Here is a 237,942-nt window from a genome sequence, read left to right as displayed (position 1 = left end):
CGGTGAGATTGTCTATTAAGCAATAATCTCCAGTAAGTGTACCTTATATGATTGGAAAAGTTGACTTTTGTTAAAGTATTTGTGAAAAAGGTAACAGGTCGTCAGAGGAAGATTTTAAAGTTTCTTTACAAGAAAACAACATTGTAGTCATTAGACAGTAGAAAATGTAATTTATAATGTATGTTTGCCAAAAAATTGTTGTTAAGCATTTGGAATTTAACAGGAGAACTGTTAAGTTTGTTCACCATAAACTGCAGTAGAAACATTAATTATATTGCAGAGGATATGTTTATCATGAAACCACAGTGTAACCATTCAGTAAAGTTCAGTTTGTTCATTCACAAAACTACAGTAGAAACATTAATTATATTGCAGAGGATATGTTTATCATGAAACCACAGTGTAACCATTCAGTAAAGTTCAGTTTGTTCATTCACAAAACTACAGTGCAGCCAGTGGGTTAGTTATAAAGTTTGTTTTTAGCAAAAAGAACTACAATCATTGGGTAGTGAAGAAGAAAATTATATAGCTTTTAATCACTGATAAACTACAGTGCAGAATTTCTTGAGTGGTTGTGACAAGTGGTGTTGCATACCAGACATGTATTTTGTTTCAAGCTGGGCGAGATCTGTGTTTAATATAAGTACTGGCATGATGTTGGTGTAACCATTCTTGTATGATGTAAATCAGTGATTTAACCAGGTGAGCCACTGCGTTTAAAGTCCCTCCTGGGCATGCAATTCATCCTGCAGTAGAAGACATTTCAGAAATTTGAAAACCTCACACACAAGCATAAAAAATAACTAACATGATTTATTATTTCAACCAATAAAAATTTAAATAAGTTGTATATATAAATTGTAACTTTTTGTTACGATCTGAAACTAGTGAAAAGCTAAGATATTATAAACTGCAAGTTTGTGGTAGAAGTCTAGACATCATAAGTGTTTAATGTGTACTCTTGTGTATGTTTTTGATTTATTTGTCAAATAGCTAGTTATGTTTTTTTTAAGTCCAGTTAAGTATTGATTTAGTTATTTATACTTTTACTGGTTACAATGTAACATTTAATACCATTTCTGGCAAAATGTTTACTATTAATATAAGAGTAAAGTAAACCTAGTCATGGGTGGTACGTGCTTTGCATCTTAGAATAAACTCTTTGGAAAAAGTGGAGTAATAACAACAAGTTATTCAAATAGTAATAGTTGATGCATTGTTAATAGTTTCATATTTTTTGTATAAACATTACAAGTTTACTGCCGAACCATTAACGTTATACAATAACACTATGTAACAAAATTTTTACTTTTTCCTGTTCCTGAGCAGAAAGTGTTATTTCCCAATTGCTTATGCCTAAAGTAAATGGAAAAGACCTATTTTTTTCTTCAAACTTTGCTTTTGTGATCTGGGAGCATATAACAAAAACATGATGGGAGACTATATTTGGGGGCTCATATATGAAAGTGATTTATATTGTAGTAACAAATCCTGAAAAACTACTATCTTCTAATATTTGTTCATTTTTATATAACTTTTGTATAAATATATGTAAATCTTTATTCATGTTTTATTCAGACTTTGTGTAAATGAAAATGTTCAAATTTGCCCGTTTTTACATAGAAAATAGGCTTAATTTCTAAATTTCATTATCCAGGTCACAAAAGCCAAGTTTGAAGAGAATAATGGCCATTTTCTGTACTTTTACAACATAAGAAATCAAGAAATAGTACATACTGTCCAGGAACAAAATTTGTTACAAATTGTTACAAAGGAAATAAAAATGGGGTGCCGACTGTTCTGAAAACATGCAAATTTTGCATTCTATTATAGACTTGAATTCAGTGAACCAGTTGTTTGTTAGCAAATCATTTGATAATACTAAAAGGAGATATGCAACAGTATAAGTGTTGATTATAAATTGGTAATGTAGTCATCTTGGTGTGAGAAATTCAGAGAAACAGTTATTTATCTAAGAATAATTTAAAAAGCATGTGAAATATTTTTGTTGTAATAAGTAAGCACAGAGGTTTATTGATTTAATAAAACTTGTTATTAAGATGTTATTAGCAAAAGTTTTAATGGGACTTAAGCCTAGTTATAAATTTGGAGAGATGCAAGATACAACTGTCTTCAAAGGGGACATTAGTGAATTCAAAGAAATGTAAGAAACAGCTATTTTTGAAGGGAACATCTAATGAATTCAGAGATGTAAGATATAGTTATCTTTAAAGGGAACATCTAATGAATTCAGAGATGTAAGATATAATTATCTTCAAAGAGAATAGCTCCAGATGAAACTGTATTTATATGTATCTTCTCTCAGAGAGGATTTCCACTTTAATGTTTCTTTACAAAATCTTCTTGAAGAGAAACCAAAAACATTGAATATCTTATTACTTGTTTTTTAATATATATTTATCGTCACGGTTTCAGGCTGTTGCTGATCGTTGTTATTAAAGTAACTTAACATAGCTTCAGGCCATTTCTAACCCTCATTATACACGCTATGTATTATCATGGTTTCAGGCTTTTGTTAACTGTCATTATAAGGATATGTATTATCACAGTTTCAGGTTGCTGTTAACCGTTGTTATAAAGATATCTATTATCCCTTCACAGGTTGTTGGTTTATATAATATTTAAGTATGCAATTTTTCCGGACCTTACTGTGAAAATCCCTCTTATTAGAAATAAAGTTCATGTCTTTTTATATGCAAAAACGGCTCGTTTGGGTTGAGAAAATATTTTACATAGAAGAGCGAACCTGACGATGACCGAAGAAGGTCGAAACGTTGTTCGCTCTTCTATGTAAAATATTTTCTCAACCCAAACGAGCCGTTTTTGCATATAAATTTCTCAATAAGTGGGTTTCTCGACATCACTGATAAAGTTCATGTCTTGTTCGATTCCTGATCAAGATTAGAGCTAAACTTTATTCGAGTTAGACCCTGTTTCGTTACTGAAGTAGCTTACGTACATAATATGCAAAACACATCACGGTGCAGAAAAATGAAGTCTCGCACTGTAATTAAATAATAATAATTTGACAGATTAGTCCTGGACAGGTTAACGAATACTGGTGACCGTAGTATGGTCTGAGCAGCAGGTTTTGTAACCCCTTCGACTCCCATGTTTATATAACGTACTTTTACCCTGTGTTTCCATCTTGTATATTATTTTGTAAATTCATAAAAATTATTTGGTTGCAATACAAAAAAACGCAACTGAAATTTAATTGCTGATATATATTATCAATAAATTATACCTGGATTATGACTTAATAACTACGCGGCCTGGCATGGCCAAGCGCGTAAGGCGTGCGACTCGTAATCCGAGGGTCGCGGGTTCGCGCCCGCGTCGCGCTAAACATGCTCGCCCTCCCAGCCGTGGGGGTGTATAATGTGACGGTCAATCCCACTATTCGTTGGTAAAAGAGTAGCCCAAGAGTTGGCGGTGGGTGGTGATGACTAGCTGCCTTCCCTCTAGTCTTACACTACTAAATTAGGGACGGCTAGCGCAGATAGCCCTCGAGTAGCTTTGTGCGAAATTCCAAAAACCAAAACCAACCAATAACTACGCGCGTGCGTATGAGGGGGAGATTACTCGTAAATAAAACGTGTATGTGTGGGCTGCTGATGAAAACATTTCCAGAAAATTTAAAATTTATTAGTAAATATTTATTATATGTTAGGTTATTAAATAATATTTATTTTAGAGACACGAGTATATAATTGGTTAACACTCACGGTAACATTTTAATCGATATCGGTGACTTTGCTAGGTCTATAGAGGAGGTGGGAAGGTATAATGTCCCTTTTTATCCACGTAAAGTATTATTACTTCCATGTTTATTTTAAAATGGTGAAGATAGTGGACTTTAGAGGGGTTTCACTACATTCTCTCTGTCTTGTTATCGTATTGTACAATAAACTAAAAAGAAAGGTGGATAATCAAGTTAGTTTTGAAATAATTATTGATAAAACAACTTCTTGGTTTCTGTGTTAGGTACAATGGAGTGAGATTATTTATCAATTGTCAGTGAGTTTGTTTCTGAATTTCGCGCAAAGCTACACGAGGGCTATCTGCACTAGCCTTCCGTAATTTAGCAGTGTAAGACTAGAGATTTATTGATTTAGTAAAACTTGTTATTAAGATGTTATTAGCAAAAGTTTTTATGGGGCTTGAGTCTGGTTATAAATTTGGAGAGATGCAAGATACAACTGTCCTCAAAGAGATGTAAGAAACCGCCAACTCTTTTACCAACGAATAGTGGGATTGACCGTCACTTATAACGCCCCCACGGCTGAAAGGGGTCAATTATTAGTTGTATCACTGAAGTATACAAAATCTTCCTGAAGAGGGACCTGCAAAAAACAAACATTATTAGCCAAGTTGACCTGCGGTAAGTTTACGGACGATTCCTCGTCATGGATAGAGTGAAGATGACTTTTGTTACAGCTTTTCATTAAAACATACACAGAAGTCGTGAATAAAACACAACTCCAACAGGGTTTGTGTAAACTTTTGATTTCAACGATTTATTATAGTATGTAACACAAATTTTGTTCTTGGATAGCGTATGTTATTTCTTAATTGCTTATGTTGTAAAAGTACAGAAAATGGCCATTATTCCCTTCAAACTTTGCTTTTGTCACCTGGATAATGAAATTTAGAAATTAACCTATTTTTCTAATATAAAACGGGCAAATCTGCACATTTTCACTTACATAAGGTCTGAATATAACAACATATGAATCAAAATTTACATATATTTATACTAAAATTATACAAAAATGTTTGGACGTGAGTAGTTTTTCGAGATTTGCGACTGTAATGTAAATCACTTGTCGTTATACGCTCCCAGGTCACAAAAGCAAAGTTTGAAGAGAAAAATAGGTCTTTTCTAGTTACTTTAGGCATAAGCATTTAGGAAATAACAGTTTCTGTCCAGGAACAAGAAAAAGTAAACATTTTGTTGCACAGTGTTATATACGTTTTGATACCGCGTGTATTCTTATACAATTTTATGACAAAATCGTTTAATCAAAATTTGACTGAGCTCATTTTTAAAAGCTTGTGACATGCGCAGAAGGTACTGTGTGGAAAGAGTTAAATAATCGTGCTCTCGTCTGCGTGACTTGATTAGGTTTTACTACCTCTGTGGAGGACTTGTACGTTGTTTCCTTCTTTTAACCTTGACTTGTCTTGTACATAAAAAAAAAAAACACTGAGTTTGCGAAATCTCAGTTTGCTATATACGGATATGGTAAATGACTCACACATTCAAATTACGGAAATTTAAGTTTTGTCGGACGATGTGTCGTGTAACTTGAGAACGTCTGACACGTTTTGGACTTTTCATTCGGGCGACAGGAGAATCGGGGCAGTCAGAGTAACAGTTGCTTCAATAAAGATGCTACTTTGTAGCCTTATAAGGAAAAGTGTAACATGCATTTACAAAAGTAACCGGAAACACTTTTATCTTCTGTCTGTTTTTCTCTTCTCGCCCTTCCTCGCCTCGTTCTTTCTATTATTATGTTTTATCTTCCTTTCTGTTTTTTTTAATGTAAAAATCTTATAACTGTAGAAAAATTAACCAACCATGCTTCAGCGCGAGGTTTGAGTTCGAGGCTAGGTTGCTGATTGGGTGTTCTACGAGATTTTTGGGGAGGGGGAGTGGATAGGGAACATTACTGCTGTCCTAGCGGCAGTTGCTAAAGATAGCACCCTTGCCGACTTGGCAACACGAGGAAACAGTTGACAAATCCAGTTACTAAGGTAAGTGATTTTTGTGTTTTGCCACATCTTCAAAGTCCACACATAATCAGTACACACTTTACGTGTGTATTGGTGTGTGTCTTCTGGTTGTTAGAAGCATGGCGTGCGCTTCCGGTGTCAGACTTTAAAAGTATGGCATTGATTTAGTGAAAACTTAAGTGGTAGCAAGTAAAAGTGGTCAACCTCTTATCTTAGTACTAACGCACAGATACTGAAGCCTTATTGTTTCAATAAGAACAACGGAAGTACTGCGTTTACAGAAACGAATTTTGCAAAACGAATTAAGCAGTAACCAAACTTCTAGTTTTTCGTTAAGAAAATGAATATATAAGGCGTTCGGATTATAAAAAACGAGGTTCTGTACGAAGAGATTACTTTTCGTAAATACAAATTTCAAACATTACTAAAATTTATTAAATAGTTCGCTTAACACGTGAGGGAAACTGTCTTTCAATGACAACTGCCTGATTTATTTATTTGCTATATTTGATTATTATTTGTATATATATTTGAAACTGCTCTGTTGGTGTTTGTTATTTTATGATTAATTCAATGTGAATTTCATTTCCGTTAAGAATTATAACTCAGTTTTGGAGAAACGTCAGACGGTATGAGTAACAAAACATTATAACTGTATCGGATTAGGAAAAGATATTAACAATCTTGTGTGATATTCTTAAAATACAGCATAAAGATAATAATCAGAAATCGATATTCAGGAGTAAACCAAAGACTTGTTGGTGGCGCACAACAGTAGAGAACCGTGTTTGTAAGGCTCATATTTATTACTCGCCATGTTTCTAGTATATCACAAAGAATGAAGTACCACAGATACCATGACAACGTCTCTTATTTCTGCATCGTAAATCTAACTACGTGAACACCAACGTCCGTTGAAGATGTCCGGTAGAACGTATGTGGGGTATAACTTCAAAGAGGACTAATCACACCAACAACAAAAAATAAACGAATGTGGTGAAATGTTGAAGTAAATGTTTCCTCTGTTTGTACGAACCATTTCGTTTCTCTGCATTTCAAATGTCAAGTCTGTACACGTGAACTGACATACGTCACACACACGATATCGTGGTTTCAGATAGTGACTGACGTAGTTTTTCCATATATGTATATGTAAATAGTTTCCGTTCGAAACAGCGCCTGCGTAAGTTATTGCAATTTGTCGACTAGTATAATACCCCTTGACTTCACACGTTACGATAAATATAGTTTATTTTATTTTAGTTTATCTGTTGACTAGTGTAATGCCCACTGATTTAACACTTTATGGCGTTCAGTCTTCACTGTTGACTCCCTTTGTGTTTTCTATAAGTGTCGGCTGTGGCCTTGTAGTCAACGTGTCGGGCAGCGAATCGGAGATTCAGAATTTGAAGCATGATTCCACTCAACACAATCCTTACTCTCGTAAGCTGAGGGTCGCGGGTTCGAATTCCCATCACACCAAACATGCTCGTCCTTTCAGCCTTGGGGTGTTATACTGTGACGTTCAACCCCACTTTTCGTTGGCAAAATAGTACCCCAAGAGTGGGCAGTTGGTGGTGATGACTAGCTGTCTTTCCTTTAGTCTTACACTGCTAAATTAGGGACGGCCAGCGCACGAGATTCCAAACAAACCAAACTAATCTTTACTTTCATCTGTGGACGTGTTACAGTTGATCCTATTATTTAGTTCAAAGAGCCGAAAAAACTCTAGTGGTGGCGAGTGACGCTGACTGGCTGCCTTCCATCTTGGTCAATAGTTCAAAATTAAATATAGCTACACCTGAATCCCAGCAGTGTCTTACATTGACGCTTAACCCACGTACATTAAATATTATTCAGGTTGAAGTATCCAGTTCCAGTTTATATAATACCTGTTGGTTCATAGAGAAAATATTTCACGTACTGTTTTTTAACAGTATTCAACAGTTTCATAAAATTCCTTCTAAAAGGTTGTGTGGGTCCCCATGGCCAAGTGGTTAGGGGCTATCGACTTGTAATCTTAGAGTCGCGGGTTCGAATACCCCTCATACCAAACATGCTTGCTCTTTCAGCCATGGTGGCGTTATAATGTTACGCTCAATTCCACTGTTTTTTTTGTAAAATAATAGCTCAAGAGTTGCCTTCACTCTAGTCCGCTCCCCGCTAGTACAGCGGTAAGTTTACGGATTTTCAACGCTAAAATTAGGGGTTCGATTGCCATCGATAGGCTCAGCAGATAGCCTGATGCGGTTTTGCTATAAGAAAAACACACTCCCTCTAGTCTTAAACTGCTAAACACATGATGAGAAATCTGTGTTATGCCCACAATGTGTATCAAAACTCGGTTTTTAATCTTCTAAACCTTTAGATTTCTCGCTAGTCCACGTGAGGAAGTAGTAAAAGTAAGTATTTAACCCTAAATTTAGTCAGGTTCAAAGTGTCCAATCACTTAATAATAATAGGTATTTTCGTTTCGCTTGCTATACTTAGAGCAAAACTACACAATGTGCTATCTGTTCCGTGTCCGATGCGAAGATGGAACACTTGAACTTAATACTGAGTTAGCTGGAATAATGTGTTTCATAACACGTAATACAAATTTTTGCCGTATACATTTTTCTCAGTCCCATAAAGCTATATGAACCGTAAAAAATGATAATTGGTTACACTTCTTTAGCATTAGCTTTCTCATAACGTAACGGAGCTGAAATTCTACCCATATTTTGTAAGAAAGATACGAGATGACAAAGGTGGCAAACACCATCGAAAAGTTCCCGGATGAGAATTAAAAAAAACAAAACAAATAAAACTGAAAAAGAAGGAAAGAGAAACGGTTAAAGAAGGAATTTCATTACGAATTGTTGGGAGATCAACATAAGCGTTCTTAACGAAATAGTAAAATAATTTTCATTTAAATTCATGAAAGAAAGAAGGAAGGAAAAAGTAAATGAACGCGAAACGTAAGAAAAAAAAGGTTCACTTTTCAGGTAAATGTCGAAGAAATTACAAGTTTCAAACGACAATAAAAGTTCGCGCAGTTATTACTAAAAATATAAAAACACCTTTAAAAATATGTTTCGTTGTTCTATTTTAGTGCTAAAGTTTCGCAGAATTCGGCAATATATATAAGGAAATTTTTGCCACCTCAAGTTATGTATTACTTGTTACGGTTTTATGATGAAGTCTCTACCAGACCCCTCGGTGTGGATTCCTGTACGTGGTGAGGGGACCTCCCAGGGAAGGTTCTATTCTTTCAGTTTATTTCCTCTGGGATCTAAACATCCACCCACGTGTTTGCTGTGTGTGGCGACCCGTGAAGGGTAGGAGAGGATCCTGGTGGTTGAGGGGTCCAACCTTAACATACCACTTTGGCCTTGAATTCCTGAAGAGGGGTGGCCTTTGGGTGGCCCTCCTTGGGTCAATCGGCTGGTCCACTTGGGCTAGAGTCAATCAAGTACAAGTGTTGGAAGTTCTCAACGGGTGTTGTAGACATTGCGTCTGATGCTGGTGTTTGGGTATAGTGCCCACGAAACTCTGGCGTTGCTGCAATGTCCTTGTTTCACATTGTAGCGAGTCCCCTCGTAGGGCTCCATGGTGGGTGGGGTCAGTGGGCACCAAAATTTTCTTTTTTCCTATGGATCCTCCTACAAAAAAATTAAATAAAATAGTGAAGAACAGTCAATAGGTTAACGACCATGTCTTGAAGACTCTGATCAGCAATCTTCAACATCTGTACCACCAGTTGTACCACATTTTCTCATCCTACATTCTCTTTCAGAAAAACCTTTAGAGACTTGCTGGCTCTCCAAAGTCAGTAAAGATGCTTCGATCTGGAGACATATTGGTTGAAACATCCACATCCCAACATAGTGAACTCTTAAATTCAAAGGCTATTGGGGATGTACCTATTGAGGTTACCCCTCATATTACCTTGAATTCATCACGAGGAGTTATTGTTGAAAGAGGTTTGAAGAACATCCCCGAGTCAGAGATTCTTGCTGGTTTCTCCACTCAAGGAGTTTCTGCAGTGAGGCGCATCTACACTCGCAAAGATGAAGTAACACTGCCAACAAATATCTTCGTTTTGTCATTTACATCACCACGTGCACCTGCCACCATCAAGGCAGATTATCTAAATTGCAAGGTACGGCCGCACATTCCAAATCCTCTCCGATGTTTCCAATGTCAGAGGTTCGGCTACTCAAAGATGTCATGTCGTGGTTCCCTGACATGTGCTCGTTGTGGTGGAAAGGACCACGATGCCTATGAGTGTGAAACGGTCCCACATTGTGTCAACTGCAATGGTTTTACCCTTCCTACTTTCGTTCTTGCCCAAAATGTTTGGAGGAAAAAGAGGTGCAGCATTTGAAAATGACTCATAACATTACATATCCTGAGGCTGTCCACCATTTCATCTCGGACATATGCTGCTGCACTTCGTTCCACCACTACAGTGGGAATGCAGACAGATCTCTCTGTGCCTCCAAGAGAATCGTTCTCAAAACAAATGAAAAGCCTTTTGACCTCCATGGTTAAAAAGGTAGATGAATCGACTTCCACACCCATCTCTGTTCCTCCCATACCTTCCAACAAACCTCAAGATCCACGTCCTTCAGTTTCAAATACAGGCATTTCTTCTGATACATCTTTTTCTCCCACCACAAGAGACAAAACAATTATTTGTTCGCGTCCTCAGTCACTGGATTCCCCTTCCAATAACAAAGACCTGCCCACTCGACCCAGGGCAGGATCCATGGAGGTTGATAGACCTCCTCCGACTAAAGACAGTAAAGAAACAAGACGTGGTCGTAAACCGAAGGGTTCCCCAGCCACTTCACCTACCCATTCTTAAAAATGGCCACCTTGATACAATGGAACTGTCGAGGTTTACGTTCTAATCTGGATGATGTCAAAACGCTGATAGCTTCCTACCATCCTGTTTGTCTTTCTTTACAAGAAACATTTCTCAAAACTGCTGATACTGTCTCCATTCGGCAGTTTTCTCTGTACAGAAATGACAGGTTGTGTGATGATCGAGTACTTGGAGGGGTAGCACTGTTGGTTAATCAGCATGTGCCCACCCTGACTTTGTCACTCAACACACCCTTGCAGGCCGTAGCCATCCGTGGGGGGACCTTAATGGACATCATCCCCTCTGGTGAAGTGCTGTTATTGATAGGAGGGGGTCGCTCTGTAGAGCGTATGCTCTCTGATCACAACCTTTCCCTTTTCAGTACTGGTTCTTCCATTTATTTTCACGCACCTAGTCAGTCCTTTACCGCTATTGATCTCTCAGTTTGCTCCCCTTCATTATTCTCCTATTTTTCATGGAGGGTTGACAGTAATCCACTAGGCAGTGATCATTTTCCTATACTTTTGAGAGAGACTGGCCGTGGTCGATGCCACCCTACCCGCGTGCCCCGGTGGAAGCTGGATCAGGCAGACTGGTCCACTTTCACTGCTCTCGCAGAACATGATCCCGCCATCGTGAATCAGCCATCAATAGACGACTGTGTGGCAGCGGTAATTGACTGTATTATACAAGCAGCTGCTCAATGTATTCCTAAAACCTCGACACGTTTTCCCCTATATCCTCGTCCGTGGTGGAATCCTGCCTGCCACATGGCACGAAAGGCTCAAAAAACGGGCCTGGGATATTTTCCGTAGATATCCCACACTTTCAAACTGCATCGCTAGGTGGGTGAGATGGCAAAGCCAGAAGGAATCTTGGATTCAGTTCACAACTGGCATATCTTCTACCATTAGTTCGAAGAACATGTAGAACAGGGTTCGAAAGGTCAGTGAACACTACAATTTTGTCCCCCTCTCGATCTTACTCTCTGATGGCCAAGAAGTAGCTGATGTCCGGAGCATCGCTGATACTCTAGGTGAAAGCTTTTGCCGGGTATCTGGCACTTCTGCTTGTTCCTCCACATTCATGGCTATCAAGATTCGGGCAGAGCGATCACTTCTTTCCTATCGAACTGACTATTTCTTTGACTATAATCGTTTCTTTACGCTGGTGGAACTGAAACTGGCTCTTCATCGATCTGGCGGTACATTGGTTGGACCAGATGATGTACACTATGACATGCTGCGCCACCTATCTCCTGTTTTTCTTGATATTCTTCTAATTGTTTTTAACTGTATCTGGCAGGAGAATGTTTTACCTAATGCCTGGCGCCAGGCTATTATCTTACCTTTCTCTAAGCCTGGGAAAGATCCCAAGATTCCTTCAAACTACTTTCCAATTGCTTTGACGAGCTGTTTCTGTAAGACTTTAGAGAGGATGGTTAATGCTCGTCTTCGAATCAAACAACCTTCTCTCGCCCACCCAGAATGGGTTCCGACGACAGCAGTCCACCATGGACCAACTAATTAGACTTGAAACGTCAATCAGAGAAGCCTTTCTCAAACGACAACATCTCGTATCAATATTCCTTGACATTGGGAAGGCTTATGACACAACAGGGACACATGGCATTTTACGAGACCTCCATATATATGGGTTACGTGGCCATTTACCCATTTTGATTTTAAAAAATTTAACTGACAGAAGATTCCACGTTGGTGTGAGTTCGACACTTTCCCATTCTTTTTTACAGAGGAACGTGGGGTCCCTCAGGGCTATGTTTTGAGTGTCACACTTTTCAGTTTAAAGATTAATGCCATCACTGAACAACTCCCTCTCACTGTTGCAAACGGGCTCTATGTCGACGACTTTCACATCTCGTGTCAGTCGTCGAACATGAGATATACTCTTCAAAACAAGAAACGCAAAAGGGATATTTTTGTTATTTTAAAGAGAAATATATGTAATAACGTTACAAGCTCAGAGTATGTGATGTTACACGTGTTAAGGCACTGATTGTCAGACCAAAATGACAATAAAAGTTGTGCACTTTGAAAACGAAGGAAAACATCGGATTTTTCGCCAAAACGCATGCGTGTCCAATAAATTTGTTTGAGAGATCTGCATGTTCTGCAAGTGCAACATGTGCAAAATCCCTATAAAAGTGACGGGTTCTCGGTTTTCATAGCTCAGTGTTAAGCCACCGACACGCAATACAGTTACGCCAAGACTGACTGAAGCACAACGCAACAACGCCATTGGTCGCTTGGAAGCAGGCGGATCTCGATCAGATGTTGCCAGAGCTGTGAATGTCCACCCAAGCACCATCACAAGGCTATGGAATCGTCACCAACAACATGGATAAACTCGTGACCGTCCACGATCTGGCACACCTCGTGTGACCACGCCCGCACAAGATCGCAACATCCGGTTACGTCACCTTCGGGACAGGACCACCTCTGGAACGTCTACTGCCTCAACCATACCAGGGCTGCGTAGGATTTCCGATCAGACCGTACGCAACCGTCTACAAGATGCAGGAATCGGACATCGACATCCAGTCAGACGCGTCATCCTCACCCAGCAACATCGTCAAGCACGGCTGCAGTGGACTCGGGAACATCGGGTATGGCCTCATCGACGATGGAGGCATGTTTGGTTCAGCGATGAATCACGTTTTATGCTTCGTAGGTAGGATGGAAGGACTCGTGTTTACCGTCGCCGAGGTGAACGTTTTGCAGCAAACTGTGTGCAGGATGTTGACAGATATGGTGGTGGCAGCATGATGATGTGGGCTGCCATCGCCTACAATGCCAGAACAGACCTTTTGCACATTCCAGGGAATCTTACGGCTCAACGATACGTCGACGAGATTCTTATGCCCCATGTGCAATTCATCATGGTGAACGTCAACGACGTTTTTCAACATGACAACGCCCGTCCTCACACAGTCCGACTCACCACAACATCAACATTCTTCCCTGGCCCTCCAGATCACCAGATTTAAACCCCATCGAACATCTTTGGGACGAGTTGGACCGACGTCTGCGACGGCGACAACCTCAACCGCATATTTTACCTCAGCTTGCAGCAGCTTTTCAGGCTGAGTGGACAGTTATTCCACAGGATGTGATTCGTCATCTCATCGCTTCCATGGGCAGGAGATGCCAAACAGTTATTGATGCTCACGGGGGGCATACTCGTTATTGACGTTGAGTGACGTTAAACTTCGCCTTTGCAGACTTTGGATGTTCAGCAGTGAATGTGCAAAGTTTCACACATGTCGTACAGAACTACCCGGAATAAACTTGTTAACAATTTCTCTCATATTTTGCCTTTTGCGTTTCTTTTTTTGAAGAGTATATATTGAACGGCAACTACAAACTGCTCTCGATCGTGTACTGAAGTGGACCACGGCAAACGGCTTTAATTTCTCTCTCTCTAAAACCGTTTTCATGCACTTTTGCCATCAATGGGGTATTTACCCTGATTCTGAACTCCGTATCTGTGAAGTTTCGCTGCCTGTGGTCCCTGAGACCAAGTTCTTGGGGCTTATCTTTGACCATAAGCTGACCTTTATACCACACTTCAAGCAGCTACGGGCCAAATGTAAAAGAGCACTGAACATCCTCCGTGTCCTGTCTACCACCAGTTGGGGAGCAGATCGATGTTCTATGCTAAAGATATATCGTACTCTTATTCGATCGAAACTCGACTATGGATCACTGGTCTATGGCTTTGCCAGGACCTCGGCCTTAAAGATGCTGAACCCCATTCATCATCAAGGACTTCGACTCTGCACTGGGGCTTTCTGTACCTCTCCGGTTCAGAGCTTATATGTGGAATCTCATGAACCTTCTCTGCACCTTCGCCGTTTGCAACTCTCTTTACTATATTCTTTGAAACTTCGTTCCTTACCAAAGCATCCCACCTGGGATTATGTTTTCCTTCCTCGGTGGGTCATACTTTTTCAGAACAGATGATGTGCCATTGCTCCTTTTGGCCTTCGCGTCCAGGCGCAATTGGATAAATTGAGTCTGTCCTTGGATAACATTGCAGTATCCACTGATCAGCCCATCCCACCATGGCTTATTACAGTTCCCAAATGTGACCTTTCTTTAAGTCATCTAGTTCGAAATCAGGTGACTCTGTGGGCTCTGCCATGGTTTGTTGCGGTTTGGTGATTGCGCGCAGAATCCCCTCTACAGCTTCTGTCTTCACTGCTGAACTGTACGCCATTTCTCTTGCCCTGGATCATATTGAAGCTAAGCAGTACTCCAACTGCACTATTTATACTGACTCACTTAGTTCTCTACTGTTCCTGGAATTGCTTCACGTTGGTTAACATCCTGTTCTCGCTGATATTCAAAATTGACTGGTCCATTTCTCATTAACATCTACTTCTATCCAGTTTTTCTGGATACCAGCCCACATTGGTATTCGCGGGAACAAGCTTGCAGACACAGCAGCTAAATCTATCTGCTCTGGCACTATCACCACTGTGCCTCTTCCATACATGGACTATAGTCTTGTATTCAAGGATCGGCTCCGTGCCAGATGGCAGTCGACTTGGAGTGAGCAACGCGACAACAAGCTTTTCCAAATAAAGCCCTATATTGGACTTGAGCCGTCTTGCTTTCGTAAGGATCGGAAGGAGGGAGTTGTTTTAACTAGACTAGACATTGGTCACAGTTTTTTAACTTATCGTTTTCTTTTATCTGGAACTATTGCACCGGTGTGTAGTTTGTGTAACACTCAAATCACTGTAAGCCACATTTTACTTTCTTGTCATCGTTACGACTCTCAACGATGGAACTGTTTTAAACATGTTCTGTCCCAGGGTTTGTCTGTAACATTGGACAGTGTTATTGGTGATGGTGACACTGTCCACCTTGATAAAGTTTTTAGTTTTTTAATGGCCATTCATCTTTTCAATCTCACTTAAGTGTTGGTTATTTATTTATTACACCTTTTTAATTGTGGTTCCCTTTTCAACATTTCAATCTCTCTATTTCAATTTGACATGGTAAAATGGCCAGAACATTAAATAACTCGACACCAGGACTGAAAAGGCCAACTTCAGGTGACTAACGCTGCTGTTTGAACTATCCGTTTGAACTACTTGTTAGTCGTCCTGGCGAGTTGTTATTACACTTTTGCTGCATGTCATTTAACACTTTTGTTGCTTTACCTTTTAGTACTGGCCATAATGACACATAACCTGGAACCAGGACTGGAAAGACCAATTTCAGGTGACTGACGGTGGTTCTTGTACTTACCTGTTAGTCTTCCTGGCGGGTTATTATAATTACCATTATGCTACAGAAAGTTTTTCAAGTTCTCTTACTCTGGTTTCTCTCTTAACATTGTAGGCTAGATGTCAACATTTGTTTTATGCTGTTTACGTTTTTCAATGTTGTTTTGTTTTACTTTCATTTCCTTTTATGAATTTTACCACACCTATTTTATTTTTACCTTTTTACCGGACGTTTGGCGCAGATAGCCTAGCTGCTTTGTGCCATAAAACACTAAATCAACCAACCAATCAACTTTACCAGATTTTGTGAGGTAAACTGGAACTGTTGTAAACTTCTGTTTGTAACACCGTTGATACATTCATAAGTACACATGGTATAAAACTGCAGTTTTATTTCCATATTTTCAATGATATTAAATTATGTTGTTCCATATTATCACTCGAAGGTGACTGCCTTTATGTCTGAATATCGTAAACTGCCTTTAAAGTGCATATACGTGTCAGATTGCAATACTAACAAAAAATCGATAAAACAAAGTTTTCATTGCTGATTACATCTGTTAACAACATGGCGACCACCAGAAAGTCTAGACATCCGTATCACGATGTAACGCGATCATCTTATCAGGTCAGACTATAGAAAGACACGCATACATGTTTCTAGTAGTAACTAACTTTGCTCACGCAATCCCAATCGTACACCCACTTGCTAGGTATCCTTTACATAATGACACTATTGTGATCTTGAAGACAACTTGAGTGTTGTCCACTGTGACGTCATCAAGTTGCGTCACAGAGCTGCACAAGTTACAGGTGTTTGTCAAAAACAAGTGACTCACTTAATTTTGTGTTTCCTTCCCTTGGTCTTAAAATGTTCAAACATAATACGAGATTCGGGAAAGACTGAAGATATATTTCAATACTTTAAATATAGAAACTCTTAAGAAATTTTGTGAGAAAAGAAAAAGTAAATGCCCTTTATTTATTTCAAAGTTTCTAGCACAAACCGTCTAATCTCTGGAGAAATATTGGGCAAGATCCAGGTTTTAGCCGTGTGAACCTTCAGACTTATCGTTCAGCCACTCGGTCGGTTTGTTTGTTTTTGAATTTTGTACAAGGCTACTCGAGGACTAACTGCGCTAGCCGTCCCTAATTTAGCAGTATAAGGCTACAGGAAAGGCAGCTAGTCACCACCACCCACCGCCAACTCTTGGGCTACTATTTTACCAACAAACAGTGGGATTGACCTTCACTTTGTAACGCCTCCACGGCGTAAATGGCGGGCATGTTTGGTACGATGGGGATTCGAACCGGCTACCCTCAGATTACGAGTCGAGTGCCTTAACCACCTGGCCGTGCCGGGCCTTACTCGGGTGGTGTAGAAGAGTCTCTTTATTAGATGACATTAAAACAATCACTCGCACAATGAAAGGTTCTATTTCCAAACGTTGTTGGATTTAATATAATCACTTTCTCGATTGACATCTTTCAAGATTTACCTATTATTTATTTACATGTTCAAATCTCCTAATCCTGCGTGATATCTTGGACAAAATTATTCCGAGAGAAATATATCGTATGACATTTGATATGCCAATTACAACGTCAGATTTTTATTGAACAACGGTCAAACCTAGGCGCACCCCAAGAGTTCTACTGCTGACTAATCAGAGTAGTGTGAAGTTTTATTTCTCAGCTCGTATATAATAAAAGTAAACCTATCTTTCTGTTGAAGCTGTGATTAAAAAAAAAGAAATGTATATTTTAACATTTATTTTGCGTCACACTCACCAGGTTTTAAAATTAAATTATGTCTTTGTTCTTTGTTTTAGTGATGTCAGAAGGTCAACATTCTGTGAACGTGTGTTGTTTCGGGTTGAAACTTAGCCAGCTATGTTGTGCCTAACTTTTAGGTCCTGTTGATTTACATATGTGTCACTTTCTCTGTCCCCGGGCTCACTGTCTCATGGCTGCTTTATTTTTAGATGCATGTGTCTCAGGGTATTTATGCATGAGATATAGATGTTTTTGTCGTTTTTAACAGTTTAAAATGTAATATTTAAGTTATTATTTCAAAATAGATAAATTTAAATAACAACTAGTCCATAATGTTTTAAGATTAATTAAAGTAATTCGTTATTAGGATAGAAATGTTATTTTTGTTTGTCCTTTGTCTTGACAAACAGAAATACTCAATGTCTGTGCAAAGCATGAATAGAGTTTAGAAACCATTATTCGCTTAACGTCCGCAGACAAAAATAGGGGAGGCTAATATGTCAATATGTGCGGGAAAATCCCAGATTCAAGCCGTAATATGTCGCTGGTACACTGTACACTTTCAGTGGTAAGGACGTTATAATCGTGAGGGTCATTATCATGGGTGCCCGCAGGAAGTGTCGGAAGGGTCATTTGTCCCTCTCACATTTCACACACACACACAAAATGCACGTATTAGCATGCAGTTAAACTATTTTTAGTAATTTCTATCAAAAAATGTAAATTTTTATGTAAATTTAAGTTTAAGTACACATAGCATATCTTAATCTGTTGACTTACACTGTCAAAGTATATCTTAATCTGTTGACTTACACTGTCAAAGCTGATCCTCTGCACACGTGCCCCTCTCCAAAAATATTTATCTGAGCGCTCATGTTCAATACTTATATTCAATTAATAGTTGCCTTGTTGGCGGCGAGTACTAATGATAGGTTGCTCTCCGTCGAAGCAACAGTCTAAATTAAGAAAACCTATATTTGAACCTTAGGGATCTTTAAGACTTGGACGTTCAGCCAGTGAAAAGCAAGAGGACATTTGGGTTGAAAACGCCAAATACGAGAACAGAAAGAAAAGTTCACAAGGAAAAATTAAAGATACCGAAAATATATCATTACAGAAATAAGACTCGAAAATTGTATAGTTACAAACGTCAACTGCGTTAAGCAATGACAACATTCATGCAATATATCCATTAGAGAGGAAACAAATCTACAGTTAGGTAAGATGTGTATATATGTAGTGGTCAGTACCGCGTTGATAAATGGATTCGTTTTAAGCATTACAAACATTGACTGTTGAGGATAAAGCAGCCTGTCATGTGTGGGAACGTATTTTATTTTTGTAATAACATCTCAAGGGAAACTTAAGTTATCCGAAAATGTGTGGGCATTGTTTGTTTGTTGTTGTTTGTAGAGATGTTGTAACTAATTCATCTCGGTGTAACTAGTCCATGCTGAACAAAAATATTTTCCTGTTTAACTTTTTTTTTCTATTATTCGACTTATTTCGTGTTTCTTGATCCTAAAAGGCACGTCACAATTAATTATTTTAAATTAATAAATTAATCATTTATCAGTTCATTTTATTTCACGATTTATCCTTGGACGCCCGAAGACATTTTTCTAGAAAAGGGAGAATTGTCCAGGAGTTGTGTGTGGAAAGTAATGTGAAATTGTGAACTCAATAAATAATTCGTATACATATGCTGAATGAACAGAGAAAGAAAAATATGTCTCATTTTCCAGGTGAACAAGTGTTCCCCCCATATATGGATTTATCTGTTTATTATTTTATCGTTTAATTTAGTTTGTCTGGTGTTTCGAAGTAGAGCTTAAACGTTCAGACTGTTGGTCATAGATTACAAAGTTCAAACATAGCCATCCCTAACTTAGAGCAATACCAAGATGACGAATATTCAGCAGAATTCTACGCCTACACACCTACTCCTAACGAAATATTAGAACCGATCGTCACTCTTCAAATACTCCATGAAGTTCGAAGTATGGAGTGTATTCAGCGATACATCGCGGCTCGCGCCTTGAATCTCCCAACATACAGCTCAACACGTTAGCTACTAGGGGACTCCCCGTCTGTTTATTTTATAGTTAAACGCAAAGCGTTATAAACTCAAAGACTTATTCCATTAATTTACCAATGTGCTTATGTTGTGGCATTTTGTACAAAAAAGGTTAAGATAATATGGTCAGTATTTAACCCACAAGCGTTAATCCCAAACGCACTGCTTGATTATTATGTGACAAAACATTGTTAAGAAGGTAGTATTTGAAATTAAAACGCGCTGAAATAGCTGAAGTAAAAATATAATATAATATAATATAATATAATATAATATAATATTATTATAATTATAATTATTATATATATATATACAAAAATGCAGACTATAATATAATATAATAGTATTGTATTGTATTGTATTGTATTGTATTGTATTGTATTCTATTCTATTCTATTCTATTCTATTCTATTCTATTCTATTCTATTATATTATATTATATTATATTATATTATATTATATTATATTATATTATATTATATTATATTATATTATAGTCTGCATTTTTGTAGTTTTCTACGTTTTATTTCTACAATTTTTTTTAAAGTTTTTTCTTCATATCGTGTACTTGAGGTGATTCATTTGCTTGGCGCCACACGTTCCGGTGTTACTCACGAAATATTCTTCCAAATAAACAGAAATTGTAACTAAGGCTGATATAGTAGGACTCTATTTGGCTAAGAACTCTTCAAACACCCACCCCACTCAACCACAGGAAATATGAGCACATTCTTGTCGACGTAAAGATACTGACACCGGTTGATAAGACAGGTCAATGTGTATTAATCAGTTTTATTAACAAACATAAAAACTTATTTACTGCCTTAGTTTAAAACCTTGACCCTCTGCATTCGAATAAAATTTCCATATCGCTTCAGCTGTTGATCAGTGTTTCCAGATGTTACTACCAGATGGAAGCACCAGATTAGAAAATAAGACTTGGCTTTGTTTTTGCTCTGTCAAAATAATATGAGCGTTTAAAGTTGTCCGAACGCCCCTGTGCATACATAAACACTAAATAATCATGTGTGAGCTTTCTGTAGTGTGTTTTGCCTTTTAAGGTCTTATAGTTCACGCTCCATATAAAGACATTACATAATTATTTTGTCTGAGCGCTCACTAAAGCATATGGACTCTAACTTATTTTTTCTAATTTAATATTGTTTGTTAGTTCCTCAAACAATTAAAATTGTTGACGCACTTGAAGTGTTTTCATTCTAAACAGTAATAGGTATAAATTAATGAATATAAACCACTGCTATTTATAATGCAATTCTTTGTAAATTTATGAGATTTAATATTTTGTTGTCCCCTGTGAGACAGCGGCAAGTCTTCGGATTCAAGACGCTACAATCAGGGGTTCGATTCTTCATGGTAGACACAGCAGATAGTCTAATGCAATTTTTTTTGATCGATTATTCTATTCATGATATTTTATAATAAAAGTATGTGATAAAAGTCATTACCTACATTTTAATGTAACTTAAAGAAGTATAAATATGATATTTATAAGTTGGTTGGTTGGTTTTCTTTTTGCGAAGCTACATCGGACCATCTGCTGAACTCACCGAGGGGATATTTACGAGTGAACCAACGTTGTAATATAGCAATAGTACCAGGTGACTGTACATATAAGAGATACATAAACTCGTATTTGTTGTAGCAAGATAACACTGTGGAGAAATAATAAAATATTATAGAATAGAATAAAAAATATGATAGTGTTAAACAACTGGTAAGTTTCACATGAGCACGCATGCGCACACACACTGACCAGAAACAAGAAGAAAATAAAGGGAAGTTTTGTTTGTTTTGAATTTCGCGCAAAGCTACACGAGGGCTATCTGCGCTAGTCGTCCCTAATTTAGTAGTGTGGGACTAGAGGGAAGGCAGCTAGTCATCGCCACCCCCCGCCAACTCTTGGGCTACTCTTTTACCAACGAATAGTGGGATTGATCGTCACATATAAAGCCCCTATGGCTGAAAGGGCAGACATGTCTGCTGTGACGGGGATTCGAACCCGTTATCCTTGGATTACGAGTTGAGTACCTTAACCACCGGGCCATGCCGGGCCTCACAAAAATTAGTTTTTGAGGTTGTTGGTTTAACGAAAAGTTACAAAATAAGTTATCTGTACTTTGTCCACTACAGTGAAATCGAATCCAGGATTGTTATGTTGTGAACCCGTAAAGTTAATATATAATGGGTAATGTCCTTTGCATGAACTGAACTCGAGTATGGGTTTGAAGTTATAGATGGAATAAGACATCACTTTCGTCTGACGTGAAAAGTTTTTAGAAAGACTGTGTATGAGATGAACTACGTCCGAAATGTTGTTTGTTATCATATTTTAACAAAATCAACAAACTGGTTTGTCTGAAAGCTCGCGCGAAGGCAATCTGTCCCTAACTTTACAGTGAAAGGCAGCTAGTCATCACCACCCATCGTCAACTCTTGGACTACAATTTTTTACCAACGAATAGTGAGATTGATCGTGACATCATAACGTCTCCATTACTGAAATGGCGAGCATGTTTGATGGGACGAGGATTTGAACCAATGATATTACGGCTCGAGCACCCTACAAACTCTTTCAGTCGTAGGGGCGTTATAAAGTTACGGTCAATACCAGTATTCGTTGGTAAAAGAGTAGCCCAACAGTTGGCGGTGGGTGGTGATGACTAAACTGCCTTTCCTCTAGTCTTACACTACTAAATTAGGGACGGCTAGCACAGGTAGCCCTCGTGAAGCTTTGCGCGAAATTCGTAACAAACCAAATCAATCGAGTCTCTTGACTACTTGGCCATGCCATGTCTAATGAAGAAATATATACATGTTGCATGTTATCTTTTTTTTTATCTAATGTTGATTATACAACATGCTGTATGGTATCTGATTCTTTTAGTATCAAGTGTTGATTCGAATAACTTAATCAAAACCAACTCTCTTCGAAAGACATTTAGTAAACTATAAAAAACATTATTATCAACTCTTCAACAAAACTAATGACACACAAAATTGGTTGCTACAGTAACATACAAAATTGGTTGCTACAGTAATATACAGAATTGGTTGCTACAGTATAGTTCCAAGACTAAGGTGAATAGTAAAAATAGCTATAGTGATTAAAACGTTATGAACAGGTTGTTACCTACGTCATTATCAATACCCACGTGACCTAGTAACTAGCATGCCTTGACCGTGGCTTCGAGAACTCACGATTGGCTTCTCGTTGCTCCAAACACGCAGCCCTATTTTAAAGAGGTGGATCGTCGTAAGCGTGACAGTTTATTTGGTAACACAAAAGTTGAGAGTAGATGCTGTTGGCTAACTGTCTTCCCTCTAGTCAATCAGTTCAAAATTAGGAACAACTATTTCCCAGGTAGCTCTTGTGTAGCTATACGCAAAAATAAAAAAAAAACAACAACGATAAATTAGCACATTAAGGTTAGTAAACAAGGAAAACAAACCAAAATCTACACCTTTAAGTGCTGCACATTTTAGACTGGACTTTGTAAAAATAACGTGAAATGGTAATACAAACAACAGATCAAAAGACAATTAGGTCGTTCCATAAGAAATGGTCGACTTTCGCTTAATTGAAAAATGACAGTGTTTAAGATAAGTTATATACAGTAATTTGACTGTAGGTTATTCAATATTGACAAGTTGTATTATAATTGTTTTTGTGTTTTTATTATGATGTCTTCAAAAGAATTGAGACTACTTTTTGTATGAGTTCAAATTAGAAAAAAACAATGCAGCCGAGGCCGCTTGAAACATCAATTTGACGTTCGGATGAGGGACTACTTCTCAACGGTGTGTTTGTTTGTTTTATGAATTTCGCACAAAGCTACTCGAGGGCTATCTGCGCTAGCCGTCCCTAATTTAGTAGTGTAAGACTAGAGGAAAAGCAGCTAGTCATCACCACCCACCGTCAATTCTTGGGCTATTCTTTTACCAACGAATAGCAGGATTGACCATTACATTATAATGCCCCCACGGCTGAAAAGGCGAGCATGTTTGGTGCGACAGGGATGCGAACCCGCGACCCTCAGATTACGAGGACCTTAACCCACCTGGCCACTTTTCAACGGACTATTCGGTGTTGGTTCCAGAAATTAAGTTCTGATGATGTGAACCTCGAGAATAATCCCCGAGGAAGGCCTCAACTTGTTGTAAATGAAGAAAGATAAAGAGCTATTGTGGACACTAACCCACAAGTAACAGTTTCAGGCACTTAAAGCAGACTTAGAAGTTTCCAATGTTACAGTTTCTCGTCACCTGGCTGCGATCGGAAAGATTAAAAACTTGGATAAATGGGTACTGCACGAATTGCCGGAAGGGTAGAAGCTGGTTAGGAACAAGAGAATGTCATCCTTGAAGCGAATCGTTACCTGCGTAGAGAAGTGGACCCTATACAACAACCGGAAGAAATCGGGACAATGGTTAGATGCAGATGAATCTTCAAGACATGCGCCGAAACAGCCTTTGCACCCAAAAAAGGTTATGGTGACAGTATAGTGGTCTGCAAACGGAATTATCCGTTACTCCTTTCTGCAACCAGGTGAAAAACTTACAGCACGATCGTACTGTTAGCACATTGATAAAATGCATCAAAAATTAACCACCATATAGACATCATTGGTGAACCGACATGGACCGATTCTGCTGCAAGATAACGTCAGACTCCATATCTCATAAATCATCATTTCAAAATTGAGAGAATTGAAATATGAAATTTTGGAGCGTCCGCCATACTCACCTGACTTATCTCCAACTGATCATCATCTTTTCCAGCACTTGAAGCTGTTCCCCCTGAACAAAACATTTAGGAATTAGGAGACAATTGTCAAAGCCTTTGAAGAGTTTATTGTCTCCAAAACAACGGAATGTTATAAAGACGGGATATTTTCATTACTATCCAGTTGGGAGAAAAATCACTCTAGCAGTCTGAGCATATTTTGAGTAATAAAAATGGTGTTTGTTAAAAATTTGGCAAGTTTAAATCGTATGCTATAGACCCCTCTTCTATAGCGGAATGTCTGTGGACTTACCACGCTAGAAACCGGGTTTTGATACCCGTGGTGGGGAGAGAATAGACAGACCCCTGTTTAGCTTTGTAATTTACTACAAAAAACAAACCTATACTATAGCTAAGCCCCCCGCTAGTACAGCGGTAAGTTTACAGTTTACAACATTAAAACCAGGCGTTCAGTTTCCCTCGGTGGGCACAGCAGATATTCCGATGTTTCTTTGCTAAAAGAAGCACATACACAATATAGCTAAAATATAGGCCAAACATGGCCAGGTGGGTTAAGGCGTGCGACTCATAATCTGAGGGTCGCGGGTTCGCATCCCCATCGCACCAAAAATGCTCGCCTTTTCAGCCGTGGGGACGTTATAATGTGATGTTAAATCCCATTATTCGTTGGTAAAGGAGTAGCCCAAGAGTTGGCGGTGGGTGGTGATAACTAGCTGCCTTCCCTCTAGTCTTACATTTATAAATTTAGGGCTATCTGCGCTAGCCATCACTAATTCAGCAGTGTAAGACTAGAGGGAAGGCAGCTAGTCATCACCAACCACCGCGAATATTGGGATTGACCGTCACATTATAACGCCCCCACGGTTGAAAGGGCTAGTATGTTTGGTGTAGCGGGGAATCGAACCCACGACCCTCGGATTATAAGTCAAGTGCCTTAACCAACTGGCCATGCCGGGCCAAACTGGCAAGGATGTTCATTGGGTCCACGGAGAGATATATACAAATTTTCATTAACAACAAATTCACATAACTTCCGTATATATTTTAAAAAGATTTTAACACTCGCAATACGAATACATAGAATAATTAAATGAAGCTAACTGCCGCGATTGCTTAATGTAGGAAATTCTAGTCAACCATTCGTCATTCTACGTCTTGTGGCTGAAGACAAAGTTGTCTATATTATTTCATTTGCAGTAAAGCTAAAGCAGTAAATCTCTGTGACTTCATGGATTGTATTGTTTCTTTTTTTGAATTTCGCGCAAAGCTACTCAAGGGCTATCTTCGCTAGCCGTCCCTAGCGTAAGACTAGAAGAAAGGCAGCTAGTCATCACAATCCACCACTAACTCTTAGGCTACTTTTTTACCAACGAATAGTGGGATTGACCGTCACGGCTGAAAGGGCGAGCATGTTTGGTGCGACAGGGATTCGAACCTGCGACCCTCATATTATGCGTCGAACGCCTTAACCCAACTGGCCATGCCAGGCTTTTATGAGTTATAACAAACAAGATTAAGACACAACTGGCAAGTAAGAAGTAATGGTAACTAAAGCTGTTTAATGTTTAGTTTTATACCTCAAACTGCATCATAGCAATCCGTAGGATCTCGTTAAAAATAAGCCTAACGGAAATATAAGTTACCAAATAATAATTTTTAGATATTTTCATCGGTGTGAAATGTGGGAATGCAACATCTTTTGATGTTGATCTGGTATGACAAATTTAACCAAGTTGTGAGATTACAACAATAAATCACACCAACTTGAAACGATAGTGTCGGAATTGAAATGTAATCGATAACGGCTTTGTTCACCCTAATTTCTCAATGGAGTTACGCCGACTCGTAAATATGCTAAAGTTTCGGCTCTAAATGTTTTATATTTTTTTTAGTAAGATATTATGTGATGGTAATTTCTCCAGGAGCTTATGAATTCCTTTGTTGTTATTTTGTATTAAAACAACAGTAAATCAACATGTTTTGCAGTTATGTGTGTTTAGTGTTTGGTCTCTAATTAGCGGCGGAAGCGTTTATAATAAGTAATATTGGTAAGGCCTATATATGATGTTTGCTAAATCCAACATCAAAATTTTCGTGTCAAATGAAAATATAAGCCAGCAACGTAAATATCAGTTAGGTTTGAAGAGAGCTTGGAAAGTTTTCAAAAAATGTTAACTATTTGATTACGAAACTTTATCATGTATTATACGTGAATAAAGTGAAGTTCTGAATAAAACTTGAACAAATTTTAGAACATTTCAAAATCACTAGTTTCTTATATATGTACAAATTTTCCTAATTGTGTATCTTGTTATATAATAAATGAATACTATTGAACATACCAATATCGATAATAACTTAAAATTACTTCCACCAGGTGACACCACCATTTACACTACAATATGAATTCAGGCTGGAGAGAAGTTGCAGGCACTCAGTTCGGACTCGCTGGACAAGACGAGATCGAAGACGACGAAATGGAGCGCGAGCTAGCTGAGGATGCGGCATGGAAGAGAATTCAGCAAAACACATTTACTAGATGGGCTAACGAACATCTGAAGACAGCCAACAAGGCTATCGGTAATCTTGAAACCGACCTATCTGACGGCCTGCGACTTCTTGCACTGGTGGAAGTTCTGTCTGGTAAAAGACTGCCAAGGTATAATAAAAGGCCTAACTTCCGCTCGCAAAAACTAGAAAACGTGTCCGTGGCTCTTTTATTTCTTCAGAATGATGAAGGGATCAAAATCGTTAACATTGGTAAATATTGTTTGTTGTTTTTCAATGTTAAATTAAGTATGCGGTTGTTCTATATGTTAATTCTACAAGTATAACCACCTGTTGGGCTTATCAGACTAGTCACGAGCGCTAACTCGTCGGTTGGGGTGGGGCGTGGAAAGCCGGCAATTTCTATAGCATAAATTTCTGTTTTCGTTTTAAAGTTAAGCAATACAGTAGAACGAGTGACAACTAATAAAAGTTTGAAGGTGTATTTTATATTCCACTTTGACAGTTACGATACCAATTAATAATACTGATAGACAAACTGATACCGGAAAACGCAGCATAATTAAACTCCCCATGTATACTTCCATTTCTAACGCGCCATTGCAAGGAATGTGCCCTGTGGCGCTCTATTAAAATATTTGAACATTTATACGACAGTGGCTACTTTTATTATTAAAGCAAAATTTAGTACAAAAGACGTGATTGGACGGTAGTAGTTTTGTAGCATTTTCAACGGCACAATGAGAACGAGTTGTACGTAATACTTGTTCTCAAAACTAGGAGTCTGGAATGTTTTAACTTTTGAACTTTGTTTGTTTTTGTATCAAACGTTAAAAGGAATTCTTACCATTACCTGTTCAGCGATTTGAAAATCGAAAGTCGCATGGTGAATAAGAGTAATATTTTACGGGAAAATGTTTTATTTTGGTTTTTTCAATTTTTTGTTGATGCACTTCCAAGTATCGGAAAATAACATTTTCTCCTAACTACTTGATATACGATTTCTATGTTCGACGGTTACTTGGACTCCTGCAAGCGCCATATCGGGTTCTTTAGTGTTTAGTGAAAACTTGTAAACTGTTTACGGAAGTTTTCGCTTCCTTCGTAGTGTTTATTTTATAAGAAACGGTGTACATGTGACGAACTTTCGTATTGCAGGTGTGGTCTACACGGTACACAGTGTATGAGCCTTTCTGTAGAGCAATTAAACGTGAGAGTGGCTGTAGAAGAAATATCAGTCAGCCATGTTTTCACAAGTGAAATCTTCTGATTTGTATTTAAATATTAGCCTCTAATCTGGTTAAAATATATAAACATCTTCAAAAATAATCTTTATTTTCTTCTAATGTTTTTTTTTTTCTGTTTCCTTCCAAAAGTAAATAATCTTCGCTAACTGTAGACTTCTGAAGAGAAGGAAAAAACCAACATAGGTCTCTGTTGTTTTAAGCCGTTAAACTTAATTTTGTGAAATGAAAATGAAAAGCATCTGTGAACCTTCAACTACTCTAATGTTCTAATTTGGCTAGTGTGCTCCACACTTTTACACTAACTTTTAACTTATTCCTTGGCTTTTGTTTCAAGTTTTTATCATTTTTAGATATCTTCTAATCTTTGTTTTTTACAGCAAACTTGATTTTTTTCTTCTTCTCTTAATGCACTTCGATTTATTGCTCTTCTTAATGTACTTTCTCGAAACAAGTTATTTATCAAAATGTGTAATGCTCGGGTAGTTTTTAAACTAAAAAATTTAAACTTATCACGTAAAACTGTATAAACAACTTTGTATATACCTAAAACTAATCTCTCGCGTATTGGGCCCGGCATGACCAGGCGGGTTAAAGCGTTCGACCCGTAATCTGAAGGTCGCGGGTTCAAATCCCCGTCGCAACAAACGTGCTCTCCCTTTCGGCCATTGGGGCGTTACAATGCGATGGTCAATCCCCCTATTCGTTGGTAAAAGAGTAACCCAAGAGTTTGTGGTGGGTGGTGATGACTGGATGCCTTCCTTCTAGTCTTACACTACTAAATTGGGACCGGCTAGCGCAGATAGCCCTTGAGTAGCTTTGCGCGAAAATTAAGAAACAACAACAAATGAGACAAATTCTAGCGTATTAGGATGTTTAATTCAGAAGTGTATGTCCATTAAATATTAAAAATCACGATAGTGTGAGAAACGTGCAGAATTTTCTACTAGTATAGTTAGTTATTATACTAAACTGAAACCAGAACCTTATGGTACAGTTCCAAAAGCATTAAGTTATAGCTACACATCTTCTTACTTGCGCAAAAAATATATTAGGAAATGGTTTTAATTTGAACTTGTACAAAGTGCTGACTTCAATTCATCATTGTTTCTGTAACAGTTGTTCTATTTGATAAATCATTAACATATTGGACGTGTATATATATTACTGAAACTTCATAACATCTGTGTTGTAAATAGTTTTCGAAATTTGTATAATGCATGTTTTTGACGCGTATTAAATGTAAGTGTATCTACGCTCTCGAACTGGATGTTTTTGTTAGTAATTGTTTACAGTTGTACTGTACCTTCGAGATAACAGTATTTGCTGTATACGGGTAATGGTATACTTACAGTAATCAAGATGTAGCAAGATTTTACTGAAAACATTTACTGCAGATTCTTCTAAAATGTGAGGGTGGGAGCCTCGTAAGATTGTGAGAACCACATTTGAAACCCTGTCTTGTATGCAAACTGGTAGATAATATGTGCAAGACTGTATGTATGTGTAGTTCACTGTCAGGAAAAAACAGTTGAACCCTTTTGAGATTAAGCCTAATCTTAACTTTAATAACCTAGTCTTTCAAAAAGTCTCGAAGGTTGAAACCTTTGTTTTTAGGTAGTTTTTATTAATATGTATAGCTATCTGATTATAAGTGAACAAAACTGAGTTTAGCTTTCTACTTCATAGGGTAAGCCTAAACTGAACTGTTTACCTTTCACTCGACCACTCCCAGACATGTACTTAATTTATTTGAAGTTCATAAAGGAGGGGCTATCACCCACGTCAGTGGGTGAGGAATCGCTGTTGTCGACTCGCTTCTCGTTAGTTTCGTCTCTGACGTCTTGAGAGACTAACTCTATAAAATGAAGTGTCTTTTTGAGGTCAAGCGACCATGCAGTGTGTTTATAACATAAACTAATTTATACCATATTTGGAAACAACTATTTGCACTCTGGCGTCTCTTCGCATGCTTTTAGTTGCTTGTAAGAGACTCATCTTCCGCTGGAATCGATCACAGGAAGACAGTGGCTTGCTTTTAACTTCCGGTACAGGAATTCAATCGTTTCAACAGGCTAAATCAAACAATAGCAGCCATGCGGATGTTTGGCTACGATGCATATGTAATCACAACATAGAAATGTGTAACGAGATACGTCATAATCGAGCGTGCCGGTCTTTTTTATCTGCGCGTAAGGACTCTGTTTTGGCATGTGTGCAAACAACTGAGAAGGTCCCGGACATTAATATAATTAAATATCTTATCCCCACCATTTAACATATGTAAGCTATAAACGTGGTTATGTTTGTGGGAGGTATTACTTTGATGTAGTTATAATAAATCACATGTATGCAACTGTAACACACACACACACACACACACACACACACGCACGCACGCACGCCCCGCTTTTCATCCTGTAGTCCGTTAAACCTTAAAACATTTGTTCATTTTTATATATTTTCAGCAAGAACTTACAATGCGGTTTAGTGGATAGTTACGGTTGGTTAGATACCCGGCCGTAATTTCATGGCCAGGTGGTTAAGGCGATCGACTTGTAATCCGAGAGTCGTAGGTTCAAATTTCCATTACACCAAACATACTCGCCCTTAAGACTTAAAGGGCGACCAATCCCACTATTCGTTGGTAAAATAGTAGCCCAAGAGCTGGAGGTGGGTGGTGATGACTAGCTGCCTTCTCTCTAGTCTTGTACTACTAAATTAATGATGGGTAGCGCAGATAGCCTTCGTGTAACTTTGCGCGAAATTTAAAAACAAACGTATTTTTAGTAAGATCTTACGATGAGGTACCTTTTTTATGCTGTAACAAGTTCCACAATAAAATAGTATATTTCGCAATGAACTGCGTTTGTAACACTGTATGAGCGCTTTTTTTTTTAGCTATTGACTTCCGATTCGCGTTTAAAACGACATTTTGTGTGTCTAAACTAAGAGGAAGTTTCATTTTGATTCGGTTTAGCTTTGCGGCGTTTCTATGCGTAGTAAGTGAAATAAATGTAACAACTTAGATTTTTTTTCTTCATAATGCTACCTTGTTATTTACCGTGAAAGCATAATACAGTAACTAATCTTAACAGGTTAACTTTAAAGACGTTATAATAACCCGTGTGAAAGTTATCTGGTGTTTTTCTTTTCATGTTAAGATAAGTAACACCGACCTAAAGTAGGAGATATTTTTAGCTTTGCTAGTTTTATGTTCGAAAGTATATTTGAGTCGCAATGAAATATCCGGCTTTGGCTTTGCCACTCCATGTTTGCTAACGTCAACTGTTCAATGATGAGTCGATGAATTAAATCATTATAAATTAACTCTTTACAAAGAAAGTTGTGGGTTACTTCATTAAAAACAACTGACAATAATAAGAATAAAAACCCTTACCCGTCGTTTTCTGATTTTTTTTTCTTCGTAGTAATGGGACGCGAACCCTGGAAATATCAGTTTGAACACGGATCTTCATGGTTTAACACTCCTACGAAAAGTGGGGCCTAATAGGCTCCAGAGCAACTTGAAAGGTTATTAATATTAGGCTAATAATTTTGTATTTAAATGAAATTGCCATTTCATTTAATGAAATGAAATCAAATGAAATAATTACATTATTTAATTGTAAATTCAATTAAATTTGAATTGATTTAATGAAATGAAATCATATGAAATGGCAATTTCATTTAAATACAAATTTATTAGCCTAATATTAATAACCTTTCAAGTTTCTCTGGGGCCTATTAGGCCCCACTTTTCGTAGAACTGTTAAAAGGCCACGCCCGGTTCTACTACGTCCGAGTCATTGAGTTTCATGTTCTTAACAGTTCGTGTTAATTTGAAGCGTGCAGGGTTGATACGCCTTGAACTATGAATTCAACTTTATACTAATTATCTGTATGTCTGTCTAACTTCTGTCTTTATCTTCCCCTGCCGTTCTTGTCTGTTGTATGTCAATACAGTAGTTTTGCTTTGGAAGATTAAAAGACCACGTGTAAGCAGTTATTACTCGTGTTATCACTTCACTATTGTACTTTGTACAATAAGCTTTCGTTTTACGTCGATAAGGCGGCTGTGGCTATAGGGTTACAAATAGAAGACACGTGATCCTTGAAATTCGAAACTTCGTCTTCCCTAATTATCTGTTTCACACGACGAACCCTTTTGATGAAACACCGGTGTTAATTATACCGCAACTATGACGACGTATACCAGCAGTAAAATGTATAGGGTGTGAAGTCTCGGTGGCTTTTTGAGTTGCAAATATATCGCTGATTTGTGATAGTCGCATTTTTTGAATAAATTACACTTGGCTACTCTTTGTTTAGAATATTTTTCCTTGCATTAGGGTTTAAATGACTTTTAAACGTTTTATTTTATTAGTAATTGTGATTAGTTATTTAAAAGCCATTTTGAGCATGACGTATCACACTTGTTTTGGTGATATATGGTAACAATAACTTTTTATTTAAAATATTTCTATAGGTTACAAACTTTCGTAGCTGATTTATATATGAAACAAAACTGTGCTTTGGAAACTTCCATCTTTTTTAATTGTAAGTCGCGAGAGAGAGAGAGAGAGAGAGAAACTGAGAGGTGTAGGTTAGTACATATTTACAAAATCGATCTCTTGGGTACCACTTTGTTCCTATAGTTTTACGGAATACATTTGCTGAAAAATAACACGACACTTGAACTCAGTATTATATATATATATAAAAGCACATGAATTTGGGGAATAGAAAAAAAACTCATGTTGTTGCAATTAGTGTCTTACGTTTGAATCTCGTACCTTCAGACAATAAACTTTTGGTATCTAAGCGTGCACGCTCCATGTTACGACGTCTGTCCGTCACTAGGCCTAATTAGAAGCCTCTTGAAGGCTGAGAGTTGTACAGAATGGGCTACACATTAGGGTCAAAATTTACCACGCTTATGTTTTCTGCGAAATCCAACTCTCAAGTTCCAAATTGTTACCAGTCGAGGAATGTGCCATTAATTATCTACTTAATGTTTGCGTCAAACCGTTGATTCTGAACAGCTTCTATTAAAACCACGGCGCTTTTAATTATCGTATGAAATTGCCATTTTTAAACCGTTCTATTACATATCCCTGGGGAAGTGGAAGGAATATGGTCTAGAGAGTGGCCGTATTAACCCTCGATAGCCCTGTGCTATTCAAAAATATACCCAGTACATTTCATTTTCTTTATATAAAAATAACGAGAGGTACAGAAGATATGCGAGAACCTCCAAACCTACTTAAAACCTACGAAGAGATACATTGTGGATAATAAAATGTTCCTAATTGAGTAATCTGTGAAAAGGGGGGGGCGGATTGAAAGAGACATAATCCAAAGTAGACGAAGTACATACAAACGTATAATGTGAGCTTCGAAACTGCATGAAAACGTTTTTTTACAATTACCCAATATTTAAATAATCATCAGTTTCCGTGTATTCAATTGTATAAGAACATCACGTAAAGTGAATAACTAACTAGGTACAAGTACTGGTAACATGTTGCAGTTCGGGGAGAGATCGAGGGGAGGTGTCACCCGCTGAACCGGTTTACATTGTACTTTTAGTGCCAACGTCACGTGTGTATGTATATGTAGGATTTAGTATGCTGTCCTCTTCACTGTTTAACCTGTTCGAGTTTCCGAACACCGTACACAAGTCGGAGCATCGCATTCAAACTACGAGGCAATGGCCTGCTATCTGGGATGGCTACCATTTCGACCATTAAAATATAAACTAACTTCCTTCTTCACGTCCATCACCATCGTTTGCATGTGCTAATATAGATCGTAATACCACAGAATATGGTTTATGGACAATTGGTTTTTCTGGAGGAGCACCTCCCACAGTAGCCAACCACGCTTCTCTTAATCACAGGTCGTTGACCCCCCCCCCCTCCACTCGGAATACATTCTGCTGATCTGAAAATATACGGGTGAATTTTTTTTTTTTTCCCCTCTTCCACTTTCATGTTGAAGTTAGATATTTAACTTTGGTTTACTGAAATTATTTTTTACATTATTGCGGGGTCAAAACCATAAATCACCTGTGATTCTTCGCCCACCTCCCGTCAAGTCGAAGATGCGTACATTCTTGTGCTTAACGCGTGCTGAACATTGTTTCTTATCCATACGACAGTTACGCAAAAGATTCGAAAGGAAAAGAGGTACAAATTAAGTTAACGAAATAAAAAGCATATGGTTTTTTACCAGTTGGTGAAGCAACTTCTCAAATATATATATATATCAATAGCTCTTTTAGGAGCTATTGAAGTCATTTTTATGACTCATCATCTTGCCTGTTTTGGTTCATACAAGTTAAAACCACGTTTAGTGTCTCAACTTAAATGAAGTATTGTAAATTTATTATATAGACCTCAGTAAACATCATGTAGCTGATATTTTGGAGAAGATGTAATAGAATGTATTGAACATGTTTCAAATGTTTATACAATTGTGTAGGATTGTTGAAACGTATATGGAAAGCATCGGGCGGGAGTTCCCACTTGTAACTAATGGGCAAGCGTCACTATCGAACATCGTACCGGGTTCAAACCGTCATATTATACATCCAAATTAAGTTAATTTTTTATTTATTACTGTTTCAATAACTTGGCTTATTCATGATCACTGGTAATTAGGTGTAGAATAAAACATTCACTTCTCCAACACGTGCAAGTGTTCGGCTTCCTTTGGTTAGCAACTATCATACTGTCATAATATCGGACTGTTGGTGTCAAATTCCAATAACCTGTCACTAGTAATCTGTTTTACAGCAAGGTTCACGCCGACAAGCACTTTGATTCGTATGTTTACAATTCAGAATCTATAGAATGTTTATTTTACCCTCTACTAGTCTACTCTTCTCCCCCCGCCAGACAATGACACGCACACAACTTTTGAAATTACAGTTGGAATGTGCCCATAAGCACGTACGTTTGCTCTTTCTTCGCTTTTCATTTGGGTTAGGTCCAAACTATAAATGTATTGCTTTGAGTTTCTCCTTGTAGGTGAAAGTTGGTATTTTTCGTAGCCTTACTCGTGAGATGCTCTTTTCTGTACGATCGTTTGTGATTAGTTTGTTTGGCTACAGAATACGTACAAAAGTTAATGTTCCTATCATCTACGCTTTTACCTTTTTTTAGTGTGAAGAAATAAGTTTTTTAATTTTTATTTTAATCATTAAATCTTTTTCTTTTAGACAGTCTTGTGTACTAACGTTGAAAACGGGCCATTTTTCATTGTGGATACTTGACCAGTAGAACTAACTACTGACGTAATGTGGTTGATAGATCCTTTGAGCTAAGCCTAACTAATATTTAAGTGATCTAATGTTTATATTCACACTGTGAAAGTAAAAGTTAAAACGAACTGCAATCAACTTGAGTTAAACTGGTATATTTTGTGTACAACTTTTAAAACTCTATAGAGTTCAGCACAAAATTAAAATAGTTGAATTGCGAAAAGTGCGTAAAAGACTAATTTTAAAACTCGTATTTACTGTTTTGAGGGATTTGTTTTTTCATGCGTAGTACAATACACTTCTGTTCTGGTGCCTTCTTACAAACGGTTGGTGTGTTGTAGACCGGCGCCAGAAACCGTTTAGAGAAAGGTGATGGTTTATAATAAATCGTAATATAGTTTAGACAACGTGTACTCCATTAGATACTTTTATAAGCAGTTACGTTAATGAAAGAGGGATAACAGAATGCAGTAACGTACTCGTTATTTTATATTGCGTATATCTCTACTTTAAACTTTCTTTGATTTTAATATCTGAACGTCTAATAAAATGAAGTTATTAAAGGAACGTGTTACTGCAGCTATGATACCGATTCATTAAAGGTTTTATCTTTTATCCTTGTCTTATTTATATTTTATGTACTTTTAGTGAGTTTGCCATGTAGAACTAAAGTCTTAAAGTTGACTTTTTAGTCTATCTATACGAATCCTGGCAACGTACAAAAGGCCTCGTCGGAGGGGGGGGTGGTGAATATAACGGATCTAGTTATATTGACATAGTACAACTCTTTTGCTTTCACTACTAAAGAGTTTTTTGTTTAGAAGTATATAGTTCGATAATTGTAATGGAAGTAGTGTTAATTACTTGGAATAAAAAAGCAAGTAAGTTGCTGAACGAAAAACCCGCTTTTCCCATATTTTTAACCATTAACGTGTTTTAAACTGTTTTTAAACCTGTGGTAAGAATCTGAATCACTCCATAACAATACTCCACGCTGTACAATAGATAATTGTATTATTTCAAACATTTAAGTGTCGGTAGTACTGTTCTAGGCGCCAAATGCGATTAACAAGAAGGCTCGGAGTGTCTGTTTTTAGAGCACTCAATTCGCGATATGAGAATCGCGGGCTCGAATCTCGTCCCTCAACACGTTCAGCTGTTGGAGCGTTACAAGTATTGGCTAGTAAAGAGTTGTGAGTGGCGACACTTCGAAGTTAAATTATGCTAGTTCATGTAGCCCTCGAGTGGCTTTGTGCGAAATTTCAACAAAATAATGACCACAAACTTAATTAACACGTGCACACATACTGCTGTATTATTAAGAATTTATTGCACATCCATACTTCCGGTGAATTTCGTGCCCGTAGTTGGGTAGTTATTATAAAGAGGCAAGCCCGATAAAGTTAGAGAATGTTTGTTTACTTCATGCCTGTGGAAAATTAATATGCGTATGCGTATTCATATTCTGTTTATTTCTGCGCACAACATACATCCTACTAAAGTTATTTATCCACTTGGTTCTGATAGCTGAAACCGCGTTGTATTTCATAGCCAACAAACCAGGGCTACTAATCTTGTACAGTCGTATGCTAGTTTAGTTTCAATCCAAAAGCACAAACACGCTGTTAAATGTACTTGCTTTTATGTGTGCGTGTAAATAAATATTATTATTATTATTATTATTATTAAATAAAAATACGATTTATTTTTTTCTTCTTTATCGTAATAATCAAGAAAACTTTGGTAATAAAAGCTTTGCCGTATTTAACATCTGGCAAATAAACAAATCTGCTTCACATTTTGCATTGAATACCCATACCTTTTTATTTGGTGATTACTCCTAATACCAACATAGGCGAAATATATTTCCCCATTTGTTAAAGTAATTAACGTATCTTTATAGATTTCGGTATTTATATACACAGTACTTGCTTCTCTTTTATTAATTTAATTTATTCTATCGGTATCAAAGGTCGCTGTTAATGTTATTTTGCAGAGAACTCAACCGTAATGAAACTGAAAACATAAACATTTGGTAAATGTCAATATACAAGTAAAATGCATAGTTTCAAAACTCTAAAATCAAGAGCTCCATCGCCTTGATGGATACAGCAGATAGCCCGATGTGACTTTGCTATAACGAATGCGCATGCACGCTTTGTAGTTAAATAACCTTTGTATAGTCTTCGTGTAGCTTTGCGCGAAATCAAAAAATAATAAACATGATACTTGAAGGTAGTGAGTGGTTACGGTGATTTATTTGATAATTACTGAATTGCGAGTCAGCAAGTTCGTTAATGTGTTTTTTTTTTTTGTTTCTTCAGTATTATGAATGTTGAGTTTAACAGTTTCATCCACCGAGAAGTACCTGGTACGTATGAGAGAAACTGGCAAATGTGTGACTGTTTACCTTTCTTAACAATAGACTGTTCTCATTTGTATCCGCAAATCCGAATCTCTTTCAGACTAAACATTTACAAATATCTGGAAATTCGAAGGTAGTGGATATAACCACAGCATTTCTTATGGATCACATAATGAAGAGAAAATGTTCGTTTTATCTTCTAAAAACAAATAGTAACTTTTTGACATTCGATGAAAAACAAAAACAACCGAAGAAAATGCTTTTAAGCCTAGAGGGTGGGACAGATTTTCACCAATAAATTACATTTGTCTATTATGAAAATTTAGTAAGTATGACGAACTCCTTGTCAGTCTACAGAGATTCTTTGTCAGTCCTCATGATTGGTCTGCTTTAGTTATGATTTTATAAATTTTAGTATCCTGTTTGTTTTCTCCATGCTTGTATCAGGGGCGCCACCAATCAGACATCTTCTGGAATGTACTTCGATGAAATGATAATCTCGTCTTCGTACCTTGGAGCGGGTCAGCTAACCTTGAACAGTTTAAGGTGGAGAAAGACAGCAGTGTCCTGCTGTAGACAAGGTCAAATGTTGGGGGGGGGGGGCTGTGTCTTCCGTTTATTTTTGTACGTTTGTTTCTTATCGTAGCTTACGTGCCGTTAGTTGTTAATCAGCTTATCCTTACTATTAATTTTTAATAAACCTTTCTCGCCACTACCAGGAAAGAACTGAAGTTATTGGGTTGAGGAATAATTCGTGAGCGTTTTTTCAAGTTAAAAAAAATATTCATAAATGAAACGCTTTCGCAAAATATTTCATGTCATTTGGTAGATAATTTTTAGCTCTAATAGATGGTGTGTTTGATTTTCAGATGTCTTTAATTTTTGCTTTCATTTTCAGCTCATTAAATGGAATGTCAAGTGGACAAAATCGAGCATTTTCGACACCATCTGCTTTTCGCATTTAATTTCTTGCAATTTCGTTTAAAACAATGCATACTATATACCTAGGTATTACATGAAATAAAGTATCATAATAAATGTTTTGGGTGTAATGTGTTCATGCATTGAAGTATTGTATAGTCTTGCATGTAATGCTTGAATGAAATTATTTAAAAACGCTCACGAATTATTCCTCAACCTAATAAAATAAAAACGTTAACACTCGTTAAATTAAATATTCAGGTTCCAAAGCACGTTATTTTTTGCTAATGAAGTAATTTTTATTTTGTGTATTGATTATTAATATTACTTTTCTGAATTACAAAAAAAAAAATTAAACAGAGCTTTAGTTATTTAAAAATAGAAGTGGGAGGAGGAAATACCTAAATAATGTTTTTATGTATTATTCTATTATAACGCAAAACTACGTAATAAGATTCCTGCGCTCTGCCAAACGTGGGGAGTCAAAACCCGATTTCAACCTTGTTAGTTCGTAATTCTAAAAGCAATAATTTAACATAATTTTTGTGGTATCAGTGTACTTCTGTTCTTTTCTCTCTTTGTTACATTTCAACTGTTTAGAATCGTCCCTACTCGATTCTAAAGATAACGTAGCACCGGAAAAAATGAAAGAAACCGAACATTCTTATGTATAATCTAATTGCTGAGTTATTGTTTGGTCGTTTTAATTATCATTATTTTTTCACAGTTTCTGTTCTTTTATTGTAAACTTGTTTAGTTACGATTATATACAAGATAACTCTGTGAATGCAACAATAACAGATTAACCGAAATAGCGTTACACGAGTAAGTACAAAGGTTGAAAAGAAAAGGCGTGTATGTAAGTTAGGCTTAAAGCACGTATTATGTAGTCTTTAAATGATAAAATCAGTTAGGCTTAAAGCACGTATTATGTAGTCTTTAAATGATAAAATCAGTTAGGCTTAAAGCACGTATTATGTAGTCTTTAAATGATAAAAGCCTAGTCTTAATTGGATGTAGATATTTATTTTGTATTAATAAATGAATACATTTTTTTTTAAACAGATTTTTGTAACTCAGTATTTGCAATTTTGTTAAATTAACACAATGTACGTTTCTAAATGTTAGGCCCAGGCTTGTTGGTATTTCGTCAGTAAAAGCTTTTTTAAATAAATAAATAGCTTGTATCTTCGTACAAAACTTCAGTGTTCTCTGAATAACCAGCTTGATTCGATCTGCAATTTTTGTATAAAGTACAGATATTCAGAAATCTTTTTTTTTCTTTCAGAGTAAAGAAAGTGTAAGTAAAATAACATAGCCTACTTGAGAGTAAAAAATTAGTCATGTTAGGGTGTTTTTCATAAAGTGCTTTTAACATTATTTTGAAGTGATGTAAGAATCTTCCAAACTTACTGCTGACGCCATACTTCTGTCATTCTATCTCGGAGACTGTGAATTCTAAGTTTCCTCCTCTTTATTTCCTTAATGTACTCATTATACTGTTTTTAACACCATTTCTACTAATACAATAAATCATCATTACACTAATAAGGCTTACGTCATTGTAGATGCTAATTAAACAAACTATAAAAACGCTATATTTCATTATGACGTCGTAAACCTATGGTATAGTTGTAGCATTCCTCACGAAAGGTCTGTAGTACAAACCGGTTCGTTCATTAACCAAGAATTTCGTAACACGCGAGTTGTTTTTCATGTGTTCGTCAAGATGTTACTAAAATGTTGGGTGAAATATTTTGAGCAATATTAAATGGTGATAAATCTCTAATTCGAAACCATTTTTAGAGTAATATGAAATCGTTTCGAATAAGATTTATCACTATTCGGTATGTTAGTTATTTTATTTCGAAATCGATTTTTATATGGTAAACAGCATAATTCATTTTAAATATTTGGACATGCTTATTGAAATTGACAAAAGCTAACAAAAAGGCATTGTTTATTTTGAACAAACTGAAACAAACAATTAAAAAATTAAACAGGTTAATTACCTTGACCTCAATGACGTTTAATTTAATGTGACTGACTCGCCATTATCACTCGTTAAGCCAAACTTGCACAAGTAATAACACTATTAACAACTTTTTTTGTAGCAATTATTTTACTTGCAAATGTTGCTCTAAGATTGTATATTTTGAACTTTATAAAAAGCTGTCGGTCAGATTGTGCAATGTTCTTGAAAGATGTGTGTGTGGACAGTTTTCCCTCTATCTTTCTTGTTAATCTAAGAATTTGATGTAATAACGATAGTGTTGCAACTTGGATTTTTATAAATTCAATGTTGAGTCTTGATTATAAATAATTTGTTTTTTTATAAATGACGTTTGATGAAAGACAAAATTTCAGACTTTAAAAGAAGTTTAAATTATTAGAATGCCGAGTTAAAATGTTCGTGTTAATCTATCTAATACTCAGTCCTTACTGGTTGAGTGAGAGTTCAAGCTTTATACCTGCGAAGCTGTCCTGTCGGAAACGTCGCTAAGCGCTTGTACACGGGGCCCGTTCCCCGTTTCTCTTTGATAGTGTCCTAAATCCCCAGTTGGCGTTTTAAGACGAACTTTTTATAATTTTTGCATAAAGCTACATGAGGGCTATCTGCGCTAGCCGTAACTAGTTTAACAGTGTAAAATTAGAGTGAAGGCAGCTAGTCATCACCACCCAGCGCCAACTCTTGGGCTACTCTCTTACAAACAAACGGTGAGATCGGCCGTCACTTTATAACGCTCCCACGTCTGAGAGGGCAAGCATGTTTGGTGTTACGGACATTTGAACCCGCGACCCTCGGTTTACAAGTTGAGTGCCTTAACCACCTGGCAGATTGGAACTTAATATCAATATCGTAAAGAAACGCCGAAACTTCTCGACCCCGAGTCCCGGATCTGACGACTCCTCTTGCAGCCTTTACTTCTTGCTGAGGTTGAATTTATCCTCTACATGTGAAGCTGTGCAGTATACGACCTTTAATTGTTGTTAAACTTTACATGTCATACTACCCTATAGCTTAGAATTTCGATACAAATTTAAACTAATGATCCGTATGTTAAAAAAATTTAATTTTTTAACATAAACACGAATTATAATATTTGAAACTTCGAGTATTTTTAATTTTATCTGGTAAAATAAACTATTTTCTTTCATTAACATTATTCATTAGAATGATAAATATGTTTGCCGTATTTTGTAAGTGGAGGACTGGATTATTCACAGTAGGTGTCTGTGACTTCTTGGCGATAAATTTCAACAGTGAACCGCCAATAAACTCGTATGTTTTTTTTTTGTTTTTTTCAAACAAAATTTCTATACAAGGTAAACGTATGTAAAAAAACATAAATAAATCTGTACATTATAGGTTATTACAATTGTATATCAACCTTTTGACGAAAAAGAATTAAAGTTCATACAGGTGGGTTCATTGAATTTAAGATTGCCCTTTGACAAGACAATATTACCCTTTACTCTTATCGCAGTATAATTAGTGATTAAATAAACTTGCGTTACCCTGTAGTTTATCACGTTTGTTTCCAGATTTCTAGATGATTCATTTGTCAAAAGCCTATACAGGCTGATTGTTACTTTGGAACTCAACTGACAAGACAAATTATTCTTTCATACTCTGTTACTACAATACAATCTGGGACCATAACCCTTTAAAAGTCACCGCTAAATTCTCGTTATGGCTAAATTAAAAATAGTCTAGGTTTATCCCTCGCTAACTATTTTAATTTCGTTAACTTAACTATCTGATTACTTAATTTATATTCGAAGCTTTAAATAATTCCTTTTACATCAAAAGCTCCATGCAGGCTTGTTCGGGTACGGTAGACCCCAAACTGATAAGACAAATTAAACTTTCTCTTTTTATAATACAGCTGTGAAACCTGCTTCAGAAATCGTCTGTTATGGCTAAACTGACAATCACTCGGTGTAATCTCGCGTAACTTCTTTCTTACCTTGTTGTTTCTTTCTGTACGTATCTTTAACATATGAAGACAAATCTAGCTCTAGTTATAACATTATCAGTGTAGAAGTTTCGAGTAAGATGACGTCTAAAATATTATGTAAACCAAACGCAACCAATTTATTACATTACGTAACGAAATACCTTAACCATTAAATGTTGTATGATCTAACTAAATGTTTAAACTAAATCTTGTATACTCAACAGTTTGCAACTTTTTCTTTCCACAGAAATAGTTTTGAATGGTTATCTAAGTTTAGGTACTGGGACTACCTTAAAAATATTTAAAATGCATTGATTGTTTGGTTGATCTCGACCGTAATTCCCGTACTATATAGAAAGAAATTCGGTTAGCTTAATGAATTTAAACCGTAGAAAGTGTATTTTATTAACTGTACCCTAATTAGGCGTCTTTTTGTGAATAGAAGTTAACCTGAGCCGTTATGTTCTATTTATTTTCTGACGGTAAAATCATTTGTCTGCTTGTTAGTACAGAACTTTTTTAAACGTTAGTTTCAAACATCTTTTCAAGTCGCAAATACTACTTGTCACAAATTTTCTAATTTTCACAAATACTGACGATAATGCATCTACACGTAAAAATGTCTGGAAAATTTCACTAAAATCCAGTTTTTGTCTTTTGACGTCATGCATGAGCTTCAACCCATTTATTAACTCGAAGCCCAAATATTTGGCACGGTCAGTGTAAACATGGGAGTGAATGTTTTTCCTATACGTCTTTTGGTGCTATACCTCTTAGTTTTAGAATGTGTCTGTGTGGCTCTGTCTTACTGACATTTTTGAGGATAGCATTAGGCCTCGTACTCTGTAGTCGCCATGTTTGTTTGTCTCAATATTCTCAACATTTCTGTATCAAACATGTGCAGGAAATTATCCTCGAGGTCTCTTGAACTCAAAAAGGTGAACCGCGTATTTAAACAAGTAGTGATAAATAGAAAACAAATTCTGTTAGGGCTAGAAAACCTATTTTCTCTTGTACTAATAAGCCCAGAAAAATTTTGAGCAAGATGAAGGGAAAACTAATTTTGCACTTCTTCGTTGAAGTCAACAGTGCTTTGATTTTCTGTTAAAATATGAAAAATGTCGTTAAAATCCTTCTTTTACCTCGCTGTGGTTTCAAACATTCACAAACTACTTCTCCAACAACAGTAGAAATCATTCATTATATGAAATTTAAAATAATTTTCTTAGTATTTATTTACTATATTTTAAAATCGTAATTTATTTTGATCAGATAGTTACATTATAAACGATTCGTTTAAGCCCTTTCAGACTTAATATTTAACCAGAGTAGGGTAAACAACCGATCAGTTGAAAAGGGAAGTCGACAGTAAATAGGTGCTTACAGAGATCAGAGTTGCGCATGCGTCTAGCAGGCTGAATCTTGCGCATAAAGATATGAAAGTAATGTATGATGATGATAAACCGCCCCCCAGTGGCTCAGCGGCATGTCTGCGGACTTGCAATGCTAAAAACCGGGTTTCGATACCCGTGGTGGGCAGAGCACAGATAGCCCATTGAGTAGCTTTGTACTTAATTCAAAAAACAACACACAATAATAAACCATAATTCTCATTACCATGTAATGGGGAAACGCTGTTTGTATGTTATTTTAATGGCCAGGCGTGGCCGTAATCAGTTTACAAACACTGTGAGAAATAGGGTTCATGTTTTACAGTATGTTTCCATAAAAAGTTCTTAACACTTCGAAGCGAATTGTGCGCTAAAAAAAACCTCTAATATTATCGCTTCAGCTCTTCAGAACAAGTTCGATACTTCATTGAACAGATGTCGTGGTCAGTATTGCTTATGAGTTGGAATAATATAAAGGGAGGTAGTGTAACTTGTCAGATTCGTCTGTATTTATAGATAAACGAATTACAGAATACTCTTTTATAATGAGATCACATAGCCGCACATAAGTTAACTGAAATTTGTTTTTGTAGAGAATCAAGGTTTGATGCAGACTTCTATCGCTAGTAAATACTTTCGACGACCGAGGTGTGAATACATATTGAAACGCGGCGAAGTCGCGTGAAAAGAACTACTGACACGTTTTACAAATTTTCATTTCTATGTGAGTGTGAGAGAAAGATGGATAGATTTAACCAGCAGGAAGCGTGAAGATCTTCATGCAGTGTTCGTGTTTCCTCACTTCGGACAGAGGGAGAATAGGATACCTTGGGGTATCTTCAAATATGGCAGCTATAAATATCGGAAAATATGTTTGACAGTTTGAAATCTTTATTTCAAAATCAGTTATGATATTTTTTGGCTGTTTTTGACCTAAAGAATTTTTAAAACTGAAGTTTCAGGAGATTTTTGAAGTGCTTATTTTTCGTAGTTGTTGTTGTTTTTTTTTTTCGTATTTCAAGTAATATAACGTGTTGTCCTTGCTACGAGAATATTTAGTAAACCAATATGGCTCATTCATTCATGCCCTCCAGTGGCTCAGCGGTATGTCTGCGGACTTGCAACGCTAAAAACCGGGTTTCGATACCCGTGGTGGGCAGAGCACGGATAGCCCATTGTGTAGCTTTGTGCTTAATTCAAAACAACTCGTATATTTGAAGAAAATGAATTTTTTGCGAATTCCAGTTTGACAGATTAAACTTCATTTTTATGTTTTTTTATTTGCTTTCCTCTGAATATTTTTTTCTGTACATGCATCATTCAGCATTTGTTGGGGATTGTTTTATTTTGAGTACATATCAGACAAATACCAGAATCGTATGTATAAGTTGAACATTTTAGGCAGAAAAACGCTTATGTAAGTTATGTTTACACTTTATTAAATTCTTTAACATTTTTAAGCTGAATAACAGCACGAGGAACTGTTGCACAATGGGTTAGTGTTAGCAAAAAAAATCTGAAAATCAGTACATTGAAAAAAGGGTCTAGTTCGCAGTCAAGATTATTTCAGTAGTCTGGGTGACCATCTCCAACATTAATTGCTTTACAATGTCTTCACATCCTAATGATTAGATTATGTAATCGTTGTTGCGACATCTGTTCCTATTCTTCAATAAGGACAGCTTCCTCGTCCTGAATCTTTCTTGATGAACTGGTAACCTCGTCTGTAGCTTCGCCAAGATGTGTTCTGTTGGGTCGAGGGCAGGGAACCTAGTTGACCACTCCATCCTGGGAATTTCCTCAGCTTCCAGGAAGGCACTCGCTGCTCTTCCACGGTGTGGACGCATATTGTCATCCATAAGTAGGAAGTTTGGCAATGTTGCACCTTTCGTATGGACGATAAATTGGCGCAAGGATCTCGTCTCTATTTCTTAGGCCGGTGAGACTTCCATTTTGGATGATTGCAAGGTCGATACGGCCTGCAGTTGAGATCACGCGCACTATGATTGAACCGCTTCCAAACTGATCTTCCATGATATTCAAGAGGTTCTAGTAATGTATATAAATAAACAATAAAAGAACAGCCGACTTACTAAATGGTGTAGTTTTATATTCACGTAATGGACGATCTAATTGTGATACATAGGTTGAGGAACTCCTTACTAGGCTGTTTTAGAAAGGAAATGTTCGTTTATTGCTAGAATGGTCAGTAAACAGTGGATTTTCACTGTTATAATTCATAATCCAACGATTGAAAGTACATATCGGTTAACACACTGTCTGTCATGAAATATGGAGGCGGAACTTTTTACAAATGAGTTTCTACTAGAGCAAATACTGGCTTATTTACAAACAGACTTTAAACCCATCTAAGGATACTTGCTTATCGCTTACCCACTGGGAAACAGGCCATTTTGTGACAATAGAAACAATGGCCAGTTCTCAACTGTAACTTTATTTTTTAGAACAATGGGACATTTTTCTCCATTAATTTTTCATTTTATGCATTTAAAAACAAATGTCTATTTACGTTGTAAATTCGCAGCACGATGTTTTTTGTTTTTGTTTATTAGACAGATCTCTAGTTAAAATGCAAGCAAAATACACCTGCTCGTAATGTTGGCTGGGAGCACATTGTTTCATTCGCAGATTCGTACAGTTAACTTATGACAAACTGAAAATTTACTTACTTTGTTAAAGCTGCTCGAACGTTAAGCCAGCTTTACTGTACCATGAAATGCGTCTCTTCTACAACTTTAATCACTCTTTTACAATCACATGGGCTTATTTTCCGTCGGTTGTATTACTAATGGTTACTCGCATTTTTCACGTAACGCCGTTAGGTTACGTCATGAATAAGGTCAGCGGTTTAGGTTTGTTAGCATAGCGACGATAGTTCTCTTGAAAAATACCAGCTGTAGCTTATTGCCTTTTAAAGGAAATTTAACTTAATCTATAGATTAGTACAAAGCAAGTTACCCATGTACCAATCGCACGCTCAGTCGTTTTGTTTGTTTGTTGTTTTTAACCAGAAGAAATTCCAAGACCTGTCTGGGCCTCCTTGTGGTGGTGGAGTCGACAAGTTCCCGACGTTAGTGCTATTAACTGGAAATATTGTCTAGTCTAAAATGCCCTTTAACTAAAACATTTTTGTTCTCGTTTTCTCAGTAACTATCAGTATTCGAATAAGTTGCTTTTAAATCCATGGGAAAATAAACGTATGAATGAATGTGATATCACTCACGCAGTGCTACAGATAGCTGCAGGGTCCACGTAAAATATACAATGCGTAGGGACGGTCCTGGAGTACCGGCTGCAAAAATTAATTGTCCCCTTACCCTACTACAATGTACCTAAAATACATAATGAATGAGAGAGGGGAGGGACTGGACACAATTATATAACCATGCATGATGCATCGGCAATTCAAGTTTTTAGTAATGCCTTGCCTTGTTTTCAAACATAATATATATAAAAAAGCAGACTAAGTACATTTGAAAAATAAAGTGTACTTTAAGTTCAAGTAAAATTGTAAGTTATCACTGGCCTATTCTTACATGAAGTTGTGTATGAAATTACGTCTTTCTCTCAGTTGGTGGTCTTGACTAGTTGTTGATCGTAAATATAATTTTATCAGTTTTACTTTACTGACAGAGCATTCAGTACTAGCCATTGTGTTTGGAACCCATGTCAAGAGCTGGTAAAGAAACTACAATCTGCGTGTAACTATCCATCAAACTATTCATAGATTACAATTATAAAAGTCCAGCTAGCAGTGACTCTGTGTTAAACTTTAAAAATTCATCGGTAGTTGAGGGTAGTATCAACTACCGATATTTTTAAAGTTGGTTATTTTACCCCCACTCTGCTTGTTTTATTTAAGCCGTGACTCGAACATTTCCCTATGTTTTGGACGGGTTTTACGATATTGGCTCCTCTGTACTAAAACGCACGTGTTCACTTTCATCGATAACTTGGGATGAACGTGCTTTGTAGTCACTATCATACAAACAATACAACTAATACATTGGACAGATGATGTGAAGAAATGGTGGCCAATGACAGTTTCTTCACCTTTATTTAGGTTTTTCTCATAGTGACTACAAGGCACGTTCACACCAATAGTATGTTTTTATACTTTTCGCTATAGGTCCATCTTATCTCTCTCTGGTTAACTTGTACTCGGCGTCACTGAGGAATGGAATTCTAAACTGGTATAATCCAATAACACGTTGGTCAAAATGTACATTGAACTGGACTTCCCTCGGACTTCGAGATTAAACAACCTTCGGAATATTGTTTGTTACCTTTCTCATCAACGCTGTTCTTCGTGCAATGGATCGACTCTGTATTGGAAAGTTAACCATTATTATATTTCCCAATTTACTATGTACAAGCCTATTACCCGTGGCGCCAGTGCATGACGTGTTCATGACTTCATATCTGCACCGTGAGAATGGAGAAAATCACTCTTAGTGATGGAAAACGGAGGCGAAAGGGAAACTCGTGACCCCTATTACAAATCTACATGCACACAAGATAAACATTTTGCGAAGGGGGAGGGTTGCACATTGCGTAAAAAAGTTTTTTTGTTCCTGTATTATACAAGGAAGAGTTGCATTATAGGATTCCCGAAGACAGGTAGTCTGTATAGTAAACCTTTAAAGTATGTGGCATGCAAAAAAACAACCCAACAAACTAATTTAAAATGCAGCACATGGGTAAAACGTGAATTTCATATTGGAAACAACTTGTTACAGTTTTCATATTTCATTTGCATAATCGTAAATCTCAAATGAACATCAAGTTTTTGTTTTTCGATAACGTTCTTTATTTTATTTATAGATTTATGCTTAGACTGCCGTTAGAAACATAATCTGATGATAATCGAAAAATTGACTTAACGTTGTTCTTTCACTTTGTGTTGATTGTGAAGCTTAGAAATTATTTTCACACAGTTTAAACCTGTCTTATTAAACGTGCGTGTGTTTGTTTTTGCCTTATGGTGTAGTAATCTTCAGTGGACGAACTTGTATTTAACAAGATACCTGTACGTTTAGATATACATTTGTATTACGTGTGCAAGTTTTACTACAATACAATGACATCTTTGATTTATCGCGCAATTAAACTATATTGCCTGAAAAAAAAATTGTCTTCAAATATGTTCGCCCTTTCATTTGTGGGGTCATTTATAAGGCGACGGTCAATCCCACTATTTCTTGATAAAAGAGCAATCCAAGAGTTGGCGGTGTTGGTTAGCTGCTTTCCCTCTAGTCTGTGGCCGTTAAATTAGGCATGACTAGCGCAAAATTGTAGCTTTTATAGCTTTGTGAAAAATTCAAACAAAACCAAAACCCTAAAAGATAGAACCATAGGCATTTCAATGACTTTTACAGAACGGTTCCATGTATATTTTTGTAATTTTAAATAAGTTTGCAGATCATATTTCTATTCTCTTTGAACATTTACGGAGCATAGCCATGTCACTGTCAGTGATTCGACACTTGTCTTCATTTACCTAACGATTTCCCAACTGCTATGTTAATGATTTTCTCTCTAGATAGCACGCTTCTAGAGGCATAGCGGTATGTCTGCGGACTCGTAACGCTGAAAACCGGATTTCGATACCCGTGGTGGACAGAGCACAGATAGCTCCTTGCGTAGCTTTGTGATTTAATTTTAAATAAAGAAACACTTCAGAGGGCGTACGTAAAGTTCGGCAGTCACTTTCCGCCGAAACCAACCTTCTCTACCACACAGCAAGACCAACTCCATCTTTTCACATTTTGACAATGCCATAAACAGTCACGTATCTTCAACTCGCCTATGTTTCCAAATGTTGACACATACTATAGCTCACCCCATTGAGTCAGCGGTATGTCTGCGGACTTGCAACGCTAAAATCTGGGTTTCGATACCTGTGGTGGGCAGAGCACAGATAGCCCATTGTGTAGCTTTGTGCTTAATTCGCAAACAACACATAATTAAATCGCATTATTTAAAATGGCTCTAGTAACATCTTTATCAGATCCAAAAACAAACGTATGATTATATACACCAAAATTATTAAAACTTTATTGACCAATACTTAGCTACCCAGTAATGTTGCAATAGTTGGATAATGTGCCTCAACAAATGTTTGGCTAATAATAGCTCATCCTATGTCAGATTTGTACAATCATCAGTGGTCTTTCATTGTACGTGTACTTGTTTTTATGGATTGCATTACTGAACCATTTTTTACATTTCTGTAGATAAGCACAAAGCTACACAATGAGCTATTAGTTTAGTGCTCACTACTGGTATCGAAACCATGTTTCTAGCGTTCTACATCCACATACTGAAGTGGACAAGGCCAAAGACGACTACTGTTCAGGCGGTCACTCCTTGTTAGAACTGTTGACCAGAAGGTGGGGGAATCGGCAACACTCATTACTTTACTCTCAATAGTTATGTCTAATTTAAAGCTTTTTGATCAGAGGAAAGGTGAACCAATCAGCTAGAACCTGCCGCCTGTCAATTACTCTTAACAGAACAGCAAGATTGGTTATCATTGTTCGTAGTAGCATAAGTGTTACAACTATGTTCAGAGACGCACTCGAACCTTCCGATTTTGTAGTCTGTCACTACAATCACTTCTTCACTGTGTACAAGTTACCATGAAGGATAAAATATTTTAATCCTTGTGTAATAAATATTAAATTAAGTATACGATTACACAGCCATAGTTAACGAAGTTTATTCCTTTTAACGTAAAAAAAATATAGAATTTTAAACCTGAAAGACCGCTTATGCTTACGTGGGCTAAATGGTCGGATCATGACCTCCTAGAAGTGTCCAGATATAGCCGCCGCTGTTTTTATTACTAAAATTTAGTTTTTGCGAAATATGTAAATAAATTTTGTATAAGAGAAGTAAAGCATTGTGACAGCTCCTTTTCCAAAAGGAGGGAAATCTTCAATAGCCACGACACTTCTCTGTTTCGTATTAGCTATACTGAGCGGGGAGCGCGCGCATACCCGATTCAGTTTTATTACTAATCATGGTCTTCAGCAGCCTACCTTCAAATTTAAATTATTTTAGACAGGATTAGAGTAAACTAGTCTTTGGGCTCTTCAGCGTGATCAAATTCATTAGTCGAAAGGGTTTAGTTTCTAAGAGCCCAAACCTGTGTTTAAACCTCAAGTCAGTCAAGAGAAACTCCGAGCCAAAATTTGTTCTGAAAACAAAAAAAAAAAACGAACAGATTCGTTCCATGAGCCTCCATGTTGCGGCAAAAAATTAAGGAAGTTCAAATTATGACAGTTACAGAATCTTGATATTAAAGTTTTTATCTCCGATATACTTCAACGTTGAATGCGTCTCTGCCAAGGCAGGCACTGATCAAAACGGTTTTTAGATCCGTGTTGGAAACTCCTAAACCTGCTTCAGTTGTTAATTCCCACCTGGGGGAACCAAACCCTGGATTTTAGTGTTGTAACTATACCGTTGTCTCGCTAGGGTACATCGGGAATCGGCACAGCGTGTAATTTATCTACGCCTAAAAAGATCCATTTATTTTTATAATAACTTTTTGTTCTATTGACTGAAACATTGTATATATTTTGTGTGACTGATTGCACGATACTTGATGTATACGTGATACTTACGAAATATCGATATTTATGAACATCAAAGTAAAATGTAGCTGTCTGTTACTGATGTTATACACAACTAGCACCTCCAGTTCAACAAACATGCTATCGTCAAATGCTGACAGTATCTAAAGTCAGTTCTCGAGATTGCGAGCTTCGCGGAACCTTAAGTTGAGCAAAGTTCCTCTATACTCCGACCTTAACTGATAGTAGTTCTGCGCGTGACGGAATGAACTCTGTATAGATCTGTCTAGTAAACATTATTATAGGTTATCCAAAGAAATATTTGAAATACTTGTACTTAAATGCCTTAACCCCCCACCCCCAGCCATGCCGGGCCTAAATTTGACTCGTAATCTGAGGGTCGCGGTTTCGAATACTCGTCACACCAAACATGCTCGCCCTTTCAGATGTGGGGGAGTTATAATGTGAAGGTCAATCTCAGTATTCGCTGGTAAAAGAGTAGCCCAAGAGTTGGCGGTGGGTGATGATGACTAGCTGCCTTCCCTCTCGTCTTACACTGCTAAATTAGGGACTGTTAGCGCAGATTGCCCTCGAGTAACTTTGCGCAAAATTCAAAACAAATGTTTTTTGTTTTGTTTTTGTTCTATACATTCCGCAAAACTGTCTTGTTGCACAACACAAATCGATTTGGAATCAAACAGTAATAGTTTTTAAAAGCTGAAATCTTACCTCCTTTTTATCAAAGAAACTAACTAAATTTAGTTAGCTAACAATACGGACATGTGCGGTTACCTATATAGGTGATATTTGTCACATGACAACACTTGATAACTTGGGACATTTTTCTAACAGGTTTGGTGACATTAGCAACGTGTTTTTGTGAGTTTATGTATTTTTGACATACCGAATTCCAAACTTAAAGCAACCGTAACAGATGTTAAACGCATCTTGTAATGTGTTGAAACATGAATAATGTATTAAAAGGATGTTAAAGTTTTAAATAATACTTAATATGATTGTTTTATAAAAGAAATGGAGTAGTGAGAAATATCGCTGTTTAACAAATGCATACATGAAACTAAAATCGTAATTGAATACAAAGACGAGTTTTGAAATGTTTAAATGCGTGTATTCGATATCGTTTATATTCTTTCTGACCTTCTAAACGTTGGAACCTAGTGGAGGCTTTATTTTAAACTAATGTTAATATACTTTAAGTATGCCTAAAGTGTAAGTGTAATATACCATGAAGACTTGCTGTGCTTTGTTTATGTATTTCTTGTTCTATAATTGACTAAGGATTTGCTGTGTTTCGCGTTATTCTGGTGCGTTTTATTTTGTATACGAATCGGGCTATATTCATTTGTGACCAGAAGTTTGTAAGATCGTAAGGATTTCAGTATTTCTTAAGAAAATCTTGTGATAAAACATGTACTGAATAAAAATTACGTATATACTCAGAACATTAGAGCTCTGAACATTTTGTCTGTGTGTGTGGTTGTCCGTCTGTTTTCTCTGATTAGCAGTATCTGGTGTTTCCTTTAGTCTGTTATTTGCATTTGTATCAAAGCAGGAACTGAGAATATTGCTGAAGTAATGTGTTTAAATGGAGGACATCGTTGGCAGACAAGCCTGTGCTATTCTTCGCTTCACTAATTTTAAATGTTGCTTATAAATACGTGTGAATTAACTTAACGTATAACTCGCCTTTTGTAACTTCGCACATACTAATGACTTGTGTATTATTAGTTAGTCCTGGGAACAACTTTTAGTTTTAAATAGAATACGTATCAGTCGCTAGCTCCATATAGTTAGCTCAAAGAAACAAAACCAACTCAATATTTTGAATAATTTATATGTACAGTGTCTTGATTAGTATTTAGATGGCTTTAATACAACTGTTTCATTCATTAGAAAATATGTAAATCATAGTACTTGCTTTCTGTTTTCACCAGAAACATTTTAGTTCTCTAAGATGCACTGGTTTTTAAAGTGTTTTTTTAAGAATTCGACTTTGTCCATATAAATACCTACACATCTTTTTTGAATGTCTTATATTTGATACAGTTCGTAAATACTATTGCAATTGCGAGATATTTAAAAATAAACTTGTATACTGTAAAAGGGAGGCTAAATCGGCTGGTAATACATTTTTTTGTGATTCATTTTGCTATTTCATAAAAGCTCTTCATTGTCATGTGCGTTTGTACTTGGACTTTTCTCTTTTTGCACGTAATAAAACCTACATACTGTAGGCAATAGATGGCGCTTCAGACTAAGATTTCATATATTGCCTTGACATTCGATGCTCACGAATGTAAATTTTACAGCTTGTAAGGAAACTAATGCGGTGCAACACTTTTTTTTTTTTAAAGTAAGGAAGGCTAGGTATCCTTGTGCTGATGTTCAAGGAAAATTACCTGTACCTATTACATGAACGGGGAGGCTGGTGTTGTGGGGAACAATAGTGATGCTCGTAGCTAACTGTTGTTGTCGCAGAGGAAATGGCACCGAACATTAATACTGTTAAGGTTGTCGGGTCATGAATTATACGCACGTAAGACTGTCTGTAGTAGCTTTCGCAGTCATGCAAACCAGTCTCTGAATGAGTGAAATATATATGCTTAATTTTGATGTGGGTGTATGAACAAACGAGTAATAAATAAAACATTTGAAGGTGTTTACTTTACTTCACCCTTTGCAGAAAGTGATTAAAAGATGTTTCAGATATTTGCGCAAAACTACTACAAGGCGGTTTCTGATATCCTTATCTAATTTTGAACTGATAAATTACGGAGGGGGTGGGGAGAGGTGCAGTCGTACAACAACTCGCCGGCACTTGTGGAGCCTAAAGTGAGAACCATGACTTTACAGCATTGGAATGTAAACCATGGATTCACAGTCCACATGGCTACATACGATTTGTAGAAAGAGCGAGAGGATATTACTGAATTCTTTACATGTGATCTATTGCGTTACTTTAAAGTGCGGTGTGGCTTATTTCTTACTCGCTGAATTTTGTGAAGCTTTATTCGAGAGTTATGTTATCGAGCCGGCTCTAATTTTGAAGTATAAATCTAGATAAAAGCTACTCGACATTACCCATTGTCAACTTGTGAGTTACCGTGATAGAATATTGGGTTCTGACAGTTACCTTTTTATAAGCATCCACGATTGGAAATTGCCGTTTTTGTAACGTGGATACAAAATCTGAGTTCCAATAACCATTGGACTATGCTCAGGCGGACTGGTTTAATCAGGAATTATTGGTTACTATTTAATCGCTAGTTAAAATGGTAATATACCAATACTTTTGTAGCAGTTATACTAATTATAATAACGCATACATTAAAAAACCACCCAACAAACAAACAAATCATACAAACTTCCTTACTGAATTGTCATACTTTTTGGGATGTTGCACTGCTTACTGACTCTTAAAGGAAAAATAGGGTTGATAACAATTTTGATATGCTACTAAGAGTGAGTTCAAGGAATGTAAGTAACGTAAGAGTTGAAGTAAATAATGTAACAAAATATTCCTGCTTTAGCCAGTGCTAACGAGGTGTTTTGTCTAATATCAGGTTTCATCAGGAAGGCTGGGATGCAACAAACATGATAGTGGTTGAGATGCTATTTATATTATAAAATTAGATGAACTAGTATGATGGGAACTATATTAAATTGATGAAGTGTAATTATCAGTAACTTATTATTTTTAATGAATATTTTTGCAAATTAGGATTAATCATATTTAACCTAATAGGTAGATAGGGGCTTCTATAGCAGGTTTGTCAGGCAATATTTGTAATGGATGATTTAAGGTACATTTAAGTTTAGTATAAATTGCTTTGATATAATCCTACAACCCTCAAATACTAATTAGTAGTGTTTTGTGAATTTAAAGGGAATCTTTTCTCTGAAGTGATATTTCTGTGATATGATAAATAGTTATGGGGGGGGGGGGAACAAAAACTAGATAAATGGTCATTACATTTCTACTTCCAGATAGCTCAGACATTGTGGATTGTAAGTTGAAGCTTATTCTAGGACTGATATGGACCCTAATCTTACATTATTCCATTTCCATGCCCATGTGGGAGGGCGAAGATGCAAACATACTTTTGGGCGAGAAAGGTGGACCAACTCCCAAACAGAGACTTTTAGGTTGGATTCAGAGCAAACTTCCAGATGTCCCAGTTCAGAACTTTACAACTGATTGGAATGATGGGATTGCAGTAGGAGCATTAGTAGATGCTGTGGCACCAGGTAAACCTGAACTTAGGTTACAACCAGTTTTTTTGTAGGTGGTATTATTTGTGTGCAAAGTAAAAGCACCATAAAATCATTTGAAATAATAATAAAAAACTGTATAGCAATATTTTAAGAAACTGGATTTCTTCAGACTGAGTATTAGTCAAATTTATGACAGTTATGTTTAACAAGTTGCATTCTTTTATAAATGTATATTATACATTTAATAATAATGAAGAAATATGCAAGTAAAACAAAATTGTAAATGGATAAGCTGAAGAAAAAAAAACACTGAATATAAAACTGATTTTAAAATGAGTAAACTATTCCAAGCAGTTGTCGTTTGTTACCTAAGTGAAAAAACCAACTTGTATCCTTTCTTTTTAGTCCTATGTTCAAATGCCAATAATGATATAATACATAGAGAATGGTCATTTGAGTTAGTGCCTAGATACTGGAAAGTCAATATTTTTATTTTGAGATAAAGTTGGTTTTCTAGTATACATGGAGTTTTACCAATGTATAATTTATTCATCATGCAAGCTGCAATTATGTAAGATAAAGGTACGGTATTGGTATTGAATAAAGATCATGGTTTATTACAGATGAGTCTAAAATACCCCTAATCAGAAACTTGTAAAGATGTAATTATGAAAATTATAGGGTAAAAAACAACAACAACAAATATACCTGGAAACAAGTTGCTTATTACACATGAATGTATTATTTACATTTGATTGTATGATGTTTTACTTAAGTTATTTCTGTAATTTGTATTTTAAATTATGAGAATTAAAAAATGTAACTTGTTAAGTGCACTGACATGAGCTCTTTAGTTGTGATGCAACTATTTTAAAATTGTGTACAAATATGAAAATGGACAAATTAAGATTAAAGTTTTAAAACTTTAATCTTTTTTTCTTTCTGTCCAGTATAATTAATTATTACTGGTTTCTGTTTTATTTCAAAGGACTGTGTCCTGATTGGTCTGACTGGAGTCCAAACAATGCCTTGGGCAATGCTAGTGAAGCAATGAATCTGGCTGATGATTGGTTAGGTGTACCACAGGTTTGTCTCTTCATTAAAGTAAATATACTTTTATCGCTGAGCCATCAAGAAGCATCCACCATTAGAGCTGTTATATTGTCTGGCCTAATAACTGACATTTTTTAAGATTCAAGCAGAAACTTGTTTAATATTCACTACAGACACAAATTATAAGCTTCATAGTAATTAGCTATCTTGTTGGTATTTTTATTTGTATATATGATTTTCTTTTCTAAGGCAAAGGCAGTAGCAAATTTTATAAATGTCTCTTAATCTCTGCTTTCTATAGAAAGTAATCAGGTTTATTTTGTACCTGTATGAGATAGTATACAAATATTTGTCTTACACTATGTTAAGATATTGCATTAAAAATCTAATTTCCATGTATATCCCATTTGGATAGTTTCAAATAAATTTTAACACAATCTTAATATTTAACCCTTTTTATAAGGTGTACAACATGTAAAAGATGAATCATACATTGTCAGAACTGGGATATGTAACTAACAAGCAAATTATCTTGTACATAATTATTTTTATTAATGGCATTTTTAAATAACTAGTCATAAATTATCGATTGCTTAATATAGAAAAATACTACCAAATACTGGTAGTGTAGATGTCACAAGTTCTGTCATGTTTTTAAGTACATTACATTTTTCTATTTAATATTTTTTGACAAAAGTTTTAAATTTTGTTACAAATTTATAAAACTACCTCCTGAATATAAATTCAGTAATCAAGTTTGTTTTTGATGCAAGATATTCATCAAAATAATCAAATTTCTAAAGTGTTTTTAAGTTGCAATAAAAAAAAAAAAAATTAATGATTTCCTTAGTTTTATGAACCAACTTTAAATTTAGCACGTTTGTTTTTTTTTTTTTTTAAATCCAGTTAGTGGAATAGAGAAGCTTTATGTTGTAAATGAAATGATAATAGTGGTATTTGTGCATTCACAGCTGATTAAACCAGAAGAGATGGTGAATCCCAAGATGGATGAACTCTCAATGATGACCTATCTCTCTCAGTACCCCAATGCTAAGCTCAAACCAGGTGCTCCTCTTAGACCTCGTACCAACCCAAATAGAATTAGGTGTTACGGTCCAGGCATTGAACCTTCTGGTGTGGTATGTGGTGGTCCCACTAATTTCACAGTGGAAACTTTCAGTGCTGGAAAAGGAGATATTGAAGTATTTGTAGAAAATCCTAGTAGCAAGCTAGAGCCTGTGAGTATATTGAATTTGATTTTTCATTTTTGTTGATCATTGGAAAATAATTAGTGAATAAGCCACTTCATTAGTTAATTGTGTTATTAGAATGGTATAAAATGCGCATGTTGTCTGAAAGTTACTCTAAGTTTTTCCAATACACGTTTTAAATTTTTTCATAATTTGATGGAGCAGTAAAGAAATCTAAGTTTTGGTAGTTTTTAAATAAAGATTTTCTTATTTGATTGACCCTCGTATAAATGTTTCTTTTGATAATCAAGTTACTCTTAACGGAAAACGTTGTATCCTATAGCATAGATAGGATGTCTGTATTAAACACTTTATTTAATAATACAATTTAAGTAGCCTTGTTTCAAAATGTTTTTATTCATCCTCAGTGAAAAAATAGCTTTGGAAAAGTGACCATTATTGATAATATTTTGTAAGGATGATAATTTTAACCTGATACCTAAACACATCACAAGATTGTTACTTTTTTTAAACAAGTTTTAAAAATCTGCCAAAATCTGCTTTTCCTTCTAGATTTACTTCAGGTGGGCTAACTCCACACGTCACATTTATATTCTATAAAAATTTCAACCTTGTGTATTTGTTATTTGTGATATGACGTTAATTTTAACACTCCTTTCACAAACATTTGTACTTAATTGTGTTGTTCAAAAGTGCATGACCAAACTAAACTTGATTTAAACTTAACTCCAATATTTTGAAATAGGATAATTTATACATTAACATAGCAAACAGGGTAATGGATAAGTTACCTCTTTTATAATATTGGTTGTCTGTGAAGAGATAGTATAATGTATATCTACCCAGTGAGGATTCATAACTGAGTTATGGTGTCAGTGTTGGACACAGCCTGATAACCAATTGTATAACTTTGTGCCTAACAATAAATAAATAAAAAGTGTTAAAATTTTAAAGATCTGATAGTATCAGGTTACGATTTCTGATTTGGCAACTTTTAAATATTTGTCATTGATTTACTTCATCTTAAATATGTAAATTTTATATTTCTCATGTTTATTATTGATCAAAAATTTGTTAAGAGGGATTTTAATATCATTCTTGTGGTTTATTTTTTTTATTGTAATTTACCTGCATACTTTTTGTTTATTCGTGTAGGTTGAAGTCAAGTATAACAATGACCGTAGTAAAACTTACACTGTAACCTATACAGCTAGCATGGAAGGAATTCACAGAGTAAGTTCTTGTGTAATTTCACATCAACCACTTTATAATTTATTGATGGTTCACAAACTTTATTTTGCTCTTGGAGCGTGAAAAACTGTGAAAATGAACTTGTAGAGTCCTTACTTCTCATTATTTTACTTTTAGTGCAGGATATCTTCCTTCAGCTAAGCCAGGTTTGCTCTGAGAACAAGAACTGGATGTAAAGAAATCTGATATACCTGATTTTGGTGAAATCTATATGGGTAAATAGCATGCAATGTAATATGATGAATACAACTTAATTTTCAGATTTGGACAGAAGCTGACAGTTGTGACTGGCCACATCATCAGTAAAGTCAACAGTTAATGACTGTACTCTGTGTATCTGATGGATCTGCTATGTGAACCTTCTGCCTGTGACTGAATGTTTTTCAGATCAGAGTCCAGTAGATTTTCAGCATATATAGCTCCTAATCCCACTGAATGTGACCAAACCTTTCCTTATGCTTTGATTATGTAATTGTAAACCACCATTTGTTTCCATCTAAGATCTGCATGTACAAGGTTCTATTGTTACATAGTCTGTGTAGTTAACTTGGATACAACCACAATGAACTTTGGCAGCTCTTATTGAGGGAAACCATCTGTTAAGTTCGTAAATATTATGGTAGCTTTTAAAAATAAACTTGTCTTTGGGTCAGTAATCCTCCAACAGATCAGAATATAAAGTACAAGGTCTTCAGTCTGAAATAAACAAGAACTTGATTCAAGGAAAAACAAAATGTGGGGACCTTTGCTGATAAGATGATATAGCCACACCAAAACCTTGTATCTATTGTATTGCATATTTGGATACAAAAGATAGCACATTATGTTTAATTTCATGTTTTGTGCTCTGCAACTTCAAAACACCACTTCTATTTGAAGGAGAGATTCTGTGATAAAAACCTGATTTTTATATACTAAAATTAATAATAAATAAATTTAAATAAAATAAATACAGAATATTAGTCGTAAACTTTAAGTTGTTGAAAGTTTGGGTTGTGTAAGTTTTTTTAAGAGGTTATGCACTTTAATTTAAAATATTTAGAGAAAAGATGTTAAAATATTTATTAAAATATGCTAAAACTGGTGTATTGTTTACTTTAGGATTGTGTTTATACTTGATTTTAATTTAGTTAAAGCTTTATATGCAAGAAACTCAAATGTATCTAGCAACCATGGTATTTGAGTCCATTTCTTTTGTGATACAGAACTTAACAGAAAATAAACAACAATCCAACAAATGCAAAATATTTGATAATTACATTGTAATCCGTCAACCAATTGTGCTAATAAGATCTGGTTCTAACTCAACCAATAAATTGTTTTAAGGACACACAATCATCACCCCTAAAGGAAATAACTATTTTTACTGGGCTGATGGATTACTTATTGAACCATTAAATTAACTTCAGGTGAAAGTTACTTTGCTGGCAAAGAAGTGCCCAAAAGCCCCTTCCTTGTAACAGTTGAAGGTCATGCTGGTGACCCCAAGAAGGTGACTGCCTCTGGCCCTGGGCTGGAACCTCAAGGTGTGATGGTGGGTCGACCTACTTACTTTGACGTCTTTACTAAAGGTAAATAATAACATAAATATGGAAATGTATTTCATATTATCAAAATAACAGTTAAAATGTGACATTAGTTACCTTCAGGTTAGATATTTTTCACTTAAGTTGTGTATCTTTGTTTTCAAACTATTACTAACATTCCTTAAATAGTTTGTAAGCTTATCCTATGGTGTATACGTATTAAGTTTAGTTACAACTTTCGTTGTATTAAGCCATTATTAAATGGAAACCTGATTTTGATAGATGTATATGTAAAAACTTTTGTGTGCTTTTATTATTCTTTTAAATAAAATTGTATTTAACTTAAATTTTTTATAAACACGACTTTTGTATTTTGCTAAGAAGTGCTTTTTTTGTTGGGGAGCAGAACTTAAATTCAAATTTATTTATGACATATCCACACAAAGTTCTAGTATTTTATGCTTTATCTTTTTTTTGAACATACACTTGAATTGAGTTTAAACTTTGAGTAAATTAACAGTGAATATTTAAAGTTATGGACACTAGTAAGGTCTATAGATGGAAGAAACTTCTCTTTGTCTCTTGTTAATTTTAGCTGAACTCTGTAAACAAGAAATTCCTCTGCCCATGGATCATTAGCTGAGGTCTTTCAACAGAGGACCACCCCCCTTTGTTTCAATGTATACAAGTTCTCTAGACAAAACACACCCTTTCTGTCTTGTTCATAAACAAAGTCCCTGTACAAAGATGTAACATATAACTACGTATATATCTTGCCATGTACTCTGAGCTCCACCTGTTAGCATTGTTTAGGATGTTTTTGATGTAAAATAAATAATAATGGCACCTAGAAACAAATCAACATAGTAAATTGCTTTCCATTACAAAAAAAACAACAACAAAAAATAAGATATATACATTTTCCCTCTAGGAGTTCATATTGAATGACTTTATCTTTTTTAAATTACTCTTCAGGGTTAATTTAAATCTATTTACATGATTAAGGTTTGCAACTTTACATAATATTTTACTATCTTTCTAGATGCAGGTAGAGGGCAGGTAGAAGTGATCATTCTAGATCAGAAAGGTGATAGGACAACTGTTCCATGGAGAGTAAGGAAGATTGATGAAGATGTTTATCGTTGCGAGTACGTCTGCCAGACAGTTGATCTTTTATCTGTAAACATCTTCTTTGCTGGTCAGCTAATTCCTAATAGTCCCTTTGGAGTCAAAGTGTCACCAGGTAAAAATGTTTCTTCCTCTGTCTAATAATGAACTGGAAGAAATTCTTTTTTTTAATTTAGCAGCTATGGATAGAACATGTCTCTCTCTCTATAATAAATCTACATTTTCTCTTTTAAGGCTTAATAAGTAGTTGTTGTTCCTCAGTGTTTGCTGGTTGGCACTATATACTGAAAACTTTAGAACATTTGTTTATTTATTTAAAGATGGAATGATACAAATTATTATTTCAATGTACCTAACTTGAGTGAGCTCATTGCTTAAGTCTTTTTAGTTCTTGTAATACAAGGATTTATTTATTTAATTTAAAAGAACTTAAAATGGATTTTATAACAGCCTATCTATATATTTACAGCAAGGTGCTAAGAAATGCAATTCAATGATGATTTGACATTTTCATAATCTACTTAAAAAACAAAAAAAAATTTTATGATTTATAGTCTGTGACGCAAAAAAAGTCCGTGTATCTGGAAGAGGCATCCAACCTCGAGGTATTCGTGTACGTGATATTGCAGACTTTAAGGTGTTTACTGAAGGTGCAGGTCAGGGTGATCTAGGTGTGAAGGTGATTGGACCAGGTGTGTCTAACATTATAGTTTCTTATGCTTAAAATGCTCTTTAACTACTTTTTGTATGTGCTTGCACATTTGAATTCATTTGTATTTCACAATTTATTTTTTCTGGAAGAGTTTTACTAGTTATTTTATAGTAAATATGATACCCAGACACATTGCAATAAATGGGACTGTTGTCTCGGCCCTTGAAACAAAACTTGAACGAGTGGTTTCTAGAGTAGTTGAGAGAAGTTTGTGGAATTTTGCACATCATTTCAGTCTTGAATCTCCTGGTGTGTATTGTAAATATTAAAAAAAAAACATTGGGTAATTCTATTTTATTAATTAATGACTATATAATATATAATGTATATTGAGCTATTGGTGGTGTTAAATGAACATCGGAAATAAGCACATGAGGTTATATCTTATTGGTAGAACAACTAGGTTTAACCATAATAGCAAACATTAGAATGTTATATCAGTAAAAGTAAAATAAAATATTTTTACATATGCTGTTAATTGCTATCAGGATGTGTTTTATATCCAATATAGGTTGTATATTTTAATTGTGAGGGTAGATATTGAAGTATATGTTGCATTTATGTCTAAAGAGCTTAAATATGTTATTAATATTGATTTATTTAGCTTCAGACAAGCTACTGTAAATAATTGGGTGACATGTAAGCAAAGTTCCCCTTTTTAAAATTCCAGCTGTCAGCAACTTGCCTCAGGCATCAAAATTCTTGGCTTTACCCTTGCTAATACCCAGATTATGTAAAGTTTTTGCTCAATCCTTTTACAATGGGAGCCCCTTTTAATGCTTTTCTGTGCAAGTTGCTGTGTTCACTGAAAATGTAATTAAACACCTTTTAACATTAATGTATGTGAATGAACTTAATATTATAATTGACCAACAAGCTATGAAACTATCTTCAATAATACAAGAACAGTACTGCAGATGTATGTCTAGACAATGAGATGCTTGGCTAAACTTTTCAAAGTTCTCTGAATTAATACAATTGGAACATGTAATTAATTTCTGACACTTGTTATACCTACCTTCAACAGACTTTTTTTAGTTGTATAGTCTTTCTATACATATTTCTAACTATTAGAAAGAGCTCATTTTACAGTCTAATGTAACAATGGTTATCTTGAAATTAACATGAACTTTCATCAAAAAGTGTGAAATTGACTTCCAGTTGTTGTTTTTTACCTAAATCTGTTATTCTTAGAGATATGATTTAAAGGATATTTAGGTCTTGCCATTTTATTTTACTTGAATGTGTATTAGTTATGTTTTTAAAATACATAAATAAACAGGTTAACCATTTTTATAAACACATTTTCATCCATTTGTAAAGGCTTATGATGTTGCAAAAGTAATGCAGATTTTGCAAAAGGGTAGCACATGTTTCCCAAAGAAACTGTCTTGAGGTCGCCATCGAGTTATGTTGAAATAAGTGGTAAGGGAGAAATAAAATATTAAACAATGTGAGAAAAGAAAAGGCCTGAAGTTAAGAATATAAGGAAAACAATATCTTTTAAAACTATTTTCAAAATATCAAAGTATTTTTTTACTTGTTAATCAGTTCTCTTCATTGTATGTTAGTGATAATAGCTACTCAGTGATGTGTTAAATAAAATATAAGCATTTACCCTACAAAATTTTTTATTTAGAAATTTCTAGAAGTTACTTAAACACTTTACACTCGGTGTGATTAGTTACATTACAAATCATTACATCAGGAAAAACATTTTTAGTAAACATTTTAATTAATAAACTGCCATTATTTGTGTACAACATACTGCTGATTTTTAGGAATCTTGCCAGTTTTTGAGGAAACAAAAACAAAAGTTATTGTATATGTGGTTGTACAGGTGAAGTTTGAATACATTTCTGCAAATGCATGAGCCCACCAATGGGAAAGGTTAAATTTGCTACTTGTACAAATTCTGATCAGTGTGCTGCAGTATGATTCATTATTTTGTTTCCTAGGTGGAATAAAAGAACATGTGGATATAAATAAGTTGGATGATTCAACTTACGAATGTATTTATCGGCCAATGAATGAGGGTCGTTATGTGATCACTGTGTCGTATGGAGGGCAAGAAGTACCTCATAGTCCATTTGAGTTAAATGTTGGACCTTACAAAGAGTCTAAAATTTGTGCATATGGACCAGGATTGGATGGAGGTGTTGTTGGATACCCAGCTTGTTTTACTGTGGATACAAATGGAGAAACAGGATCACTAGGTGTGTTTTAAATACAGTATTAGTGTTGGTTGTGTTAAAATCTAAAGTATTTGAGCAACAGAAAATGACTTTCATTCTTTAATAACATAGAAAAAAATTGAACAACTTTTAAAATTTTGAAAGATAGTTTTAAATTATTTCATAACAAGAAAAATATTTAGCCTAGTCCATTTTCTGAAATATAAAATTTTAAATTTTTTTATTAAATCTTATATCTAGTCTTAAATTTTAAGATTGCATAGTTGAAGTATATCAACATGTCTTATTTGAAATAGATAAGCTAGTTACCTTTTTTCTTTTGCAATTGTAATATAGTTTTTCAGTTAAGCAAAGTAACATGTATTCATAAAAAAGGAACATATGATAACTGCCATAGATTTTAAGAATAGTATTTTTTATACTGTGGGTTCAAAAGATGGACAGGTCTTGAAGTATTCAGTTTAACTAGAAATAAAACCAGCATCTTTGACTCATTTAATAAAAAAAACTAAAATGGTGGGAAAATTTTGCCAAGAACTTGAAGCACATTTCCCATGTTGTTGGAATTCATGATTTCAGAAGGTGCAAATTTTCCATGGTGGTTGGGATCCACACTTGTGCAGACTAAGTCTCCTGTAGTTTTACCAGAGTTAATAAGTTAACATTTCCATAAAAAGTTAATACGTTGGTTCTGTAGGGCTATTATAACTTCATGTGTAAACCAGAAGTTTATTTTTAATTTGATTAGTTTTGTGCTACAGACCTCCAACAAATAAGAAAACTTCCAAACAAGTAATGTCAGTGTGTGGGTTTCATTTTGATATTGTGATAATAAAGGCTGTATTAAAAAATGTAACAGTTTGTGTTTTTACCAGTGGTTTGTAATAGGTCATTATGATCAACATTTAAATCCCATATAATAGACATTAGAAGATATAGGCCATCTCCTTCATGAGTGGCTCTACAGGACTGACATTTTATTTCCTTAATCAGCATTAACTGCTCTTTTACAGGGTTGTGGAGTGAAATTACATGGATATCATTTTAAGAACTACCTTTTAATAATTATGGGGAGGTTAGTGAGGGCTAACAAGCCCATTAACCTGATTCAGTCAATAAGATTAGGTATTCTCTTGATCCAAAGTTATTAGTAATTTTAATCAGTTAGTTAGTTCTCAAAATATAGTTGTTAAGATCTGTTTTATCAGTTCTGTCTGAGTTTCTAGTATCTGAGTTTGCACCACTTTTCCCTCCTCTCTGTCTTAAGAGAGAAGCTATGTGAGGCTGTGAAACTGCACTCTAAAAGACTCTTGGCTAACTAAGCTTGCAACATATGTCATCTATATCTACTACTGTTGGTAATGACTTGCAGATTTTGAACAATGCTTAAGTTTGAAGGTGGCTCAACAGCCTGCCAGAGTCAAATTTGTCCTTCAAAAATTCAAGTGAAATGTAAAGTTCTCTGAGAAAGGAATAGATTTCATGACACGTTCCTTCCAAGTGTTGATCATGGGCTTTCAAAGGAGTAAAAAAAAGTTTTCTAAACCCCTCAAATTAAACCATCTTTTTGTAACAAAGATAATCTTAAATTATACCAGTGACAATTTAAATATAATAAACTAGTAAGTTGTTGAAAGATTCAATGTTGATCCTGTCACACATAAACAAAAGTGGAAACTTACCAAATTTTAAATATTGGGTAGCAAATATTCAAGAGAATTTTCTGATACTGTAACAAATGTGATACCATTAATCAGTATCACAAATGTGTCCCCTCGCTAGTACCGTGGTAAGTCTATGGATTTACAATGCTAAAATCAGAGGTTTGATCCCCTTTAGGTGGACTTGGCAGATAGCCTGAAGTAGTTTTGCTAAGTGAACATGTGAGCACACTTGTAACATTTCCAAGCTGCACTCTGCAAGAGAGAGAGAGAGAGTTCAGTGCACAAAATGGCATTTGCACAAGTTCAAAGAACTGCATGAACTAAAGATGCAATTGAATTGATTCTGCAGGTTTTGACTTTCAATAAGAAGTAATTTGTGGAATAAGCAGAGTAAACAATTACTCTTCAATAAAGTTAACTTTAGTATACAGATTTGAAAACTAAATTGGAACTTTGGGTCATTTATTTGGAGCATTAATACATTTTTCTAAGTTTTTAGGAGAGGGAGGGTAGTTTTGTAAAATACTAGTTCTAACATCTCTTTTAGAAGGAACAAATGAAGGTGTGAGATGCCAGGAATAAATGACGTTTTGTTATCTTAGTTTGCAAGAATCTGGTGTGGCCGTTCAGAGAATTGTAAGTGGTAGCTAGCCTTGGAAAAACAATTTTTCTAAAATTTTATGAGCCATGAAAGTTTATTTCTAAAGTTTTTTGTTTTTTTTTTTTTTTTTTCCATACAGGATTTTCTATTGAAGGTCCATCTCAAGCCAAAATTGAGTGTGATGATAATGGAGATGGATCTGCAGATGTGAAATATTACCCAATGGCTCCTGGTGATTATGCAGTTCATATTTTATGCAATAATGAAGACATTCCTAAATCTCCATTTGTGGCTCAAATTTTACCTAAGACTGATTACTTTCCAGAAAAGGTAAAAAATAAAAAATAACTCACTGTAACCAAAATGTTTTTCATGTACTTCTCTGTATAAAATTTTAGTGATGTGGGTTTGGATTTGGTAAATAAGGTCTTTTTCATACTTAGTTTTCCAAAATTCCAGAATGATCGGTTTTTTGTTTCCTTGTTTTAAACCTTTAGGCTTAATTTTTAATTTTCTGATTTTTGTGATTAATATTAGTTCTATTTTGGGAACTTGTAAGCCTTGGTCCTTATATTACTAACTTGTATTCTTGATTAATTTAGTGTTAATTTGTACACCTATAGCTGTAATGTAGTTTAGTTTATTTTTCTGCTTTAATAATCAAGGAGGAGTATAATCTGTATTTTGTTAACATCTTATGTTGAATTTATTTGGACTTCATGACCTAAGTTTTGGATATAGTCCAAATTTTATTCATTTTTTTAAGGTTGAAGCATTTGGATCTGGAATTGATAAATACGGAGTGACGAAGAACAAGCCAGTAGACTTCACAGTAGACACTCGTAAGGCAGGTGGCCATGCTCCTCTTGACATCAACATAATTGATGAAGAATACCGACCAGTGGACCTGAAAGTTCAGGACAACAAAGATGGCACATACAGATGTAGCTACTGCCCAACCAAAAGCAACAAACACACAATACAAGTCAACTACGGAGGTGTAGCCGTCCTTAATAGTCCATACAGAGTAAGTTCATTTCTTTCTATTTGTTTTGTAAGTTAATTTGTTTATTTTGAACAAACATTGCATAGAACAATAACTTGTTTATTTTGGGGAACTGCAGAGGAGGTAAAGGAAATCTATAAAGAGTAATACTGTGAAACGTGGAATTTATACTCTTAAAGTTGACCATTTCTGAAGTGTAAAAGGTGGACCTGTAGTTTATGGCAGTCTGGAAATTTATAACATATCTCTTTTTTTTTTTTTTTGCCTATGACCTGAGTCTCGGAATAATCATGCAACTGTTAACTGTCTGGTGTAATATACCAGCTGATAAGAATTAATTATTGGTTCTTTCAATCATTTATTATTCTTCTACCAAAGTCCTCAAAATAAGCTATCATGAGTGGTTGTAATATAACTAGTTTTATTAAGAAAAATGGTCCAAGTAACTAAGGTCTAAAACATTCTGAACTAAAACTATATTTATCCATAAGCTTGAAAACCATGTTATTAGTGTTGTATAATATCCTGAGTGCAATATTTTAAACTAAATGCATACTAACTTGATGGAGTTAATTGTAAAATAAGCTGTTTTTTAACCTTAAGTGAATGGTTCTACTTCCAGTGTGAAATTCATTTACAATCAAACTTTTTTTTTAGCCATGATGCAGCAGGACTTGTATTTAGATCTCAAAATAAGTATCGTGTTTGGGCTCAGAAGGGCAAATCCTTTAATTTGATTGTTTGACTACCAAGGTCTGATTAATTTCTCTAATCCTGCTTAAAAGAATTTTAAATTTGAGGGTCAGCTGGTAGATTAATAAAATCATATTGGTTATAAGTGTGCTCCACAGTTGCTATTGCTTACACAAAAATATAGGTAACTTAAAAAGAGAGAAAAAGGTCTACTATATTATTTAACTAATCCTACTTAAAAGAATCTCAAGTGCTAAGGCTAGTGAGGATTTTCCTCATGGTTTGAGCAAACCTGACTTTTGTTGGATGTCGTTCCTTAGCTTTAGAGATGTGTTTAAAGTATTCATTAAAAAGTGTTTTTTCTAACATCCATTTTCACGTTTTGCTCAGTACTAACAGTAATTAAATTGACCTTACTTATTACAGGTTTTAGTGTCCGAACCTACAGATTCGTCCAAAGTGCGTGTGTTTGGTCCAGGAGTGGAAAGTGGAGTCAAAGAGAAGACTCCTACACACTTTAATGTAGATGCACAAGGTTGTGGTCAAGGTATGGTGAAAATGGCTAGTGTAAAAACTGTAAAATAGACAAGCCAGAAAGAGGGGCATTTAAAATTACCTTAAATCATGTTAAACTTGAAGTAACAGCCCTACCATATAGGAGAGCATGTTCAAAACTACCAAGGTGACCAGAATTGGTAATGCAATGAATAGTTTTGTAGCATTTTGTAATAGTTCATTTACCTGAATACATTTTACATTGTTGTGTAACATAATTAGTTATTAGATATTGTATTCATTGGCAACAGAATGAAATTTTGTTTGAAATATGACTTAATTTAAAGGGTTTAGTTTGCCTTTTTTTAAACTTTCAGTGCTGTTTCTGTTTACAGTATGAGTAACAATCGTTATTTTAAAAGTCCAATAAACTTGGACGTAGCAACAGTTACGATCAGGCACTTGTGTGCAAAATGTTTGAAGGGAAGGAGTTCTAATTGTAATGTTAAAAGCTAGCATGTATTTTGCAAAGCAAAGTTAGCATTACATCATGCTAATGCTGCAGGGGTGTGGGGGACACGACTCTTTCAAGCATCAAAATGCTCTTTTTTTTTCATCATAAGAGTGTAGAATGTAAGGAACATTTAACACCATTAACTATGTAGGGGTGAAAAAAATAAATTGTATGGCAACAATAGGGAGTGGGAGTTGACTGAACCTTTGTCTTCTCCCTTGTATGACTGATTTCATTATTAGTCATATTGTGACAAATTGTTGTGTAGAAACAATTAATATAGTTACTGTAGTATTTTAGTTTTTGTAAATTTAGCACTTTGAATCTTTATCCGTTTCTAGAAAAGGAAGTGTATGCACATGCATACATATATATTCTATTCAATAAACAGTAAATTATGTGTATCTGCCCTATTGTTAAAAGTACAATAACTTGCTGTATATTCCAGGAGATGTTAATGTAGTTGTGAGTGATGATCGTGGTGACCTGCTTCCTGTTCATGTTCAGGATAACGGAGATGAAACATACACAGTTGAATACATTCCCCCTACGTGCGGAGACTACAAGGTAATTGGTCTATTAAATTAATTTAAGAAATTACTTTTGAATCAGTATTTATTATTTTGGAGAAGAAAAGTCCATATTCAAAGATGGAATCTGATGTTGAAATTAATATATTAAATAATGTGATTAACCATATAAATCAAGTCCAAATGTAAGTTTTATACTGAAAGAATATAACCTCAAACTCTTCTATTCATGAAATAAATATTACATTAATTAATTAGATACATTAATTTAAATTTCCACCATTTTTAACTTCTAAAGTTAATCCATATTTTTTCATTATAGTTGGTCATATCTTGGTCGATAAACTGTACATTTCTGAATGTTAAACTTAATTGACTACTATTTAAGAAATGATCTGTTAAGTATAATGGTTATCAATTTTGAATCTAGTGTACTTTTTATTAATATTTGATATTGGAGTTCTATAAACTGATCTAGCACATGTTGGTACAAACAGCCTGAACATTCACTTCATGAAGATAAAAATGTTTGTTTATATGTTATGGATTTGAATTCTTTTTACATAGTAATCACATTCTTAATCTGTTTTAACCAGTGTGCCATTTTTCAAAATTTATTCAAGAATATAATTGTTTTTCTTTGCTTAGTTAAATGTACGAATAAGATTACACTTGTTTACAACATGTACAGACAGAGGAATAGTAATGCCTTGTTTCTCCACCAGGTAATGGTGCTATTTGCTGGAAAGGAGGTGCCAGCAAGCCCACTTTATGTACATGTCAAACCAAAAGTAGATATTAGTAAAGTGAAAGTTGATGGTCTAGAGCCAAGTAAGTTATATTGGTTTTTATTTTCAAATTTCCATAATAATAAAAATCAATGTTTCTTATTAGCCGTAATTATTTTGAAATTTATTTTCCATGTTAATGTTTAGCGAATACAAAACTTGTATAAAATCAAGCAATAGTGGTAAATACATTCTTTATTTGTTACATTTGTGTATGCATAATTTGATAATGTTTTTATTTGTGAATAAGAGCCAACTTTTATTGTTGGTCTTTATTTATACCAAACTAAGAGATAAATGAGTCTTTCATCAACTGCAAACATTTAGCAACATAAATTGGGGATTTACTCTAAATTTGTATTTTCACAACACCTACAAACAGTTTAGAGTATTGTGCAATTGGTATAATTTCTCCTAAGAGCCATATTAGTGTTTGAACAATTTAAAATATTTTGGTTTTCTGTTGCAAATCAGTGAGTAATAAGTAACTTTATCTAGAAGACAAGTTTTGTACATGTGTTTTTATGATTGTATTTACGTAAAATAATTTTATTTATTTTCTTTATAAAGATAACTTCTGAAAACCTTTATACCATGATGTAAAACTGGTGTAATCTAACCAGTATCTAATCAACCTACAGTAAATGTATGGTTGTTCTGAGTGTTACTCTAAAAATAAATATCAGGTTTTATTGTTTGCCGAGAGTGATTACAACTGTAACAACTCTGATATTGAATGAAATTCTGGGAAACGTAAAGCTTTACTAGAACTGTAATGATTATTCTTATCATGTTCTTCTTTGCATTGGTTTTTTCTTCAGTACAATCTTTTGTTAAATGGCATTACAACATTTTAGTTTTATCTTACTTTTTTTTCTATCTGTAATGTTTAAAAGAATGACTTTATATCATGTTTGATTTTATGATGCATCAATTTATATTATATTCAAGCTAACAAAGTTTTTTTAAATTAAGAATTGCAATAAAAAATTTTGTAAAATCAAAAATGTTTGTTTAGAGGTCAGTTCTCGGAGAATGTTGTTTGTGAATAATTGAAAGGCCATTAGTTCTGCCAGTATTCTCATATTGTTAATTACTACTAAACTAACAAAAGCTTTGTATGTGTAAGATTCTTAACAGTAACCTTTGCTTGAAGTTAAATGTCTAACCAGTTCAAAGAAATGTGATTTTAAAAAATGTTCTAGTGCTCAAAATGATTTAGAAAATGTGTAATTATGATTGAACAACATTTAACTTGATTGATCATTAAAGTTGAACAAGAAATTGTTATTGGTTAGAATTTGCATTGGTAAAACAATTTGCTTCTGCACTAGATTGAAAGCAAACAGTTTATTATTGTTATTGTTTAACATTGAATAACATACATCAGTAAAATCTGACTAACCATGCTTTCTTGTAACTTGAATGATAAGTTTTTCTTCACTGAAGCTTTGTGTATACAGCCTGTACATTTTGTGAGGAATAATTTAAATATGCATACTTGAGCTACATGAATTATATTATGATTTTGTAATTAATTCAATGATTAATAAAAAATCGTTTTGGTGTGGCTAGGAATATTAGCCCAGAATGTTGTTAATGTGTGGATACAAATTTTGTGCTAATGTGTGGTGAGAAAACACTTGGGCAAAGAAGCTGCTAATTTTGTTGGTAAAAAGCTAAGATTTGTGCTGTTTAAAAGACTTGCTGATATGAGAATATGTTGATAATGTATTAATAGTACATGAAGATGTGAATATTGTGAAATACCGACACTGTAGCATGACCAACGTGTCCGAGTTATCGGTATTACTTGTTATTTAAAAAAGCTTGTTTTAACTGTTACTTAACCTATGATTATCACCTATATTTAAAGACTTATGATGATGTAAATGATACATTGGTAAGTTAACTTGTCTGAAATCATCCTTTCACTTAACAAATTAAACTATTAATTGGAAAACCAATGTTAAGCACATAAGCCCCCAAAACTTGGTTAATGTATACCTTGTTCAATTGAACCAATCTAATGTTAAGGACTAACAAAATAATAAATCTCTAATAGATGAATCACTTTCTTAACTGTACAAAATAACTGTTCATTTGCATTGACCAGATTTATCTTGTCTTTCCTATCAGCACACTTCTTTTATTTCTAGCCTATTTAGTACATTAAAACATTGTAACTGTTGATATACAGGAATGGAATTTTATTGCAACAATTGTTTAATCATTTCCATAACTTTTGACTTCTACCTTTTTCATCTGTAAACAATATTTACTACTGTAATTTACTTCTGATTTTACAAGGGTTGTCTTTTTAACTTGGGCAATCTCGAGAAATTGTATTTAAAATACTATTTAGTTTTTCTTTTTGTGTCTAATTGTAACAAAGAGCACGTGTTATTCTCTAATTACATTAACTAAGTAGTGTTAACTTTGTAGTAACTGTTAGGTTTGTCCATATAGATCTAATCAAACGTTATATTTCTCATGCTGATTAATAATTTATTAACTCTGCACTAAATCATTTTTCTTGCTATGATCAGACAGTTTGCCCATGTTATTAATGTGAACTAGATAATGTTTCTAATCTGAACAAATGTCTCCTAGTTACTCTCTAACTGGTTATAGTTTTTACCAAATTAACTATTGACTTTACCTTGTTTTTTCCTTGCTTATTGCGTACTAGGTCCGTAAAGATGTTTTTCAACCAAATGCCATTCTCATTCATTGTTTTCAGAACCATGGTTTTGGTATTGCCATGAAGCATGTTTATTGTGCAGATTACTGACTTACTAACTGTTGATTAGATCTGTCTGAACCTAATATCTAAATAGCAGCATAAGAACTTAGGCAGGCTGAATAGGCTGCCCTGTCTACTTTCGTCCAATCAGCTGCTCCGATAAACTCCCTGCAGCAGTTCAGAGTTATTACCAAAGGGGCTGGTGGCTGCCATGCTGACTTCTCCATTAGTATTACCAGCCCGTCAGGATGGAAGATTCAAGCTCACATCATTCCAACGGCTGAAGGATTTTTAGTTAACTTCCTACCAACAGAGGTTGGAGAACACATGCTGTCCATATCTTTCAGTGGAACTCCGGTCTACACAGTGCCCTTCCTTATGGTAGATGCTAATGATTATCGTAAAGTTAGAGCTTATGGTCCAGGTCTATCACGTGGATATAGAAACAGAGCTGCAGAGTTCATGATTGATACTAGAGGTGCAGGTCAGGGCAACCTGGGAGTGACTGTAGAAGGCCCTTGTGAAACTGTCATCAAGTGTAGAGACAATGGTGATGGCACTTGCTCCGTTGCCTACTTCCCCACAGAAATTGGGCACTATTCTGTAAACATCACATTTAATGGTCATCACATTCTTGGATCTCCATTTGATGTCTTCGTCGTATCGGATCTGTTTGTCCGGAACATCAGAGTCACTGGCCTAGGCATACAGCCTCATGGTAGGCACCTGTCCAGTGTGTATTCTGCTCAGCATGCTCAGTTCTTCAACTTGTGTTGTACACATGTTTGTTAATTTACTACATTGTTATCTGTTTTGTTTTATTTTAAAAAAGTGTATTCAACCTTTTTAGGTTTTAGTACAATGTCTAAACTTAACTCTTTTTGTTATTTACAAATAATTCTGTTTAAAACCCATTGCCCATTTCCTTTGAAAAATACACAACTTCTTCATAGAGCCACTGTAAGATTTTTGTTGTTGTTGTTGTTTTTTTTTTTTTTTTTTAGTTAATTAGAACATTTTTGTTTCCTAAACAACCTTTAAGATGTTTGTTATTTTATTGACTGGTAACACTAACCAAGAGCTAACAATATATAGTAAAATAAGGCATGAATAAAGGTTCAAATTTGGCTGTGATGTTTCTAGAGTGAGATAACACTTGTTTCTTCACTGAGGCCTCCTTCATGTTAAAGTCCTGAAGAAGGCCACAGCATAGAAACCAAAACATGTTAAACTCTGGAAATGGATGAAAGCAGTCTATTGAAGCCAAAACTTTATCATATCCATTCCACTGTCTAAAATACAGTGCAAGAATTTTTCTGTGCAAATTTCAATTTTATTCTGGCAAGTTTCTCTTGTTGGTTTTTTACTACTTTTAGTTCCTTATTTAACAGTTTTTGTATAGTCGACTAATAATACATGTCAAATTTATGTGAATGTAATAATAATAATAATAATAATGAAATACTTACATTTGACTGAAGTGCATAAATGTAGTTAAATTTTCTTTTTAGTTTTTCATGCGAGACATCATATACAGAACATACTCTTAACATTATTTGCTGTTTCCTCTAAATGTTTTGTACATTAATAGAAAAGCACTATAAACAATTTTTTACATTTAACTTCTATTTAATCATTTAAAATGTATAAATATTCTGAAAAACAAATGAATAATTTTGGATTTATATGCTTTTATTACTCGCCTGTTAAGAAAATAAAGTGGATTATGAATTTTCAAACATTGATGTGTAATAATAACTCTAATAGTAGTAATAGTATTAGTAATAGTAATAATAATAGTAATAATAATAATAATATATATTTTCACTCTTCATTTTCAAAATATGTTAATGTGTTTTGTTTAATTTAAACATTAAACATTACCACTTTCTATAATGAAATGATGCAATTCGCATCCTGTTATGTTTTTAGGTGTTTTTGTGGATTCACCAACAGAATTTGTTGTGGATGCTCGAGCTGCTTCTAAGCGCAGTGATGCTAAAGTTCACTGCACCATCACCAATCCTTCTGGAGCTCACACAAGTCCACTGGTGCAAAACTTTAATGATGGTACCTATAAGATCTCGTACACACCTTTAGAAGAAGGTAGGTTTAACTTAACACTTTTTAAAATAAATTGCACAGTGATAAGTAGGATAGTTTGTTTTTTTTCCGTAATATTTTTGTTTTATTTTTCAGTATGTTATTTTAAAATTTAATTTCTAAACCATTTTTCAAAAGTATGTAACTTCTGAAATTTGTATGTGAATTTACCCCAACATTTTTATTTTGCTGTTTAATTTTATATTTAATGAATTCTTGATTTAATTTAGTGATCGACACTTAACATCAGCTGTTTCTAACATTTTAACGAGAAAATGCTTTGATTTGTAAAATAACTCTTAACAATGTTTGAAAATGATAATAAAGCATAGCAATATACCAGAATCTTTTACATATCTGATACTAACAAAATGTTTGAAGACTGATTCTTTAGAAGACTCGTTTAATATGAAGGCTGCTCTTCCAGTTAAAACAAGCAGATGTTAAATATGCTGTAAAAGACTGTTGACAACTTACAGTATTCTAATTTATCATATAATACTCTTCAGTGAAACTGTTCCCTTAATGATACAATAGTTAATTTTGTTTGGCTATTTATAATTAATCCATACTTAGTGCTGTAGTCAATATATATTAACAATATTTTACTGAAAGTAGTCTGCACTTTGTATAAAGCTTCTTAAAGTTAATTTGTAACCTGAGAAAGAGCAAGGATTTTTTAAAAGACAAAATTAGCAGGTTTTTTGTTTTGGGTAACCAGCTTTGTTAATATTCATGTTTGTAGTAAACAGGGATAAAACATACCTTGCTATGTTTATAAACAAACAGATTTCTTGTTTGCTTATTTTTGGATATAACACCATAATAAAACTTCGATGCAAAAACGTTTCACTTCTTTCTTTTTTTTTCTCAATTTCTTTAGGTTATCACACAATAGATATATCATATGATGGAGTACCTGTCCCAGGAAGCCCTTTTAAGGTCAATGTAACTAAAGGATGTGATCACAAAAAGTGCCGAGCATTTGGACCTGGGTTAGAAAAAGGCTTTGTTGACAAGGTGTTTATAATCTTTTCATTAGAGATCTTGCACACCCACTTACTTTAACTTGCACACCCACTTACTTTAACTTGCACACCCACTTACTTTAAACAGACAACATATTATCATACTAGCTGGAGAACCTGTCCTTTGTGTGGAAGCTAAATTAATAATTATCTAAAGATATCTTTGACAAATTTGCATTCCTTGTACATAATTATAAAAAAAAAAAAAAAAAACCATTAAAAACTGCAAAAGTAATTTTAACCACAAGCCTGCATGTATCTACACGTGGTCCCAACAAAGCATGGGTAAAAAAAAAAATGCAAAAACATCCATAAAATGAATAACTGAAAATTCCTATGTACATTCCCATGGATCTAAAGAACTTCCTTACCAACTTTAGTGAAGATCCATCAATGTCCTGTGAAGTAGGACATGCAACAGATAGTAGTACTACTACTTTATAGAATGTCCTTATTTAAGAAACTTCCATAGAATATTTAAAAGTACAACACATTTTCTATGACAAAATTTAATGACAAAAACACTTGATAATCATTGATTAATTTCAGGTAAACCTAGTAAGCATTCATAACTTTTAGTGTATATAATGTCTGTGCAATGATTCATGCATATGAATATTTAGCTAGCATGTGTTGTAGATCTAAAGTTTTTGAAATGTATTATTAAAGGGTCATGGGCAATTTGAAACTTGCTGTCTTTTGTAGGTCAATGTGTTTACAGTAGACATAAAGAGTGCTGGAACAGGCAGCTTGGGTCTAGCTATCGAAGGACCTTCTGAAGCCAAAATGACCTGTCAAGATAATCGAGATGGGACCTGCACAGTTGAGTATATTCCTACAGAGGCTGGTGACTATGATATTCTGATAAACTTTGCAAACCAGTCAATTCCAGGTAAGAGTTCACGTTGTAATCTTTTGTGTTTTACAGACAGTACCTTCCAAAAAATATTCACCTCTACCAATAATGTTACATTTTAATGAAATGCAAGTGATGTAAACAATTTTGTTTTGGTAATGCACTTGTTTTAATTCAAAACTCCCTTCATACATAAGAGTATCAAGTGTAATTGAAGTTGAATGTCAGCAAAACTGGAAATAAAATATTTATTGAAATATGCTGATTGTATAAGTATTCAGCCCTCTACCTCAGAACTTTTGAGGAAACACCTTTTGGCAGCAATTAGTGCTGCGATTCTTTTTGAACAAGTTTCTATCAGCTATGCACAGTGGGATGGTGTAATTTTTGCCCATTCTTTGTAGCAAAATGACTACTCCTAACAAGTTCATTAAGGATCATTGATGAACTGTAATCTTGAAATCTCTCAAATTTTCTATTGGATTCAAGTCAAGACTTTGAATGGGCTGTTCCAGGTCAGTCATTCTCTTTTGAAACCACTCGAGTGTGGCTTTGACCTTTGCTTTGGCTCATTGTCCTGCTGAAATGTGAATTTTTTGACCCCATTTTAGATTCTTGGCTGAATCAAGCAAGTTTTCCTCTGGTGCAAAGTACAAGCAAATCTAATCTTTCCCTTGGTTTTTACAAACCTTCTAGTTCCTTCTGATGAGAAACATCCTCTCTGACATGTTGCTGCAACCACCATGCTTAACAGCTGAGATGGTGTTAATGGGGGTGCTGTTTTGGGCTTGTGACAGACCTAATTCTTTAAATTTAGACTAGAAAACTCAGATTTTGTCTTGTCTGACCACAAAACCTATCTTTCACATGTCTTCAGTATTGATTACATGCTTTATCATAAACTCTATACAAGACTTAAGATTCTTTTATAGGTAGACTACTTGCTATTTGACTATACAGGCCAACATTGTGTAGAGACTGGGATGCAATCCGTATGAACATAGCCTTTCATCTCAGATGTAGAACTTTTACAGACCTTTCAAAGTCACTGTTGACTTCATAATAGCATTCTTAACCAGTTTCCTACTTACCAAGCTGTTTCATTTGGAAGAGTTGCCTGATCTTGGTGGTAGGAAGCATATTTCACTTTATGATGGACTTCACTGTACTCAAAGGGGTGACTTTGAAATATTTGTGTAACCTTTTCCTGGTCTCTTTTCTACCACTGTCCCTGACTTGTTTGGACATGGTCTTCATGGTTGGTTTGTTTTATCACTGTGACTTGTGGCTCTAACAGATGTGTTTACAGTTAAACTGTTTATACACTAAACCTTATACTACTTTTGTAGTTTTTCAAATCAATAAATTTCACCTGAACTCGTTTAGGTTGCCATAGCAAAAGGGTTGAGTACTCCAATTTTCTTTTAAAATTTAACATAGTTACATAATATCAGTTTTTCATATTTTTTCTTTAGTATGTTTCATTATTGCAAGCTTGGATGGCAATATGATGTGAAAATTTTGCAGGGGATGAATACTTCTTGTTAGGTATAGTATCTGTTCAAGTTCATATGCATTAATATAAAATCAAGTTAGTTAAGGTGTTTGAGTTACATTATAATTAGTTTAACTTTCCTATATGTAAATGTAGCTCATAGTAGAACATAATTCCTTCGACATTACATCAAGTTTAACACCAAACATGAAACAATTGTTGTTCGTCAGTAGTTAACAATGGAGTGCTAGATTTGTGTTAAATGTAACATAAGGAAATATGTTTTATATGGCTGAATATGTCACTACTGCTGTTTTTAAAAGACCATATGCAATGATGAAGCTTGGTACCTTGGTGTCGTGTTCAAAGGCACGCATGTAGTTATAAGGCTCAGTGTGTGGAGTTCTAATTAAAAACTTTTGTGCAAAAAGTAACATATATTTTAAGTTGTATGTTTTTAGTTCATTGGACCTTTTTAGTGTTTTGTTGATAGGAAGTCCCTTCAAGGTGCCAGTTACCTTTGACCTTGATGCTTCTAAAATCCAAGCCTATGGTCCTGGTGTTGAGTCAGAAAACTGCCGAGTTGATCTACCCCTTCAGTTTACTGTAGATGCTAAGAAAGTGCCTAAAGCTCCTCTTGCAGTGGAAGTTCAGTCTGAGTATGGTGAGTAGAGCTCTTTCTTTCCTCAATAAATAAAGCAATGCGACTGATTCATTAGACTAGTTCAAAATTGAGAGCTAATGTGGAGTATTGATTCTTTTAAGGGTTTGAATACAATACAGGTCTGTCAAACAGTGAAAGGCTGTGAGGGTGTGAATTTTACTAGTTTCTTTTAATGTTGACTATTTTTTAAACTCGAAATAAGTATCAAAGATAAAAAAATAAAATTAGAAAGCCTAATTAATTTGTCATACTTTCTATTTCTTATTTCATTTTGTTTACCTAGGAAATATAACTTTAGTTCTCATTAGAAATAAAAATAGCCATGATGAACCAGCAAGGCACAGTGGGAAACTGCATTTACACTTCAGCAGTGAAATAACTGCACATTATAATAAGTCAATCCTAAGCAAATTGGCAGTGTTCTAATATCAAAACTCCTTATTTTTAAGGTTGGATTTGTAAACGTTCTTTGAATAGCATTCTTGTTCAACCTGAAAAATTTGGAAACCTCATTGACCTTTCAAACAATTGTAAAGCAATTTCTTGTTCTTATTGAGTAGCTGTATAAGATTACTTCACGAATAAGAATAATGATAGTTTTAAAACTATTTTAGTAATGTCATGCAAAATGAAAGTTGAGGGAATAGAAAAAAAACCACAAAAGGATTTTTCAGAAAGTATAAAAGAGAAGTTAAAGGCTCATTAGATCAAATCATTTATTTCTTCTCTTAATTGCTGTTTTAGGGAAGAATTACTTAGCATTATTGCTTTGATTCATTTCATGAAATTGCTAATAAATTTAGATCTTATAAAACTTATTTCCACTGTGTGTGTGTGTTTCCACAACTTATTGCAGATGGTGAAAGACATTTTTTGGGTTGATGTTGTGGGTTCAAGCACATAACTTTAACCTTTAACTGATTCTCCTGATTTACTGAAGATTTTTTTTGTTCTTTGTCTACAGACATTATCCATCATTACTTAAGGATGGCAACAAGAAATGATAAGAGGCATAATTTTGTTTTAATTCTCTTGTATTGTTTCTGGTTTTGTTAGGTGCTGTGCCAAAAAAGCCAGAGATTAAAGACAGAGGAGATAACTTGTATGATGTTACCTACTTTGCTTCTCCAGAAAATAGTTTGTGTAACCTTAAAGTCACATATGGAGGTCAAGACATTGAAGGAAGGTTAGTCAGTCAGAACTTTTCTTTTTCAGAAATAAGTATAAATTGTAACTAATTGCATTCCTGAGATCTTGGGTTAGACATAAACACTGTTTCTAATGTTTGTTTTTTAATTTAAAAAAAAAGGCTTAATAGCATCATAAAACTTAAATTTCAACATTAAGAATGCATGATAATTTAAGTATAACGTTAATTTTAACTAAAATTCATTAATTTCTTGAATCCATGTCTGTGTTTGTATTAAATTTCTATTGTTTCAAAAAACACATCTAGTATTTTTCTGCACCCTTGTAACTAATAACTGTACATTTTGTTAAATTTATTCAATTAGTCTTGGCTTTCCATATTGCAATAAAATGTTACTTGTATTAAAGTTCAACAGATTTTGTTATATTTCCTGGAATTAACGTATTCTTGATTTCCCAGAGTAAGACTGGATAATGACAGGAAACCTTACTCTTAGTTCATTTTTGAATCTCGGTCAATTTTAGTTTGCTTGTTTTTATCTTTGTGTTATAGTATTTGTACAGTTTAATAGGATTAATTACATTTCATCACTTCAGATTTTGATTTGTATTTTGTTACTTGGGAATTTCACATGCCTTAAAGTAAAAGTTGCAAAGTATTTAACAACTCTTAATTGCAGTTTACTTTTGTAAAGTTCTTTATTTGTGGAACATTTATTTATGAAAGATTTGCTTTCTTACCAGTCCATTCCAAATGCTTGTTAAGCCAACCTATGAACCTGAAAAAGTACAAGTTTATGGTGCTGGAGTTGACAAGAAAGGTGTACTTGCTAGTTTACCAACAGAATTTACTATTGACACTAAAAAAGCAGGTTTTGCTGAGCCAGAAGTATACATAAAGGTAAAAATTCAGTTTTGTTTCAGCTTTCAAGTTACATTTCCTTTCATTTAAAATGCATGTAGTTCTCAGTTGATACTTGCTTTTACAGGCATATATTTAACATCCAGTCCAATAGTTGGAGTTGTATTTTGTTTGTTTATTTCCACACAAAGCTTTCTTATACATTCTTGTATTAATTGTTAACATAGATTTAAACCTTTTTCAATATTTAATTTCATATCTTCATGGCCATATTTTCATACCTTAAATAAAACTCTTACCCCCCCCCCCTCACAAAATTCCAGTTTGTGGTTATGGCTGCATATGTTGTCCAATCCAAGATTCAATTCCTTAGTTCTGGAGCTGTTTACTTTGTGGTTCTCTCAAGTTGTTAATAAGGAAGACTACAAAATGTACTTTCCAGTGCAAGTTTTGCACCTGCCTCAATATGAACATTTCTACATGTTACATGTTTGAGAAAATGCTCAATAAAACACCTCACTTTTTAGATTATGGTTTTGTTTCAATTTGTAGCTCTCCCAATCCCCTGAATTTGTCATCAGCTCAAAGATTTTCAAAATATATCCAAGTAAACGTTCCTAACCTACTATTGTGAACTTATTTAAACTTTGTAGACTTTTGTATCATTAGCTTTAAGTTTTATGTAAATGCAAGGACAAGACCATACTTATAAATGAAAATAATCCAAATGTGCAGTCATCTTTAGGCCTCATATTATGTACTTGTCTATTCTTGCATTCTGTGTCTGTCTTATCTCTGAAATGTGCAGCCTTAAGTGGAAAGCAGTCTTCTATACTAATATAGAAGAACAAAAAAATATACACTAATTTTTTTTTTTTAATTATTTTTTTTAGCCCTAACTTGTAAATCCATCATTCTTGTACTTCAATTTGAAAACCAATTGATACAAATTTAAGACAGTCCTGATGCTTTTATATCTTAAGACATCGTAAAACAACACAACCTACACTGCTCTTATAAGTAATATAAACTGCATTGGTCTTTACTAAATAAAACATGTTACACCTTTTTGTAATACTTTATGATTTTACATAAAAAAAAAAAACACTTAAACCTTCAGTGATAAATGGTACTTGATAAGTTTGTCTTTGTTTAAGGGGCCAGATGGTAAAAAAAGGAAAACCAAGCTAACAAACAACAATGATGGGACATATAGTGTCAGCTATGTGCCTGATGATTTGGGTGAATATGAAGTTTCAGTTTCTTATGGTGGTCAAGAAGTTCCTAATTCTCCTTTCCTGGTCAGCAGCTACCCAGTTGGTCAACCAGAGAGATGTCGTATCACAGGTTAGTTACGTGCATGTGTGTTTTTAAAAAGAATAATTCAAAATTTAACTTCAGTTTTGATTTTATGGATCAAAAACTTTCCTCCAGTCAAACTCTTCTAGCTCATAATTGTCTACAAATTAAATATTTAAAGATAGTGTTAAATTAAAAATTAGGTATAAAATCAGTTAACAAAACTGGTATCATTGTGAAATGTGAAAATACAAATGAAAGATGATTTTATTTAGTTTGTCTATTATTATTGTTTATAAATACGAATTTCTATTTTTTTCTTTTCCAGAGGGTGTACAGGAAAAGATAACAATTGGGGAAGAATATTGTATCACAGTGAATGCAGAGCAGGCAGGAAAGGGTGCTGTCAACTGTCGTATTTCCAGTACGTCTGACTCGTCTGTTTCTGATGCAGATATTGAAGTGGAAGATAATGGGGATGGCACATTCTCCATCTACTACACTGTAAAGGAAGTTGGAGAGTACATGATTTGTATTACTTTCGGTGGTCAGCCGATCCCTGGTGGTGTTTACACTGCTGAAGTGAGTAACCTTTTCGTATTTATTAATATCTATGCATCAAGAGTATAATGCTTGAAATGGTTTGTACACAACACTTTGTTTTTACATTTTTTTCAAAGATTAATACATGTAATTTTGAAGATTAATTATAAGAACTACAGTCAGTTTAAATGTGACTTGTGTTTTGACACCATTTTTAAAACTGAAGATGTGTATATTGTTTTTATTTTACAGTTTATTTATTTTATCTGTAATGTTACATATTGTTGTAAATACGACATAAATGGAAGGAAAGGCCTGAAATTTTTGTAAAGATACAGTAACAAAGTAATGAACCAGTTTTACTCATGCAGTTCTTAAAAATTTAAAAAGCTTAATTTACAAACAGAACCAACTTTACATTGAACCAGCTACCAGTTTTACAACAGTAATTTTTACTCATTCTAAACATACTGGGTTGCTTGAAGGGTACACATTACAACTTAAATAATAGTTGTATCATATTATATTTTTAAGAGCTTATGTTTGAAACTTCTTTTAGTAATAACCATGGTGAAAAGTCATTATTATATTTTGTTCAGAATTTCACTAATACTAAGTTTTTAACTTGTTTTCTTCATTGGTAAAACACTAATTGCCATAAGTAGGTGTAGAAACACCTTTGGCAGATGGCTGCCTACAATATGGAATATTCATTTTGATACTTTCTACCTTACCAACAAGGATTATAATAAGTCAAACAAGGACAATTTTTGGTTTAGATATTGAATATTTCAGGAGTATCTTAAATATCCTTTTTATATTATTAGTGGATTACCATAAATTATCTTGTCTTAACTGTGTTTTTGGAATAACATTGATATGTAAGCTATATGTAAGGGTGACTTTATATCTAAATTTTCAGTAAAGCTTTTAAGTAAGAAGTAAACAACTAAAAACAACTTCCTACAATATCTGTGTAACAACCAGTAAGAATCGGCTATAAAGCCAAACGTTTTTGAATTCAAATGGTTCAACTTTCACAAAAGACTCCAGCTTTTCATTAGTCGTTCATTTCACATTTTAATCCAAACTGTTTTAAGAGGTAAGAATGTATTTTATTCCTGTTTCTCTTATTAATTAACAGCATTGTTGTGCTATTGATTTTAACAAATCACCCCTTTTTGTTTTCTATTGATAATAAAGGTTTTTAAATATCCGTTTTTATGCTGGTGAACATAAAGTAATGTAATCAGTAGGTTGGTTTCTTCAAGTAAGACTGATTTAAATAATTTTTATCTATTGTGTGTGTGTGTGTGTGTGGGGGGAGTAATTGTTTTGGTGGGATCTTCATGACTGTATTTTGTTTTGTTTTCAGAATAAAACGGTATGATGTGGTAATTGTTTTGGTGGGATCTTCATGACTGTATTTTGTTTTGTTTTCAGAATAAAACGGTATGATGTGGTAATTGTTTTGGTGGGATCTTCATGACTGTATTTTGTTTTGTTTTCAGAATAAAACGGTATGGTGTGGTAATTGTTTTGGTGGGATCTTCATGACTGTATTTTGTTTTGTTTTCAGAATAAAACGGTATGGTGTGGTAATTGTTTTGGTGGGATCTTCATGACTGTATTTTGTTTTGTTTTCAGAATAAAACGGTATGGTGTGGTAATTGTTTTGGTGGGATCTTCATGACTGTATTTTGTTTTGTTTTCAGAATAAAACGGTATGGTGTGGTAATTGTTTTGGTGGGATCTTCATGACTGTATTTTGTTTTGTTTTCAGAATAAAACGGTATGGTGTGGTAATTGTTTTGGTGGGATCTTCATGACTGTATTTTGTTTTGTTTTCAGAATAAAACGGTATGATGTGGTAATTGTTTTGGTGGGATCTTCATGACTGTATTTTGTTTTGTTTTCAGAATAAAACGGTATGATGTGGTAATTGTTTTGGTGGGATCTTCATGACTGTATTTTGTTTTGTTTTCAGAATAAAACGGTATGATGTGGTAATTGTTTTGGTGGGATCTTCATGACTGTATTTTGTTTTGTTTTCAGAATAAAACGGTATGGTGTGGTAATTGTTTTGGTGGGATCTTCATGACTGTATTTTGTTTTGTTTTCAGAATAAAACGGTATGGTGTGGTAATTGTTTTGGTGGGATCTTCATGACTGTATTTTGTTTTGTTTTCAGAATAAAACGGTATGGTGTGGTAATTGTTTTGGTGGGATCTTCATGACTGTATTTTGTTTTGTTTTCAGAATAAAACGGTATGGTGTGGTAATTGTTTTGGTGGGATCTTCATGACTGTATTTTGTTTTGTTTTCAGAATAAAACGGTATGGTGTGGTAATTGTTTTGGTGGGATCTTCATGACTGTATTTTGTTTTGTTTTCAGAATAAAACGGTATGGTGTGGTAATTGTTTTGGTGGGATCTTCATGACTGTATTTTGTTTTGTTTTCAGAATAAAACGGTATGGTGTGGTAATTGTTTTGGTGGGATCTTCATGACTGTATTTTGTTTTGTTTTCAGAATAAAACGGTATGGTGTGGTAATTGTTTTGGTGGGATCTTCATGACTGTATTTTGTTTTGTTTTCAGAATAAAACGGTATGGTGTGGTAATTGTTTTGGTGGGATCTTCATGACTGTATTTTGTTTTGTTTTCAGAATAAAACGGTATGGTGTGGTAATTGTTTTGGTGGGATCTTCATGACTGTATTTTGTTTTGTTTTCAGAATAAAACAGTATGATGTGGTCAGTTTGTCTCAGTTTATTAAAAATTATTTTCATAAGTTTCTTACTTGTATAAGAAAAATATTAATTGTGCTCTAATCATTATTTGAGAGTGAATATTCTCCATGTGGTATTTATTCTGTACTTCCAAAGTGCAACCCCAGTCTCGCCCACCCACTAAAATTATTTGTACTCCTGTTTTTTCACATTGGAAAAATTCTGGACATTTAAGAATGATTTTTTTTTTTTTCACCCGTAGCCCTTCATTTATTCAGTTCTTACATTTCATGATTTAAAGTATTAGTGCTTGTTTGTAATCTGTTCACACATGTTCTTATTTTTGTTGTATTTTAAGAACAAAATAGTTTATGGTAAACCTTAATTTTTAATGATAAAGTTTAAGACTGAAAGTATGTATTTATAAATATCCCATTTGAAATAGATCCTGTTGGCTATACCTGGACATAACTTGCAGTGTAAACCTTATTTTTTGGCTTTCAGTTTAAGAGTGAAATTAAAAATCTTTGCTCTCTATTGAAACATTGTCCTCTTCCACTACTGTGGTCTTAATTGTGTTTTTTAGAGAATAAATATCAATGGTTAATCTGGTTATGAATTGGAAAACCTGCTGCAGATGAAAGTATAGTATTAATAACATTTTTAATGCCATTTATCTTGAACATGTTACCTCACTGATGTTACATTTCCATGTAAAAGTTTGGGGAAGGAGGAGAATCCTGCTTACCATCTATCTTACAGCAGTATTCCCTACCAGAAAGTACTCCAAGGGAGTAATTCGTAACAATAGGTAGTCAGGGTGAAAGAAACCTAACCATATTTTAGACTAATGATCTACTGTATGCACGAGAATGTTAGGTAAAGTTAAGTGTTCATACTCGTAAATGAAAGAGTGCAGCTGTACAGTATTCTTGCATATTACAACGGTATTTATCGAGTAGTAATATTCATATGGGTGTTGACATGTGATGATCGCAACAACTTATTATTTAGCCATAATTGGTTTAAATACTTACGGGAATTATATTTTGAGATTTTATATATGTGTATGTTTGTTGCTTGCTTAACTCGTTTACGTATAAGAACAAAAATACTCTTTGTGAAGTAACTTTAATTATGTCCGTTCTGCAAGACGAAAACATTTGAACGTTTACACTGTTTACTGTTCTCTTTATATTCAGTTCCGAGAATGTGTTGTTGTTTTTTTTAACACAGCAAATAAGTGATACTATTTAGAACGAACATTCTAATATCGCGAACTTGGCATGCAGATTCGTCTGCTAAGTATCTTTGTTATGCGAAGACCATTTGGCATGACCAGGATTTTGTAAGACTACTCCACATTTATATGATGTAGAATCTTCTGTATAGAGCCCGGCGAGTGCTCGTAAACCTTACGAGACCTTTTTTAGAGTACGATGTAGGAAATACTGGTTCTTTTCAAACAGCCCACACCTTTACCTAAATATAGTCGCAGAATACAGCGTCATTCACTCGTTAAGTTGTGTTTCAAGAATATTTGTATAAAGCGTAACCAATTTAATTTGGTGACTAAACTTACTTAACTAAAACTTCAGTAAAATACTTAATCAGGCCCTAAATATTTTAAAAGTGAGTAGTTAGTTCATTGAGTTGACATTTCACAACGATCTTAACGCCTCGTTTCTGCAGGCCTGAACGTTTTTACCTGAAAACTGTGTGGCAGTTTGAGGCATTAAAGAACTTAGTTTAAAAATCTTCAACGCTACTGGTAAAGAACTAGAACCATTACCAAAAAATAGACGATCTGTCTACTAAAACGTACATTGTTTTAAAGAGAGGAATTGTTTCTGTTTCACGCCCTTTACAGAAGTCCAAATCTTTGCTGGGTGGTCACGCCCTTTACAGAAGTCCAAATCTTTGCTGGGTGGTCACGCCCTTTACAGAAGTCCAAATCTTTGCTGGGTGGTCACGCCCTTTACAAAAGTCCAAATCTTTGCTGGGTGGTCACGCCCTTTACAAAAGTCCAAATCTTTGCTGGGTGGGGGTCGCTTTCTGTTAATTCTGTAACTTAATTTGTTACAATTTCTCATCACCGACCAAGGGCGCAGTAGCACCCCTTGGTTTAAAATACCTGTACACTGCTGTTATGTTGGAAGAAGAGTATAATAACTGTTTATTTTTCGTTGTAAACCTGCTGTAAAACGTTGTAAGGATTGTCGTTGAAGTTGTTGTACTTAATAAAACAACGTCAAGACGTGTTTTTCGCTTTAACATTTTGTTTAACGTAATGACAACCGAATCCGTGGATTCATTCACTTGTAGGAATTATGGTTTTACACGGAGAGGTTCGGCATTGCCACTATAAACATTGTTCTGACGTCATTATAATCATTTCAAGCTATGGCTCTAATTGTCTTGGGCGAACGTGAAGTGCAACCTGTCGTGGGTTAAGCTAAATGTAACAAACTTTTTCTAAGACGTCATCTTAAAATAATTCAAACACGATCTTGCATCATAATATATTAACGCTTGTCACTTAGTCATAGTTTTGTCTAAAACGTAATGTAAATTTACTTCAGTTGATTTAAACAAGCTTCTCTGGTGGCACAGTGAATGACGCATAGATCGTTGTCGATTGAATAGTAGGAATTTTTTTTTTGTCTTGTACCATTACAATTATTAACGCAATATATTTTGAAACACTTTCTGAGACATAGCCTAGGGGGTTAGGGCATTTGACTCGCAATTTGAGGTACGTGGATTCGAGTCCCCATTCCACCACAATATGCTCGCCCTTCCACCCGTGGGAACGCTGTAATGTAACGGTCAATCAAATTCGTTGGGAAAAAGAGTAACTAGCCCAAGAGTTTGTGATGGCTAGTGCTGACTAGCTAGGTTCCCTCTAGTGTCCCATTGCTAAATTAGGGGCGACTAGCGCATACAACACTTGTGTAGCTAGCAAGCTAACGTTGCGCAACATTCAAAACAAACTATTTCTGATGTAACTATTTTGGGGTTACCAAACCTCCATTTCTGGGTCAAAGTCTTGTCTTTATACATAAACCGGATACGAGTTAGAACGCAAAAACAACAACAAATGTAGTCTACAGTTGTAAACTTTAAGGCTACATACATCTAAAGATGTATTAATATTGTGGTAATAGGGTTTTTTTTTTACTTTTGTAACCAGTGAAAAGGCTAAACAACAGTTTGTAGTCAGCTGTTGGGTTAGTTTTATAAAGATGACGCTGGCTGCGAAGTTCTCTGAACATAACTACTCGAGGGCTATCTGCGCCAGCCATCCATGATTTGGAGGTGGTAGAATAGAGAAAATAGTCACTGCCCACAGCCAGTTCTTGGGCTACTATTGTCACTGCCAATAGTGGTATTTCACCGTCACTCTTATAACGCACCACGGACCCCATAATGTGAGGCGCTGTTCTTTGCAAAAATTGGACCCAACCACGGATCTTCAGATTTAAAATCAGCCAAACTAAATACGAATTCGCGCTCAACTCTGAACGTGAGCTCAGGATATAACAGCTTATTTTGTTTCCTTTTTATTCATTTATCACTAAAAAAAAAAAAAAATAACCTAATGTTAAGTTTATTTAACCAGCCAAATAGCTCGTTTTCCCATATCTTTTAATAAATTAGTTGTTAGTTTATTTATAGCAAACACGTTAAAACTAAAATCAGAATGGTGGTTTTCAGCAAATCTTAATGTTAAACGCAAAACCTGGAAATCGCACTTGGAAACAGAAACGTCTATTCAGTTTGCAGAAAAACTAAACTAGATAAATTAGTTGGTTTTGCCAAACAGCCGGTTAACTTGTTAATCTGGTATTGTATGGTCATCAGTTACGTTTGTTTGATTTATTTTGAAATTCGCGCAAAGCTGCCCGAGGGTTGTCTCCATTAGCCGTTCCTAATAAAGCAGTGAATGACTGTAGAGGGACGACAGCTTGTCATTATCACCCGCCAACTCTTGGGCTACTTTTTTTTATTAACGAATGGTGGGATGAACTATTTCATTACAATGACCCTTCATCCATGAAAAGGCGAGCATATTTTGTGTCCCGTGATTTTAGTTGACCACTTACTAAGTTTTTTTACAATCATAGACTTAATTTTAATAGTTCATTTTCCATAGCCGTTAAAACTGGATTTGATAGGTTGTATTATGATTTGTGTTTATTAATACTACTGCTATTAAGGCTTTTCATAAAAGCCTATTGGAACGTTTAGGCAAAAAACACCTTAATCAGTAAAGATTCCGTTCAAACACCACTTTAAAAACCTTTACTGTTGACTGCTATATTTTTGTGAAAATGTACGGAAAAACGTATTAGACTTGCAAGGAAAGGTAAAATCGACTTAAAACGGTCCGTTTGTAATTCTTATTCTATGGCCAACTTGCAAAAAAAAACAAAAAACTGCTTGGTATAATGTACCTAAACCTTTGTTAGAATACTAAATTAGGTATTGTGAATATTTTGTGGGTAGTGAAAAATTGTGTTTCTTGAATTTTGTTTTCACAATGTTATTACCCTTTGAAGTTTTTTTTTTAACGCACACTAGGGTATTAGAAAGAAAGCTAAGTAAAGGAATTAATAGCAAAAAACAACATTAAATAATGACTACTGTATATATACTTAAGTATTTGTAAACTTCTACAATTAGTGTCGTTTAGGGGGCGCACACCTTTACGTATGAAGTGAAGGAGTAAACAAAAACACACAATATAGTATTAAGTTTTATCACGTTTGTAGAATAAAGACACGAAGGTTAATTTAAAGCAATATTTGAGAACTTTGTTTTATTTGGAAGTGCCGTTTTTTCTGCTAGTAAACTTTTATACATGCTTTATGAAGTTGTTTTACTCAAAGTGTATACAGTTACGACAAAGTGTTCGTACCCCTGCGTCGTAAGTAGTTTATTTCATCATAACGTGAAAAGTATCACGATTAGGATAATGAAAGTGTAGCGTATTATACATATTATACTAACACACATCTACATAAATTTTTATGTAAATTGAACAACAAATAAACTGTTTATAAACAAATAACCAAACCTAGGAAGGGCAGAAAGTGTTTGTGCGTCTACTTTAATGGTCAATTGTGTAGCCTTTCAGGTGAATTACTCTTGCAAGTTTTTCGGATGACGCTGATGAACCCTGGTCTTCAACTCATGCCAAACGTTTTCAATTGGGTTGAGATCGGGTGACTGCGATGGCCACTCAAGAACGCTTATATGGTTCCTCTGTAACCAGAATTGCTCATATTTCGATGTGTGCCTAGGGTCATTGTCGTGCTGGAAGATTTAATGACGCCCAAGCCGCACGTTCCGAGCATCATTCTTGATAAAAGTGCCTAATATACCAACGTACACTTCTTTTTTTCATGATTCTGTTGACGCTGTAAAGACTGCCTACACCAGAAGAGCTGAAGGAACCCCATGGCATTTTCGAGCCACCTCCGTGTTTAAGTGTAAGGATGGTGATCTCTGGAAGATTTCGTTCCCCCTTATGTAAAATATAACGAACATCATTGTGGCCGAAAAGCTCGTCTGACCAAAGAACTTTGGTCTTTGCCTCCACTAGGCAAAGGATTTATCTACATGCTTTCTTGCATACCTCAATCGTGCTTCTAAATCAGTGGTTTTTAACCTTGTTGGAGGTACTGTACCCCAGAAATTTCATACTTTCATTCACTGAACCCTTCGTAATTAGAAAAATAATTTGATTTTTTAAATTCAAAACATAAGTAGATATTTTATTAGTGCACAAAATGAACCATGCATCAGTTGCACACAATATCACTGTTCAAAGAACAAAACCAACAAAACATGAATTTCACACACAAGCATAATGAATATTTACTGCAAATCAATGTGACTTTTGCTGTTGCCTTTCAGAGACAAGTTCAAAAATGCGCGGTTTCACTTTGGCAAGTGCCACTCTCATATCATTTTCGCAACAAAGTCTGTTCCTTTTCTTCGTTTTTATGTCTACCATCCTCGAACAGGATTGCTCGCAAAGATACGTTGTAACAAACGGTATGAGTATCTCAAGGACTTTCTTAGCAATAAGAGAGTACGCTACGATTTGGTGACACCAAAACGTTGAGAGCGTTGTTGTTCTGAAAAGTTGCTGTTGAACCTGGCTCTGCTGAAGTTCAATGATTTCGAACACTAAACGTGAACGGCTGTCTCACCCATGCTGGATATGACTCTCTGGTGGGGAAGCATCCGTCGAGAGACTTTGCGAGCTCATCTAAGTGCATGGCAATTGCTTGCTTCAGTTCCCCAGGTACAGAAATGTCTCCGATTTCAGACACATCTTCGATCTTACTTACACAGTCGTCCAGCAGGGGAAAGTTTGCGAAGTTATCATTCTCTGTTCATCGTTTCCATAATGGTAGCTTTTTTTTGAAAAGCCTTCAGGTTTTCTTCCCCTTCGATGATGTTGACTCCACCGCCCTGCATCTGTTGACTGATATGATTGAGACCATTGAAGGGCCATGTACGTCAAAATGAGAATGAACTCAGATTTTTCGAAGCAATCTGCATGTCAATGTTGGTGCTATTGCAAAAACAGGGATAATTCCGCACGCATGACAAAAAACACGATTCAGCACCTCTCCCCAGGATAACCAACGAACGTTAGAATGGTACAGAAGTGCCTCGAATTCAGAGCCCATTTCATTACACAGCTCTTTGAAGATGCAGTGCTTTAAGGCACTATTTTGCACAAAGTTCATACATTCTACTACAATTTTTGATACTTCTAGTTTTGAAGGCAAGGTTTTTTGTTGCCAACGCATGCCTGTACAGAACACAGTGCGTTACAATGATGTGTGGTGCATCTGCTTTCACCAGTGCACCAAAACCAGAGTTTCGTCTCAGCATGACTGGATCTCTGTCCGAACAAACTGCAGAAACCATATCCCACGAATAATCGTTGTATCTTAAGTCATCCACAAGTTTCTTCACGTCGGCTGTCTTAATTGTTGTAAGAGGCTTACAAAATGAAAAATGTCATCGTTCTTCACATAGCGCACGAATACAACAAGCTGGCTTAGATTGGAAACGTCGGTGGTCTCGTTGAGTTGAAGGCTGAATTTTGCTGGGCTTGAAATCAGATCTGCAACTACTTAAGCCAAGATGTCATTGCTCATGTCATCTATTCTGCTGCTGATGGTGTCATTTGAAACAGGAATTTGGGATAACTTATTTTCAGCAGCTTTTCCCAGCATGATATTCGCCATCTTCAATGCAGCTGGTTTTACGAGTGTTTCACCAATGGTGTGTGGTTTGCTCTGCTTTGCGATCAAGTATGCAACTTTGTACGATGCTGTGAGGATCGGTTTGTCGATAGGTACAAAGCCGAGAACAGGCAAAGTAGCCTTTTCATCGAACCTGGCTCTCTTTACCTTGAATTCAGCAAGCGTTGTGTTCTTGTATTTCCCATCTCCATGCAGCTCTAAGGAGTGTTCTCTTAGTTTTGCCGGTGCTAGACTAGAATTGCTCAACTTGGCATTGCAAATCATGCATTGAGGACGCTGACTCCCATCATGTTCCGTTATACACGTGAATCCATATTGTACTTATTCGTCCGACCACTTTCTGTTTTTTCTTGACATAGTTAGTATGAAGGGATTGAAAGATTAGGACAAAAATTACAAATGGCGCACAAAGTTCCCTGCAGCACAGTTATTAGGCCAAGTGACGTGACGTGTTCAGCTGCAGCCAATGATAGCCAAGTGGGGCATGGCGTCACAAATCATAGTGTGGGGTGAACGGACACCCCCCCCCCACACACACACCTTTAAATCACTTAATCCTTGTTTTTCTCGCACCTAAGATGTTTTAGATTAGATTTATTTTGTATGAACGCAGGTTAGTTTAAAAATCGTAGATTATTACGACACTATAGGAATATACAAAACTTTCAATGATATACATCTGTATTTTGTTTTTCTATTATCCGTTTTCTTTGTTTATGCAGTTTTTTACAGATTACTATAAGAAAAACACGCATGATAGTTTAAGTCATCTTCTGAGTCCAAGAGGAATCGAACCTCGAAGTGAAAATTACAAAAATATTTCTGCTTAATTAAAGCTAAATAGAGGAATATTCTCGGTGTTTTAAAGCTTAGCTGTTTAATTTATAGCGAATGAAATAGTTTGATATCCACAGCAGAGTCAGAACTATCTGCTGCACTTTGGATGATGTTTGAATGACAGTCTTTTTTTTTCTCTTGGAATTTTAGCGCAAAGCTGCTCGATGGCTACTTGCGCTAGCAGCCTTTAATTTTGAAGTGATACACGAGAGGGAGGACAACCAATCATCATCTTTCAACTCTTGAGTTACGTCTTTAGAATACATATTTACTTCAAGTGGGTTTCTCGTTTTCATGAATAGCATGCATTCATTTTGAAATCGTACGTTAAAATAATGAAACTATTAAAATAGAACATTTCTTTATCAATGCCTCCTTCCTCTCCCGACGTTGCTTAGCGCAGCAAATCTGAAGACTTGTAACTACTTCATCTGGGCCTGCGCGGCCGTGTAACGACAGATCAAGTTCCGCGCACATCCTCTGTAATAGTTAAGTCTCAACGTTCGCTTATTGACCCTGGCAGTCGACAGACCTAAAAATCGGTTTGTAGCGTTACAAAGTAGCTTAGTAATCTAAGAGGGTCGATGGTCTAAAAAACCTCCCCCTTAAAAAAAACAACCAACAAACTGGTAGCGCACAGTCGTATACTGCCTAAATACTTGGTGCATATGGGGGGGGGGGATTCATTCCTTACATAGATTGAAACGAGTAGAGGGAACATTGTTTGTTTGTTCATAACGCTAAAACAAAAAAAGGAGTCGATCCCCTTGATTGTTTTAGCACAAATACACCCTCTAGTCGCACAGCAGTATTTCTGTGGACTTGCAATGCTATAAACCGAGTTTCGATTCCCGTGGTAGAGTACAAATAGCGCATTGCTTAACTGTAAACAAATTCGTAACGTTCTGTTTCCTGCTAGGAATGTGGTAAGTCTTCGGATTTACGATGATGAAATTAGGGGCTCGATTCTCTTCAGTGAGCCACTCATAATGTCTTTAATTTCATAAATATAATCCATTAATTGTATTATAACCACCAACCACCTTTTCTTATCCCTGGTCAGTACATTTTATTATAAGTTAACTTTTACAAATACTTATCGAAATGTACTTGTTCTGAAGACCATTCTCAAGTGCATAAAGTTTCAATGGTACAAAAAAAAAACGTTTTAGTTTTTAAAACAGGGTCGGATTAAGGGCAACTTATGCCCTAAGCATAGCCCAACAATGGTGGCCCTCCCCCCTCGGCCCTTCCATTGCTTACCTGACAAGACACTGAGACTCTTAAGTGTTGAAAGTGAACTAACTTTGAAAATTTATAACCCTTCAATTTTCTTCAAGGCCAGACTCCACAAATAAAAAAACTTTTTTATTTAATATAGTTAACAGATTGGGCATGGATCAAAATCATGCAATTTAGAAGTGAGGGAAATCACTTGTTTGTTTAATGATAATTAAAAATATTTTTACTGTATATTTGTTTTCACTTTGTTAACAAATTCACTTTGATATTAAAACCCTGTAAGCAAATTATTTACTTACCTTAATGTTTATTTAAATTTTAAAAACTATTATTCTAGATTTTTTAGTTGCAAACTCTCTGATCAAGTCCTCAAAATTAATTTGACGCAACAAATATGCTTCTATAATTAGCAGAGACAAGGCATCCAGCCTGTCTTGTCGCATAATTGTTTGTTGGAACTTTTGAGATGCTTGAGTTGAGAAAATGAACGCTCAGTTGTGTAATTTGTGACCATTAATGTTAAAAATATACGTTATGCAATGTCCACGTTTGGATATGCCCACTCAATTTTGCATTCTGAAATTATTTTATGAAATTCAGCATGACTGAATCTGGTTTTTCAGCTTTTGTTGCACTGAACTTATGGCGCACGTATGAGTGAAACAGCTAAAGCTTGACAGAGTAGTGTCCAAGTCCTCTGAGTAAACATCAATTGGCTTTTGGGAACACCGAGTACCTTTCAGTTCCAGCAGATGAAGTGACGTTATTTGTCACATCACTTATGTAGCAAAATCTTTTTTCTTGTCCTTTTCTTCTCATCCGGGTTCTAGTTTGTCAACAATTGTGCAGAAGGTGGTGATACGAAATTTATCTTCGACATTCAGATCTATTTCTTGTGCATCTCCGTTATTGAGTACCTTCTTTTTGACACGTTTACGAGTTTGAACTGCATTGTAATCAACATCTGGTAGTATTTCCTCTGCAAGTGCTTCAAACCTTTCAGTCATCCTTTAGAGTGCATAGCTGGTCAGCTGATAACCCGTACAGATCTGCTCATGTTTTTAAGTTCACATCCTCATTTTGCAGAACTTGCTTTATGAAACTTTTTTGCAAAATCTCATCCCACATGATCAACATCAAAACAAATTCTAGCTCTTGCATCTTATTTGTAATATTGTCTGCTTCTCTTCCAGTGTCTCTTGTGATTTGGGCTTCAATTAGACATTTTAAAGCTTCCAAAATCTTAACTTCAAAACTGCTGTTGTTGCCATAGCATGTGCCTCCCATCTGGTATCGGAGAGGGATTTTAACACATTCATTTCCAAGACAAGCTTTAAGAATTTTCCACAAGCTGGTTGAGGCTAAAATAATGTATAGAGCAAAAGTATTGTAGATGTATTTTATTTATTTTTTTAAATGTCACTTGACATCAGCTTAAAGCACTTTGGCCTACCAGATTTAATGAATGGGCTACACATGACACGTATATGGAAAACTTATTTTCTTCTAAAATCTTTTGCTGCATCCCCTTATAACGCCCAGACACATTAGTAGCATTGTCGTAAGACTGACCCCTACATTTTGAAAAATTAAGTTTGCAAACTTCACGTAAGTACTGTAATACCTGGTTTGCCATTTCCTCACTGGTATGGCTTTTCAGTTTCAGTAAGGTTAAAAAGTATTAAATAGGCTGCCCGTCTTTTAAGCATCGAAGTATAACACTTAACTGATCTATATGTGACAGGTCTGGCGTCGAGTCAAATGATAAATTAAAATAACTAGAATTTACTTCATCAACAATGAGCATGTGGACCTTCTGAGGCATTGATTCAGTGAGTTCTTCACAGGTTGTTTTGGACAAGTAAGAAGGATTTCCTTTTCCAAAATTTCCGTATTTCGAAATATGCCCTGCTAAAAACGGACCAAACTGACTTATGAGCTCAAGCAGCCCTAAAACGTTCCCATTCTGCAGTGAACCAAATGTTTCATCTGTTCCTCAAAAAGCCAGGCCACGTTCAGCTAACGTGCGAGTAACAGCTATTACACACTCCAAGACATATTCCTAGTAATTACATTTTTCTTTAATTTGTTTTTCTTACTCTCGTCGCAAGCCTAAACCTTGTTTGCGAGTTAAGTATGTTAACATAGTCTGGGTGAGTAGTGCTTCATTCATGATCAATTACAATAGTATTTCACCAGTCACTGAACCCTTCTCTGTAAACAAAACGCGAAGAAATTTTAGAGGCAAAAAGTTTACAAGTAAAGTAGTAAACTGACCCTGTTGATGGTGAGTACAATGACCACTCTCTTGTATTGCTCACTATTGGCTTTTTAACCCCAAAGAAAAGTTTTTGCAAATAGTATCTCGTTGGTTTGCTATTATTGAAAGTAACATAGTGTACACATAACAACGTTAAGAATCATGCTGTCGTACCTGTTGAAGTCTTATGCAATTTGAGCTAAAAGGTCGAATTATCGCTTTTAGACTGCTCTTCTCAGTCATTTGTTTTCCCAGCTTTTCAGAAATGTAACAGAACACATACTGATATGAATTTGTAGTCAAAATAGTTGAATTACACCTAAAAGTTTGTTGTCGTTATATCTGTGTTTCTGTCTCGGATTGTTCGTTCGTCTCATAAAAATATCCCAAGAGGGCCAGTTCGGGGCATTATGACGTCAGAATAGGATCAAGGAAGAAGTGACGAGAATATAACTGATCTCCATTTTTGGTCTAATATTAGCATATTTCACAAAATGTTGTTGGCTATATATGAATGGGGATAAAAACAAGGGTGTCTGATCTTAAATGTCATTTATTTATCCCCTAAATATATCTCAGCTTCAGATCTGTTTATATTATTGCATAATCACAAGGGAATACATACATGCCCAAATACTCTTATAGGTTACATGTAATCTATGAACGGTGGCATTCCTTTCTAAATTTTTTCTTGGCATGAAAAATTTAAAATATACTCACACACACAAAGCTGGTTTTTTTACAGCAAGTTGTTTGAAGCCAAAAAAATTACGGCTCAGAAAAGCTTCAGTGAGAAACACTTATAAAAAAAAAAAAAAATTATAAAACACATGAATAATGCAATACTAACACAAATAATACTAAAACAAACGAGACAGTAACCTAAATATAACGTATGAAAAAAATATAAAACCAGCCTCGTCTCTGTACACATCTGTCACTACTTCGTTTTACTTGTGTTTCTGTAGTATTATACTCTTATTTTTCTGCAGATGTGACTGAATAAAGCAATAAAAGACGAGCCAGTTCCACTCCTATAATTTCTTATAAATAGTCACAACAGATGGAATGATTGAGAAACATATTTCATCTTCAAGGTCAGACATCATAACATAGATCATATTTTACCTGAAGATTTATCAACATTTTGTACTGCTCTTTACAGTAATCTTTCGTAAATCAATGACTTCTTACTTTAGATACATAGTTTAGTAGTTACTCGAAACTTTAGTCACTCACCGAGCCAAAGAAAACGTTGTTTTTTTTTTAACAATGTAGAGTAAAGTCGAACACGGCAGATAAGGACAATTACAAAAAAAAATCAAAGTTGAGTGTGGCAGTGAAAGAGTTTAAGGTCATGATAGCTAGGGGAAAACTGTGGCACCCCCTTTCCTTGATGCCCCAAGCACGTGTTTATTTTACTTAATGGTTAATCCAGGGCTGACTTAAAGCAACAATCTAATCTTCTGTAAAGCCTGTCATTTCTAAGTGTGCTTCATCATTAGGTAAACTTGCAACGAAGCTAGTTCTATGTAACAGCTTGTCTTTAAGAGTTTGTCATTCGAGCGAATATATATATATATATATAATAATAATAAAAAAAGTCTGTGTGTGTGTAACCAACAAAAATTGGCATTAATGGCATCTTTTAGGAATTCTTATTTTTTATCATAAGTATGAAGTATTTAAGAATAGCCATTCGGGAGTCGAGAGAGAAAGAAATTCGCACGCGCCAACAATTTAAAATATTTTTTTCAGTACCATCTTCATCATTTTCTTGTAATCATTCCCTTTGCTGTAGGTAACTAAAAATAGTTCCTTCAAACGTGCAGTTCCTACTCCCTTGTTTAGGGAAAGAAGACGGCGTGAAAACACCGAGTGGGTACATCTGTTGAAGTGTTTGTTACTGTGTTGTACCGTAGTTTTGTTTCACACTTACCGACAAGTGATCTTAAAAGGAACTAGCCAAAACAAGTAGGAAAAAGTTTTCACTTGTATCATCTAGACATTTTAATTTTGTTTTTAAATATCTGCCTAATTGTTTTAAATCCACGTTTTATACGTGGAAACCAGGGAAAAACAAACTGTCTAAAATTATCATGAAAACATAATGCTTTTACTTTTACAACACCAATCGAATAAATTTATTCTAGTTTGGTTTATTTTATTAAGTCTTCACGCGTTGTTTTTGGATAAACGTGACGTGTTAATGTTTTGGGTTTTAGGGTCACATAACGTATTATTACGCTGTACTGTATCAAATACTTTTTAAAACCAATACTCGACCTTTCCCTTATGGTGTTACGCAGTGGGACAGCGGCAAATCAATGGATTAACACAATTCTAAAATGGTGGGTTCGATTCCTCGCGGCGAACATAGCAGATAGATCCAAGGTAACTTTGCTCTACCAATAGCCAGCTAAGCTAAGTATTATTAATGATTGGAATCGTATAGTACTTGTTCAGTACTCGCATATTATACAAAATAGTGGGATTTCTCTAATTGTAAATGTCTTTAGAGAGAGAAAGGATAAAATAATAATACAACTAAATATTTTATTTGCTCATATGTTAAAGTATTGTTACCAAACACCACAGTTTCTGTGGGCACGCGAGTTCCATCCCCAGTTGTCTGTGGCACGTGACGTTTCTCAACGCCCGCCTGATATTTCCTTTGTCCGCCCATCTTCCTGAGAAACTACCGTGAAACATTCAGTACAGAATTTGGTTTTGTTGTTTCAGCCATTGTATAACATGTTTACTCGGAGAATGAAGAAAAAAAGAAACCTAAACTTTCTTCCGTGTTCATTGCGTCATTGTCTTGTTAAACAAAACAACCTGAGTCATGTTCAGTTAGAAACACCACTTGTTAAATGACGGTTACTTGTGTTGTAACATGAGAGGGAGAGAGAGAGAGAGAGAGAGAGTAGACTCTTGCCCCTACCTTTGGAAATTAGTCCCGACAACTATAGAATTATCTTGTCGTTTGTAAGGCCTTAATTTTCTTGGCTTTGTTTACTGTGCCAATACTGGAGTTTACAAATTACGTGGAATGTTCATTTGTAAGGTAACAGTTGCAGAGTTCAATGTTTTGTTTTTCCTATCCTGTTATATATACCCGCTTGACTGAGTACAGATTTAGCAAAAGTGATAGAGAAGCTTTTGTTATCTAGTTATATCGGATGTATTAACTAGAATGGTTGTCTTTTATCATTTGTTTTCTTCAACGTTAATCGTTTTAATTTACATTTTCAAGAGTGTGTTCTAGATGTAACCTACAAGTTATTGTATCGAACTGCGGATCAGACGGACCTGGGCTCGAGTGGTGAATAAGATGCCCACTTTCAGCTGGGGGCATTATACAAGCCGTGCTATTGAGTTCAAAAAGTCGAAGAAATAAATTCTTTATGGCTGTAGATATTGCTGGCTGATTGCCCGACCGAAGTTGAAAAACTGATGATGGTTATATCTGAATACTTCTAGAGGTGTTTTTAATGTGGTCATTTATCTCGCATATGCATCAGCTGTTTTTCAGGTTTAAGTTCTATTTTTTAATCATTAATGAAAGGAACGGACTTCGTAAACTACGGTTCTTTGTGTAATCATACACTACAAGCGGGTTTAATAAATATTACATAAGGATTAAATATTTTAATAAACTACGGTTCTTTGTCTAATCATACACTACAAGCGGGTTTAATAAATATTACATAAGGATTAAATATTTTAACCTTCGTGGTACCTTATACACACTGCCAAAGTGTACAAGTGATTTGTCACGCATCATCAGTCTAAAGGTTCGAGCCGTGATATGCCACTGAATATGGCTTGTAATAACGTGTTGGTTATCATAGTTATAAATCTTGCTGTTTGGTTAAAGAGTAATCGTTAGGCGGCAGGTTCTGCTGACTGGTTTACCTTTCTCTAGTTGAAAGCTTTAAATTAGGGATAACTGTTAAGAGTAATTAATGGATGTTGCCGATTGCCCCCTCTGGTCAACAGTTCTGATTGGGAGTGACTGCCTGAACAGTAGTGATCTTTGGTCTCGTCCACTCCAGTGGCGCAACCGTGTATCTGGTATATCTGCTGACTTTTAACCCAAACTGAGTCTTGGTAGCCGTGGTTGGTACAGCACAGATAAGCCATTGTGTATCTTTTTTTTTGCTTTAGTACAACTAAACACTTGTATCTGGTATTTTGGTGCATGGGTTGCATAAGATTAAAAATATCAGTACTAAATAAAATCTGCAACTTAAAATAACTTTAAAGTGAAATATCCTGAACTTGTGTAATAAGCGAGAGTTGGTATATAATGATTATTTGAATTTGTTCTCACGGCTTCGGAGAACATAGCTTTGAAATTCCGAAATCTCTGATTGGGTAGATTAGTTTGAAACAAAAAGCGTTTGCAAGTTTTGTTTCGGTAATTTCTCGGAAGTCTTAATTACTGTTCCTGGCTTGTGGATATCAAAACCATGATTCGTTTTTTGTTTTTCCCATAATAAAGTGGCTTTACAGAGATGTTTGCAATGAATCGTTAAGTTAATACGTATTGATTGTATTACGTATTTCTATATCGCGTCGTAATCATTGTTGGCCACAATACCGAGATAATTTGAATCTGAATAAACTTTACAAAAACGTTTTTTTCGAGTTTATTCTAAATTTAAACCTTTTATGCCTATAATTATTCTAAGATCGCTGTCCCATTGTGGGTCACTGGTAACTGTGCGGTCTTTTAATGTTAAAATCCGAGGTTCTATTTTCCTTGTTGGACCGAGTGCGTAACAGTTTTTTAATGTATTCTTGGGTGAAATAAAAATTGTTGGAATGTGGTTCGTATTAGTTTTGTTTTTTTGTTATTCAAGTACTTCTTACAGTAAGAACCATAACCGATTCCTAGACTGCCAAATAATCACCAAATTTAATACGGACATTCCTGATTAGACGGCGCTGAATGTTGGCATATTTAACAACTTAACTGACAGTTACGAAAATAATTGAATCTAACCACTTACTCAATACGATCTTTTCAAACTGGTGACGGTTACAAAAACCGGTTGATTGTCTCTACTTTTACTAAATTTAAGAGCTAGTGGCTTGGCTGCAAGAGCGCTGTACTCGCAAGCTGAGGGTTGGGGTTCCGAATCCCGTAACATCGAATATGCTTGCCCTTTTCAGCCAGGGAAGCGTTATAATGTGAAAGTGAATCCCTCTTCGTTTGTAAAACGAAAATGGTCAGAGTTGGCGTTATGCGATTTTGACTAGGTACCTGTCATCTTTCTCGCCTGTCAATACTAAATTAAGGACTTGTAGCGCATACATCTTTTGTAGCATTGCGCGAAATCCAAAACAAACGTTATCTAAGATACTTTCATAGTAAAGGAAACCATTAGAACTGGTTACGTGGTCTATTGATTATTTGAAACAAGATTGATTGAAACAGGTTAAACTTATTTTGCTGTTGTGAGATAAACCAACGTTGATAGAACTGGTTAGTTGTGACATGAGCAACTCGACGTGAAAACTGGCGTAATTAACTTGATTAATGTATTTTGGAACTGTAAGATCTAAATAATAAGTCTATTGTAAGTTTTTCAATATAAAGAACCTTTTAAAGGCTTATTGCTATAGAACGAACTGGTTCACAGAACTTCATGAAAGTTGAATTTGTTGATGTTTTCGTAGATCTTTATAAGAGTCAAATTTACTTAGTATAAAATCTACGATTAATATTAAAAAGTTATTTTACTCCAGAGGTTTTGACCCTTTTAATTTGTTTCCGTCGTTTAAGTTTTCTTGTTATTGTGTAAATAGAGATATGTAAAACTTGTATCATACGTGCTCCAGAACGACGAAGTAAAGCCAAGAAATTCATACCAAGGGGAGTCAAGAGTGCCTACTGGTTACTGTAGACTTTTCATAGCTCCCACGCCTTAAATGGCAACAAGTAATCTGCGCGACTATTTTCAAGAAATGCGAGTCATGAGGGATAGTGGCGCCACTAACGATCGCGAAGTTGTGGGAATCCAGTTGAGTGGATGTTGATTTAGAGAGAAATAGAGAGAGACGGAGATCTCGCTGTCCCAGGGCTAGGGACCAACGGGTAACAACCTACTGAGGTAGGTTATCTCCTAGTTTGTAGACTGACCATAAATGACCGCTAGTCAGCTGGATTATCTTTTTGTAATTGTCAAATTGTTTATTTGTTTTTCTTTCGTTCTGCAACTCACGATAGTGTATTAAATTGATATTGTACACTGTAAAGTTGTTTTCTCCTATAATTTATAAACGCAAACGGAGAAGACAAATATCCAGGGGAACGTTTAGACACAAATGTAATCGTTACTCGTAAGTGTCTGTTATACGATTTATAAGCCCTTTACAATTAATTTTAAATCTAAAGTTTAAAATTTGAAAGATGGGGGGGGAACCGTAAAAACTGCGAAGGTAAAATACAAGCATTGTTTATTGTCGTAAACGCTACACTACCTTTTTCAGATAACTATGCAAGATTACCAAATTTTTTTTGTTTAATTATTTATAAACTTTATTTTAATTAATCAAATTGTGTGACTGTAAGATCTATCTCTAGTAAACCTGTGAGCTGCTTTTGTTATTCACCTATTTTCAGCCTGTAATAATATTCAAGTAAAACTCTACATGTTTAGATTGTTTATCAAAGTTTGTTTCAACTTTGATCTGTTTTTCTAAGGGTTGTGATCATCTTTTGTTTAGTTTTTCATTTTGGGGAAGTGATGGTATGTATGCCTTAACTTCATTGTAAGTGTGGAACTGCCTCTTCTAAGAGGCTTTCTTAAATAAACTGTTTTTAATGGTTTATTTTAGACCATCTAAGTGCTAATGGTTCGTTTAACTTCGCCCGCACTATTTATCTTGCCTAAATATATAAAATTTTGATTTGTTTTTGGTGCTTTCCTGTCAAAAAATATCTTTTTAGCTTTTCTTTTAGTGAATACTAAATATTCGTATGGAATACTTAAGATACAGATATTTCGGTTTTAATACTGTTTCTTTTGCTTTTGAAGATGTTTTCTTTTTATAGTAACAACAATGTGTTTTACCCTAATTTACTTATGCAGACGTGATCCCTATATACTTAGTTACAAACGTCATGTTTAACAGCATCTGTTGGACTTAAGTTGTATTATGAAACAAATCAAGCGTAAGAGCCGAATTTAAATGTGTTTAATAAATGGGCGGTAAACGGTTTCAAAACTTTGCTTAGACTGTGATGTGTTGGAGTTGCGAAATTGGATTTGATGGCTTTAACCCTACGTTCTCACCAGTGACTAAGCAGTAGGTCTGCAGGCTCATGACGCTAAAAATTGGGTTTCGATAACCGTGATGATCAAAATACGGTTAGTCCATTGTGTAGCTTTTGGCTTAAAAACAACCACATCACATCAAAGCAATTTAAACCCAGAAGGCTTAACTTGCTCAACGTTTCGGGTTTTCGGTATCTTCAGAAGCGAACGTTTCACTCGTAAGCCCATAATTTTTTAATGTGTAGCAAATCGTAACAAGTAATAGCGATGTACACACCAAACTAGTCAAAGTAACCTGCGCTTTAAGAAATAATGAAAACAATTTTTAACACGCCTGTCTTGATTTAACCAATCAAAATGCACCTTCGCAGATTGTTCAGACGACACTTTTTCCCAATAGTCTTGACCTTGTACACTTTATATAGGTAACAAAACTGACACAGGAGCTCCACTGCTATTCAGATAACCTAAATAGACCAGTCCAGCCTGTGGGTCGATGTAAGTATCGTTATTTTGATCGACCAGTCCAGCCTGTATAAGTATCGTTATTTTGTGGTGGTGGTGGGCGTACTATTGTGACCTTCTTTTCTTTTTTCTCTCAAAACTAACATACACAATGAATAACTTTTCAACATATTCAAGCTAACTTGGACTGCACTTGATAGCAATGGTGATCACTTAAACAGTTTCTATTAAAAATTAAGTGGGTTGTTGATATTGAAGTTTTCTGAGTATACATATATAACTTGCGCTGCGTATCTACGTAGCTATAAATCATGGAAAATTTAATACGATATTATAGTAATCTGGTATACACTGATGTATATTATACGATAGTAAATGTTTTTACAATGTTTGCTATTAAACCAGTTTCTCAATTAATAGAAGTTTTTCAGAATTCATATCTACACAACAGCTAAACAGAATATGTCGCTTTAGCTACATACGTATTGCATACGATACACAACTTGAAAGACGTACATAAAACCGTGGAAAACATGCACACATTAAAAGAGTTTTTTGTGCAGACTAAATCTTTCGCATGTTTTGACACGTCAAGTACACGTTTTAAAAATCGTTATCACTGAGCGCCATATCTTCCGTAACATACTTAACACTTAGCACCGTGTGTTCCGTGAACATTGTATAGCACTGATGTGTGAACGACATAGGAAGAGAAATGTGAATACATCATATAACTATATGCGTGTTTTACTAATTACAACAATTGTTATTAACTGTTTCTTGGAGAAAAGACAAACATGGAAGTCTTGTACCATAAAACTATACAAATCCAAACAAAATCGTTTGTTTTTTTTGTTCAGCGAAGACTTTCTCCAAGATGTCTGGCAAGCCATTTGTTTCAGTGACTGCGCGATCTACAAATAGCCAAAAGTAGAAACGATGTATGTTCGAGTGCTATCTCAAGTTTCAAGACCTAACCATGTGATTATGAGATAAATATAAAAACTTTATATAGCGCTCTTAGCAGTTGATCTGCTTAAAGAGTTGTTCCTCAGCCAACAACTGTTTCTGGTCGTTAAGAATCGTACTTTAAGATTATTATTATCTTTGGAGTGAATACCTCTCGCAATGCTACATCAATGAATCTAGTGTTGCGTTGTGAGGACAGTGGATATCAGATCTAAAATCTGAATAGTACACAAACCGCATATGTTTAAAGATAAACCTCGTAATTTGTTTGTTTATTCCAATTAAAATGACTAAAAGAACAAATATACACATCATATTCTTCTTGATTTGTTCAAGTTTTTTAGATATTTTGCTTTCTTTTTAAGCTATCTTTCAGCGTTTAAACACTAATTTGTTTTTGAATTTCGCTCAAAGCTATACGAGGACTGTCTACGTTAGCCATCTCTAGTTTAGTAGTATAAGGCTACAGGGAAGGCAGTTAGTTAGTCATTACCACCAACGAGATCCTCACTTTCAGTTATGGGGAGTGTTGTTATAATAGTGACAGTCAGTTAATTAGCCTTTTGAACAGCGGGTGTTTACTAATTAGTTCCTTCCCACTTTTCAGTACTTCACAATTAGGGATGGCTATACTTGAATTTCTGGGTCTAACCTGTTGTATTACGTGTTTGAATCGACAACCTAATACTAAAAACGCTGTTTAGCGTTAATAGCCCCCAAAAAAAAGGGGGGGTTAAGTAAACCATTATTTGGAGAATGGTGTAACCATCCGCTTTATTCGACGTAAGTCATTAGAGGATAATGGTGTAAACGTCAGCTTTATTTGACGTAAGTCATTAGAGGATAATGGAGAAGAACTTTAAATAAAATATTTTCCAGACAGTAGATGAATCCAGCAGCTGCCAGTCACAAAAATATACTGTTCTGTGGCCCGTCGTTCTAATTTATCATAACATAGCCTTATGTAGCATGACAGCAGTTAGCCTAATAACTTTAAGAAACAGTACCCACTATATAAAATATGCTCAGTAGGCAAAAAATCCTTACAAACTCTAGTTTTTTTACATGGATGCTCGTATGCAAGACAAACGTTATGAGGTGTTTTGAGAGAACATATTTAGACGCAGTTGTCTCCTCGAAAATGCGTGCCGAGAATAGTAAAGACGCGTCTGTGACGCGTGCGTGAACAAGTTGGGTCAGTATATAGATATTCTGATAGTTACTTTTAACTAAAAGATATAATTAATATTACTTGCACATATTAAATTATACATACTGTGTGTGTGTGTGAGAGAAAGCATACAAGCCTCTCTCTCTCTCTCTCTCTCTAAGGGACTTAAAATACAACAAATCCGGAGTTCGATTCCCTGTTGTGAAGTTAGCACATAACCCTTTGCGTTGCTCTTTGCTAAAATAAACGTAAATATCCCATTTTCATTTCTCACTTTAATGATTTATATTAACTTAAATGCTGTCATTAATGAGTGTGCTTGTGTTAATTCAAAGGTCCAAGGCTCGTTTTCCATTCACTCAAATTCACTCTTCACATTTTCGGCCAGTAGTGCACTATAACAGTGACGGTTAAATCACACTATTATAGTAGCCCCAGAGTTGGCGGTTTATACTGTTAAATATACTTCTGCCTTTTTAAACTATCAGTTCAAAATTAGGGAAAGTTACGGCAGATATTTCTTCTGAACCTTTGTGTGAATAACTAACCCAACCAGTCGATGTTTCTCAGTACCAGTACTTAAGTTTCATTCTGTCTACCTTCTCATTGTAGCAGCACATTAAGAAGTTCAGGATTGTTTTCGATAAATGTTTCGCTAATCTTACATGTTAACGGCGCGTGTCTCGAAACTTTGGTAAGTCGTCAACATCTTGTTACAAAGCTGCCTAAACACTCGGGTGGAACCCCTGCAACATTGAATTTGAGTTTGTGGAAAATGTCTTGGGTCTTAATGTTTGTTTAAAGTGCAAGTTTCGTTAATTTGATCGTTCTCGTGGTTTAAATGCGTTATGTAAGGTCCCTGTTTTACTTTAAGCAAAATCTGCAGATCTAAAATCGTTTCCTGCCCATTTAAATAATCTTTCTTAGTGAGAGGACTCGGAAATCTTTCATTTTACTTGAGTGCTGAACTAAATATAGTTAAAACGTTGCTTACGTAATTTCACGGTGTCTCACTTTGTTATAGCCATCCAAATCCCGCGTGGAAGTTATTTACTTTCAACCAGAGCCCGAATTTAAAAAGAAAACCGGGGAAGGGAATGGAAATGCGTGTCGAGAAGTCATTTGATGCGTTCTTCACGTGCCAATAGCATTTCCGGCTGCTTTGTCACTGCAACATTAAGCTTTCATTGCTGTGCGAGTGATTCTTGTTTTTAAAATGAATAAGACAGTAACGTAATCATCAGAACTTAGTCAGTTTTTCGTATTTAGAATGCAAAGTTCCAGTTTGTAAAAATACAACCTTAACTTCAGCAGGCTTCCTTAGTGCTATTCGTACAAAGTTCAGTGAAACTACTTTTTTTAAATAGATCCCAGGTATCGGACTAATGATGTCCTTCACTATATCCGAGGGAACGATACGAAACATGGAATCATTTTAAATTACAAATGCCCCGAGTGGGTCAGCAGCAAAGGGCAGAATAGATGTTGGAAGCCTTATCATGGTTAAGGAGCTATTTTAGCTTGCGATGTTATTGTCCTGGAAGTAACCATTTCTGTTTCAGGTGTACTTTGTGAACTGTGGTGGTCGTATATTGACAAATGCAGACATTGTAATTAGGACACACCAGTGAACCTACCTCATGCCATGTAAGCGAGTCCCATGACATTATAACACCTCCCAGAATCTTGCACAGTGGATATTATGCAGGATGGGGCCCATGAATAATTTAGTGACTTGTCATACCCTATCCCTCTCGTCATTTTAGAACAGCGCAAACTATTTTAGAGCGAAGACTGTGGAAAGTGCCCACGATTTTACTTAGTTGTCTCCATGCTCTGATCCTCACACCATTAGAGAACAGTGCAGAACCTCCTGCACCAGACACGATGCAGGATGGGTCCATGAATTCATTGGGCTTCCAAAACACACACACACACACACACACACACACACACACACACACACACACACTAACCGTACCATCATTACAAAACGATGAAACATGGCTGAACACGGTACTCTCTTCCATTTTTAAACAGTCCAACCCTAATGAGGACTAGAGGACTAGAACCCTTTATTTCGATTATTGGACGAAATAAATGGCTTGTGGAGGAATCGCGCTAATTTCGCACAGCTACATAGGTCATTGCACTGGTGAAAATGAACGTTTTCTGAATTTTTAGTTAACTGTGAGCTTCACCCTTGATACTTTAACTTTCTTCTGATCTCAGCTTCCTTTATTAGACGAATTTTTTACGATTTAACAACTGTACAGTGTACGTTCAAGATACGATGGCTTTTGATTTACTAGTCATGATTTCCACTGTTTCCGCAGTTGTAGAACCCGTCAATTGAACCCCAACCCCGCTCAAAGCTTTATAATTTTCGTCTTTACTCATAATAGCAACAACTTATTGTTTGCATTAATAGACGCCTGGAGATTTTATTATAAATATCTTCCCGTTATGAAGACGGGAGGACTAATATATTGTTTTAGATGTATTTCTACTATTTTGGTCAGTGAGTTTTATGATAATATTAGATTAAAGGCCCAGTCAAATCAATTTGAATTTTGAGCAAAGTTACGCGAGCAGTCTGTAATTTTGAATACACAGCCTAAGGAAAAGGCAACCTACTCTTGGGATACTCTACAACAACGAATAATGGGGTCTTAGAGCATGTAGCCATAAAACTGAATGTAAATTACAGCTGCCATATTAGTAAAATATGTAAAAGTGAGTGTTTCTGATAATGTATTAATAGCTGGTAAGTATGACTTTAATTCAACGTATAGGATTAATATAAAAATCAGTTATCAGAAAAAACTTGATACTTCAAGGTTTTGAGCAATCGATTGTGAAAACTAGCACGCTGAGAAATGATCATTTATCGGCAATAATAATAATAAAATAGCCTGTTACGTGTAATTTTTTCAGGAAATTGCGTCACGTGCAGACATTAAGACGACCGTGTGAGTAAGTCTGTTCTACTGAGCACAGTCTGCTGACATTTTAAGTTCGTATACTAAAGTTCCTAGTGAGAGGTGTTAAGATTGCCGTGTCCGGAGTTTGAAGGTTAGATTCTTGTTCCGTTACCACAGGAACGTGCTCCATATAATTTTTCTCTCTTAACCGGTGGGGAAGTGGTAAGTTTACAGACGAACAACACTAACCTCTGGAGTTCTCCGCAGATGAAACAACAGATAGTGTGTTTTAAAGCAATGTCACGCTGGACTAACAGTCGTAAAATATAGACGTCAGGGTGGGTGGTTATTTAAATTTCTTAGTTAAGTATCAGTGTTTTTTTTGTTGGAAGAGTTCCTCAGAATTACTGACGGCAGTTGGAAAAGCATTCCGTTCCAGAGGAAAATAGTTTAAAGTAACCTAATAAAAATATTTAACCCTCTGAATAACCCCTTCCCGATGATTTGGCACGCAGTCGGATTGCATGACTTGGCTTGTACGAAATGGAAGACGGATGACAAGTGGTCTTCTTCTGACAAGTTCTGTGTACTGATCCGAACGTTAATTAATTTTCTAGGGGGTGACACTTAGCACGCGGTAGAAATACTTTATTCACCTTAAAGTACAATGTGCAGTATTGTGTAATTGCTACATTTAACGTGAAACATACTAAATGGCTCGTAAGTTAGAGAAGGTTTCAGTGACTATCATCCACGTCATATGTATCACAGTATCGTGTAGACAATACTAAATGACTCGTGAGAGCTAGGCCAGGTGTCACTCACTGTTATCTACATCACAACTTGCCTAGTCGCTACTAATGGTTGGCGAACATTAGTTGTTAAAATATCTCTCAAAATACGCCATGAATCGCATTTTATTTTAAAGATTTAAATAAAGTTTTCGTTTCAGGTTGGTCAATTCTTCCTTTATGGTGTGTCCATCTGAGCAAAATTATCGGACTCAAAACCAGTAAATTCCACAGGCTGTTAAATCATTTCTGGAAGGTTTGACTTTATTATTCCAATAAACATAAGCTCGTACATAAACACTGAGGTAACATATCTGTAAGTGATGTTCTCTAGTTTTGACCATATTGTTTCAACATATAAACATATTTTTGAAGCATGTTGAATGCTATGTTAGACATAATAAGCTTGCTTGCTTCTCTTGCAAGTTGGCCATATGGTAGACCTGGGGACCATAGTTCGAATCTGTGCCGATACCACAAGATATTCCCTGCATTTCAAGTTGTGGGTTCGTTATAAGAGTAGCAGTCAATCCCTTAGCAAGTATGGTATGCTGACTCTGAGCTGTAGTACAAATTTGCCTTCAATAAACTTTATAAAAATACGCCTTAACTGTCGTCATATCATTCTTAAATAAGTACATTCATGGAGATGGAGCTATTCGCGAAGGACTGTGTGCCTAGCTGAAATGGTAAACGTGTGAATCTATTTCATGCAGCTTTGTTATTAATCTTAGCACGGGAGTAACAAATGCTGCGAGAAGTGGTGAAAACAACTAGATACTATTTACGTTTTTGTTAATAATAACCACGAGTAAAATGTTTCACTTTATTCGCTTAAAATAATTGGACAAAAATAACTTGGATTTTCCCACTGTTGAGGAAGTTTGTCGTCTCTCCCAGTGGGCGAGCGGTAAGTTTATGGACTTAAAAGGGTAAAATCAGGGGTTCAAATCCACTTGGTAGACATAACGCAAATAACTGACTTATTTATTATCGAATAGTTTCTAATACGTACGGTTACAACGTTTCAATAGACTAATCCGAGTAACAGGGGTACTTGAATGATTGAATTAATGGTGGTTGATTGGTTAATAATGGTTGATTGGATAAAAATGAACAAAATTTAATGCACCAGAAGTTAAAATGTAAGCGTACGTTTTATATCTGTATTGAGTAATGTCTCTGCTTTAATAGCAGAAGACTGACGATGATCGAAGAAGGTCGAAACGTTGTTCGCTCTTTTACGTAACATATTTTCTCAACCCAAACGAGCTGTTTTCGCATATATATTTTTCTACAAGTGGGTTTTCTCGACATCACTTAAAAGACGTACTTTATTTTTCAGCGTAGATAGCGTATTGTGTAGCAATGCGCTAAACTAATTTGCTAGGGAAAAGTCACTTTTAGATCAGAGGTGAAGTTCTTTTGAAATTATGATATCAAATTAATAACTTGAACAACTTACAAATGTGTCACAACCTTAATACTTTTGGGTTGTGCCACATGTCTGTTTAATATATCCTATACGCGTTAGATAGGATATACTCTTAAATTCCCGAAATGTACCATCTTTAGGGGGATATACAATATATCACCCTAAACTTTTCCAATTTAGAGGAAACCTTTTGGAAATGCCTTTACATTAACAATACACGTTTAACATGGGTACATGTTAATATATTCTCCAAATTACTGAAAATTTTACGTGTAGTACATGTTAAAACGTACTTTGTTGAACGGCAAAATTGTATATTGTTTTTCATTGAATTATAAAATTACAATAAAAAGAAATTAAATTTTATGAAAACAAGTAGGGATCGATGTGTGTGTGTGTGTAACCGCACTCGACTCGTAATTCGAGAGTCGCAGGTTCTAATCACCGTCACACCAAACATGCTCGCTCTTTCGGCCGTGGGGGCGTTATAATGTGAACGTCAAATCACACTATTTTTTGTTGGCTGTGCATGTTGATGACTAGCTGCCTTTTCTCTGGCGTTACTGTTAAATTAGGGACGGCAAGCGCAGACAGCTCTCGAATAGCTTTGCGCAAAATTCAAAACAAATTAAATATATAATCTAGCTAGCTGGCTATAGTAATTTTTTAATGCTACAAAAAGTATTGAAAGGCAAAATTGCATTACTTGATATAAAACAAAATCCAATTTGGATCACAATAATGTTTGGAGTAATTTGCCAAAGCAGATATACTTTTTTAATTTCTTTTTGTATAATTAAGCCTTTCTGTATTACTATAGCTAGCCGGGTGACATGCGTATCAATCCATAATTGTCTTTTATAAATTAATCCATAATTGTCTTTTATAAAGACAATTAGACAGAAGAATTCTAGGGAAAACAAATTAGGACGATAAGGTTCGTTACTTTTCCCGCACTCTTGTTCGGAAGAGTCACTTACTGTCTCGCGATGGCCAGGTGATTAGTAATCTGATGATGGCGGGTTCGAATCTCCATCCCATAAAACGTGTTAACCCTTTCAGCCGTGAGTATGTTGCATTATACAGTCAATAGCACTATATGCTGGTTTAAAAAAAGGTATCTCAAGAGTTGACGCTGGGTGGTGGCGATCAGCTTCCTTCCCTCTTGCCTTTCACCCCTAAATTCGAGATGTCAAGCACACATAGTACTAGTGTAGCTTTGTGTAAAATTCACAAATTACTTGCTTAATTAGATAAGATTTTTGAAATGGTGGAATTTTGGTTCACTCCATAAACTCGTGGATATATATTAAGGTGGCTTTATGAATATAAGTTGCTGTACTTTAACTATTTCACATTATTCAATATTCAAGTATTTTAAACGTAGTTTTAAATGGGCAGTTTTCGTGGCCGTCTTTCCCTCTAGTCTTACACGCTAGGGACGGCCACATTATTGCGAAATTCCAAAACAAACAAACAAACAAACAATTCTCACGCTCCACACTATTAAATATATCGTAACTAATGATGATAAACGATTTCATAATGGCTCAACAGATGGCGTAACCGATTACTAGGGTATGAATTTGCTACAATTTGAGAAAACTGGAAGAATACTTCCAGACAATTGTAATAAATTATGACCTCATAATTTTGATAAGTAAACCAGTGCCTAAATCCTATTACGTGATCCTTTGAACGTCGTTAAATTTAGAATCTTGTATCTAAATGAAATGTTTATCTCTACATCTTAATTGAATTCAAATTATTTAATTGGGCGCGTTGTTTTAAGTTGTCTAGGGATTTACAACGCTAAAATCAGGGGTTCGATTCTCCTCAGTAGACTCGGCAGATAGCCCGATACATACACCCAATCCTTCAAGTTGTGAAAATAATGGGAAGTTCGATCTACGTAACGATAAAAATTGTTTATATTATCTTTGACAACTTTAATCTCCCACCTACTTAGTCGCGAATACACAGACATCTACAGCGCACGTTCTACAATCATTGTGAAATGGTGAGCTGTCTTTACTATACACAGACATCTACAGCGCACGTTCTACAATCATTGTGAAATGGTGAGCTGTCTTTACTATACACAGACATCTACAGCGCACGTTCTACAATCATTGTGAAATGGTGAGCTGTCTTTACTATACACAGACATCTACAGCGCACGTTCTACAATCATTGTGAAATGGTGAGCTGTCTTTACTATACACAGACATCTACAGCGCACGTTCTACAATCATTGTGAAATGGTGAGCTGTCTTTACTATACACAGACATCTACAGCGCATGTTCTACAATCATTGTGAAATGGTGAGCTGTCTTTACGAGGTTTTAATATCAAGCTTCCTTTATCTTTTCTCAAAGGTGACTCTTCGCTATTCAAGAACTCGGAAGTTGTTACCTGCACAGCCTTACTTCGCAATGTGTTATTCGGATTTCACTTCAATTTTATGATTGTCGGCTTCGCGGTCCTAATGATGGCGTCTATTCTTTAAATTCACGAGAGTTCTACCATCCATTAATCTACGAGGTCACACTTGAGTGTATCAAAGCCAAGTCACTAGATGTAGATTTAGTTTGTGTTAGTATGTCCTGGTATGAATATTTCAGTTGTTAGGGGTACAGTAACCACTCTCTTTGTTGTCCCGGAAATCAAGTCTTTAACGTAGTAAATATTGTGCACAAGGATCTTCTGGTCATGGACTGAAGGTACTCTGAGCTATCCTAGCCTCGCATCATTGCTTGCAGGAAGTCTTTACCCAATAAACTCTTCCTCGATATTAGTTACCCACACAAAAAGAAGCAGAGGAGTTTTCTCCAGTAAGGGTAACTCCCAACTTTTCCTTTTGCTGTAATTTATAGCCACTTACTGCTCGTTTAACTCTTTCGCTCCCCATCTCTGGGCGGAGATTGGGAGCAATTTTTAACTGTTCATTATCAAGTCAGACTGGTACAGGTTCGTATACAATACTTCAATCAGTATACTGCAAGACTTTCCATCAAAAACTCTTGAACGTTTTATCTTATTTGGGGCAGATGGGGTATTTTCAGCTGAACTTTACACCAAAAGATCGTTATTCCCGTTTCCTAGATTATCCTGTGTTATTTCTTTGGTTGGTCACGAAGCCCCACCCTGTTGTTTATTTACCAGCCTCGTGAGGTTCACTCGCAAATGAAACATTTTTTTCCCTTTTTTTTTTTTTCACAGAATTACCATTCAACACAAATCGATAAACATCGATATGAAATTTTAGGAATTACTAAAAAATAATTCCTGTATAATACTTAAAAGAAAATAAATAACACTTCGTAAAATTTTCGATGGCTAATATTTATGAAGATTCGAGGTATTATGGAACCGCTTTTACATGTGTTATAACCCTGCAGAGCCATTTCAAGCGTCTGACTTAAAATGACACATTTGTGGTGTAGAACAATGTCTGTAGCTCTTGTTCACAGAAGTGCATTTCTTCATGCACAACATGCTGGAATGCCGCTAGGATCTGATTCAAAGTTGTTCTAGTAAACACTTGGCACCTGAATGGCAAAAAGTCGCAAACCACATGCGGCTGCGAATACCTGCTGCGTAGTTTGTGGGTGTGTCCAGAAAGTAAACGCCTGTAGCTGGCGGCCTTGGAGAGTACCTATTTAGGTAAATCTTGGTTGTGGTTAAAGATTCATGAATCACGTCTCTCTGTCCTTAACAAGTCAGAGAACTTTCAAATACCAGGAATGTTTTTTGCGGGTGAAAAAGGAAATGTATCAATTTATTACACAAGTAAGGAAAAGAATGTCATTCACATATCCATTAAGTGGAGAATAGGATTTTTTTTTGAATTTCCTGCAAAGCTACACGAGGGCTATCTGCGCTCTCCGTCCCTAATTTAGCAGTGTAAGACTAGAGGAAGGCAGCTAGTCATCACCACCCACCGCCAACTTTTGGGCTACTCTTTTTACCAACGAGATCCCCGCTAGTACAACAGTAAGTCTACGGATTTGCAACGCTAGAATCGGGTTTGAATCCCCTCAGTGAACTCAATAGGTTGCCCAATGTGGCTTTGCTGTAAGCGCGCGCGCACACACACTGACCAACGAATAGTGAGGTTGATGTAACATTATAACTCCCCCACCGCTGAAAGGGCGAGCATGTTTGTGACGGAGATTTGAACCCACGACCCTCGGATTACGAGTCGAGTGCCTTAACTACCGGGACGTAGGGAACCTACTGAACATCGGTATATAGGTTTTGTCTATCTCGTTTTATCCAAAGGCGTGTCTTTCAACTGGCCTGTTCGTTTCTAAAGCACCCTTCCCCTTCTGTTGCTACTTGTTTTTCAGTAAATCTGCATTTCGTGACAATGTCCAAGTCATATTTAGCGCGTTTAACAGTTAATATAAAAGTTAAATCTTGACACCATTAAAGTGTATACATTTTTTATTTTTAGTCTTTCACTGCTATGTCTTCTTTAGTGAACTGGAGTTTAATACTCTTTGCTTTTGAATTTAATTTTTAGGTTAATTCGTAACGTACTTCATTTCAGTTTGTTAGTGTTACTGTAATACAAGTAACACTTTAAATGCATCTCGGAACTGCTGGTACGGGTATTAACACTATTGATAATGAGAGAACAACGTTTTGACCTTCCTAGGTCATCCTCACGTTAAGAGGACCTAGGAAGGTCGAAGCGATGTTCTCTTCTTATCAATAAGTGTTAATACCCGTACTAGCCTTTCCGAGATGCATTTTTATTTCAAGTGGGTTTCTCGTCATCAAAAGAACTATAGCAGTTTTTTATCTAGGGTTTTGTTTGTGTAGAAAGAAATGACTTATGTAATACGTTACATCTGGAATAGTTTGCTGTCATATATACGATATTTAGTATCTTCTGATAGTAACATGTAAGCAAAGGTATGACGGTATCGCAAAATGTTCTTTTTTGCAAATCTACGATTTGATATATTAGATGCAGGACTCGGATAGTTAACTATTCTAGTTGATACTGTAATACCAGCCGAGCTAAGGTGAGTCAGCAACCACTTGTGATTATGGAACAGGTATAACCGTCTTTCTGACAGAAATGTAGGCCTTCTCAGATCAACAGATCCGCCCATGTGCCAAACAGGCCAGTTCGTGGTTGGTGTGTACCTGGCTGCCTGCAGATGTATTCTAGTCACTGTCATGTTATTCCCGTCATTGAATTTAGTGTAGTTACATACTTCGCTTGAATGGTGTTGTAGTGACGATTTAGTTGGATTTTGTTTAATATGAACGGTGTGAAACCACATAGAACAAGTGTCTGAATCGAGTAACACCTGACGCGCGCGCACACAGTCGCGTGGCAATGGCAAGCTTTACGCGCACCGTGAAATTCGTGGCGACTAGTAATGGCCCAACATTTCCTTTCTGTAAATATCAACCCTTCATATTTAGGTGGCCTATTGAGCCGGTAAGTCATGGTTATGAATAGTTCGATCACTGAACTAAAAACAAAATATATATTTTGGCAATCTTTTAATTATAGGCGTATCGAACGAGTTATAAACTAACAAAACAGATTGACCATAACAAAACACAGATTTGACTTTTATATTAGTTTTTGTCATCTGCCATTTACTTGATCAAACCTGATAATTTGAAAAACAAACTAAAATGTGACATATTTGAATAAGACCAATGTTAGTAAAATAGATACTAAACCACATTCAAGACTGAAACTTTGTAATAAACCGTTGGTCAAACTTCTGTATCTGGACGGGTATCAGGACATCAGTATTTAGATACGTGTATTAGCGACTACTGTAGCAGGATACTGCTATTGACATACAAGTACTGTATCATTTGTTGTTACATGGCTCTGTTTCGCAGTTCAGAATCTCTTGTGCAACAGTGAAGCTTCTAGAAACAAATGATATTGCTTTCCGATTCTGATAACATAATGGCTGATAACAACGAAAAACTAATGTAATTTTTATTTTTTAGATGAATGTCATTGCCTTGGGCGCCACAATGTCTCTAAGTTTCATTTGGAGAGCGTTGATTGTAAGTCTGTAACACTGAATATTTAAGCTGTGAGGCGAGGTGGTTACGGCGCTCGACTCTCAGTCTGAGCGTTTCGGATTCCAATTCTCGTTCCACCAAACATGCTCGCCCTTTCAACCATAGGGGCATTGTCATGTTACGGTCGATTCCACCATTTTTAGTAGGAATAGCTTTCCAAGAGTTGGCGGTGGGTGGGCGTGATTAGCTTCCTTTCCTCTATTATAGCGTTGCTAAATTAAGAACGGCTAGCGCAGATAGCCCTCGTACCTCTGCGCGCAATTCAAAACAAACCAAACTGAGCTGTTAAAAGATTCGTTTTTTCAGGTATTTCTGTGATACTTCCAATATTTTTATTTGTTATTGAAGTTTCTACGTCTCTGCCATATCAGCCTTCCCTTCACGATACTTTGTCAAAAAGTAAAGCGTGCTGGATAGACTGAATCTGGGTGTTGGTGGTTCGTATCCCGTAGCTGCAGAATCGCTTTTCTGCCTTTTTAAAGCCTTATAAGTGTTATAAGAGTGGCGGCAGTTGACTAATGCCTTTCGTGTAGCTCAGTAGTTAAATTAGACGGCTAGCACTGGTAGTCATTGTGTTTTGTGCGAGTATCCGAAATAAAACCAACAAGATGAAGTTAATCTTGAAATAATGCATTTATCACAGAAGTAATTTTTCAAATACAAAGCAGTTATTGAATACTTACGTTTATTACGCAAGTCATCCCTCGCATATAATAGTACAGGGTCGCCCGTAAATCCCTACCCATCCATATGTTATGTTATATTCATTTGCGCATGTATTATAAATGTTTCTTTTTCAGAGAAATATCGCCGATGTAAGCCCATTTACACTTGAAGAGCGTATTGTGACAAGAACGCATAATATTATGCAGCGAGAATGAGGGACAGTACACAGATACTCCATACATCTTATGTATGGATGGGTAGGGACTTACGGGCCACCCTGTAGTTGCGTGTTTCTCTGACGTGTACGCCCACCAAACGGTTAGGCCTCACAATCAAACCAGACGTCTAGTTCGCTCTTTTGTCTGAAGTTTCGGACGAGTCTTTCAGTTTGCTCTTACCTTATCTCCCTCCCGCTTCCTGTGACAGCAGACTTGCATTGCTAGAATCCGGGTTTCGATACTCGTGGTAGGCAGAACACAGACAGCTCATTGTGTAGCTTTGCGCTTAACTACAAACAAGTTCGCTTACTAACACTTGTAACTGCTTATCAAATTAGGCTTAATACACGAAGATATCTTGTGCTATAACAACATACTTGTTTTCAAATTTCAGTAGCTACTGTAACCAGATATTTTGTTCTTCGTAGCACAATGTCTTGTCTGTAAATTTATGCCTCTGTCTGTAATGTTCGACAGAATTGATTAACCTAAGTATTTACGAGTCAACTTTGAAAACCCTAACATGAACTAATTTGAAGTATGTTAGAATGTAGATTGCGTTTAATACCTAAATAACTTAGTGTATATTTATTTTTAAGTGACTATTAAAAAAATAACCGTTAATAACAGCGTGTGTGGCTTTTAATTACATTCGCAACAGTTAAACAGAACAGCTTGTATTTGGTAACATTTTCTGTAATGATGCTGGCAAAGTGCCTTTCGTTATGTTACATACGTTCACAATATTCGTCTGCTATATAAGTTGTGATGAACTGTTAAGTATGCGTGTCCTCCTGTCTAGTCATGTCTACAGAACTCGGTTGTTGAGAAGAGAGAAATGTTATATATATATATATATAATGTGTGTGTGTGTGTCACGTCACCCTTGATTTCTTTTCTCGAAAGAGGAAGAATCATGAAAACCAAAATGCACTTATGTATATGGAATAGTTTGATAACGGTATCCACTCCATTACTATCTTAGCGACGGGGAGGTGCAAGGGGTTGGATACGTGGGTCCCGTGTCGGTCTAACAAGCCTGAAGACGTGGTATGGCTTCATCTAGACTAGAACAAAGTGCATAAAAGTGCAAATATCGATTCAATTTTAAACTTAAATTGTTTCTTAATTAAGGTATTTTCTGTTATATCACCAACGTTTTAAATGAAAAACAAACCTCTTTATTCAACGGAGATTGAGGGAAGAAATCAAATTTTTTTCCAGTTTTGTGAACTATACATTACATTTCATATTTATAACACATGGATTAACTATCAATAGTTGTTTATACTTTTGTTGTTAAGCAACATCATTGTTGAAAGGTCATGTTACCAAGCAGTACTGACTTTGTGTATTAGAAGTTGTTAATCCGATTTTTCTAATAATTATTCTATGAACACGCCACGAATTTATTTCGTGAATTATCTTAATTTTGAATGGTTCGCAAAGGAACTTACCGACGTTTGGATGTCTGCTATACTTTTGCCTTTCTTGTTGGTTAATCATGAATTCGCAAAATGTTTCATATGGCTCAACCTTGAGTCTCTGTTTAGGCCATGTATCGATTCCATGAAGTGCTATTCATATGAATTCTACGTTTCATTATGCGTTCTTGTTGTCTCCCAAACAAGCTTAACATTTTTCTGTTAATATGTACACATCCACAGCATTTTGTTTTCTAATCCAAGATGAACAATTATGTGGTGTAAATTAATGTTTTTTCTGAAGTAATCGTTTGCGTGATTTCGGCCGTATATGAACTCGTCCAAGCTCAATAAGGACAGACTTTTTCATAATTTCAGTAAGTAGAATTTGTTAGGCATGAGAAACTAATGGTAGAGATCCTTTTGTGTAATAAAATTGAATCTGGTACACGCGTTCTCCACACGTGGCATTGCTGACTCACAAAACTGTAGTTGACAAAAAAGGAGTCTCGTAGGTTACTCTAATCCTGCCTAAGAGAATTTCAAATGTTGCTGCTGTTGAAGATTCACTCGTTTTATATTATACAGGGTGTTCGAAAGTCGCTGTGCACTTGTATATTTATTAACAGACATGTTTCAACATAGAATACAGGAGGTAAATATGAATGACAATTATAAACAATGTTGAAAGTGACCCCCGTTGGCATCAATACAGGCCTGGGTCCTTCTTATTTTGTTTCTAAACACCGCTATCAGTTGCCGGCTTGAAACAGATTGAATAAAATACGATTACAAAACTGCACAGTGACTTTCCGAACACCCCGTAGAACTTAACGTTAAAATAAAGATTTTACGAATCTTCTAGATAAGTGAAACGATGTATTTAAATTAATAATAATTAATTAATAATATCCCATCGTGCCCATCTGAAATGATGCGTTACTTTCTAACATTAATTAACGTTATCATTTTACTTACTTTCCCTTATGAGGTAATTTATGGGTTGAACATAATCCAAAAATTAGGACGTAATGAGTTAGCCTTTATACGTAAGTTTTCATTTGTTACACTGAGTAACTATCATGTAATTTCTTTTAATGTTGCGATATGCAGCTTGTTGTAGGCTTATATTTAAGATTTTCTAAGTCTGACCTTGACCTTGACAGAACCGGGCACTGATCCTCTTTTACGACTCGTAGCCTTGTAAGGTTCTCTCAACGTAGGTTAAGAAAGATTACTGGGCGGCTTCCTCCTAGTGTCAGCGTATCTCCCATTCGTTTATTTGCTGGTGCAAAGCGGTAAAGTTGCTGTAAGATTTAAACTAGTGTACCTACTGAAACAAACAAATTAGAACATGTGTTGAATAGGAAATACAATATTAAGAAAACAAATTTTTTGTGGGGGTATTGTTTGTATTTACACAGGTATACTGAGGTTTACGTTCTGCAAAGGTGAAAAGCTTTTAAAGATTGGATATGAATGTTGCTATTTGTTCCAAACTTGGTAAAGATCTGCCTTTTACAAAAACAACAAACTATTTGATAACTTGTGTTTAGACTAGCGACTTTAAAGATGTTTAGTGGTTTTATATGTAATGGCCAATTGACCTACGATAATACAAATGAGGAAACTGAATGTACTTCTTGCTAGTATTATTTACTATAGTAGAGTCCCACCCCAGTGGGTCAGCATTTGTTTGTGTTTTTACTTTTCATGTTTTTTTTTTTTTTTTAATACCAGTACTTCAAATATTGTGCATAGATTTTTACCAAATGACCATTGGGTCTATTGTAAGATGTGGACAAATCTTCAGTTATGTTTTCCGTTTTGTTTTTTCCTCCAATACTTTGCCCTTTATTGATGGATCTTCAGTAACTTTGGCATGCAGGTTTGTTGGGTCCATATGAAGTTTAGATGCAAATGTGCAGTTTGACATTTTGTTTTGCAGTTTTATGGGTTTCCTTTTTCACAATTGCATCAGTATTGTGTAAAGGTGTTACAAGAACGTTTTGTCATTCTTTTCATTTCATGGGCTAATTATTCCATGCCATTACAGAATGTACACTTCAATACTAGTAATGCTTCACAATTGTTGACAACTGAATGAGCCAGGGTGGGAATACTTATCATTTTTTAGTATTTTTGTGTATTTCTACTAAAGGCATGTCATCAGGGTTCTGCTTGAATGAACATACACTTTAAATTTAGGATCTGAAACAACTGGTATTTTACTTCATGCTGTGTCTGAACTACATTGAAAGAAAATGGTAAGGACCTAACATATTGTACTGGTATATGTTAGAATAACTCAATAATACTCCACAAATAAACCTTGAGGAGAAAGGTGTTCAATGCTATATATTAAGCTTTGTTATGCTACAGCCCAAAACCATAGTTGTCAGTAGGATAGAATTTGTATAAAAAGCTCTACATGATGTTGAATGACAAATTGCTGCAGACTTGAAATACATCCCAGACACTGTCAAATACACCCTAGATCATTAGCCTGAAATGGGTAAATTTGAAAATAAGAAAGGAAGAGGCAGAACACCTAAACTCATTGATACTGATGTTAAGTATCTTTGATCTAAAGCACAAAATAGTCTTCCTTCTGTCCTGAAGACTACATAAACAGTTCTATCAATTAGTACTGGTCATTTATCAATGTGTCCAGACCTACAGTATCTAGAAGACTTGAGAATGGAATACTTGATTAAGTAGCAAGTACAAAAAAACCTTTACTTTGATCTCCAAATACTCCTAGAAAATTGAAGTACAAAATCCAGACTGCTTTTGATTGGAGAAGTGCATTATGGGTAAGTCCAGATTTTAAATACTTGGTTCAAAAACAACCAGACTGCTTTTGATTGGAGAAGTGCATTATGGATGGGTAAGTCCAGATTTTAAATACTTGGTTCAAAACATACCTTGTACATTTACCTAAAAAGGTGAAATATACTTAACCTTAATGCATAGCACCTACCACAATATATGTGGGAAGATGTGTGATGGCTTTGGGTTGTTTTTCTCGAGAGGTGACGGGTTTTATTTCAAAATAGATGGAATAATGGGCCAGTGAAAGTACTGTCCAATACTGATTCATCATAACATGTCTATTGGCTTGTGTATTATTAAAGGATTCTACTTGTGTATTATTAAAGGATTCTACTTGTGTATTATTAAGGGATTCTACTACTGAAAATAATGACCCTAAATACCCATCCAACCTATGCAAAAATTACTTGGTTAAGAAAGAAGCTGCTGAAGTCATTGAAATACTGCAAGGGCTTTCACAGAATTGAGGTATCAACCCCATTAGCAAATCAAATGTTTCTTGCAAAAAAAACTATGGTAGTTAATAGTTTGTGTGTTCCACTTTTGCTTTAATAACTGTAGACAGTCTCTCATACATTGTTGCAAAATATTTAATCAAACTGTCCTTTTAGATTTTACTCAAAATGCCTCAAATACACTGTTTGCTGAACTCGAGCACCTCCACTGAGTTTCTCTTGTACTAAACAGGAAGATTAATACAATATTGATGTTCCACCTGTGACTTACCTTCCACTGTTCTTTTGAAAATAGCCTGAAAGCTAACTTTTGACTTTGTTCTAACACTTTTGCATAGTACTGTATAAAAGAAGTAACATTATGTCCTAAGATAACTTTCACTAGTCATGAATGTACATAACTTCTATCTAGTGAGCAGCTATTTTACAGCTAGTAAAATAAGTTTATGAAAACAATACATAAAAGAACTTCTCAGTTCTGATTTGAATCTCATTACATACTTTCAGTCTGATTTCATATGCTTTGCATTACTTTTGCTGTAAACTTCATAACAAATAATCAAAGAACATTTGAAAGACAGCCAAGTAACTAGGTTGTCTCTTATTTTGTGTGACAGCTCATATGTGATGAACAATTTTTACTTAAATGTCTTCTCTCTCTTCTTTTTTTTTTTTCAGCTGTTTAAGAGTAAAACATGTCCTGGTTTATTCCATTGTTTATTCTAACAATGCATTTCTCTGTTAATCATGCTGAGTAACTGATTTTGTTACTGACATTTGAAGTCAGAATTCATTGTGTATTATTTAAACAATCTTGTTCATTTGGTTTTATCAAGAACTTTTAGGATTATTCAGGAAAAACCTTGCAAACTTCTTACATTACTGGGGCAGTAAAAGGTTTTTTATTTAAATTAATTTTTAATAACCCGTTTTTCCTCAGGCTGTTCTAGAGGAAGTCCAGGAAAGAAAGTTTGTTGATACTTTTGAAAGTGTCCAGAGAGGTCAGTTTCTGCCTTTAGAACTCAGTGACATCCCTGTACCAGTTACTGAAGAGACATTGACTGGTAAGTCAGTATCTTATGCTATATCATATAAGTGCTCCGATAAAATTATTTAAGAGTTAAGAGTTTAAGTTAAAAATTGAAAAATAAGATATAGTTTTTCAAATTTTCCTTTTATATATTTTTTGTTTTGAAATGGATGATTGTGTTAATACACTTAGTTTCTTATAAAATGACAAAACCAGTTTTCAAATTTTATCACATTTGAGTAGATTAAACAGAACAATTTTTTTTCCATGTAGCGGAAGTAATCATGCCTTCTGGAAAAGTTGACAAGCCAACTATTATAGACAACCATGATGGAACAGTTAGTGTGAGGTATGATCCAAAGGAAGAAGGGTCCCATGAACTACAGATAAAGTACAACAATGATCACATTCAAGGTGCTGGCATTTTTTACTTGGATTTAGAAATTGTGGATATGTTTTGTTGGTGGTGATTGTAAAACTGAATGCACAAGTTGTTTACACTGGCCATATCCTGCATTTTGAATTTCTTTACTTATCCTTAAGGTTTAACTTAAATGAAATAATTTCCTAAGTAATAATATCCTAGTTCTGGAATTGTCTGTTTTATCTGATAGCCTGGTCTTTGGTCACATGGATGTTGAAAATTAATCGCTGTTTAGAGCTGTCTTTTTTTTTTTTTTTTCATCTGAATATTTTTGTGATGCAGTTTAAAGTGATTGTATCTCTAAAGTTATCTTCTTGACAAATTCAATCCTGTCTACATTGATTCTTTCCAGTATTTTGTTTCTCGAAACAATGTTTTGGTAGTCAAATAATTTTGGAACATGTATCATTTACAAAACAACTTTATCTCCTAATATTTAATTACTGGTTTAAAGTGTTGGATGTAATGCTTTTTGGGTTACTTGGTAAATTCTGAAAGTAAAAAGCAAAATCATTTATTACTTGTTTTGAATACTGTTTTGTGAATATCATGACTTGAAGTTTTTAACTTTTATATAGTTATACAAGGAACTGAGTTCATTCAAAGTACAAACAACTGTACAAGATAAAATATTAAATGAATTTTAAAGTATTTATTCCAACAGCAACTTTTATTTTTAACTCAAGGTGTTTTCAAAATCTTGTTATGGTTAGTATTGCCAGGAAAACTCCTAGACCAAATAAAGTTACAAATGTGTTTTTTGAAGGTAGTTTAATTTTCTATTCACAAGTACAGAATACTGTGAAAACCTTGGCACATTTGTGCCTAGTGTATAGTAAATTGAAACTATAATATTCTTGCTATAAAACACTACTGGATTGTTTCTTATTGTATAAGAATTATTCACTCAGTATTGTTATTCTTATATATATTGTTGAAAGTCTACTAGTCCATTGGTATTGTCCATAAATGGTCACCTTCCTCCTTTGTAAAATCTCAACTACATTTTAAATGTAGTATTGTAGAAAATGCCACAGTGTTTACAATTCCCTGTTCATGACCTGTTTTGCTTGCTAATGTGTCATTCTGATTTAAATCTCTATGACCACTTGCTAGACTGTTACTGTCTCGTGGCTTACTTAAAATTGTGTTACTTTGGAAATAACCCTCTTGAAAATGTCATGCTGATACCAATGTGGTGTATAGATAGTGTGTAGTGTTATCCTTAGGTACAGTCATTTTCTGCATATTTTATGCAGAATCTATAGATTAAACAACAACAAAACAAACCCTTGAACAACCCAAACGCTTCCTCAAAATGGGCCATTCACCATTGGGATAAATGGGAAAGAACAGCAGTATAAGTGACCTGGATTATTGGGTAACTTAGTCATTTTACAGTCAATGGTTTTAATTTTTATTATAGAATATTGTTAAAGTCTGCTGGAATGATAACTGATTTATATTTGTTTTGTAGTCAGTTTTATATACAAGTACTTATCTGTGTACAGGAAGTCCATTCAAGTTCCATGTCGACACAATTAGTAGTGGCTTTGTGACAGCGCATGGCTCTGGATTAACACATGGTATTGCTGGTGAGCCTTGCAACTTCACCATTTACACTAAAGGTGCAGGAGCAGGTAAGTTTTGGCATTTCTTTTACTTCAAATCCACTGGATTGTCAATCTAGTGGAAGTTCAAGACAGACTATTGCTTGTGTTTTATTAAACGGTAATTTTTATTTTTATGGAAGAAGCCGGATCTCTTAATAAATTATTATTATTATTATTATTATTATCCTGAAACATGGTTCTAATAAGTAAATAACTCTTTCTGGTCACCTGTTGCCATAGGAGGTGCTTCTGTACACTTGAAAATAAATGTTCATTAAACAAATTGCCTCGAAAGTCTGTCTAAAGATGTCATAGCTTGTGAGTTTCTGTGTTAATTTAAAGTCCATAAGGGACCTTCTGAGTTTGATTGCATTTCATAATTCTTTTAAGATAACTGTTTGTGATCCTTAATATTCCTTTACAGCAAAACATTTTTGTTTTGAACTGAATGTTCAACAAGGATAAAGACCTAAACTAACAGTGGTTCATTTAAACTTTGAATTGTTTATGGTTTTTGAGGTAACAACTCATTGTTTCTGATTAAATCTTCTAGGTGGTCTGTCTGTAGCAGTTGAAGGGCCTTCTAAAGCTGAGATTAACTGTCATGATAATAAAGATGGCACTGTTGGTGTGTCGTATATACCAGCTGCACCAGGAGAGTACAAGGTTACTGTTAAGTTTGCAGACAAACACATCAAAGGAAGTCCATTCACTGCCAATATTACTGGTGAGATGTAGATTTAGAGGATGGACAGAATGTGAAATATTAAATTTTGTTCTTAAATGTTACAAACAAGTCTTTATTTTAAATACATTTTTGAGGTAACTTTCATTAGCAGTTTGTATATTCTAAAGCCTATCAGAGTTGAATAATTATTTATTTTAATATATGCTTTGCTTTGTAATCCAATGAGGAGTGGTCTCCACTAGCAGAAAGTTGAATTGTCAGTTTCTAGGCTACTAGGTCTCTTGTAGCAGGAGAGAACATTTTGCTTTAATTTGTGAGATTGTATCTACAACCAAATAAGGGGTCAGAACTTTGTCATAATTTATAAGCTAGTGAATGATGGGATTTACTAAGTGAGGATTTTGTCACAATTTATAGACTAGTGAGTGGCCTTCATTACTGAGTAAGAGTTTCAGTTTTATCACAATTTATAGGCTAATGAGTATGAAGTAAGGATTCAAAGCTTTGTTACTGTTTTATAAGCTAGTGAGTGAGTGGCCTTCCTTACTAAGTAAGGGTTCAGGGTTTTCATAATTTATAACCTAGTAAGTGATGGGCACTCCTATTAAAAAGTCAATTTATATTTTAACCATAAATCTGTAAATATTTTCTATGGTACTTTTACAACCTAATGTTTTTGTGTTTGTCTCAGGTGAAGGTCGTAAACGGAACCAAATCTCTGTTGGACACTCAAGTGAAGTTTCCTTGAAGGTTCAGGAGAAAGATGTGAAGAATCTGAATGCAAGTATTGTTGCACCATCTGGTTTGGAGGAACCATGCTTTGTAAAGAAACTTCCAAATGGCCATCTTGGTAATGATTGTATTTGTTTACCAAATGTACTGTTTAAATAATTAGCAAGATGGGCACTGCTTCATGTCTATGAAATGACTGTCCTCATATTTTAAAGAAAGGGTAATTTCTTGTACAATCATCAAACTTGGAATAGTTTATGGTGAGCGCATCTTTATCAGGTTATTTTATTCAAGCAAGACAACTAATGTATCAACTTATTTTCAGGAATGCTTACTTCAGAGTTACTGTTACTTCTAAGATAGTGTTTATTTTCTAGTTGTATTATCTGTGTAACAGCCTTGTGCTGGTTTTCATAATGAAAATAGATCTGTATAAATGGTTTTACTTGAATTTTAACTTTTTATATTGTGTAGTTTAATTGTTTTAACATTATGTACTTAACTATTTATGGATAAAGTATGCTGTTGGATTACAACTTCTCTTATGCTTCCTTAAAAAAGAAATCTAAGTAAATTGCTGCCAAAATATAAGTGCAATTAAAAGAATTATGTATGTATGTATGTACGTGCATAGATTTGTTTGTGCTGGTGACCTCATCTGGTAAAAGTTTTATAATGTGTATTAATAACCATACTTTGCAGGTATTTCTTTCACTCCACGAGAAGCTGGAAAACACGAGGTTCACGTGAAACGCCTTGGCAAACCCATTCAGGGAAGTCCATTTCCAATCAACGTTCTGGAGAAAGAAATTGGTGATGCTTCCAATGTTCGTGTCAGTGGTACTGCTCTGAAAGAAGGAAAGACTCACAAAGCTAATGAAATCAGTATTGACACTAAAAATGCAGGTATTTAAGTGGAATATCTGTATTACTTGTGTCCTTCATATCCTTACCTTTGTGAATTAACAAATGTTAAATATGTTTACATTTACAACAACTAAAGTTGCTGTAAGTCCTGTAATAAAGTGGAAACAAAACTCTTCTGATGACCATCAGCTGAATGAATCACTCTGGAGTGAAGGGCTATGCAGTAGTCTAATATAAACAGTCAGTCACACGTGATGCTGTTAAATCTAGTGTTAGCCTGAATGAACTAGAAGGAATGCTAAAGTATCATAATTAAAGTAACACTTCCATTGTTTTGAAACTGTTGACCAGATGAGTTAGTTCTGGAGTTAACTTAAAGGTATTGTCAGAATACCAAATAAACTAATTGAAATCATTTGAAACCAAGATATGATGTGGTTATGATTACTAGAAAATTGTTTAAAGCAATATTCTTAGGTTGCCAAGATCTTTTGTTTTTTAGTCCTTTTCTAAAACTACAATTGTAACTGAGCACAAAGGTTATGTATTTTACTGTACAACTGTATACCAATATGTTCCTTTTATCTGTGGCTAACCTTCAGGTTATGGTGGGTTGAGTTTTTCTGTGGAAGGACCCAGCAAGGCTGATATTCAATGCAAAGATAATGAAGATGGTACTCTTAAGGTCAGTTACTGTCCACTTGAACCTGGATACTACATCATCAACTTAAAGTTTGCTGACCACCATGTGCCTGGTGAGTGAGTTCTCACTGTTTTTGCTTCTATGTTGTAAAAGACATGATATTTAATGCGTGAATTTCCTGTATTTTAATAGGAAATATTAAGTAAAGGTATGCATTTTAGAACTTCAGAAATACTTTAAGTGTAAAATATCTAACTGCTTTAATAATACAAATATGGAATTCTCTAAACTATTTTTAAAACAATGATGAAACTTCTGTTATATTTGACATGACAGAAGTTATTGATGTATTGATAAATGTTAAAATACCAAGGAACCTTTCACCTCTTTCCATGCACTAGTTTTGAAATAAAGTATTACTCTGTTTGGAACAATGAAATTTCAAGGTTATATTGGTTTACAGTTTCAAGTTTGAGATGTAGCTGTCTCAGAAAACTACTGCAAGGATTCTGGAAGAAACCAAAAATTGAAATGCAAGCAAAACTTGTTAGCTTTTCACCATAAAATATAGTGGTTTTAAATATCTTTTATTTCTGTTTAGGAAGTCCCTTTACGGTAAAAGTAACTGGTGAAGGTTCTAATATACAACGTGAGCATATCAAGAAGCAAAGAGATGCTGTTCCTGTCACTGATGTTGGATCAGAGTGTAGACTGACAGTTAAGATGCCTGGTAAGCTAGAACACTGTAAACATCAATAAGAAATTTATTAGTAGAACCATGTTTTATGTTATCAACTTTAAGAATCATTTTTGAATAAGGTATTTTTATACAAAATTGTTAAGTTTCATGTTAACTCGTTTTTATCCATGTTTTTCTAGATATGATTTATGATCACTTGCCACATTTTATGATGGCTTAGTCTTCTAGCTCACAAGCAACTCAATATTAATATTCCCTGTTCAGGCACGAGTGCTTTTGATATGGCTGCCAGGGTCACTTCTCCTTCTGGTGTGACTGAAGATGCAGAGATCTTAGACATGGAGGACTTTGTCTATGCCATCCACTTTGTCCCTAAGGAAGCTGGTGTCCACACTGTTAGTGTGCGTTACAAAGACATTCACATCCCTGGTTCACCCTTCCAGTTCACTGTTGGACCTCTTCATGATTTTGGTGCTCACAGAGTTCATGCTGGAGGAACTGGTTTAGAGCGGGGAATTGCAGGAGAAACATGTAAGTTTAACCCTTGTTACTACCTGAAGACTTTGACTATCTTAATTGTCACTTTAACTTTTGTCTAACCTTATGCTTTTTTGACATACTTTTACAGAATCACTCGAATACTGTAATGAAGAGAAAGTAAATAAACGTACTGTTTTATAGGTAATGTGAAGTGAATAAAACTAACTATGTAACAAAAATTTTACTTGTTCCTGGATAGAAAGTGTTATTTCCCAATTGCTTATGCCTAAAGTAAATGGAAAAGACCTTTTTTTTTTTTCTTCAAACTTTGTTTTTGTGATCTGGGAGCACATAACAAAAACATGATGGGAGACTATATTTGGGGGCTCATATGTGAAAGTGATTTATGTTGTAGTCACAAATTCTGAAAAACTACTAGCTTTTAATTTTTGTTCATTTTTGTATAACTTTTGTATAAATACATGTAAATCTTTATTCATGTTTTATTCAGACCTTATGTAGATGAAAATGTTCGAATTTGCCAGTTTTTACATAGAAAATAGGCTTAATTTCTAAATTTCATTATCCAGGTCACAAAAGCCAAGTTTGAAAGGAATAATGGCCATCTTCTGTACTTTTACAACATAAGTAATTAAGAAATAACACATTATCCAACAACAATATTTGTTGCATAGTGTTATACATGGTATAATGGTAGCTTTCTAGTGTAGAGCTTTTAGTACTTGGATAGCAACATCTTTACAGGTTATACAGCATATTTGTTTTAAAAAATCTCCAATAAATTGCCTATTGCAAAAAAAGTGCATGTGCAACTTGTTTATTTTGACTTTGTGATTCTACACTAATGACTAATGAATATTAAATTAAATTTCTTTCCATTCTAGGTGAATTCAATATATGGACAAGGGAAGCAGGTGCTGGAAGCCTTGCCATCTCTGTTGAAGGCCCATCTAAAGCAGAAATTGACTTCAAAGATCGGAAAGATGGATCTTGTTATGTTTCTTACAAAGTGCAGGATGCAGGTTGGTCACAAAAGCTATTATTACTAACTTGAAATGAAATGTTTGTAGTGACTTTTTGTCTGGTAATATACAGTATTGCCTCTTTAATTTATAGCAGATACTTTAAATAGCTTTCAGTTTGTATTTACAAATATCAAGTTTTACTAGATGTAATCTTTTACAACTTGTTCCTCAGTTAGAACCTAGATTAGATTAGGGAAAATTTCTACGTTTTCATCTTTTTTATATTAGCACCTAATCTGTGTAATGTTCGTCACATCTGATTGCACTTTCTTTATATTATTCATAATTAAATCAAGGGTGTAAAAGTCCATTACGCCATATATGTGGAACTACCAAATGTTGTGTTTGGACTTCTGTAAAACCTTTGCACATTGGCTGGTATGTCTTTTTTTATGGTTAATCTGTTTCAGGTATAGCCCATTATTTTTGTATTTTACCCTCATCATGTATAGTTTAACAACTTCAGTTAGATCTTCCAATGTTTACAACTTCAGGTAAAAGGTAGTTGATTTAGTGTCTGGAAGCCTTTAAATTTTATCTTGTTCAATTCAATACTACTAATTTCAAGCATAAGCTCTCCTGTGTCCTTTCAGTGTGGATTTCTGTAATTGGTGAGGGACCTCCCAGAGAAGGTTTTGCAAAAGGGAGGAGAGGATCCTGGTGGCTGAGGGGTCCAACTTTAGCACATAGCTTTGGCCTTGAATTCCTGTAGATGGGCAGCCTTGGGATGGTCCCAGGGTCAGTTTGGCTGGTCCACTTGTGCTAGTGTCAACCAAGTACCAACATTGGACGTTCTCAACAAGCTTTGTGAACATTGTGTCTGATGCTGGTGTTTGAGTGTAGTGCTCACGAAACCCTGGTGTTGCTGCAATGTCTTTATTTGGCATTGTAATGTCCCCTTGTAGGGTTGTTTCATGATGGGTGGGGTCAGTGGACATCAAAATATTCTTTCTTTGTCATGGATCCCCCCCCCCAAATAAAAATAAAATAATGAAAATAAACACCATAGGTAAACAACCATGTCTTAGATTCTGAGCAGCAATCTTTAAGCCTTCAACACCTGTACCTCATTTTCTGATACATTCTCTTCTCTATTAGACAAATCTCTAGGACAAATGTCTCTTTTATTATTATTATTATTTATTCATTTGGAATGGACTAGAGGGGCTTGCTGGCTCTCCTGAATCAGTCAAAAAGTTTCATTATTGTGACACATTTGTGGAAACATCCACATGTCTACACAGTGAATTCTTTCTGCATTCAAAGGCCATTGGGGATACACTCAGTGAGGTTACTCCCCATACTATTTTGAATTAATCACAAGGACTTGTTGTTGATGTTTTAAAAATATCCCAGAGTTTGATATCCTCACTGGTTTCTCCACCCAAAGTGTTTCTGTAGTAGGCGTATTTTCATTCACAAAGATGGAATTTCAAAACGAGACTATGGGTTTCTGGTCTATAGCTCTGCTGGAACTTCATCCTTGAAGATGCTGGACCCCATTTATCATTGGTCTCATGAATCTTCTTTGCACCTCTGCTGTTTGCAACTATCTTTACTTTATGCTTCAAAACTTTGATCCTTACCACAGCAACCCACCTGAAGTTGTTTTCCTTCCCCAGTGGGCCATGCTTTTTCAGAACCAAAAATCTGCCATTGTTCCTTTTGGCCTTTGTATCCAGGCATAGTCAGATGAATTGGGTCTGTCCTTGGAGGACACTGCTGTATCCACTGGTCAACCCATCACACCATTGCTTATTACCATCCCCAAATTTAACCTTTCTTTAAATCATCTGAACAAAGCAGATACTCCTGATTGGAAGTACTATCTTTTTTTTGTTGGACATCTTTTGAACCATTCTTGCATTCCCATTTATATGGATGGTTTGAAATTGGTTAACTCTGGGCTCTGCCATGGTTTGGTTGTTGCACACAGTATCTTCTCTACAGTTTCTGTGTTCACTGTCAAATTCAACACAATTTCTCTTGCCCTGGATCACATAGAAGCTAAGCAGTACTTGAATTGTGCTATTTATGCTCACTTGTTGGTATATGCAGGAACAAGTTACTGACACTACAGCTAAGTCTGTCTGCTCTGGTCTATCACTGTTGAACCTGTTCCATATGTGGACTATGGTCCTGTATTTGAGGCTTGGCTCTGTTTCAGTTAGCAGTCGACTTGGAGCAATGTGGGAAAAAAAGCTTTTCCCAATAAAAACCTTATATTGGACTTTGGTCGTCTTCCATAACTTGTCCTAACTAGACTATGCATTGGTCATTTTTTTTTTTGTTTTTTTTTAACTAGTTATCTTTTATCTGGAACTGATGCATCAGTGTGTGGTTGATATGACACTTGTGTCACAATAGTGCACATTTTACTGTTGTGCTATTAGGACTCTACAATGTCACTATTTTAGACATATTTTGTCTCAGTTTACCCTTGATTCTGGACAGTGTCATTTGATAATAGTGACTCTGCACACCTTACAAATGTTTCTAGTGTTTTAAAGGCCATTCACCTTTTCTAATTTTTAATTTAAAATGGTTTTTAATATAAAACTTGGATTTTGTTTTTAACATGTTTTAATTTTTTTTACCATTGTTTGGTGGAGATAGCCTAGTTGCTTTTGCACCATCAAATGCCAACCAACCAACTTTATCTCCAGTTAGTCATATAGAATTTATTACTATCTTTATTTTACACAGAAATTATCCTTTCCTTTTAATTTTATTCACTTTATATGTAATTTTTATATTAAAATAACAATCAATTTAAGTAGCCTTATACTTGAAAGCTGCTAGTGATATGTCCATAATTTTTAAAATTAAGTTATAGTGTAACACCTTTTTATTTTTTAGGTGAATACAGAGTGGGGGTTAAGTTCAATGACCAACACATCCCAGATAGTCCTTTTAAGGTTTACATCATGCCTCAATCAGGTGATACCAAGAAAATTGAGGTTGGTTCAATTCCAGAAGCTAACTTACAGGTCAACAAGCCTGTGGCATTCACCATCCAAATGAATGGAGCTAAAGGAATGCTTGATGGCAAAGTTATTTCTTCTTCTGGAGCAGAAGATGATTGCTTTGTAGCTCCCATCGATGATGGTAAAGCTAACATTTGGCAGTCTGGTTAATTTTGTTTTGTGGTTTAATTTGCTATTACATTAAACATTTTCCATTATATTGTGTGTAATGATCATTTGTTATTAAAGCACCAAATGAAACTAACCTTTGACAAAAGAAAAAAAAAAAAACTTGGTTTATAGGTGATTGCTCTAAGTCATTTAACTGCAATGAGATCTTAAACATAGTCATTATATGAGTGAAAATGTAAGAGAAATTCAAATTTTTAAAATTAAATGCTTTTTTAATTAATAAAATATTAAATTACAACAACTGAAAAGTAATAATTTACCTGTGCATTCCATCAAGATAACTTGAGTTTCTTTAGTAGCAGAGAATTCCATAAGTACTCCAGTAAGATCAAATAAGGCAAATCATGTGTATCTGCTCTATATCTAGTGTTTATCATGTGTCTCTCTCCTGTATGAGGGGGTGGGTTCATCAGGCCAGTTGAGATGTGATGGGGCATGGTAATGGTTGAGATGCTACTTATGTTATGAAATTACAAGATCACTGAATTAGGTCCTATTGTTTTACTAAGGTTTTTCCACATGGATATTTTTTAACCAAATACTCAGTTTTGTTTACATTTATAAACAAAAATTATTCTTAAGATAAACTGTTTTGAAACGTTCTGTAAAGCTAAGTTAAGACATCCTTGCATGAGATTAGCATTGTAACTTTTGAATGTGTTGCATCAGTTCCTAGATTTTTTTAACTTTATAATCAGTCTATTTTAAGTAATCTTTTTACACCTTGTTCGCTTCAGTGAGACCCTATTTGAATGAATGTTTTTTTTTCTTACACAACATCATTATATCCACATCAGAGCTGAATCTTGTATAACATTATATTTTGTTCTGTCAAATAATTCTTGCTCAATCGTTTTAGAAATCCAGGGCAAATGTGGGTAAGATTTACTTTTTACAGCATACAACAGGCTGCCTTATAGAGTAAAATATCCTTGTTTTTGGAAACTTGGTATTTTAGTGATTTGTAAAAAATTTTTTAATTGTACTTGTTCATTAACCACTTCAAAAGATCTTATGAATGATTAAAAAAAATTGCAATTTGTTTTTTGTATACAAATATTCTGAAGTTTGAATGGCACCATTATTCCATTAGTATTTTTGTATTTGTAAAAGTTAGCTTAGCTCTTTCCTGTTTTTTTTACAAAAAAAATATTTATAGTTTCAACAAGATTTTCTTGCTCTGTTATGTAAAGATCATTAATTATATAAACTTTGGGATAAAAATTTGTTTACTATTATTGTCAAGAAAGACTTAATTAGCCATACAAGTAATATACTAACAAAAGTAATCTAGGTTTCTTTCACTTTAAATTTCTCGTGTGCTATCTGTCATTCATGCTTCTTTAATTCACCATTTTTTGTTGATGAAATACTATTAGATTGTAACCTTCCACAGGATACATAATTATGTTCAACTAGAATTTTAAATATACTTTTAATTTATTAAGTATTTGCAAATATGTTTTTACCTGGTGCATGCTTATTTTTGTCAGATGTATACTTAGTTAATTGAATAACTGTTTTGTTGTTAAACAGATCAGTGGGCTTTACGGTTTGTGCCCAAGGAGAATGGAATTCACCAGATCCATGTTAGACACAATGGAATGCACATCCCTCAGAGCCCTTTCCGTATTCGTATTGGTCAAGATGATGCAGATCCAGCTGCAGTTCATGCTGATGGAAATGGTTTGAAAGAATGTAAAACTGGTAAGCAAAACATTGTGAAACACTATCTACATTAAGAAACCTGTACACCATTAAATGTGAAACCTGCTTGTACTTTAAACAAAACAGTGTAATAAATCTTGTGTGCCTGATGGAACATGCAAGATTTAAAGTTTGTTTAATAGATCTTTTCAGAATTCATTATTGTGCATTACAAATATTGAAATACAAAGACTAAATGAAAAAAAATTCAAATTTCAGCTTAATAAAAAATTAAACTATGCTTTGCTTACAAAGCTACTTTCATAAATTTATGTATTCAGATCTAAGTTACTGTGAAATTGCTTGAAATAGGCATGTCAGAATTTTGAACATTGGTATAATGCATTACACATTATCTGAAATCTGCAGTTTTTTGTTTTTTAACTGTGAGCCTGTTTTGGTCCAACTATTAAAGATTCTTCCTAATAACTGTTTACAGGAACTAAGACTGACTTCATTGTTGATACTTGTAATGCTGGAGCAGGAACATTAGCAGTTACAATTGATGGACCGTCTAAGGTGTCCATGGACTGTACTGAAGTGGAAGAAGGATACAAAGTGCGATATACTCCACTAGCTCCAGGAGACTACTATATTATTATCAAGTATAATGGTTACCATATAGTGGGTAGCCCTTTCAAAGTACATTGCACTGGTAAGACCCCAAACATCATGCAGTAGGTGAAACATTGACCTCATGTTATAAAACAAAAATGTGTAAATGTGAAAGAATATAAAAATAACCTTCCTGTTAATTCCACAAAATCTTGTGGTGTAACAGTATTTTATCAGACTTCTAAGCTCCTAACGCTTCTTTGCCCTAGAGTCTGTATTAAAAATTTAACCATCAGATGTCATGTTCTTAAACTTAGTTCTGTGCAATTTTCACCTTTATAATTAAGAATCTGAGTAAAAATTTCTTTACAAAATTACAATCAATGCTGTTAAATTTACGTTTTTATTCTAATTTTTTATTAACTAAATTTTACTTAACTAGATGTAACAAGTTTGTATTTAACTTTTTAAAGGATGTTAATAGTGGGTTACTTCTGTTATCTCCTAATAGGCAGTGCCGTAGCTGATTACGGAGAGCATGAGACATCTTCAGTTGTTGTAGAAACTGTTTCCAAACAAGCTCGACAAAAAGCTGACAATCTCCCGCGATTCCACTCAAATGCTATGAAAGTAACAAGCAAAGGGATGGGTCTTAAGAAAGCTTATTCCCACAAACAGAACACATTTACTGTTAACTGTGGTGATGCTGGTGAGTAAAATGATGGTTGTTTTATCAGTAAGTTAGCCAGACTATTATATCAATTTTCAGTGAGCTATAAGAAGAGCTGTTCGTATGTTTTGGTTGTTACAAAGCTATTGGTAAAACTACTGAACTGTATACAAGGTTAAAAACTGTTATAGGATACATTGTTTTAATTACTACCAGCAAAAAATTGAATTCCAACACTTACACAGAAGTAAGCTTAATATATTGTTAACTGGTCTTAAGTGGCCTGAACTGCAATTTGGTGAAGTTGCAAAATTATTTGAATACCTGCTACTGTTAATACAAACTGAACTGTACAGAATTGTGTGCTGATTAGGATTTATATTAACAGATAGTGTGCTATACACTGTTATATAATGGTATTGTAACTTAAAATGTTATAAAAGTTTTATCCAAGACTACCACTTCATGAATCTATAATTCATCAGATCTAATTCTGTGTCCTCATAATCATGAACAAAATTTCTTTGTTACATTATGAAGTGGAACAGCATTTACAGGCTGTATATTCTTTAATGTTAAGATGTTAACTCTTTCATCATGGACTTATTTCATATTTAATCTCTAGTCAATGTCATTTCTCCAGTCCAAAACATTGTAAAGTAACTATATGCTACTGTATTCATTACAGTCTTAGGTAGCCTTCTTTTTTCTGAGTTATGAACTTCAAAATTTGAGGGTTGATGTTATGAGTAACACAATTTATTTGTAATGTAAAATTTTATGACAGTATTCATTATAACCTTGTCCAGAGTTTTTTTTATAATCTTTAAGAACTCAATGTTTGTACTTGAAACTGTGTACAACATCAATGGGTGAAAGTGATATAATTCCTAACGTAATGGAGGTAGGGATACTTTCTGTTACCTGATGTCAACACAAAGCTCTTAATATCCTTTTAGTGTTTCATCTGTTTGACAGGAATTGGCCACAGAAGTCATTTATAAGCCAAACTTGAAAGGTTACAGGTCAAAGTAGGAAGTGGGTATAACCTTAAGGTGGTTGTTCGAGTATAAACTTCAGCTGAGTTTATGCACTCTTCCATATGTCACACTCCTCAATGAGTTTGTCTGCCTTCTTCACACTCTATTCATATTAATTTCTAGAAACTTTAGTTTTTGTTTCTGGTGTAAGGATGTGGTTCCACCTAGGAATATAGTTAATATTAACTTGTATCAAATATAATAAATGCTTAAGAATGTTTACGTGGTGAACACACTTGTTAACATATAGGTGATATACAAGCAGAAATACACCTCTCCAGTGACAGCAACAGTTTACAATGATTGATTTTAAATTATTTGATGGACGTTTTAAATGTTTTTGTATTTTACTTGCAACTGAAGCTCTGAGCTACTTAAGCTGTCCATGGTGAAAAGTAATGATGAATATTTCAGTCATGCTAAGAGCTGCTCAGCAATAACCATTAGTAAATCTACATTTTGAAGTGCAAGTGATATTTTGATTAATTTGTAACAATTTAATGTAAAATATCCTGCTTGCGACTGGCATTGTGTCTGTCCTACAATCATTTTTAAAAGTGAATGTTGAGTTTTTCAAACAGAAGGCAAATGAATACTACATCAGATACAATAGTCTGTAATATGTGTATATAACACACATTGCATCAATAACTTTCCTAATTTATGATAAAAACACAGAGAAAATACAAATATGGCAGTCAGCTGACATTTCACTTGTCATTTGTCAACCAAGGGCATATTTATACTTTTCTCACCCAGATCCAGTGTGTGGCATTTGCTTCAAGCTTGTAGAGGGTTGTTGCTTTCCATAGCAAAAGGGTTAATACAAATAAAATTGAACTGTTTATCCTAGTAACTTGGTAAATACCATTTTTCAACAAACAATGTATAAATGTACTAATGGAATTGAGTTTTATGATGAATAGTGCATATTTTCAAAATCAAACTAATCTCATTTCAGGTAACAATCTTCTTTATGTTGCTCTTTATGGCCCCAAAGGACCTTCAGAGGAGGTATACATCAAACACATGGGCCGCAATATGTACCAGGTAAACTATGTAGTGAAGGAAAAAGGCGACTATGTGCTTATTGTTAAATATGGTGATGACCACATCCCAGGCAGTCCTTTTAAGGTGGAAAGTTCATGAGCCTTATCCCCTGACCCATCTCTTCCAAGTGTAGATGAACCCAGTACTGGACACCTACAGTTTTATGCTGGACAGTATACCCCCAAGCCACCTCTTGAAATGCCACATACTTTTGTTTTTTTAAATTTTATATAGCACACCACATTTAATGAGAAAATAAAATTATTCTGTGTATTTTCTCCAATTATGACAATTAACCACATAATGGATACAATCCTTTTTTCCCTTTCTTGAAGGAAGGAGGTGATTGGCACTTGAGAAACTGAACATTTTCTGTTTAATTTGAGAGAACAAACTTCCCTATTATTCTGATGCTATATTTAGTGATGTTGAATAGGTTTCTCATTAGTTGCATGTACTGAGGTATGGTCTTAAGTGCTTCTTAAAATGGAATGTCATCTCAGATTTGCTGAAGATTTTGAGATCTCTCTCAAACCAATGTGTTCAAAATTTGTTTTACAGCTTTCTCTCCTCAAAGTAAATTCTTCCCAATGAGATGTATTTTATATTTTCTCACTTATGTTAAACTTGCAGTGAAATAAACTATTTTTTACAGCAATGAAAGAGATACAGGAAACTGAGTCTACATGTATTTCACTCTCACTGGCATTAGTTTTTTTTAACTAATATAAATAAACCACTGTATTGAACTTGTCAAAAGGTATTTTGCTTTCTCCATTAAGAATGAAATGTTAATTATGCTATAGAGTATTATTGTCATTTTTATATTATAGTGTGTTGCCAATTGATTTGAACTATGCAAACATTAAGGCTTTTTTAAATTATCATGTTCTACGTTTTTTTCTCTTTAAATTTGTTTTTGTTGGGCTGTTAGTTGTGGAAAGTGAATTTAGGAAAACAGTTCATGTTGTACATTTTTTGGTATTGTTTAAATTAGTACTTGTATGTGTTTTGAGTAGTTTTGATGATGATATAAACAAAAGTGCCTTGTCTTTATAAAGAGAGAGTATTTATATTGGTAAACTTTCTAACCCAGCATATACTGCCCTAAGAATTATGATCTTGACTTTTTTTGTAAAAGTTTTCTGAATATGAATTTGCAAGTGCCAAGCTACAAAAACATTGCTTGTCAATAAGTAAGTATCAAATTGGAGGGATTTCTATCATAGAACTATACAGTACATTGATATTTCAAAATAACTTTTGTTTAAACTACGACCTGGAACTGTGTGCCAAGTATTTTTTTTCTTCTTGGAATGTAAAAACTACTCTTAACACTTGTTAAGTAATTAACTTTACTATTGGTGAAGGTATTATCTTTTAGATGGCTATAACCTATCATGGAATAGTACTTGTATGTTCCCCTGATCATCTAATAAAATGTCATTTTGTCACCACATGGTTGTTGTAGTTTTAAATATATTTAGATCAGAAGGTTAAGGCACTTGACTCAGGTTGAGTGTCGCAGGTTCAAATCCCATCACACCAAACATGCTTGCCCTTTCCCCTGTGGGGGACTTAGTGGGATTGACCATCACATTATATTCGTTGGTAAGAATAGCCCACGTGTTGGTGGTGATAACTAGCTGCCTTCCCTCTGGTCTAACTAGCCAAAACAGTTTTCTGCATTTTTTGCCTGATATAAAATTTCTAGTAGTTAATACAAACACTAGAACAAGTTTTAATTTGGATTGGTGTTATCCAAAAACAATGCGACTATAACTCCATACTATACCAATTTAATTAGTCATCTTTGTTGTGAAATTAGGTTATGTTGATAATTATTCAATTATCATAAATCTACTGTGCAAGGTAACCTAACTTCAGAAATAATGATAAACAAACCATACTGCAAAACTGATTTACGTAACACACACAACCCCAATATCCTCGTTTTTAATTTAATTTGTTTTCAAGTTTGAATCACTGATTAAATGATACTTTTGTCTTTAGAATATTCCTCTAAAAAGCCTTTTATACAGTACCACCTTACAGCCATAAACACTTAATTATATTAAAAAAAAAATGAACATTTGTGAGAAACTTGTGTAAAATGGATTTTATGTAAATTAATAGAAACATGATGTTGATTGCAGAAAATGAAATTGCTGAAGTTCCAAAAGGTGACTTTCAACATTTCTTGGAATTTCTGATGTAGATTTAACTTTATTATAATACCTCAAATGATTTGATTTTACCACTGTGATAAGTGCTAGAAATTAACTGTTACTGTATTATTAGCACAGCCTGCATCTATAATTAAAAATTTTAATTTATAATTAGTAAAGCAATAACAATAAACATTATAAATAGCAGGTGCATTGGTTCTCTTCCAGCCATCATATGATGCAAGCTCAAGTTATCTTACATGAATAACTTTAGGTTTATTTTTGTGCAGAAACAGACCTTTAAATCCATCTACATAATAAAAAAAACTGGTATTCAGAGCTTTACCAATTCGCAAGACTTTACTTGTTTTCATACAAATTTCTATACTGAATTTTCTTTAAAACCTCTGAACTTTCCACGCATGAATTTAGGAAGAGGTACAACTGCTGGACAAGGAACTTGCCCCGGTATCTCGCAGATGCAGTGACGATCATAACCTCTGCCAAAATTTGCTGGGTTGTCTTTTTTTTCTTTTTGCATTGCTTCTTCTGTTAATGATTTCCTAAACAAAATTAAAATACTGCAGGTTAACTAAATTTCAACTTAAAAAATAACACCTAGTTTTTAGGGGCAAAATATCAAGACTCAACCTGAACATAACATCACACAGATATTCTTGTACTGGATTATTAGGTATGATGATTCTGATTAGAATTAAGTTTATTATGATGGCTCTTGGAGACATGGGGTTTACATGTACAATACTGTGATACAAAGCATTTGTTCAATATCTAATGGCTTAAAAATATACAGCTAATTTTATGGATAGATCATCCTCTGAAATACCAGATTGGGCAAAATAGAAGTTATTTAGACTGTTAAAGCCTTGTGCTCTAAATGTTTTTCTCCAGATACATGCATCAATTGGTGATGCTTTATTCATAATAAAACTCTGGAACAATAAATAAAATATAGAAATGGTCTGATAGGAATTGTTACGAAAATAATACTTTCTCATATTTAAGAAAATAAATAACTTACTCTGATTTGCCCAAGATTTTTGTCAGGTGACTTAATATTTCATCCTTATTCTTACTGTCAATATCCATGAGGACCTCTTCTCCACTGTCTGTTAAAATGTTTTACATTTATCTTTTTAGGCTTAAAAGAATATCACCAGCACATTATCTGTAATAAACTTGTTTTTGTAAAATATTGAGGGAAGAAAAATGCACGCTTATTGTTTTTCTAGCTTAGTTGCACTGAGCTAAACCTTGCAACTTGTTCTCCCTTTCATGAAATATAAAGAAATCAAACAGTTCATTGTTCAACCTTCTCAATAATTATATTATACAGAAAATGAGAATATACATAAAATTGAGATATTCATGCAAATTGTACAATCACATTTGTCTGTCTGGAATATTTCTTGCAAGGTTCTTAATAAAAAATATTATCAGCAAGGCTCTTGTCTTGGTCATCTGTATTGCTTTTCAAACAAAATCTAACTTACCTAAACTTTTTACAATGAGTATGCTACATAATGTCATCATGTAATGACTATCATTTATTTTAATATTAGTTTTCTTTAACTGCAATGTTCACACAAACATCACCTAGCCCTCATGCAATTTCCTAATATAATGAACATTACACTGAATAAAATTTCTATGGGTTTTAATGAACTCTTTGTCTAAAATACATATTTTGTTCAAAACCATATACTTATCACTTTGCAAATGTGTTTTCAGATGTTTCTGCATATTCAGCTAAGTTTGCCTTCTTAATAACTATATTTAGCTTTGGTTCATTTCATAGACTCCTATAAACACCTTTCAAACTACTTTGTTTTGCTTTGTTTAATAGGCTGTATGCTATTATAGGTGCAACAACTTTACTTTGTTCACTTTATGTGTACTTTTATTAACTAAATTTATGTTGATGCAGTTTTTTTATTATTTTAATAGGTTAGGATTTATTGATCTGAAACATGGTGTTGCACAAAAGCATAGCTTACTTTGGCATACATGAAAAGGAGAAATAAAAACAATTCAAGTAAAGGGCACAAAAACTAGCATGAATATTTTACAGTCACAACCAGTATACTCCAGTTAAGTGCCCCAACCTAGACAGGAGTGTTTTGAACATCTTTATCAAAGTACTAGATATCAGAGTCAAAACATAATTCTTCTTGTCTATATGTACAATTAGTTCCCCAGACATTGTCTGTGAAGTATAATATTTACACAACATTAATTCAGACATGTTTATTTCCCCCACACACACACTGGTCCCAAACCCCATCCTTGCAATAAATAGATATAAAAATTAAAACACCATATGTTTTGAGCCTAGTTTAGTTGTCATTTCCCTAGATATGAGTTTCTATGAAAACAGATCAGTGCATTTTTTTTAAAGGGGGGACCAAAAATAATACATATATTGCTTTAGTTTCCAAGGTTTGCCTGCATCTTTAAATGACAAAAGTATTTAACAAAACATTAAAATATATTCACAAGAGAGCTACAAAGATACTTTAGGTTTTAGAAATATTTAAAGATTGAATGTTGCAGCAGCCTCCGAAGAGTGAAACGAAAGATGTTAGTCAGGTCAACCTACGGAGAGAGGGTGATTATGTCAACAAAAATGTCTACTAATGTTCTTATCAAAAGACCACCACCTTATTTATTTACAGAAGATCGTGTATCTATAAAAATAATATACAAACACAACTATACCCATTGTCTGGTACGAGGAAAAAAAATGACTTTAGAAACTATGATTATGTTTCATGTACATTTACCCCCTGCAGTTTCTATGATCACTGGTGCACAAAAATAATTGATGTTTTAGACAAGTTGTGTGGAAACTGAATCACTGTAAACATAGCAGTTTGTGAATATTTTCAGACATTGATTTACAAGCTTAAAAAATTAATAAACACTTATATTTATATCTCAAGTTTTTTGCTTTCTGACAATTTTAAGAGTAGCTAAAACAAATATTTTAAATGAAACGTTTAAATAAAATTACACAGGGTGGTAGGAACCAACGTATATACATTTAAAATATTCACGTAATTACTTCAATAAAATGTTAAGACTTGCAACTGAAAGTTGATGTGCCATTTTTAATCCTAACAACACGAGTTAAAGGCCGTGTCATTGTGTTTGTTGACTTGCATTCAAAATTTTAATGAATGTATGTCAGTAAGTTTGGTTCCAAACTGTAGATTATAATTCATATTTTAACATTATACATTAGTTACTTTCTTAATTTGAAAAAAAATCTTGTATATCAATTTTTGTGTGTCACTTGGCATGATGAATGCAGTACTGGCTCACATTAGATGTTTATAGTGTCCAAATACAAAGTCTATAGTTTGTTGCATATAAGATACTCAAATTATCCATATTGATAAACTAGAAAGTAAAATAAGAGCATCTGAAATATTACATTTATTGAATCAACCATGGTGGCCCCACCGTCCTCTGCAATTCTTGAAAATACCTGCTTATATCCATCTACAATGATGTGTGTGTAACCAATCAAAAACTCAGAATGAACCCCTAGTGGCAGCTTCTCCAAAGTATTTACACGAAAAACTCTTTCTTTTCATGCTAGATTCCAGGTGATAAAGTAATCCATTGGTTCTTATTTTGTTAGACTCAAATACAGCTTAGTTACTAAGATTGACAAATTATAGTGAAATTCTGCAATATAATAAATATATGATTTTTGGTTACTTCAAGATGTAAATAAAAAAACCTAAAAATATTTTGATTCACATCATCCACATGCAAAATTTGATAGGCTTAGCAGCCTACATGAAGCAGTAAATGAATACATACATCTAACTACAAGCAATAATTGTTTGCTATACATTTTTATTTATTGTTCTATTTTAAAAAATAATTTTAAGAACTATAAAGTGTAATAATATATATATCACATACACACACATATGTAATGCATTATAACTGAAATGTAGCTAAATTATAATATATATATATATATATTATATACACACACACACATAATGTATTATAACTGAAATGTGACTGTATTTAACTAATACTAGTCTGCAAAACACACCCAAGACAGGTCAATTTTGTGCTCTTGGATACAGTAACATGAGTGCACACGCACTGCATCTTTGCAACCTCTGTGATGTTATTGTTAGTCAGGCATGGCTGAAAGGTCAGTATAGTAAAAATAATAAATATGTATAAATGTACAATGTAATGAGATTTAAGACATTTAGGTCAAACTTGTGTTTCTGCATTTTTATCTGTAGTCATTCTAGACTGAAAGAAAAGCATAATTTATATTTATTTCCTAAATTTGTTGTGGTGAAAAGTGAAACCAACCTAATTTGTACAAACATACAGTAGTGAAAATAACAGGTAAGATACAAAGTGTTTTCTGAAAAAAATTTGATAATTATCTGTACATTACGAAGATTTCAAGTGTGACATATAAACATTTTCTGATGCATAAAAGTGGTTTTAATCTTAAAATTAAAATTACATTTGAAAAGGAAAAAGGCATGAGAGTGACATTACTTAAGAAGTCTTAAAACTTGACAAAAAAAATCAGATATTTTGAGCATGAAAGTCTTGTAATGTTTATTGATAATCTGTAAAATTTTGTGAACATGTGATTAATAATTTAGATGTTACAGCATGAAAACTATATACAACATACACAAAATGGTTATGAGGTTTGTCTCTGGGACTAAACCTGTGCTGAAAACATTAATGGCCCTGTCTTTGTTTATTGTAATGCTGTTTGTTGAGCTCTATCAACACATGTCTGATATTTTCACACATTTCTAAAAAAAAGTAACAATAACTGGCCTATCCGTGAATGTTGCTAGTAAGATAATTTCATTGAACATATCTCACCTAGCCAAGTTCTGATGAAGGGTGTAGGGGTCATGTTCTTGAGCCCAATAATCTGAACATCAGGATTTTTATACATAATCTGTGGAAGGTACCAGAATACAAAATCCCTGAAAAAATAAAAATCTGTTTTCATTTAGTCAAATCAATGAAATTAAGATAATAGCAAAATTGTGATATTGGAATATAAAACTATACAGTCTGCCATACTCCCACTAGTTGTAAAGAGCAATCGAGGTCATCTCTTTACAACCCAAACAATTATACCAACATTGAATTTAACTTTTATTTACTGTGACAACATAAAATACATGATTTACCTATAAATAAATAAATCACCTTAAACTGTGCATATAAAACCCACACTGTTTGTTTCAGATTTTATCACACACTAAACTAAACATCTCTAATGTTGAACTAATAAACTGGAAGGAAGGCAGCTAGTCAATAGCACCCAATACAAACTCTTGAACAGTGGGATTTGACTGTCACTCAAAAGCAAAAATAACAGGAGAGAGAGAAAGACAGCTTCATATCTTTGTAATCAAAGCAGCAAAGAAGTAACTGGAATGATCTGATCTTTGTGAGGAAAGAGGGAACCATAAACAAATGCAGGTAGTGGAAGCTGTTGGCAAAAGATGTGCAAAGGTGGAGCAGGCTAAGCTGAAACAATGGAAGCAAGTAATCAAGTATCCTGAGTCTGAGAAGAAAAAGACAGAATGAAACCAACTACCTGTTGCACAATGTTGGCAACATAACTGACCTTCAAATGCCCCCAGTCACCACCAGTGTATTGGTAAATAACTCCGAGTAGTAGAGAGCTGGGGTGGTTTTACAAGCAAGGATATGTGAATTGATAGCCTGGATGATCCACAAAAGTGTTTACCTTTTCTTATGTTACCTAATTAATAAAAATGAATATGTTTTGCACCCAAGTAAAAATAAGAGACAATAAGCCAACTGAAAATACAAATTAAAATGTGCAATGCAAAAATCCTGTAATTCTTTCAAAAATAAAAGTCTGGACTAAGCAGAGCCAGTGAAAATAATAAGCCTTTCTTAAAACCCAAATGGTCCTGGGGTTTACTGCACATAGAGAGTATGTTTCCCTCCAACCAATGGAAGTTAATGATCTTATGATTGTATCATAGGCTGTCACAGTCACAGTACATACAATGTAAATAAAGATATAAGTTTCATTCAAAGCTTTTAACATGCACAAGGAAAGAGCTCTTAGTTCTGTGAAAAGGTAATAAGCATTTCTGAATAATTTGTTTTTCTTTCCAATATAACTTTTCACTTTTTATTCAAAAATTGCTTTAGAACTCTATAAAGTGATATTTACAACAAAAAGTAAATATTACAAGTAAACTACACCACCCACCTAACACCCACTATTGTAATTAATTTACATAAATACTGGGATCATCTTCTGAATTACACTTAACATTTGGGTAACTTACTGTAAATCTTTGTTCTTCGTGAATAATATACCATTCAAAATGCTGTACCTAATCAAGAAATATATTTTCAAATATACCGTAATTCACATCTTGAACACTTGATAGATGGAAACAAAACTATTGCATTAATTCTAAGCTCATTAAGAAAAAAAATTGGGAAATTTAAAAATGATAACACTCCTGTGTGAAATAATATTTACCCAATGGTTTTGAAGGAGGTTAAGAATTATCACCCAGTTGTGTTTGAATAGTGGGCTAACTGGACGTTAGCTAATATCATTTCTGTTTTGTTTTTTGAATTTCATTCAAAGCTACATGAGGGTTATGTGCACTATTCCTGCTTTCAAGAGAAGTAATAAAACTTTTCCCAATAATTATACATTCATTAATCTCACGTCAGTTGTTGATAAAAAATTGATAGTCAACATGGTTTAACTAGGAGAAAATCTTGCCTTACAAATCTTTTGACAGTCTTTGAAAAGTTTACTTCTTATGTAAATGATATTAAGGATGAAGTTTGGTGTATTTGTATTTTGTTTGGTGTACTTGTATTTGTATTTTCAGAAAGCATACAACAAGGTGCCACATAAAAGGCTTGTAAAACAAATATCTATAGATGTGTGGGATAAGTTAGCAAATTAGATAAAAGAATAGATGAATGAGAGAAAGCAGAGGGTTGTTACAAATTGAGTGCAGTCAAACTGGATTAATGTCACCAGTGGGGTACTTCAGAGCTCAGCCTTAGGACCTTTTCTCTAAATTAGCATCACTGATATACATAAGGAATGGTCAATAAATTACTTATATTTGCAGATGATATCAAGGTGTGAAGAAGATGCTGTTGATTTACAAAAGAATGTTGATCATTTAGTAAGTTGGACAAATAAATGACAGGTGGGTTTCGATTATAATAGATTCAGAATAATGTATGTGAGTTATCATAATTTGAATTATAATTATATTTTGCATGGGAATAACCATAACAGTGTCATGAAATAGGAGAATCTCAGTGTAACAGCTAATCAGTCTCTCAAGCCATCTAAACAGTGTGCTTTTGCTGTTGCATGTGCTTTTCTTGCAGCAAAGCCACATTGGGCAATCTGCTATGTTTACCAAGGGGAATCAAACCCCCAATTATAGTGTTGTAAATCTGGAAACATACTGTTATCTCAGCAGGGGACAAAGGCAAATAGGATTTTAGGTTGTATCTACAGAAATATTGAACACAAGTTTAAAAAGGTTATAATTTCATTTTATAGGTCACTGGTTAGGCCACATTTGGAGTACTGTGTTCAGTCTTGGGTTCCTTACTGTAGGAGGGACATTGAATTGTTGGAAATGGTTCGGAAAAGGGTTACTACAGGGTATTCGGAAAGCCACTGTGCAGTTTTGTCTGTTAATAAATATATAAGTGCACAGTGACTTTCTGAACATCCTGCAGAATGGTAACTGGGATGGAGAGGTTGAAATCTCTCAAATTGTTTTCTCTTGAAAAAGGAAGAATTAGAGAGAAGATGATTGAGGTGTTTAAGATTGTAAATGGAATTGATATTGTTGATGTATTGTCTTTTTCATACATAACAATGAGAATAGTAGGACCAAGGGACACAAATATAAATTTTTGCAGACTAGTAATTACCTTCAGCTAAGTTTTGTTTTACTAACAGGGTGGTTGGTCTTTGGAATGGGTTGCCTTATGATGTTGTGGAGACAGTAAGTTTAAGAGAAAGCATGATAAGTATGTCAACGATAAAAGCTGGCTTTCAGATTTTATTTTTTTATAGCAGTTTTAGTTTAGTTTAGAAGATGGAACAGCTAAGATGAACTAATAGATGCCACATTGTTCTAAGATATTATAAGACAGTTTCACATGCTCATGGAGTCAGAATATTAGTACATCAGAGTAAATATGATAATTATGTTACATGTACAATCGTTATTTACTATCTTTAAGAATCACTTTTTGACAATACTCTGTTTAACAACGTTATCTCACCTTGCTCCCTCATGGTCTTTGCCTTTAATGTTATAGTTGATTGTCACCACTTTAACCATGTCCTTAAATACAAGTCGCCCTTTTTCTAAGTACTCCTTTGTCCTCCTAATTGGTGCTCGGCCAACCATAAAAGGCATGTTGAAGATGAATTTGTGTTCACCAAGGAAAATTATAAATACTATCACACTCCAATAACACTGCTACATAAGAAGAAGAAAATAAACAGTTATCATAATGATACATTCTCCAGTACAGTCTCTCATAACTATCATGGTATAAATGATACACTCTCCAGTACAGTATCTCAAAACTATCATGGTATCAATGATACACTCTCCAATACAGTCTCTCATAACTTTCATGGTATAAATGATACACTCTCCAGTACAGTCTCTCAAAACTATCATGGTATCAATGATACACTCTCCAATACAGTCTCTCATAACTTTCATGGTATGAATGATACACTCTCCAGTACAGTCTCTCAAAACTATCATGGTATCAATGATACACTCTCCAATACAGTCTCTCATAAGTTTCATGGTATAAATGATACACTCTCCAATACAGTCTCTCATAAGTTTCATGGTATAAATGATACACTCTCCAGTACAGTCTCTCATAATTATCATGGTATCAATTATACACTCTCCAATACAGTCTCTCATAACTTTCACAGCATTAATGATACACTCTCCAATACAGTCTCTCATAACTTTCACAGCATTAATGATACACTCTCCAATACAGTCTCTCATAACTTTCACAACATCAATGATGCATTCTCCAGTACAGTCTCTCATAACTTTCATGGCATCAATGATACACTCTCCAATACAGTCTCTCATAACTTTCACAGCATTAATGATACACTCTCCAATACAGTCTCTCATAACTATCATGGTATCAATGATACACTCTCCAATACAGTCTCTCATAACTATCATGGTATCAATGATACACTCTCCAATACAGTCTCTCATAACTTTCATGGCATAAATGATACACTCTCCAATACAGTCTCTCATAACTTTCATGGCATAAATGATACAGTCTCTCATAACTTTCACAGCATTAATGATACACTCTCCAATACAGTCTCTCATAACTTTCACAACATCAATGATACATTCTCCAGTACAATCTCATAACTTTCACAACATCAATGATACATTCTCCAGTACAGTCTCTCATAACTTTCATGGCATCAATGATACATTCTCCAGTACAGTTTCTCATAACTTTCATGGTATCAATGATACACTCTCCAATACAGTCTCTCATAACTTTCACAGCATTAATGATACACTCTCCAATACAGTCTCTCATAACTATCATGGTATCAATGATACACTCTCCAATACAGTCTCTCATAACTTTCACAACATCAATGATACATTCTCCAATACAGTCTCTCATAACTTTCATGGCATCAATGATACACTCTCCAGTACAGTCTCTCATAACTTTCATGGCAAAAATGATACACTCTCCAGTACAGTCTCTCATAACTTTCATGGTATAAATGATACATTCTCCAGTACAGCCTCTCATAACTTTCACGGCATAAATCATACATTCTCCAGTACAGTCTCTCATAACGTTTATGGAATAAATGATACATTCTCCAGTACAGCCTCTCATAACTTTCATGGCATAAATCATACATTCTCCAGTAGTCTCTCATAACTTTCACGGCATAAATCATACATTCTCCAGTACAGCCTCTCATAACTTTCATGGCATAAATCATACATTCTCCAGTACAGTCTCTCATAACTTTCATGGCATAAATCATACAATCTTCAGTACAGTCTCTCATAACTTTCATGACATAAATGATACATTCTCCAATAAGAATAACATACTGGACTAAATATGTACATTTTAAATTTAATAGACTGGAGAGATAATGAGGGAAGGATGTCATCATAATATTTTAAGCCAAATAAGGTTTTTAATAAAGAGTGATTATAAGGAGAAACTACAGATTTAAAATGGTCATATCTTACAACATTAAGAGGTGAAAGAACCATCTATATGAAAAGAAATTTTTATACATACTTCATAGATTTTTAAGAGTTAACCATTCAATGTTAATGCAGATGAGGATATATCAATTAGATACCTGGACCCTAAAAAACTAATACTGTAGTCAGGAAGCATAAGTTTTCATCAATTCAGACTGCTTCAGAATGGCTCCAGAATTCCAATATCTGATTCACCTACCATTAAAACTGCATGCTAATACAAGTAATATATAATCTGTATAAAGAGTGATTGAAGAGATAAGTAATTATTAACAATGAATGGATTAAGTTTTTGTTTAATCAAAAGAGAATCTGGTGTAATAAGGTAAACCTGAGAAAGAGAAAATATTTACTTGTTAAGATTTGTTGATAAAAGAAACCTATGGATTCAGGATACGTGTGAACAAAAGTATTGCAAGAAAAATCATGCTTTATGTTTGGAGTATGTAGATTCCAAATCTAGAATTCAAATTTATGTGGAAGGTAACTTTTGACAAGTTTTGGTCACAAATTCTTTTAAACCATTTATATCTAAAAATATGCATTTTTCTCTCATCCAGTAGGATCATCTATACTGAACATTTACATCACTAGTTATATCTGCAGAATGTAGATCTCTGTTTCCCTGATAAGATGAAAGTTTTCCCCATATCTGCAGACCCCCAATCGTTAGCTGATTACCCACAAGAATTGATTACACATAGTGTCAGGTAAAATAGTATATTAAATATATGATTAAATTACTGTTACTAAAACAATCAAAATAAGTGTTTCTAATCATTACTGTTTTGAATAATTTTGCTTTGAAATGCTGCCTTTGTCATTTTCATTATTTTTATTAATTAAAGGTTATTTAGCTTAATTCATTAATATCACAACTCACAAGAAAAAGATGCTAATCACACCTGGTGATTCTAATCATTACTATTTTCAATTATTCCAACTATCCAAGTCACATAAGAATATATGTTATTTGAATGCAGTAAAGAATCAAATCCATTAACTGCTTAGCTCTACACACCTGTATAACTATCCTTACAAAAGTTAAGCCTATTTGAATGCAGTAAAGAATCAAATCCATTAACTGCTTAGCTCTACACACCTGTATAACTATCCTTACAAAAATTAAGTCTATACACACCTTTCCTGCATGTCAATCTCACTTTCTCCCCAAATTTTAAGAAGTAAATAATTTGTTACATAGAAATACTTCATACAATTGTAATACTTATACAGATTGAGCTAAGGTATAATTCATTTTAAATTAATTACACTGGAACTTTGGTAGGTCTATCATTCCAACCAGACATTTATATATATTGTAATGAGATGGGCTATTAGCTTGGAATGAACTTTTAATGAATAAAAACTAAACTGACTGACAGTGGATTTGGACTTTAACTTAGTGAAGAAATGCAATATTCTCTGTGTTTAAGAATTATTGTTTTGCTTTTTCCATGAGAACTCTCTCACCATAGATGCCAGAGTATCTTAACATATGAATTATGTTCTCTTCAAAAACCGTTTATTTTCCCCAAAATTCCATAATTTGTAGGAAGTTGCCTCAAAATCACAGAGAAAGAAATGAATAAGTTTATTTCCAACACAGCACATGTCCCTCCATATTCAAAATCAGTTTTGTGAGTGATTATAAAAGACAATGATATTGAATCAGTACTACAGTTAACTATTGGAACTATTATTAAAGTTTCCACAGTTCTAATGGGTTTACTGAGATATCAACTATGTACATAAGTGTAAAATATTCATGTTTGAAAATGATTATCTTCTAGTCTTCACAAAATACACAATGCTACTGCAACAATGCTGTTAATTCTTCATAAAACCACTACACTGATGGATAACTTAGGCAAAAAGAAAAACATGAAATAAACTTTAATATCAAACTCTCCTATAGGGTATTTTTCTGTTTGCTATCTCTCAACTGAATGCGTATGTATATATTTTCTCAAATATTGATAGAATGATTGCATACGTCCTGCCTGCAGGGCTTTTGTTTATATATCTGTGACATTCTGCTCCATGACATGACTTTTCTTGCACATTGAAACTTCATTATGCAACCATCATCAAAAACTGGATCTTTGTTTTGGTTTACTTCATTATTTCATATCCATGTGCATTTATGGTCAAAATGAAAAAGTTTAGACATGGTGGGGATGTTGACATAATAGTTTAAGTCTTTTTTAGGTGTGTAAAGACCAGTACAACAACTTACAGGTCGAGGGTCTAAGACTCCACAGATGAGTCAAATATCTATCTCTAGACAGCCTATGAGCATTTTCCTTCACTTTGGGTAAAAAACAAAATGAAACTTTCTCTTATTATTTAAGTAATAAATACCTCAATTTTAAATGTATTTTTAAATTAAGTATTACATTTTTCAAAATTTGAAGTTACTTCTTGTGAAAATATCTTTTGAAGTTTGGAATTGGTTGATAGTCACATTGTTCTTCAACGCCTGATCTGAAGCAGTGAAACCATTGTTTCCCTTAAGTTGCTTCGATTTTGAAACATCTCATATTTATGCACAACTTATACCAGTTATAATGTTATTCTAACTGACAACCATCACAATAATATACTTTTTAGGTATTATACAATTCGTAGTAAAGTCAAAATTAAGGTTTGTTCAGCAACTGTATTATTTATAAAACACATTTACTAAATGTTTTCCTTTGCACTTCATTAGCAGTAAAGACTCTAACTCGAAAGGGGTTAAAAACTAACATACCACATGTTCAGAAAATAATAATTTGAAAAATTCATTTACTGATAAATCTACAATATAATCAAATATTATACATAATAATACACATTTAATTTTCTTTACAACTTACTCACCACACTAAAACTATAGCGCCCTCTGTAAATAATGCATTATATAATTATTTAGACAACTTTCAAGAAAGGTTTGTATTACGCTAATGTTGAACGCTAAAACATAAATACATATATGGAAAAATATTTTTGAGACGTCGCTTTATTACCAGAACATGATTTTCAGAATAAAATTAACAGAATATTAAATATATCGACATTGATTCCATTGAAATACCGTTTATTTCAAATACATTTTATGGAACTTTTCAAAACTATAGATTTTAAGATATATAACATAGAGTAAAACACCAGGATATTTAACTTCTTCAAAGAGTGAGTGATTTACAACATTCTTTAAAAATTCAATATATGTCTGTCTTATTATATACTCTTCAAAAAAAGAAACGCAAAAGGGATATTTTTGTTATTTTAAAGAGAAATATATGTAATAACGTTACAAGCTCAGAATATGTGATGTTACATGTGTTATGGCACTGATTGTCAGACGAAAATGGCAATAAAAGTTGTGCACTTTGAAAACGGAGGAAAACATTGGATTTTTCGCCAAAACACATGCGTGCCCAATAAATTTGTTTGAGAGATCTGCATGTTCTACAAGTGCAACATGTGCAAAATCCCTATAAAAGTGACGGGATCTCGGTTTTCATAGCTCAGTGTTAAGCCACCGACACGCAATACAGTTACGCCAAGACTGACTGAAGCACAAGGCAACAATGCCATTGGTCGCTTGGAAGCAGGCGAATCTCGATCAGATGTTGCCAGAGCTGTGAATGTTCACCCAAGCACCATCACAAGGCTATGGAATCGTCACCAACAACATGGATAAACTTGTGACCCGTCCACGATCTGGCAGACCTCGTGTGACCACGCCCACACAAGATCGCTACATCCGGTTACGTCACCTTCGGGATAGAACATAGAACCACCACTGCGACGTTTACTGCCTCAACCATACAAGGGCTGCGTAGGATTTCCGATCAGACCGTACGCAACCGTCTACGAGATGCAGGAATCCGACATCGACGTCCAGTAAGAGGCGTCATCCTCACTCAGCAACATCGTCAAGCACAGCTGCAGTGGCCTGGGCCACATCGGGTATGGCCTCATCGACGATGGAGGCATGTTTGGTTCAGCGATGAATCACTTTTTATACTTCGTAGGCAGGATGGAAGGACCCGTGTTTACCGTCGCCGAGGTGAACGTTTTGCAGCAAACTGTGTGCAGGATGTTGACAGATTTGGTGGTGGCAGCATCATGATGTAAGCTGCCATCGCCTACAATGCCAGAACAGACCTTTTGCACATTCCAGGGAATCTTACGGCTCAACGATACGTCGACGAGATTCTTAGGCCCCATGTGCAACCCATCATGGTGAACGTCAACGACGTTTTTCAACATGACAAAGCCCGTCCTCATACAGCCTGACTCACCACTGTCTTCTTGAGACACCACAACATCAACGTTCTTCCCTGGCCCTCCAGATCACTAGATTTAAACCCCATCAAACATCTTTGGGACGAGTTGGACCGACGTCTGCGACGGCGACAACCTCAACCGCAGACTCTACCTCAGCTTGCAGCAGCTTTGCAGGCTGAGTGGACAGCCATTCCACAGGATGTGATTCGTCATCTCATCGCTTCCATGGGCAGGAGATGCCAAGCAGTTATTGATGCTCATGGGGGGCATACTCGTTATTGACGTTGAGTGACGTTAAACTTCAACTAGTGAGCGTGGACTTCGCCTTTGCAGACTTTGGATGTTCAGCAGTGAATGTGCAAAGTTTCACACATGTCACACAGAACTACCCGGAATAAACTTGTTAACAATTTGTCTCATATTTTGCCTTTTGCGTTTCTTTTTTTGAAGAGTATAGTTTATTCTGAAACTCAAGAGTTGGTAAATTTAATAACGTGTCATAAAAGTATTATTATTCTTTCCATTGTAACGTGTTGTTTACAAGATCGATACAAGACTCACGACATGAAAATTTGACAGTAAGAAAAGCTTTTAGAATGATGAAAAGAAGAGAAAAAGTTTGAGTTATTTAATAATCAAACTAAAGAGCTCATGTAATTCGAGAATGAAAAATATACTTAGTTTGCTAAACAGAAAAACTTAACCTCGATAAAGAAAAGTGTTAATGTTCGTTGTGGTTTTATTACTTCCCTTTGGACGATAAAATATTATTAAACATCTAAAATTAAAACAACTGTAAAAGAACATTTTATATTAACTTGACGAGTTGTATACTGTAAAAAGAACAAAAAAATATGGTAGTAACTGGTCATAACACGACAACCGCGCGTTTTCCTATTGCCAAATGCACCCTTACATAAACATAATATATATGTTTTTTTGTGTGTAACACAGGCCTTGTTATATATACCACCTGTAAAACATGGTAAACATTGCAATACAACACAAAAAATAACCTTTTTACATTGAATACAATTTTGACAATAATTAGTTTATAATAATAGAAACACTTTTTGACAGTAAATCAATAGCTGTAATATAAAATTAAATATGGAAAAAAAAGCTTTAGGAAAACCACGGATAACATTTTAATTTACCCTTTAATACTGATAGTCAATCTAGATATAATTTAAGATATTTTATCCTAAATCAATTTCAGAATAATATAATACAAAAAGTTTACATTAAATCCAAAACATACCATAAAAGACCCTTCAACATTAAATCATAAAAATTATAATTACAAAAAATACCTTTTACAAAATATATTTTAAAATAATAACAAAAGTAATAAAATTGAAACTGAGAAACAGAACGAATTCTTTAACAACGATGATTAAACAGGGTAATATTAAAATAACAAAATAAAGATGCACAGGTAATATTGTAGTACAGGACTATAACATGTGTTTGCCCTTCCTTAGTGTTAATATGCATATTTTCTCATAATTCTGTGTTTGATTGAGTTCAGTCTGGATCCAAATAGTCAATCAAATAAGACTCTGAACTTTCTTTTCCTCCAGTGCACATGACACGTGAATTCATCAATTTCCATTAGTCGTGTTTTTTACAAGAAAGCTAACTTCTGTAGTTGTGAGATATAGTGATTTTTTTATGTTAGGAATCATATAAAGACTATTGGCTGCAACACCCTCCACCTTCCATACATTACCCTTATCCACTCTAATTCCAGTGATAAGGGTAATGTGTGCAAGGTGGAGTCATGTATGCAAAGCTGGAATTGTAAGATTTTTATCACGTTTATCAACTTAAAGTTAGGTTTGTGCCCGAAAGAATAGTTCTTAAAGTTTCGGCTTTAACTTTATCTTTAGGTGCAACGTTTTGCTTAATATTTGTTACTTGATGAAAACCTTGTTTTAATGTAAGTACGGGTTGTTGCGGGATCTAACTTTCAAAGGAGTTGGAAGTTTGATTTTCTTGTTTAACTTGTAACTTAAACACATTGACCGTCCTTCTGAATTAAACTTAACTTTGAGGTTTATTTTAGATTTTATTTATTTGTTAATATCTAACCTTAACTTTAGTGCAACTTACTAGGAAGAGCACATAAAATGGTAAAATAAACTGTTAAAGGTGAAACTTTGTAGAATGGACAGCAACCGCCTATAATGGAGACACAAGTGTAGAGAATGGCGTTCGACAGTCTCTTGCCTTTCTACATCACAATGTTTATCCCAACTCTATGGCACTGCGTTTGGAGAAGATTGAGGCAGTGCAACTATCTGTGGATCTGCGGAAGCCCTCTCTTGAAAGTAAGACTTCACAAATGCTGTAATATTTAATGCCATCTGACGTGCCCGGAAGAATTGATGAAGTTATTTTTTCGATGCTGAACCTTGGCATAAGTAAAACCCAGATGAGTGAGAATTGTAAACAGACAGTGTGGTATGACAGAAAGTTAGTGGGACATTCGATATGGGATTTCTAAATATTTGCCAACCAGAGAGGAAAAACTTTATATCTGGTTGGTGCCGTCCATTACAGAAGATACAAATGGGCCATTGATGAACAAATTACACTAATACATGTTTTTCTAGCAAATGGTTGAGCAGTATGAAACTTCTTAATACTGGGGTGGTCCTTGAAGAGTCGTAATTCATACAGAAGATGCTACTAGCGGATGATATCCACCAGCAGGTGAGATACTAGGCATTTGCACAATAATTGATCATTGGGGAAGTAATAACTCTAGCAGATCACAAGGACATCATCATTAACAAGTTAACTGAAGGACAACTGAGTGAGACCATGAATTATCAACTAGTAGGGGGATAAATTTGTACTTTGAATAATAATGTAGTATCGTTGATAATGAAGTTTGATGTGATTACCTCAGAAATTTACAGAACATTAAGAAAACAGTTGATAGTAGCTGTTATAGTGCCTGCACTATGATCCACTCTGTTGAAGACTGTGCCTCTCATAGAACTCGGAATCTACTGAGAATGGAGCAACAGCTGATGCCACAAATTGTTGTGGCACAAATGAGCTAGTTTTCTGCAACTATGCACGGTCACCCAGGATCCTTCTATGGTGTTTGTGCTGCGGCAAATGTGGCTAGAGATTCCAAAAGGAAGTAATTTTTGGAATGGAGATCCCAACCATGTACTATGATAAAGGGTTTCAGAAGTATATTTACATTTGTTACTTATATTTTGGCGTGCATTACGATAGATTTATCTCTTCATCCCGAACTAGTGCAGAAAAGCCAGTGGTGAGTTGTCACTCAAGCCCAGCAAACTAATTGGGCCCGAACTGAGTATTGACACTGACTTGAAAAGGTGTGATTGTAGCCTTAGCTCTTTTAGAGCTCAGTAATCCTTGGCATGTGCCTAGATAAATGCACATAAAAGTTTTGGTTGACACAAAAACTGCAAGGCCCTGATAGTTTCTACCACGTATCAGACACTCTTATTAAAATCCTCACTCCAGTCAAAGAATACTTACTTCATTCTAAGGAACAGAGTATACTCATTCTGAATGAAAAGGCACATTTCTTATTACATCTAGCCCATGTGAATAATAAAACAAAAATTAATATCACAGATCTTAGTTCTGGCATTGGCGTCCTTGGCATAAATGTACTACAGAAACTCTCTCTTAACTTCAGTTGTGTAACTGATGAGCTGAGCTTTGATTAGAAAATTTCCCGGTGCTGGTCTCAAGTACCAAGAAACAATGGACTGTTAGTGTGTACCACTGTGTACACAACTTATGTATCATGGTTTCCTATTGATAATACTGGGCGTTTTGATGTTGCAAAAACGGCTCTTGAAACAATGTATAAAACACACTGTCTTTTATCTGGAAAGTAGGCAGCAATAGCAAAGATAGTGGTCAGTCCTTCAGAGGGTGAAGTCACAGTGTTGTTCTACAATTATTGATGATTGGTTATTGATATTACGACTAGAATTATTTTTGAAGTGATAAGCGAACTGCAAATGACTGTCAATCAATAACCTGCTTCCAACAGAAACATGCACTCAACATAGAGGAAGCATACCAGTGTACTTGTTGGACCAGATAGCCATTTGAAAAAAACTAAAATTTCAAACCTCCACGTAGAAACAGGCAATGCAAGTCCTATAAAATAGTTGCTGTGCAAGCTTCCTTGGAGCACTATGGATATACTCTAAACTTATACAAAATATATGTTAATGGAAAAGACCATACAATATTCTTAAAGTGCATGGTCTTTTCCTGTGGTAAATGTTTGGAAAAATGTTAGTAATAACAGGTTCTGTGCTCATTTCTGCCTGCTGAATGCTGTTACATGCAATGATATCTTTCTGTTACAATCAAAAAAGAATATTTAAACATAATTAAAGATACTCAATAGTTCAGCATTATAGACATGTTCTCCGATTACTAGAAATTTGAGCTGGATGATCAGAATAGATTTAAAAGTGCATTCAATATACAGGGTGATTTGAGTTCTGAGTATGGCATTCAGCCTGTGTAATGCTCTAACCACGATAGAGAGTCTAATGGATCTCATGTTTAAAAATGCCTGGTATATGTGGATGACAAATTTATATTTGGCCAAGCGCTTGAATATGCTGTTATAAACCTACCCATTGTTCTAAAGAAAATAATAATGGTAATATTAAAGTTAAAACCCAAGCAGTGCACACTGGTGTGCACACAAGTAGACTTTCATAGTTATATAACAGGTAGAAAGGGCCTAAGTTGATTACACAAGTTAGAATATTCTGTTGACTGTTGAACAAACAATGAAAAGAGCTAATGGTAATTCTTTTCTATTTGATTATTCAGATATTTCAGAGTTTCTGACATTGCCTACTGTATCTGAATCTGATTGTGCTTTGATGTCATCAGAGCTGTGGATGAAGATACATTCCTCAATGAGGTATCTGATGTGCAGGTTCTTGAAGATGTGACTGTGGGTTTATCCATGTGGGTTATAGAGCATCAAAACATGTTTCTTGCTGCTTCACCACTAATGGAGGTAGGATTCAGACAAGCCAACAAAATTCAGTAAGACCTGTAGTTGTTGTCCAGCCAGTTCGCCTCACCTTGGAATAAGGAATTAGAACAAACCCAAATCAGTGAGATGCATGTGTCCCGAGTTATTTACAACTTATAATAGCGTGAATAGGAGTTACACATGATTCAAAGGGCAATAAATCAATAAAATTTGATTATAAATAGATGTATATTTTTACGAACTTAGAGCTACTTGGAATAAATGCATGTAGTTTCATTTTGCAATTTGAAGTCATTATTGAAAAGAAGGTAGTCTATATTTACTTCGATTATTTGATGGTTATAAAGTTTCAGTGAAAAAAGTTTGAAATGCGTTTAGGAAGTATTAAGGATTACAACATAGGAAATTTGAGATTTTTGAGATGAGAAAAAGTATTTTTTCCGTATAAATACGGAATATTCAAAACAAATATTCAATATATTAATTGATAAACCTTTATTTTATTTTATTAAAATACTTCACTAAAAGTATGATTTTTGGTATTGGAGCGACTGATGATATTAACTGAAAGTCTACCAAATTTTGTGAAAATAAACACATTGTATAGAAAGTTAGAAGTATCAAATCGAAAAAGTATTTAAACGAGTACAAAGAGGTCACGTGGTTGGTCAAATAGACCAAGACAGTATTGACCTTCTCGCCATGACCATCCCTTACTGCCATATCCCATCCCTTATGATATTTATAGTAAATTACATTCAAAAAATAAGTAAGCTACTTTTTATTAATGTAATATTAATTAATATAGCATAAATTTATAGCTAATAATCGATATTTTAATTGTAATTAAGTTTTAATTTTATAAAGAAATATTTAAAATATCCTGAATTTCTACGAGTCGCAGAAATGTGAATTTTTTCTCTAGGTATCCTACTCTTTTATAACTTATCACCCTTCCAAGAAGTACGAGATTTAACGCAAATTATTCATTATAATACTATCACCGCTCAGGCAAAGCATAATTTTCATTCCTTTCAATTTTGTTTGGTTGCATAGCGATCAAATATAAAATCAGATCCTTCTTGCCGTACCCACGTGTCACATTCTCTCTTTCGTGGTTTGTCAATAATTCTCTCAGACGTTCAATTCTATATCATTTTAACCTATAGATACCCAAAGTTTTAACCTATCAAAAACATATTATGTTACTATGTTTTCTGTAAAGAAAAGTGGTATTTTTTTTCAGTACAAACTTCCTTTTTGCGGGAGAGACCCCGTGGGAACAAAACGTATACTGAAAGAGAAACTGACGTGTTGTGGGTGTAGTAATAACAGTCTAGACGTTTGATGAGTATAAACATTGATAATTATTCTTATTAAATATTAACTAAATCATTCATCGAATACAAATTCCATGGCAATGAATTAGAATACGAATGTTTTAATTTTCCTTATTAGAGTATTCAAATACAAATACAATTATCAATATTTCCCAAACTGTACCAAAATGTAGTCGAATATGAATACCCAATGTTTAGTACTAACAGACTTTGTTAACACGAAACAAGAACGAGGATAATACATAAAAAATAGCTTTTAATATCAAGAATACATACATGAAATAAAACCTTTTAACAACCAAAATACATAAAATTAAAAAATAAAACATTTAACATTGAAACTCATCCTATTTAGGAATATTCAGCTACTAAAAGTGTCTTAATAAAACACTTATGATGTTTGGTAACATAGAATACAAAAGCAATTAAAATATAAACGTTCTTCGTTAAAATTAAAACATTTCAACCAGATGTCATCTATCGTCTGTAAATCAGGTCAGTACTCTACAACCACATTAAAACTTATTGTATTACATGGTTATTAATCCGTTCCAATCACTTGAGAGAATTTGAGATGGCTACTAAGCTGCTTTTTATGGTACATAAACATTTCTTACTCTCTACTGCTAGATCTGGTCATAACAAGACAATGTGCAAATATGGTAAAAAGACTATTCTTACTTCAGGAAAAAACACTTCCAACCTGCTGAAACAACTGCCTTTTATATATTTTGATTGCTATGAACAACGTTCTATGTAAATTATACAATACAATATCAATTTGTTTGGAGTTAAGCACAAAGCTACACAATGAGCTATCTGTACTCTGCCCTCCTTGAGTATCGAATCCCGGTTTTCAGCATTGTAAATCCATAGACATGCCACTGTGTAATGGTGGGGGGTGTAATATATAATGATAAACTAAATTTCTCATGCGTGTTAAATTTTTATTATTCTTTTCATTTATTCAGTATTATCTGTTTTTATTATTTTAATTATAAAGTATATTCTATGTTAAATAACTGACATATTTTTATTGTTATAAACTATATCCTGTAATTGATCTAAATTTCTCTTATTATTAACAATAGTCATCATTTTTATTTATTATTATGTTTTTTATTTTCTTGAATAATAAATACAGAAGTCTACAATGTTAGTTTCAGCATGTTGTTGTTACTTTTCACTTCATTCTAGTATACACATAATCTGCATTTTCATTCATCGTCCTTTCAATGAAACAATGTTTAGAAAACTGTGCTTACTAAATATTTCAAACAGAAACCATTAGGCACATCGAGTTTATAATTTTAAGACATCTAAGTCTGTTAATTTCATATACTATTGGTAATTTCATCCGCTAATAAACATTTCTGTTTGATCCAGTCAAAATATCTTTCATTAATATTAGCAATAAACAAAGGCTAAATCTACATTTTATCTCAGATATAGTGTGAGCCTTTTTGTTGCACTTATCCTTTCATGAAAATGCACTTTCTGCCATCCATTTAAATGTTGAGATTTAAACATTCTTTCACGGGTATTTATGAAAATAACAGGCACATTACATCGTCAATTACCACTTTGTAGTATAGTAATCAGTCTAAGAAGTGGCACACGTAAATCAAGAGTAGTCTTTTTAGATTTGGAATGTATAGAAATTTGCATAGTTTGTCCACCAGTGTTGCTTGTGCAACAGATGAGCTAATATTTCAAGGGAAATAATTTAGTGATAACTAAATCAAGCCCGCGAACGGCATGAGTGTATGTAGCAAATGGAATTATAATACACAGTTAGTATTCTTTTTAAAATCCTGATAAAGTCTAGTTTATCAGTGTTGTGTAACTTTGTCATAGAGACCACATGTCAGTTCTATGATGGGCCAATTTTTTTTACAATAGAATGTCTGTGATTTGTTGGCGATACGTTTCAACAATAATAAACAAACAACACTCAAACAGTTCCTTTAAAATAATATATCAAAATGATCAAAACATATATATATATATAAATGATCCTTATGCTTTTGGTTATCAGTCTGGTTCAGTTACTTTTGAACACAACTGACAAGCCGAATTAATCTTCTATACTCAATTATTACAATACAATATTGGATAATTTTACTTTAAAAATTATCACTGACGGTCTTTATGACTAAACCTACAATTTTGCAGTGTAGATTTATCCATCAAACTACATTTTCGACACGTATTTATACCCCGGCAGAGGTCTAGAATGTTTCACACACACAACTAGATATTATTATGCAATAATACTCAATTAAAACAACAAGAAAAACTCAGATGATTCTTGTAATATGACTCAACAGTATAACAAACATTAATTAATAACAACTGAATTACACAATGTATGATTTGTAAACAAACTTGCGATAAACTATTGGATCTAAAAGTAACTACATTTTACACTCACGCTATTTTTGAACTGAAACAATCGTGTATATTTAACGTACAGCATCTGGGGTCTATAGTAAAAATGGCCAAGACAGAGAATTGTTCGGTCTCCTCTGCAGAGAATAACTCATAATGTCATTGGGTCAATTTTAGAGACTGCAAGAGGTTGACTACATGCTTGATCTATATTCTGGTACAAACCATTGTATATAAGTTAGCTGAGAACTGAGAACTGGGTAGCATGATTTTGAACAACTTAAACAACCAAAGAAATTCACACCATTCAAGTAGCCATATTCAACAGTCAACTGTATGTTGCGTTTTGCAAAGTGCTGAGTTTGGTGAAGACTCGTACTTCACTTATTAACCCCCAACTTCATGGTTTTGCAGAATAGGTAATTAAAAATCCCAACTAGTTGCTTGTGAAACTCTTTTATTTTAATTTCCCTCAAAGCTACTCGAGGGCTATCTGCGCTAGCCGTCCCTAATTTAGCAGTGTAAGACTAGAGGGAAGGCAGCTAGTCATCACCACTCACCGTCAACTCTTGGGCTATTCTTTTGCTAACGAATAATGGAATTGAACGTAGCATTATAACGCTCTCACGGCTGAAAGGACGAGCGTGTTTATTGAGACGGGGATTCGAACCTACAACCCTCTGATTACGAGTCAAGCGCCTTAACCACCTGGCCATGCCAGACCCATCGCAAGTGCACAATTCTTTACTGGAAAATTATAATTTTAACCTTTCCTTTTTAAATTCGAACGTCGCAGATTCGAATCCCCATCACACCAAACATGGTTACCCTTTCAGCAGTGGGGGCGTTATAAGTGACGATAAATCCCACTCTTCGTTGGTAAAAGAGTAGCCCAGGAGTTGGTGGTGGGTGGTGATGACTAGCCGTCTTTTTTCTAGTCTTAAACTGCTAAATTAGGGACAGTTAGCGCAAACAGCCCGCGTGTGGCTTTGCGCGAAATTAAAAAAAAAAATCGTTTTTAAAAGACTGGATAAAATTTCTACAATATCTATTTTTATAGCTTTCCTATATCAGCTTTTAAAAATCGTTAGTGTGTCACTGTTATCACCTTAAACATATGTATATTTGTGAATTTATTTTTCAAATTCGTATTACTATTAAAATACATTTTTAAAAATCATACTTTTTTCCTTCAATTATTTGGTGTTGTTAATAACGCGCTACCTAGTGAAAACTGATTATATTACCATGAATCGTGACCATGACGACGGATAATGGAAGGCTGAGAAAATTAGCATTGTGCTCAGGAATTGCTGCTGGTGTCGCCTACTTAGGTTATTCAATAATTAAATCAGCATTTTGTGAAATCGGTATTAGGTCTGAGCAGAGGAAAAGTAAGTGGGACAGGAACGTCAAAAGTCATGTCATGTGGGTTTTGTTGATTTGGGGTTGTCTACGGTATTCATTACTCCTCTTGGATTGGTTGACAGTATTATCAACATTAATAATGAAATATGCGTGCCATTTATCTAGTATTTTGGTGTTCTAAGACAATTACCTTCTCAAACCATGAATTATAATTTATTTTTACATACTTTATATTTCTAATCACATTTGTAAACAAATATCACAAATAATAATAATAAACATAAACTTTTACTATAATATTCTAAAAATCGGAAAACAAAATGGGATAGAAAACAACATCGAATAAAAACAACGTTTCATTACTGTTAATTTAGAGCTTGCAAAGCATTAGGCACTTTGGTTACTTACGTAATGATTATGAGTCATTAAAATTTTCAATATTCCTTGAATTGTTAATGTAGTTTGACTTTTTTTTTTTTTTTAACTATTCATATGTTCCATAGGGGTTGAGCAGTGAGTTTGCAGAATTACAAGGTTAAAGTCATGGATTTGGTTCCTGTAATAAACAGAGCATAGATGCTTCATTTAATAAGCTTTGTATTAGAGAAACAACTGCAACTTTTTTGTGTTATAATACTGGATTTCTTGGATAGGTTGTAATGTTAAAGCACCAGTTTTCTTGCTGAGGTGGTATTTCTAACAAATGACTCAGGATAAAATACTTCATTTAACTAACAGAAATGGTGGATGAATGCTAACAATGAAAATTAAGAAGGAATAGGACCTTTAATGACAAAATGTATATTATCTAGTCAATAATTCAAACATAGCCAGCAAAAAACAACAACTAAGATTACTGTAATCTTGGTCTTTTTCTAGTGTATTTAGAGGAGCATAATTTTATTGATAAAAGTTTTGTTTTATATATATATATATATTTCAATTTGAGATATAGAAAAACTTTTGTTTTGAAACAACTGATTTGCTTAGAACACAATATCAACTAATTGAATTTATTGGTGAATATAAATACTAAATGTTTAAAAATATCTCTTTTTATTTCTCTGCACATGACTTGTAGAGTCAACTTCTTTATGAGTTATCATATTGTAATTTTTTGGAATGTGTTTTATAAGGTTAATTATTATATCTTCAAAGTGATTTTTTAGACCTATGAAGTATTCTGTAGGTGTTAAAAAAACATATGAAAAATTCTGTATAAATATAAAGTTTGTTAAAGTTTTGTACCATTTAAACTAGTTCCAATTCATGAGCCTGTCTTGAAGAGTGAGGGTTGTCAGACGGATCTAATTATCCCTGTGACAGCACAACCAGGTGCACTGCCTGGAACTTCAGTACGAGACAGGATCAGAGAGCTGAACCTCAAGGCTCGAGAATTTAAGGAAGCTGGACTTAAATATTCCACAAAAGACAAATCAAAGAGTCTGCAAAATAGTCCATGGACGTCTCCAAAACTTCAGAGTCTGTAGGCAGCAGTTCTTCCCATTACCAACAGAACAGTATACCAAAAGCTGTATTTCAAAGAGACCTGTCTCCAGATGTATTCGATGACAGTGAGGAGACTTTAATTATTAAGCAAGCCGATACTCACCTACCACCACTGACAGAACCAGAAGAAGTGCTTCATGCACAGCTAGAAAGTCTCTACAGTAAATCTAGAATCATGACTTTTAATGAAGCAAAAGGTTTAGTAACTTTGTTGAGTTCAAATGATGAAGAATTCCTGATAAAAGTGCTTACAGTAATATCCAATTGTTCAGTTTACCCTGCAAATCAGGTAAGCCTAAATATATTCAGTTAATACAATGTATTTGGCTCCCCCAAATTATTAGGAAAACTATGTATTCCATTAATGCAGTTAATATAAGTTTTTTTTTCAAACCTACAGTGCTTTCAGATGAATGTTTTGGCTTATCCTGTTATTTAAAATTTATGTATTCAAATCATATCACGAATATAATCTATTAATTGCCTGAGTAATCTTTGACAAAAATAGTGTTTCTGTTAAGTACAAGTGTACCATATACTATTGTTGAAACCACTTTTACATGTTACAAAACATAAAGTAAAGAAATAATCACACAAATTATATTAAATCAGTCACTTTCTGTATCAGTTAATGGGTTAACTGCAATACTAACGATACTGTAATTTTAGGGTTAGCGTTCTGTTTCATATTTTGAACATCCTAGTTGTACTATTTATAACAGCACAATAATAGCTTTGAAAATGAAAATGGAAAACAATTTGTTGTAGTATATTTTGTCTGTAACTTGAATTTTTGTTGCAATAGGGCTTTTTGGATATTTTGTTATTCTATAACACAAAGCATTTGTCGGTTATTTTGTGTACTTTTCAAATAATGATGACACTAGACATGTTTGAAGATGTTATAAATGTTTTAGAATAAATTATTGTGCTAACAAATTAATAATGGTGTGAAGAATGAAGTCGTTTGTGAAGGTTTCAGAAAGATTTAGTAACAAGTGAATTTTAATACAGATTATATTGCATTATTAGTTATAGTGAGTTAACTGCTGATTTTGGTAACAGTTCAATTCGATGGTATGACTCCAGAAGACTGTAAGTTAAGGGTAGGCTTAAATCCGCTGTTGTAATTGTTTAGAAATAATACATTTTAATTTTTGAAAAAAGTTGAAACTCAGTTAAGTTGGTTAGTTTAATTTTCAAATGCACAATACAAAGAAATACAGTAGAAAATTCGGCACTTTGAGAGTAATATAATATTTTAAACTTTATTTATTTGTTAAATTTTAATGAGAAATAAGATAACTTTTGAGGGAAATAAACATGTTTAGCTGGTAGTATAGTGATAGGAATAAACACCATCTTTGTTTGATATATGTATGTTAAATGTATTGTACGATGTTTTTCAGGATCATCTTGCTGATGCTGGTTGCCCTCTAGTACTCAGAGATTTAATCATTTCTCCAGAACCGACAGTTCAAGTATCTGTTGTGCAAGCAATAGCTAGCTTAGCCAACAGTCCAAAAAACCAGGCCACTCTTCAGGTAATTTTATTTATGTCATTTGGTTTTAATATAACATGTACATTTCTGGTGAGTATCTTGTCACATGCACGAATTAATCTAAAACAGAGGCAGGCTGTGATGTAACTAGTAATATAGCATCAGCTAGAGATTACACATGACATTTTGTGGACTGTATTTAAGAAAAAAACTCTCCTCATTGACAAAAATGAACTTAAAACATAGCGTACCTTAAGAGCATTACACAAGTTATACATACATATGTGTACCATACCAGTTTACCTGTTTTGATTTGTATCTTTTGTTGGTTAATGTAATTGGTTCTAAATAAATAACTTGGAACATTTTTTCTTGTAGATGTTGTGTATGTAAAATGAACCACAATAAAAAAGTGATTCATTTTTATTGTTTTGCACAAAGATAAATAGTTTTTTTTCTTGATTTTTATGAATTAAAATTTGTCATTCATTACATGTTCTTTCAGACGACAATCCTGGTGCTAAAAGCTATATTCTGTTTGAAATAAATTAGTAAAACTTCTGAACATTTTCCAATTTTGAGATATCTATTTCTACCTTTCTTTTTCTAAGATTCTAGTTTGGGATATTGCAATACATATAAACATGTATACGTTTTTCAAAAATTATGTATGTATATTATCAGGTCATCCCATAAGTAATGTTTGAAAATTTAATATAGAAAGTGTATCATCATTTCCGTCTTTGTAAAAGGTTTTAATGACTAAAATATGTGGTAGGACGTGTAAAAAAATGTTCAGACAGATAAAAGAAACTAATCCAACTCCACTTTTTTCAGATCATTAATCAAATAAACCCTTATGGAGATGGATGTGTCTGAGGAGCACATTAGGCATATAATGATTTATGAGTTTAAAAAAGGCAGTAGAAACTACACACGAAACATTCAAGGTGTTTATGGTGTAGAGTCTCTCAATGAAAGAAAATGTTGAAGGTGGTTTCAGAAGTTCAGATCAGGTGACTACAGCTTAAGAGATGTGCTATGTTTGGGTTATCCTGTTGAATTTAATGATGACTTGCTGCTGGCTGCACTTGATGAAGATTGTGTTGTAACAATTGAAGAATTAGCTCAGAAGCTTAATTCAACCCATTCAACAGTTCACTATTGTCTGCAACTGTTTAGAAAGGTGTGAGAATTTGGAAAATGGGTCTCTCATGATTTGACAAAAGCCAACCTTAGAGCAAGTGTGAAAATTTGCACTTCTTTGCACTCTTGTGAATGTAACTCACCTTTCATGGAGAGGTTAGTGACTGGAGAAGAAAAATGGACATTTTATAAAAATGTTAAGTGCTGCAGATGATGGTTCAATGCAGGTAAACTGGCTAAAGCACAGCTCAAAATGGACCTCCACCCTAGGAAAGTCTTGTTAAGCATTTGGTGGGATAGTGTTGGTGGGATCCAATTTGAGTTGCTGCCACTCAATGTAACAATTACATCAGACTTCTGTTGTCAACAGTTTAAGCACTTACATGTTGCATTGAAAGGAAAGAGGCCTGCTTTGATCAATCGTAAAGGTGTTGTGTTACACCAGGATAATGCACGGCCCCATGTAGCAAAGATTGCATCTACAAAGATTGAAGAGCTAGACTGGGAAAAACTTCCACATCCTCCTTATTCTCCAGACCTTGCTTCATCTGATTATCATCTATTCTGAAGTTTGCAGAACTATCCTGATGGAAAAGAGCTTGGAACACATGGAGATGTCAAAACTGCCCTCTCTACATTCTTTTCCTCCAAACCCCAATAATTTTATAGAAGTGGCATTCAGAAGCTTGTGAATCATTGGCAGGAAGTAATTAATAATAATGAAACATACATTATTGATTAAATAACATTAAAAGTTTTTGAAAGCCTTTCTCTTTTTCTGAACTAAAATCAGACATTACTTAAGGGATGACCTGATATATATATATGCACACACAAAAAATAAAATGAACATATGATGAACTTGATATAGAAATTAAAGCTTCACATGTATTAAAGTCATTTATTTCCAGTTACGCATTTCATGCTTCACTGATCACACTGCATTATAAAATGGCGGGAAAATACAGAACGTTACAATGTTCGATTGTTGATGAAAACGTCATCAGAGTCACGTGATTTGTAAAGCTTTCATAAAATTATTCATACCATTAATTTAGAGGAATTTCATTTAATTCTGGCTTGTATTTATGGATAAAATGTTTCTCCATAGTTTTTCTGGTTTGATCACAGTCTTTTCCAACCTTATAGAATGGTATTACACTGAATTTCGGGTGTTTTTGGGCTTCTATTTCAATGGTAATACTATTTTTTCAAAGGCTATGTGTGTTTGTATATCTGATCTGAACATTTCTAACCATTGATTTTGGAGATTTTAAATCTATTTGATGAAAAGAGCACATTATGAAAGTATTGGATTGAATTAGGTTCTCTCTTCTTTTTTTGTGTTATTAAATATATATATTGAATTAGATTATCAAAGAAAATTTAAAACATTTTTTATGGTGTTTATGGTCCACCAGGTGTGTATTCCGGTTTTGTTGAGAAATGCTACTGATCCAGAAGCCAGTCCTTATTTACGGGCTCTGAGCTTAACAGCTCTTACCAATTTGTCACTTGGGAAAGTAACTGTAGCTCCATATATTGGTAAACTTCATTTTTTATTTAAATTGTTGGAGGAAGGAAACACTATTAAAATCCAGGCTCTGAAACTTTTAAACAATCTCTCTCTCAGTCCCGACATGGTTCCCTACTTGCTGGCTACTAAGGTGAGTTGTTTTCAAATTATTTTGTACTCCTTAACTAAAATACTTGAATATCTATTCTGTATAGAATAGTTTTGTGGAGACTCTCAAATTTAAATAACTAAAATCATTTATCAAAATAAAAGCTGGATTATATGTACTCTCATTTACTAATTTGCTTCACTGTGGCCCAGTGGTAAGTGTGAGGGTCAGAAAACTAAAAACTGGGATTCAGTAATCACGGTGGGCACAGCACAGATAGGCCACTGTATAGTTTGTATTTAAAATTGCAAACAAACAACTAATTTTTATGGAGTTTGTTATATAGGGTGTGTAGAAATCTGACTGTTAAATAAATAAAACTTATGCTTGAACTTTTACTTGAATGAATTGACTTGTAAATGGAAAAATCTAAACACTGGAATCCCTCATTTTAGAGACAGAGTTTTTAGTGCATGAATTAATTTCTCTAGTCTGTGTTGTTATGTCTGTTGAGAATTAAAGGCACAAGATTTTATATTCCCAGTTTTAGTAGGAAGAATTTTATTGTGAATTATAAGTTATTCCCTTTGTCATTTCTAGGTAAACGTTTTGCAAGGGCTTAGAGTAGAAAATCTTGGAGATTTTCCTGTTTGATCATGTTCAACATAGAAGGGTTTTCTTTGTTGTAATGCTTTTATTTAGTGCCCTCCAATAAATGGCATGCTGGATAACAAGGGTGACAGAGATATTACACTCCAACTCTTAACATTCCTGGGCAATGTGGCAACCGTAGCAGTGGAGCAAAAACTGAGCACTCAAGATTTACCTGCTGATGATAAAGCACCGTCTCCTGAGATGCTTTATTCTACTCTCTTTGGTCTTCTGGAAAAAGATGTTATCTCAAGGAAGATGTTGTCACTGTTAGCTAACAGTGATGAAGAGATAAGTGCCAGTGCTCAGAAAGTTTATGATGTTTTGAGTCAGTTATAAGAGTAGAGTCTAGTGATAAATTTAGTTGCAACTGTTTCTAGTCAGCCTTTGATGTTATAACAGTTAAACAGTTAAGAGTTTTCTGATACAAGAGACAAGTTCTAATTTTGAATATTCAGTCATGTGAAATGATACTTCTACTTGTTGGATTAAGCATACATTATAGTAAACTTTCTGTAGTTAGTGGTTTTAAATCTATATTTGACCTTTTACTTAGAAAATCATATGATATTGATTGAGAACTATCTCATAGTTAATGATTGCTTCACTTCCCATTTTTAAAACCATGAAAACTTATATTATTGCTATTGTTTAAATAGTGAAATAAATCAGCTCATTAGTATCTAATAATTTCTCTACCATAAACAGTAAATATTAAACATCACAATTGTTTTGGTACGTTGGTCACCAGTTGTAGTTTTAATGTGATCACTTTTAAAACTTATATATAAGTTTTGACAGAGAGACTTCCTGAACTGTAAGAATTATTATGCTGACTGTCAATTCCTGAGGTATAAAATCTTTGAAAACATCTTGTATTAGACTTTATTTCTCATTTTAGGATGTTCTGTAATATAGATTTCTTTGTATGTATGTGTGTGGTATTTAAGAGAAAGAACCATAATACCTTCAGGTAAGAATGTGTTTGTCATTCTTTCTCTTTAAGCCAAATAATGCTATTACTTACCTTCAGTAATATCCAAACTTCAATTTTATTTCTTTTACAATTATTTTACATGGTTAGATCTTGTTTATGTATCATTGGCTTACATTTCACTAAAATTTTCTTATTTTATAGGGCAGTGAAGATTTAAAAACCTGTATTGTATTATAACTGTTCACGTGGGGTACTTACTAGATATACTTCTACAGGGTCCCCAAAAGTATTCTGTTTTAAGAGTAACTAATATTTGTATTCCTTGCTTTTGAAGTTCATATGTCATGCCGTTTGTAGCCTACAATGTACACATTACTTTTAATAGTTTCAAAGTATTATAAATTATAAGGAGAGTGTAGGTTAATGAATTTTAAATATTGTGCAATTTTATCTGTTAAAAGAATAGTGCAGTCTTATAGGTTTAAAGGATAGTGCAGTCTTATGGAATATAAGAATAGTGAAGTATTATGATTTGTAAGGATAGTGAAGTATTATGATTTGTAAGGATAGTGCAGTCTTATGGGTTATCAGTATAGTGAAGTATTGTGATTCATAAGGATAGTGCAGTCTTATGGGTCATAAGGATAGTGCAGTCTTATGGGTTATCAGGATAGTGAAGTATTGTGATTCATAAGGATAGTGCAGTCTTATGGGTCATAAGGATAGTGCACACTTATGGGTTGTAAGGATAGTGCACACTTATGGGTTATAAGGTTAGTGCAGTCTTATAGATTATCAGGATAGTGCAGATTTATGGGGTATAAGGATAGTGTAGTCTTATGAGTTATAAGGATAGTGAAGTATTAATATTTATTAATATTATAAGGACAGTGCAATTTCAAAGGACAGTGGTAGTTTTGCTGGGTAGTTTATGTAAGGAGTCCTACAGGCCAGTAAATCATATAAAAATTGTACATATCTTCAGCTGTAGGATGTATTTATATTTTATCTTTAACTAACTGTTGTTCTTGCATGTCAGAATATGTATTCACTACTGAATAAATCAGTAACATAGAAATTGTCCAGCTCTAGATTATGAACACAAAAATGACTGACATAGATGTTTTATTTACAAATAAACAACAAAATTACTGAACACAGCTCTGATTTTTTTATCAAAATATATATTTCTGCACAGCTGGATATTGTAAATGACTACCCAATCAGCCTTACTGGTGTTGTTATACAATCCTTACAAAGACATAAACATACCATAAAAAAACTTTCACATTAAAAAAAATTTTCTCAACCCAAATGATCCTTTTCTACACATATAAAGAATTGATGAGCTGTGAGAAAGATATGAAGCGAGATTAGATATTCTTGGTTTTACAGAAAACCCAACTTTCAACCATGCACATAAAAAATAGCTAGATAGAAATATTTAAGAGCAAATTTCTCTATTTATAAAAGCATTGCATCTGACTGCTACATGGTTAAACAGTTAGTCCAATTACAAGAACTAGTTCATAAGTCAACAGCAGCTGCATTACCTCAGAGTTAACATAATGTTAAATGAATGTTACTAAATTAGGAAGAATAGTTTAAAAGGAGGTAATTTAAGTGTAATGGAAAGTTTAAAAAGTACAGTTGAAAACAGCAATAAAATTATTTTATTACCACCATATTTTCCTACTACAGTTTTGGTTAACTTGCTTAATAAAATGATTACTTACAAGAAATATTTTAGTCAGCTAAAAAATTTAATAATTTATGCAGTAGAAAATTGTAGCAGACATTTAATAATAATATTACTGTTTAAAATTTAGGTTTAACTTTCTTTACATTTGTGTTTGTGAAGATTTTAATAAAGAATAGGGTGCACTCCTGTGTCTTGTATTAGTGAAAATGTGTTCTACTTGTGTTTGTGAAGAAGATTTTGATAAAGAATAGGGTGCACTCCTGTGTCTTGTATTAGTGAAAATGTGTTCTACTTGTGTTTGTGAAGATTTTGATAAAGAATAGGGTACACTCCTGTGTCTTGTATTAGTGAAAATGTGTTCTACTTGTGTTTGTGAAGAAGATTTTGATAAAGAATAGGGTGCACTCCTGTGTCTTGTATTAGTGAAAATGTGTTCTACTTGTGTTTGTGAAGATTTTAATAAAGAATAGGGTACACTCCTGTGTCTTGTATTAGTGAAAATGTGTTCTACTTGTGTTTGTGAAGATTTTAATAAAGAATAGGGTACACTCCTGTGTCTTGTATTAGTGAAAATGTGTTCTACTTGTGTTTGTGAAGAAGATTTTAATAAAGAATAGGGTGCACTCCTGTGTCTTGTATTAGTGAAAATGTGTTTTACTTGTGTTTGTGAAGATTTTGATAAAGAATAGGGTGCACTCCTGTGTCTTGTATTAGTGAAAATGTGTTCTACTTGTGTTTGTGAAGAAGATTTTAATAAAGAATAGGGTGCACTCCTGTGTCTTGTATTAGTGAAATTGTGTTCTACTTGTGTTTGTGAAGATTTTGATAAAGAATAGGGTGCACTCCTGTGTCTTGTATTAGTGAAAATGTGTTCTACTTGTGTTTGTGAAGATTTAGATAAAGAATAGGGTGCACTCCTGTGTCTTGTATTAGTGAAAATGTGTTTTACTTGTGTTTGTGAAGATTTTGATAAAGAATAGGGTGCACTCCTGTGTCTTGTATTAGTGAAAATGTGTTCTACTTGTGTTTGTGAAGATTTTGATAAAGAATAGGGTGCACTCCTGTGTCTTGTATTAGTGAAAATGTGTTCTACTTGTGTTTGTGAAGATTTAGATAAAGAATAGGGTGCACTCCTGTGTCTTGTATTAGTGAAAATGTGTTTTACTTGTGTTTGTGAAGATTTTGATAAAGAATAGGGTGCACTCCTGTGTCTTGTATTAGTGAAAATGTGTTCTACTTGTGTTTGTGAAGATTTTGATAAAGAATAGGGTGCACTCCTGTGTCTTGTATTAGTGAAAATGTGTTCTACTTGTGTTTGTGAAGATTTTGATAAAGAATAGGGTGCACTCCTGTGTCTTGTATTAGTGAAAATGTGTTCTACTTGTGTTTGTGAAGATTTTAATAAAGAATAGGGTGCACTCCTGTGTCTTGTATTAGTGAAAATGTGTTCTACTTGTGTTTGTGAAGAAGATTTTGATAAAGAATAGGGTGCACTCCTGTGTCTTGTATTAGTGAAAATGTGTTCTACTTGTGTTTGTGAAGATTTTGATAAAGAATAGGGTGCACTCCTGTGTCTTGTATTAGTGAAAATGTGTTCTACTTGTGTTTGTGAAGAAGATTTTGATAAAGAATAGGGTGCACTCCTGTGTTTTGTATTAGTGAAAATGTGTTCTACTTGTGTTTGTGAAGATTTTGATAAAGAATAGGGTGCACTCCTGTGTCTTGTATTAGTGAAAATGTGTTCTACTTGTGTTTGTGAAGAAGATTTTGATAAAGAATAGGGTGCACTCCTGTGTCTTGTATTAGTGAAAATGTGTTCTACTTGTGTTTGTGAAGATTTTGATAAAGAATAGGGTGCACTCCTGTGTCTTGTATTAGTGAAAATGTGTTCTACTTGTGTTTGTGAAGATTTTGATAAAGAATAGGGTGCACTCCTGTGTCTTGTATTAGTGAAAATGTGTTCTACTTGTGTTTGTGAAGAAGATTTTGATAAAGAATAGGGTGCACTCCTGTGTCTTGTATTAGTGAAAATGTGTTCTACTTGTGTTTGTGAAGATTTTGATAAAGAATAGGGTGCACTCCTGTGTCTTGTATTAGTGAAAATGTGTTCTACTTGTGTTTGTGAAGAAGATTTTGATAAAGAATAGGGTGCACTCCTGTGTCTTGTATTAGTGAAAATGTGTTCTACTTGTGTTTGTGAAGATTTTGATAAAGAATAGGGTGCACTCCTGTGTCTTGTATTAGTGAAAATGTGTTCTACTTGTGTTTGTGAAGAAGATTTTGATAAAGAATAGGGTGCACTCCTGTGTCTTGTATTAGTGAAAATGTGTTCTACTTGTGTTTGTGAAGATTTTGATAAAGAATAGGGTGCACTCCTGTGTCTTGTATTAGTGAAAATGTGTTCTACTTGTGTTTGTGAAGATTTTGATAAAGAATAGGGTGCACTCCTGTGTCTTGTATTAGTGAAAATGTGTTCTACTTGTGTTTGTGAAGATTTTGATAAAGAATAGGGTGCACTCCTGTGTCTTGTATTAGTGAAAATGTGTTCTACTTGTGTTTGTGAAGATTTTGATAAAGAATAGGGTGCACTCCTGTGTTTTGTATTAGTGAAAATGTGTTCTACTTGTGTTTGTGAAGATTTTGATAAAGAATAGGGTGCACTCCTGTGTCTTGTATTAGTGAAAATGTGTTCTACTTGTGTTTGTGAAGTGAAGAAGATTTTGATAAAGAATAGGGTGCACTCCTGTGTCTTGTATTAGTGAAAATGTGTTCTACTTGTGTTTGTGAAGATTTTGATAAAGAATAGGGTGCACTCCTGTGTCTTGTATTAGTGAAAATGTGTTCTACTTGTGTTTGTGAAGATTTTGATAAAGAATAGGGTGCACTCCTGTGTCTTGTATTAGTGAAAATGTGTTCTACTTGTGTTTGTGAAGATTTTGATAAAGAATAGGGTGCACTCCTGTGTCTTGTATTAGTGAAAATGTGTTCTACTTGTGTTTGTGAAGAAGATTTTGATAAAGAATAGGGTGCACTCCTGTGTCTTGTATTAGTGAAAATGTGTTCTACTTGTGTTTGTGAAGAAGATTTTGATAAAGAATAGGGTGCACTCCTGTGTCTTGTATTAGTGAAAATGTGTTCTACTTGTGTTTGTGAAGAAGATTTTGATAAAGAATAGGGTGCACTCCTGTGTCTTGTATTAGTGAAAATGTGTTCTACTTGTGTTTGTGAAGAAGATTTTGATAAAGAATAGGGTGCACTCCTGTGTCTTGTATTAGTGAAAATGTGTTCTACTTGTGTTTGTGAAGAAGATTTTGATAAAGAATAGGGTGCACTCCTGTGTCTTGTATTAGTGAAAATGTGTTCTACTTGTGTTTGTGAAGATTTTGATAAAGAATAGGGTGCACTCCTGTGTCTTGTATTAGTGAAAATGTGTTCTACTTGTGTTTGTGAAGATTTTGATAAAGAATAGGGTGTCACTACCTGTGTGCACTCTTGTATTAGTGAAAATGTGTTCTACTTGTGTTTGTGAAGAAGATTTTGATAAAGAATAGGGTGCACTCCTGTGTCTTGTATTAGTGAAAATGTGTTCTACTTGTGTTTGTGAAGATTTTGATAAAGAATAGGGTACACTCCTGTGTCTTGTATTAGTGAAAATGTGTTCTACTTGTGTTTGTGAAGATTTTGATAAAGAATAGGGTACACTCCTGTGTCTTGTATTAGTGAAAATGTGTTCTACTTGTGTTTGTGAAGATTTTAATAAAGAATAGGGTGCACTCCTGTGTCTTGTATTAGTGAAAATGTGTTCTACTTGTGTTTGTGAAGATTTTAATAAAGAATAGGGTGCACTCCTGTGTCTTGTATTAGTGAAAATGTGTTCTACTTGTGTTTGTGAAGAAGATTTTGATAAAGAATAGGGTGCACTCCTGTGTCTTGTATTAGTGAAAATGTGTTCTACTTGTGTTTGTGAAGAAGATTTTGATAAAGAATAGGGTGCACTCCTGTGTCTTGTATTAGTGAAAATGTGTTCTACTTGTGTTTGTGAAGAAGATTTTAATAAAGAATAGGGTGCACTCCTGTGTCTTGTATTAGTGAAAATGTGTTCTACTTGTGTTTGTGAAGATTTTAATAAAGAATAGGGTGCACTCCTGTGTCTTGTATTAGTGAAAATGTGTTCTACTTGTGTTTGTGAAGAAGATTTTAATAAAGAATAGGGTGCACTCCTGTGTCTTGTATTAGTGAAAATGTGTTCTACTTGTGTTTGTGAAGATTTTAATAAAGAATAGGGTGCACTCCTGTGTCTTGTATTAGTGAAAATGTGTTCTACTTGTGTTTGTGAAGATTTTAATAAAGAATAGGGTGCACTCCTGTGTCTTGTATTAGTGAAAATGTGTTCTACTTGTGTTTGTGAAGAAGATTTTAATAAAGAATAGGGTGCACTCCTGTGTCTTGTATTAGTGAAAATGTGTTCTACTTGTGTTTGTGAAGAAGATTTTGATAAAGAATAGGGTGCACTCCTGTGTCTTGTATTAGTGAAAATGTGTTCTACTTGTGTTTGTGAAGAAGATTTTGATAAAGAATAGGGTACACTCCTGTGTTTTGTATTAGTGAAAATGTGTTCTACTTGTGTTTGTGAAGAAGATTTTAATAAAGAATAGGGTGCACTCCTGTGTCTTGTATTAGTGAAAATGTGTTCTACTTGTGTTTGTGAAGATTTTAATAAAGAATAGGGTGCACTCCTGTGTCTTGTATTAGTGAAAATGTGTTCTACTTGTGTTTGTGAAGAAGATTTTGATAAAGAATAGGGTGCACTCCTGTGTCTTGTATTAGTGAAAATGTGTTCTACTTGTGTTTGTGAAGATTTTGATAAAGAATAGGGTGCACTCCTGTGTCTTGTATTAGTGAAAATGTGTTCTACTTGTGTTTGTGAAGAAGATTTTAATAAAGAATAGGGTGCACTCCTGTGTCTTGTATTAGTGAAAATGTGTTCTACTTGTGTTTGTGAAGAAGATTTTGATAAAGAATAGGGTGCACTCCTGTGTCTTGTATTAGTGAAAATGTGTTCTACTTGTGTTTGTGAAGAAGATTTTGATAAAGAATAGGGTACACTCCTGTGTCTTGTATTAGTGAAAATGTGTTCTACTTGTGTTTGTGAAGAAGATTTTAATAAAGAATAGGGTGCACTCCTGTGTCTTGTATTAGTGAAAATGTGTTCTACTTGTGTTTGTGAAGATTTTGATAAAGAATAGGGTGCACTCCTGTGTCTTGTATTAGTGAAAATGTGTTCTACTCAAGCAGATCTTTAAAGCTAGTAATTTTATAAAAGTAAGAGCTGTAGTGAAAAACAGTTTTATCAGCCTTGATAAGCCATAGCATAATATAATTTACATCATAACAGGTATTAGTGAAAGTTTATGATTTACATCATAACAGGTATTAGTGAAAGTTTGTGATTTACATCATAACAGGTATTAGTGAAAGTTTATAATTTACATCATAACAGGTATTAGTGAAAGTTTATAATTTACATCATAACAGGTATTAGTGAAAGTTTATAATTTACATCATAACAGGTATTAGTGAAAGTTTGTGATTTACATCATAACAGGTATTAGTGAAAGTTTATAATTTACATCATAACAGGTATTAGTGAAAGTTTATAATTTACATCATAACAGGTATTAGTGAAAGTTTATAATTTACATCATAACAGGTATTAGTGAAAGTTTATGATTTACATCATAACAGGTATTAGTGAAAGTTTGTGATTTACATCATAACAGGTATTAGTGAAAGTTTGTGATTTACATCATAACAGGTATTAGTGAAAGTTTATGATTTACATCATAACAGGTATTAGTGAAAGTTTATGATTTACATCATAACAGGTATTAGTGAAAGTTTATAATTTACATCATAACAGGTATTAGTGAAAGTTTATAATTTACATCATAACAGGTATTAGTGAAAGTTTATGATTTACATCATAACAGGTATTAGTGAAAGTTTATAATTTACATCATAACAGGTATTAGTGAAAGTTTATAATTTACATCATAACAGGTATTAGTGAAAGTTTATGATTTACATCATAACAGGTATTAGTGAAAGTTTGTGTTTTACATCATAACAGGTATTAGTGAAAGTTTATGATTTACATCATAACAGGTATTAGTGAAAGTTTGTGATTTACATCATAACAGGTATTAGTGAAAGTTTGTAATTTACATCATAACAGGTATTAGTGAAAGTTTGTGATTTACATCATAACAGGTATTAGTGAAAGTTTGTGATTTACATCATAACAGGTATTAGTGAAAGTTTATAATTTACATCATAACAGGTATTAGTGAAAGTTTATGTTTTACATCATAACAGGTATTAGTGAAAGTTTATGATTTACATCATAACAGGTATTAGTGAAAGTTTGTAATTTACATCATAACAGGTATTAGTGAAAGTTTGTGATTTACATCATAACAGGTATTAGTGAAAGTTTGTGATTTACATCATAACAGGTATTAGTGAAAGTTTATGATTTACATCATAACAGGTATTAGTGAAAGTTTATGTTTTACATCATAACAGGTATTAGTGAAAGTTTATGATTTACATCATAACAGGTATTAGTGAAAGTTTGTAATTTACATCATAACAGGTATTAGTGAAAGTTTGTGATTTACATCATAACAGGTATTAGTGAAAGTTTGTGATTTACATCATAACAGGTATTAGTGAAAGTTTGTGATTTACATCATAACAGGTATTAGTGAAAGTTTATGATTTACATCATAACAGGTATTAGTGAAAGTTTGTGATTTACATCATAACAGGTATTAGTGAAAGTTTATGATTTACATCATAACAGGTATTAGTGAAAGTTTATGATTTACATCATAACAGGTATTAGTGAAAGTTTATGATTTACATCAAAACAGGTATTAGTGAAAGTTTGTAATTTACATCATAACAGGTATTAGTGAAAGTTTGTGATTTACATCATAACAGGTATTAGTGAAAGTTTATGATTTACATCATAACAGGTATTAGTGAAAGTTTATGATTTACATCATAACAGGTATTAGTGAAAGTTTATGATTTACATCATAACAGGTATTAGTGAAAGTTTGTGATTTACATCATAACAGGTATTAGTGAAAGTTTGTGATTTACATCATAACAGGTATTAGTGAAAGTTTATGATTTACATCATAACAGGTATTAGTGAAAGTTTATGTTTTACATCATAACAGGTATTAGTGAAAGTTTGTGATTTACATCATAACAGGTATTAGTGAAAGTTTGTGATTTACATCATAACAGGTATTAGTGAAAGTTTATGATTTACATCATAACAGGTATTAGTGAAAGTTTATGATTTACATCATAACAGGTATTAGTGAAAGTTTATGTTTTACATCATAACAGGTATTAGTGAAAGTTTGTGATTTACATCATAACAGGTATTAGTGAAAGTTTATGTTTTACATCATAACAGGTATTAGTGAAAGTTTATAATTTACATCATAACAGGTATTAGTGAAAGTTTATGTTTTACATCATAACAGGTATTAGTGAAAGTTTATGATTTACATCATAACAGGTATTAGTGAAAGTTTGTGATTTACATCATAACAGGTATTAGTGAAAGTTTGTGATTTACATCATAACAGGTATTAGTGAAAGTTTATAATTTACATCATAACAGGTATTAGTGAAAGTTTATGATTTACATCATAACAGGTATTAGTGAAAGTTTGTGATTTACATCATAACAGGTATTAGTGAAAGTTTGTGATTTACATCATAACAGGTATTAGTGAAAGTTTGTGATTTACATCATAACAGGTATTAGTGAAAGTTTGTGATTTACATCATAACAGGTATTAGTGAAAGTTTATGATTTACATCATAACAGGTATTAGTGAAAGTTTATAATTTACATCATAACAGGTATTAGTGAAAGTTTATGTTTTACATCATAACAGGTATTAGTGAAAGTTTGTGATTTACATCATAACAGGTATTAGTGAAAGTAACAGGTATTAGTGAAAGTTTGTGATTTACATCATAACAGGTATTAGTGAAAGTTTGTGATTTACATCATAACAGGTATTAGTGAAAGTTTGTGATTTACATCATAACAGGTATTAGTGAAAGTTTATGTTTTACATCATAACAGGTATTAGTGAAAGTTTGTGATTTACATCATAACAGGTATTAGTGAAAGTTTGTGATTTACATCATAACAGGTATTAGTGAAAGTTTGTGATTTACATCATAACAGGTATTAGTGAAAGTTTATGATTTACATCATAACAGGTATTAGTGAAAGTTTGTGATTTACATCATAACAGGTATTAGTGAAAGTTTATGATTTACATCATAACAGGTATTAGTGAAAGTTTATGATTTACATCATAACAGGTATTAGTGAAAGTTTATGATTTACATCATAACAGGTATTAGTGAAAGTTTGTAATTTACATCATAACAGGTATTAGTGAAAGTTTGTGATTTACATCATAACAGGTATTAGTGAAAGTTTATGATTTACATCATAACAGGTATTAGTGAAAGTTTATGATTTACATCATAACAGGTATTAGTGAAAGTTTGTGATTTACATCATAACAGGTATTAGTGAAAGTTTGAAAGATTTACATCATAACAGGTATTAGTGAAAGTTTATAATTTACATCATAACAGGTATTAGTGAAAGTTTATGTTTTACATCATAACAGGTATTAGTGAAAGTTTGTGATTTACATCATAACAGGTATTAGTGAAAGTTTGTGATTTACATCATAACAGGTATTAGTGAAAGTTTATAATTTACATCATAACAGGTATTAGTGAAAGTTTATGTTTTACATCATAACAGGTATTAGTGAAAGTTTGTGATTTACATCATAACAGGTATTAGTGAAAGTTTATGTTTTACATCATAACAGGTATTAGTGAAAGTTTATAATTTACATCATAACAGGTATTAGTGAAAGTTTATGTTTTACATCATAACAGGTATTAGTGAAAGTTTGTGATTTACATCATAACAGGTATTAGTGAAAGTTTGTGATTTACATCATAACAGGTATTAGTGAAAGTTTGTGATTTACATCATAACAGGTATTAGTGAAAGTTTATAATTTACATCATAACAGGTATTAGTGAAAGTTTATGTTTTACATCATAACAGGTATTAGTGAAAGTTTGTGATTTACATCATAACAGGTATTAGTGAAAGTTTGTGTTTTACATCATAACAGGTATTAGTGAAAGTTTGTGATTTACATCATAACAGGTATTAGTGAAAGTTTGTGATTTACATCATAACAGGTATTAGTGAAAGTTTATGATTTACATCATAACAGGTATTAGTGAAAGTTTATAATTTACATCATAACAGGTATTAGTGAAAGTTTATGTTTTACATCATAACAGGTATTAGTGAAAGTTTGTGATTTACATCATAACAGGTATTAGTGAAAGTTTGTGATTTACATCATAACAGGTATTAGTGAAAGTTTGTGATTTACATCATAACAGGTATTAGTGAAAGTTTGTGATTTACATCATAACAGGTATTAGTGAAAGTTTATGTTTTACATCATAACAGGTATTAGTGAAAGTTTGTGATTTACATCATAACAGGTATTAGTGAAAGTTTATAATTTACATCATAACAGGTATTAGTGAAAGTTTATGATTTACATCATAACAGGTATTAGTGAAAGTTTGTGATTTACATCATAACAGGTATTAGTGAAAGTTTGTGTTTTACATCATAACAGGTATTAGTGAAAGTTTGTGTTTTACATCATAACAGGTATTAGTGAAAGTTTATGTTTTACATCATAACAGGTATTAGTGAAAGTTTGTGATTTACATCATAACAGGTATTAGTGAAAGTTTATGTTTTACATCATAACAGGTATTAGTGAAAGTTTGTGATTTACATCATAACAGGTATTAGTGAAAGTTTGTGATTTACATCATAACAGGTATTAGTGAAAGTTTGTGATTTACATCATAACAGGTATTAGTGAAAGTTTATAATTTACATCATAACAGGTATTAGTGAAAGTTTATAATTTACATCATAACAGGTATTAGTGAAAGTTTATAATTTACATCATAACAGGTATTAGTGAAAGTTTATAATTTACATCATAACAGGTATTAGTGAAAGTTTATAATTTACATCATAACAGGTATTAGTGAAAGTTTGTGTTTTACATCATAACAGGTATTAGTGAAAGTTTGTGTTTTACATCATAACAGGTATTAGTGAAAGTTTATGATTTACATCATAACAGGTATTAGTGAAAGTTTGTGATTTACATCATAACAGGTATTAGTGAAAGTTTGTGATTTACATCATAACAGGTATTAGTGAAAGTTTGTGATTTACATCATAACAGGTATTAGTGAAAGTTTGTGATTTACATCATAACAGGTATTAGTGAAAGTTTATAATTTACATCATAACAGGTATTAGTGAAAGTTTGTGATTTACATCATAACAGGTATTAGTGAAAGTTTATAATTTACATCATAACAGGTATTAGTGAAAGTTTGTGATTTACATCATAACAGGTATTAGTGAAAGTTTATGATTTACATCATAACAGGTATTAGTGAAAGTTTGTGATTTACATCATAACAGGTATTAGTGAAAGTTTATAATTTACATCATAACAGGTATTAGTGAAAGTTTATAATTTACATCATAACAGGTATTAGTGAAAGTTTATAATTTACATCATAACAGGTATTAGTGAAAGTTTATAATTTACATCATAACAGGTATTAGTGAAAGTTTGTGTTTTACATCATAACAGGTATTAGTGAAAGTTTGTGTTTTACATCATAACAGGTATTAGTGAAAGTTTATAATTTACATCATAACAGGTATTAGTGAAAGTTTGTGTTTTACATCATAACAGGTATTAGTGAAAGTTTGTGATTTACATCATAACAGGTATTAGTGAAAGTTTGTAATTTACATCATAACAGGTATTAGTGAAAGTTTGTGATTTACATCATAACAGGTATTAGTGAAAGTTTGTAATTTACATCATAACAGGTATTAGTGAAAGTTTGTGATTTACATCATAACAGGTATTAGTGAAAGTTTGTGATTTACATCATAACAGGTATTAGTGAAAGTTTGTGATTTACATCATAACAGGTATTAGTGAAAGTTTATGTTTTACATCATAACAGGTATTAGTGAAAGTTTGTGATTTACATCATAACAGGTATTAGTGAAAGTTTATAATTTACATCATAACAGGTATTAGTGAAAGTTTGTGTTGGAAACAGAACCTTGATCATTGCTATGTTTGGCAAATCCCAGCAGGCAACATAAACCCTGTTATTGGGTAAATGGTGTCCTAGACACTGGATATGGCAGGCATAGTGTGGTTATCATATCATAACATATTCTTCTGTAAAAAATACAGCCATGTAACGATGAAGAATATGGTCTCTAACTTTTTAAAGGGGCTAGGATAGTAGTAAACACATTTTAGAGAATACTTCGAATATATAGAATTACTAATTTAAGGATGTACAGAGAAATTAACTTACATGAATTTATTTCATGTTTATGTTTTCACTATTTAGTTCTGCTCGCCAAAACTTTAATCTATGTTTATTTCTTTCTGTTATTCTTATGCAGTAAGAATCAATATATCATTGGTTTGTATTCAAGAGATCACCTTATTTTAAGATTATTAAAAAGGTACTTCCTGTATTTAATTTCAGAAAAATTAGAAAAGGTGTCAATCGTCTGAAAGTAGAGTTTAAAACATTATTCTGAACAGTAATTTCTGAACTTAATTCCAACTAATATAACAATAAAAATCAATAAATGCTGTGATAAGCCAATTGCTAGTTCTTATAGAGTACGTCTTGTGTTCAGTTATTATAGATGCTTATTTCAATTGTTGATTATCATAAAAGAATAATGGACATGTAGCTGTTAACACAATTATTGTAAACATTCTAAACACCTTACTAAATATGTTATGAATGAGACAAAATGATGTGATATTTAAAAAGGTTAGAAAATGTCAAGTTTATAACAACAACTGCAAGGCATCTTTACTACCATCTGTACAGACCTGTAAGAAGTGTACTTTTGTTTCAAGATGCTTATGTTGATAGACATTAATATATTTATAGCTTGCAAAATGTTATAACTGTCTGCATATTGTCAGTTGTGGTTTAAAAAGTAATAATATCTAAGTGTAATTATAGCAAATATAGTGATTTATTTGTTTTAAAACATATCTAATCATATTGACAGTAAATATTTCATTGTGTCAGTTGTTTTAAAAAGTAATGTGTAATCATCTTGACAGTAAATATTTCATTGTGTCAGTTGTTTTGAAAAGTAATGTGTAATCATCTTGACAGTAAATATTTCATTGTGTCAGTTGTTTTACAAAGTAATGTGTAATCATCTTGACAGTAAACATTTCATTGTGTCAGTTGTTTTAAAAAGTAATGTGTAATCATCTTGACAGTAAATATTTCATTGTGTCAGTTGTTTTACAAAGTAATGTGTAATCATCTTGACAGTAAACATTTCATTGTGTCAGTTGTTTTAAAAAGTAATGTGTAATCATCTTGACAGTAAACATTTCATTGTGTCAGTTGTTTTAAAAAGTAATGTGTAATCATCTTGACAGTAAACATTTCATTGTGTCAGTTGTTTTAAAAAGTAATGTGTAATCATCTTAACAGTAAACATTTCATTGTCAGTTGTTTTATAAAGTAATGTGTAATCATCTTGACAGTAAACATTTCACTGTGTCAGTTCTTTTAAAAAGTAATGTGCAATCATCTTGACAGTAAACATTTCATTGTCAGTTGCTTTAAAAAATTTTGGACAGACTTGAAATTAAAAAAAAAGGTAGTACATTCAGTTTACATTTAGAAGATACTGCCTAAATACACTTTAAAAGGTACGATCTGAATAATAATTTGTTTCAAGGAAAACTTAATGAAAGGCTGAGTCATAAAACTAACTGAAGAAATTTGCTCTTGACCCCGTGTTAATTTAGAACCCATTGTACTCTTGACCCCGTGTTAATTTAGAACCCATTGTACTCTTGACCCCGTGTTAATTTAGAACCCATTGTACTCTTGACCCCGTGTTAATTTAGAACCCATTGTACTCTTGACCCCGTGTTAATTTAGAACCCATTGTACTCTTGACCCCGTGTTAATTTAGAACCCATTGTACTCTTGGCCCCGTGTTAATTTAGAACCCATTGTAGCTCATTTTTCATACCTGAGATCGTTGTCCCACACTTCTCAAATAGTTTGTATTCACATTTATAATTTTAACGTAAAATTGTTTTATCTCAAAACAAACACAATGATCGTTTTAATGTATTATACACGTCTCAGTTCAGTCAGTGGCGGTTTGTAATAGTTCTATGCAAAAACAACAACAACAACAACTTATTATAAGCTCAGAAAAGAAAAAAAAAAATAATTCATGAAGTGTAAATGTGTTTATTTAAAGTCCAGTAACTTATTGGAATACAATTCTGATACTGCATTAAATAACAGACCATTACCGTATCTACATTTATATTTTTAATTACTAATTATAGGTTAAGTAAGCCATACAAGTTTGACATTGATGGTATCATATTTTCCTTCTAACTTTTTTCAGTCACTTATGTTATTTTCAGTGGTTTTAATTCTTTTGTGATCTTAATTTTTGAATTTTCATTTCACTATATTAATGTTAATCGGGGTAATTTTTTTATTGTTACTACAGCAACTTGTTATTTTAGCATACAAGTTTTCTATCATTAACCTCTATTTGTTTTTTATATTTCTGACCAATGATTTTGACTAGTTTTCCCATAACAGTCAAAATTGTTTTCTGCTGTTGATCTTTCAGTTCTTGGTGAACATTTATCGGACGACTTCTTCACTTGTGACCAAGTTCAAGTATACACACTTGTGGAAAAAACACTGATTTAATCTCTGCTAAGCAGGTTGAATTTTTGATGAGACTGGATTTTATGGATACAGTTTCTTAGAAGCTTGGTTCCTTGTCAAAACTTCATCCTTTTCTTTTTGTGTGTCATCTTGTGCCTCGTATATTAACCCTATTTTATGTGTAGCACAATGTATCTCATAAGATTAAACACTTATCATCCATGGAAAGGTTTTTTGATTACCATAGCAACAAGTTAACCTTAACAAACTGGGTACAAAGCACTTAAATAGTGTGCAAGACAGGTGGAGAATTTGTATATGTTATATGAGTGTAGTTCATAAAGGGTTAATGAATATTAATAAAGAAATGTTATTGTTGAAGTTATTTGTTGTCAACAATGATTAAGTTTACCAAGATTGTAATTAAACAATTCATATGTGGACATTATTGGTCGTAGTGGACAATCTGGTTTATGAGATTTGGGGATACCATATATTTGTGGTGTGTGTAAGTCAGTTTTACGTAGGTAGGAATAAAGTGTTTTTAAAATTGTGTTGGCTTTTTTCGTTTATAGCAGTATTTTCCAACCAATAATGTCCATGTATGAATTATTTAATTACAATCTTGGTAAATATATAGCATGAGCATTCTGCAAACATTGATTAAGTTTGTGTTCTTTACAGGATCACTGGACTCAGTTTTAATTACCTGTTTTTAAACATTGATTAAGTTTGTGTTCTTTACAGGATCACTGGACTCAGTTTTAATTACCCGTTTTAAACATTGATTAAGTTTGTGTTCTTTACAGGATCACTGGACTCAGTTTTAATTACCGTTTTAAACATTGATTAAGTTTGTTCTTTACAGGATCACTGGACTCAGTTTTAATTACCCGTTTTAAACATTGATTAAGTTTGTGTTCTTTACAGGATCACTGGACTCAGTTTTAATTACCCGTTTTTTACATGATAATTTTTGTTCATGCAAATATCAAACTTTTTCCCACTAGAAATTAAATATTCATGTACTGAACTTTATTAAAAGAAATTGGGTAGTTTACTCCTGATGTTTCATATTTTATTCTTAGACAACAGGTTGAGTGTATTGTATGCTGTCCATAGTTAGAAGCTTGTTCATTCAGTAATTGTTTGCTGTCTTCTCTACCATTCTTAAATTTCAACCAGTAAATAAAATGTTTCTTTTTAATTAGAATATTCACCACTCTCTCAGTCCATTTCTGGGATAATATAACTAGCATTTTTAAACCCATTTTATGGTTTAAGGTATTTATTTCAGGTCATCAGTTTGTGATATGTTGTGTAGTGCAATTTATATTGTATAGCTGGTTTACATTAGTTAAGTATATTAGCCTTATTTTTCTTTAATGTATATTAATAAATTCTTTGAGGGTGATATCTTTACTTCCATCACAACTTGATTTGATGTTCTGCTATTCCTATATTTAGTCTTATCACAAAGTTTTGCTACGGTGATATTTTAGCAACGTATACAATTTAATGTTCTAAATGTTTTTACAACAAAGACATGTTGATTAACATTTATTGTTTAAGTGAGAGAACATAATTAGAATTCATTGGTAAAGATTTGTTATACACATGCAAAATGATATTCAGCAAAACATTACGTTTGAGCATAGTTATTCACTGCAAACAAAGAAACTTAACACATATTCTTTCTTCATATTGAAGCAATATGCTTGATGTTCATTACGTATCCAAACCATTTGCTGTATTCATAAGTTAATCATAAATGTTGTAAGCTCCATGTGATTTTTTTTTTTTCAAGTAGTAATATTAGTTTATTCTGTACATGGATATATATCATCCAAAGATACTTTGTTTCTTGTCACAGACAACACTTAATTAAAGCCCCCTGCTTGTACAGCAGTTAGTCTACAAATTTACAACACTAAAATCAGGGGTTCAATTCCCCTCGGTGGGCTCCGCTAATAACCCGATGTGGTTTTCCTACAAGAAAAAAACACAATTAAATGTTTTGTTATTATATATTTATTGTTATATCTTTATGCATTTATTTTTTTAATTAATATCAATTGTAAGGGAATACAAATCTTGTGCAATAATATTTTCTCTTGTTAATTTAAGTTGAATGTAAATACTGCATGTGAAGGTACAACTGTTATGACTATTTAATTTAAGGAAAATGGACATTATATGAAGTTGATATAAAACTTATTTCTGATACATATAAATTATTCAAAAAACTTGAGAAATTTTGGTCAGCGACCATTGTTACTAGCTCTTTTCCCATTTTTGTTAATATACATGTACTTATTAAAAAATGCAGATGCTAACACTGACATCTTCCATATGCATTACTTTTAAAATTGTACGCCGTAGACAGCTTATGTGCCTTTAATGTATACACATATTACTAATGGCTTATTGTATAGAATCTATGAGCATATTTACTTCATTCTACATACAGTTGCCTTGGTAGCTATTACAACCAGATAAATAGGATTGTAAAGAGTTACAATTATGAAGTGAGATTGAGATGTAATTAGTCAATAAAAACAGTTACTGACAAATATGTTTTAATACTTTGTCCAGTGGCCTCATTAAATGAACTAAGCCAACATTTATCCCTCATTGTTATGCTAATCAGAATGAAATTCCTACCATATTACACTGTGTAGCACTTACTAATCATTTAAAGCATATCACATTTGTCATTAGTAAAGAGAAGAGTACTTTGCTATCTTCTGAGAAGTTCAAACCATTAACAAAACAGTATTGATGTATTTCAACACATTATCCAACAAAGCACTGTACTTAATTTTCACATGGACAAAGGTTGCCACAGTTTTAGTGAAGGAAAATATAAAGCATGGCACATTGTTACTGGGAAGGAACAAAGAGACATGTTTCATACATGGTTTTGTCAGAATGTACAAGACCAGAGTTGTCTTCAGTCATATGGTCAACCAGTTGTTGAGTGTCTTAGTATACAAACCACAACCCTTCAGTTATAAAAGACCTGTCTGAATAACAAAAAATAAAAAGGAGAAGACAGATTCTAACTTTTTTCAAACAAAAAACTTAAATCCCTTATTCTTTCATGAAATACAATATCTTGTATATTACTGATGCTGTAATAGCCCAACTGACGGGCAAGGGTGTTTCAATTTTTGTCCACATGCTCTTTAGTATAGTGAAATAAAATTTTGGACTATAACTGACATGGAGAGAGTTATTCTAACTTAAACAATAGCACAATTTTAAACCAACAAATAACTTGCAATCAAAACTATTATGATCAGTAAGCATAGCTTTGTATGCAAGGTCAAACACTGCTGGACTAACTGGTCACTTTCTCTACATCCGATTTTGTTTCACAGTGTTGATATGCAATTTTCTTAAAAATTCTCTCCCAAAAAGTAAGTTAAACAGTTTTCTACATCGTTTCTATAGATGTTTATACAAAAAAAACAAAACACTTCAAACATAGCATTTCCTTTCAGAGTAAAAGTAATTTGCATCTTAATACGATAAAATGCAGATAAGTTTGCGATAAATTAACAATACTCAACTGGTTACACTAGTATATACTGAGAAAAGTATAAAAAGCATGTTTTTATTTTGCATAGTTTTTATATGTTATCTCAAAAAGGACATTTTCTTCAGATGTGCATCAGTAACTACAACTTCAAGAATACTGCCTTCCTTTCAGAAGAAATATTAAAATTGCATCTTAAATGTCCTAATTAGTCCTGGAACTTGAGCACATCATTTCCCTGATGTTTTAGTTGATGCAACTATCATAAGTCATTTACTGTCCACATCATAATAACGTTTTAAAAATAACTAAAAGATTGTAGGCAAATACACTTGAGATAAAATATAGTTTGGATTTTCCCCACCATGAATACATGTGCTGCCCCAGACAGTTTCTTAAATAAAAAAAAAAAAGAGTTTAGATCAAATCATAGTTACTACTTCTGTAAAACAAAAACATTACTTGTGAAAAAATAGTTACACATATGCAGTTAGATTTAAACATAGGTGGCAAGGCAACATTGGGTCATCACAGCAGAACACAAGGACTTGAAATGCTTACGTTATCTTCTAACTCACCACCTCACTATTTGTTGCTTATACATTTGTTGTTGTTTTTTTGCAAATAAAGAACAACTCTTAATGCATAGTTCAAAATATTTTATTGTTTGTATGGTTATAAGAAAGTAAACTTAAATAATGGTTCCTATACAACTAAACTGGTTAGGAACAACTCTTCAAACAGGTACAATGATAGTAAAGCTTCCCACCACCCTCCAAACAGGAAAGTGCAGTAATGATATTTTATTTATTGTTAGACAGTGTATTACAACTGAATCTAGCACTTACACTTTCAGTATTTTTCTTATAATCTAACCACCAAAAAATTGTATAGTTTCTGTTCTGGGTTGTGTGGCACTCCACTATTTAAAATATTAAAAAACTTTTTATCCTCCTTAGAGTTCAATTAATTTTTTAATTAGAAAAAAATGTAATGCTTAAATATAAAAAAAAGTTGATTTCATTTTTAAAAGACATTAAAATTCATCAATGAAACAATGCTAAATATAAATCGAAACATTAAAAAACAATCCATTTTATTTTCTCACACAATTTTATGTCATAAAACACAAAAACTTTCCTTAAGATAAATTAATTTTCAGTTGAAACTGCAAGGATGTTTGATATTTAAATATTTATTGAGTGCATAGTTGATAAAAACTGGCTAAAACTTATAACAAATACGTAAGTATTACATAATATGCTGTAGTCTGTCCACACCAAAGAATTTCCAGTAACTCTTTCGGACATTTTGTTTGCCGAAGCAAATGTTATGCTAATAACAAGAGATTTTATTCACATTCTCATGATTGAAACTAATGAAGACACAGGGTTCACTTTAATGATAAAAGAAATAAATGTTTGTAAAACAGTATGTACAGTGATTGGATAGGTGGGAACTTTCGCTATTTAATATTGGAAGAATGAAACTTTCACGATATCCTACTTTCTGGTCAATACTGGCAGCTTCACATTATTTTCCAAATAAACTTTTACATTCTGTGGATAAGGGATATATTTCAAAACAAATTTTACTTTATTATAATTTAAGTCAATTTGTTACAATCAGTTATCCTCAGAAGGCCCAACAGCATTACTAGACTATTTGATGGTTAATGTATATCCATGCTGTAATCTTCCTCGTTACTTAGAGACTGTCCATTTTGGGAGGTTATTAATGTCCTTCCTTTTCTGGAAGAGCTTGTCTCTGCTTCTGATTTTTTAAGATAAAATAGGACATATGCTGCCTTGGACTGGAAAGAAATAAAATCATAAGTAGCTCATAAATGCTTACTCATAACATTTTCATAACTATCTTTACAAACTTGAAAAATAATATTTAATTCTGTAAACTGTATTCATAAAAAAATGTTCATTTTGGAACTTTGTGTAGATTTACATTTAGGCAAATAACTCAGATATCTACATTTATCATGTACAGCATATCAAGAGATTGAAGTATTGAATACACGTAACATTCATCTCAAACCAACGAGAATCTCAGTTACATTATAAAATAGTAACAATAATTATCAGTGTTTTACCATAAAGAAGTATCACCACACACTTAATCATTTGTATTGAGGGAAATATTAAAATTCATCAATAGAAAATTTATGGCAAACTCCAGTTTGGATATGCAATTCTTTCTTTAATATTAAAAAAGAAAAAATTATTTTATACTATTAAAAGCAATGTACAAGATTTCAATGGCTATTCTAAACATTTAAAATGTACTAATCTTATGTCTAGTAGGTGGTCAAGATTTCATTCACTACGAGAGTAACTTAAAAACATCTGTGGTACTTCAAGGATAAACCAACAATAAGAGATATGATGTTGAAGGACAGGTTAAACGATTAGCGACATGTGGAAAGAGACAAAACATGATGTGAACCTCCACTTATTGAAGACAACCAGATGATTATTTTCTTGGTAAGACTACTCAATTCTGACAGGTTAAATTATAATAAAATGGAAAATAAGTGAAATAGAGTTTTACTGGTAGTTAACCAAGACAAAATGACTGAATAAAGAAAGGCACAAATTTCAGAAACAGCTTAAACCTTATATATACAATAAGAAGAAAACAAGACTTCTGCAGTACATCTTGATTTCTTTAATCTTGGAGAAAAATCTGGTTAAAAACGCTAAAACTATTCACATTCTATAGCTGAACATTTGGGAAGTTTAAAATTCTGGAAGTATTTCAGTCTTAGGGAAGGTAATGTTAGAGTATACATCTATCCCATGGAATAGTATACGACTTCCATGGGCGAGTGCCGTTATGGAAACCAACACCTAGTTTTGAATTGGCATAACAAGATTTTGAGAACCATAAAATCAAATTTTATAAGTAATTTTAATTATAGCTACGAAAAAACAAGTTAAGATGTACTTGAATATCAACGTTTAGCCATATTCCAATATGTTAATGTAATAAACTTGTTTGGTAGGTGTTGTTAAAGGACTGTGTTTAACAAACTGACAATTCATGGGTTGGTAAAAACTTGCAGGAACTTCAGTAAGTGTTCCGACTACGTACCACAACATTCTCCTCCGATGCAGAAGAAACACTGCTGTCATCAAAATAATGCCACTGTTGCGTTTCTTTGTTCTTTGCATAGGCCGTGTCTAGAACAATATACAAGGTAGTAAAATTAAAATTATCACATTACCAGCTTCAATTTGTAACAATAACAAACTGAATAATTTATATTCTACTAGTTGGAGAAGGTAGTATGCTGATGTATGATAACAATGTTAGAATGTAACAAATCAATGATAACAACTGCAGAAATAGTCAGGTTTCTGGATACTAAATATAATCTAACACTAACCTAAGCAAACATCAGATCCTATCAAAGCTTTTCTCTAAAGTTTCCAAAGTTATTTCCATTTCTCTTTGGTTAATGACAAACAAAATACTGCAAGATACGCTTACTCACAAGAGACAGAGGTCATGTCATCAGTTATAAAATGGTCACAACATAGTGTAAAAGGTAATTACTTACAGTGACCACCTCCCATCCCTCCAAAATGATTGGCTACAGCTATAAGGTCATAAGTTGCTGGGCCATGATCAGGGTCAATTGCATAGTGTGTCATGTCCAGTCCTCTGGAAGTCATTGAGTAACATGCTAAACTATTCAATATTAACTAAAAACAGTTTACTACCTGAACACCAAGATTGTCAGTGACAAGAAGACAAAAAAGTGACAACACTTTAGAAAGGAGAGAAATTTTCATTTCCAAAAGCAGAAAAAAAAAGATTAAGATCATCTTCACTGTTCATGTTTTAATATAAATATTTACATCTAAACAATTCTCTATAAAAATGTTTGTTTTTCTCTCTTCAAGGTAAATACTAAGCCTACGTCATTTATGCCATCAATTTCATGACAGTTTTATTATCAAGAGTTTGGGTGATTTATGGCATTGAATATAAAATAAAAGGTTGCAGCTACAAAAATTCTCTCAAAATAGTTACATTTCTATGTGTCAAACAAAAGTTTGTTTTTAATTGAGTCAATATGGATTATTTTAGAAATACTAGTTAAGGTCGGTTATGACGTTTGGGTTATTGTAATGTTTACAGTAAAACTACTGTTATAATGAAGAGCGACGTACCTGATTGGGAAGTCTACCAAGGTGTCAATCTTGTCTCTCCAGTAACGATTATAAGAGAACCTTTTCAGGTGAATGATGAGCACTTGGGGTAATGACCACAAATCAAATTTTTTGGTAGCCTGCTGGTGTTTCTTACATTTTGGACAGTACCAGGGATCCTTAGCTCCCAGCTTCTCTGTAGTCATGAAGAGTCTTAAACATTCACTCAGTTGTATAACCTGGTGCTTCTGTGAGAATCTTGTATTAACTGACTCGTGGACAACGTATTCCTGGAAATTTATATCAAAATACTCAGAAGATATTTATTGGTTATTATTATTCTAAGTTCTTTCAATGTTTTAATTATCATCTGTTATTTAAGTACACAGAACAGTGATGCTAAGCCTATTATTATTTTTTATTATTATATATATATAAGAATTCACATTAGATTTTTCTCAGGTTTTGGATATATGAAAAACAAACCCAACAAAACTCTTACATTGGCCTGTTTTTCATCATAAAACTTCTCCTTGGCCATTGGATGCCAGTTAATAGCAAGGTACATGGAATCTATACATAATAAAAACATACAAAAGCCATAAATTTCTTAAATAAACAGCACTGAAATTATGCTAACACATCACTATAAGTAAAAACAGCTAAAAGAAATTCCTAAATTTGATAACCTGTGAAGTTTTATTTTTTAAAGTTCTCTTTGTGTTTTATTAAAAAAAAAAAAAAAGCTTTCTTTTCAAACTAGGTATCTAAGTCCTAAAGGAATGTCTGTTTTAGTCAATAAACTAATCAGATTTAGCAAAAGTGACTACACCAATCACATGAATATATATACAAACTAGTATTATATATCATCTCTTGAAATACTTGGTATTTGAAGTATGTGCTGATATCACACTGGACAAATAACCCCCTAATCAAGATAACAATACATAAATAACAAAAATGTGTTCAAGAAACAATGGAGGAAAAATTTCTGAAACAATAGTGCCAAAAACAAATCAAACAGTAACAAAGGCCAAGAAAGAGAATCAGGTTTTAAGAAGTTAAAAATACCAGAGCAGACAACTTTTGACACTAAAAGTGAAATTTCTTCAGCAGGTAGCATGAGTGAAAGTGTAGGTAGTAGGAATATCTCCTCTCTCTGATCATCTTTGTTTTTGTTCTTTTAAAAATGGTATATACATTTTGTTTTTCTTGTATATTAAAATAACAAACAGGATTTGAATAATGTTCCACACATGTTGTATTATCTTTCTTGTCATCCAATGAAACTTACCTAATAACTTAAGAGGTTTCCCATCATTTTTCAATTTGTCAACCTCGACATTTGCATATGGGTTAACATGAACTATGGTGAATAGACTGGGAGGTCTTGTTCCTTCTGTGTCTGAATCATCTATATTCTCTAACCTGTATCTTAACTGGTCATTGTCAGAGTTATCTTCAATGGCCATCTCTACTTCTGGTGGAAAGAACAAAGTTTATGTACATAAATCATTTTGATTTGATGAGACTAGAACAAGGTGTGGAAAATATTGATTGACATTTTTGGTTTTAATATATACATTTTACATTAACTTTTTATTTAACTTCACAATGATAACTATATTGTGAAATAACTTACTGTTTCTGTTTAGAAAAACATTTTCATGTAAAGGCTTTGACTGATGCCGATACATTTTAAAATATTAACATTGTACAAGTAAACTTAACTAGTTTGGTTTCAAAATCTCATGTTGCTTAAACAGTAAATACTGACAAAACTATAAATGAAAGGCTAAAAATAAGCCTAAAACTCAAATAAGCAATATGTTCTTATACAGTACAATCACTTTCAGCCAGTGTGGAATCATGCTAAGAAAAAATAGCATTGATAAATATGGGATACCATGATGATTAACTTCATAAAAACGTACAAATAAGATACGAGATTTAAACAAAACTAAAATGTGTGTGTCAAGTATAAAGCACCTATGTAGCATTGTTATTTAACAATGGAGTTTTCAGTTTTTGAAAGAGTTCTTGAAAAGTAGACCAGTGAAATCTGAGTGTCACTTAGCAATCAAACTCTTGTATGTTCACAAGAAATGACAATGTAAACAACAAAACAGTGCAAAGTGTTTTTGGTTTTATAAAAAAGTCCCATGTAGTTTTAAACACAAGCAAATAAAGTTTGAGTTAAATGAGAAACTGAAATTTTGAGTAGAATTGGAAAATATAATGATATAGTTCATTCAACTTTTAAAAAGACAACAAAAAATGATGTCAGTTAAGTAACTGTATAGTGTTAACTCATTTTAAAATCAAATTGTAATCACAATATAAATAACTTATTTCTTACCAAATTTTTTACAATGCACTCAGTGATAAAAGCTTCAACCTACAAGATTTTTTAAACAGGATCATTCAAACAAGGTTTTAAATCCAAGGGTTTTATATAGGATCAAACAAAGACTAAACTCAATAGATTATTTGAACAATGCCATCATCAAAATTTTTCACACAGAACCGTCCACACAAAGGCCCTCAAAAATACATCCTTGTGATTGGACCCCATGCCAGATGTATTATATTCACTACAACCTTTTATCAAATTTTAAAATTACTCCTTGAAATATCCAAATAAGGTGTTCTCAATTTTTTTTAGAACTGCTTTAAATATTAATGTTTGGAATGATTTTTAAAAAAAGGGGTGAATTTTACTGTCTCAAGATAGCTCTGGATCAAATACCGTGAGCCTAGAATACTTCCTGTATGTCATTACTTGTATTACAGAAGAAACAAATTAGAAGAAGAAACAAATTAGATATTTCATGTAATATGATACCCAAAATATTTTGTTTAAAGATTTGAAGAGACAAAATCTACCTCCATTAAATCCTTTTCGGTTATTTTCAATCCACCATCTGTCACCACTACTAGGTTGATGTACATATCGGCTACAAAAAAAAAAACAAACAAAAAAACCCGTTAAAAATAGAAAAAAACTTCTCAAAATTTCACAATAAATAAAAGTCCTTAATTATTGAACTTTCTACTGTTACTTTTCTGACAATAACAAAGATCAATTTTCATGTTTAGACTTGTGATGTATGATGGAATAAAAGTGAGAATCAAAAGTATTCAGTTAACTTTCACATTTACTATGATCATAGGCAGTCTTACCTACTGGGCAATTGCTCAGGGCCCTACACATTTAAATGTGCATGATGTTGTTCCTTTTAATCTACTTCTAAGTTTTCTTATTATTATTGTTATGGGGCCCTGTTTACTGAATTCTGCATGGGGCTCAAGAAATGACCAAGTGTCTCTGATTCTCTCTAAACACTACCTATCACTATATCTGTAACTTTCAGAACCATTCTGTGACCACCTTCTAATCAAAGTTTATTATTTTTTTTGTTAACTGTAGCTGCTCAAGTTGTAATCAGTTATTCTCTGTCCAGAAACAGTATTAAATGACAGAATAAAATTTTCATTAGTTATAACTAGCAGCATAAATTGCCAAACAATGTGCGAGTGAAGAGAAAAAGAAACATATGTTCTAAAATATTCAGTGTTTATTATATTTTTAGATGTTTAAATAAAAATCTAGACTAGAAATAAAATACCTTTGTTCAGACATTACTGAATATTATGTTTAAATCTGTTTAAAACTGCACACTTATCTAACATTGTTATCCACAAAGCTTGACATACTGTGTTAAAGTTGAAACAGGACCCTCATCCCTGACATGATACTTTCCACGAGTATCAGTTAGCCAGATGTTTAAGTAATAAACAGATTATCAGATGAAAATTTTGAGAAAAGAAAAACTTATAGTTTAGAAAGAAAAACTTTCGAATTGAGAAGTTTGTATTCATTTTTGTACATGACAAATACAGATTTAGAAATGCTCCCCTTTTCATAGCACTCAATTAAAAAGTAATTCATACAAATCAAACTATGTCATCTTTGTGCTCCTCTTAACGACTTTAATGATGTTTATCCAGGTGCAAAAATAACATAATTCACTTTAATACATACAAGCTTTTCTTTCTACAGAAAACAACATGGTAACTGGTAAAATTGTTTTCAGAGGAATATGTTAGACATAGGTGGACAATCTTACACTACTTTTATACATGTAAACACACCTAAAAAACCCACTGTAAATCCAACCTGACAAATAACTAATAATAAAAAACAAACTTGATACTTACAACATATGTCTCAGGATTGTGTTATATAACAGTTCATAGCTACAATCATATTTTGGTACAGACACCAGCAAAGGGTGTCCAAATAGGGTGACTGCATAGTTGTTCATTCCAGTCTTTAATCTAAAATGAAGTTAATACTTATGTACTGATATCTTCTTGTAGATGGCAAATATAATTTCTTAGCATGTTAAATACAAGATATAAATGATAGAAAAAGATCACATACACTGGTTTACGAGTAGAGATAAATAATAGGTTACACTACATAAATTTGTATAATTTTATTTTTTGACAGAATTCAAATTTTTTGTTTTTACTTGAGAAAGAATACTTCATAGTTTTTTTATTGGTACTTTTAAAACCCTGTAAGCACAAAACTCAAACAAACTTATTGTTAAAGTTTTTCTCTTACTTCAACACAGGTTATAAAACACTATTATTACCAGCATTACAACTACTTAAGTATAGTAAAGTAAAGTAAAGTAAAGTATAGGTGAAGCCCTCTGGTAGAATATTACTGATGTGTTAGTTAAAAAGAACTGTCAGAAATAAGGAAATTGATATTCAACTTTGATCATCATTGTCTACAGTGGGTAAAAATAAGTTGCACTGGTTTTCACAGTTTTGCTTACATAAAACAAATGAAACTACATTACAGCTAGTATCCAATAATACTAAAAGAAACTTCTTGTGCTGTTAAGATCAGAAACAACGTATATAAAAATCTTTAAATGGAAAATAATCATGGACTATGACTTAAGGCTTGAGAAACAAATATTATATTAAAAAGCCTAAACCTCATACATTGGGAAAATCCACAGAAAATAACAAAACAGATACTGGATTCATCCTACTTCATTGGCACACCAAGTAATATATTGGTTTGAAGCTTAATCAAAGTAAAGCTAAGTTGAAAAAGAATTTACAACAAAATCATAACAATTATTTAAAAACACAAACCTGAATATACATTTGTGTTTACTTGTAGACAAATTCTTTCTTGTATGATAACAGCAACAATAAACTGAATCCATATTAAACATTTACTTACAATTTTATAATCCTTATAACAGAATTACCTACAAGTTTATACTTATTTCTTATATGTTTATTTCTATTAAAATCTATTTCATATCAGTAAAATAAATAAATAAAATTTATGATTGTATCTTTTTTTGGTGAACAAATCTCAAATTTTAGTACTCTTTTGTTCTGTCAGTGACTACAAAATGTAACATTAATAAATTTACCGTTTATCTCTCATGCACAAAGGTAGAATGATATAGTTAGAGTCTCCGTTCCGAGCAAAGGCAACTTCATACCTGTAAAAGTAAAACACTTAAGTAATTTCAATAACAACAGCACGGATGAAAAGATTTGAAACGAGGAAAGGCCACGAGTGGAATGAATATTGAAAAGCATCGTTATATTGTACAGATTTACTAATTGGAATAATACAGTTGCTTTCTATTTGTATATTGTCACTTGGTTTATTTAACTTTTTATCAATTCTTCCTTAAAAATAGCAGAAAATACATAATTTTACCATCAATATATAAACATACTATAATTCCAGAATGTCCACTTATGTTTACAGAGTATGCAAGTTGTTTATCAAGATGAGTTTTATTATTAAAAATGTCAATGCAGGAATAAATATTTTAAGTAAAAAGAATTAAAATATAAGAAAAATAATTTACAAATGCGACATCTGTTGACGATAATCTTAACTATAAAACTTTTCTGAGTATGTACGCATCTAATAGTGTAGCACAATAGAATAAATTTTTGTGGTAGAGACAAACATATTGCTTCATGATGAAGAGAAGCTCACATGATGTAAAAATGGTGTTCTAAAGATAGCAGCATGGGTATTAAACTTTATTTTAATTAAAGTACAGAACAACCATCTTAAGTCATCTTCAGGTTAAGAAAGATGAAAAGATCTCATCTGCAATTTATAACATCTGAACTACATATTAATCTATCCCTCCAGTAAACTTATGTGATGCACTACAATTAATTACATCTCTTTATAAATAAACACACACAAATGGTCAGACAACGACACAGGCCACAGTACTCCAGGCAAAAAGCATTCATGTTTTGCCAATGTTTGTCACACAAGTAACTACAGTATATCTCTTCATAAGTAAATGCACAACTCTTTGGTCAGGCAACAACTTAGCCCATATTAAACCACATAGGAAAAAATTCAGTTTGTAGGTTCAAGTTCTTACACTGCAAGATTCCACTTAATATTTTCTATCCAGACTAAGAAATATTCATTAGTATGTACGAGTTTGTGAATCAGACATTAAGAACCAGATTAATAAAAACCACTTGTAATATTGGTAATAAGAACCAGATTAATAAAAATCACTTGTAATATTGGTAATAAGAAGCAGATTAATAAAAACCACTTGTAATATTGGTAATAAGAACCAGATTAATAAAAACCACTTGTAATATTGGTAATAAGAACCAGATTAATAAAAACCACTTGTAATATTGGTAATAAGAAGCAGATTAATAAAAACCACTTGTAATATTGGTAATAAGAAGCAGATTAATAAAAACCACTTGTAATATTGGTAATAAGAAGCAGATTAATAAAAACCACTTGTAATATTGGTAATAAGAAGCAGATTAATAAAAACCACTTGTAATATTGGTAATAAGAAGCAGATTAATAAAAACCACTTGTAATATTGGTAATAAGAAGCAGATTAATAAAAACCACTTGTAATATTGGTAATAAGAAGCAGATTAATAAAAACCACTTGTAATATTGGTAATAAGAAGCAGATTAATAAAAACCACTTGTAATATTGGTAATAAGAAGCAGATTAATAAAAACCACTTGTAATATTGGTAATAAGAACCAGATTAATAAAAACCACTTGTAATAACTGACATCTTATATTTTTATTCCAAGCGAGTTTCTCGTCATCATGAATAACTTCAAACAAAGTTTGATTGTGTGGTACTTCCTTTGTTCTCCCAGGATGATTTAGAGTTGGTAAGTATAAGTAAAGAAATAATATGCTGTACAAGATGTCATAATGTTAACTCGAAACTAAAAATGTAACTCAAGGCAAAGTTATGCTACAAAATAAGGGTTATAAGTAATATAGAACATAATTACTGAAAAAAAATACCTTATGGAAGCATCTTTATTAGGAGTTGTACAACCCTTTAATGCACAGACAACCAAGTGTCAAATGCAAGACTAGAAACATGTTAAGAATCAAAATTAGATTTATCCAATACTGGAGAAGTTCCTATAGTTCCTCAATGTAATTGTATGTAATGTTTAAAAATGTCTTATGCACCTTAAAAGCATCATTTTACGTTTTATGATTTTACCGACTCTTATCACGACAGTACTATCACGATCAACTTATTAGAACTTTAAACAACTTTTAAATTATACCAATGAACTTTACATCACGTCAACTCATGAATAACACATCACACTCACACAAAGATTTTTTCTTGCTCCAGAATGTTGCTGAGCCCTTCATCTCCTTGAAATATCTTTTGGAACCGATGGTTATATACATTTGTCACTACAAGCTATAACAAAACACAGATAAAAATTAAATAATTTTCAATGTTACTGATCAACCATCATTATTTATTTTGTATGCCCAGAAAAATAAAACCTCCAATATGTACAAAAATAAACCAGTTAAGATCCCTTTTTAGTAATTGTGAGCAATATTCACATGGCTACAACATAACTTCTAATTTGAGAGACTGAATGTGATAAAAACGCATTACTAACTTAAAAATAAAAATATACTTGTGTACAGCCCATCCAAACTCATGGGCAAGTATTACCACCCCAACCCCCGTAGTATACCCTAATATTACATTTCATACCTAATTGAAATAAAGACATTTTGCAAATTCAAGCTGGACCAACAAAGAAAAGCCAGTTGAGGCAGCTAAATTCCTTTGTGAACCAATCAAAATTAAGATCATTCATGAAATAAATTTGTGGAGTATTCATAGAATAATTATCGATAGAATTTGGATTTACAATTTTCAAATATATTAGAAAAGTCATTGTATTTTGATAGCATTGTTTTAACAATAGATTTTGTCATGTTGCTTAGCAAAAATTTGCTATTGTTGTCAGTCTAAAATAACAACATGTACAGACAAGAAAACTAAAAATATTTGTTGATTTATTAATTTAGTCACCATTCATTAAAAGAGGTTTGTTTGTTTTTTATTTAAAAGCTCTGCAATACATAATAGCTTAATTTGGAAACAGCTGAAGTGAAAACCTGAAATCAACATTTTTACTTTCATGATAAAGTTTATGCACTTGGTTCCAGGTTATGCGATTCCACACTATGTCTTTACTTTAAAATTATAATATCAACACTTACTACACTTAGTTTGATTACTGTCTTCTGTAATTTTACAGATGTGGATGCACTAGGACTGTTCGGGGGGAGAGGACATGAAACTTCTATTTTATCTATACAAATGTATCTTGGATTTTATAACTTCTCACATTTGAAGAAACCAAACATGCAACACACTACAGCTTCCATATAGGTTGGACTTTTCTGCAACATATTAGATCAACCTTCAATCTAAGGCATGTACTTTTACTGGTATCTTGTTTTCTTATCATTCTAATACAGATAAGAACATTGAGGTATACAACATTATTTGATAAATTAGTGAAAACAAAACACATAGCAGTTTTGCCAGTAACAAAACTTAACTTACTCTATCAGCCTGGATATCAGCAAGTTTTGAGACTGCTTCACACAAGTCTTGTACACATCCCATTTTAGGGACTGTTACCTTCATCTAAAAACAACAAACACAATATTCTTGTTTAAGCCTACAAAGTTCAGTAAATAAAAGAATCAGATACCCATTATTAATAGCAAGAGAGAGGTGAACATATTGTTTAATTTTAGGAAGGCTTGTTCATAAGTTTACATTAAAGTTGTTATTCAATGAACACAAGATCCAAGACAGAAGTTAAAGCTAACTGTGTGTTGTGTTCAGTAAGAGATACATGCTATTACTTTTTCAGCACATTGGCTCTACAGCCTATTTTACCTTCCAGGGTCCAGAAAAGAAATGTGCTGAAATGAATGTCCCACTCATTTGTATATGTAGCTGTTGTGTCTTGGCCAATAAGTGACCCTTGAAAAAGTAAATAGAGCACGACTCACCGGTAGGTGGTGTGGGAGCCAACATATTAAATGTTACTTCAACTAGCAATATTGGTTAGAACAGTTAATATATCTTGTTTTATTAATTATTTTTAATATTTTGTGTGTGTGTGTGTGTGTGTGTGTGTGTGTGTGTGTGTGTGTGTGTGTGTGTGTGTGTGTGTGTGTGTGTGTGTAATAATAATAATATATATATATTGCTAACAGTAAGGGTTCCCAACTGAAGAAACAATGCATTTTAATCTTTTTTAAGTAAGAACATTAAATAACTATACTCAATGAATTTTTCATTTTCATCTAAGCTAATATTAATTAAAATAACAATTTCAACAAAAAAATTGTTAAAAGAAGTGATCTAGTCACAGAAAACAAAATCACCATAAAATATGAAATAAAAAACAACATTAAAATATCTATTCTGATATTTCAGTGTTGGTAGATAACTAAATTGGTTAACCAATCTCAATTTAAAACAAAAAACAACACATTTAGTTTCAAAGAGGCAAATAAAAGTATCCTTAATTTTAAGGGAAAAAGAAAACATCTTGCCTTCTATGTTTATAAAATATTTATAAATATCCAACATCTATGGTGTAAAAAAAATTATACCACGTAGAAATCTTCATGAGATTTATCACTACAAGCCACAAAGACCTTTCTGATTTCTCTTTGAAACAAGCAGTAGTAACAAATGTGAACTTGTAAAGAATAATAAACTTGAGAAAACTACTTATGACGTGAACTTATAAACAAACAGAGAAAAGTTCAACATTTTCTGGCTGTGGTCAAGGGGTTAGTACCTGTAATATTCTTTCATTGACGTCTAACTTAACCAAGAAAATTTCCATCTGACGCTCTTTTCTGACTGGAAGAGGCAAAGACAAATAACAAGATGGATCAAACGTCACTGAAACTTTTGAGCACACAGGACACACAAGTGTGGACTTCAGGAGTCCATGAAAAATGTCAACAATGATGGAATTATTTCGTTTCAGGTAATTCTCCCAGGCTTCTTTGGCCACCACCTTTAATAACAAATAAATATGATAATATTGAATGAAAACAGCCATTTATGTACAAGACATACATTTAATTTAAAAAAAAAAGTTAATAAATCCCTCTTAAATTTGTGTTCTTTCCAAGTTTTAGTTACATCAAAACTCTGTAAACTAGAATATTGAGAATTAATCATTTCTTGAGGTTTTAATGCTAATTATGTAACTCGAAACCATTCTGAAACACCCGTAATTAAATACGTTTTTGGTATTACCATGTTTCTAATATATACAAGAATTCAACTTCCAATTGATGAATTAATTACAATATTTTAATATCTGAGGTTAAAATCTGTACATTAGAAACAAAGCTTATTTTGGAAGAATGTATTTAATTAATAACAAGTGTGGTCAGGAAGAAGATGGATTTCCAGTCGACCAATCTACATCACAGCCAACAAATGCAAAGCAAGAGTTGATGTTGTGAGGAATCAGGCATCTCTAAAAAATAGCTAAAAGTAGATCTTTAATATAGTTTAATATTATTTGTTATTAAGAAATAACTAGCTTAGAGCAGTAAAATCTAAAAGGTTATTTTTTTCATGTTTATTAAATACATTAAAATAATATCCAAAATACATCAAACAGAACTGTGTTTATATGAAAGAATGTTTTAAATAATATAAACTATCATAATCATTTCCATTAATGTGTCCAGATGGAATATTTTGTGACCATTTTCTATTTGTTTTTTTCCCCCCACAAATATAAATATTTTCTTTTATAGAGCACATGCAGAGCAGTTTAAATTTTACCAAAAATAAATCACACTTATAACTGATGAAAAATCAAGTTAAAAGAGAATATAAATGCAAAACTTCATTAATTTAGAAACAAACAAAAAACTAACTTCATCAGGTCTGCCATCAGCATCTTTCATTTCAATGTAAGGTTTGTTCTTCACTCTGTTCAAGTCTTCATGGAGACCATCCAACAAAAAAGCCATGAGTTCCTGGCAGTCTTGCTGCTGGTAACCTGAGAACTGAGGAGCAAACTTTCCCACTGCCAACTGATAGAAAAAGATAAACAAATTTTAGTTTCATCCATAAATCTTCTCACTATACTGCTCTGTTAAGCAAAATGTTTTCTATAAACATCTACAGTAAACAAGCTATATATATAGCAATCTCATTTGAAAATTTCAGAAGTAAAAGTGACTAGGAGACATAAGAAATAAATTGAATTTGATGGCTCGTAGTTTAAATGAAAGACAAATTCAAACCTTGAAACATCGAGGTATGATGTAGGTGAACTGGCCTGACCAAATGGTTTTCATTAATTCTCCATATGATTTTGCAATCTCACCCTTCATTCCCAAAGGGTTGTTAACATTAAGTTCATCCCAGTATTTTCCTTTTAGAAAGTAGTCTGTGAGAGGAGGAGTGTTGCTCATACACTGAAACATCAGAAACAAAAAGTTGATTGTGAACAGCAAGTTTACTTGTTATTTCCTCCTTTGTACATTTACAATATTACTAAAAATTAATCTAAAACAGAAAAACCTGAAGTGCATTTAAGATGGAAGGGATGCTATATATGAATCTCATAGGCAGATGAAACAACATTTGATGCAACTTGATGTTATCACTGAGAATGAACTTAAATATTTTGGTCAATAAACCACAAGTTTAAACCATAAGTTAAACATTCTTATTGGCTAACCAGTACTTGGTAAGTTTTTGTTTGTCAATGCATAAAAACATGCTGCTGAAACTACAGAATTTATTATAATTCTGTATTAGTCATCCAATTAAACTTGTATAATTTTTAGGCAGCTGAAAATTTAATTCAGTTTGTGTACATTAAACTGAAAATTCCTGGAAAAATTACATACACTTTGCCAAAAGGTTTCTTACTTGCTATCAAAAATAATTAGTTTGTTTTAATTTTAAACATTCACACACTAATATGACTGTTGTAAAATAACAGAGAAAACCTTTAGCAACTAATTAAAACCACCTCGACTTTAAACATGTTTCTGTGTCATTCTAATTGTACAGTAAGTACAAAGTATTAAAAAAAGTATTTGATAACTAACGGTTTAAGAGTATTAGGTATTAATAATTATTTCAAAGTAAACCAAATAAAAAACAAACTATAATTAAAGCCATAACAGAGTAATCTGTATGTTAGTGTAACAAATTTTTATACTTTGCAATGTATGTTATTAAGTCTGTTTATTAAAAAAAACAACAAAGAAGTGGCAAAACCTGACAATTAGATAAAAAAATCTTAAGTTAAAGTGAATGCACAGATATCCATCTCAATCTAGGCTACTGATCAATTTTTTTGTAATCCAAGTACATAACTGTATTTCTACTGAATTTAAATTTAGAAAATAAGTCTTGAACTAATCACCTGTAATGCAGAGTTCATAAAACATGTATTTCCTAGATTACTAAGCCCACAAAGACCAGGTTGAACTCTGCCCATTACACCACTGTTGTAGTCGTAACTATGAAAGTTTATTCCACTGACTGAGCCATAACTCCTAGTTGTTCTGAAACAAACATTCTGAGATTAATTCTCATGTACTATAAATTATACACAGAATCGCACCTAGCTTCATCCTAGAACTGAAATATGCCTATCTTAGTGATGTTGAAAGATTATATAAAAACAAACTTCATAGAAATACAATAACTTTTAGAGAAGAGAAGGAAGGTAGAAATTATTTATAGTTAATACATCCAGTACTTAAACCTCATAATAATAAAATTTGGTTAGTGCTTGTTTGTTATTGAATTTCTCACAAAGCTATACGAGGACTATCTGTGCTAGCCGTCTGTAATTTAGCGGTGTAACACTAGAGGGAAGGCAGCTAATCATCACCACCCACCGTTAACTCTTGGGCTACTCTTACTAACAAATAGTGGGATTGACCATTACATTATAATGCCCTCATGGCTGAAATGGCAAGCACTTTTGGTGCTGGTCAATGCTCCCTTCAGTATTAACATTTTGTTTATTATATGATCAAAATTATTAATCTGAAAGAAATGCATGACTGATTTTTACAAATATACTACAAAAATAGTTCCTTTCTGTAAATTCTGGACAACTACACTATGCATAGTGTGAATTACACATCTTTCCATTTTGTTTAGTTTAACCATATGTGTGCAAGTGGGTACCTAAGTGCACATTCAACAACTTTTAGAAAGTTGCCATATAATATGGTGTCAAACCTATCGGCTATTCATTGAGTCCTATGGTAATGATTTAGCAACATTTCACATTACGGTAAACAAGTTGCAGTATACAAGAATTATTGAAAAAAAGAAGAAGAAGAAGAAAAAAGTGTCCCTGGGGGACCATTAAGCTTTTCATGGAGAGGGAACCAAAAACTGAACAAAAACAAAAACGCAAACTTAACTAATTCAAAACATATACCAGCCTACAAAAATTATGTTGAATTAATCAAATTATAGAATCACTTCATATTTTAAAATAAAAATAAGATAACCTTGTAAAAAATGGTGAATTTAATCGTTGATTAGTCAAGAAATTTAGACCAAACATAATAACTTGCTAAGAAAAAGCCACATTAAATTACAGACATGCAATTCAATAAAAAGGCATTCCTTAAAGTTCATCAGTAACTATTTCTTCATATTGATAAGTTACATTTTAAGGCATTAAAGGACTAAAGCAATTTGGGTAACTCTGGTCTACAGGTTATTATAAAAATACAAACTGAACAGCAGACAAAAATGTTTATATTCTTCACATGAACATTACTTCTTACTCCAACTTGTCACAGTTTGAGTCAGACTGATGTCTCCAGTTTACAGACACATGTTGAGTACAAATACTTTACATCTAATATTTAGTGTAAAACAAACTTGTACATTTCATTAAAAAACTGACAAATTTGGAAAAAGATACACATCATTAGTTTCAGAATTACAGTTAACATTACTTTTCCAATATAGGGATGATCTAATGAACCAACTCTTTGTACATAATGTTAATTTATTATATTTCATTAAAACAGATGTTATATGGATAATATAAGTTACTCAAGCATTTATATTTGATAAAAGGAAATTGCTTACACAAATTATTTTGCCGTCTTTAAAAATAAGGACAGTAAATGGGCATCACACTATTTTGACAATTATACAAACAAGATTAGGAAAACCAGCAACTACCACATAAGCTGCAAACTGTTTGGTCTCTTAATTTGTGTAAATAAATCGTTAGTTTATCATTAACTGTAAGTCATAAGTTTTGCAAGATATTTAGAAACTCTGAATATTTTAAAAAAGTTTTTTTTCTATTAAGATATAGCTCTTTCCTTTTAATGCATTTCATCAATTTTCCTCATTAATCAGTGTCCAGTTTTATACAGTTGGGGTACTTTATTACGACATATTGATAAAAAACGTTGAACAATAAACAGAGAGCATACAATCTATTTGTTTTAAAATGATACATTCAATACCAGACAAACATGTACAAAGACTCATTGCATTATTGGTTATAACAGTTGTATCTCTTTGTCAATATTCACATAGACTGGTTTAAATACATTAAAACACCCTTTAACAAAAGAAATTCTCTTATACATCTTATTACAATACAAGCTGTGAAATTCACTTTAGATACTGCCCACTAAGGTTAAAATTGCATGCAGTCTAACTTCACTTTTACAAACTTACTTACATTGCCCACCTGAGGCCTAGAATTTTCTACAAACTACAAGAGGTTATTATGTAACAATACACAATGAAATGAGAAAAAAACTTAGAAGGTACTAGTAACATGTTGCAACCAGATAATTACCAACTGGCAAATTAAACAACATATGATTTGTGCACAATTAAAGAAAACCTGTAATGAATTATCACTTCTTAAAGATATTACGTTTAACACTCCTGCTTTATAACTAACTATCTAAATCAAACAGTTGTGCATATCTAACGATCGTAAAGCAAAATCCTCACCTTATGTTGATATCCAAACATTTTACAAGTGAACAGCACTAGAATAATTATGAATGGCACGTTTTCAAACTGAGCAGCATTCTTTGCACATGTGACATAAAACGGTCATATCAGAAACCTTTAAGAATCAGATATAGCCATCCTGAAAAAAGTTATCTGCTAACACAGATACTTTGTTTGCTTCTTTGAACCGAATAAGACTGACCGTCATTTCTATAATCCACTCGAGCTAAAGTGCTTAACACATTCATCCATTGAATCTTACGATCCACAGTCTGTCATGATAATTATGTGGTCACACCAAGTCACATGTGCTGTTAAATAACATACAGTGTGATATTTTAAGTCCACTATTCAACACAAAAAGAATTACAAACACCAAGCTTCACTTCTATTCAATTTCTGAGGCTTGAAAATTCATCAGTAATTGAATAGTTTTCAACAGTCCTGGCCTGTTAAACAGCCATTTCACATTGCACCTATCTACAAGTAATTAACTACTATATCAACCAATACTATAAGAGATAATTCTAGCATAACATTCCAGTTTTATATTCTTTCTGTTCAATAAAATTATTTTTAACTTGTTATCCATAATTTTTAAACAATAGCCAGGACTTATACCCTTGTAACTTTATTTTTATCATTGTTTGTAAATCTATGCCAGGTTATTTATATTTTAAGTTAACTTTTTCAGTTAACAATTTCAGATACATTGTTCAGTTACCAAACAAAATTGTTCAAGTTGAATGTTTGATGTCACAGTATTATTGGACTGATACAGATTTCATGTGTCGGTTCTAGTGTACAAGACGCTGGACAATTTGTTTTAAAATTTGCTGAAGGCAAGTTAAAGAATAAGTCTTCTAATACTATCACTTTTGGTTGTATGAAAAAAAAAGTATTTCCACATACTAGCAGCCATGTTTTCAACCCATATCCAGATTTTTTTAGGGCAGTTGGTGAAGCAAGGCAACTTTAAGGTACACTACCAGTCAGTCATTCTAATACTCTCTTTGCACTTGTTAAATAGGACGGTGAAGTCATATGTGATGGGCATAATAATTATTGCAAACTAAGAACTCTGAAATAAAGAAAAAAATTAAATGTTTTGTTAGTGGCATGTTTCTACTAATTTTATGTTCTATGTTTTAGGCCAAGATAAATCCAAGTTGAGTATCAGGTCCAGATGACAATAATAAAGTTAACAGTATGCTACTGAAAGACAGTTTTCTATGACTGGCACTCTCACCACACATACTTTGTGACTGTAATATAAATGTTTAGTTAGTTAAATAAACAGAGCAAGAATAAGGCATCAGAAAAAATTTTAACAAAAGGAGGATTTCACAAACACAAACTTTCTCTTTTATATATATTTTATATGAATTAGATCAAGAAGAGAAAAACATTAATTTTTAACTTTACCTTTTGAGTTGCCTTGGCCAAGTTCCATCATTGTTCTGCTTCTCTATAACCAAAACCTAGAAAGTAAAACAATTTCAAACTTGAGTCAAATACTTTTTTCCCTATACAATTCACTTTTGTTTTAAAAGAAATTTAAAAAAAATACTTTCACTTTTTATAAATATTAAAAAAGTACCTGTCCTTGGCAGATGATTGAATTCTCAATAGTAATGTCTTTGTTGCTTAAATATTCATACGTGTTGGTGTTAGACCGAATCCACATTCTGGTTTCTTTTTCTTCTGGGATGTCAAACAGTCTTTTCATCACTTTTTCTATGTATCCTATAAAAGATACAAAACAAATAGGATCAGGTTACTGAAGTCAATAAATTAAATACAAATCATTTTAGAAACTGAAACTAGAATACAAGAATTACAAGCATGTAATTCCTTATAAAAAAAACAAAACAAAAACACAACTACCAATGTTGTTCTGGTAAGAAATTACAATTTCTGTTCAACAGGTACATATCAAATATATTTCAATATGCATGTGTACAATGGAATTTTATATCTTCTTTATTGAATGAAGTGACATCTTAAAGTTTACATAAAACTCTTTCCAACATTCTTGCATAAAACTACATGTATGTTTAGAGAACACTGGCCAAAGAAGTGGCTATGTTCTTTCACCCTAGTTGTATATTATTTTGGGTTATTTCATCTATGGTATAATGTATACTTTCTCACAAGTAAGATTACTGTATTAAGAAGGTATAGTAAAGGCAGGCAGCAATATTTTCCACTGATGGTCAGGTGATACGACATTCATTTTTGATTGGAATGACCAACAGTGATGTAGGTAGAATATATGCCCTAAGAAGAACCACATACATATACACAAGATGTGATCAAAAAGTTTCAAGACTTCACTTGTATTCTAAAGAATAATGTACCTACATCAGTATCATATGCTATCCCCTTCAAAGTAATCTCCCCCACCTGATACACACTTGTTCCAACATTCCTGCCATTTTTGGAAGCAATGCTGGAAGTCTTCAACTGTTATGTAATTAAGTTCTGCTTTCGTATTATTATGGATGGTTGGAATGTCATCAAATCTCTTTCAACTTTTTTTCTTTTTCCCAAAAATCAAAATTAAGTCATATGAGGAAAGACTGGGAGAATATGGGAAGTGTGGTATCACAGGATTGTTTTGTTTTGTTTTCTGCCAAACGTTCTTGAACAGACAACAGTGCATGCATCATCATGACAACAAGCTTTCACACAGTTTTTCAGTTACAAATCGTCCAACACAATCCAAAGGAAATGTCCAATTCATCAGCATTTTGTCAGATAGTTAAGTGTTGATCACTTTGAATTTTTTCTTTCACCTTAGCAACCATTTCATCAGTGGACGATGTTTACAGTCACCCACAATGTGGGTCATCTTTGACCAATTCCCAGCCATCTTGGAAGAGTTTTATCCACTGATTAATGACAGCTGTTCTTAACATTTCAAGGATCAAAATTTGATGTAAACATGTTGGTCTTCTTTTCTGTCCATTTTTATTATGACTGGGGCAAGAGATATGTCTGTCTTTGAACAAGTGGAAATAATTCACATAGTCTGCTAAAAGGAGAAAGAAAAAAAAAGTGTTGATTAGTTGGGAGCACAAGAGATAGTGCAATGTGTGACCATTATACCATATTTTGAAAAGCAGAGTGATTATGTCGACAGAGTTGATCAACAAACATCTGGAGTCATCTGGAATTGTACATCAGGTCCATAGAGGAAAGAGCATCAAAACACAGATCAGAGATGGGCAGTAATTGCTGACTGTTTTACTCATGTTAATCCATGAATGTATGGTCTCTAACGAACATATTTATGAAGAAACAGAACAACTTAAGTATAGCTGCAAGTAGTTCTGCAGAATACCCGATCTAAACAGTGTGTAATATGACCGTGTGATATGTTATGACATTGTGCTTTGATGCGTAAAGGACATGCCAATAGAGTCGATCAGTCAACACTGGGTGGCATCTAGAATTGTATGTCAGTTCCACGATAGAAAGAGCCTTAACAACACAACCACCTATTACAGTATGTGAACACAGTATTACATTTGCACTGTATAACCTAGATATATCTGGTCAGACAACAATCATTACAGAATGGGATCTAAGTATATAATTAAGGCTCCTGCAAAGAAAAAGAAAATGAATGGAGTACTTATCACCCACAGATAAAGGGAATGTGTAAATCTACAACCAGGAGCATGATATGGTGACAAATCTGATGGGAAGAAAGCATGAAGGCAACAATCAACAGAAGTGGAAGAAATATGGCAGATGAATGAACTGACAAATTCAACTCAGCAGGGTAAAAGATCATAGGAGAGGTGAGAATTTCATGGAAGAAACAAAATGAGCAATGCAAACAGCAGCATGACATGTCCTATACCATCAAAGAACCAGGTAGGACTGGAACAGTCATAAAAGGTGGCAAGGAAAAAAAAAAAAAAAGATGTGAAAGAAGTACTGTTCTGAGTATTTAAAATCTTAAGCATAAAAAAACAATACAGAAAGAGAAAAATGTAAGAACTAAGAAACAAATATGGTGCACATCAAATCACAAACATATCAAAAAGGATTATATGTGAGCAACCATGGGATAGGATGGGTTAAAACCCCATAGAACAGATCAAAAGTGACGTGTACCAAGTACGTACATAAACTACCATGGAGAAAGAAAGAAAGAAAAGGACAGAAAATGAAGAAATCTGGCCCTTCAGGTGAGAGACAAGATAAAAGGAACAGGAGAACAAATTAAGGGAATTAATGTATTGAGAAGAGTGGCAAAAACATCCAGAAAGTTGGACACTCCACAGAGCACACAAAAATGGTAGATAATAAAATCACACCACAGATTCAGAAGACCTGAATTAATGACACACCAACAAAGTGATGTGGCAGCAATAAGCCACACACAGAAAAAAAAAAAAGAAAAGAGGTCTGTCAATTTAGTGCCTCTCAACTAATGATGTACAAGACTACCATTAAAAACCTAGCATAAACAGTTACCATCCAGCTATTAGGAGTCCATAGGAAGTGAAAGAAAGCTTGATGAACAGCAAAAATTCCAAATAGATATGAAGGACTTGAAAAAAAACAAAAAAACTTACTTGCAAACCTCCTGAGTACCAAGCTACATCACCCACCCAGAAAGGAAGCATTCATAAAAGATGATATTCCAAATGAGAAGGAGGAAGTCAAACAGTAATGATGTTCTGATCCAAACACCAGTTAATGGCTGGCTGTAAGAGAGAGGAAGCTGTAGGAGGAGCAGAGAAGGGATTCTAAATGTGGCTTCACTGATCTATCCAAATATACTGATGATGACAAGACCAAGAGGAATGAGGACTTTGAGACAAGTGAATGTCCCCAAAAGTAAAATAACTTTAAACACAGCAGAAGAAAAATAGAATGAGATGATGCATCCAATTCATTCCATAGTTCACAACTGAAGTGGAATGGGGAGGGCCTGATGAAGGAAAGAGTTAAAAAACACCATTGGTTGAACCAAAAATTAGATGAGTACAAGGAAAAATTGCTATACTTTGACAAGCCAACCCACCATGGCTATCCTGGAGAAGAAACTGGGGATGTAGAATGAAGTCATCTTGTGAGAAGACTGAAAACAGTTATACATCCACAGAAAAGGTGAAAAAAAGAACCCATGGATTGGCCACCAAGCACCTCTAAATGTGAGCAGGCTGAAGGAGTTTGGCACCCCCTCAACCAGTCCTTAAAACAAAAAGGGTGGTCAGAGTAAGACAAATACAAGAAGAGTTAATGGAATAATTAGGGTGAAATTTCTGTTAACGGTAAAGCAACACAGAGTCCAAATAATGAAAGGTTAAAAGATGATAATCTAAAGCATAAACTACTACAGTATGTAGGAGTTGAGACATACCAACCCTCGGAATGTAAACGTTTCCCCAAATTACCCATATGGATTTCAATATCCAGAGGAGGGGGAAATACTAAAATGACGACCCAAAGACTAGTCTCCAAGAAGAAAAAGAGTGGAACATAGGAAGTAAGATACAAGGACAGAGAAAACATATCTAAATAATCAAATTTGCCAAATGGGAGTACAGGTATGGGCAAGTCCTTCAAACAATACAACTGATATATTCAGGATGCAGAAAAAAGCTGTTCAAATCCAAAACTTTTCAATACCTGGAAATCAAGATAAAAGAATCAGATTGTTCTATTTGCTGCATGAAATTGTTCAACTCCCAACAAATAAGAGCCATCACTTCAAGGGCTGAGAATCAAGGTTCCAACCCATTGGACATGGTCAGTAATTTCACTATTAAAAAAACTTTGAAAATTGAAAGAGAATATAAATAATTTGTAACTATCCACAAAAGAGAATGAAAAATGGTAATGAACAATGTAATTAAAGAAACAATCAATAAAATAAAAACTGGTGAAACTTTGTAGAATGGACAGCAATTGCCTGTTGTGGAGACACAAGTGTAGAAGGTGATGTTTTGAAAGTCTTCTACGTTTCATCTTCAGTGCAAAATTTTCAAAACATCACTTTCTACACTTGTGTCTCCACAACAGACAGTTGTCATCCATTCTGCAAAGTTTTATCATGAATACTTTGCCTAAACAATCTATAAAAGAAAGTAAAACCTTACAGATAAAGGAATCAAACCATGAGCAAAAACACAAGACTGTCAACTGAGAAGTGACTAATATAATTGTAGGATTAGAGAGGATGTTAGTTATGACAAGTGTAGCGTCACACTCCTAATGTTATTTTCAATTTATGTACATTGCCTATCAAAAGTTATTTTCAGGTTAAGATTAAAAATACTTATGCATCAAAAATTAAAATTTAATGTGAAATCCTTAGGTCACAAATGAATCTGTAATTTGACTGATCCCATAACTATCAAACAAAATTAGGAAATTAATATAAATTATGCCTCTTTCATTCTACAATTATTACAGATAAGAAAACATAAGTGTTTAGATTAAATTGTTTAAAATCTCATAATATTATATATTTATATGGGTTTATTATTTTTATTATGCCAACCTTTCAGCCATGCATGGCTAACAACAGAAGTTACAATGATCTGGTGCAAGTGCACTCATATTACTGCATCCAATAATACAAAACTGACTTTTAGTGTGTTTTAGTGGACTAGTATTTGGTAAAATACAGTAATATTTCAATTATTATAAATTATATGTATATAGATTTTTACTGTTTACAAATAAGTTCTTAAAAACTTTTCTTAAAACATAGAACAGTACATAAAGAAATAAAGCAAACAACTGTCTTTTCTAGTTAGGACCTCTATACTCAATTACTGCTTGTCATAGCTTTCTAAACCTTAAGAAATTTTGCACATTTGAATAACTATAAATTACTTTATTAATACCATAGATTTCCATTATAATTTAACAAGTTTAATAACTAAGCTGTATTTGTAGATAAAAACAAAATTTCTAATAGGTTAAAATCTCAACTTACCAGCATGAAGGATTGTGCTGAAAGAGAGAATGCCACTATATTTGAAAATAACCGTAAAAGTCACTAAGAGGACATTCTGAGCTTTTGAGTGGTTATTCACACCAGATACAGAAGTGTACACAAGGGACCACCTCCAAAAATGAAAACAAGCAAGTTCGAGCCAATGCCTTCGACTCTCTAAATAAAGGGATAGCTCAACAAATAGAAAAGTTTATATTTTATATTATAGCCTGTTACTGTTGGTAATTTGAGTTCCTAATTTGTTTGAAACTATAAATACTTTGTATTTTGAAATTACAAACATCTAATTTGAACCAGTGCTGTATTTAAAACACCACATGATAGATGGTTAGGTGCATTTATGGTCATTACTTTTAAACTAAGAAATATAAAAATACACAATATGAATATTTGAATTATAATGTACAGTTTGATACCAAACTTATTGAGATAAATTTATAAAATAGAAGTTAAATTCTAAATGTAAAAAAAAAAAAACAATAACAAGTCAAGATAGGTTAAATTTTCTTCTTAGATGTGTAATGAAAGTACTAACTCTTCAAAATTTAACACCTCTTACAACATTTGGGGGGGGCAACAGGAAATTCAGCGAAACGTTCATGACCTAACATGCAGATTGTTTAAAAGTTTAATTTAAAATGTACATTTTGGTGAGAAATGTTCTCAGTAGGTAACTATGTACAAGTTTGTAAATGCTACAGTAACTGAAATGTGTTGGAAACAATAACCGATAATTAAAAACTTGTATAAACTATATGTTCAGTTCAAGTAGGGAATGACCAAACATGCATTACAAAGTGTTAGTTATTAAATGCTACATGTTATATCATTGAATGTTACATAATATAAGTATTACCCTGCATTATTCTCTGTTGGAGTTTAAAGAGGGTTATATATTATATCAGCAAATGTTACTTAATATTTATTAGATAAATTGCCCTGCATTATTATCCGTTAGTGTTAAAAAAACAATAGTTGTGTTATTTGTGAATGACCCCAAAGAAGAATTAACTTAACAAAATGTTATTTGATTTATACAACAGTATTTAAACACTAAACTTTAATATATTATTTGCAAATCAAAAAAGTAATTTAAGAAATTAACTTGACCACAGGTCAGAGCTGTCTGAGGTCTAGTATTTAAAGAGAGGATACACTATAGCTAACTACAAGCCCCTATATTCTAATTGATCAAAGACAGGTACCTAGTACTCCTGATTATCTGTATGCCATTCCTTCAACATCAAGATATCAAACCACGCTTCTCCACAAATTAAAACACTGATTCACATGAGATACACGTTAAATGTCAGCTTAAACATAACAGTTTATGAATTCACATACAGTTTCCTGTCTGCAATGTTTAATTCAGTGATAAACACATTTAGATACAATTTCCTGTTCTTTCCTGAATGTCACTTTGAGTAAAAGGAACCAATATGTCCTTCTGGAAACTTATTTACATGAAAGACAAGTTGTGCATCCACTTACTGGTTCCAAGGTTCGTTGCAGCTCTGCATGTGCATCCGTGTTTAGCCTTCTTACACGCATTAGTAAACATTTAAGATTCAAATATGTAACTCATGCATAATGTTGATGGTGAAGTAATACTCCTTCTCACTTCTAGTGCTCTTTCAAACTAGTTTTGAAGACTGTAATATGACTCTATTCTCTCAGTAGTCTTTGCATTATTAACTTACTGTAAAACTGAAAATGTCAAATTTTGAATGAAACTGATGTTTGAAAAATCAGACTTAATATAGGAAACTGTGAGAAGACAAGTGTGCTGATACCAGCCAATCACTAGTAATTGTATTCAGAGATTAGTCATTACAATACTTCCAAAATCTGTAAAGTCATGGAAACAAAGACCTGTTACATGTAAATAATATATACTACAGTTTGTCTGTCTTGAATAACATGTAAATATTTTATTTTTTATGTAATTATATGTAATACATAAATTATGATACTGAATCTGGCTGCTATATATATTGTTGCTAAGAAGCCACAAATCAGTTACTTTTATTTCAAATTAATACATCCCAAGTAAGAATTAGAGACAAATATATTACAAAATTTTATAAATAAGCAGTAAACTTACTAAAAATATAAATTTCTTCAATTTTCTTTTCTTTGGATTTAGCGCAGGTATTCATATTAGTAGCGCACAGTCAAAATGTGTTAAGCGAAATTCAAAATATGAAAGTTGGTTGGTTTGGTGTTTCATGGCACAAAGGCTGTCTGCATCAAACATGCAGTAAAAAGTTAAAATTTACTTAGTAAAATTCATAAAAGGAAATCAAGGTAAAACAAGGCAAAGTTTAGTTTTTGAATTAAAAACAAATTGCATTATATCCATTTTTATATCTAGTCTACAGCAGTAAGAGAAAAACTACAATAATACAAGTTTTAAATGACTTTCTGTAGCATAATTATAATTATGCTAACTCATCAGGAAGACTAACAGGTAAGTTCAATAACCACAGTTAGTCACCTAAAGTTGGCCTTTCCAGTCCTGGTTTCGAGTTATTTGATATTACGGCCATTTTATAATTTCAAATCGAACTAGATGGACTCAGATTCTTAAAAAGAGAATCACATTAAAAAGGTCTTATGTATAAATTAAAAAAGTTAAACAGCATTAAAAAGATTCATGGCCTTTAAAAAACTAAAAACACTTCCAAAGTGGACAGAGTTACCATCACCAATAACACTGTCTAACATTACAGATAAACCTTGGCACAAAACATCTTTAAAACTGTGCTGTCATTGAGAGTTATAACGACGGCAAGACAATAAAATGTGGCTAATTGTGGCCCGAGTGTTACACAGACAACACATTGGTGCATCAGTCCCAGATAAAAAAAAAAAAAAGACAACAAGTTGAAAAACTGTGACCAATTCATAGTCTAATTAGAACAATTTCCTCTTTCTGATCCTTACAGAAGCAAGACGGCCCAAGTCCAATAGAGGGTTGTATTTGGAAAAGCTTGTTTTCACGTTGCTCACTCCAAGTTGACTGCCAATAGGCACGGGGCTGAGGCTTGAATACAGGACCACAGTCCACGTATGGAACAAACACAACAGTGATAGTGCCAGAGCAGATAGACTTAGCTGCAGTGTTGGCGAGCTCGTTTCTGTGAATACCAATGTGGCCTAGTGTCCAGAAAAACTGGATAGAAGTTGATGTTAAAGAGAAATGGGCAAGTCAGATTTGAATATTGGTGAGAACAGAGTGTGAACTAATGTGAAGTGATTCCAGGCCCAGTAGAGAACTGAATGAGTCACTATAAATAGTGCAATTTGAGTACTGATTAGCTTTTATTTGATCCAGGTTAAGAAAAATGGTGTACAGTTCAGTAGTGAACACAGAAGCTGTAGAGGGGATTTTGCACGCAACCACCGAACAACAACAAACCATTGCAGAGCCCACACAGTCACCTGATTTTAAACAATCTGTATAAATAGGAATAGAAGAATGGTTCAAAAGATGTTCAGCAAATAACAGTATTTCCATTCAGAAGTGTCTGCTTTTCTCAGATGACTTAAAGATAGCTCACATGTAGGGACTGTAATAAGCCATGGTGGGATGGGCTGACCAGTGGATACAGCAATGCTATCCAAGGACAGCCCCAATTTATCTAACTGTGCCTGGATACAAAAGCCAAAACGGAGCAATGGCAGATCGTCTGTTTAGAAAAGTATGGCCCACAGAGGTAGGAAAAAACAACCCCAGATGGGATGCTTTAGTAAGGAATGAAGTTTTGAAGCACATAGTAAAGACAGTTGTAAATGGCAGAGGTGCAAAGAAGGTTCATGAGATTGTGTATAAGCTCTGAACTGGGGAAGTGCAGAAATCCCCAGTGCAGAGCCAAAGTTCCTGATCATGAATGGGATTCAGCATCTTTAAAGCTGAGGTCCTGGCAGAGTCACAGACCAGTGATCCATAGTCTAGTTTTGATCAAATTAGAACATAATATATTTTTTAGCATAGAACATCAGTCTGCTCCCCAAGCAGTGGAAGAGAGGACACAGAGGATGTTCAGTGCTCTTGTACATTTGACATAACTGCTTAATGTGTGGTATAAAGATCAGCTTACAGTCAAAGATAAGCCCCAAGAACTTAGTCTTAGAGACTACAGGCAGCACAACTTCACCGATACGAAGTTCAGGATCAGTGTTAGCAGCAAAAGTGCAGGCAAACGGTTGTAGAGAGAGAAAAGTTAAAGCTGTTTGCTTTGGTCCACTTCAGTAAATGACTGAGGGCAGTCTGTAGCTGCTGTCCAGTATAATTCAATGACTGACATGAGATGTGAAGGTCTCCAACATAGAGCCTGTTTGCAACAGTATGAGGGAGTTGTTCAGTGATGGTATAAATCTTTATTCTGAAAAGTGTGACACTCAAAACACAGCCCTGAGGGACTCCAAGTTCCTGTAGAAAAGAAGAGGAAAGTATCAAACCCACACAAACTTGGAATCTCTTGTCCATTACAAAATTAATAAAAATGGGCAAATGACCATGTAACCCATAAAAATGGAGGTCTCACAAAATGCCATATCTTCATGTTGTATTATAAGCCTTCTCAATGTCAAAGAATATTGATACAAGATGTTGTCATTTGAAAAGGCTTCTCTGATTGACGTTTCAAGTTAAATCAGGTGGTTCATGGTGGAGTGCTGTCGTCGAAATCCACACTGGGTGGACAAGAGGAGGTTGTTTGATTCAAGGAACCAAAGAAGATGAGCATTAACCATCCTCTAAGGTTTTACAGAAACAGCTCAAAGCAATTGGATGGTAGTTTGAAGGAATCTTGGAATCCTTCTCAAACTTATAGAAAGGTTGAACAATAGCCTGGCACCAGGCATAAGGTAAAACGTCCTCCTGCCAGATTCAGTTAAAAACAAATCAGAAAAATACCAAGAGAAGCAGGAGATAGGTATGCCATAGTGTACATCATCAGATCCGACTGATGTAAAACCAGACCAACGAAGGGCCAGTTTCAGTTCCACCATTGTAAAGGGATGATTATAGTCAGAGAAAATCAGCTCAAAAAGAAAGAGGTGATTGCTCTGCTGGAGTCTTGATGGCTAAAAAGGTGGAGGAAGAAGCAGAAGTGCTAGATACCCAGCAAAAGCTTTCACATAGAGTATCAGCAATGCTCTGGGTATCAGCTACTTCCTGGTCATCAGAGAGCAAGATCAACAGGGGGACAGAATTATACTGCCCACTGACCTTTCGTTTGTCTCACAAGACTTTGGAACTAGTGGTAGAAAGAATGCTGGTTGTGAACTTAACTGGCTTTGATGTCTTACCCACTGAGTATGTGCATGGGCCTGCTGGAAAGCGATGAGGTGAAAGAGTGTGGGATACCCATGAAAAGTATCCCAGCCCCATTTTTGAGCCTTCCATGCCATGTGGCAGTCAAGATTCCACCATGGACGAGGATATCGTGGAAATGGTGTTGAGGTTTTAGGAATACATTGAGCAGCTGCCTCATAGTCATCTACTGATGGCTTACAGATGATGGCAGGATCAAGTTCCACAAAAGCAGTGAAAGAGGGTCAGTTTGTTTGATCCAACTTCAACCCTCCATGAAAACATGGGAGAATAGTAAAGGGGATTAAATTGAGAGATCAATAGCAGTAAAGGGCTGACTAAAGGGAATGAAAATAAGTATAAGAACCACTACTGAAAAGAGAAAGGTTGTAATCAGAGAGCATACACTCTACAGAGTGATTCCTCCCATCAATATCAGCACTTCTCTAGAGGGTATTATGTCCATTAAAGACAGCACCTATTCAATGAAAGCATCAAGATCATAATTGATCATAAGTCTCTCCAGGCAATGTGTAGAGAGAACAAACAGTGATGGTAAAACCAAAGGAAACATGGATGGCTACAGTCTCCAAGGGTGTGTCAAGTGGTAAAGACAGGGTCAGCACATGCTGATCAACCAACAGCACCACCCATCCATGCACTTGTCCATCACACAGCATGCAATTTCTGTACAAAGAAAACTGCCAAAAGATTACTATATCAGCAGGTTTCAGAAAGGTTTCCTATAAAGGAAAGACATACAGGATGGTAGGAAGCAATCAGTGCTTTAGTATCATCCAGATTAGAATGTAAACCTCAACAGTTCTATTGTATCAAAGTGGCAATTTTTATTTATGTGTAGGCAAACTGGGTGGAGAGCACTTCTCTTTACAACCATATCTTTTTTCTTTATTGTCTTTATTTGAGAGATGTATGTCAACCTCTATGGATCCTGCCCTGGGTCAACTTGGCAGGTCTTTGTTGTTTGAAAAGTCCTCCAGTGACTGAGGACTTGAACAAATGATAGTTTTGCATCCATAGGTGGGAGAAGAAGAAGATGTACCTGAGAAAATGCCTGTACCCAGAACCAAAGGAAGAGGATCGTGGTGTTTGCTGGAATGTATGTTCAGGATAGAGATGTGTGTTGAAGTTGATTCATCAACTTTATAATTATGGAAGTCAAAAGACTTATTTGGCACAGAGAGATATGTCTGCATTCCCACTGTAGTAATGGAATGAAGTGCAGCAGCATACATCCAAGATGAACTGGTGGACAGCAACTTTATAGTCTCATGGTAAGTAAATGTTTTGAATTGTTTTCAAGTGCTGTACCTTTTTTTTAATTCCAATTATTTAGAGCAAGAATGAAAGTAAGATGGATGACAGCCATTGCAGTTGATGCAATGAGAGTCCATTTCACACTCACAGGCATCGTGGTTCTTGCCACTGCAACAAGCATACATCAAGGAACCACAACATGATGTCTTTGAGTGATCAAACCTCTGACAATGAAAACAACTGAGAGCGTTTGGAACGTATGGCTGTACTTTGCAATTAAAATAACCTGCCTTGATGGTAGCAGGTGGATGCAGTAATGTAAATGTCAGAATGAGGACAATGGTCAGCATCATAATTCCATCTTTGCAAGAGGAGATACACCTCACTGCAGAAACTCCTTGGGTGGAGAAACCAGTGAGAATCTCTGACTCAGAAATGTTCTTCAAATCCCTCTCACCAATAACTCCTCATGATGAATTTAAAGTAACATGAGGCATAACCTCAATAGATACATCCCCAATTGTGCAAGAGAGGTTCACTGTGTTGAGATGTAGATGTTTCTACCAATATGTCACCAGACTGAAGCTTATTTATTGACTTTGGAGAATCAGCAAGTCCCTCTAGTCCCTTGTGAATGATAAAGAGAGACATCTGCCCTGAAGGTTTGTCTGAAATAGAATGCAGGATAAGAAAATGAGGTTCAACAGCTGTTAAAGATGAAAATTGTTGCTCAAAATTTAAGATGTGGTCATTTACCTATGGACTGTTTTTTCACTATTAAGGTATTTTAAGGATCAATAATAAAAAAGGAAATTTAGGTCCCCACTTACCCCACCCACCATGGAGCCCTACAAGGGGAACACTATAATGCCAAACTATGACATTGCAGCAAAACCAGAATTTCATGAGCACCATTCTCAAACACCAGCATCAAATACATTGTCCACAACACCTGTTGAGAACATCCAACACTGGTACTTTCCTCCCCTTTATAGGCCACCACACATGGCAAACATGTGGGTGGATGTTTAGATTCCAGAGGAGGTAAACTGAAAGAACAGAACCTTTCCTGGGAGGTCCACTCACCATGTACAAGAATCCACATAGAGTGGTCAAAATATGGAAGATCTCAAATACTTCACAGTTTATATTTACTATAACTCGGGAAATTTTCGAAATTTAGTCCAAAATCATAAGTTTATATTAGTTTAAGTTATTGAAGAAATTGAAATCTTGAACCCCCCTTATCAACAGAATGTTTTTGCAAACTTAAATTGTAAATCTGTAACAATTCTGTTTTATTGTGGGCAATGTACTAATAAATAACTAAAAACAAGTAAAATGGTTTTATTAATTATGAAAACTCTTAGCTAAATATTAAGGACCAAATCTACTTTCTAAGCATCCCACAAATTTTAAGTGTACAGCCTATACCTACATAGGCAGTTATAGATATTCAAACTTAATTAAATGGACCACATTTAAAAATTACAATTGGTATTTATATTACAAGTTTTCCCACACTTTATAATAAAAACTTAGTCTCAGGAACTTTGATAACATTAATAGGTTTAACCTTAATGATAGATACCATGTTTCAGAAATTTTTAATGAACAGTAAAATAAATGGCTTTCCAAGTTTTATGACATGTACCATGTATTAAGTTTTGGAGAATGGTATAGTTATTAGCTCTACAAATGTAGTGACAAATAAAAGTTTCAAAAACTTAAATGAACTGTGAAATTGTATCTCAGAACAACTGGTACAGATATTAAAAACTTATTGATAAAAAAAAAACAACAACATTGACTTTCCTAGGTTGTTTTCAGCTTAAGATAGACAGTTTGATGTGACTGTTGATGGACATGTCTTAGGGACAAGAGTCTAGATGTTTATACTTCAAATTTTTCTGAACTTAGAAGCTTGTACTTACCTACAGTGTCATCCTTACTAAACTTGTAGGATATGCAACAGTCAAGATTGCTGTTTTCACACAGCTTTAGGTTCAAGAGATAAACTTCTACCTATAAAACAAACCTTTCTGTTAGAGGTAGTAGCAAACAATTTAAGAAAAATAAAAAAATACTGCTAACAAAGCCAGCCAATATTAATAAGGTGTTACTCAATAATAAAACAAGCTTATTTTACAATCTAGTTTTAAACTTAATGTCATAACAGCACTTATAAAAAAAAAAAAAAAACAGAACATATATTTCTTTGAAACAACTACAAGAGTATGTATGTATAATTTCAGTGTAAGAATGCTGTCAAAAATAGTAAAAAACACCACAAGCTGGCTATACATGCATACTTTAGACAGGCTCTATAAAGAAACACTAACAAGTTATTCTAAAGTTAAGATAAAGGAATTTCCCAATAATGCTTATCCTACCTATTTTTGTTTAAACAGTTTAAATATAATGTTCTCACATTTCAAAATCAAACAATTTCTTCTTAAGGAAAATGAGCTGACAGTATGTATATAGAACTTCAAAAAATAAATTTATGAAAATGCAATTTTAACAAGAACATGTATAAAAAAAGTTAATTTTATATTGAACATGAAAAAAATCACAGCTACAAAACAAATATATACCACCTAGGCACACATCTTGAGGTGGGCTGTTATGCAACGTGTCCAGATTTACACTGTATCCAGTTTAAACAGGGCATGTTGCTTAATTACCCACATTATGTTGTGTGCCTAGGTGTTGCATGGTTGTTTTGTAACTACAGTGTTTCTTTTCTTCATGTTCAACATAAAATTACAGTTAATGATTTTAAGTCAAAGTCTGGATATGCTGTGTTAACTTCATGCTATTCTTTCTTATCATGTAATCTTTTTCCTTATTTTAATCATATAGCAAGGGAAGTTATTATCAGAAATCACTAACTTAGTACTTTAAGGAAATTATTAAACTTGTATACCAAACACAGTAGCCAGCAATTCATTTCTGTTAGCAATTACTAGGTGGAGCAAATTTACCAACTTTTCAATATTTTCCCTGATTGTATGCATCACAGAGGAGCAATAGCAAACGAGGAACAATTACTGGAATTGACGAGAGTTGACTATAAACAAGTTTGAAGCATGCGTTCCAGGAACTAGCACATTCACATTTATTCAGGAAAGTATGTCACACACTTTTATTCTAAGACTACTGAAAAACCAAAATGAGAGTTACAACTTTTCTTAACCTGGGGTGAAAAGTATCAGTTTGTATACAAGGACTAAAGTCACCTCTCTGCTTGTACAGCAAATACAAAGTTCAAATAAATTCAATAAACTTCACAATATTACATTTTAAAAAAGATCTCCTCACTACCTTAACGTTTCTAAGTGCTAACAATATAGGTATCCGATATCTGAACCACTTATATCAGAATATATAATGTCACAACATAACATTCTTTCAAGATTAATGACATAAGCGATTATTGTGCACACACACACACACACACACACAAATGGGAGAGTTGGAGAAAACAAATATTTCTTACACAAATAAAAATACGAACGGTGTAGAAATGTCATGATCCTGAACACATTTTGCACTGCTTTGTGTCACATGCACAGAGTTATGAAGTGCATTTACACACTAACAGGTTAATAAAGAGGTTATTGTTTATATACATTTTTCTCATCTTATCCTTAACCATCATCAGCACACATTTGAAAAGTTACTTTGAGGAGCACACAGGGTCTGACTGGACCCTAGCAAATTACTATTACAGCGAGATCTAGTTTTAAATTCCAAAAGGCAACTGCATTACAACTTTTATTAGCATATAAATGTGAACAACAAAAGTGTGTTGACAAACCAAAGCATCACAAAATGATATTGTTCCTCAGCATATAAATAAGTAGAATTAAACCCTTCCTCATACAAACACTATCAAACAAAAGCCAAAGTTTTATTATACTCCTATATTCAAGTCATTATTCACCATTCTAATGATGAGATTACAACAATTCCCCAAAATTCAACCCAAAGAAAACTGAAAGCGTAAACTGTGGGTCACCTGGGGCTCAACCAGACCCCAACACAAAGGTATCCTTATAGTAGGCTATGAATTTAAAATCTAATACTCTAGTTATTTGCAACAATTATCAAACGAGGTTTCTATAAAAGACAGTATTATAAGCAATCATTGCAAGAAATGCACATTGAGAAACGAGATGCACAATGATGTGATAAAAAGATCAGAGATACAGCATTACTTTGATAGATAAAAACACTTACAAAAGCCTATATAGCAAAATAAACATTTGGAATTTGTTTTTGTATGTTCTAGAGGGAACTGCATGAGCTCCAGATAAATATTATATTTTGTATGCTTACTTTGAAAACAAGTATCATACTGATCCAGGGTTTCTGCTAATAAAACAACATGAACACATGTAAAATTAAGGAAGTTGTTGTGGTTCATTTGGACATCAGGTATGCTAATGAGGGATAAAAGAGTGTAGACTTGCATATAGTGGACTAAATGCATTTTAATCTATTTTTCTAACACAGAACAGTTACGTTCTGTTATGAGAAAGATAAAAGTTAAGACAAAACTGCTAAATAGAATTTTTAGTAAAATTTTACTCTATTGTAACAACTTGGTGAAAGCAATAAAACTACTACTCCCACTTTAGTGAAATGAAACCAATGGCTACATTTCTTTAAGGAATACTTAATACAATAAAAAGTGATTTAATTAAGCATTTACTCTTCAATATCATTGTGTCTCAATACATTTATGATTTCATTAGAACCTATTGTTTAAAAACTTTGGGTGTAATTTTACATTTCATTATACATATATTGTCCTTACCCTGCAATGTTTTGTAAACATTCCACATTCCACTACCTTCCGAGCAATTGGTTCCTGGCCAGGAGCCATAGTGTACCAGGAATCTAAAAGATTCCAACCTTCTTCAGGCAGTAGTACATATTCCATTTCATCCATCAAGTGGTCCTTCAGTTCTCCGCTGCCATCTTCTGCATTATTCAGAAGGAATTTAAAACCACATTAATGTTATTTTAACTAAAGATTATTTCCACTAATACATTACACCATTTATTAATTAGGCTTTCAGGTATCTGCTTGTCTAAAGCCCACACAAGTGAAATGAAACAGGAACATCAGAACACCACAGCTAATCATCTTTAGCACTAGATGCAACATTTATAAATATATTTCACAAAAGTAGAATACTTTTACAGTTTGAGAGGTTTAATAAAGTTACAAAATATTACAAATTGAGTTTTAAACAGCATAAACGTACTTAAAATAACACTAAATATATAAAGTTTTGGGGTACAAAATTTATAATTTGGGTAACTGTTACAGCATTTTAATTCTCACTTCATTAACATTTGAAGTTTTTCAAAACTGAAAATAAAGCCTACCTAGTACAGTAACAAGCAACAATTAATTACAAGGGACAAAATATCTGGTTTTGATCAGAATTTGCAAATCACATTTCTCTTTGCTAAGCATAACATGTGAACCATTTCCTTTCTCTTGTTGTCTTTGATCCATCAAACACGTTTTAGTCTGATACACCATAACCAAAGCTGATGTTAATTTCTTGGAACATTTCACAAAATGGCACATAGAAGATTTTCAGACTGTCATGCATATACTGCATACATTTTGTGCCAGTTTTTTTGATGTTTGGGATGTGCCCAGTTTGAACCTGCAGCCTAACCAACTAGATTAGATTGTGTACGTATTGTACATGCACTATACATGTAGCACTGAGTCTCTTACAAAGTCTCTCAATATGGGCTCAGTTCCAAGAACTGACCATTTTTACTTGTAAATAGCTTTAGTACCACATCTATCAATACAGTATATGCACCTTTATGAAACTTGGCATACTTTCAGTAAATATTGCAAGTCTTGTTTACCTAAAATCAGTTTCTTAATAAAATATTTTTACTAAACGTTTGCCTGTGAATATATCAAACCTTTTTTTGACCTTTCCAAGTGCAAAATGTTTTTCATGTTAATATTAAAAAAAACCTTTTCTTCTTCTCAAAAAATCTCATCATTTGCATAATCTCCAAAACCTTCTAAATACATTTCAAATGTTTGTTTTTCAGGAAAACTTTGTATATTTTATCCTTATTTTGTCTATATTAACTCTTTACAATGTTAATTTTCACTGACCTCACGTTATCAAATAAAAGTCCATATTAACCTTTTCTTCTTTCTAGAATGGCTTCAGGAAAGCATAACAGGAAACTACATTTGTTTATCCTAAGTAGTTTTAAATTTGTAACAGTATAGACCTATTTAAAACTAAATGTTATTGTTCCATTTCCTCTTAACCATGTCTAACTGCTAGTATCATGCCATTTATGAGTTGTAAGTCACTTGGGAAACATGAGGCTCACATTACTTTACTGAATTACATTACCAACAAGCTACTATTTTACCTAACTTTAACCTAAAGAGTTTCCTATTTTTACATTTTAAATTACTTTTATAATAAATAAAGATTACACATGAAAATAAAAACTCTTTTCGCATACTGTTACCTGTCCACATCTAACCCTACATTTTATTTTTATAGCATCAAAGAACAGTAACATGCAGAAAGTAAACAAAGTCTCATAACTATCAATTCTTCTGGCTTTCTAACTACCTGATAACAACCGTTACAAATTCGTACAAGCTAGTCAATGCTTTTCCTTTGTAACAAAGCTTGTACTAAAAGATGAATCAACATTTTTCTGTCTCAAAACCAACAGCACGGCATAATGCATCATTTGATGGATGGAAACCTTGGCTAACCCAATCCAGACTATTATGTCCCCTGCACTAAATACAAATAATGTCAGTAAGTGAATAATGAAAAATTACCTTTAAAAATAGCAGAGTTGTCAATTGGACCTGGATGAACCGTGTCTTCTTTAGCACTACCAACATCACTGTTATCATAACCCACAAACTTCTTCCATTGTTTGAACCACTGGCTGTCTATCAAGTACCTATAAACCCAAGAATTTTAGCCACTGGAAATAAACAGTACACAACAGAATTATGAAACTTTCTAAAGGTTAAATACTTTGCATCATCTGTGTTCACAGGATTTTTTTTTTTTTTTTAGCTGATCAGAAAATACATTTAATGGCAATAGAATATTACAGCATATCCCAAACTTTTTTGGTTTACAGTGCCCTTAGTGTCTCAGCAATTTTTTTTTTTTCATGGCACCCCTAGGCAAAAAGAAAAACCTAACAGTTCTGTTTATTAAGTAGTTAGATCCAAACAACTTAATATTTAACAAGTGTTTATATCTTAACAACTTAGTAGCTGTTTGAAAGAATACATGTAAATTGAAAGTAAAAACTATTTTTATCTCATTTTTAAATAACCACAATTACTAATGGGACACATGTGCCTGTTGTGCACTGCACAACTTCTCAAAAATTGGAGTCAGATTGAACATCACTACCCTCATTTCCTGTTCCACATTTGATTTTCATGTGGTACTTGCTTTTTATCACAGCAACAGTTGAAAACCCAGCTTCCCAGGGATATGACATCACAAATGGAATTAGGATTAGCTGAGCTTTAGCACTTAGCAGCAGATATTTATCTCTTACTGATATCCAAAATTTAGTTAATTCCATGTTGCCAAATTTTGTTTTAAAGTCTTGTCACAAGACAGATCAGCAAGATTTTCTTCTTCTGCAGATGTAAATTCAGATGGGTCTTAAGTTCATGCAAATGTCTCTATATCTTCTGGAAAGTAAGTTTTCAAACCAGCTGTGTTAGGTGCTCCTGAAAACATTTTAGTTTGTGGGTTAAATCAACTTCATTGGATGTAATAAACTGCTGCAAAAGAAAAAAACAGTTTTTGTCACCATCTTCATCCATTTTCCTTCTACATAGTAGTAACTTTTTTCTGAAGGCTGAAACCTTCTCTGCAAGTTTCAGAATGTGCATGTTGCTTCCCTGCAGAGAGATTTAACATATTCAGTTTTTCAAAAAGATTGAACAGATATGCTAATTTTGACAAAAAATCTGTATCCAAGAAGTTTTTAGTACATTTGGGTTCTTCTTCTTTGAGATAAGAATAGAGTTCCTGTCATAATTTCAACACAAGACAATACTTTCCCACAGGAGAGCTATCGTGAGCTACAGTTGTACAACAAAGATGTGTGCTCAGATCCCAAATCTTCACACAGTTTTTTTTTAAAACCTTACCTTCTGTGGGTGAGTATTTATAATGTTGACCACTTTTAACACACTTTCCAAAACTAGGTTCAATGGAGGACTTAGGTGCTTTGACACAAGGGCTTCCCTGTGGATTATTGCTGTGGGTTTACAGTGCATCAAGAACTTTGCAATCCTCCATAACAGTCAGACAGAGTGACCACCATCTGTACAAATGCCAACACACTTAGTCCAGTCTAAGTTGTTTTCACAGATAAAAAGTGTCAAGGATCTCAAACAAGACTTGAACCTTTGTACCTACAGTGATACTTTTACAAAAAGAGAGTCTTCTACAGTTTTCTCACCATCCACAAACTACATGTAGTGTCAAAATGAGCATTATTGTTACTATCCATAACCACATCTAGCTATAACCACAATTCCTTCCTTTTCATTTTTCCAATTAGCCTATTGTCGAGCTTAAAATTGAATTACCTCAAGCCAGTAGTTTGTGTGGTGTCTGACAGATGTCAGTATTCCCAAGTTTCCCTTGAAAATTTGGAATATCCCATGACACAAAGTTGGGGAACCACTAGAATATTACATGCATACATATCCCAGTTATTTCGGAATTTAAATGTTAAAAATCTTGTGCAGAGAAGCATCAAAATACATAGTCTTATGAAAAAACAAAACAAAGTATGTTTTAACAGTTATTTATCAGTACTACATAATAAAAATGGATTTAAACAGACTTGGATAGTTATATCCAAGTATGTTTACATTATACAGACTGTTCACAAAATACTCGTGTTCTTTTTTTACCCACATGTAATACCAAGCAAAAATACACATCTCTATTGATGGAAAAGTTTAAGTTAATTTATCAATTTAAATTATTTCATGGATTTTAAATGGTTAATTGTGTTCACTTCTTGATTTTTCTTAAAAGCTAAAGCTCTGAGCTACTTATACCACCCAACACAAAAAAGTAATTGTTGAGCATTTCAGTCATGGTAAGAGGTACTGAATAAGTAATAAGTCTACATTTTTATTCTTTACGTTACACAACATTTGGAAATGTGAATAATATGTGGTTAATTCCAAACAATTCAGTGTAGAATATCCTGATTGCAAAATAAAACTTGGCATTAACATTTATCATGCTTGTTCTGTCATTAAAAGTGAATGATGGATTTTGTCTGCTTGTACAATTTTTCAAATAGGAGACAGGCAGATGCTTGGATAGACACCAGAAGCCCTTTGAGATAGACACCAGAAGCCCTTTTCAAGCTCTAGGTCAAAACATGTACTGCATATATCCCTCAAAATAAGTCTTAAAAATCAGATATAGGCATATATTATCACTTTGAAAATTGGTCGGTACAGATTCACTGTCTTTATTTGGCACAAATCTATAAACACTGAGCACATGACAGATTTCCTAATATTGAGGT

General features: G+C 33.8%; 3 protein-coding genes, 1 long non-coding RNA gene and 1 pseudogene across 7 annotated transcripts in view; 2 read left to right on the top strand and 3 right to left on the bottom strand.

Moving 5' to 3' along the window:
• Window positions 1-5,347: 5,347 nt before the first annotated feature.
• Window positions 5,348-143,030, top strand: LOC143251118 (filamin-A-like). Its single transcript, XM_076502484.1, has 38 exons — window positions 5,348-5,781; window positions 26,865-27,247; window positions 55,755-56,015; window positions 56,971-57,068; window positions 58,007-58,273; window positions 59,402-59,483; window positions 60,907-61,068; window positions 62,066-62,266; window positions 62,706-62,843; window positions 64,822-65,079; window positions 67,463-67,653; window positions 68,090-68,350; window positions 69,449-69,569; window positions 70,480-70,598; window positions 71,287-71,392; window positions 76,028-76,201; window positions 77,082-77,218; window positions 77,932-78,118; window positions 80,071-80,241; window positions 81,298-81,427; window positions 82,135-82,291; window positions 83,410-83,599; window positions 83,880-84,133; window positions 126,111-126,234; window positions 126,474-126,614; window positions 128,136-128,264; window positions 128,791-128,964; window positions 129,617-129,775; window positions 130,360-130,563; window positions 131,127-131,279; window positions 131,769-131,897; window positions 132,132-132,398; window positions 133,253-133,390; window positions 136,253-136,501; window positions 138,088-138,258; window positions 138,698-138,913; window positions 139,325-139,522; window positions 141,485-143,030. Exons 2-38 carry the CDS (start codon window positions 26,890-26,892, stop codon window positions 141,670-141,672), a joined length of 6,663 nt encoding a protein of 2,220 aa, XP_076358599.1. The 5' UTR covers window positions 5,348-5,781; window positions 26,865-26,889; the 3' UTR covers window positions 141,673-143,030.
• On the bottom strand, window positions 39,799-40,344 carry LOC143251119 (uncharacterized). The gene is made up of 2 exons (XR_013028507.1): window positions 40,206-40,344; window positions 39,799-40,027 (listed from the first exon to the last, which is right to left on the bottom strand). It is a non-coding gene; the product is annotated as an uncharacterized LOC143251119 (long non-coding RNA).
• On the bottom strand, window positions 141,479-157,066 carry mRpS25 (mitochondrial ribosomal protein S25). Of its 3 annotated transcripts, XM_076502481.1 has the most exons (7): window positions 157,001-157,016; window positions 156,375-156,446; window positions 154,234-154,330; window positions 152,106-152,305; window positions 148,650-148,756; window positions 144,784-144,871; window positions 141,479-144,304 (listed from the first exon to the last, which is right to left on the bottom strand). In XM_076502481.1, exons 4-7 carry the CDS (start codon window positions 152,240-152,242, stop codon window positions 144,124-144,126), a joined length of 513 nt encoding a protein of 170 aa, XP_076358596.1. In that variant the 5' UTR covers window positions 152,243-152,305; window positions 154,234-154,330; window positions 156,375-156,446; window positions 157,001-157,016; the 3' UTR covers window positions 141,479-144,123. The 3 variants fall into 3 exon arrangements, with proteins under 3 accessions (XP_076358596.1, XP_076358595.1, XP_076358597.1); XM_076502480.1 differs by lacking the exon at window positions 154,234-154,330 and having other exon boundaries at window positions 157,001-157,050; XM_076502482.1 differs by lacking the exons at window positions 154,234-154,330; window positions 156,375-156,446 and having other exon boundaries at window positions 157,001-157,066.
• Window positions 157,067-168,437: 11,371 nt separating this feature from the next.
• On the top strand, window positions 168,438-175,392 carry LOC143251116 (uncharacterized; annotated as a pseudogene). Its single transcript, XR_013028506.1, has 5 exons — window positions 168,438-168,570; window positions 169,805-170,342; window positions 171,463-171,597; window positions 174,123-174,368; window positions 175,029-175,392. The product of XR_013028506.1 is annotated as an uncharacterized LOC143251116 (transcript).
• Window positions 175,393-195,767: 20,375 nt separating this feature from the next.
• LOC143251114 (ubiquitin carboxyl-terminal hydrolase 15-like) overlaps window positions 195,768-237,942 on the bottom strand; it is a 46,218-nt gene continuing 4,043 nt past the window's right edge. The window contains exons 2-21 of the mRNA XM_076502479.1: window positions 235,187-235,314; window positions 233,147-233,313; window positions 230,256-230,346; window positions 216,336-216,481; window positions 216,161-216,216; window positions 212,142-212,283; window positions 211,006-211,179; window positions 210,634-210,792; window positions 209,529-209,753; window positions 208,271-208,354; window positions 207,003-207,097; window positions 204,769-204,840; window positions 203,519-203,638; window positions 202,184-202,254; window positions 200,592-200,777; window positions 199,797-199,867; window positions 199,316-199,584; window positions 198,700-198,803; window positions 198,231-198,319; window positions 195,768-196,938 (exon numbers count right to left, since the gene is read on the bottom strand). Of these exons, the coding sequence (XP_076358594.1) occupies window positions 196,798-196,938; window positions 198,231-198,319; window positions 198,700-198,803; window positions 199,316-199,584; window positions 199,797-199,867; window positions 200,592-200,777; window positions 202,184-202,254; window positions 203,519-203,638; window positions 204,769-204,840; window positions 207,003-207,097; window positions 208,271-208,354; window positions 209,529-209,753; window positions 210,634-210,792; window positions 211,006-211,179; window positions 212,142-212,283; window positions 216,161-216,216; window positions 216,336-216,481; window positions 230,256-230,346; window positions 233,147-233,313; window positions 235,187-235,314 (2,590 nt within the window). The 3' untranslated portion in view covers window positions 195,768-196,797. The remainder of the gene's footprint in view (window positions 196,939-198,230; window positions 198,320-198,699; window positions 198,804-199,315; window positions 199,585-199,796; window positions 199,868-200,591; window positions 200,778-202,183; window positions 202,255-203,518; window positions 203,639-204,768; window positions 204,841-207,002; window positions 207,098-208,270; window positions 208,355-209,528; window positions 209,754-210,633; window positions 210,793-211,005; window positions 211,180-212,141; window positions 212,284-216,160; window positions 216,217-216,335; window positions 216,482-230,255; window positions 230,347-233,146; window positions 233,314-235,186; window positions 235,315-237,942) is intronic.

This window comes from Tachypleus tridentatus, chromosome 5 (assembly GCF_004210375.1).
Source record: "Tachypleus tridentatus isolate NWPU-2018 chromosome 5, ASM421037v1, whole genome shotgun sequence".
Classification (NCBI taxonomy): domain Eukaryota; kingdom Metazoa; phylum Arthropoda; class Merostomata; order Xiphosura; family Limulidae; genus Tachypleus; species Tachypleus tridentatus.
Note: the sequence above shows the minus strand (reverse complement) of the source record. Positions and strands in the feature narration are given on the sequence as shown.

Excerpts from the sequence above, each read along its gene's own strand:
- mRpS25 (XM_076502482.1), bottom strand. The coding sequence starts at position 152,242 with ATGCCTTTTATGGTTGGCCGAGCACCAATTAGGAGGACAAAGGAGTAC. Across the intron at positions 144,872-148,649 it reads CTTCATCAGAACTTGGCTAG|ACAGTGGAGAAGAGGTCCTC; the intron begins GTGAGATATGTT and ends ACATTTTAACAG. Across the intron at positions 144,305-144,783 it reads AAAATCTTGGGCAAATCAGA|GAAATCATTAACAGAAGAAG; the intron begins GTAAGTTATTTA and ends AATTTTGTTTAG.
- LOC143251118 (XM_076502484.1), top strand. The coding sequence starts at position 26,890 with ATGAATTCAGGCTGGAGAGAAGTTGCAGGCACTCAGTTCGGACTCGCT. Across the intron at positions 126,235-126,473 it reads TACTGAAGAGACATTGACTG|CGGAAGTAATCATGCCTTCT; the intron begins GTAAGTCAGTAT and ends TTTTCCATGTAG. Across the intron at positions 136,502-138,087 it reads TGTAGCTCCCATCGATGATG|ATCAGTGGGCTTTACGGTTT; the intron begins GTAAAGCTAACA and ends GTTGTTAAACAG.